General features: G+C 38.2%; 6 protein-coding genes, 2 long non-coding RNA genes and 1 pseudogene across 21 annotated transcripts; 5 read left to right on the forward strand and 4 right to left on the reverse strand.

Annotated features, from left to right (window-relative positions):
* Window positions 1-3,305: 3,305 nt before the first annotated feature.
* Window positions 3,306-12,254, reverse strand: LOC113048144 (plexin-C1-like). The gene is made up of 4 exons (XM_026209711.1): window positions 11,269-12,254; window positions 10,997-11,122; window positions 10,719-10,853; window positions 3,306-3,601 (listed from the first exon to the last, which is right to left on the reverse strand). Exons 1-4 carry the CDS (start codon window positions 12,172-12,174, stop codon window positions 3,392-3,394), a joined length of 1,377 nt encoding a protein of 458 aa, XP_026065496.1. The 5' UTR covers window positions 12,175-12,254; the 3' UTR covers window positions 3,306-3,391.
* A 2,262-nt stretch (window positions 12,255-14,516) lies between these two features.
* LOC113048146 (uncharacterized) lies at window positions 14,517-15,399 on the reverse strand. The gene is made up of 3 exons (XR_003276406.1): window positions 15,342-15,399; window positions 14,818-14,988; window positions 14,517-14,663 (listed from the first exon to the last, which is right to left on the reverse strand). It is a non-coding gene; the product is annotated as an uncharacterized LOC113048146 (long non-coding RNA).
* Window positions 15,400-19,665: 4,266 nt separating this feature from the next.
* On the reverse strand, window positions 19,666-20,160 carry LOC113048623 (uncharacterized). Its single transcript, XR_003276517.1, has 3 exons — window positions 20,092-20,160; window positions 19,834-19,993; window positions 19,666-19,728 (listed from the first exon to the last, which is right to left on the reverse strand). It is a non-coding gene; the product is annotated as an uncharacterized LOC113048623 (long non-coding RNA).
* Window positions 20,161-25,186: 5,026 nt separating this feature from the next.
* Window positions 25,187-31,655, forward strand: LOC113048148 (plexin-C1-like). 2 transcript variants are annotated; one of them, XM_026209715.1, is made up of 15 exons: window positions 25,187-26,216; window positions 26,375-26,500; window positions 26,667-26,801; window positions 27,185-27,285; window positions 27,465-27,573; window positions 27,664-27,823; window positions 27,900-28,011; window positions 28,093-28,186; window positions 28,352-28,390; window positions 28,809-28,942; window positions 29,025-29,204; window positions 29,979-30,087; window positions 30,450-30,620; window positions 30,726-30,887; window positions 31,036-31,655. In XM_026209715.1, the coding sequence occupies exons 1-15, from the start codon at window positions 25,305-25,307 to the stop codon at window positions 31,120-31,122; spliced, it is 2,631 nt and encodes an 876-aa protein (XP_026065500.1). In that variant the 5' UTR covers window positions 25,187-25,304; the 3' UTR covers window positions 31,123-31,655. The 2 variants fall into 2 exon arrangements, with proteins under 2 accessions (XP_026065500.1, XP_026065501.1); XM_026209716.1 differs by lacking the exons at window positions 29,979-30,087; window positions 30,450-30,620; window positions 30,726-30,887 and having other exon boundaries at window positions 25,188-26,216; window positions 31,036-31,185.
* A 6,976-nt stretch (window positions 31,656-38,631) lies between these two features.
* Window positions 38,632-64,436, forward strand: plxnc1 (plexin C1). The gene is made up of 31 exons (XM_026209713.1): window positions 38,632-39,650; window positions 39,809-39,934; window positions 40,104-40,238; window positions 40,596-40,696; window positions 40,867-40,975; window positions 41,067-41,226; window positions 41,304-41,415; window positions 41,495-41,588; window positions 41,750-41,788; window positions 42,207-42,340; window positions 42,423-42,602; window positions 43,122-43,230; window positions 43,546-43,716; window positions 43,878-44,039; window positions 44,155-44,266; window positions 44,345-44,446; window positions 45,056-45,159; window positions 45,250-45,291; window positions 45,386-45,510; window positions 47,529-47,727; window positions 47,826-47,972; window positions 55,503-55,668; window positions 55,847-55,947; window positions 60,609-60,684; window positions 61,831-61,865; window positions 62,304-62,399; window positions 62,563-62,726; window positions 62,863-63,013; window positions 63,078-63,218; window positions 63,323-63,397; window positions 63,707-64,436. Exons 1-31 carry the CDS (start codon window positions 38,739-38,741, stop codon window positions 63,809-63,811), a joined length of 4,485 nt encoding a protein of 1,494 aa, XP_026065498.1. The 5' UTR covers window positions 38,632-38,738; the 3' UTR covers window positions 63,812-64,436.
* Window positions 64,437-66,332: 1,896 nt separating this feature from the next.
* On the forward strand, window positions 66,333-91,666 carry LOC113048149 (UHRF1-binding protein 1-like). Of its 3 annotated transcripts, XM_026209717.1 has the most exons (23): window positions 66,333-66,376; window positions 74,026-74,188; window positions 75,971-76,009; window positions 76,402-76,493; window positions 76,761-76,950; window positions 77,026-77,166; window positions 78,045-78,215; window positions 78,445-78,625; window positions 78,717-78,800; window positions 78,896-79,054; window positions 79,788-79,891; window positions 80,088-80,229; window positions 80,343-80,536; window positions 80,762-82,134; window positions 83,822-83,902; window positions 84,156-84,304; window positions 84,636-84,790; window positions 84,939-85,089; window positions 85,190-85,228; window positions 87,937-88,190; window positions 88,625-88,736; window positions 88,968-89,128; window positions 89,859-91,666. In XM_026209717.1, the coding sequence occupies exons 1-23, from the start codon at window positions 66,333-66,335 to the stop codon at window positions 89,997-89,999; spliced, it is 4,320 nt and encodes a 1,439-aa protein (XP_026065502.1). In that variant the 3' UTR covers window positions 90,000-91,666. The 3 variants fall into 3 exon arrangements, with proteins under 3 accessions (XP_026065502.1, XP_026065503.1, XP_026065504.1); XM_026209718.1 differs by lacking the exon at window positions 85,190-85,228; XM_026209719.1 differs by lacking the exon at window positions 83,822-83,902.
* Window positions 91,667-94,091: 2,425 nt separating this feature from the next.
* On the forward strand, window positions 94,092-241,260 carry LOC113048150 (ankyrin repeat and sterile alpha motif domain-containing protein 1B-like). Of its 11 annotated transcripts, none has more exons than XM_026209720.1 (28): window positions 94,092-94,552; window positions 133,477-133,557; window positions 134,152-134,308; window positions 139,016-139,312; window positions 142,715-142,790; window positions 143,370-143,471; window positions 144,827-144,949; window positions 145,919-146,100; window positions 147,463-147,579; window positions 154,562-154,700; window positions 162,309-162,445; window positions 173,523-173,709; window positions 188,728-189,371; window positions 190,139-190,211; window positions 195,610-195,716; window positions 202,619-202,717; window positions 205,407-205,559; window positions 225,352-225,459; window positions 226,051-226,236; window positions 226,867-226,887; window positions 227,085-227,210; window positions 229,764-229,835; window positions 230,944-231,030; window positions 231,301-231,438; window positions 232,649-232,816; window positions 236,030-236,155; window positions 238,774-238,865; window positions 240,021-241,260. In XM_026209720.1, the coding sequence occupies exons 1-28, from the start codon at window positions 94,422-94,424 to the stop codon at window positions 240,067-240,069; spliced, it is 3,978 nt and encodes a 1,325-aa protein (XP_026065505.1). In that variant the 5' UTR covers window positions 94,092-94,421; the 3' UTR covers window positions 240,070-241,260. The 11 variants fall into 11 exon arrangements, with proteins under 11 accessions (XP_026065505.1, XP_026065506.1, XP_026065509.1 ...); XM_026209721.1 differs by having other exon boundaries at window positions 230,947-231,030; XM_026209724.1 differs by lacking the exon at window positions 236,030-236,155.
* Window positions 241,261-246,742: 5,482 nt separating this feature from the next.
* On the reverse strand, window positions 246,743-264,079 carry LOC113047745 (apoptotic protease-activating factor 1-like; annotated as a pseudogene).
* Window positions 264,080-264,469: 390 nt separating this feature from the next.
* On the forward strand, window positions 264,470-266,866 carry LOC113048155 (arg8-vasotocin receptor-like). Its single transcript, XM_026209745.1, has 2 exons — window positions 264,470-265,654; window positions 266,664-266,866. Exons 1-2 carry the CDS (start codon window positions 264,808-264,810, stop codon window positions 266,741-266,743), a joined length of 927 nt encoding a protein of 308 aa, XP_026065530.1. The 5' UTR covers window positions 264,470-264,807; the 3' UTR covers window positions 266,744-266,866.
* The last annotated feature ends 3,494 nt before the right edge of the window (window positions 266,867-270,360 follow it).

Here is a 270,360-nt window from a genome sequence, read left to right on the forward strand (position 1 = left end):
TTCACTCCGGCACTGGGACACCATGGGCCCTGGGTGCATCCACAGCGGAGGACGCGAGCCGGGTCCCGGGCGACGACTTCTCCCCCTCCTGTCTTCGAGATCTCCATCTGGAACCGCTTAGCTCCCCTCCGCGAGACAGGACGCGACACTGTGATCATCGGAGACTCCATCGTCCGACACATCCGTGCTACGTTAGCCGAAGGTAAAGTGCACACTCATTGTTTCCCTGGTGCTCGTGTTCTCGATGTTTCTGCGCAGATACCCGCAATCCTAAAGGCCGACGAGAGCCCCAGAGCGGTCGTGCTTCACGCCGGGGTTAACGACACCAGGGAAACAAAGAGACGGAGACACTGAAGAGGGATTTAGCTTCATGGAGCTATAATTCTCCATATTTCTTTCAGCAGCTCTTGAGTCCCCAACTGGCAAACGGGACTGGAAGTACTTTACCTTCATGTTTTTGGGAGTGGACTGCACCAAGGCCTCCATAACTGGCATCTACAGTACGGACCAAAAGTTTGGACACACCTTCTCATTCAAAGAATTTTCTTTATTTTCATGACTATGAAAATTGTAGAGTTTAGTCTGTACTGTACCTCCAAGATGAAGGGCTTCTTATAGGAGGCATATACCAACACTGGAACAGGGGTAAGTCACGCTTTCAGAGACAGGAATGCTCGCTCACATCCTTCATCCTTTCTTCCAGGTCCACTGAGTCTACTTACCAACTGATGAATTGGGGCTGCCAACTTTGAAAATCCCTCCACGAAGCAGCGATAATTGCTTGTGTACCCGAGAAAGGATAGCAATTTGGCCAGGTGTTCAGGGTGTCTCCACTCCTTGACCACATCTATCTTGGCAGGATCCATGGCAACTCCCTCAGCAGAGACCACATGCCCCAAGTAACTGACTTGGTGCTGGAATAAATGGCATTTTGACAGTTTTACTTTTAGTCCCTGTTTTGCAGATGGGAAAACACCTCTCTCAGCCTTTCCAGATGCTGTTGAACAGTGGCAGAAAAGACGATCACATCGTCCAGGTACAGTAGGTACTGCAATCTGGTATCTGCAATCGCCAGACATTTATCCTGCTCCAACATTGGAACCTGATTATATCCACTTGCTCCTGAAAGTGCATCCAATGATTCTTATATACTGGGAAGGGGATATGCGTCACGCAGGGTTTTTGCATTTAACTGTCTGTAATATACACAGAGAAGCAAACTCCAATCCTTCTTGATCACCAGGACTATGCGAGAAGAATATGGACTGCTACTTTCTCTAATGAGTTTACTATCCAGGAGCTGTTGGATTTGTGCCTTTACTGTTTCATACTGGGAGGGTGGAATTCTATGATATGGCTGCTGAACAGGGGCATTGTCCAACAGGGGAATCTCCCTCCCTTTGGGAAAAGATGTAACTATACTGGACAAGGATGGCCCTGGCCTAAGCCACTTGTTGCTGGGTCAATCCCGGGAAGTCTGGCACCGTGAACTCAGGGAAACTGCTGCACTCAACTACCATCTGTGTTGAGACATAAGCTTGACACTGTTCCCAAGAAGGTTTGACTGATATAGATGCAGCTGTTCTTGTCACAGCCGCAGCCACAACTTGTACAGTGCCAATACGGTGGTGTGGGGGCAACCATATCTCTGTGTTATCAATATTCACTACAGGTGCATATACCAAACCTTTTCTCACCGGCACAAGGGTGAGGGACACCTGTAGGCCTTTAGGTAATTGCTCCTCGTCAAAGACCAAGAGCTCCAGCAAAAACTCAAGCTGTGGGCATGTAACCAGAACCATTGTTAGGGCTCCTGCCTCAAGACAGACAGCCCCTTTCCCATGGACTTTCATTTTAAACGGCTTCGGTTGGCCTGGATATGTTCACATTGTCTCAGTGCTCGTCGGGCTGCCTGTGCCGCCGATTTCACGGGAGGGGAGTGGAAGAGCTGTGAGCCATGTTGTTCAAAAAGGACCTGACAGCATTCCCCAGTTACATTCATTCCCAGTATCCCAGGTGTTATAAGCTTGCAGTCTTTTAGAGGGCCATTCTCTGGGTCTTTAACCATTAAAATTCCCCTCCTCGGAATGCATTGCCCCAATACCCCAACATGCAACTCTAGGTAACCAACATAGGGATGTCTAACCTATTAGCGGCCTTAAGCCCAAGCCGTCTACAGTCTTTCTTTTGTAGGTGATGGAAATGCTCTCGAAAGAAACTCTCGGTGATGGTGGTCACCATTGATCCAGTGTCAATCAAGCAGGGAATTGTTATAATAAAGGACAATTTTTTACTAACTTATCATATGTTTGAGGATTCATTGAGCCATACAGATCCCTTCCCAGCATGTAGCTCTGCACACTGGGAATTGCAAGTTTCCCGAAGGAGGTTGTCTGGGCCTGGTGCTAGATTAGGGGGGATATCAGGGGGCAAACGGGAAGCTGACCCACTTTTGTGGGTGGAGGTAGCTACCTGGCAATAACGGGCTATATGGCCTGGTTGGTCACACCGTAGACAAATAGGCAGACCATTAGGGGCACGTTTGTATCGCCCACCCCGGGGTGGTGGAGGGGCCTGTGATCTACCACTAAGATGTCCTAACTGCCTTACGAGCATATCCAACTGATGCTAACTATGCCACCCCTTGAACACAACCGGTAAGGGCAAGGGGACTCTGTTACAAAAAGAACACACGCACAGGCTTGGTTTAGCAAAGTAGAAAGATACAATATTTATTTTATCTTTAATTAAAATTAAGTCGCTTTTGACGGTTAATAAATAACACGTAAATACATAATTTGACATAGGGATAAGCCATAGGAGGGCGGGCCCCTAGGTTAAGGGCTGGACCAAGCCTAGGTTTCAATGTCACATGTGAACTAAAGCACACCACTTTTACAGTAGAAAAAAACACTACAAACTCAGCCCACATAACCAATGCAACCATGCTCCTTGATGCACACATCCTAGCACAACACTGCACACATCGGTTCAAAAGCTAGAATCTGATAAGATTGTCTATCCTATGGGCCCAAACCACCCCAAGACTATTACTAGGGAAGGGGAGGAAACAAACAACACAAAAAAAAGGAAGAAACCGCTAGCCCGTGGTCACAATCAGTTCACTAAAACAAATCTTTTACAACCCACCAGTTAGCGGGAAAATAAACAAAAATAAACAAAAAATAGACAAATCAGAAACGTGTCTAACCAAAAAATAATAATAATTCACCTGAACATTCATACACATTTACATCTTTAAACACATTCAAGAGAACAGCAGCCGACAATCGGATTGCGGCATCCTCTGAAAAACAAACAAACGAAAAAAACATATTGAGCACTCTGTGCACCTAAAATTCATAATCAGTCAGACTATTACATATAGCTGCTAAACACACGCCCCCACACTGATAACATTACTGAGAGGAAAAAGCCATCTACCATTACTCCTTTCAGCACAGACCATAAAGCAAATAACTGCATTACACATTTTACCAAACACATAATAAACATAGCCATAACATACCTGCCTGTAGACAGTGTTTCTGTGCTTCACAATCTCACCAGGGTCACGGAACACTCCTCTGTGCTCGTCAGTCTAGGCATTCCAAACGTGTTGTTTCGGAAGCATGCACACACAAACAATAGCGTCATTGGCAAACTCTCTGCAACCCCTTAATCCATCAAGACAATAAGATCTCGTTCAGTGCACCGAACCCAGATAATAATTAGTCATACAAAACGGATAGTTTGGACATACCTTGCGCTACAAACATCACACCGAAACACTGCTGCACTCCGACATGTTAGAAGCTAGCTACAGTGTATCGCTCCCGGCATGAGGAGCCCAGGTGCTTATAAACCTGCAATTTCCGACTACTCCCACCCACATTAGGTAATGTAGCAACACGAGAGGGAGTGAAAGCGATCAGAAGCGGTGACGGAGGGAAAAGAGAGACAAATGCCTCAAACAAACAGGCTACAGTCTTTATAAGGTTTCCATTGAAAAACAGCGATCTGAGTGTTATTTACCTTTACCTTTCCTTTATTTATTTATATAGTGCTTCAAACAAAATACATTGCGTCAAAGCACTGAACAACATTAATTTGGAAAATAGTGTCTCAATAATGCAAAATGATAGTTAAAGGCAGTTCATCATTGAATTCAGTTATGTCATCTCTGTTCAGTTTAAATAGTGTCTGTGCATTTATTTGCAATGAAGTCAATGATATCGCTGTAGATGAAGTGACCCCAACTAAGCAAGCCAGAGGCGACAGCGGCAAGGAACCGAAACTCCATCGGTGACAGAATGGAGAAAAAAATCTTGGGAGAAACCAGGCTCAGTTGGGGGGCCAGTTCTCCTCTGACCAGATGAAACCAGTAGTTCAATTCCAGGCTGCAGCAAAGTCAGATTGTGCTAGAGCCCTGCACGGGCCTCAAATCTAAGCCCGAGACGCTCAGGCCCTAGCCCGACCCGTGTCAGACAGCTCATCAGAATTATCAGCCCGAGTCCGGCCCGAGCCCGTGTTTTTATTTATTTATTTATTTATTTTATTACACAGCGGAAGCCTGCCCTATTTGCAGCAATTAAAAAGGGCTCAGTTTTGTGTTATGTTTCTTTTCATTTCTTTATCAAGTTAGTTTAGAAAAATGTTTAAAGCATTTAAAAAAAAAATTACGATTAACGTCAAACAGCCGAGCCGACAGCAAGTAGCCTAAAACATATTTAATCAATTAAGCCTCTCAAATTAACTCTAATACTTTACTTGGCTACAATAAAATCCATAGATATAAAACACTTCAAGCATATCACACGTACAGTTAGTTTAATAAATGTTTATTTATTAAACCACAGCCAGTAAAATAAAATAAAAAAAATTTAAATACTGAGGCAGGCTTACAACAGCGCTCGCAAACGAAATGAGAAATAGCCTACAATCTAAACAAATTAAATTAATTAAAAACAAACTTGCAGGTTATCTTACCTCAAAAATGCACCACAGAACATGTCCATTCTTTTTTCCATTAGTTTCCAACAGTTAAACGAAAATAAAGTCCAGTCAAATGAAAAGTTAGAACAGTCTCTTACAGAGCATTGTGGAGAAAAAGAATAGGCTCCAGAGAGGAAGGTTTTAACCCCGTCCTCCTCTCTTCCCGCGGCACTGAAGACACGTTCGCTGCTGCTGCTGGCGGGACACTAAAAACAGAGCCAGCCAGTCTTGACATTCGCAGTAGCAGGGTCTTGTGTTGTTTCCACCATAGCAGCACATATCGTCCATCACCTTCCATGTTGTGATTGAGGCGCATATATTGCTGTACATCATCGTCGTCATCCTCGTCCTGCTCCACAATGTTTTCAAACTCGGCCCGCAGCAACAGGTGCAGACGCAGAAATGCTGGCCGCACCATGAATCATCATTTTATAATTATTAGTTGGCCAACTAGGCTATTATTAATACATTAATTTAGAGGCATGTAATAGCTACTACTACAATAAGTGGATATTGTAAAAGTGGATATAATCGTGATCAGATTATGAAAGTTATGAGGTTGTGAAATGTCTTTCTATATTTGTTTTTTCTATCATCGACATGAACTTCTATTTTTTTTATTTTTTATTAATGTCTAAAAATATAAATAGAAGGATAACCCAAAAAGGCCTGAGGCCCGGCCCGCATGTCAGCTATAACGTGAAAATTGGCCGGAAGCCCGTCCCAAGGGGCATAAATAAATCGGGGCCCGTCGGGCTCGGGCTGAAATGCAGGGCTTTAGATTGTGCAGAAGAATCATCTGTTTCCTGTGGTCTTGTCCTGGTGGTCCTCTGAGACAAGGTATTTACAGGGGATCTGTATCTGGGGCTCTAGTTGTCCTGGTCTCCGCTGTCTTTCTGGGCAGTAGAGGTCCTTTCTAGGTGCCGATCCACCATCATGTCTGGATACGTACTGGATCCGGGTGACTGCAGTGACCCTCTGGTCTGGATACAGACTGGATTTGGTGGCCATGGTGACCTCGGAACAAATATTAGCGTAGATGCCATTCTTCTAATGATGTAGAAGGTACATGTTATGTGAAGTGTTTCCGGTTCCGGTTTACCTTAATAATGCAGCCTAAAAATCGTTTAACGGATTTTGATATTAAAAGCATATTAGTATGTTATGTGTATGCCAGGTTAAAGAGATGGGTCTTTAATCTAGATTTAAACTGCAAGAGTGTGTCTGCCTCCCGAACAATGTTAGGTAGGTTATTCCAGAGTTTAGGCGCCAAATAGGAAAAGGACCTGCCGCCCGCAGTTGATTTTGATATTCTAGGTATTATCAAATTGCCTGAGTTTTGAGAACGTAGCGGACGTAGAGGAGTATAATGTAAAAGGAGCTCATTCAAATACTGAGGTGCTGAACCATTCAGGGCTTTATAAGTAATAAGCAATATTTTAAAATCTATACGATGTTTGATAGGGAGCCAGTGCAGCGATGACAGGACCGGGCTAATATGGTCAAACTTCCTGGTTCTAGTAAGAACTCTTGGTGCTGCATTTTGGACTAGCTGTAGTTTGTTTACTAAGCGTGTAGAGCAACCACCCAATAAAGCATTACAATAATCTAACCTTGAAGTCATAAAGCATTGAATTAACATTTCTGCATTTGACATTGAGCATAGGCCGTAATTTAGATATATTTTTGAGATGGAAAAATGCAGTTTTACAAATGCTAGAAATGTGGCTTTCTAAGGAAAGATTGCGATCAAATAGCACACCTAGGTTCCTAACTGACGACGAAGAATTGACAGAGCAACCATCAAGTCTTAGACAGTGTTCTAGGTTATTACAAGCAGAGTTTTTAGGTCCTAAAATTAACACCTCAGTTTTTTCTGAATTTAGCAGTAAGAAATTACTCGTCATCCAATTTTTTATATCGACTATGAATTCCATTAGTTTTGCAAATTGGTGTGTTTCACCAGGCCGTGAAGAAATATAGAGCTGAGTATCATCAGCATAACAGTGAAAGCTAACACCATGTTTTCTGATGATATCTCCCAAGGGTAACATATAAAGCGTGAAGAGTAGCGGCCCTAGTACTGAGCCTTGAGGTACTCCATACTGCACTTGTGATCGATATGATACATCTTCATTCACTGCTACGAACTGATGACGGTCATATAAGTACCATTTAAACCATGCTAATGCACTTCCACTGATGCCAACAAAGTGTTCAAGTCTATGCAAAAGAATGCTGTGGTCAATTGTGTCAAACGCAGCACTAAAATCCAATAAAACTAATAGATAGATACACCCACGATCAGATGATAAAAGCAGATCATTTGTAACTCTAAGGAGAGCAGTCTCAGTACTATGATACGGTCTAAATCCTGACTGGAAATCCTCTCATATACCATTTTTCTCTAAGAAGGAATATAATTGTGAGGATACCACCTTTTTTAGTATCTTGGACAGAAAAGGGAGATTCGAGATTGGTCTATAATTAACTACTTCTTTGGGGTCAAGTTGTGTTTTTTTTTTTTTATGAGAGGCTTAATAACAGCCAGTTTGAAAGTTTTGAGGACATATCCTAATGACAATGAGGAATTAATAATAGTCAAAAGAGGACCTATGACTTCTGGAAACACCTCTTTTAGGAGCTTAGATGGTATAGGGTCTAACATACATGTTGTTGGTTTAGATGATTTAACAAGTTTATACAATTCTTCCTCTCCTATAGTAGAGAATGAGTGGAACTGTTCCTCAGGGGGTCTGTAGTGCACTGTCTGATGTGATACTGTAGCTGACGGCTGAATGGTTGCAATTTGATCTCTAATAGTATCGATTTTAGAAGTAAAGTAGTTCATAAAGTCATTACTGCTGTGGTGTTGGGAAATGTCAACACTTGTTGAGGTTTGTATTGAATAAATACCTGGGGTTATGTTTGTTTTCTTCTAAAAGAGAAGAAAAGTAATCAGATCTAGCAGTTTTTAATGCTTTTCTGTAGGATATGTTACTTTCCCGCCAAGCAATACGAAATACCTCTAGTTTTGTTTTCCTCCAGCTGCGCTCCATTTTTCGGGCTGCTCTCTTTAGGGTGTGAGTATGCTCATTATACCATGGTGTCAAACTGTTTTCCTTAACCTTCCTTAAGCGTAAAGGAGCAACTGTATTTGAAGTGCTAGAAAAGAGAGAGTCCATAGTTTCTGTTCCATCATCAAGTTGTTCTGAGGTTATGTATATTCTAAGGAATTTGGATACATCAGGAAGATAACTTAAAAAGCAGTCTTTTGTGGTAGAAGTGATGGTTCTTCGATACTTGTAACAAGGCAACATGTTGTCTTACACCAATAGAGTTCAGAATGTCTATAAATGCTGATCCCAATGCATCTTTTTCATTATCGACATGGATATTAAAATCACCAACTATTAAAACTTTATCTGCAGCCAGAACTAACTCGGATGTTAAATCACCACTCTTTAATAAAGTCTGTATGGTGGCCTGGTGGCCTGTATACAGTAGCCAGTACAAACATAACAGGGGATTTATCATTAACATTTGTTTCTCTGGATAATGTTATATGTAGCACCATTACTTCAAACGAGTTATACTTGAAGCCTGCCCTCTGAGAAATCCTGAGAACGTTGTTATAAATTGAAGCAACACCTCCACCTTTGCCTTTTAGACGTGGCTCGTGTTTATAACAGTAATCTTGGGGGGTGGACTCATTTAAAACAATGTAATCATCAGGTTTTAGCCTGGTTTCTGTCAAACAGAGCACATCTATATTATGATCAGTTATCATATTATTTACAAAAAGAGTTTTCGTAGAAAGGGATCTGATATTCAATAAGCCAAGCTTTATCATTTGTTTATCCATATTGCATTTGTTTTTTATTTGTTGAACCTCAATTAAATTATTAACCTTAACTTGGTTTGGACGTTTTTTGTATTTTCTAGTTCGGGGGAACAGACACAGTCTCTATAGTGTGATATCTAGGTGAAAGAGTCTCTATGTGCTGAGAATTAGCTGACCTCTGTGACAGGAGGCAGCTAGCAGACGGTCGGTTTAGCCAGTCTGTCTGCTTACTGACATGGGCCCCAGTTAGTCAAGTATGAACTCTAAGACTATTTGTCATATTTCTAGAGAGACGAGCAGCTCCACCCCGGGAGGGATGAAGACCATCTCTTTTAAACAGGTCAGGTCTGCCCCAAAAGCTCGTCCAATTGTCTATGAAACCTGTGTTATGCTGTGGGCACCACTTAGACATCCAGCCATTAAGTGATGACAATCTGCTATGCATCTCATCACCACGGTAAGCAGGGAGGGGACCAGAGCATATTACAGTGTCTGACATCGTGCTTGCAAGTTCACACACCTCTTTAAAGTTATTTTTAGTGATCTCCGACTGGCGAAAACGAACATCATTAGCGCCGGCATGAATAACAATCTTACTGTATTTATGTTTAGCATTTGCCAGCACTTTTAAATTTGCCAAGATGTCAGGCGCTCTGGCTCCCGGTAAACATTTGACTATGGTGGCTGGTGTCTCTATATTCACGTTCCGTAAAATAGAATCAACAATAACTAGAGCACTTTCATCAGGTTTCTCAGTGGGTGCATCACTGAGTGGGGAGAACCTGTTTAATGTTTTGATCGGAACAGAAGAGTGGTGTTTTGACCCACGACTATGCTGCCTCACAGTCACCCAGTTGGCCTGCTGCAGGGGCTCTGTTTCCGGAACTGAACAATGTACAGGAATCCCTGAGCTAGACGCATCCAAAGCTGTATCTAGAGCCCTAACATTCTTACTGTCCTCAATTAAAGTTTGGATGCGTGTCTCTAATTCTGAAATCTTCTCTGTCAGCCTAACTATTTCACTGCATTTATCACATGTAAATCCCTCATCAGCTACAGAGATAGATAAACTGTACATGTGGCAAGAGGTGCAAATAACGATAGCAGTCGAAGCCATTACTCACCGTGCTTGATTAAATATTCTTACTGCGGTTGTTTGATGAACTTGTGAAAAACTGGAGTGAGAGAGAGGAGAGGAGAAAAGAAAATGCTAATGACAAGCTAACGAGTGCTAACGCTTTGCAGGTGTACTGCACTCACGGAAAAGTGAACGATCAAAGTTAATCTGATAAGATTGATTGATAATATCAGAAATATGGTGTGAATTATGTTATATTTTACCACTTAAACAAACAAACAAACAAACAAACAGACAGTGATAGTAAGATAAAGATTCTAGAGAATAAAATAAAAACAGCTACACAGAGCTCTTCTTGAACCAGTTCACCAAATTGAACTGAATCGTTTGAAACAGTTCGGGTGTCCAGTAAGCATTAATCCAGAAATGACTTAAGCTGTTAACTTTTTTAATGTGGCTGACACTCCCTCCGAGTTAAAATAAACCAATATCCTGGAGTAATTAATTTACTCAAACTGTACACTGACTGAACTGCTGTGAAGAGAGAACTGAAGATGAACATGTTGAGCAGAGCCAGATAATGAACAAAAGACTGACTCGTTTAGTTTTAAATGACTTTTTAAATTGTAAACACAGTATACATTTTTAGACAGAGTAGGTTCAAAGGCTGTTGTTTTTTATGTGGCTGGTTTTATTAAAAGTGTGATGGAAATGTCCCATACATCTCCAGCATATTCTACACCCATGGCTAATTTATTTTCAAAACTGAGTATCACTTTTATTTACCTTTATAATCCTCACCTGTTTCTTCAGAGCAATGTAGATATATTTGAAATCTACTGGATCAAAGTGCATTCTGGGAAACACTGCTCGCTCATCATCAGATTTGAACAGCACTGTTGGACAGCCTGGAGTGTATTTCCCATCCAACACAAGCTAGAAAAACATAACACAGAAATATAAATTATGACTGCTTAGAGGTTTATTTGTAAGTGAAAATGGTGTGCAGGTATTTAGAATTAAAAACTCATTGAGAATAGTGAAAATAAAGACACGTGTGGGCCAGAAGTGAAGCAGACCTTTATGAGCTGACCATCACTGGTTCCTATGAACAGCACAATCCAGGATCCACTTCTAACTGATGTCACTGCTGACATTGAGCTGTACTTGAACACCACAGAGAGCGGCTGAAGTTCAGTATCACTCTGGAACACAAACAACAAACTGAAACTTTATATGACTTTAGTTAAATATACCTTTAATCATGCAACAGATTCAGGTTATTCTTTATAGTAACATTGTGTTCTTATTTTTAAAAAAATGTGTATATTAAATACATGCATTTTCCAACCTCAGAACCACATGGATTTTCACCAATACCACAGAAGCCCTTCACTCGTCCTTTAACATGACTGATGTCGTACAGAGCCAGCGCGCTGTTCTCCGGATCCTGCTGATTCTGTGCACTGAACACACCTGCCCAAATAACTCTGTTCACTGAGGGAATAACGGTGCTGGCAACGAGCACTGGACGAGCTTTATCACTGCAGCATCGTATCCTTGAAGCCTGTAGGGATCTGATGATGTCTCTCTTTCTTTCTTTAGAGCTGTTAATCCACAGGACAAGCACTTTCCTCTCGGAGTCAGTCTTTGTGTTGAGAAATAAGTAAGATTCTGAGGGTGAAACTCTCTGGAATCCATCAACAAACTCCACATCTCTCACAGTGCTCTGAATCATGGCATCTGATCCTTCAGCTATTCTTGAGAAAATCCCACCAAATTGAGAGTGTAAAGTGTTCCACAAGATAACAACAGAATACCTGGTATCTTGAGGTTTTGCATCTTCGTCTTTTTTCCCAACCAAAAGGTACTTACTGCTACTTGTACCGGATATGAAGGCAACAGATTTCTCATCATGTCGAGGTCCTATCAGTATATTACTTTCATAGTAAATACTTTTCGTAATGTCATTTATATCAAGAACCTCACAATATCCATCGTTAAATGTCCCACACGTTATCAAGGTGCTGTTTTCATCAAAAGGCACCAGAATGTTGACTCTGTTGTGTTCAGTGGCTTTAGTGTCTTTGCTCTTCTCCTCAGTAAGATCGTGTCTCATCTGATGTAGTCGATGATCAGTAAGAACAAATAACTTACTGTTACCAACTACAAAGTCCTTGATATCTCCATCAAAGTGAAGCACGTCACCACAAATGCAATATTTCAAAATTACAAGAATTCCAAGTAATCCTCTCATCTTATCTGATGAGCAGCTGAGGTTTAGAGATCTTGTCACAGAGATCAACTTCTCTCAGACGCGCGCACTTGTGAAGTGGACTGAAGTGAAAACCGCGACTCTGAGGATGCAGATGACTTCCGCGCAACACACCAACAAATCTATTGAGATGAGGGCCGAGATCTGCAAAGTAGCTACAATTTTTTTGATTTGTTCTGGGTATTGGTACCATGTCAAACTTTTACTTTTTTGGCAAAGTGCAAGTAAAAAAATATATATTCACATAACACGTTTATTTGTATTTTGCATTCACCTACGTAGCCCTATTTAAAAGTAACAAGTGGTTATTCTGTTAAGCATTCAAACACAAGAAGTGGAAAAACTCGTGTGGGCACGCAGAAACAACAACCTGCACCTGCAACATGCGTTCTCCTGCACCTGAACGAACAAATAAAAATTGCAGTTTAAACACGCAAGCAGAAAAATATGTAAAAGCCCACTTCAGCAGCCGCGCGCGCGGTGTTCTATGCGCACAGGGCCCACGAAGAGAGACGCGTCTCAAAGCGCTTCAACACCGACATTTGCCTGCTGCTCTTGTACCGAGAAATACATACAACATTATGTCAAAATACCCGTCTTGGAGTGTAAAAAAAACTGTTGGTTATGTCTCAAGTGAAAGTAAACAGTGGAGAAAGAAATCGGATGTGTATTATTATATTGGATGCATTGTCTCTTAAAATATTGTCATACAGTTGTCTGTATTTTTGGTTGATTGTTATTAATTACATACCTTTCTATCAAAGCTATCTGACATTATCAAGATTTGTTAACTTTTCAATTTGTTAACTTTTCATAATATTTTATTAACATTATCTAAAGAAAAGCAAATAAACTGTGATCATGTTAGAAATGTTGAAGGTGTGTGAATACATTTTATTTTGACTGTATATTTATTTTTTACATCGAAGACTATGCAGTGCTATTTTACATTTTATTATTTGGTTTCTGTACCCTGACACCTTCTAACCTTTTTTTTTTTAACATTGTGTAAATAGCACAAATAAATCAATAGAACGAACATACAAATTAAACAAATGAAAAGTTTCAAACAGGGCCCACTGGTACAACCTGCACTGGGACCCACAAACCCCAAAATATAAGCAATCACTGCACATGTAGCCTGAAAAGCCAAAATGGCTTTAAACATTCTACATTTATTGAAAATGTTACATTTGTTTTACATGTGATGATAAAAATTCAGTCTGTAGGCCACAAGATTTTGAAAGATATTTTAGTGTTTGAAGATATTATGTAAATATTCTATTACAGATATATAGATGTTGAATCTATTTAAATATAGATCAAATTATGTTAGTCTATTATATTATAATTCTGTTCTCGAAGGGGCTTTTAGTCATGTAACTACAGTAATAATGTGAACGAGACTTTAAAATTAGCCATAAAATATAGATAACTGATTAATAATCTGATTAACAAACTGTGCTGTGTGCTGCTGAGTGCTCTGATGACGTGGTGTTTATGTGTATTTGTCCGTTTAAATATAGACCAAACTAGATTGCATACTGTATATTAGACATTTTTATTAATAAATATTCTGTTTAATGCAGCAGTTATCAGATAAATAATAACAGAAAAATAATTATGTAGGTGTACGATGAAAAAAAAAGACAATCAGTGTCTTCGACATCAGAATAATTGTATTGCAGTACTAAATAACAGACCTGTCCGGTTTCTACAGTGTATAATAAATGAGTAGATAGCGCCACCTGCTGTTCAGACTCTGACAGGAGATGTTTGACAGTCGAGCTCTTATTCAGCCTAATTATACATGTAAACAGCATTATATCGTATTCTTTATGAATCAGATTGAACATAACATAAAACGTATTGGGTCAATTAAAGCTAAAATATTAATAAGAAAATATATATAAAAAGTAGAAAGAAAATGCAAAAAAAAAAAAAAAAACATCTCTTCAAATGTATAATTGCATAAAAACAGACATAAAATGTATAGATGTCTCTAGTCTTTGTAATAAAAAAATGCTAGTTTTTTATCTTTTTTTTTTTTTTTTTTACCCCTGGAAGATGCTGAGCATAATTTTTCCTTCATATATGGCCAGGTGTATTGTGTGGACTGAGGCAGAACAAATTCTTTGTATTACTCATCCTGAGAACATAATTCCCTGAAATGACAATGAAATAAGTTTCTTTTTCTTTTACAAAGTTAAGATTTACATTAAACTTAACACAGCAGTATTATGAGGCCAAATAAACTTTAAAAATCCATGGAATTACTAAACAACTGAAAATGTCAAAAACATACTCACAGTGAGTGTGTCCACTGCTGGGACGGCTCCTGATTCTCCTGTAATCATACAGATGATGGCATTGGACTCAATCCTTTCCAAAACACATGGATACTTCTGATCTCCCTGTAGATCCGTCACAGTCACCTCATTCATACTCAAATTCAACATATCTTCCTTTTTCTGAGAAACAGAGAGTGTGGGGTGATTTGGACGCTGTGTGTTTCACATGCTGATGTTCAGAAAGATAATAATATTTACTGAGAAGTTTTTAATACCCACGCTTGCCACAACATGCAGACTGTGCACTGATGCTAAACTGTATCACTAAACTCACCTGAATGTTCACCTGTAGATCATTGGCCACCTGTACGGTGGTGAATCCAGTGAATTCAGGATCAGGTTTATAAGAGAAATAATCCACACAGTCCACAGTGGAGTTCCCAACATTCAACATCAATCTAAACTGACCACTGCCATCATAAGGACCGGAGTCAAACCACACATCCTGAGAAAGAGAGACACTGAAAATATGAATCTAATACATGTGACATTTAAAGCTGCATGTAGGCTGTGAATAAAATTAAAGTCTTTAGTCAAAATAAAAATTCTGACAGAGAGAAGCTGATAATCATTTATGTTAACGGACAATCAATATTAAAATAGAAACAAAAATTCTATAATATTTTGTTTAAAAATTAATAATTGTTAATTAATTAAATAATGAAATGTTTAGGAATCCTAACAGTTTGGAGGTCAGTCTGTGATGGACATTTGATGACTCTAAGGAATTAAATAGCTTTCTTCAATGTGTCAGATAAAGTGCTGTGAGCAACTGCAGAAGCGCTGAATTCATCTTACCCCTGAGCTTGTGTTGTATTGTGTTTCCAGCACTTCATTGGGTGGGGGGGGGGGGGTGCAGTAACTAATTCCACAAATTCCAGATTGCTCCCCTGAACAAGAATCTTCCTTCCACCACTGCATAAAGCCATTAATACATGATAAAAAAAGAGAAAAAAAAAACATATTTATTAAAATTTGAATTCCCCCACTTATTTTTTGGCTGCTGCATGCACAGTCAGACACACAATACCACACACTTCAGCAACCAGTGGTAGTGAAACCCAACCTGAAAGTAAGCAGGTCACTCTTACTAAACCTCTTACAGTTTAAGCAAGACTAGTCTTAAGCCTGTTTACACCAATGACGATAGCTATAAAGATAACAATAACCATATAATTAAATTTTATCCACACCACAGCTATAATTTCAGAATGTTTTTTTTTTTTCAGATGATGAATGCTAAAAACATAGACACCTAATCAGAATCAATCCTGCTGTAATGAGCTGAAGAATTTAAAAAATATATATTTTAGTAATTCAACTTAAATTGTGAAACTCAAGTATTAAATAAATGCAACACAGACTGAAGTAGTTTAAATCTTTGGTTCTTTTAATTGTGATGATTTGGCTCACATTTAACAAAAACCCACCAATTCACTATCTCAACAAATTAGAATATGATGACATGCCAACCAGCTAATCAACTCAAAACACCTGCAAAGGTTTCCTCAGCCTTCAAAACGGTCTCTGACAATCATTGACACCCTTCACAAGGAGTGTAAGTAACAAAAATGAATTGCCAATAAGCTGGCTGTTCACAGAGTGCTGTATCAAAGGATGTTAAAAGAACGTTGAGTGGAAGGAAAAAATGTGGAAGAAAAACATGCATGGACAAAGGGTAGAGAAGCTCAAAGCCCAGTTTGCTTGAAGTCCAGTGTTAAGTTTCCATAGTCTGTGATGATTTGGGGTGCAGTGTCATCTGCTGGTGTTGGTCCATTGTGTTTTTTTAAAACCAAAGTCAATGCACCCATTTACCAAGAAATTTTGGAGCACTTCATCCTTCCTTCTGGTGAACAGCATTTTGAAGATGCTGATTTCATTTTCCAGCAGGATTTGGCACCTGCCCACACTGTCAAAAGCACCAAAAGTTGTTTAAATGACCATAGTGTTGGTGTGCTTGACTGACCAGCAAACTCACCAGACCTGAACCCCAAAGAGAATCTATGAGGTATTGTCAAGAGGAAAATGAGAAACAAGAGACCAAAACAATGCAGATGAACTGAAGGCCACTGTCAAAGAAACCTGGGCTTCCATACACCTCAGCGTTGTCACAAACTGATCACCTCCATACCAGGCTGAATAGGTACACAATGCATGTACAGTATGTACAATAAAAATTTACAGTAAATTAACATACTTTCCAGAAGGACAACAATTCACAAAATTATGATTTTTTTTATGGTATTGATTGGTTTTTATGAAGTATTCTAATTTGTTGAGATTGTTGAATTGGTGGGTTTTTGTTAAATGTGAGCCAAAATCATCACAACTAAAAGAACCAAAGACTTAAACTACTTCAGTCTCTATGCATTGGATTTATTTAATACATGACTTTCACAATTTGAGTTGAATTACTGAAATAAATTAGCTTTTCTTTCACCTGTAATGGTGTATAGTTTTTATATCTGTAGTTTTTATAGTTATAAGGCCTTACGGACACATCTGACTAAACTGCAGATCTCTGAAATATGATAAAACATGCAGGAAATTACCTAATGACTCATTTCTGCTTTCATTTTTGCTGTCTCGCATATATTTTTTAAAAATCTGCTCTAAAAGTCTTATCAGATCATTACTTTGTAAATATTATTTTTACACATTAATAGCCTTCTACACTAATTGATGACCAGCATTATCTGATATAAATGAAAATGAATAGTTGTATTATTATAATTATATTATAATATTTATATTATCTATTAGCATTAAAATGATATATTGATATTAATGCTGTATCGTTTCAAAAGGTACACCTTTGTTCCTTATTTACCCCTAAAAGCACATTATTAGTATTAGTACTTAAAGTGTACGAATTAGGGTAACACTTTATTTTAAAGTGGCATTGTTACATGTTCTATGAACAATTAATTATGCATAAATCCAGTAACCCTAAACCAAACCTAACCCTTACTAGTATGTAGCTAATAAATATTACTCAGTACATAAATGTATAATTACACTGTAACAATGACTCCTTGAAAATAAAGCGTAACCCAAATTAGTTACTTAATGGTACATATTAGTACTTTCTGAAAGGGTACCACCCCAGTGACAGCTTTTGTACCTTTCTTTTCTGAGAGTGAAGAGCAGAGCTTGTGGTTTCTGCAATGGGTATACAATCATGGTGGTTGACGCATCATTCAAAGGTCTCGGATTCTCTCAGTGACAAGTTATTTGCATTTGTATTATGACATTTGTTCTTTTAGATACACATTTTAACATTTAACTAACTCTCTTTTAAAATTAACTATACTGTCAACAGTTCATCGATCACAGTTCAGAATCAATCACAAAAGAATCAGTTTGGTTCAGACGCTGGTTCAGAACAGAAACTGTTCTTGACTCGAGAATCAGTCAGTCTATTGTTCGTTATCTGGCTCGGCTCGGTGTTCATCTTCAGTTCTCTCTTCACAGCAGTTCAGTCAGTGTGCTGTTTGAGTAAGTGAATTACTCTGGGATATTGGTTTGTTTGAACTCAGAGGGAGTGTCAGCCACATTAAAAAAAAGTTCACAGCTTAAGTAATTTGTGGATTGATGCGTATTGGACACACGAACAGTTTCAAAAGACTCAAGAAGAACCGGTTAAATCGAATGATTCGTTCATGAACCGGACAACACTACACTGCAGTGAATCCGCTTACAGACCCGGAATGCAAGACAGTGCTGAATAAAGCTATAGTTTCTGTTATTTTTGGACCAAAATGTATTTTCGATGCTTCAAAAAAGTTCTAACTGACCCTCTGATGTCACGTGGACTACTTTGATGATGTTTTTCTTACCTTTCTGGACATGGACAGTATACCGTACACACAGTTTCAATGGAGGGACAGAAAGCTACACTGTAAAAAATTTCTTGTTGTTTTTACAAAAACTTTTTGGCAGCTGTGGTTGCCAGAATAATTTTGTAAAAATACAGAAAACTGTAAACACATTTACGTCAAAAACTGTTAATTTTACAATATAAAGCTGTAATTTACAAACAAGAAAATGTGAATATAAACCAGTAAATTCAACAACACACAAAATTAAATCTGTTTTGTACCTTGAAAATACTGACAACCACCATAATAATAAAGATGGTACTGTATAAGAGAAAGCCACATGAAGTATCAAAGCTCATCACAAGTAGCTTCACCACAAGCAGAAGTATATATTAACATATAGAAGGTGCACATTTATGGAAACACAAAACACCATCATGGTAACACACGTGATACTTAAATAATGCAAAAAACTTTCATTAAGCAACAGAAGATGTAACATAAAGCTCAAATGTACATAACTGATAACAAGAACTATTTAAAAACATGATTATTTAAACAAAATACTTTCAAACGTGGAGTGTCACGCAGGGAATTCTGGGAATATCAGTTTACAGTTTTAGACTGTAAATTATACATTGATTTGTTCTTTTTTTACTTCTAAAAGCTGTATAATTAACATAATTTTACTGTAAATTTACATTAAATGCTTTGTTAGATCTTTTACAGTTTTTCCCTGTATATAGTACGGGAACTTACTGTTAACCTTATTATCAGTTTTTTTCCGTAGCGTTTTTACAAAATTTTACAGTTAAAATTACACTTATTTTTTACAGTGTAGTTCACATAGTTCTCAATGGGCTGAATTACTTGACGTAGCCACATAAGTTTGGCTACTGGGTTCATGACTGACCTGAATATACTCCTTGAGAGTCCAAACACAGTATATATAGGGGAGTGGTAATGGGGAACAACTGGTGGTGATTAGCCCTAAGCATGGGATTCTGGGGAATGGAGTTGGAAATGAGTAGATCTTTACATACATCCTAAAAAAAAGTGGAAAGAGTGATGCATTTACTTCCTCTATTCACTTCAGCCAATGCAATGCTTTTTCTGTTATCAACAATGCATTAAAATAATTTGAACACTTTATGAAAGTTATATGCACATATGATGTGTTAATATAAATGATAAACTCTGTGTTATCATTTCTGCACTGTGATATTTTTCTCACTGCATTTAATTTTCTCACTTTGTTTAAGAAGAATTTGGTGAATTATCTTTGATACCAGAGCAGTTCTTCAGCGTCAGTGTATCTGTGATCTTCTGATCCTCAATAGTAACTGTAGCAGAGACTCTTAAACCTGAACAGATTACCAACATGTTTATGATTATGAACAAACATACTCTTGACTACATAAATTAATTGTATAATAGCACATATATGACTTCTTTAAAGGAGAACAAACCTCCAGTGTATAGAATCTGGTCAGAAAAACTACAGGAGCAGTTTGGGAAAACTGCAGGTGGATCAGACCCGTCACACAGGTTCATGGTTCCTGTGTTGAAGGTACATGAGAAGGAAGGATTTCCTGTGCTCTCCAGACTCAATGAAAGATGTAGAGTAATCTGTGTAGAAGAGGGCAATGGCTTGTAAAGAGTAGAGTAGTAATAAACATTTTCTAAATGATGACTAAGAAAATACTTGATTCTGATTTCTACAGCACCTTTCTAGAAGAATTCTCTGCTATCTGAAAAGAAAACGGCCGTGTCTGGAGAGAGTTTTTTGGGATGGAAACCCATGAAGTACGTGTCATCTAAATAAAAACGTCTAAATAAAAACAGGATCAGCCAGTATATCACTACAGAACTGTTTGCACACTGCTCTTGTCCATATAGATGATGAGAAGTTAACATACTGTTCTACAACTAAGCATATTACTGTAGATGCAGAAAAGATCTCGTGTGAAAAATCAAGTGATTACAGTATTTATTAATATTTGTTAATGAAAATACATTTGTTTATCGTTAGTCCATGTTAATTCACAGTGCATTAACTAATGTGCACAACATTTTAATTGAATAACGCATTAGTAAGTGCTGACATTAACTAAGATTAATAAATGCTGTAGAAGTATTGTTCATTCTCAGTTCATGTTAAAGTGGTTATATAATGCGATTTTAACTTTTCCTTGCTCTTTGGAGTGCAACAAACTGAGTGTTTGGACTGATTTCTGTAAGAGTAGCCTACAATGCTGGTGTCTGTTTGTGGGGCAGTTCCAACTTTGCAAAGACAGTTTGGCGTTTCTGATTCACAGCTTTTAAGTACATTAACATATTTAAATGATTTGCCACTGATGATTCAAATGCCAGTTTTGAGCAGTGTAGAGTTACTGTATACAACTTGTTGTTTGTCTTTTCTCTGATCACAAATGCAGACATGGGTTTATGTTTATGCAGCGCGATACGCAATGCAACACGTAAAAAGACAGTGTAAGTCATTATAATCAGTAATGTCCCTACTGGTGCAACAAATGCCTTGTTTGTAATGGGTTTTATTAGTTTTGTCTGAAAATTATGTTTTTTTTTTTTACCTTAAACCACATAAACACATTGCATTACACCAAAATTCACAAAATAATGTTCTGTTTAGCAACAGATGGTGAATCTCCACAAACTCCACATCTCTCACAGTGCTCTGAATCATGGCATCTGATCCTTATGCTATTCTTGAGAAAATCCCACCAAATTGAGAGTGTAAAGCACTCAGCAAGGTAAGAACAGAATACCTGGCATCTTGAGGTTTTGATCGTCTTCTTTTTTTCCAACCAAAAGGTACTTACTGCTACTTGTACCGGTTATGAAGGCAACAGATTTCTCATCCTGTCGAGGTCCTATCAGTATATTACTAGTAAATACTTTTTGTAATGTCATTCACATCAAGAATTTCACAATATCCTTCTTTAAATGTCCCATATGTTATCAAGGTGCTGTCGGCATCAAAAGGCACCAGAATGTCGACTTGTTTGTGTTCAGTGGCTTTAGTGGCTTTTTTTTTTCTCCTCATAAATATTGTGTCTCATTTGATGTAGTCAATGAACAGTAAGAACAAATAACTTACTGTTACCAACTACAAAATCCTTGAATCAAAGTTCACCATTTCACCACAAAGGCAATATCTTGAAGTACAAATATTCCAAGTAAGTATCCTCTCATCTTGCATATTTTGATGAGATCTTGTCACAGCGATCAACTTTTCTCAGGTGCATCTACGGGTGAAGTGGATGGAAGTGAAAGTAACATGGTTAAAATGAGGGCAGGGGTATAAAAACTACTGACAAAAGTTTGTTGAGTGCTGTGGGTACTGGGTTGAATTTTTACTCAAATCATTTGAAAGTTTACTTGAGTGAATGAAAAAAAAGATGCTACATTATAAATTAACCAATGAAGATAGAGGTTTCTATAGCAAAAATTAAACACAATATTTTGTGTTTAATCACAGTTTTTCCAGTGCCCTAAACACATAGGCTAATGCCCTAATATGTTTTATTTTACTTGAAAATGTTATATTAGAATAAAAATTAAAGGTTCAGTATGTATGCATGTAGATGTCTGTCTTTTGGTTATGATTTGTGGTGAAGAGTGGAGCTTATTGTCACAATCGTTAGATGGAGTGCCCATGAACTTCAGTAGAGGGCACTCCACTCAGGACCATTCCACCCATCAACCACCAGATGTCACCATATCATCACTTGGACACTAGCACCTCTCATACTGTTGCACCACACCTGAACTACATCTCCCATGAGCCACTGCATCACAATCACCTTGCCATACATCATTCATCAGCCAAATTCCTTGACACGACTGCACCTCATTTACACACACATAACAGCAGCACAATCACTCTCACTCACTGCAAAGTCTTGTTTAGCCTGTCTGACATTTCTGAGCGATTTTCCTAGTGTTTGTTCTTCCTGTGTATTATTTTGGGCCAGGTTCCGCGATAACGCTCACTCTTAGCGTGCTAAGAAGACCTCGAAAGATATATCTTAAAGTTGTTTATGTTCCTAAGTGTGTTCCCGAGGTGTCCCTTAGGAAGCTTCTTAGCACACTGCCTTTTACATCCGACGTTACAAGAGCACTGTCCCGAGTGAGTGTGCTGAATTAGTTGGCATCGATTGCTCAGGAATTTATTTTCCGCTTCACGCTAAGGCGCATTTCGGCGTTAAGAAAGACTAGTTCTGTGCAAATGAAACATTCCTCAAATTATTCCAGTAACATTTATTTTAGCATAGTTTAAGTCATCAGTAAAATATAGACTATAAATGAAATTATCAAATGGTCAGTAATTTGTTGTGATGGTTAGACGAACCGGGTATCTCTTGCTAATCATCCACCCTCCTCATCCCGTTGTGCCACTTGTACTGCTTTTTGACATGGGTTTAGCAACTTCTAAAAATTATGTAATACACTTTTATATTACTTGATTAATTGATCAGAACTGATTGGCAAGCAGCTGCAGTTACTTCTGTTTAATGCGGTATTGATGGCCATTGGTTAATGTTTTCAATAAAAAAAAGTAACCTATCTACAATGAACATAGAGAGAGAGACTTGGAATATGGTGGGGAAACAACGTAAAAAAGGGCACCAAGCTTCTCGTCAGAGGAAGTTGAAGTTTTGCTGGACCTCGCCACCAGGTCAGAAATCACACCCCTATGGTCCACTATAACCTGCACGTTTATGGCTGCAAATCCCTTACGCGATATGTACCCCTGATCAATCACTGATGGATTGGCGATTGGGATGAGTGTGCCATCCACCAGGATGTAATCCCCGGCATGGCGCACAAGGGCGTTGGTGACAGTGTGGACGCACCTCCACAACGAGGTCTTGATTAGGCCGTAGCCCTCTCCCTGTAGAGCCCGTGTCCTCCCGGATACTCACCCCTTCGGGCCAGTAAGGACCTGCTCTGTGTCAATCCGCTTGCTTCGCCATTCCACTCCGCGGACTGGATGCGTGCGCTATTCCCCTCAGGTGAGTTCCTCAGTCAGAACCCTGGGTTCCTCCAGCACTGTTGATGTCCAACACTTGCGTACATGCCCTTTGGTCAGCCATGTGTGGGACTAGGTGCCTCCATGTGTCGTGATTCCCCTTCTGGGTAATCCCACGTGTGTATGTCCACAGTAAGTCTCTCCGCAGCATGTGTCTTTCCCTTGGCAAGCCCTTGCCAGCTCTGTCGTTGAAAATTCCACCCTGCGGGCTGGGTACCTCAGAGTTCTTATGTATCACCACCTTGGTAGATACCTGCTTCTGTAAGTCCTCCCACGGGCAGGCAGCCTGCTAGCATATGTCCAGCTGGAATATGCTACCCAGCGTATTCTGTGCGAGCTGTAGGCCCTCACTCGTGCTGGCCTCACGACAGGTTGCTATCACTCACACGGGTCGCTGGAAGACAGCCATGTGGCGTTTTGTAAGGGACCCCATTCGTAACGTCGAACGTGACCGACTGAAAGGGAACGTCTTGGTTACGTATGTAACCCTCGTTCCCTGAAGGAGGGAACGGAGACGTTACGTCCCCTTGCCACATCACTGTTCCGCTGAACGGCCGGGTCACTGGCTCGGCTCCTCAGCGAAGACTTGAATGCGAGTTGCTCGCGTTGCTCATTATATACCCGCTCTGCGGGGCGGAGCTCGCGATGCAAATTCCGCAGACCAAGGTACTTTGTGTACCATTGGCTCGTTTTGTACCACTCGAAGGTGATTGGGCTCTCGGGCGAGATTCCATTCGTAACGTCTCCGTTCCCTCCTTCAGGGAACGAGGGTTACATACGTAACCAAGACGTTTTACTAAGAGGAAGGAACCTGGAATCTGTTACTAAAATCCGTATTCAAGGGGATCTGGAGTGCATTCCTAAAGAGTGAGACTCTGTGTTTGTTTAGTGGTGTATATATGAATGTGTGTAGATTCAGATAAATCATACTGTATATCTCTTCCTTCAGATCTCCAGTGTTTGATCGCTCCAGTGACACGTTAAGGTTCCACATTCCTCCCAGTGGAACTAAAGGAACAGTGAAAGTGTGTGTTGTTACTCCTGACGACCGTTGTCATGTTAACAGCATTATCACTTACAGTTCTCAGCCCAGCTGCACTGGAATACACCCCCCAGTCAGCTGGAGCAGGTCAGACCACTGTCTTCCACATCCCATCAGCTCCTCAAGATGACAACTGCACATTATAATTAATGAATTTAATGTCATACTGAACAATCAAGAATGCTATTAATGGGGATTTCAGTGTCCGTTTCTGTATTTATAGTCTAGGTCTATAATGACTCCTGTAGATGGCGATAAGAGACTGTATTTTTGTATAGACAAGACAACGTCAACAACAATGATATAAAGATGAACAAATAACGATTATCTATAATTAATTATGATACTAGTTGTGAAGCTTATAATTAGATAGAAAATAGAAATAGATAAATAGTTTAACGAAGCTCATTAAATCGCAGATTATATATATAAATGGCTATAAACTATAAAAATGGCTATATTCTATTATCGGTTCATGTACCGCAAGGGTGCAGCATAACTTTAGAACTGCAGAATTTAAAAAAAGAATATTAAAAAACGTAAATATATAATATATACAAATATTTGTCTAATGTCAATAAAATTATACCCACAGAGTACAGACTATTTGCTTTTGTGTTTGATCATAAAATGTGTTTCATCGTGAAACGGTTTAATTTACCCCGCAAAACTTCTTCATGTCGCAATCAGGGCTACAGATTTGTTGGTGTGTTGCGCGGAAGTCATCTGCATCCTCAGAGCCACTGCTTTCACTTCCATCCACTTCACGAGTGCACGCGCCTGAGAGAAGTTGATCTCTGTGACAAGATCTCGAGACTTCAGATGCACAACAGATATGCAAGATGAGAGAAAACTTACTTGGAATACTTTTACTTTTGAAATATTGCATTTGCGGTGATGTGCATGACTTCGATGGAGATATCAAGGACTTTGTAGTTGGTAACAGTAAGTTATTTGTTCTTACTGATCATCGACTACATCAGATGAGTCTCGATCTTACTGAGGAGAAGAGCAAAGACATCACTAAAACCTCTGAACACAACAGAGTCAACATTCTGGTGCCTTTTGATGAAAACAGCACCTTGATAACGTGTGGGACATTTAACAATGGATATTGTGAGGTTCTTGATATAAATGACATTACAAACAGTATTTACTATGAAAGTGATCTACTGATAGGACCTCGACAGGATGAGAAATCTGTTGCCTTCATAGCCGGTACAAGTAGCAGTAGGTACCTTTTGGTTGGGAAAAAAGACGAAGATGCAAAACTTAAAAATACCAGGTATTCTGTTGTTAGGTTGCTGAGCACTTTACACTCTCAACCAGGTGGGATTTTCTCAAAAAATGCAGAAGGATCAGATGCCTTCATTGAGAGCACTGTGACAGATGTGGAGTTTGTTGATGGATTCCAGAGAGTTTCACCCTCAGAATCTTACTTATTTCTGAACACAAAGACTGACTCCGAGAGGAAAGTGCTCATCCTGTGGATGAACAGCTCTAAAGGAAAAAAGACAGAAATCATCAGATCCCTACAGGCTTCAAGGATACGATGCTGCAGTGATAAAGCTCGTCCAGTGCTCGTCGCCAGCACCGTTATTCCCTCAGTGAACAGAGTTATTTGGGCAGGTGTGTTCAGTGCACAGAATCAGCAGGATCCGGAGAACAGCGCGCTGGCTCTGTATGACATCAGTCATGTTAAAGGACGAGTGAAGGGCTTCTGTGTTATTGGTGAAAATACATGTGGTTCTGAGGTTGGAAATTGCGTTCATGTGTTTAATATAAAATACACACTTTTTAAAAATAAGAACAACATGTTACTATAAAGATAGAATAGCCTGAATCTGTTGCGTGATTAAACGTATATTTAACTAAAGTCATATAAAGTTTCAGTTTGTTGTTTGTGTTCCAGAATGATACTGAACTTCAGCCGCTCTCTGTGGTGTTCAAGTACAGCTCAATGTCAGCAGTGGCAGTAGTTAGAAGTGGATCCTGGATTGTGCTGTTCATAGGAACCAGTGATGGTCAACTCATAAAGGTCTGCTTCACTTCTAGCCCACACGTGTCTTTATTTTCACTATTCTCAATGAGTTTCTATTTCTAAATACCTGCACACCATTTACATTTGCTCAAAGCTGTTGGCTAACTCTGCATTTAAATGTCTAAAATCATATTTCATGTTTTGTATTTATTTGTTTTTCTAGCTAGTATTGGATGAGAAATTCACTCCAGACTGTCCAACAGTGCTGTTCAAATCTGATGATGAACGAGCAGTGTTTCCCAGAATGCACTTTGATCCAGTAGATTTCAGATATATTTACATCGCTGTGAAGAAACAGGTGAAGTTTTTAAATTTCCTGTTAACAAACAATAAATAAATAAAATATAGTATATATTCTACTGCAGTAGAAACATTTAAAAAATACTGAGTAATGAATAATTCATGTATATAAAATTTTTTGTCATATAAAAACTACTTTTCTAAAATGAGTAAGTAAAAAGCATTTCAGGAGCAATATGAAAAGAATGGGTTGTCCTATAAGCCTACCTTTGTCCAAAAGTTGATCCAAGACGTTTTAATCAGTGAAAGAAAGCAATTCTCCCATGCCCCAGTGTTAGAAAGCCCTGAATTAAACTATACAGTTACTGTACAGTTACTGTTACTGATACTTTACTGTTTGTTAGATCGCACAGTCTCTTTCTGCTCATGTTGTTCATATAGTTAAGAAGAGTGTCTGTGGTTTCGTGTGCTAAATACATCACTCTGAAAGACTGCAGAGCTGCTCTGGATCCTCTCTGCGGCTGGTGTGTGAACACACACAGGTCAGTCTGTCTTTATCATATGTGAGTTTTCACACATCACACATAAGATCTGTTCTGCATCTACATTAATATGCCTAATTGTAGAACAGTATGTTATCTTCTCATCATCTATATGAACATGATGAGCAGTGTGCAAACAGTTCTGTAGTGATATACTGGCTGATCCTGTTTTTATTTAGATGTTCTACTCGAGATGAATGTTCAAATACTTCATGGGTGTCCATCCCAAAAAACTCTCTCCAGACACGGCTGTTTTCTTTTCAGATGACAGAGAATTCTTCTAGAAAGGTAGACATTGTCTAGAATGATTGACTTATTATAATTTAGTTAATATTTAGAAGACTGTTTTCTTACCAGCCATTGCCCTCTTCTACACAGATTACTCTACATCTTTCATTGAGTCTGGAGAGCACAGGAAATCCTGCCTTCTCATGTACCTTCAACACAGGAACCATGAACCTGTGTGACGGGTCTGATCCACCTGCAGTTTTCCCAAACTGCTCCTGTAGTTTTTCTGACCAGATTCTATACACTGGAGGTTGGTTCTCCTTCAGTGAAGATTTTATGTTCTGTATGATTGTTTATGATCATAAACATTTTGATAATTTGTTCAGGTTTAAGAGTCTCTGCTACAGTTACTATTGAGGATCAGAAGATCACAGAGACACTGACGCTGACAAACTGCTCCAGTATCACAGAAAATTCACCAATTGCTTCTTACACACAGTGAGAAAATGCAGACTATAAGAGTTTTGAAAGACTTTGAACTTCTATTATGAAATGATAAATAACATGAATTAAATACAGGTGTGTGCAGTGTGTCTCATCTGGGTGTCACTGGTCCTCTTCCTCCAAGCGTTGTGATTGGACACATGGAAGTGGGCTGCAGTTACACACACAGGTGAGACATTGTGTAACCTACATTCTAGTGCTTCAGTATATCTGTATCGGGAAAAAAAAAAAACCTTTATAAACTTAGATTAATTCAGTGTTGATAGCTGAACTATCATTGTGTTGACTGAATGAACTCAGGAATGACATGAGCTGCTCTTTCTTTACTCTTTAGGATGAATGTAAATATCTTCTCTCTGAGATGGTCTTCAATGTAAGTGTCACACTGATTATGAGCCTAACGTCACAGGATAGGGATGTTGTTTTCAGTATGTTCCTATTTCAAATGAACATGACGTTAGAAGAGTCTGAGGATTTTGTTTCCTCATTTCAGAGACTATTTTGTCACAATTATTATTCTTTAAAAATTTACATTTAAAATTATTTATTCAAATTTACATATATATTTTATCAATGTGTATTTAAAATACTAATACTACTAGTATAAATACTTAATACTACTAGTAATACTACTTAAATTAAATTTAAATTTAATCAAAATTATATTTATAAATTATATAATCAATTATAACTTTTTATATAGTAAGTTATTAAACTCATTTTAACTTCTTAATTTATATTCAGTTTTTGTTCTGGTTTTGTAACTGAGCACAACCTTTGGTGTTTTGTAGAAGCCGGAGATTCTGTCTCTGGAGCCGAACAAGGTTTCTTTCCATGGCAGAAACAATGTTTTACTAAGAGGAAGGAACCTGGAATCTGTTTCTAAAATCCGTATTCAAGGGGATCTGGAGTGCATTCCTAAAGAGTGAGACTCTGTGTTTGTTTAGTGGTGTATATATGAATGTGTGTAGATTCAGATAACTCATACTGTATATCTCTTCCTTCAGATCTCCAGTGTTTGATCGCTCCAGTGACACGTTAAGGTTCCACATTCCTCCCAGTGGAACTAAAGGAACAGTGAAAGTGTGTGTTGTTACTCTTGACGACCGTTGTCATGGTAACAGCATCATCACTTACAGTTCTCAGCCCAGCTGCACTGGAATACAGCCCACAGTCAGCTGGAGCAGGTCAGACCACTGTCTTCCACATCCCATCAGAAACTCAAGATGACAACTACACATTATAATCAGTGAATCTAATGTCAAATAGAACATTTTAGTCATTAAATTAGCAAGAATGCTATTAATGTGGAAAAATTGTATTTACAAAGTAATGATCTGTTGTGACTTGTAGAGCAGATTAAAAAAAAATATATGCAAAAAGGAAAGCGGAAATGAGTCATTATGTAATTTCCAGGATGTTTTATCATATTTCTGAGATCTGCAGTTTACTAACTCAGATGTGCCATTAAGGCCCTATAACTATAAAAACAACTATATTAGCATCTACACCAGCAGGCAATATGTTTATTTTAAGCACAAGCTTCTCTTCTGCCTTAAATTCTAAAGCTCATTACAGCAGGATTGATTCTGATTGGGTGTCAATGTTTTTAGCATTCATCATTTGGAAAAAAAAAATCATTCTGAAACTATAGGTGTGGTGTGGACGCTGCTTCTTTTTATATTTAACAATTTTTAGAACTATATTGTTTTTTTTATCTTTATAGTTTTCATCCTTGGTGTAAACAGGCTTTAGACTAGTCTAGCTCAAACTATTAGAGGTTTATAAAGAGCAACCTGCTTCCGTTCAGGTTGGGTTTCACTACCACTGGTTGCAGAAATGTGTGGTATTGTGTGTCTGTGAGTGCATGCAGAAGCCACATATGCAAAAATAAGTGGGGGAATTCAAATGTTAATAAATATGTTTTTTTTTTTTAATCATGTATTACTGGCTTTATGCAGTGGTGGAAGGAAGATTCTTGTTCAGGGGAGCAATCTGGAATTTGTGGAATCAGTTACTGTCCATCCCTTTAACAAAGGGATTTCACAAAAAAGCATCACAAGCTCAGGGGTAAGATGTGTGCTTATTATTTCTTCAGTTGTTCACAGCTGTTTATCTGATACATTGAGGTTTGCTGTTTATAATTTCAGAGTCTTCAAACTTCCATCACCTTACTGACATCCAACTTATGATGCATAAATATTTCTAGCAATTGATTTGAGTTTTTTGTCTATTTAAACAAAATAGTCTAGAATTTTAATATTTCAATTTTAAAATTAATTGTCAGTTAACATGAAAATAATTATCCTATCTTGTTTGTGTCAGAATTTTAATATCGACTAATGACTTTAATTTTATTCACAGCCTACATGCAGCTTTAAATGTTACATGTACTGTATTAGATTCATATTTTCATTTTCTCTCTTTCTCAGGTTGTCTGGTTTGACTCCGGTCCTTATGATGGCAGTGGTCAGTTTAGATTGTTATTGAATGTTGGGAACTCCACTGTGGACTGTGTGGATTATTTCTCTTATAAACCTGATCCTGAATTCACTGGATTCACCACTGTACAGGTGGCCAATGATCTACAGGTGAACATTCAGGTGAGTTTTGTGATACAGTGAGTTTAGCATCAGTGCACAGTCTGCATGTTGTGGCATACGTGGGTATTAAAAACGTCAAATCACCCCACACTCTCTCTTTCTCAGAAAAAGGTAGATATGTTGAATTTGAGTATGAATGAGGTGACTGTGACGGGTCTACAGGGAGATCAGCAGTATCCATGTGTTTTGGAGAGGATTGAGTCCAATGCCATCATCTGTATGATTGCAGGAGAATCAGGAGCCGTCCCAGCAGTGGACTCACTCACTGTAAGTATGTTTTTGATATTTTCAGTTGTTTGGTAATTCCATGGATTTTTCAAGTTCATTTGGCTTCATAATACTGCTGTGTTAAGTTTAATGTAAATCTTACTTAACTTTGTAAAAGAAAAAGAAACTTCTTTCATTGTCATTTCAGATCACGGTTGGGAATTATGTTCTTGGGATGAGTAATACAAAGAATTTGTTCTGCCTCAGTCCACACAATACACCTGGCCATATATGAAGGGAAACTGATGCTCAGCATCTTCCAGGAAAAAATTATAATAAGATGAAAAACTTGCATTTTTTCCCCCAAAGACTAGAGACTTCTGTACATTTTATGTTTTATTCCTGTTGCATTTTCTTTCTACTTTTTATATATAATTTTTTATTAATATTTTTGCTTTAATTAACACAATATGTTTTTTTATGTTATGGTCAATCTGATTCATAAAGATATGATATAAATCTCTTTACATGTATAATTACAGTAGCCAGAATAAGAGCTCGACTGTCAAACGTCTCCTGTCAGAGTCAATCTGTGTCTGAACAGCAGGTGGCGCTATCTACTCATTTATTATACACTGCAGAAACAGTTAACATTTAGTACTGTAATACAATTAATCTGTTGTTGAAGACATTGATTGTAATTTTTCTCATCGTACAACTACACAATTATTTTGCTGTTATTAATCTGATAACTGTTATCCATATACTGCATTAAACAGCATATTTACTAATAAAAATGCCTAATATACAGTATGAAATCTATTATAGTCTGGTCTATATTTAAATGGACAAATACACATAAACAACGTCATCAGAAAACAGATTTCAGAACACTCAGCAGCGCACAGCATTATTCACATTCACATTATAATGTGAAGCATTATTAATCAGTTATCTATATTTTATGGCTAATTTTAAAGTCTCGTTCACATTATTACTGTAGTTACATGACTATAAGCCCCTTCAAGCACAGAATTATAATATAATAGGCTAACATAATCTGATCTATATTTAAACAGGTTACATCTAAATATCTCTTAAAGAATATTTACATAATATCTTCAGACACTAAAATATCTTTCAAAATCTTGTGGCTGACAGATTGAATATTTCTAATTTTCAATAAATGTAGAATGTTTAAAACCATTTTGCCATGTGATATATGCTGCAAAAGCACTGGACACCACAGGCTACATGTGCAGTGATTGCTTATATTTGGGGGTTTGTGGGTCCCAGTGCAGGTTATACCAGTGGGCCCTGTTTGAAACTTTTAATTTGTATGTTTGTTCGTTACACAATGTTTATGATTTTTTCAGGTTTGTAGGTGTCTAGGTACAGAATCCGAATAATCAAATGTAAAATAGCACTACATAGTCTTCGATATAAAAATTTTATATACAGTCAAAACAAAATGTATTCAGACACCTTCAACATTTCTCCCATGATCACAGTTTATTTTATATACTTTAGATAATGTTAATAAAATATGCCAAGAAAAGTTAACAAATTCATCTTGATTATGTCAGATTTGATAGAAAGGTATGTAATGGATCATAATCAACCAAAAATTCAGACAACTGTATGCAAAGTTACACAACCACCAATACTTTGCTGAGCAGTTAGCAAGCAATGCTTAATTTTGTTCAGTCTGTGGTTTAAAAAGATCTCATTAGCAATTAAAGAAAAAAAAAACTCTTAAGCAAAACAAAGTGAAAACAAAGTTAGGTCAAAGTGTCTGAATAATATTTGGTTTTGGAGGATATGAACTCTGGATATAGATCTTAAAGATCTTGTTAAAGGGACATTTTCTTTCTTACTTATAGCAAACATCTTTTCCAATATGCAGTTTAGAGCTTTAACATGCGTAACCTTAATTTCTAGGCAAATTTAAAAGTGAAAAAAGTGAAATGACATTCAGACAAGTTTGGTAACCCATACTCAGAATTCGTGATCTGCATTTAACCCTTACAAAGTGCACACACACACACACCAGTTAACACACACAAACCATGAACACACACCCGGAGCAGTGGGCAGCTATTTATGCTTCGGTGCCCAGGGAGCAGTTGGGGGTTCGGTGCCTCAAGGGCACCTCAGTCATGGCATTGTCGGCCTGAGACTCTCTGAACTCTAAACACAAGGCCACGACTTCCCCCCGGAACTCTCACAACCCGACCACTCCTGGTGGTTGTGGTGCTGCTGTTATGTACAGATTGCTCGGCACACACTGTACAGGCTGATCTCCACCCCCACCCCCCCCACACACACACATTGTAGTGACAAGCTTCTTTTGCAGGGTTTGGAGCGCCTGATGAACACCGTTGGGAGTTGGTCCCAGAACTTCATTGGACACTGTAAGGTGCTCCTCAGAACTCTTCCCATCAGAACCTGAGCTGGAGAGTAGGGCGTACCAGTGATAGGAGTATTTCTCAGTGAGACAAGATCAAGGTGATGATCCACCCCTGATTATTCCACTTTCTTGATGACTTGTTTGACCGTTTTGATTGATCTTTTCGTCAGCCTGTTTGACTGAGGATAGGCTGGACTTGAGTGTGTCAGCCTAATGCCCCACTCCACAGCAAACGTCTTCATTTCATAGCTAGCAAAGGGTGACCGCACACTAGCTCTTTTGCAATGCCATGCCTTGCATACATTGCTTTCATCTTTTCAATTAGTGTGTGTGTGTGCTGTCTTGTCTCTGATATTCATCATCTCAAGAAACTTTGACATGTAATCGACAATCAGTAGAAATGACTGACCACCGATTTCAAAGATGTTGTTCAAAGATACTTTTAACCAGGGGAGCTCTGGGATTTCATGAGAGATGAGTGACTCTTTCTGGTGGCATGTTGGACACATCTCAGCCATCTGTTTTATGTGTTTGGTCATTCCAGGCAAATACAGAAATTTTCTGGCATGTGCTTTTTGTGCGCTGGATTCTTTGGTGTGAGATATATAGTTTCTGCAACATTCATCTCATTGACTCGGGAATCAAGATTCTCCCTGATACCAGTAATATGCCATCTTGCACAGTCACAGTGTGTCTGACAGGCCAAAACTGATGAATTGAGGGGCTGAGTTTCTTTCTATGTGTCGGCCATGCTTTCTTTTGAGTTTTCACAAGCAACTGGAGTGTACTGTCTCTTGCAGTAGCATCTCTAAGCTGCTTCAGCATTTATTTCCTGAGAGCCTCTGTTGCTTAAAGTGATTAAATGACCCTTTCATCACGAAGATCATCTCTACTTGTGTGTTGGCCATCAGCAATTAACATGTCCTTACCAGGGATGTATTGGACAATGAGTCAATGGTCATATTTCTGTAGCTGTAAGAGCAAACGTTGGAGTCTCACTGGAGCTTTGCTCATCAGCTTCCTGAATATAGCCTCCAATATCTTTTAACTAGATTGGACATTCACACTGCGTCCATACACATACTGATGGAACTCTTTGGTCGAAAAGACAATCGCCAGTAGCTCCTTTTCAATCTGGGCATAGCTCTTTTCTGTATCCGTTAAAGACCTAGACGCATATGCTGTTGGTTACCCCTCCTGCAGCAGACATGATTCTAAGCCATCTTTGGATGCGTCTGTTTGTTTGCAGAGTGCTGTGTTGGGATCGTAGTACCTGAGAACTGATGTGTTGTTGCATGTTTTAAGTGCAGACAGTGCCTTGTCGTGTTCTGGTAGCCACTGGAATGCAATGTCCTTTCTCAACAGCTGTCTGAGAGGAGCCGAGAGTGATGCCTTACCTGGAATAATGGTGCAAGATATCTTATCATGTCCAAAAGACACTTCAGTGCTTGTCTAGATTATTTCTGCAGCCATATATGACTGGGATTGCTTTTGGATCGACATGAATATGATGTTCATCTGAAAACTGCCCTTTAAAAACTGTTGGATGTTGTGCTATCAGCTCCTCTTTGGAGGTAGAATGCTTTCAACAGTCTCAAATCATTTTAGCATGGGCATCCGTTCACATGCTTCCTTACCAAGTATTGGAATGGACGAGTGTCTGGAGATGTAAAAGGGTAAGCAAACTTGCACTTTGGGTGTGACACACTGAAGGTTGGCCACGCCTTCTGGCTTTAATGTAGTTCCACCATACGCCACCAGCATTGTCGAAGTCAGTTGCAACAACACAGTTTTGTGAAGAGATTGATAAATGTCGAAAGGTATAATACTGGCTTCAGCTCCAAAATCCAATTTGAACTTCACTGACACATTTCTAATGTCTACATCTGTGTACAGAGTCACGGGTATCTTTTAGTTCAACTGACCCGATCAATAATGAATCAACATTGATATTTCTATTGCCTTTAGGCTTTGTGCCTTTTTGTTCAGACATGCACACTGAAGCAAAGTGATTACTCTTTCCACAGTCATGACATGTTGCACCTAAGGCGAGATTTTCCACACTTTTTGCAGGTGAATGAAACTGCTTTGTGCTGTTGAGATGATGTTCTTTCATATCTCTTGTTCCGTTTTGCATCATTTGTCTTTTTTTAATGGCATGAACAGTTTTATTCTGCTCCGCCATTGCTTGAATCTGTGTTTTAGCTTCTTCTGCTGCTCTTCAAATGTGTTTTTTTCACATGTGTTTGTTTCTCTTAAGAGCCTCTCCTTTAAACTCCTTTATCACTGATACTCAACACAATCTTGTCTCTTATCGTGGCAGATTCCATGACATACTTATTGATGGTAATCGAATCAGGCATGGGGTAGGCCCAGAACTGGTGCCTTTCAAAAACAACATTCTCGGTAAGCAATACTTCTCCAATACAGTAACTATATCTTGCATTGTTTCATTCTCCCCATCTGGCTCAATAGACATTGAGTTTTATACTTGTAAGGTCTCATCTCCTAAAGCAAACAAATGAAGATTTTTACCTTTTCACTTTTTAAATCTGAACCTGTAGCAGTCATGTAATTGTTGAACCGCTGAATCTTCTCCAGTTTTCACATGAATAATGGAGGTGGTAATCTGAACTGATCCATGTTATTATTTTTTTTTTACTATGGCAGATTTACTTAAGTCAGGATGAGCTCACTATCTTCATCAAGTCTCAATGATGTTAAACGCAGGCTCGAGTTCATGAAATGACTCTTCTGACACCATGTAGTGTTTCTTCTGTTGCAGTGTATCCAATAGACTATGTACACAGTGAGTTATAACGCCGAACCACATATTTATTACAGAACACAAGCAGCTCCTGCTGCTAACCCGCTCATGCATGTCACAGTCTACTCGTCTGACCCAGTAACCCCCTGCAGTCGAACCCAAAGAGTCAATATGCAATTACATCATAAATGCACATACATGCAGCGCAAGTACTCACTAAAATTGGCAAGGCTTAAAAACATATGCATGATACGTTTACGTGGCGATTCACAGCATTGACCCTTCAACTGTCCTGAGCATCTTTAAAGGCTGGGCTCAGGCATGGGCCCCTATAATCGCCACCATCTTCAACCCCACTATCCACGGCCCTAATGATTTATAAAATAGAGACAAATTCAAATTGACAAACTGTTGTGCTCCACTGCACACTGACCAAGCAAAATATGCAGAATAGTGTTTTACATTTATCATATCTGTTTGTAGGTTGTTGTTGTATATGGCCAATCATTTGATGTTTGTTTGTGTGTAGAGTTACTGTGCAAAAACAACATTTTATAAGAGTTAAAATAGTTTTGAAAGAAGTATTTGCTTTTGCGAGAGATGCAGTGGTTACCTGCATCTGCATTTGCTTGCTTGTTGTGTACATTTTGTGGTTTTGCATGTAGAGTTATTTTTTACTTATACTGAAAAGTGTGAATGCAGTAGAGCGTGTCTGTGTTTGTGGTTTTGTGTGCTAAATACATCACTCTGAAAGACTGCAGAGCTGCTCTGGATCCTCTCTGCGGCTGGTGTTTGAATCAACACAGGTCGAATTGATATTAGTTGCAAGTAAATAAAATAATTTAATATGTTAGCTAGTTTGAAAAAAATCAACAACATGGCATAACCACTCTAAATTAATTATTTCTGTTTGTCTAGATGTTCCACCCAAGAGGAATGTTTGAAATCTTCATGGGTGTCCACCCCAAAAGACTCCCTACAGAAACAGCTACAGTTTCTTTTCAGGTTTGGGCAGAGATATCTTCTGGCAAGGTTTTATTTTATAGCTTCAAATAATTTTTTTTTTAATTGCATTAAAAACATATTAGCAGTTTCTACTGACCAATCAATGCTCACTCCTACACAGATTACTCTATTTCTCTCTTTGAGTCTGGATAGCACAGGGAATTCTGCCTTCTCATGTACCTTCAACACAGGAACCATGAAACTGTGTGACGGGTCTGATTTCCCAAACTGCTCCTGTAGGTTAACCGAAACAGAATCGAGACACCCCAACCCCTTCACATGAACGCACAAAACGGAAGGGTAGGGGAAAGTTGAAGGGCTAAGGGGTAGAATTGGGATTGGGCCTTAACCTGCCACAAGAGCTGCTGAAACAGTTCTATTCTGCCATCATTGAATCCATCCTCTGCACTTCAGTAACTGTCTGGTTCAGCTCAGCTTCTAAATCTGACCTGAATCCCTCTGAAGACTACAGAGGGTAGTCTGGACTGCTGAGCACATTATCAGTACAACTGTCCCTTGTATTCAAGAACTGTACTTATCCAGAGTGAACAAAAGTGCTGGCAAAATCACTCTGGACCCCTCACATCCAGCACACTCCCTCTCTGAACTGTTGCCATCTGGTCGACGCTACAGAGCACTGAGCACCAGAACGACCAGACACGGAAACAGTTTCTTCCCTCAGGCAATCCATCATATGAACACTTGATAATAACTGTGGAACACCCTACACTATTTATATTTACATACACATAAACGTATTTATCTAACACACATACTTAGTGTACACTTAAATTTTTGCACATAATATACCTGTACATACATAAATGCTTATTGTAATATACCTGCCATACATTGTCAATTTGTATATTGTCAATCCTTAACTACTTAATTGTATTTTTTGTATTTTATTGTTTTTTGTTCTGTCGCTATCATTATGTTGCACTGTGAAGCTACTGTCACGAAAACAAACTCTTCGTATGTGTGAACATACCTGGCAATAAAGCTCATTCTGATATAATTATAATAATATAAATATTCATATTCATAAATATCAGATAACCCTGGTCATCAATTAGTGTAGAAGGATATTAATAGGGATTTCTGTTTCTGTTTCTGTATTTATAGTCTAGGTCTGCAATTACTCCTGTAGATGGCGATAAGAAACTGTCTTTTTGTATAGACAAGACAACGTCAACAGCAATGATATATAGATAAACAAATAACGATTATCTATAATTAATAATTACTAGTTGTGAAGCTTATAGTTAGATAGAAAATAGAAATAGATAAATAGTTTAACCAAAGCTCATCAAATCGCAGATTATATCTAAATGGGAATAAACTCTATTCTATTATCTGTTTATGTACCGCAAGGGTGCAGCATAACTTCAGAACTGCAGAACTTAACAGAATTAAATATATAATATATAAATACAGAGGTCTGCTGACAATAAAATTAAATCAACAGAGTATAGACTTGCTCCTGGCTCGTATTTCATTTTGTGTTTGATCATAAAATGTGTTTCACCGTGAAATGGTTTAATTTACCCCGCAAAACTTCTTCATGTCGCAATCAGGGCTACAGATTTGTTGGTGTGTTGCGCGGAAGTCATCTGCATCCTCAGAGCCACTGCTTTCACTTCCATCCACTTCACGAGTGCACGCGTCTGAGAGAAGTTGATCTCTGTGACAAGATCTCGAGACTTCAGATGCACATCAGATATGCAAGATGAGAGGATACTTACTTGGAATACTTTTACTTTTGAAATATTGCATTTGTGGTGATGTGCATGACTTTGATGGAGACATCAAGGACTTTATAGTTGGTAACAGTAAGTTATTTGTTCTTACTGATCATCGACTACATCAGATGAGACACGATCTTACTGAGGAGAAGAGCAAAGACATCACTAAAGCCTCTGAACACAACAGAGTCAACATTCTGGTGCCTTTTGATGAAAACAGCACCTTGATAACGTGTGGGACATTTAACAATGGATATTGTGAGGTTCTTGATATAAATGACATTACAAACAGTATTTACAATGAAAGTGGTATACTGATAGGACCTCGTCTAGATGAGAAATCTGTTGCCTTCATAGCTGGTACAAGTAGCAGTAGGTACCTTTTGGTTGGGAAAAAAGACGAAGATGCAAAACCTAAAAATACCAGGTATTCTGTTGTTACCTTGCTGAGCACTTCAGACTCTCAACCAGGTGGGATTTTCTCAAAAAATGCAGAAGGATCAGATGCCTTCATTGAGAGCACTGTGACAGATGTGGAGTTTGTTGATGGATTCCAGAGAGTTTCACCCTCAGAATCTTACTTATTTCTCAACACAAAGACTGACTCCGAGGGGAAAGTGCTCGTCCTGTGGATGAACAGCTCTAAAGGAAGAAAGCTAGATATCATCAAATCCCTACAAGCTTCAAGGATACGATGCTGCAGTGATAAAGCTCGTCCAGTGCTCGTCGCCAGCACCGTTATTCCCTCAGTGAACAGAGTTATTTGGGCAGGTGTGTTCAGTGCACAGAATCAGCAGGATCCGGAGAACAGCGCGCTGGCTCTGTACGACCTCAGTCATGTTAAAGGACGAGTGAAGGGCTTCTGTGTTATTGGTGAAAATACATGTGGCTCTGAGGTTGGAAATTGCATTCATGTGTATAATATACAAGCTTTTTAAAAATAAGAATAACACAACATGTTACTATAAAGATAGAAAAATCAGAATTTGTTGCTTGAATAAACTTATACTGAAATAAAGTCATATAGAGTTTAATTTTGTTGTTTGTGTTTCAGAATGATACTGAACTTCAGCCGCTCTCTGTGGTGTTCAAGTACAGCTCAATGTCAGCAGTGGCAGCAGTTAGAAGTGGATCCTGGATTGTGCTGTTCATAGGAACCAGTGATGGTCAACTCATAAAGGTCTGCTTCACTTCTGTCTCCAACACACATGCTTTTATTTTACTAGTCTCAATAGGGTTTCATTTCTAAATACCTGCACACCATTTATGTTTGCATTAAGCTGTTGCCTAACTCTGCATTTGAATGACTACAGTATTTTTTTATGATTTGTATTTCTTTGTTTTTCTAGCTTGTGTTGGATGAGAAACTCACAGCAGGCTGTCCAACAGTGCTTTTCAAATCTGATGATGAACGAGCAGTGTTTCCCAGAATGCACTTTGATCCAGTAGATTTCAGACATATTTACATCGCTCTTAAGAAACAGGTGAAGTTTTCAAATTCCTAGTTAACAAACAATAACAAATTATATAATTTATATATTCTACTATAGTAGAGACATCTTAAAAATATTAAGTAATGAATAATTCCTGTATATAACATTTTAGTTATATAAAAAATATTTTTCTAAAATCATTTCATGAGCAATATGAAAAGAATGGTTTGCCCTATAAGCCTACTTTTATCCAAAAAAGATGATCCAAGATTATTTATTCAGTGAAAAAAGCAATTATCCAGTATCCCACAGTTAGAAAGCCCTGAACTAAACTATGCAGTTACTGTACAGTTACTGTTACTGATCGCATTGTCATACAGTCTCTTTCTGCTCATGTTGTTCATATAGTTAAGAAGAGTGTCTGTGGTTTCGTGTGCTAAATACATCACTCTGAAAGACTGCAGAGCTGCTCTGGATCCTCTCTGTGGCTGGTGTGTGAACACACACAGGTCAGTCTGTCTTTATCACTTGATTTTACACACATGAGATCTGTTCTGCATCTACATTAATATTCCTAATTGTAGAACAGTATGTTAACTTCTCATCATCTGTATGAACATGATGAGCAGTGTGCAAACAGTTCTGTCGTGATACACTGGCTGATCTTGTTTTTATTTAGATGCTCTCCTCGAGATGAATGTTCAGATACTTCATGGGTGTACATCCCAAAAAACTCTCTCCAGACACGGCTGTTTTCTTTTCAGATGACAGAGAATTCTTCTAGAAAGGTAGACATTGTCTAGAATGATTGACTTATTATAATTTAGTTAATATTTAGAAGACTTGTTTTCTTACCAGCCATTGCCCTCTTCTACACAGATTACTCTACATCTTTCATTGAGTCTGGAGAGCACAGGAAATCCTGCCTTCTCATGTACCTTCAACACAGGAACCATGAACCTGTGTGACGAGTCTGATCCACCTGCAGTTTTCCCAAACTGCTCCTGTAGTTTTTCTGACCAGCTACTATACACTGGAGGTTGGTTCTCCTTCAGTGAAGATTTTACGCTCTATATGATTATGTATGATCATAAACATTTTTGATAATTTGTTCAGGTTTAAGAGTCTCTGCTACAGTTACTATTGAGGATCAGAAGATCACAGAGACACTGACGCTGACAAACTGCTCCAGTATCACAGAAAATTCACCAAATGCTTCTTATACACAGTGAGAAAATGCAGACTATAAGAGTTTTGAAAGACTGAACTCCTATTATTAAATGATAAATAACATGAATTAAATGCAGGTGTGTGCAGTGTGTCTCATCTGGGTGTCACTGGTCCTCTTCCTCCAAGCGTTGTGATTGGACACATGGAAGTGGGCTGCAGTTACACACACAGGTGAGACAATGTGTAACCTACATTCCAGTTCTTCTGTATATCTGTATCAGGGAAAAAAACCTTAATATACTTATATTAATTCGGTTTTGATAGCTGAACTATCATTGTGTTGACTGAATGAACTCAGGAATGACATGAGCTGCTCTTTCTTTACTCTTTAGGATGAATGTAAATATCTTCTCTCTGAGATGGTCTACAATGTAAGTGTCACACTGATTATGTGCCCAACGTCACAGGACAGGGATGTTGTTTTCAGTATGTTCCTATTTCAAAAGAATATGACTTTAGAAGAGACTGAGGATTGTGTTTCCTCATTTGAGAAACTATTTGTCACAATTATTATCTTTAAAAATTATATATAATTATTTATTCACATTTACGATATATTTTATCAATGTGTATTTAAAATACTAATACTACCAGTATAAATACTTAATACTACTAGTAATACTACTTAAATTAAATGTAAATTTAATAAAAAGTATATTGATAAATTATATAATCAATTATAACTTTTTATATAGTAAGTAATTTAATTAATTTTAACTTCTGTTATTTTGTTTATATTCAGTTTTTGGTTTTGTTTTGTAACTGAGCACAATCTTTGGTGTTTTGTAGAAGCCAGAGATTCTTTCTCTGGAGCCGAACAAGATTTCTTTCCATGGCAGAAACAATGTTTTACTAAGAGGAAGGAACCTGGAATCTGTTACTAAAATCCGTAATCAAGGGGATCTGGAGTGCATTCCTAAAGAGTGAGACTCTGTGTTTGTTTAGTGGTGTATATATGAATGTGTGTAGATTCAGATAAATCATACTGTATATCTCTTCCTTCAGATCTCCAGTGTTTGATCGCTCCAGTGACACGTTAAGGTTCCACATTCCTCCCAGTGGAACTAAAGGAACAGTGAAAGTGTGTGTTGTTACTCCTGACGACCGTTGTCATGGTAACAGCATCATCACTTACAGTTCTCAGCCCAGATGCACTGGAATACAGCCCACAGTCAGCTGGAGCAGGTCAGACCACTGTCTTCCACATCCCATCAGCTCCTCAAGATGACAACTGCACATTATAATTAATGAATCTAATGTCATAAGAACATTTTAATCATTAAATTAGCAAGAATGCTGTTAATGTGGAAAAATATAATTGCCAAGTAATGATCTGATATGATCAGTTTTAAAATATATATATGAAAAAAATGAATGCAGAATTGATAGTTATTAGGATATTTCCTGCATTTTTAGTCATATTTCTGAAATCTGCAGTTTATTAACTACAATGTGTCATTAGACTATTCTTGCTTAAAAAAAATCTTTCTTATAAATTTCTTAATAATTTTGGTGGGTTTCACTACCACTAGCTGCTGAAATGTGTTGTATTGTGTGTCTGTGTATATATATATATATATATATATATATATATATATATATATATATATATATATATATATATATATATATATATATATATATATATATATATATATATATATATGTGTATATTGAAGTTGTTTTAAATGTCTCTTCATTCAGTGGTGGAAGGAAGATTCATCTGCAGGGGAGCAATCTGGAATTAGTGGAGTCAGTTACTGTACATCCCTCTAATAAAGTGATGAAAACACAATACAACACAAGCTCAGGGGTAAGATGTGTGCTTATTATTTCTGCAATTGCTCACGATACTTTATCTGATACATAGAGGTTCGCTGTTAATAAATTCCAAATTATGATGCGTAAACATTTCAAGCAAATGATTTGAGTTTTTTGGCTATTTAAACAAAATAGTATAGAATTGTAATATTTTAATTTTAAAATTAATTATCAGTTGACAAGAAAATAATTATTTGCAGAATTCTAATATCAACTAATGACCTTAATAGTATTAACAGCCTTCACACAGCTTTAAATGTAACATGTACTGTATTAGATTCATATTTTCATTGTCTCTCTTTCTCAGGATGTGTGGTTTGACTCCGGTCCTTATGATGGCAGTGGTCAGTTTAGATTGTTGCTGAATGTTGGGAACTTCACTGTGGACTGTGTGGATTATTTGTCCTACAAGCCTGATCCTGAATTCACTGGATTCACCACCTTACAGGTGGCCAATGATCTACAAGTGAACATTCAGGTGAGTTTAGTGATACAGTGAGTTTAACTTTAGTCTACATTCTACATTTTTGCCATGCGTGCCGGCCCCTGATTGGCACTTAGTTAATACTGTTATGTTTCTGAACATCAGTATGTGAAACACACAAACCTCCAAATCACCCCACACTCTCTGTTTCTCAGAAAAAGACAGATATGTTGAATTTGAGTATGAATGAGGTGACTGTGACGGGTCTACAGGGAGATCAGCAGTATCCGTGTGTTTTGGAAAAGATTGAGTCCAATGCCATCATCTGTAAGATTAAAGGAGAATCAGGAGCCATCTCAGCAGTGGATACACTCAATGTGAGTGTAAATATTCATGTCTTTATGTAAATTGTCTGAAGTAATTATTGTAAATTATTAATGACCTTTATATATCTTACACACAAAACTTTCCTTCTTTTACTTTAATTTTCAGATAGTAATCGGGAATTTTTCTAAAAACCTCAATTTTGATTCTCGAAGTAGTAAAATAATATATGTATCCATCTTTGCTGCATTGATTCTGCTCATAATTCTGGGTGTTGTTGGTAAGTGATACAGATTGACATCACATATTTTCACAATAGTCCTCAGATACTAATGTTTGTGTTTGCTCATCTGTCTAGTTGGAGTAATTATTCACCGTAAGAGCCAGAGACAAATGAATGAGAGAATGAACAAGGACCTGGAAATGCTGGAATGCAAAATCAGAAGGGATATACGACAAGGTTGGCCATCTTTGAAATGTCGGTCTTTGTGGCGTTTGTATGCATCAATGTAGCTCAAGCTTAGTTATAAACACACAGCTAACCGTAAATATTAAACATTGTTGTGTAACTCCTCATGCACATTTGTGCAAAAGACACAAATGATATCTCAAATCATGCAACTATTACTTTCCTAAGCAATGTGCATGGCAGTTTATAAAATAAAATAAAAAATCCCATAGGCGTATATGACTTTCTTCTTTCAGATGACTCCAATTGGAGTTATATTAAAAAGTGTCCTGACTCTTCCAAGCTTTATAATGGCAGTGAGGGGGTGTTTTTTTATATAGTCCAAAAGAAGTCCAATAAAGTGCATCCATCCATAGTAAAAAGTTTCCCTTATGGGTGGGGGGGGGGGATAAAGACCTCCTGAAGTGAATCATTGAGTTTTTGTAAAAAATGTCCATATTTCAAACTTTATAAACTAATCTCTAGCTTGTACTAACTGTCATACGAGCGGACTATACCTTTAATGCTTATATTGCTGACATACTTCTTAGAACTATATAATGTCTAGTTGTTTATGATTACATCATGCATTTATGTTTGTTTGCTTGTTTGTTTTGACAGGCTTTGTTGACTTGCAGACAGAAAAATCGGATTTAATCGATAATGTTGGAGCCATACCTTTCTTGGACTACAAGCACTTTGCCTCAAAAATATTCTTTCCTGAGGTTCACTATTTTTTTTTTATCTATCTGAAATTCCTTTTTTCTTGTAGAATTACTTTATGTATTTGTTTGTTTAATATATATTTTCTCTAGGCTGGCCCTCTGGCCGCAGTCATGATCAGAGACATTGGGCAGGTAAGATGCTGCAGTCTCTTTTGTAGTTTATGAAATGTAAATGTGTGACTGTGTAAAACAAATTTTTTTATCTCTGTCATATTTTTGTGGTTAGGACTCTGAGCAGACAACAGTTGATGAGAAATGTCAGGCTTTTGCTGCACTGATCAGGGATAAGCAGTTTCTCAGCTGTTTTGTGCATGCATTAGAGGAGCAGAAAAACTTCAGCATAAAAGACAAGTGAGTTGAAGACATTTAAATGTATGCATTTAGCAGGCACTTTTATCCAAAGCGACTTACAAAAGAGAAACAAGATGCTTTGAATATTTTCTTACCTCTATTTGAAGATGATTTGATAAACCTGGTCAAATGACCATTTTTTGAGGCCTAGACATGATGCCTATTGCTTAGAAGCATAAACAGATAATAACAGATTTGTGGTTTTGTCAGTGGTGAGTTTAAAATATTCTAGCGGTCCCCCCAGAGTGGGTCTTTTTTAAGACAGTAGTTTTAGTTTTAGAAAGTTTCCCCTTACTGTTTCAATGGCTACACGTCAGGCTTGTCACGTGACACACCGCAACCACGAAAACACTGTATGACAGATGGATCGCTTTTATTTCCTTTTTCATTTAAAATATTCATTAATTTGCATACCGGTCATGAACAATCTGATATTCCGTCTCACAAATATGTGTAAATGAATGTGTTTGGTCATTTAAAAACCTTTCTAAAAGATCTTGATCGTGATATGTATTATATGAAGGGCGCCGTCATGTTTGCAGTGCAGTGCGTCCTTTCAGTCAGATTTACAGCACAAGAATTCAGCAGTTTCTCCCGAAATACATGTAATAAGTGTGCCGGTGAACTGGGTGAAGAATAGAGTGAGTTTTATAGTTACTTACACTATGGGTATCTGATGTGAATATAACACATCTGCAAATTAAATTTGAATCAATTGTTATCGTTGATTCCCTAGACATATGTGTGTATTTTTCAAACTCTAAATGTATTGTTTTATTAGTACTTATATGTATTTAAATGTCTGAAACCTAAAATATACATTATGTTGTTAAGAACACTGCATAGTTGTGATAATATGACAAGAGCAGTGCACGTCTCTCTCTGACTCAGCGCCAGGCAACGTGCGAAAACGCAGTTTGAATTTGACAGTTACGCGACATCATCGAACGTTCTAAATCCTGTATGGGCATGGGGCATGGAAATATGAATCCCATATGTGGGATCGTACTGCTCAAAGAGTTAAACTAAAAACATACATACAGTACCTGATTCAGAAGCGCCAGATGGTTGTAGCAAAGTCAGAATTATCTCCTCTCCTAGGTTCATGAAACGGTCGTCCATAAAATGTGCTTCTGTTATGTTGTAAGTATTCTTAAAGATTCCTAAATGCATCTACTTTCGGAAAGGCCAAATAATGTGCTTTTGCATTCATCTAGATGCACAGCATCTCCCTGACATGGCTGCTTTAACTGTGGTTACTGAAAACAAGCCTTCTTTCTTTGTGTGCACATTTGGGGGGCATTACGGGGCAAATATTTCCACATAGTGATGTAGACGTGTGGGGGCGTGTTTGAACAAGCCGTTTTAGGGGGTGTGGCAGATTTGATTAAGAATATATCTTTGGATTTGAAACTTTAGTCTTTTCAACTTTACAGATCTTCTTCATGCACAAAGAGGACCAGGAAGCAGGAAAGGACGTTATGATGCTAAAAAATGCACAGGGTTTATTGAGTAATCTTAACTGTGTATATTGCAACACTCAGACTTTGTTTGACCAGCGCAAATCTGATAACTGTTATATCAAACTGCTTCAGAACAGTGTGTCAAAAAAACCTTGAAATGGAGACATTCCGTCTTATCTCTTATTCATGAAGACAAATATTGCACGAAACCCCACAAAATAATTTAGCTAGCATTGCAAAAGAAGAAGTCATATAAAAAAAGAATGGCATACATGAAAAACATGATTAAATGAATAGAATAAAACCCAACAAATTTGTTTCAGAATATTTTATTGGCTTGATGGTTTTTCAAAGCATCAATATTAAAAAATAAATAAACGATAATACAAGACAATGCCACATCCATGGTTGGATTCTGATTGCATTTTAAATATAAATGTGTGAGATATGTGTGTAACAGTAGCACTCAGTGTCTGACCCTTTATCTACTCATCTTTCTTCTGTTCTTTATACCTTGTGTTTTTGTTCCTCTCTTTCTGTTCCTCTCTCTCTCAGGTGTACAGTGGCATCTCTGTTGACTCTGGCCTTTCATGGAGACCTGCTTTATCTCACAGAGGTAATGGAGGACCTTCTGCAGAGTCTGATGGACCAGTCCAGCAATGCAAATCCCAAACTTCTCCTGCGCCGCACAGAGTCCATAGTGGAGAAGCTTCTTACCAACTGGGTGTCCGTCTGTCTGTACGGTTTCCTCAGGGTCCGTCCATTGTATAGTGAAATTATAAAGCACATATTATCTTTAACTACTCACATGTGCTCACATGTTTATGCACAAAACGTGTGTTTCCTCAATAGGAATCAGTTGGACAACCTCTCTTCCTGTTGGTGTCAGCTCTGACTCAGCAAATCTCTAAAGGGCCTGTGGATTCAGTGACAGAGAAAGCTCTGTACACTCTTAGCGAGGACTGGCTTCTCTGCCAAGCCCAGGAGTTTGAGGCCTTGGTCAGTATTTCCTCTTTTACTGTCTCTTTTATGCAAATGAGGAAGTGTTTGCAAAAATGATCTGTTATTAAAAGTACTGACTTTAGAAACCCCTTTCTGAAATCTGCATGCCACATTCAAGTTTTAAGAATTCCCCATTTTATTCAAAAACATTCAATATTTCCTTTCCTGCACTCAAAACCACTGAAAACGTTTGGTTAAAAGGTCAGTGTGGTTTATTAGCTTATGCTCCTCTAGGCTGAATTTATTTAATCCAAAACACAGTGAAAAGGTAATTTTCTCAAATATTATTCACATTTAAAATAACTGATTTCTATGTTAATATATTTGTAGATGCAATTTATTCCTGTGATCATGTTTCTAAACATGTTTGGGAAACAGTGATGTGGAAATCGTGATGCAGAAGTCTTTGATTGACGGAAGGCTCAAAGAGCAGAAGTTTATTGTTATCTGTGTACATTTCTAAACCTCTTACATCAAATGCGCATAAGCTTCTGCTTTTTCTGTTGCCGTCATGTCCATCCTTAAACCACAGAAGGCATCCTGTAACTTCCTCTCTTTCATTGCACAATGTTTCTTTCACAAGAAACATTATTTTCTTTACTAATTGACTAATATAAGACTAAGTTCACCCCACGATAATAAATCTGTATCATTTAATTGCCCTAAAGTTGTTACAAACATGTATGAATGCTTTCTTCTGTAGAACATAAAAGAAGATATTTCTTAAAAAGATACTGTCTATTTGGACCAAAAACTCACATTTTGTGAGTTACTCACATTTTATAAAATATCTTCCTTCCGTTCAGCTGAAGAAAGAAATTCAAACAGGTTTGGGACAACTTGATGTTGAGCAAATGATGACAGAAATGTTTATTTTTGGGTGAACTATCTCTTTAACGTTGGGCCATTAGAGATTTTTATTTATAATTTTCTTGTTACCTGTCATGTTCTGTTCTCAATTCTTTCTGACCTGCAGTTCTTACTTTTAGTAGTGGTTGGACGGTTGGGTCTCTAACAGTTTTTTGCTAATAACACAAAGAGCAAGACTAAAGATAAATTATTTCTTGTGGGCAGAATAATCTGACCAGATTATCTTCTGCTAAAAATTAGCAGCAGTCTCTTACTGTTAGACTGGTTGTGCTTCTGCATTCTGCTTTCAGCAGAGGATATCAGTTTTGCACAAGCCTTCCTCTCACAAAACTGGACTGTACCTGTATTGCCAAGCGAGTAAATGTCATTTCTCCAAAGGAAGGTATTTGCATCACAAGATGGTCTGACTCATTGTTCAAAGTTGTGTTCTGCTGCTTTACTGGAAATTGCAGTAAAACAACAACAAAAAAGAAGTAGTCTTTAAACTGCATAGTCATATGAAATTCTAGTGCATTTATTATGTTCTAAAAAACTGCCATTCTAAGTCGATACAGCATTTTTAAAAAAGCGAAGTGACGTGACCTATACTCAGAATTCGTGCTCTGCATTTAACCCATCCAAAGTGCACACACACACACACAGCAGTGGGCAGCCATTTATGCTGCAGTGCCCGGGGAGCAGTTGGGGGTTCGATGCCTTGTTCAAGGGCACCTAAGTCGTGGTAATGCCGGCCCGAGATTTGAACCCACTACCCTAGGGTTAGGAGTCAAACTCTCTAAGCACTAGGCCACAACTTCCCCGGACGGACTCAATGTTTAAAAAAAAAAAAGTTAAAAAATTTTTGATCTACATGATATTAAAGGGGGGGGTGAAATGCTATTTCATGCATACTGAGTTTTTTACACTGTTAAAGAGTTGGATTCCACATGGACAAAGTTTCAAAAATTAAGTTGTACGTTTGAAGGAGTATTTCTGTTCCAAAAATACTCCTTCCGGTTTGTCACAAGTTTCGGAAAGTTTTTTTTGAGTATGGCTCTGTGTGACGTTAGATGGAGCGGAATTTCCTTATATGGGTCCTAAGGGCACGTCTGCCGGAAGAGCGCGCGCTCCCGTATAGCAGAATACTGAGAGCACAACAGACGTTCACTGATCAGAGCGAGAGCGTCGCGAAATGTCACAAAAGGAGTGTGTTTTTGGTTGCCAGGGCAAGACAACCCTGCACAGATTACCAAAAGAGAAACAGCATTAAGGGACCAGTGGATGGAGTTTATTTTTACAGAGCATCAACGGAGTTGTGCAAGTGTTTGTGTTTGTTCCCCTGCATTTCGAAGATGCTTGTTTTACAAACAAGGCCCAGTTTGATGCCGGATTTGCACATCGTTTATTTCTTAAGGATAATGCAATCCCAACGAAAAAGGGTCACGATCGTGTGTTGGAACCGCATGCAGTGAGTAAAACTGCTTCAAATATCTCTGTGTTGTTAACTTAGCTATCTGCGCGTAAGCACATCAAGTAAACAACATGCGATGTTGTCATCAAACTGCACGAGTAAAACTGCTTCAAATATCTCTGTGTTGTTAACTTAGCTATCGGCGCATAAGCACATCAAGTAAACAACATGTGATGTTGTCATCAAACTGCACTTTCTACATGTACAGCTTAAAAAAAAAAAAAAAAAAGACGACAAAGTGGAACTTCATTTTCCAAACCGCTAAGCAAATATATACAGTTTCAGTACATACCACAAAGAGACGTTGTTGCTGATGCTGCTCTTGTTAAATTTCAGCTGCTGGATCTGATTCAGGATCATAAATATACGCTGAATCTGACAGTTAGCCATGGTTTGTTTTGGTTGGTTTTGTCCTCACGATAATGTCACAGCTTCCAAACGCTCTCAACGCAAAAGCCTACTGGCGCTCATGATTCTTTAGCTCCGCCCACACGTCACGTTGCATCGTTTTCCTGTTATGTATGGGAAACTCCTTTTTTCCTTTCTGCTGAAGCATGATTTGTTCACGTTTGTGTAGCTGCACAAACCAATGGCGCTTAAGCCAGCCAAAAGGTGCAAGGCCAGCTGCTATATAAATCAGCCCATAGCACCATTCATCAGATTATTGTCCTTCAGCGACGAGTTTAATCTCTTCACTGACACTTCTGCAAGAAGAAACCATGGAAGAAGCTTCAGCTCTGCTCACCGCCGTGGAAGAAGCCGAAGCAGCGAACGCAGGCTTCACTGCATGTGTCCAGCATCCGAGCAAAAAGCAATTTCCAAAGATCAAGTTTCCAACATGCGTTGTTCCAAATGTTGCACCGCAAGTGTGGTTTGTGCAAGGGTCTCTCAAGGGACTCAGCACTCGTGTGCCCCGCCCTCCCCACATCCTTTTACGCTGGTGTGAATGAAGATCAGGGCCCCTCTTCAGCTTTGAGCGGACTGGTCTCATTCGGCACGTCCGAGGAAAACATCGTCATCGATGACGTCACTGCCGAGGACTGTGTCCGGAGGAATGGGGGTGATTCCAGCGAGGAGCCCGAAGTAGCCTTGACCCCTCAGGAAGAAGTCAGACGCCGGGGTAATCCGCATCCTCGCAAAGGCCATGGAGGATCTGGGCCTCAAGTAGTCGGCGCCGGATAAGCCCGCCCATGGTTTACTGGACTAATTATTCCTGTCAGAGACCCACCACCAGTCCTCCTGCCAGCGCCCAGCCCTGTTCTTGCCAGCCGTCCATGATGAGCTTACCAAGACGTGACGAGCCCCCTACTCAGTACGGGTAAACCCCTCTACTGCAGCAGCTCTCACCACTGTTGACAATGCTGACGAAAAGGGATATGCTAAACTTCCTCCCCTGAAGGAAACGATCACGCACATCTGTGATTGCCATCTGCCCTCAGCTTAAAGGGCCATGCTGCGCATCCATCTAATCCCTGCAGGACCACATCAGCTATCGTCATCAGGGTTTACGCAGCAGCTGGACAGCTGCTATTTCCTTGTTCCAAAGTGAGACGGTGGACTCAGACCCATTCTGTATCTCAGACATCTTAACAGCTCGCTTATGCACCAGTCATTCTCTCCACAGACTGTTCTTGAGATGCGCGTTCGAGGGAGTGGCCTATAAGTATGCAGTCTTTCCATTTGGACTGCCCTTGGCCTCATGCACTTTTACGAATTTCATAGACGCAGCTCTGTCTCCTCTCAGAATCCACGTATTGAACTACCTCAATTATTGGCTGGTTTTAGCCAGATCAGAATGGGAACTAAACACTCACAAAGAGCTGCTGTTCAGTCATTTGGAGCGCCTCGGGTTGGTCATCAACCCACAGAAGAGCCACTTGTTGCCCAGACACTGAACTGTCTTTCTAGGGACGGTTCTGGACTCCGCACTAATGCGGGCATGGATATTGCCGGATCAGTCCCTGACAATTCAGGAATTGACGGATTCCCTCACACCGGGGACGACATGCCCCCTGAGGGATTTTCAGAGGCTGCTCAGCCTTGCTGTATCGAAGCTGTGGCCCCATGGAAGACCTCTCACCTGTTTCAGACAGGAGTGAAGATGGCCGTGGCCTCCAGAAGGAAATTGATCAATACAAACACTTCCAACTCTGGGTGGGGCCCACTGTTTGAGGGCAATCTGGCATTCGGCTCCTGGACAGCTCAGCAGTGATGCCTACATATAAACTGCCTGGAAATGTTGGCAGTTTCCTTAGCCAACATTCCTTCCTTCTGACCATCAAAGGCCACCACGTCCTGGTCCGTTCGGACAGCACGACAGTGGTGTCATATCAATTACCAAGGTGGCCTCAGGTCTCACACCTTATACAGATTGGTTCTTTACCTCCTTCTCTGGGCACAGAAAGAACTCCTCTCGCTAAGGGCAGTTAATGTGCCAGGCAAGATGAACCTAGGAGTAGACATGCTTGGAATTGGGCGCTGCATCCTCAGACAGTACAGTGAATTTGGGTGGACTTCGGGAAGCAGAGGTCGACCTCTTCGCCATGACTGGCCCAGGGCTCGTCTGTATGTGAATCAAGGAAACCAAATGCTCCCTCCGAAAGGCATGATTTGGCATCCCCGCCCAGAGTTGTAGAACCTTCATGTCTGTTGCCTTGACAGGAGTCTGATAGTCTCCCAGCCAGAGTAAACAACACCATTCTTGAGGCAAGGGCACCATCCTTGAGACAGCTCTATGACCAGAAATTGTAATTATTCCTCAACTGGTGTACTGCATGGCAAGTGGGCCCTTTTTTATGTGACGTGTCCTGCATGCTGACTTTTCGTCAAGAGCTGTTGGATAAGGGGCGCGCCCCAACCACACTCAAAGTATATGTGGCGGCCATCATGTTGAATCATTCTCTCGAGGCCGGCCATTCAATAGGCAGATATTACTTGGTCATTAAATTAATGAAGGGTGCCGTATTGGGACTTATCCGTGGCCACCATTTGAGCTGCTCAGTTCAGCTGACTTGAGGCCCTTGTCGCTTAAAGTGGCCCTTCTCCTTGATTTGGCGTCGGTTAAGTGTGTGGGTGACTTACAAGCACTGTCGGTCAGTGACTCGTGTCTTGTTTTTGGGCTCAGTGATTGCAAGATCATTTTGAAACTGAGACACGGCTATGTTCCTGAAGTGCTCTCTACTCTGTTTAGAAAGCAAATAATGCCACGTTTCCACCAAAATTAGCCAGAACATTTGTACCAGGAACTTGTTTCCCCATGAACTTTTTTCCCCCCAGACCTGTTGCTTTCTACATTTCCACCATGGTCTAAAGTACCGGGAAGATTAGGCAAATATACGTCTGGTGATGTAGGTCTGTGCATGTTTCTCAATACAAAGAATGCTGATTTTGGACCTGCATCCTCGGTAGTTCAGACTTTGCACGTTCAACTCGGGAGTTTTTGTCCGTGACGATGCAAATCCGGTAATTCTGCAAACAGCAGCATACTTGATAACATCAGTCAGCTCACCTTGGCTACTGCAAATTGCCTCACTGTATAATTACAATAAAACAATAAAGGATATGAAATACCACTGCCTTCTTTCGTTTTCATTTAAACATAATAATAGCCACAGAAATTTACTGTATTCAGGGAAATGTGTATATATATATATATATATATATATATATATATATATATTCAGCCATTACAATGAAACGGAATATTATATTTTTTTTTTCATTTTAACATATGGATAAATTGAATACAGGCCAAAGATTGCCTGTTAAATTTACCCAAAACTAATTATTTTTTTATATTTAACCACTAAAGAGACATCATAGCCAGCGGCATAAATCAGAAGGTCTAGCCGAGGTGAGAGTGCTCTCTGTGGATACATGAGCACTGAGCTCCCGGCTGATCGCGTGGAGCTGACCATTTCTGAAATTAGTGAGAAACGTTTTTAAATAGGTGCTGTTTTTATAAATAAACCACAGATTTGAGTTTTAAACAACTATATTCTCACCTGAAATAATTTAAAAATTACATTTCATGACACAGTAACAGTAATATTTTGAAACTGATCCGAGTAAATGGTGATTGAAATCACAATGCTGCGTCAACTCAACCAATCAGCATGTTTAGCGCCCAAGTACCGCCCCCGAAAGTTCCGGAACTTTGAAAAAAGTACTACCTAGCCAGCAGGGACTTTCTGAGGGGCATTTTTTACCTCCGGTGGAAACACACCGAGTACCGGCCCAAAGTCCCTAGTTCCTGTGGTGGAAACGCACCTTAATATCCCTATTTGCACTCCCCACTGCAGACGGTAAGCAGGGACTGAACGTTCTCTGCCCTGTTAGGGCTCTGAGAGTCTCTGTGAAATCTAAACTGTTTAGACATTCTGAACAGCTGTTTATTTGCTTTGGTGGCCACCAGAAGGGTCTCCCAGGATTGTTGATGCAATAGCTCTGGCTTATGCATCAGAAGGACTGGAATGCCCTATTGGTGTAAGAGCCCACTCCTCAAGGGGAATGTCCTCCTCATGGGCATGGTCCAGCAGCATATCTATCAGTGAGATCTGTGTTGCTGCCGGCTGGTCATCGCCATCCACTTTTGCAAGATTCTATAACATAACCGCTCTGTTTAATCCTCCCATATGGTTAGTGGTTCTCATGCCCTCAGCTAAGCTTGAGGCGAGATAATGCCCAATCCCTTAGGGGTCTTATTAGTGCTCTTACACTGGGCTCGCAGAGCAAAAAAAAGGGAACATTTTGGTTACTCAGCGTAACCTCAGTTCCCTGAGATCAGGGAACAAGTGTTATGTAACTTGCCACACTACACGCTGCATAAATTGATGATCGTGGCTTTTGTCGATTGATCTGATGAATGGCATTACAGGTCGACTTATATAGCGGTAGGCCTCGCCCCTTTTGGAGTGCTAAAACGCCATTGGTTTGTGCAACTACATAAACGTGAACGGTCAGGCTTCAGCAGAAAGGAAAAAAGGAGTTTTCCCATATACAATGCTCATTATCTCATTCCCTTATCTCAGGGAACCGGACCTGAAGACAATTACGTCATATTTTTTTAATTATTTGGAGCTCTTTTGATGCGTTTTCCTTAAATCATTTTGTTATCCATTAATTCACATTAAAAGAAAAACTGTCATAAATTGAAATTGAAACATTAAAACTGTTTCTTTTTGTTTTCGCCCCCCCCACCCCTGTAGAAACTGAAGGTGGTGTTTGCTGTGGGAACTGGAGGAGAGGTCAGTGAACCTCTAGAGGTCAACGCACTGACATGTGACACAATACAACAGGTCAAGGAGAAAATCTTACAGACCTTTCAGCGCAAATTTGGTTTCCCCTTCCAGCCGATCAGGGATATAGAAATCGGTTAGTGGACACTCTATTTCTCACTCTCTCACAGTTGATGATTATATTATTATTTTATTTTATTTTAACTTCCTTATAGAGCATACGTATGTTGGTAACACACAGTTTCAGGTTGGCAGTCGCAATATCCGCCGACCTAATTCTTGTTTGTATTCTGTTTTTTGTTGTGCACTCACAGAATATGAAAAGGAAGGAAAGTTTGTCATGCTACAGGAAGTCGATGAGACCTCAGAGATTCGGGGGCATGTTACCATGTTGAACACTCTAAAACATTATCAGGTAAGCGCAGGAGAAAAAAAAATGGTCTAAACATCATTTTGAGAAGTGGAGTATATAGACAGCTGATAAAACAAAATCCATTTTGGTCATATATAGAGACCAGGGGCAATATGTATAAAGGCGCTCAGAATAAAAGTTTAGTCCTAAGTGTGTCAAAATTCTAAGAATGACAATTTTACTCTTATACCTAGAATTAAGAACAAGAGTGATACATAAAGTCTCCTAAGTGTTAAGACTGGGTCTCAGCTCCTAAACTATTTAAGAGAGCTGAAGAGGTCTCCTAACCTAGTTAAGAGTAACAAGATGGCTGCAAAGAGGAGGAGACAAACACTTTCCAATGTAAATATGACATATCGGACTTATGGGCTTGCTTTTTTTTTACTGACAAAGTAAGAATGAAATAACCTCTTCCACTCAACAAGTCAACGCTCTGTTTTTTTTTTTTTGGCTGGTAAATTGGAAAAAGCAGCAATGCACCAATGAGGACACTGTAAGCAGGGTCTTACATTCTGTGTCACTAACCTTACCAAACACAACAGTGGCCAAAAGGGATGTGTGGATTAAAAAATAAATATATATGACCCCATATTTCACTTAAACCATTAAAATACAAAGGACAAGTGCTTTCCAACAAAAGTAGCTAAAACAGGTCACTAAATGTTGCTAGATTTATATTTATATATTTATTTATACTAGTATTTATATTTATATAGATCAGTGAACTTGCCTTTATGACGTCATGCGAGTGAAAGGCGTGACATTTGCCATGTATGGTAACCCATACTCGGAATTGGTGCTCTGCAGTTAACCCATTTAACCAAGTGCACACAGTAGTGAGAAGTGAACACACCGTGAACACACACCCGGAGCAGTGCTAGGCCACTACTGTATGGCAGTTTATTGAATTTCCAACTGACCACCAAACCATATTGCAAAAACAAGCCACTTTTGTGGGGATTGTGGGGCTTTTCTGGAACTCATGTTCACATCATTGCTTCAACTGTAAATGAGGATGCATACCAATAGAAAAAAAATGCATCAGTAATAATTTTTTGATAATTTTGCACAATGCAAAGCATTTAAAAAATACATTTAAATATTAAACTTTTAATGTCTTAATTAAATAATATTATTGTAGTTACATTAAATGATTGGTGTTGTGCTGCTGACTTTACATGAGCAGGCTCACTATTTGTTGATTCACAGTTTGAGGTCAGCCGTTTTGTGGCACAACACTCAAGTGTCACCTCAGTCAACACTTTAGAATCAGTCTTAGACTTTTTTCTGAAAGTTGCTTTTAGCTTCTTTCAAAAAGTCCCCTACCCTTAAAAAAGCTTTTTACTGTTTTTTTTGACACTTAAGTCAAAGCATAAGACTATTCTTAAGAGCATTTCTGAGAAGTGTTATTCATACGGACCCAGAAAAATCTTAGTGCTAAGAGTTGCTCCTAGTAACAGTACTCTGAGAAAAATCTTAGAAATGTGAATGTTTCCTCTTAATATTAAAGGAAAGATTCTAGTAAAGAAAAAACGTAATTCAGGAGGCATCTTAACCATTGAAAGAGCTCTTAAGGTCCAAAATTGTTAAGAGTATTGACGAGGACATTTAAGAGGCTTAAGAGTTTTTTTTTTTAGCAGTGGAGAAAATCAACGGAACATGAAGAAGAAGAAATATATATTTACACACATTGCATGACATGAGTCATGACTGAGTTAAAAAGACACTACTTGTTAGATCGTGCAGTGATCATCTGTGTGACCGACATGCTAACATCTGGGACACAGTTTAAAAATGCCATAGCGCCAGAAATGAAAGTTTCCTGAAAATAGACGGTGTGAGTTTGGTTATAGAATGCAGTTGCCACCCTGTAAATAATTGTACTGTGGGAACATATATATATGTATGTATATATATATATATATATATATATATATATATATATATATATATATATATATATATATATATATATATATATGTATATGTAGATAATGTGTGTGTAAGAGAGTATGGTAAAACAGGAAAAATTATCCCTGTAATTTCAAAGTGAAGGCTTATAATACAGCCTAAAGCACTTTTATTTTTCTTCTTGGACAGCCAGCCAATCACTGTCTTCCAAAGACTGTGTCATATGCAAACAGAAACCTCCCGCTCTTTTGAAGCCCATACGGAAGTCACCTTAACTGTAATTCGTCAACTGGTCATTCACTCCAAGAATGACAGCTGTAAAGACAGCTACATTTAATAAACATTCGGTTAGTTCGCCCAAAAATGAAAATTATGTCATTAATAACTATGCTGTTCCAAACATGTAAGGCCTCCTTTTATCTTCGGAACACAGTTTAAGATATTTTAGATTTAGTCCGAGAGCTCTCAGTCCCTCCATTGAAGCTGTGTGTACGGTATACTGTCCATGTCCAGAAAGGTAAGAAAAACATCATCAAAGTAGTCCATGTGACATCAGAGGGTCCGTTGGAATTTTTTGAAGCATCGAAAATACATTTTGGTCCAAAAATAGCAAAAACTCGAAAAAATAGCAAAAACACAAGTGAAGAACCATTTCTGTCGGACGTGTCCGATTCGTGAACCGAGGAGCTGATGATACTGCGCATGTGTGATTCAGCGTGAAGCAGACCGACACACAGAGCGTCTGAACTGAACTGATTCTTTTGGTGATTGATTCTGAACTGATTCTGTGCTAGTGTTATGGGCGTGGGTAAACCGAAAGGTTGAATCAAGGGCAATCATCGCCAATGACGCCATTACTTCGAGCGCAAAAGAACTGGTGAACCGTTTTCTTCAACCGGTTTATTGAATCGAACTGTCCGAAAGAACTACTGGTGATTCGAACACCGATGCAACCGGTTCTTCACTCGTGAACGAGTCAGTCTATTGTTCGTTATCTGGCTCGGCTCGCTGTTCATCACAGCAGTTCAGTCAATGTACTGTTTGAGTGCATGCATTACTCCGGGATATTGGTTTGTTTGAACTCAGAGGGAGTGTCAGACACATTAAAAAAGTTAACAGCTTAAGTCATTTGTGGATTAATGCGTATTAGAGATGCGAACCGTTTAAAACGATTCAGTTCGATTTGGTGAACTGAATGATTCGTTCGCGAACCAGAAATCCAACTGCTTTGATTTGAACTCTCTCTCACACAGACACCGAAGAGAAGACAATGCTGAATAAAGTCGTCGTTTTTGCTATTTTTGGACCAAAATGTATTTTCGATGCTTCAAAAAATTCCAACGGACCCTCTGATGTCACATGGACTACTTTGATGATGTTTTTCTTACCTTTCTGGACATGGACAGTATACCATACACAGCTTCAATGGAGGGACTGAGAGCTCTCGGACTAAATCTAAAATATCTTAAATTGTGTTCCAAAGATAAAAGGAGGCCTTACATGTTTGGAACAGCATAAGGGTGAGTTATTAATGACATAATTTTCATTTTTGGGCGAACTAACCCTTTAAAAGTTCATTATAGCAAAATGGATGCTGATTGGCTGATCAGTAATCAACTTGAAAAAGTTGTACTGAAAGTGATTACAGTGATATTGTTCTTCTGTGCTGTTATTGTTATGGTTGTGACATGAAATCCAGTACTCTCATACAGTTAGAATGATTAATAAAAATCTATAGGTATCATTATCAATTGTAGTCATTGTCCTTAGTGCGAATTGGCCTTACAGCTATTAAAGTCTCCATGAAATCAAAATAAATATTTTTTGGCTTTTAGTATGAATATTATAGCCTTAAGTTTATGCATAAGCTATTGACAAGACTCGCATTTAGAAGATATAAGCATTCAAACCGTACAGTCTCTCACTTCCGCAAATATTTATCAGCGATTTTGAAGATATCACTCTGCACAGCTTCTCATCAGATTTTCTGTGCAATCAAATGCTGTCTAGAATCTGAAGCGTCCCACTCACTACTCTATAAATGCTGAAGCTGCTGTTGACATAATTACTGTTTGTTGAATGGCACGGAGTGCACTGTATAGGGCATAGGATACGATTCAGAAAGTGTAAACCGCTGGGGTGAGAGGCAGTCTGGTTTTGTGTTTTTTCACACAAACAGTGCAAGTCATGTGTTAGGGAGTCAGTGCAGAACATAAATCGTATCAGACCCATGTGAATTCTACACAAAATGCTATTTTTTAAGTGACACGGATGAGATCAGGAGGAGAAATTCAGACCAACTAAGTATTAGAAACCGCACTGACGAGTAGAAGAGAAAACACCAGTGCCATGCACCAACATAAATTACATAATTGTTTTAATTACACATCCACAGCATGACTATGTTCACTGTTTTGTTTCATATTAAATGTAATCTAATAGATTGTGGCTGTCAAATGTGGCTTTACCACAGTCCTGTATGAATACAAATTTGAGAAATGAAACACCACAAAAGAAGTTTGTCTGATTAGTCTTGCACAGTATTTTCATGATCTCAGGGTGGCGCTTGGCTTTATTCGAGGTATTTGAGAACGACCTTTCACTTGCAAAGCTTGTATCACAAGGCCAAATAAACCCAGATTATGCTTAACTGTTGTGGAAACTTACAACACATCCATAGTCTACTGCAGCACAGTAGTTATTTTTTCAGCTTTTTCAGAGTTTGTGTTTTTAAATATATTTTTTCCATCCAGGTTGGAGATGGAGCATGCATTAAAGTTATCACAACAAAAGTACACGCAACACTGAGTTCTCAGAGCAGTGTAAAGGGTGAGTCATCATTCCTCCTATCATTTACCATGTCAACTGAAACTATGCCATGCCCAATTTCAAAATTAATAAATTTCTGGGCGGTTTATTTTGCGGTTGCATTTGTTGTTACTCTGTTGTTGAACTTAAAGTGGGTTTGCAATGCATTCCGAGCATTAATATCTGTGCAACTGACAACTCATATTAGAAGTTCTCTAGAAAGACTTATTTAGCTCACCACAATACTGCAGCTTTGCAACACCCCCCCCCCCCAACCACTCTTCAAAACATTCAGTATTGCAACATATAATGTGAGCGTTCTGAAAAAATAAATACATAAATAATGGCAAAGTTCAGCCAAAGTATGGCAATTCTGTCATCATTCACTCACTCTCATCTTTTTCAAAACCTGCAGGACATTTTTTTCTCCTTGTGACACATAACAATAATGGTTTAGCAGAATATTTGTGCTTCATATTGCATACAAAAAAAAAAGCAATGGTCACGAGTGTTATCAAAAAAACAGCATGAAAGTCTGAAATTTGTCATATGACATCAGAAGCCTTATGAATGCTTTATGGTGCTTTTTGGAGCTTGACAGACACTGGTCCCCATTTAATGTCTTTATATGGACAAAAGCAGCTTTAACAGTCTGCTAAACAACATAATTTTTGTTTTCCACAGACAAAAAGAAAAAAAAGTCATATGGGTTTGAAATTACTTGATGATGAATATTATTATTATACCTTGGGTGAACTTTTACAAGTCTGAACTGGTGCTATTAACAAAGAGGCCAAATGTTCAGGCAACCTTTTAATAGAGAAGCACAATGATGAATCTGGCCGTGTGCACAGGAAGTGGTGGAATCAAGTGCAAAATCTGTTGGTGAAGTCTCTTTTCTCTGCATGAACATGTTTTCTTCACCTCTAGTTATGTTTGCATGTGTGTTTATAGTATCTTTTGGAGCGCATCTGCATTGTGCAAATTTGGGTTCCAGCATGTGGCCTTTTTAAGTTCCAACTCAAACCCACTGTAACCACACTAGAGACTAGTACTGTAACACATGCTGTATACATTGTAAAGCACAGTAATGCATGACCGCTGGGCCAGGATCAGGTTTTACATAGCTGGTTTATTTACTCATCATTATGGTATTTTGTTTCACAGATGATGAGAACTTCGCTGTCAAGTACTTCCACCTGGTGAGTTGGCATGTGTTACATCTGCACAATGTTGGTTTTGGTGTGTCCTTCTCGTTGCACTGACACACCTAATGATCTGTCAAGCAATGACTTGTGTTGTGTTTTCCTCCTCGGGTCATTGTTGAGAGTCTATGTGTTCTATCTAATTGCTATTGCATTGACAGAATGCAGTGAAGAAATCGTAGGTGTGATACTTTCGGTTTTGTCAGTGTCTTCCTGTGTGAGAGGAAGTGTTTTTTAAATAGATCTAAACATAAGAATCTTTGTATCGCTTAAATTGTTCAAAGATACCATTTCGCCTCTTCTTATAATGAGACATAAACATGTAAATGAGAAACACTGATGATATAAATAAGAAGACATTGTTGTAAAATGACTTTACTAGAATAAAGACGATTTCAAATAAACATAGTAACATGGACTTTTCGATTGGTTTAGGTTGATCCAGATATCGACACCGACCTGAGCAAACATCCAGAGAAAAAAGCACTAAAATTCAAAGAGATGTACCTCACCAAGCTGCTCTCCACCAAGGTGAGAATAATTGACACATAGAAGTATTTTATTGTATATTGTATGTTGGATAGACAGATGTAGATTTAGTCAGACATGCAGATATAAATAAATAGACCTATATATAGAGTTTATATTATGTACACAATATGTATATGTAATATGAGCTCATTGTGTCCACCAGGTGGCAGTCCATTCTTTTGTGGAGAACCTGTTTAAGAGTATCTGGGGTCTGCCTAACAGTAAGGCCCCATTGGCTGTCAAGTACTTTTTCGACTTCCTGGATGCACAAGCAGAGAGGAAAAAAATCTCAGATCCAGATGTTCTTCACATCTGGAAAACAAACAGGTGCTAGATAACACACATTCACTGCGTAGCTCCACCAGCAGCTGCTCTGACTGCTGACTATCAAATGCCTCACAAGATCTACTAACGTTTATATGTTCACGCACAACTAATATGGTTTACCAAATTTCCCCATCAGCCTTCCACTTCGTTTCTGGGTGAACATCCTCAAGAACCCTAACTTTGTGTTCAGTGACATGGAGAAGACGCCTCACCTTGACGGCTGTCTGTCTGTCATCGCTCAGGCGTTTATGGACTCCTTCTCCCTAGCCGAGCAAAACCTGGACAAGGTAACCTCTGAAACCTAACATGAATATCACAGAGTTCATTACTGACTCTCTATTTCTCCTACAGCATTCACCAACCAATAAGCTACTCTATGCCAAAGACATCCCTCAGTACAAACAGGAAGTGAAGTCGTACTACAAGTTAGTAAAGGACCAGCCTTCTATTAGCAGCCAGGAGTTGAAAATATTTCTTCAAGAGGAGTCGAAGGTACAATTTCTAAGACACTACCTAGAGATTAAATGAAAAGCGGCTTGATAGGAAGATGGTTGAAATGCGAAATGCCTTAAACGCTAATTCAATTTCTTTGTCAGAAACATCAGAATGAGTTCAATGAGTCTGCGGCTCTCCGTGAACTCTGCAAATACATGCTCCGCTACTTCAGTGAGGTACGAATCCCGTGTTATCAGCGCACATATGCTTTTATGTGCATTGGTATCAGTTTCACAGAAAATTTTCAAAGGATTTCAAGGCACATTGAAGCCACCGAAATTCTAATAAGAAAACCTATTAGGCCACTTAAAAGAAATGTAACAGCACTTTCACTTCCTGAACTAAAACAGAAAAGGAGATTTGATACTGTGGATTCCCCTAGAAATCATCTGAAAGTCGTGTGGTCAGGAACGATTAAGGATTCCGATTTAGCCAAGTGATTATACAGCTGCGTAACTTTCGTTTTTAATGTTCGGTCTTTACAGGTTTCTCAGAAGCTGGATCAGACAGATGCCCCGGCTAGGCTGAAAGAGGACATGGAAAATGTGAAGGAGCTTTTTGAAACCATGAAACGAGGTGGTTGGAGTTGAAATTCCTGATCTTGTTATTCAAATGGGTATTCACACTGCATTTTGATTATTTAAAGCTGGTCACATCTCCCTCATAAAAACTGTCAACATTATCAGCCTTATATTAGAGAAGATTCACTTCTGTTTGTTGGATTCTGTAGAGACCAAGTGAATGTAATATATATATTGATGATTTTTTTTTTTTAAGTTTGTGAGGAGCTCATTGTTGAGCTTATATTGGACTAAGACTGAGCTGCCTATACAGTGCATCTCAAACCCATTACTTTGTTTTGCATTGCAATGCAAAACTTGATTCATATGGTTTAATTTGATTTGTTTCTGTTTTTAAATCATATATTATTTTACTACAGAATTTCCCTGTAATGCATTAATCTGCCAGGCCAAGCATAGTATGTTTCTCCTTTTTGAATTTTTTTGTAAATGGACTAAACATATTATTTATGGAATTTGCATAGTTATTCAACTGTCTTCGTCTGCACTATACTAATATAAAGTGTCAATTTTATGCCAGAGTGTTACTTGCACGACAGTGTGATCACCGTTAACCTGTGTTACTATGTCGCCCTCTATTGGGTTTAATTATAACTTGTAATATAATATAATATAATATAATATAATATAATATAATATAATATAATATAATATAATATAATATAATGAATTGGGAGACAGCTAAAATGGGGGGAGGGGGGGTCCAAGAGGACCAGGATTGGGAACCACTGCATTAAATGATTTTGGGAACAGTTAGAGAGAGGAAGGCCTTTTTTAGGATTGTAAAGATGTCATTAAGAACGATATAATCAACCAAAGACATATGGGCATATGGGTGAAATTGCCAGTATATTTTTTTTAAATGTTAAGGGAAATAAGTGAAAGAATGTAGAATAAGTATACTTTTTGTATCATATTTTTTATGGTGTGTTTTTATTTTTTCTTTCTTTATCTTTTTTTCTTTTTGTATCACTTCTGATATATCGATGGGTGTAAGGTTTACTATTTGCCACATTGTGCATATGGCATTTTTAATCAATAATAAACAGATGAAAAATAATAGTTTTTTTATTTATAATTTGATCAGTGTTCGTTCAATTTCTAATGTATATAAAAATAGAACTGAACAAAAAATAATATAAGAAATTAAAGAAACTGCCTTTTTGTTGTTTTCTGTTTCAAACGATAAAAAAAGCTAAAATTATATTTGTTACAGTAATATGAAACATATCCAGTAACATACACTATCTAAAATAACAAATAAACAAATAACAATATTGCAAGGAACATTCCATAATAATTATAATAATATTTTGTTTAATAAGTTATATTTGATTTTATTGACAATTTTATAAATATACATTATTAATATGCTTAAAGCAATATAAAATTAAATAAATGTTTTTAATAAAAAATTATATATATATATATATATATATATATATATATATATATATATATATATATATATATATATAATTAAAAATATTTATTTTTAGCTTTTATTATGCTTATAAATGTAACAGAGGTGACATTCTGTATAAAATAGACAAAACATATCGACATGTATTGATGGCACCAGAACACATAAAAAGAAAATTGAGAAGAGAGAGAGAGAGAGAGAGAGAACAAACAATAATAATGTTGATTGGTAAGAAATATAACAATGAAGAAATAAGAAAATTGAGAGAGAGAGAGAGAGAGAGAGAGAGACCGACCATGAGGGTAAGATGTTAATTAATACATAAACTGTACAAATTAAAATAATTACATATTAAAGTAATTTTCCTTTCTTATTTACTGAGGATGAAATAGTATTAATATACATTTCAAAATCTTTCAAAAAGACAATAAAAACTGGTTTGTTTTTAGTGAAATTTTATTCATGTATATAAGATTTGCTAAGAAAATTAATTAGATTTCTAACAAAAGAAGCTTTATTATTATTATTATTATTATTATTATTATTATTATTTATTTATTTATTTATTTATTTATTTCTGTAGGTTCATAATCAAAGTATCCGGAAATAATGTCCAAAGTTTAAGGATAAGGAAATTTGGTCATAAGATATATAACAGGAAAAAATGTATTTATTAATTTAAAATATACTTCTTTTATTTTATTAGTAAGAAATTTTATTTGACATTTTATAGTATTTATGAGGGATAAAGTTATGTTTATAAATTAAATCCCATGCTAAAACTACCATGTATATTATTATTTTTTTTTTTTTGACATGGCGTGACGTAAACGTCAAGTCAGATTCCTATTGGATGAACGGATTTGGGCGAGCCTCATTTTCATGAGGTGCTTCTGCGCATGCGCATTTGTCCACCGACGCGTCATTGCGCATTCAACATGGACCCGACGGTGAAGCGGTAGCGACAGACGCCTCTGCGTATATTCGCCCTTTACGACACTTCATTATTCCGAAGAAAACGCTCCGGTTGACCGGAGAAAATCTAAAATGTACAGCTCCCAAAATCTACCGCATGTCCTCGGATAAGTGATTGATGAGAAACCGGCCATGGCTGGATTAATCAAGAAACAGATCCTGAAACATCTCTCCAGGTCAGAGCTGATCCCTTACTGACACTTCTACAGGCTTAACATACATGTCGATGCTTGATCAACACGAATCGTGCTTTCAAGGCTGAGATGAGTCCTGCTGATGTGGCTGTGTTGGATGACACATGCTGAGGAGTCATAACTGGGGTTTGACAGCTTGCCAGACTAAATGCTGTTTCACTGGATTGATGTCACAACACGCTTTGGGTGTCATGTCTCCAGCCAAACCAGTCTGCCTGTTCTCATCTTAATGTTGTTTATTGTGGGTCAGTGTGATGGAGACCGTGTTGTACGGTTTGGAATCTTTTTTTTAGATTCCCCCTGCTTTAAAAACCACTCCTCATCCCATTCTGACCGGTTAGATCCTTGCTAAGGTCTAAGTGGATTCATGACATTGCATGATTGCCTAACCCCATTTCTAGCCCTGTGGTGTAACTGGCTTACATATAAGGTCAGTTAATCATGAAATAGTGTAGTGGAATGCCATGTAAAACAAGAATTTATACAAATATTTACAATTATGGGACATAAATGCAAGAGTTAAGAGTCTAAATTTGAGAACTATGTTGATAGATTGGAAAAAAAATGCATGTTTTAGACTTTATTGTAAAGTATTCAACCATGCATGCATTTAATTTAAAACCATTTTGGATGACATAATTTTAAAATTAAAATGTCATAACCAGATTTCCTGGATGAAAACATCAGACTACTCTCTGGTGACGTATGCCAGACTTCTCCAATCATTAAACATCACCCCTGCAAGCTCACATTAATCCGCCAACTCAGAATCCAATCAGCAAACGATGCATAGAACCCAGCCTACATTCCGTGTGTGTGTGTGTGTGTATATATATATACACACACACACACACACACACACACACACACACACACACACACACACACACACACACACAAACATACACACATATATTTATATGTATATATGTGTGTGTGTGTATATATGAGTATATAGACATTTTATTTAAATATGGTAAAAAGAGATAAGAGGTCTGAATAATCAGGTCGGAGCACAAAAGAAGATGCTTTGAAAAACATTGGACCTCCTTTAATACACAAAACAAATATGCAAGATATATGTAGAAGTATATGAATGGCAAACATTCCAGTTCTGTTGGAATCTGTGGGACTTTTAAGGCAGACCACAAATTATACAGCAACTGTAAAGTTATTATCATCCACAGAAATCCATGGTGACTTTCTGTTTATTCAAAGCACACACTGTAGTTTAGTTGTCTGCTGCTTTAAATGCTCAAGCCCAGTTTGGATAGTTTATGATTGGTTGTTAATGGTTTTGTCATTCATCAGCTAGTAAAAATTGTTCTAAAAGCAATTCCAACAATATCGCTCTTTGGTTGTTATATTTGTGTTTGGAATTTTTCGTAGACGGAGGAGGACCCTCCATTTGAGCAGGTTTGAGGAGTCACTTGAATTAAGACTTGGTTGATTGTAAGGACAAGGCCTGAGTTCAACAAAAATAAGGTTTTGCCTTTGCGGCTGAGTGCACATTGTGCCAAATGGTTTCACTATTGTGTGCCGTTGTTGTGTCAGCTCTTGAGACCAACCGACCTGCATTATTTATTTCCTCAGTGGAGCGCATCCAGATGAAATACTACACCTATTCATTCAAAATGACTAAAGAGGCCATTTGGTAAAATGGTGAAGTGTGGTCCCATGGTGATCCTTGTTTGATATGCAGTAGCACAGGTCCAAGATGTCTACCGGTCAGCGTGATAATTTAAAGCAGGTGTGGCATGGTGTCTCATAAGGGTCATAACTTTACAGTAGACTGTGCCCTTCACATTGGTGTTGGATGCGTACTCTGCATTTTCTGGAAAAATAGATGGGCTCCTAAAAATGGATAGTGCACTTTATGGACCTTGACTTACTGTTTATGACGTTGTGTTGAAAGGCACTTTCACCCAGACTTTGACCTACAAAAAGTGATTTTCCCGTCTGTAGTAGTATCATATTTATTGTAATAGCTTATCAAACATTATGGGAACGTTCCAGTTGGCTCATACAAAGTGGATTTCAGAGAGTATGCAGCCATCTTTTTTTCAATTCCAAACTTTAGAGACTCAACATATCAATTCACAGTTAGTGTAAGGGGAAATTCAACCAGCCGTTATTGTGCACTACCTTAGCGCTATGCAAAGTTTGGTTTAAATTAAAGCAGTGAAACTGTTTTGACTATAGTGCTTGATGAAAAATATTTTATGTTATAAATATATTACATTATATATATATATATATATATATATATATATATATATATATATATATATATATATATATATATATATATATATATATATATATATATATATATACACACAGAGGTGTAGTGGTAAAAAAAAAGAGGTGGGTAAACTATAAATCTGGATGACCACATTGTGAGCACAAGGTGGGCCACTGCCTACCGGTGTATGTGAATCCTGATGACATCGCTATAAGCTATCATTTGATATTACTACCAAGGGTATCACTGGTTGTTCCCTCATATAGGTCACACAATCACTATTCAACTCATTAATTAATCTAAGTTCTTGTCAAAGAGACTCAAGAAGGAATAATATGGTTCAAATCTATAAAGTTTACTAAATGACAAAACCGAGAGAACAGTTTTTTTTAAGAGAGATAGAGAGGGAGACTTATATCCAGGGGTTCCAATTGTACTTGCACTTGTACCTAATGGATTATTGCATTGGGATTATTTTCATAGTCGATTAATCTGTTGAATATTTTCTCAATTAATCAGTTAGTTGTTTGGTCTATAATATGTCAGAAAAATGTGGATTAGTGTTTCCCCAAAAGCCCAGGAATGGTCCTCAAATGTCTAGTTTTGTCCACAACTCAAAGATATTCAGTTTACTGTCACAGAGGAGAGAAAACACTAGAACATATTCACATTTAACAAGCTGGAATCAACTTTCTTTTTACTTTGGTCTTAAAAAATGACTAAAATAGTTGTCGATTACAGTTTTTTTCCAATTGCTAATGTAGCAGGTGCAGATAACCAACAGAAGGATGAATCTGGTGCCACATATTTTAATTGAAAGAAAACTCAGTTTCTGTAATTAACAGAAGAAAGAAAATATAAGTTGCACTGTTGTTTCCACAAGCGGAATGGCTGCCGACATTAACAAACAAGATAAGATGCTTTCATATATTTTATCAATGACACAGACAGCGTCATTGCAGAAGGACATGCTGGATGCAACAAATGCCTTGTTTGTAATGTTTTTTATTGGTTTGGCCGGCTTCGTGGTAAGGGGCGTAACATTTTTGTCACACGCTTGAGGTATTCAGCCAATCACAACGCGCTGGATAGCTGGCCAATCAGTGTACACCTCGCTTTTCAGAATGATAGGCTTTGTAAAAATTGATGTGTTTTAGAAAGGCGGGGCATAGAGGAGAAACAATACTGTACATTATGTAGATTTTTTTTTTTTTTTAACCTTAAACCACATAAACACATTGCATTACACCAAATATGCAACATTTAGTTCTTTTTAGCAACGTCATTTGACTCCTTTAAATCATTATTGCTGCAGTCACCATTCATTTTCACTAAATGGAAACGGTTATTTTTATATAATTTTCTGTACTGCTTTTTTATTTTGATGTTCAGTTATTTTTCTTATAGGAAAAAAGTTATTAAACTTGTCATACTGTTTTATGACCACTTTTCTGAAACTAAATTTCAGTACCGTGATAAAGCATCAGCAATTAATTGCAACATGAAAATTGGATACCGGCATATCCCTATTTACCACACTTGGTTTCAAGTGGAAGAATGTGCAAAAAAATCGATATCTACAGAGAAAGAGAGGAAGTGGTCTGACTGACACAATTGAACAGGTGCATCCCCAGGTGCATTTTCCACAGTACTTCTCCAGAAACTGTCACTAATGGTGACTGTCTTTTAGCATTGATCAGCTGTTTTGCAAGATAATTGACATGTCTCTTTAGGAGCTTTTGGTAGATTATGTTGATAGCAGCCTCCTGCTGTTACTGTGGGACTCAAATCAAACCAGGACACAGGGTTTGTTCCACATATTGAGGCTGAACTTTCATGTCAGTGTAGCATGAACTGAAGTGAAACTTAAAGCACCTCATTGGATTTTTTTTTAGTTTTTTAGCCGAAAGGAAGTTGGCTGATCTCACCTACGCACTCAAGGTGTCAGAAAATGACCAGACTGCAGATGGTTGCTTGTGTACTTTCCCCTTGATTCACCCATTTGGTAGTTAGACTTGGGTGTTTTAGCTTCACGGTCTTAGAAATAAGGAAATGCAAATTTAGGCCTACACTTCAAAATTCACTGAGTTGGTGGTTTCTCGACTGTTGGAAAACTAGTCAGCCTTATTCTGTTTTGTTTGCTATGCAATAAATACCCTGTACCATGCAATGATGGCCTGTAACGTCTTTCTATCGAATAAACTAAAACGTATATTCTAAATTCTATTTTTGTTAGCTGATAAAAAGCTCAAATGTAATATGAATATAAGAAAACTAAAATGAAAAGAAATTAAAATCGCACACGAAAATCACAAAAGTTGCTTTGGCAATATAAAATAAGTTTTATTAAAGTACTAAAATGACTAAAGCTAAAATGGGAATGAAATAAACAAAAGCTAAGTAGAAATACACACAAAAAAAAAACTAATTAAAACGTTAAAAGCACATAAAATTACTAAAAGAAAAAAGTGACTGAAAATCTGAAAAATTAAAGCTATTTAAAAAAAATAGAATTATTAGAAAAATAATATAAATAAAATAATATTTTTCTAATAATTCAACGGCCGGAGTCAATTATTCCACTTCTACTACGGTTACCACACCTCAAGACATCGATCCGATGATTTATCTAAACGACGAGATCTAAATGACGAGATCTGGCGAGATGCGCATTAATTATCGGCCGATATTTATCATGCACCCCTAATCATTTCTTCTGTTAGAAGGAAAGCACCAAGTTTAGTAACCGTCTATTCTCTTTTATAACCTCTATGCTTTTTATCCTAACTGTTGTCGACGTTATTGCCCTGAAGACCTTACTCAGGTTCTGTCCCTCAGCTCGTTTTCTGTTGACTCCTCTATTGACTGGAGCTTGTCTAAAACCTTGGCCTGAGATGTGGTAGACACTCAGGAGATTTCAGGATAGCTCTATATACACTAAATACACTCTCACGTGGCTCTTGTGTTTGTGGGCTGTTTGTTTATGTGTGTATCATTGTAACATTTGCAGAAAGTATGACACCACCCTCATATCAGTTCAACACTGTTGGTGTCTCTGCCACAGAATGTGTTGACTGTTAAAACATTGTTCAGTTTGTAGGTTGGTTATATTCTTTCAATGGCATTCTTGTCATCTAGAAATTACATTATGGAAGTTTACATCATGCAGTGGTAGAAATTTGAACTTGTAATTTGTACCTGACTTTCTTCAACACCGATTCGTTATCTTTAAAATCAAGTATTGTCCATTAGAAGCCATTAGAAATAAAGATGTGTTTACCTCAGATTTACTAATGGATGACTCGGGTGTAGTTGAATTGAGCCCACCTGATGTCACCTGGCTGGCACCTGTCCGATGTCTTCACTGTAGTGATGGAGCCTTCTGAGGACTGACCTGATATCTGATATCTGAGAATGAAGATAGGCCGTGTCTGAATGAATATTTAACTGTTCACAGAACACAGCTACGGAATGCGGAGGCCAGACTATTCACATTTTGTTCTGAACTGGCATGTCTATGGAAGTTATCACACTCCCTGTCTCGTGTTTGGTTTTGTTTCACACACAGAGTGATGAACAAGCCCACGCAGGGCCCGTTGCACAGCAGCGGTTTAATAATTCACACCACAGTTCTGTAAAGACTCAAAGGAAATTTGTCTGCCTTGTCAACATTCAACATTTTCTTTCTTTTTTCTTATTTATTAAATTATTTTTGGCAACCTCCACAACCTACATCTTTTAGTGCACAAATAATAAATAATAATAAAAAAAAATCATAGTGAATTTAAATTTTCAACTTAAATACACATATATAAAAAAAAATCAAATATTTAATTTAACATATTTTTTTTTAAATATTTTTATTATATTTAATGTAATTATTTATAGGTATTTATCTATAATGTCATTATATTTATAGTACAATTTAGTTATAGGTTTAATTACATTTCATCTTTTTATTTATTACTTTTCTATTGAATTTGATGATTTGTATATATATATATATATATATATATATATATATATATATATATATATATATTCCTAATTTATGATAAACTTTTAATTATTTATAATATAACAATAATATAACAATTTTATTAAAAGTTTAATTACATCATGTTAATATCTATTTCTTTCTTTCTTTCTTTTTTTTCAACCCACTGCTTTAAGTAGGACTATAAAAAGCAACTCACAGGAAAGTGAGCGCCACAGTTTCCGACCTTTAAACCCTTTCATTCTCACTCAGTCTTTGGAAACACAGACGTTGTGTACTTTTGTCATCTCTTCAAACTTTACCTACATGAGCTAAAGTACAGTAGTTTGTAGTTTTCCAGGCCAGTGGTTACCTCGGTGCACTTTTAAACCTCTGTATTTGAAGCTTTGTTGAAGTGGTTATTGGTGTTTAACCACACGGTAATTAGGTTTTAATAATCTACTTGTAGTTCTTTATATAGAGCTCTTTATTTGATTCTGTTAGTGTGAGATAATTGTGAAACAGCATTAACCGGCCATCTAAGGGTGTCTCAGGTGCAGATTACACCTAGTCAGGGACCTAATTAAAATGTTAATGGTGACTCTCAAAGGAGCAATCATTCTTCGTCTAGCCTTTGGTTTAATCTGTGTCAGAGAGAACTGTTCACTGCTGTTAAATTGCAACTGTGTGTGTTAGTGTGTTTAATCCGAGCTGAAGGTCAAATAAACAGGCCATCCAACATCTTCAAGCTATTCATGACACACAAGAACTTTTTTTTTGTCCAGACTAGTGTTGACCTTGGCCTCATTGTTGGTTTTGAGTGACCATTTTTCCACACCCTGACTTGTTTGTGTCATTAGCTCGCCGAGCGAAAACAGCTGAAGGAAATCATAGCAAATGAGTTCTGTTATAAACCTCGGTGCTGAGAGCATTGCACTTGCGGGAACACATTTAAACATTAACTGAAATATCAATTAGCTCAGAAACAGAAGGTCACGGCCACTCAGAGCTCTGCTCAGATTCACCGGGTCACTGAAACTGATGTTTAAACTCTCTTAGGAAATATTACTCCGTGCCAACAATCAACAACTTTTATAGTATTTCAGCTTGCTACTTGCCATAAAAATACCCAAGGAAGCTGACATGGCATTAAAATACCAACCAACATTAAAAATGTAACCCACACACATATAAACTCAAGTGTTGTGTGGAAACAGCACAGCTCACTGGTCTAGTTGCTTGTAAAGCTGTAATTACAGTCAAGAGAAAGAGCCATTTAACCATAATGGAAAACTGCAATGCGATTTTGTTTTTTGCCTCCCTCAGTTTCTTCATTCATCATACTGATTTTATTCCCTGATTTCTCCCTGTCTCTCTCTCTCTCTCTCTCTCTCTCTCTCTCTACTGCAGGTTTGCTAAGAACCTCTCCCCAGATAAGATTAATCTGAGCACTCTGAAAGGGGAGGGCCAGCTTACCAACCTGGAGCTGGATGAGGAGGTTTTACAGAACATGTTGGATCTGCCCACCTGGCTCGCCATTAATAAAGTCTGCTGCAACAAGGCCGCCATCCGGGTAAGAGATGACATCATCACTAGGAGTCCCTCTGACACCACTATTATAGAATCAGCAGGGAAGATAATTGAGTTCAGCCCTCTTGACTTGTACTCGTGAACTGCATTCTAATTCACATAATATCCCTCCTATGTTGTCTTCCGCAGAGATGGAAGTTAGTAGAGAAGCATGATATATTGGTACCATATTGGTTATTGGACAGTTATTAGAGGTTTTATTGTATAGGACAATATTGCCGTCATGTAATATATATATATATATATATATATATATATATATATATATATATATATATATATATATATATATATATAATTATTTATAAACAGCCTTAATTTGAATAATAACTATAATAACAACTATAATAATAACTACAATTGTATAACTATAATAATAATAATTTAATTATTTATATAATTATTGTAATTATTATTGTTGTTGGTATTAGCAGAAATAGTAGTAGTAGTAGTAGAAGCAATAATAAACAATTTTTTTTTACTCTGGCTTTCTTAATATTCATCAAATGTTATCATCATCACCACTGCAGTACACACTTTTGCGCCACATTCGATAATATTACAAAACCAGACAGTTAGTTTGTGGTGAGAATGACAGTGTCTGAGCTCTGCAATCTTAAACGGACAACAACACGCTGTCTGTAAAGACATTACAATGAGTCGACAGTTCCAGGGAGCATTGTAGTAATTAAAACCTGACGTTAGAGATGACTTCAGTTCCAAGAACAAAAACCACAGTTTCCTTGTCCAGTTGTTTTGTTCGATAAAACTAAACCAAGACAGGATGTTCTTGTAGTTTTACTTTCTACTCCTACTTGAGATTTAACTGTCTCTCTTCCTTTTTCTGGACACAGTAGACCTTCCTATCCTTCATTCTGGCATCAATTATCTGTTAACCTGGTGCAGTTTTCCAAAACCATTATTGGCTTTTCCTCCATTCTTGTCTAGACATGCCCAGCCACGTAGTTGTTTAATGAAACCTCAATGGAAGTCATTGTGTGTATTGATAAAATATGATAGCTTCAGCTGTTCTGAGGGTCAGTGTGGCCCTTGTGCAGCAATCTGACTGGTTAAATGAAGCTCATGCCTGGATAATGAGTGACAGAGATAAAGGATGGTGTCTACTGTATGATGAACTTCACCAGGAGATCCTGCCTCTGAAACACTCCTTTTCCTTTCCTCTTCCTTTCCCTTTGTTAGTCTCCTTTTTTATTATTCCTCCCTGTGATCTCCTAACATCAGTTTTAGTATATTTCAATGGCTAATATTCATAATATTCATGTCTCCGTCTGACTCCTTTTAAGAGGAATGTACAGTTCTCCCTCAGGCCTTGCTCTAGGTGCTTCTGAATGCTTCCTGATGCATACTGGAAAAGTGCTCTCTCTCTCTCTCTCTCTCTCTGTCTCTCACTTACACACACACACACACACACACATCCATTTAGAACATAATTTCTGACCTTTTCAAATTAAACGGACCACTTCAAATATCTTCACAAGCCTATTTTTCAATGTTTCACTATATTTCTGAGGGTGTTCTTAAATTTGATTCTCACATATATAACAATTGAAGGAATACAACATAGCCAATCACAAAAGATGTCTTTAGAAGATTGCAGCAATATTATTAACACACGCCAACACAGACATGAATACACACATCATATCTTCACAGAGTTACAGCAAACAGGCTGTGTACTTTAATTATAAAGGACAATGTTGCATGTACTGTAAATATATTTCCTTTGTGTGCATGTGTGCACTAGATCCCATGGACCAAGCTGAAGACCCATCCAATTACTCTGGTAATAACACTTTATAAAAAAAATCTATATATATATATTTTATTTTTAAATATTATTTAATTTTGTTGTGATTTGTTTTAACTTGTACAAAACAACATAAAACAAAACACAACACAATTAAATAATATATTTAATTGATTTAAATAAAATCAATATTTTGATTTTGTTGTTTTGTTTAGCTGTTTTTTTTTTGTGTTGTCATGTTTTTGTTGTTTTGTTTTGCCATTTAGTTTTGTTTTTATTGTGTTTTGTTTTTAGAGGTTTTTTTGTTGTTTATTTGAGGCACTTTGTTGTTTGTTTGAGGCACTTTATCGATTAAAGGGATAACATTTTCTTTAAAGAGAAACATTTTCTGCAGGTTAATTATTGCAACTGTAAATCCTGTCTTTCAGTCTTTGGATAAAGTCGTCATGGAGATGAGCACCTGTGATGAGCCTCGCCCTCCCAACGGCCCATCACCCATTGCAACAGCCTCGGGTCAAAGGTCAGTTTCAGTTGACCAGTTTGTATCTGTCATGTTTTGTATCTCTCTTCTGCCGCTTCCTGTTTCCATGCTTTCTTCTGTCATGGAAAACCTAGAGGTATATAAATTGTGCCTTGAAAAGACATGGAAAAGATTATTTCTTTTTGTATTTGTTTTTTGTTTGTGAGAGCTTGATATTGTTTTTTTTGGCCAAACTTTGCTGTAGTGTAAAACTTGCTCACAAACCTGATATTATGTTTATTTTGTAATCTTATTTCTCTTTGTCAGTGAATATGGTTTTGCAGAGAAGGTTGTGGAGGGCATCTCTCTCTCTGTGAACTCCATAGTGATCCGTATCAGCGCCAAAGCATTTAATGCCTCCTTTGAGCTCTCACAGCTCCAGGTCTACAGTGTTAACACCAGCTGGGCCACTGGTGACCTCCGATACACACGCATCCTGGAACCCACACGTGGAGAGGTGACAACAAATATCTATGGTGTTGTGGAGTGGATGAGGTATGGGTTTATATGGTAACACTATGATTTGTTGTAGATCCTAACATTTAAGGAAGTGAGCTGGCAGATGATCAGGATTGAAGCGGACGCCATCCAGAACACAGAACATGAGGTCCTCAGAGCCCCCATACGACTCATCACCAACCAATCAAAGATCAGAGTCACTTTAAAGAGGAGGGTACGGGCGCACACATTCATTTCACACACTCAAACTGAAACATACGGCTTAATGTTCAAAATTAGATCCAAGGTGTCAATTTTTAGATCTCTGTGTATTTTTGACAGTGTGTGTAGCATTCAATCTTCGGTGGATCAGCTCTGAGCTCTGTGGGCAGCCGGGATCCATTTCTCTGTTGGTAGTCTGAATATTGGCACCTGATTAAAGGGTTTTGTTAACCATCATGATATAAAAGGAAGAGGAATAGTAAAGATTCTAAACTGTTGAAAATCCGAATCCAAATAAAACTGAACAAATGAAAGATAGAATGCTGGTGACATTAAACCAAAAATCATGGTTCAGTCTTGGGATCAGTCTTTTTTTTATTTTTATTTTTTTTATAATTCATTAAATTGACGGTAAAGACAAGTTACAAAAGATCTGTTTTAAATAAATGTTATCTTAATACTTTTAATATTGTTCTTTTGAACTTTCTATGCATTAAAGAATCCTGAAAACAAAATGAATCACTGTTTCTACAAAAACATTAAGATGGCACCCTTATATTAATATATAAATATTATGTTTTCAGATTTGACAATAATAAGAAATGTTTCTTGAGCACCAAATCAGGATATTAGAATGATTTCTGAAGGATCTTGATGCTGGAGTAATTATGCTGAAAATTCAGCTTTGCCCTCACAGCAATATATTACATTTTATAATGTATTAAAATTTAAAATGTTTATTTAAAATTGCAATGATGTTTCACTGTATCACCGTCTTGGTGAGCTAAAGAGACTAGAGAGAAAACATTACTAATGATTACTATGATAAACTAATGTGAGATTCCACAGTATTTGCAGTACATCATGGCTGAATGTCCATGTGTATTTCAGATGAAAGACTGTAATGTTATTGCATCAAAGCTGATTCTGATCCTGGACGATCTGCTGTGGGTGTTGACGGACTCTCAGCTCAAAGCTATGGTGCAGTACGCCAAGTCTCTTAGTGAAGCCATGGAAAAATCGGCCGCCCAGAGGAAGAGCATGGCCCCCGATTCAACACAGGTGTGTGTTTGAAGCTACTCCCTCATCCCCTTCACTAATCAACCACTTCACTAGAAATCATACTTCCTCTTTATTTTTTAAGGTTTGCTTTCTGTTCTCAAAATAATATTTTGGTGCCCTCTACTGGTTGAAAATGTTAGTTCAGATTTTGCACTGGTGATGTGTCAAATGTTTGGTGTGTTATTGGAGATTTATGTACAGTGTATTTTAACTCCGTTGGTGTTTTTAGGTAACAACGGCACCTCCTTCAGCCCAACAGGTGCGCTCACAGCAGTCTTCAGCCACAGCAGATCAGAGTGCTTCCTTGGCACGGCTCTTTAACGACTATGATGTCCGTGAGACCTCACACCACCTCCAAATCACACACCTCGACCTGCATATCTGCGACGACACCAATGCCAAGGACAGAGGTACCAAATATTCACACTTAATACTGTTAACATCAAAGTGTGATGTGAAGTTTGGTGTTATGCTGAAATATGCGTCTTTTTCACTCTATAGGAATAAATAAGCGATTAGATAGTGGTGCAATGCAGCTGTCCTTCAGTTCTATCAGCGTAGACTATTATCCCTTCCACAAAGCAGGTAAACTCCTCAAACACATTCGATTCTTCCTGTAATAACCTGTTGAACTGGAATATGTTCAGAGCATTAAAGCATAATTCCTGTCTTTCTCTCAGGTGAGAGCTCTATGCACTGGATGCATTACGGCGAGGCCACAAAGTCTCGTGAGACTTGGGCCCGTTCTCTCCTGGAGGAGTTTAAGTCTAATGTGGAAATGCTCAAAACCGCAGTCGGTGGCCAGAGCCAAAGCCAGAGCCAGAGCTCCCCTCAGCACGGTGAGAATGTCCTACCTCTTAACACACCCTTATTGACTTCTTTCATCACATTGTGATTTAAAACAGAAAATGGATAAATTTCATGCAACCTATCTAGAGTATGACTGGATCATTTCTGACACAAAGAAATTAATAAAATAAAAAAATACAAATAAATAAGAATTGTGACATTATTTTTTTAATGATTATTAAAACTAATTTTCAATATTACAGTAATGCAACAATATATGTTTTGGGAGAAATGTGATCTGGACATGGGTTATTTAATTCACAGCTGTCGTTTATAGATGTGGCCACTGAGAGTATAGCAGAGTTTTTGTATAAGGGCCTTTAGCTAAAGCGTTATTTTTTAGCTCCGCGATACAGTACGGCTAATATTCGAGTATATTGTGATCCTGGCTTTAATTTGAAATCATTCGAATGTGTTGTGCTGTGGCCATTAAGTGTGTCCTGGTAGCAGCTAACACCTTTGAGAGGTTTTTGCGTAATGGGTTCTGTGTCCCCAGTCCATCAGTCGCTTGTCTTAGAGGCGCAGGGTGGAGGGATAATGGTTAGGGAGCTGGACTCAGGCCCAGATGGCTTGTGGCCGCTCTCCCCCACGGCCAACTGCTGCTGGTGTCTGGAGACAGGTACCTCTCTGGTGTGCGTTTGAGGTGCCACACAAACACATGGCTGCGGTTTGTGCGGATGGTCCGCTGTGTTTCTGATGTCTGAGTTTATGTGTTTCCCACAGGAAAGATCACCACCAGCACGTCCTTCTCGCCCCCATCTGCACCAAAAACCCAACTCATGTCCAGCTCAATTGTGCTACGGATGGCAGATTTCAACATCTATCAGGTTCGTTCTGGAAGAACATGCATACACATGCACTAATAGTTTTTCCCTCTGAAAAAGCTCTTTAACGCCATTTATACTTATTTTAAATTCAAATGTGTTGCTTTAAGATGCATCAATGTTGTCTTCATTGACTGAGTAAATGATGCCATTTTTATTAAGTGACTCTTTAAAAGTAGATTTTTTTGCTGTACTGAAGGTGTCCACAGCAGAACAGCCACGCTCAAGTCCTCAAAGCATGATATCTTGCAATAAGAAAACCCTTTACCTCCCCCAAGAGATGCCGGCTATCCATGCCGAATTCACGGAGTACTACTTCCCAGATGGCAAAGACTATCCCAGTAAGACAGAAGTGGCAACATCCATCATAAATGCTGACAGAATTAAAATAGTCACTTAATATCAGTTCAACTCGAGCATTCTGTGAATTGACATGACTAAACTCTCTCTGCAGTCCCCTGTCCCAACTTGTACGTGCAGTTGAACGCACTACAGCTGGTGCTTGACTCTCGCAGCCTGGTTTGGCTCAATCTGTTTGCGCTGGACCTTCGTCAGAGCTTAGAACAATTCATGGAGCTGTACAAACTCAATGACTCGCAGAAACCTGACGAGCATGTAGATATCAGAGTGGACGGACTCATGCTGAAGGTAATTATTGCTTACATTCACTATAAAAACTGCTACAGTTTAGCTTCATCTCTAATCAATGTTTTAAAAATTATTTGAAAGTTACAAGTGCGTTTGATCAGGGTTTAAGCTAAACTCAAGAAAGCAATGGACTTCCAGGGCTGGATTTGAGGAACCTTGTTATAAAATTCTATGTACCATTTCTTTATAGTTTTATAGAAAATTCTGTATTTTGCATGTTTGTAGCTGGTGATCCCTGCAGAACAGGAGAGGACTCAGCCTGACCAGCCCCGCTCATTGTCAGTACAGACCTCAGAGATGGTAGCCACCAACACACGTCACCCTTCCGGATGTACCCGGTCCAGTCTGGAAGCCCTCTTACAGGCCTTCCAGGAGCAACCCTTCTTCACCTCCCTCTCTGCCTCTTTTCCTCGTTCTCAAAGCTCCTTCTCTGTGCTTCATCCTGTCTTCCTGTGGCATGCTCATGAGCAGGACACATGCATTCATGATGTGTACCGGGGGCTTGCTCCGCCATCTCTCTCCACCAATGCCCTCAAAACACCAGCAGCCACCGACTTGTGGGCTGTGCGCTTCTCCCAGTTCTGGGTGGACTATGAGGGCTCCCGCAGTGGGCGGGGTCGTCCGACGCCTTGCGTGGACTCCTTCCCTCTGACGCTTTGGGTATGCCACCCTGCCCGATACACTCAGCACCACGAGAGGCTCAGAGCAGGCGTAGGGTCAGGCCTGTTGCCTCGCAGCGAGTCCGCAGAGATAGCCAGTCGTCTACAGAGGAAGAAGCTTCTGAAGGAGTACTACAGCTCTGATGCATCTCCCAGCAACACGCCAAGCAACGGCCTCCACAAACCACACTCTCTGGATGGCCTATTCAGCAACTCCTCTTCGTCTCTTTCTCTTGCTTCCTCGTCCTCATCCAGCGAAGTAGACTTGCAGCTGATAGTGCACATTCAGAAGCACCTGAGTGCTCAGGTGAGCCATGGGCAGTATGTGTTCCTGCTCAGACTGCAAAATGCTGTGAAATCTCTGCAACGCACTTTACAGCAAGATCTGGAGCAGTACGGCTCCAAGTGGCAGGGTCCCACGCAACCCTTCAGTGCCTGCGTGGGAGTGCTCATGAAAAGTGCAGAAGTGGCACTTCTCCTAAAGCCCATTCCCCAACCAGATTCGAACAGCAGTCCCCTGGACTCAGACGTATCCCCTTCAGAGAGCAGGGCCACTCTTGAAGCCGGGAGTGAGGAGAGCGATGGGCACGAGAGACCCTCGGCTGCCGGAGAGGGTACTCGAAAAGTGGATCAGCTCCTTTGTGCAGGGACACATGCCGTCAATGCATCTGCTCTCCCTGGTTCTCCATCTCCCGCTCTGAGAAAGGCGTCTGTGGATGAGAGGAGTAGCATGGTGTCTGGAGGAAGGATGCCATCTGAGGAGAAGAAGGACTTGAGAGAAGGATCTCCCAATTGGGAGGGCAGCAGAACTGAAGCCAAAGGGCAGCATAGTGAAACCTCACAAGGTGGAACCATGGTAGTAGATCCCATGTCTGACAACTCCTCCAGGGAATGGAACGAGAAGAGTCTGGGAGGCAGGCTACCTCAGTCCATGTCCAGGTATTACTATTTTAGTGTATTTAGAACACAGCTGTCCAATATTTCCTGCTTTGTTTTTGGAAATTGATAATGGAAGTCGAGCTGCATGGCCTTGTCCCAAATGCTGCCATATACCTTTGCGGCCCACCTTAGAATACACAATTTGATGACATAATGTTGCATGGAGCATTGGATTGTTGACCAAACCTTCTTTAAAATTTGCATCACAGGTTTATAGGGGGTGGGCATTTTGTTAAACCATAAAATAAATGGGACAACACTGTGTTGTGAGATGGTTCCCCAACCCTGCTCCTAGAACCCTGCTGCTATGTTCCTGCAAACTTCAGTTCCAACCAGGGTCAGAAATAAATGAGGGCTTGTGGCAAAAAATGCCCCACAAATTCAAGACAAAGTGGAAAAATTGACCTTTGGCTGTTATAATAAAAAAATGATTTACTTTGGCTTACTTTTGCCATTGAGCCTTATAACATTTCACACACGTTTTTGTTGAATTTAAGAATGTATTGGCCAATCTTAAGTATTTAGTGCGCATGCTTACGAAATTCCAATATCTATTTTTGCATAATTTGCACTAGATTAGGGATGGGCGATATATCTAACGATATGATCATGCGCATCTAATTAGTAAAGCTGCTTCCTTGATCACTGCTAAAATCGCCATCACCTGCTTATAATTGGAGTGGCATTTAATAGACAGAGCCGTAGATCGCTGACAAGCTATGCAATATCGCGTTCATTATCGCAGATGAATCGGCTTCGATAATGAACGCGATATTGCGTAGCTTGTCAGCGATCTACGGCTCTGTCTATTAAATGCCACTCCAATTATAAGCAGGTGATGGCGATTTTAGCAGTGATCACTGACACAGCTTTACTGATTATATGCGCATGATCATATCGTTAGATATATCGCCCAGCCCTACACTAGATTAGACTAACGCCATGGACCGACATGTTTCCCTGTGAAGCTGGAATGGAAAAGTAGATTTTTGACCCTGGTTCCAACTGTGCTCCAGCGCACCTGCCTGTAATTTTCAAGTCATGATGAATGAACCCTAACCCTATCCCTCCAGGAGTAAGACACCCGTTCCTTAAACCTAACCTTAAACTTGCATTCTTGCTAGCTCCAAATGCACAGTGCGAAAGTTACTATCCAGGGGTGGAGAACACTGCCCCAAAGGATCCACTGTCCTGCAGAGTTTAGCTTTTCTGGTGTTTGATTAAGGTTAGATCTAAACTCTTCAGGAAAGTGTAATCTCAGGTTTTGCAATTACCTTCAAACAATCCTAATATGAAGGCCACAAGACTCCAAGTCCTCAGTAAATGGGACAGGGCCAATGCTGAAGTTTATATAATATATACTGTATATAACATGCCCTGCTTTGGGCTTGACTGGCTATACAGTTTTCAATTAGGTTAATCTTTGGGCCTCTTCAGCCTGTGAGGTGCAAAGCAGTAAAAAAAGAGAATAAGGGGATTGTGAATTTTGTAGCTTTAATTTAGAGGTGAATGTAGATATGATTAATGCAGGAATAATGACATTGAATGTTTTGAGTGTGTGTGTGTGTGTGTGTTTGGGTGTGTATTTGGGTGTGTTTTTGGGAGTAAAACCCAATGCACAAGTGCTTCCTTGATCTGAATGTGACCTCTGGGTGTGTGTATGTTTTTCAATTTCTCTCTTCTGAAGGAAAGGCAGTTTATCAGTGGTCTCTGACCTCTTAACTTCCACGCACAGCAGGTCTACCTCCTTATATTCCATGTCCAACATGTAAGACACCCTCTTTAGGACTCTGTGCCCATCTGTGTAAACGTGAATGTTTGTGGAGAGAACTGTGGTATCGTGATTGTGATCATTTCACACTAGCTTGTCCCTCGTGGTGTTGTGTGTAGGACTGTGGACGTGCACAGAGCTTGCCGACTGTGTTTATCTTGTTCTATCACTTTTGGTGTTTTTTACGTTAGTACTGACATGCTCATCCACTCTCACACTGTTTTCTACTTTTTGTGCATGTACTCTGCAGTGGTCGTTTGATCCAGGGCAAGTCTCAGTCGAGTTTATCAGTGTCCTTTAAGAACATGAAGAAAAGCCCTTCACTACAGTCTCTGGATGATTTGTCCATAGACGGTTACTTACTAGAGGACTGTGACCGCTACAGCCTGCTGGAGAGAGGTACATGCACTCTTGAACACCATGTTCTACTTGTGTGTATTCTTTATGGGAGAGCTTATTATGTTTAGTTTTTTTTTGGCAAAAAGGGGCAGTATTGTGACATCTGTATTTTTGCGCTATTTTTGTTCCATCGATGGAGCAATATTTCTTGATAACCAGAAATTAAATCAGATTTACCATTTTAATACTGGCTAAACATCAGCCCCAAATGTTCTGAGAAAACTATAATTTATTTTAACATGTTTTCTATGTTACTGAATATGGCTCTGGATATGCTACGTCCTCTCGTTCTTACTAAATAATATGCAAGTATGTTTTGTTTTTTTTACAGATGACATATCAATCTCTGGTTACAAGGAGGATCCAAATGAACAGATTTCCTCAGAAGGGACTATTGTGACTCTCGCTCAGGAGGCAGATGAGACCCAGTCACCTGACGCCATCAGCGCTGCCTCACAGAGCATAGACGAACCCACGAAAGACCTTGTAATAAACTCTTTCTCTTTCTTCTCTCAGTCCTCTTTTTTTCCATCATGCTCAACTTGGTTGATGAAAGGGAACTGTTTCTGTTCTCCTGAATGAAAACAGTGTGATGCATCTATGTATAAAATATCTATATTACGTGCATCTGCAGGTGTCGGTGCTGGTTTTGAAGATTCACTCGGTCTGCTGTTCTCTGGATCTGAAGGGGGATGATACGGCAGTCGCTCTGGCGGTGGGACGGGTCCGACCCAACCAGCTCGGCAACGTCAGTTCGCGGCAGTATCTTAGCAACCGCAGCCTGGGTAAGAATGATTGACAGCTGTTCGTGTGTGTGTGTGTGCGTGTGTGTGTGTGTGTGTTGCTGTTACACCTGATCAATAATTGCTGTTTGCGTTTCTTCAGGTTTAGTGTCTACAGCATCAGTCCCTCACAGTGGTGAAGGTACTTTAAGTGTGTATCTTCGTATGTTTGCATAGTGTTTGTTTGTGCGCATGTTTGTGAGTGGACATGCTGTCCATGAGTTTGCACGTGTGTGTGTTGTGTCATCACTCCTTAAGCAATTTTTGTGTTTAATTTGAACAATATACTATTCAAAAGTTTGGGTTCTGTATGTTTTTTTTTTTTTTTTTTTTTTTTAAACAAGTCTCTTTATGCTCACCTAATCTGCATTTACAGTATTTGTTCGAAAATATAGTAAAAAATAGTCATATTGAGAAATATTATTACAATTTTTAAATTTCTGCTTTCTTTTTTTCTTTTGTTGTAGTATAAATTTTACAATTATTCCTGTAATGGCTAATTTTCAGCATCATTACTCCAGTCTTTAGTGTCACATGATCCTTCAGAAATCTGTCTAATGTGCTGATTTAGTGCTCAAGAAACATTTTTGGATTATTATCAATGTTGTGCTGCTTTTTATATTTTTGTGGAAAAATATTAATTACTTAAATTTGTAAAAAAACTAAAAAGACTGACCTCAAACTTTTGAACTGTTGCATACTGATATATTTTTATAAACGACTAGTCAGTGTTTTGGTCAAGTGAACAGTTTTAGCGAAGCCTTAATGTAGAATGCAGATTGTGTTCATCAATAAAGAAAGATGCTAATAGCCTGACAGCTGAAGTATCTACTATCTATCTTAGAAACGAGAATTCCTCACAGAAATTAGCCTTACTGATTATTTTTAGTAATGCGAACATTATTAGTATTTACTCATTCGATTCAGTCCAACAATAATTTTCCTACTTATTGTTGAGAGTGCTGGATTTGTTACACAACCAGTGCATTGATGGCTAATAGTAACAGTGCTTCATTTAGATGTTTATCTTCTAATATGTAAAATTTAGTTATAGTGCTTTTAATAGCAATGTTTTAAAGAGAAGCGGCTTCTCGGAAAGAGTTTATTTGAGTGTCTGTGCTAAAGAACAACATGCTTTAGTTTCAATGCTCTACAATCCTCTCTGAAAAGTTGTGCTTCTAAATAACCCATTTAAAGCACCACAGCTAAAACATTTAGTAAGTTGGTGAGTGAGTACTGTTGAGTACTGTCTGTAGTTGTCTGAGTTGTGGGAATTGTAATGCAGCATTTTTCTCATTTGCTGGTCCCAGCTCATCGCTTTGCTCCTCCTCTCTCTCCTATAGCTGCTTTGGTATTGTGTTGTCGTTTCGCTACTGTCACAGACCACTGGGTTACGCAGGAGCAAAACTGCTGGTTCAGGAGACTTTGTACACACATAAACACACACACAGACTCTCATCTATCTGGGTTGTTTCAGAGCGCTGCCACTTCCCTCTCCGAGAATTAATCTTTAGGCTTTTCTCTGCTCAGTTTCTCTTGACCGATTCCATTAGCCTCTGTTTTTCAGTCTGTTTCTCTGTATTTTTCTCTCACCTGCTCCATATTGTTTATTTTGTGATCTTAGGATTTACAAAAGGACCAGGTACTATGATTTTCCCGACATATACCATGATAATACCATATTTTTGGACATGTACCATAGTGAATACTACAGATACCACAGGATATAAATGTGATTTTCAGTACCATCTGCTAAAATCATCGTACCACTGTAAAGTCACGGCACTTTTTTTTCATAAGGACCCATTTTAGTTGCCTGTTCTGTCTCCCCGTTTCTTAACTCTCTGTTATATCTCTTATTTAACAGTTCTGCTGAATGAGCTTCTGCGTTAGGTGTTTTTTTCCTCTATTCTAGGCAGAGGAGATGAGGATGTTAATGCAAGTCTCAGTTTCAGAGCTAACGCTTCTTGAAAGGAAGTGCATGTAGGGCAGCCAGAGAAGAATAGTTGATACTCCTCTGCCACGAGACCCTCTGCGACCGCTGATCCGCACAGCTCCCAAATCATTTGATGTCTCCTTTCTGCCCTCTGCTGTAGGAAATTTCAACGAATTTCAATGAGATTTCCATTCAATACTGCAGGCATTGTTGCGCTGACATTTTGGATTCAATGCATAATTTAAGTGCAGCGTTTAAGTGTTTTGGATTTGTCTATTTTTAGACCGGTGGCTGTCTCCTGTGTCCTGCTTTGCCGTCTGGTTGCCCGTGCAGCTGGCCTTTAATGATTTCCACTCATTAGTGATCCATTGGTTTCCCGCATGAGCGTGTACACATTAATGTGTCCTCGTAGAACTAAGTTGATGGTGTTTTCATCATGTGGATCTTCACTATCGTGTGTATTTTGTATAATGGCATCTATGCTGAAATATTAAGAGGTGTTCACACTGACAGTGATCTGCAGTGATATGGAATGATTTGTTATCAATGAGAGCAACAGAGATTGTAGTTGAAAAAGGGTTAATGGTACGCGAATAATCAGTGATACCTAAAATTTCCAGTGCACCTGTTGAGTTTGTACCTTTGAGTTGGGAATTATGATATTAGCAGCTTGTGTATCACTTACAATTCAGAGTTTAATACTTGTAAACATGACTTGGCTTGGTCATGTGTTCAGAAACCGTACTTACAGTCTACCTCACTTGAAGAACCCTCCTGTCAGTGTGAACGAAGCATTTCATAGATCAAAACTAAGAACCTTTAAACCTACAGAACATTGTTGACACGTTTTCTGAAGTCTGTTATGGGAGATAATATTAGCATTTTACTTAGTTTCTCATTTTTCTCTCTCACAGGCTCTGGGTTAGGGTCGGAGCCCAGCGCAGTGTTAAATCCAGAGGTGCAGGTGAGGCTGGAAAGCGGCCCGGGAGCTGCGGTTCACTCTCCTCTGGCCGAACAGAATGGCTTCCTGCAGTGCCGCCTACAGGACTTCAGTGCTGACTTCCTCATGACATCACTGCGAAACCTCGCCCTGTTCCTGGAGGATGACTCCGCCTCCCAGGTTCTCCCCATGGAGATCACCATTAAAGATACACACGTCAATCTGAAGGTACATTTAGATACAAGTTATCAATGCTGTCACTATATCAGATTTTATCAGATTTATTGGATGATTTTTTTTTTAATAATTTTTTTTGGCCAATGAATCACATTTAAAACATGAGTGTTTTTTGGGTGTAGGTCTCGCTTCTGTTTTTTTGACATGATTTCGTGTGACAGTTTTAGCTTCTGGTGCTGGATTATTTAAGAAACTGTTGTATATGTAGTAACATTATACATTTTTTTTTTAAATCACCGTTCTAATATTTTGGTACATACTTTAATTCACTTCAAACTATGTGTGATTGTACACAGGTTCCAAAACATAGTGATTTGCAATCCCAGAATTCACTGGCTTCGATGAAAAGCCAAAGTAGATAGCAAGATAGCTCACTTTTTAAACACGAACCAGCATGTATGAACTAATGTATGTGTTTAAATCAGGATGATGGTCCTCGTGACAACGCATCAGAGCCTGAGGCCACACCCATCGCTTTGCATATTCATAATCTTCTTATTCATCGGCAAGATGACGGCTCATTCAGCATCGGAGGAGGTTATTCATGTCCCTTACTTCCTGTTTTTCTCTTCCTGCTAACTCCTTCTCTCCTGAACTATATTCTTTCCTTATAGCATCATTTCCCCCTTCTTTAAATCTGTCTGACACATGCATGTACTCTCTCTTTTACTTTGAAGTTTGCCTCTGTTTTGAATTATTTTGAAATAGGATTAAACCTCAGGAATGCATGTACTAAACTCTTCCCTCCACCTCTCTCCCCTCGGACAGCTGAGCGTGTTGCAGACTCAAAGCTTCAAAACGCGGGGCCTGTGAATGACAGCAGGCTCAGTTCTGTCCCTGAAGTTCCTGTGGGTGTGGCCAGTGAGCCGAAAGCCACTCAGACTGCACCTCTGTCACCCACAAGCCCCACCCCCTCAAGTAAAGAACAGGTACACAAGGAAGAACTTGCGATATGTAAATAGTTGAAGAGTTTTGCATGATGTAATGCATCACAGGGTACGTCCACATAAAACTGTAACATTGCAGCTTTATGTGAACATTTCAGTTTGTTCTGAAAAATGTTGATTTCTGATGATAGAAACCTAGAAAAAATCATGCAGTGCCTTGTTGGTGTCTTACCCAGTCACGGTGATGTAATAATGAAGATGGATGCTGTTAAAATTAAATTAAATTACTTAAAGTTCGATTCCCCGGGATCACATGATAAAAATTGATAGCCTGAATGCACTGTAAGTCTCTTTGGATAAAAGCGTCTGCTAAATGCATAAATTTAATTTAATTTAATTTTATTTAAAGGAATAACTAATGATAACCGTGGAAAGGTGTAGCACCTACTGCTCTGCATGTTCTTTTGAAAAAAAATGCAATGTTAGTAAAATATGACTAATGAGAGTTTATTTCTAAGAAGTTGCCTAAACATTTTTATCCAACTTTAAAATCTTGTTCAGCCAATAAAGAGAATGTTTACATAAGTCTTAAAGGCACAGTAGCACAAAATATTATTATTATTTTTGTGAAGCCCGAAGAAAAAGTGTAGAAAATGGTCATAACAAAACCATTTTTATGAAGTTGTTGGTGCAAAAAGCTAATACAAAGAAAAGACTAATATTTATAAGTGTTCTTCACGGTAAAAGCTAATGATCTTTTCCGTCCATACAGCTACTCGTGGAGGAGAATGAATGCTTGAAACTGGAGCTCTCCAAAGCCAAGATGGCGCTAGCGGAAGCCCAGATGGAGAAAGACTCTCTCCAGCATCAAATGAAGTCTCTCAAACTCACCAGCAGAGGCAGCAACAGCTAGTAACAGTGCATCTGTGTGCATACAGGACTGACACTTGCCACAGAGGGGCAGCAGAGTGCTTGGAGGGGCCCAGCGCCATAAAATATCCCAGCTCTTTAGCCGAGAGAAGGATGGTATGTGCGCCGTGATGAAGATCTCACCTCACTCGGGATCCAGGCTTTGCAATCAGTGGCATCTGCTCATAAAGAACATTGTTCTTTACTATAGTATACACACAAAGCTTTAGCATCAGAAAAAAATCAAGTGAAAAAATACTCTTTGACAGCCTGTGGAATTTCACAGACATTTTGTTGCTCACTTCCCGTTTTTATTATTTCTTTCACTTCATTTATTTGTGTCAGCGAGCACCCCTTAAATTATCACGGGAAAGTGTAAAGGGGGTGATAAACTCACATTCTTGCTCACGTTCTCTCTCTCTCTCTCTCTCTCTCTCTCTCTCTCTCTCTCTCTCTAACCAATTGGTATACTGTGTAGGAGCACATTCCACCCTTGACCTTTAACCCCAGGACAGTCTTACACACTGAGTGTCAGGGTGTGTGATGTTGAATGTCATATCTTTTGGAGGAATGTCTTAAAAAATTAATTTGCACTTTTCCGAACTCTTTGGTTTAACAATAACTAAAAAAATAATCATATTTAGTGATTAATCAATTTGTGATCATGTATAGTAATTGTGATACACAAGAATGTTTTGTTAATAAGTGCGATTGAATTGGCCTGGGCGAAATATTTACAGTTTCATTACGTTAGCGTCTCAAAAACGGGAATATGTTTTCGGAATTATGTTCACGGACACACTACAGGATTTGCATTGCACAACTTGATTTCTTTTACTCTATGGACAAATTTTGTGTTTTGCAGTGCAGCACTTTGATGTTAGTTCAGTATTTGCAACTAAACACATTGCCATTCCATGTTTGTCTTTTTAGGTGAACGTTTGCACTGCAACAGTCAAAATTGGAGATTAATTATTAATTTACAGGTGTTTTTTTCTGATAAAGCACCATTTAGTCTGAACATGGAATGTTTAACTGATGCTTTGTCACATTGTTGATCTGATTACCAGCAATTCTGCACAAAAAAAAAAAAAAAAAAACAGATTGATTTCAACTGATATATGAAATCTGTGAAGTTTGTATTAGTTAATTTTTGTTTTTTGCTTTTCTTATTTATACTCGGCCTATTTTATGATTAAATATCACAGCAAAGATATTGAAATGATTTCTTGGATTTGCTCTGCTCTCTCTCTCCTGCCCTGTTTTACTCTAGCATCCTCTACAAGTGCCTGTGACTGCACACCTTCTCCAGAGGTTCTGCTTGATTTTTCTCTCACATATTGTTCCCTAAATTAATGTTTTAAAGCGCTTCATAAAACAAGCTTCTATCTGGAGAACACTTTTCAGATTTTAGGACTTGAACATAGAGAGCTGGAAGAAACACCTGATTGTAGGAAACAAGAACTTTTGTTATGTAGTAGTAGGCCACACCCCCAGGCCCCAATATGTAATAGACTCTCCCTTTATAGATGGAGACCCACCTCTTTAGCACAAATGATGAACAATAATGCTCAATCAAGCAAAACTTGTGAAATTGTTATTTGCTGTGTCCATCAGAGGCTGCTGAAGTACTGAGACAACTGAAATAAAATGATGAAATCAAATCTAAAATGTAACATTATTTTTTATTAATATATTTTTTTTAAATAAATGATGATCCATGTGTAACAGATGCTGTTGGGCTGTAACAAGTACTCTTAGTCACATGCTTACCTAGCCATAATGTTGGCATGAATTGGAAATTTTAGTTCTATGGAAAATCTGTTTTAAATGCATGTTTTTGCCGTTATTGTGAAGAAAAAAAACATACTTTTGAAAGTTTTGTTTTTCTTTCTTCTGTTGAACTTAAATTAAGGTATTTAAAAAATGTGGCTAACCAAACAGTTGACGATTTGGAGAAATTAAGCATAACATCACTTGTTAAGTAATGAATCCTCTGCAGTGAATGGGTGCCGTCGGAATAAGAGTCCAAACAGCTGATAAAAAAACAAAAAAACAAAAACATCATCAATAAATGTCTTGTGAAGTGAAAAGCTGCGTGTTTGTAAGAAACAACAATCAAGGCATTAACTTTTGGCCAAAAATCAAGTCTATATAATCCATAACAATGCTTCCTGTATCATGTTTTACTTCCACAGTGTTTTGACATATTTTCTGCATCAACTTTTGACTTTTTTAGGGATGAATCACTTTTGCTAGGTGCTACTTAAAAGGTCACTTTTCCCTTGGGTTTCCAAAAAAGGTCTCGTTCTGTGTAATCTCTGTTTGGTTTGGCTTCACCTCCATGCAACCTCAATCTCATGTGGCACGCTCATGAATTGTAAAGACAGGCCTGCAAGTGTGTGTGTGTGTTTGTGTCTGAGTGTGCTCCCACTCTGTGCATTCCCTATTAAGGCAGATGAATACAGCTCTGTTTGCTGCTCTATGGAGGAGTTTATTCCTGGAGTTAGAAACTAAATAGACACTGAACACCCGCTTGTTTTTGTGTGAGAAATGCAGAGAGCTTGCACACAACTGCCTCATAAGATCCGGTTGTTTCTGTTTCTTGGCAAGCTGAAATCTAGTGACTCTGTCCAACTCCCAGTGGGCCTGCAGCTGCTTCTCTCTCTTACACACACACCAGATCATCTCTTTCATTTTTGTGTTCCTCCTCCAGTCTTTAGCACAACATTTTTTTTCCCTCTCTTCAAGACTTCACAGCTGTACGGCACAGGAAGTAATGCTGTGGAGATGTTAGTGAAGTTCTAAACAAAACCTGAGAAAATCTGCGATCTGTAATCTTTCAGTATTTCACAATTATAGCTCAAAAATATCTCTTAGAAAGGAGCACAGTGGAGGTTCAGCGTCAATTATGGAATGGGATTGTGGTTTCATGACAGTTTGTGTGTTTACAATGATACTGAATGATTACCAAACGGAAATCTGGTTAATGTATACTTGACACATAAGAAAATGACAGAATATTGTAGGAATATTCTTATGCATGTCAATGTAGTCAGTGACTGTTTAAATGCACATCATGCTCCAAAGATTTTTACAATAGGCTGTTAATATTGTTATGAGCTTATTCTGTTATTATGCTGCATTTAATTCTGCACGTTAATTTAATCAACTGATTATTCTTCTTTCCTGTCCTTGAGACAAATGCACAATGGACTGCAAAATGTAGGACATGACATTTTATAATGTTTGTAAAATTTTAAAAAAAATCAGGACGCCTTGATTCCATTGTGCAGGTTAACATGTAAAATATGTATATTGCAGCAGTATTGTATAATAATAAGAAATAATAATAGTATCACATAGTAGGCCTAAAGTTTTTTTTTATTTTTTATTTTTTTTATTTTATGGAAATATGAAAAAATATGAATACCAATACACTAAATGTTCCGAATAAGCTGTTGAATGACCCACATTTTGGTTCCCAGAATGATATTTCGTGAATGTGTAACATTATGTTTTGTGAAGTCCAGCAGTTGGTGTGTGTGCGCGCGCGCGCGCGTGTGTGTTTCTCGAATTCTAGAAACAGGAATATTGGCTTCATCTTCTTTTGGCCTTTACACGTTCACATGAAGCCCACATTCTTTCCATGCTCATATTCTGATTAATAGTTGTAACGTTATTGTCCCCTAAAATGAGTTGGCATCCTTGCAAAACAAACAATAAATAAATGACTGCTATGAATTACCATTGTTATTATTTTTCCATGGTATATTTACATTCATTTTTTACATGCTATTTTAACGGTAATATACCAGTCACTGAGTACCGTAGTAGACTGTTACAATCTCTCCACCACAGTAGGGTATGAACGTTCAATATGACATATTTTCTCCTCGTGCGCCAATGACATCAAAACAAGGTTACAGTAACAGTGTTCGGTATCAGTGACTCCACGCCCAGCCGGAGCAGCTCTCGTAACGGAAGACTGAAGGAACCGAAAGACAGAAACACTGATGCTGGGCCGCCCTGCTGTCAGTACAACGGCGCGCGAACTCTCACGCACACACACCGAGAGAGAGGGAGAGGGAGAGAGAGAGAGAGCGCGCGCGCGCGCAGAGAGAACAGCGTGTGTACGGTGACCGAGAGCGCACTGGCAGAGCGGCTGGTGAATGTGATTTAACCCCCGTCTCCAGGCAACCGGACCATCATCCTCCCGTTCAGCGCTGCACCGGGACCGTGTTACAGTGAATATCCGGTGCATCATTCCATCATTGAGCTCCAGTATGGACTAGCGGCTTTATTCACACAGCAGCGGCACGGCGGAGCGTCTGTTTGTCGGTAACATGCCACAGAAATCCTAAAAGGAAACCTCGCCGTTCAGTCCGGATTGTTTTTGTTCTCGTGGATTAAACTTGTGTCCGGGATGGGGAAGGAGCAGGAGCTGCTGGAGGCGGCGCGGACCGGGAATGTGGGGCTGGTGGAGAAGCTGCTGAGTGGGAAGAAAGGATTGCTGGGCTCGGGCTCCGGCTCCATACCTCTGCCCGGGTTACTCAGGTGAGAAAACAGACCGTAGCGGACAAGTTTATGTGTGTGTGTCCGAAATAAAAGGGCTTTCCGGGAGTCCACTGGTTCCAGGCTGTTTGTATCAATTCAGACAGAGCGAATGCAGTTGCTTGAGCAATATAATACATCACACACACCCACTCTAGGCATCCCCGACCCACTGCGCCCCTCGTACAGTGTTTTTTTTTTTTTTTTTTTTCTGTTATTTGCCATCCTAAAAGACTTTAATTGTGAGAAAATCTCACGTGCCGAGCAGATCTCCGTGTCTCATCTGTCTTGCCCTGCAATCAAAACTCTGAGATTACGGTATTTAAGGGATAGTTGATGACCAAATTCTGTCATGGTTTACTCATCCTCATGTCATTCCAAATGTGTAAACCTGATTTTCTTCTGTGGAACATAAAATAAGGTAATTTCAGACATGTCCTAGTGTTTTTGTCTGTACAATGGAAGTCAACCAAAGTTGTTTGGTTATAACAACATTTTCCAAAATATGTTATTTTGTATTCCACGAAGGTCATGTTTGGAACACCATCAGGGTGAGTAATTGTTGAATTGCAATTTTTGGGGCCGAACTCTCCCTTTAACTTGAGCATTTCTTGTCAAATACTTCCAAGACCAAATGATCTGGGCTGTATAGTACTGTCCACATTCATTTCATAGCTCTGTACCAAAGGGGGAATGGGGTGGGATTGTGTCGAGGGGGGCCCACCATGGTCCTCTCTGATATAGCTCACTCATTTGGCCTTTTGGAGCACATCCATAAAAATGTTGTCCCAGGCCCTAGTGAAATGTAGTGACAGCCATGCTTTTACATGCCAACGACTGCTTTGTTTTTATGTCTCCTGAGGCACTTTATAAGAAATATCTGAGACTAAATTGATACTTTCTTCTCACAAACATTTAATAAAATACGGTCATTTACCTATTCCAAATATGACTTAAAATTGTCCATGCAATTAAAGTCAATTTGGTTCAATATCCATTTTTGGACCCCAGTTGATTTTAATATATGGATATTATAATATATTTAATATATAAATATGGAGAAAAGTATTCTTCTTCCTCTTTTTTGTTGTTGTTTAATTAACCTTTTTTTCTAGAGCATATACAAAGAAAAGCAGTTTTAATATGAAATCACACCATTAATGCATCACAATCTTGTATTTTTGTTTTTGTGAATAAGTCAGATCGATGAAATTAGCGAGTAAAAAAAATAGTAATAAAAAAACGGATATCTTTGAGAACAAAGGAGTGGTTTAATTCTGTACCACTAAAAATAAAAGAACTTAAAGGACCATTCATTCATATTTTTTATATATATTGGGCAATTTCCTTCTATAACAGCTAAAAAACTCTTGGCAGTATAAGTTTCCTTTGGAATTAATTCTAATTAATTAGTTAATGAAGGGTTAATGAGGCCTCATTAATGGAGAAAATCCTTCTCCCAGAGCAAACTTTAACACTTTGTACTGTTAGTAATAAAGAGGGATTTCTCCTGTACCTAGTGTGGGTTGCTCTGTTCGCCCTGTGTGACTGATGTGTGATGTTTGATCAGCTGTGCATGCATGTGTTTACGGTTCTCTGGTATATGATCTCGGGTACACGTTTATCTCCACGTCAGTATGTAAAATGACAACTGTGTGGGGCAGATATGCTTCGGGAATGGCCAGGATGAGATGGGGGGAAGGGCACCTGGGAACGACATGTCTGCTCGTCTCTTTGAGAGCGAGAGAGGCTGATCGAGCCTGGCTCGAGACATCAGCCACCTCACTGGTTAAAACAGCGAGTACAATCAATTCTGCTCGTGTGCTGTCTGGACAAAAGATCCCTCTGCCTGGTAATATGGCATTTTTCCAGTGGTAAAGGCTGACATAATCTCGCCGCTCCTCTAATTTATGGGCTCGGAAGGCATTGTTCTGTTGTTTTGTGGTCGATCCTTGAGGTTTGTTTGGTTGGAAAGTGGGAAGTATGTTGTGTTTGTGTTTCTCTCTTATTGGGTCAGAACTGTTGGCTGGAGGAATGGGACAGTGTGGTATAGTGGGGAGGGTCTGGCTCTGTCCATCTGTCCACGGTGCTGGAAGTTGTGCTTTTCTCTCTCTGTGAGCTCTGCAGTGTCACAGCTAGTGACGGTGCATCGCCCAGAGAGGATTCAACATGGCCTTATCTGAAAATGAGGGTGGATCTATGACGGGTCAAGGGTCACTTGAAGAGTTTAAGAGATTTTAGTAATTATGTTCAGAATGGGTTAGTAGCTTGCACTATATATATAAAAAAATGACATGAATTCATTAAATCATGATCAGAAGAATAGTGTCCTGTTATATGTTTGGAAATAAAAAAAATATCTATCTATCTATCTATCTATCTATCTATCTATCTATCTATCTATCTATCTATCTATCTATCTATCTATCTATCTATCTATCTAGTTCAATAAAACAAATACAAAAATAAAGAATCTTACTATGTTAATTATTTAAGATGATAGTGATTATACTATCATATACTGTCTATTTTACTAATTATTCTAATAATATTGGCCATTTTAATATCTGTGTATCTGCAGTTATTATCTAAGCTTATTACATTCTTGTCAAAATGTCTTCTATTTCATTGTTGAGCACACTGCATTGTGAGATACAGTGTTCTGTGCAGTGTGCTCTGTTGTATACTCCATGTTTTGGCAGAAGTAGTAGTAGGTCGTTTTAATATTCTGTCGTACTGTCCCTTTAAAATCCCTTTAAGGCAAGTGAGTTTGGAAATACCCCGAGCTGCAAAAGGCATACAAATAAAGCATGTTCCAATGACACAGGTTTGTTGCTGTGACCTCTGACACACATACACTGTTGCACGTGGGACGGGACCCACTGCTGTATGATCAATGTTTTGCACCCTCATAGTGCTAATGGATTTACCCATCAATAATGACACAGTCACAGTGTGAATGCTGCATTAGGCAACACTGCACAAATAAATGATTTCAAATGCTACTACATTCATACGCTCGGCGCTTACAGATTTTCTCAGTCGCTTTGGTACATTTCTCGAATCATCCTCAACATTTGCAAAACAGTAAGTGCATTTCTCAAAACAACTCTTACAAATAGCATACCACAATGGATTACCTAAAAAAAGCCAGTATCTTGCTCAAAATCCATAGTTCATCTTTCAAAAATAAATATCTGTCAATGAACATGTCAATGCCATCAAAATGTCAAGACTTTGTGTCATTGTGTACGAATAAGACAAGTCAAATTGCTTAATCATGTTGTTAATAAACAGTGTACTCTGGAAGGTTGTTCTGATGTAAACTATGGCTACAGGTTTGATGACAATTACTGTAAATCGTAGGTTACACTTTAGTGTATTTGGGAGTTTGATTGCAAGAGACTGGACAAGATTCACATTCACGCTTTTACTGTTTGTACTGTAATTTGGTGACAGACCATGTCATTGCGATACAGAAAGGAAAAGACTGTAGGAATTGCAGTGCAGTCTCCCTACACCTCCTGACGTTCCGGTCTGTTTGGCCACAAATTTTCATCCACATCACAACGAATATCTTCTCATGCGATGCAGCATGGAAAGAAGCTTTTAGAGTGTCTTATCCAGCCTCTGCAGGCATCTGCTGTGATGTCATCACACGCTGCATCCATGGCAGCCAGAAGGGTCATCTGTGAACGTGGCTGGTGATCATATACTTTCCATCTTCACGCTGAGAATAAAATCCTCAATGGGGTTAAGGAATGGAGAGTAGGGTGAGAGGAACTCTATCAGCATCCTGTTGTGGGCTGCAAACCATTGCCTGATTATGTTGGAGCGACAGAAACTGACATTGTCCCAAACCATCACGTACTTTGGCAGGTCATCTCCAATCTGACCCCTCTCTTGTTCAGGGATGAGATCACTGTAGAGAGTGTCTAAAAAGGTGACAAGACACTCTGTATTGTATGGCCCAATAATGGGAATATGCGTTAGCTCACCATTCTCAGAGATAGCATCACCCTTGGTTATGTTCCCGCCCCGTTGACCTGGCACATCAACTGTAGCTGATGATGTTTCGACCACACCTCCTGCGTTTCGTTAAGCTGAAGCCAGCCAAGATACAGTAACATCAAATGTATGCAGCATATATTGCATCTTCTTTTCTACAGCCATAGCAAATGTATAAGGTCACACTTACTGTACTGTATATCACTATACAATGTTGTACTGTTTACTGTGAGGTACAGTAGCTGCATGCTCATACATGTTTTACCTGTACTGTACATACTGGTAGTGCAGCTCATTAACTCTTTCACCATTTCTTTCAAATGGAACAGTGTACAGCTGCTTCATATTCATCTGGTGTATTTCCAGCACCCTGTCAATGGTTGAGATGCTGACTGTTTGGATGTTTTTTTAAAGATGTTGTTGTCTTCTATAAAGACATTTTGATCAACTTGACATAATTGATAATGTAGGAAACAGCAGAGAATTGTACACAATCATTTGCATAGATGTACCAAAGCATTTGCAACTTGTTCAAAGAAACGAGAAACTGCTTTGTTGAAGTGCACAAGTGACACAATGGTGTGAAGATTGAACAGGTAGTACCTTTTGAGTATTTCAATTCTGATCGGAGAAATGTACCAAAGCGACTTAGAAAAACTGTAATATGGTAATGATGAACTAGATTGCGCAGTGGTTATTTGTCTCTCTTAATTAAAGTGCCTGAATCATGAATTTCGGATGGACTTGTGAGACATTAGCAGGATAGATTCTTTAGATCTAAATGTAATTGTTTTCTCATTCTATTATTATAAATCATCACTTACTTGCATTGGTTGAGCATTGTGGATATTGTGACAATTGTGTTTATTAAGGGAATCTAGATTGATGATCTCTCTCATTGGCTCACTTTGCTGATTGCCTTGTTTTCTAATTTGATTGGTAGTTGGGCATGTGAGTCATTCACATGCCCAAAACTAGAAAAAATGGACTAGTTATTTTTCTTGTACGATAAGTCAGCCACCGTGACATATACTAGCTAATAATATGAAAAGAGCAGTTAGCGTCTGTTTTAAGTCTTGGCCGGTCTGGGGCAGTCACAGATTCGTCATGTCCCTGCGGTTTATCGAACTAAACATTCAGCACCATTATCCCCTGTCTTATCAGGCACAGAAACAGACCGCTGAGCGACACAGACCGCAGTGCCGGTTGAGCACACCACACAGAGCCATGCACACTTCACTGTCAGAGCCGCTTACTAAAAACATGGACCGCTCCCAAACATTCTGTTCTGGAGCGCAGCCGTCAGCCAGTGTGGAGGAGTGTTCTCAGATAGAGAGAAAGAGGGAGGAGGACGTTTATGTATCACCATCCATTAAGAGATGAGTGGACGGGAGGAAGGGGTGGCGCATTGGGGTCAAAGTTCAGATTTGTGGGGAACGTAGCGTGTTCTGTGTTCAAAGAGTGGGTTTGTCTGAGACGCATTCTGTCAGTTTCTAAGTGCTCATGTGCGTAGTAAGAAATGATGTTGTAAGAAAATGACCCTTACAAAAAAATTTCACTTTGCACAGTGACTCAGCATGGGATTGAACAAGACAGATTTAAAATTATCAGCATGGTCTACTTTGTGGCTTATTTTGAAGAAGAACGGCCCCCATAGAAAACTAAAATACTTTGTGACCATCATGTAAAGCAACCAGCCATGATTTATACTCAGTTTATTTGACCTTTAGAGTAATTCTGGAATTCAGTTTACCACAGTAATTGTGTGGTACAGTAGCAACACAGATGACCATTACATGTTGAGTTTTTGTTCATCCAAAATATATATAAATGTAATAAATAAATATGGATTATTTCAAATCAACCTTAGTTATTCATCAAAAAGTCTTATAATTGCAACCTTGTACCATGTAACAAAGGTTTTTTTTTTTTTTTTTCAGTGGACCAATGTTGTTATTATTATACCTAAAAATAACATTTCGTTAGTTTAAATAAAGCTAATGAAAACAAAAAATCAAAAAGAAATATTAGAGAAAATATTGAATAAAAAAAGTGGAACAAAATTACTAAAACAAAAAAAAAATTACTCAGTTTAAAATGAAAACTGAAAATGTAAAAATATCATAGTATTTAAAAAAAAAAAAAGAATGTTATATAAATAAAAAAGATTTCAGTGGCCTGATAAATCTTTCTACTTTGAATTTAGTAAGTCGCTTGGTCAGACAATCCCATTTTAGTGCAGTTCTTCATTTGCAAGTCTTCATTTGCAAGTTGCTTTGGATAAAAACGTCTGCTATTGAGAATGAATAAATGTAAAGGACATGTAAATTTCAGAAAGGTCTAGCAATTTTTGTGTGCAGTATACATCAATAATAGGGGAAAGATATATAGGTGCTGAAACAGAATTACTCTACATTGTTACTTTTTATGGAAAGAAACATGTTTATGTTTATTTATTAACATGCTAGAAACACTCATTAGTGTTTGAAGCTGAATAGGACGATGCTGTAGTTTTTTCTTCACTGTCAAGCTCAATTTACTTCCATACTAATATGATAAGGAAAGTCCATGTCCATTCAGCTGTACACACACTCTTTTAAGGAGGTGAATTAACATGTGTTACATGTACTATAACCGACGTTATCTCATTAACACATTTGTTGTAAACATCATTCACAGTCTTAGTCTTTGGCACAAGTTAAAAGAGCTTCATAACAGCATTGTGTGATGGGCATGATCATTCAAAACAGTCTTCTCAGAAGGGGATATAACGTGTTGCATGCAAATGTTATTCAGTTAATACCTTTGTTCCAAACGTAATTTACACTCTCAGTGTATTTCACTGGTTTAAAGAACTTCCTAACAACATTCTCAGCCTTTTGCACAGGTTAAAAGAGCTTCATAATAGCATTACATGATGGGAACCACCATCCTAAACACACTGTTTTTAGGAGGTGACGTGACATGTGTTACATATACTGTAACATTATCTCATTAACACATTTGTTGTAAACATCATTCACAGTTTAAGCCTTTTGCACAGGTTAAAAGAGCTTCATAAAAGCATTGTGTGATGGGACGATTATTCAAAACAGTCTTCTTAGAAGGGGATATAACGTGTTACATGACAAATGTATTTTCAATAGGGGATGTAACACGTGTTACATGTAACATGTTATTCTGTTATCAGTTAGTTTGAGCGTTCATAGTCTCAATGCATTTTACAGGTTAAAAGAACTTCATAACAACATTTCATTATGGGAAACATCATACAAAACACTCACTTTTCAGCAAGGGACGTAACATGCATGTATACATGTTACATGTAACACATTATTCTGTTAACGCATTTGTCGCAAACATTATTCATAGTCTCAGTCCTTTCCATAGGTTAAAAGAGCTTCATAACAACAGTGCATGATGGGAACCATCATTCAAAACACTTTGAGTGTCTTTGGCAAGGAAACGTGTGTTACATGTAACACGTTATCTAGTAACTCAATTGTTGCAAAGATCATTCACAGTCTCAAAGATTTTTTACAGGTTAAAAGGGCTTCATAACAGCATTGTATAATGGGCACCATTGGGATTCAGACTGTCTCTTTAGCAGGGGACATAACACATGTTACATGTAACGTGTTATCCTATTAACTTATTGTTGGAAAGATCATTCACAGTCTCAATGGTTTTTGACAAGTTAAAGTACCTCCATTCTGTTCCCTGATCAGTTTAGCTCCTTCTCCTCGAGCTTTCTCCTCGAGCTGTGGCAACCCGTGTTAAGGCTAAATGCTCCATGGAGGGAACCCATCTGTGCCAGGGCGGCCTTTGATTAGCTTAGGGTCTGTGTAATGCTTCTGCCAGTGATTGTTCTACTCCTTGGAGCATGTTTGCCTTTTGTTTGAAAAGCTGTCATAAATCATCTTCTCAGGCCCTCATCCTTTATCTTAGAGCGGCTTATGAATGTTTTCTGTGCAGATGAATGGCCTTCACAGCACTGTATAGACGAGTATCCTCCTGGTATTAGGGCTCAGATATCCCGTCTTCCCCCTGGAAAGTTCTCAATCACATGGCCAGACATGTGACCACTGGATTAGCTGATTTCATGGAGATTTGAATGGAAATTACCAGTACCATTTGCTTTTAAATCAACAACCTTTTGAGGGCGGCATGACTATGTCCGCTACTGAATGTAACCTTCATACCTGGCATATCTGACATTCCCAAGTCACAGGATCTTATTAACAAGCTCATGGATTTGTCTAATGATGTTTTGTTGTTTAACAAGAAGCAAGAAAGTAGTATGACCTTTGACCCTTCCTCTGGAGGAATATGCGTGTGGACACTTTCCACTTTACAAAACCCCTCAAGATGTGTCTAATTTAGCCCTTCGGCCAGGCACCAAGACATGTGAATACAGAAAGTCCCTCTCCTCTTTTTTTGTCTTTTACAAATCCCCCATCTTATCTTTCAATCTCTCTCTTCTTTCCACTCTTCCTTTCCTACTTCATTCTCTTTTATCAGTTAGGATCTCTATGCCATTGGTAGCAGGACTTCCACAGTAGTATCGATCAGCTTTACTCTCTCGCTCCCTCCTGATTGACCCTAAGACTCAGCTTGCAGTCCCATTAGAGGCCTGGTCAGCACTGCCTTCCAAACCAAGGAGAAAGACAATGGGTGCCAAGAGAGCTCAATTACTCTTTTCCTCCTTCACACTCTATCACCCCTTCCTCCCCTTTTTCTTGATATATACATGCACATGATCATGGAAGCTGTTTCCGAGTCGAATGAATAAATACTCAGACTTCAACTCAAAATTTAAATTAATTAAGTATTTTACTCAATAAAGTGAATTATTCACATGCAAATTAAGAATACTGTCCCACAAATTCACATTCTTATTACTGTATTACAGTGATTACAAAGCAGGAGGTGGTTAGATATTTGAAACATTTTATGTGACTTTTTTAATTTTATAAAACAGAATAGTGTTGTTCTAACCTTAACACATTTTTTACATTTGTATTAATTTTGTCTATTTACATTATAATATTTTATTTGATCATTTGATCATTTTTATGTGACACATTTTGTTTTATTTTTGATTTGATTAAAATTAATATAAATTACATTTAGTAAATGCAATACCATGACCACAATGCAAAGTTCAATTTTCTTTTTATTTTGAAGCGACATAACACCCAGACATTTCTTGGCAGTGTTTGTGAGAATACCCTTTTTTGCATGTGTTGTTTATGAAGTGAATTGGACAGTCTGACAGAAGAATGTTCCAGTCCCTGAGTAAAATCCACTTAAAGCTGAGTTAACACCAGTTTATTGATGTAACACAATTAGCATTGAATACCACATTAATGGCTGTTCATGTTCTCTTTATATGTGTGGCCTGGAAGTTGCAGAGTCATATATTTAAACGGATGTAATACGTATCTCCGTTTCAGAGCCTGTCCTGTGTACATTATGCGGCGTTGATTGTTGTCCAGTATTTGTGCGCAGCCAAATGATGTCCTGTTGATAGTGATGATGATGTGTTGTATGTGTAAAATGACAGGCCAGGGTTACTGCAATATCCCATGATGCTATTTCCTTCCAGATGAGCTGGCCTGTCTCAGTCACACACATGCTTATAAGGATTGCTTGATCTAGAGAGCACAGGATGTTAGGATAATGCAGAGATGCATTCACATGTGTTTAAATATTTATTAAAACATCAGTTTGGTATATATATTATATATATTTCTATTCAGGCTATCCCTAGTACACCCTGCCTATGATAAGGACAGATGTCCAACTCTTTTTCCATTGATGGGATGGGAAATTTTGTTATTGTACATGACATTTCTTTGGATATATTCAGTGTTTTAGCAGAGCACTGATACACTGACTCACTAAATGAAAACTCTATTGAATTTCTCATGCCTTACTGTACACACATACTGTACACAAACATCTGTTCTACACAAACTATCATCTGTACTTCCCATTACCATTACCCTTTTTAAATAAAAGAAATAACGTTGAGCCTTTACATGCATTTACTTGATTTTATATTCATGAACTCAATCAGACCTATTTGAGACTCATTACCCGGTTAAATTCCTGCCATTACTTGTCTGTGTTTTTGTTTTTGGGTACGTATCTGGAGACTGGCGTTTACTGCAAGGTCATAACTGCTGCTGGTGTTATTTGTCAGTGATTACATAGGGGAGCAGAGATTTGTGAGAGTGTTCAGAACTGCTAGAGAGTGATATATGACTGTTCCCCTCTGTTTTTACACTGCCTTGGCAGACTGTGTTACAGAAATATTTATGGGTTGTAGTATTGATGATCTTGAATGGCTGGTCATTGTGGTATGTGGTAATGAGCAGGATTTACAGTAATTCTGACCCAATGATCGGTGAGTATATTAAACATGCACATTTATATAAACTATTGGACATATATCAAACACTCATTAACAGACGTTAGTGCACCTTCTTCATCCATGTGTGTATGTGTGTGTGTGTGTGTGTGTTGTCCTCATTCACTTGGATCATATAGATCAAAGAAGACTAATCTCTCAGGCCATTTGAAACAAATGAGCCATTCTTAAGCAGTCACACACACAATCTGAATCCCAAAATCTCTGGCTGTGTTCAATATGAAGTTACCAGCCTGCTGCTAACTGAACAGACGACTGAACATTGTACACTGTACGCTGCCTACTAAAAATAGTATGTGAACAGAATGCGGTAAGGAATAAGACAGTATTAGGCCTATGCTACGTCATATGACCTCATTATGCTCCTTAATTAATTCAGCAAGTTTATATAATATTTTTACATGTATTGTCTATTAAGTTTTTTTTCTTTCTAAACAATTTTTGTAAAAAAAAAAAAAAAATTATTAAACATTTTATTATTTTACCATATTTTGTTTTATTTTATGATGTATTTTCTTTTATTTTATTCAAATACTATATTCAAATACTAATACTAAAATGAACACTAAGTCCACTTGTACTCTATATTTAAGAAAATGTACAGTGGCAGAATGTAAAATAGTCTCATATTTCCATAATGAAAAATATAATTGTTTCATTTGAAATAATCTTGAAATGATAACATTACATTTACATGATTAAATCAAGCATGAACGGATGTTGTTAGGGTACTTTGAAGGTGTAAAATGAAAAAGCCAGACTTGAGATGAAAAATGCCGTCATTTTAGAAACTCTTGTGTGTTTCTGATGACATCAAGAATAAGGTGTTAAAAGTCATGGTTGATATTGGCAGTCTAGTTGGTTCAACACACTCCAAATCAGGGCTGTGCAAAAGATTTTCGATTGCGAATGCGATTTTCATGCGCATCTCATCAGTAAAGAGACTCTCCTGTAATTAGAAGTATATTTCCAGCACATGGGTTCAGATCAGGGTTGCCAGGTTATCATAACAAATCCTGCCCAGTTGCTTCTCAAAACTAGTCCAAAAGTAGCACCAAACGTGTTACCACGAGTTTCCCCGATAAAAATTGCTTCCCGTGGTTAAAATATACTTTTTTTTGGCAGGGTTGCATTGGTAATATTCACATTTTAGAGGCTAAATATCACGTTATTGGTATTGTCGCTTTGACCCGTAGACATGAAAAACAACCACAGACTTGGCAAAACTGGTTGGTATTTACTACACAGAGCCGTAATTCACTGACGATCTACACAAAATCTATTTTAAAATCTCAGGCGATTCTTTGTTGATTTTGAAAGCAGCAGGAAAGTAGTAGGTCATCTGGGTATTCTATGCATACAAAAATGACAAACTTTGCACAGTATAAATACTATAATGCTGAAATAGTAAAATGAACATGGTAGCAATTCCGAAACATGCCAACTCTCTCTAACAGCAAGTTTTTGTGTTCTTGTGTGTGTGTGTTCTTGTGTGTGTTCAGAAGCTTATTCTCTCCCTCCTATAATTGCTTGTTCATCTGTATGGTTGCTTCTGCTGATGTAGTAAAGTGTAGGCAGAGGAAATAGGCCGTTATTCTGAATTAATATACTGTATGTTCATGTATAATGGCATTGATCCCACACACAGTGAAATTGATTCTCATAACCACTGACTACCACACATACTCAGGGATTCCACGGGGTCTTAGCAAGTCTTAAATTTAGTTGTATCAAATTTAAGGCCTTAAAAAGTCTTAAATTGTATAGGAAAGTCTTAATTATGATTTCAGGATGTTTTAAATTTGGGTACGGAAAGACCAGAATTGCGATATGGCTGAATATGACGATTGAACTTCAAAAGGCTAAAGTTATGATTTCACTGAATAAACATGAGCGCTGCATGTTCAAAGTGCAAAATCAAAAATGATTTCAAACACAGCCACAGTGCTGTTTTGCGTCTCTGAGTAACAGGACACTTTTATTCCTGAATGAGGTCTACAGCTGTCCACTGTAGTCCTTAAGATACCAGTACAATAACACACTCAGCAAAATATTGTCTAATTATCGTTATAGATAAAATACCAGAATAGAGATGTATATATTTTTTGTAAATATCACACACCTAATTTATGTTATTTAATTTATATAATAATTTACTGATAATAATTGTTTAAATTAGTATAATTATTAATACTTTTGACTTTTGGTTTAAAGTCTGAAATTCAAAGTTTATCATTTTATAAAACTTCGCTTTTGTGAAAACTTGTATCTGAACTAAATTATGCTTTTTACAGTTATTTTACAGTTTAATATGGTACTATAGACATTGCTCTACCCTGCTCATATGGTATTAATTTTATTTGCGAAGGTCTTAAAAAGTCTTAAATTTGAGTTTAAAAATCCTGCAAACCCTGATACTGAACATCTATGGTGCAAATATATCTATACTTTTTTAAATGCATATATTTTAGCTATATATATCATACGCTATGCTAAGTTGTGTATTTATGTCGGCGTTCGTGAAGTTATCTGTGACCTATAGTCAGTTCACTGTCTGATTTATAAGATCTAAGAAACTTAAATGAAACTCACATAAAAAATTTTGTTTTGTTTTATTGATGTTTTTACTTTTCTTGCTTTTGTTAAACTTGATAAAATGATTAAATACAATTTCATAGAACCATTTCCAGGTTATAGGAAGAACAGTCTTTTCCAAAGCACTTCTTGAAAAGTAAACTAGTTATAAGGTATCCATCATGACAATTTTTGTCCAAAATGGCTGCAGTGAGGACCATACTTTATATGCAAGGCTTTCTTTGAATTTTTGAAACAAATGCCTGGTTTTCCTGCGTTTTATTCAGATGTGAGTAGCAGAAGAGGAATGACTCTTTTTTTTTTAAACATTGTGAAATATTCATGGCCCTCAAAGCACAATGAAAAATGAAGACGATTTAATTTTTCAATGCTCTTGTTTTTTTCCGACCCCATTAATTTTAAGCACATTGAAGGGCAGTTTCATAGAGGTCTAGTGGCATACTGAACAAGAAAAACTATGTGAAAGAGATGGAGAGAGAAACTTCCCACAAACCTCAAGTGTGTGCTTTATTCTACGCAATCTGTTTTCATCACACAAACATCACCACTGAGAGAATGAGAGACGTGACCCAGGGACAGAATGAGGGAGGAACAAGAGAAGCAAAGAGGTATAGTTACAGTAAGTGGATCTCAGATGGTTTTGCTTTAAGATCCATCATTTACATTGAACATTAATTGGCGACTCCAAAACAGAACCAAATTTGTTTAACCTAAAAAAAAAAAAACTTAAAGTCAAACATCTAAATGTATTCGAGGCACTATATATATACTGGATCGTTTATCAGAAGCTTCTCATTAATATTGGATAATAGAGATATTGGGAACTGAACTGTGTACCCTCATTGTCTGGATTTTTACATTTAGATTACATTCTTTGCCATCATCTAACGCTCAAATAAAGTTTTATAAAATAAAAGTAATGTGTAATATATATTTATATAACATTTAACACAAAATATTTTTAGAATGAATTTTTTTTATCAGCAATAACTGAAAATAATTATATATATATATATATATATATATATATATATTTTTTTTTTAATCAGAACTGTATTATGGGTACATCCCTGTGACCTCTGTAATTTTTATTAGCTCAGTGATGGCTCCCTAAAATGTATTCTACATGAAACATTAAGATATTATATAATGCTAATCAATATTAATATTTTTAATACAATATACATTTCTTAATTCTACCTTGAACTGAAATCGATCCGATAATATATTCTATACAGTATATGCACAATTATGTGGTCTGTTGCATTTTATTAAGTGCAATTAGCTTTGTTATTTTTCTCTGAGGTCCGAACAGGCCTCCAGACCATTTTTGGGTCGTGACCCACCACTAGAGAGGACTCGCTGTGTTTTTCTCTGTGTGTGGTTGAGAGGAAGGCAACCTTTGCTGTCTCAGTTTTCCAGAGCTGTGATCCCTGAAATAGGGCACAGCTGGAAGTGTAGGGCATGAGTGTCTTTGTAAAAGAGAGACGGATGCTCTGAAAGAGTCTTCCCAGACAGGATTCTGGATGATTTTTGGCTGGGAGCTCCTCTGTCAGACTAAACCTCAGACACACACACACACTTCACTAAGAGAGCCCTCTGGGAAAAACCCACTCCTGTCTGACAGGAACATTTGTGATTTTATCATGGAATGAACAACCAAAATTTGAACAACCAAGGTTTTCTGCAGTGTTTATTCATTCATTTATTTACTTGTCACAAAGTGTCATCACATCATGTATTGCATGTGATTATTTCAATTGATTGACAATCCTTAAAGGAACTGTTTTGTTAACATCTTGAGCTTACATAGAAGTCAAAGGCCAAAAGAAAAGGATGTTTTTGTCATTTACACTTCCTAATCTGTTTCCATCTCTGTCGGTATAGCCGTGTTTGCCATCCATTTTTTACACAGTCCTGCACCCGCACACATTCATTCAGAGTGTATGTGTGTATTAGTGTCTTTAATGTTTCATGTACAGACGTGTTCTGCACTGCTGAATTGAACTATTGAACTGTACTGAACTCATGGTACATGCTGTTAACAGCCAATAGAGCCTTCCTTTGTTGCCACAAGTAGCACAGCTCAAAAAAGATGGAAATGATTGCTATTGGTCTTAGGCCATTATTTTCATATGTCCTCCATGTTGTAAAGTGGACATACTGTATTATACACTTTTGACATTTTATATAAAAAAAAAAAAAATTCCTCTGAAGTATAATATTAATGTAAATTGCAGTCAAATTTACCTTTGTTTAGTGAATTTTTATGTTGCAAAATCCATACATTTCGAGAGGAATTCCGAATGACGGCAAATTATTTCCCTATGCAGATTTCGCAGCTAGTTCAAGTTTGTCACATGGATATGGCACACTGACCAACAGAAATCTGCTTGGTTTGAAAGTAAATTCAGTGTAACCACCTGTGCTTCATACATTGTTTCACTATTGACCTTATTTGCCTGAGAAAAGTCACCAAAATGTCACTAACTGGACATTAATTTTAGTAGAGGCTTCTTGCATCAAAAACATTTTTATCAAGATTTACCTGATCATTTACCCTGACAATCTCTGTGAGCTTTTTTGCTATTGCACCTTTAAACCTTTTATATGTAAATGACTTTATGATTGGCTAATGTTTTACATTGTTTTTAATAACCATGAATGGCCAATATTTGTGTAGAGGATAAGAGTGTATACCCTTACACTACACTGTCTTTTTTGGTCTCTATAAGGGCCTGAAGTAAAGTGTAAAGTGTTGACAAACACTCAATCACACGTTCGCATGAGTACATGAATTCACAATTGCATTATTGTTGTCATATGAAATCCTAGAGGTTTACACTCTGCCCAAATGGGGGGATGGGTTGAGAGAGAGAGAGTAAGAGCGAGAGAGAGCGGAAACCAATTATATGCCCAATAACAGTGTGGTATGGATTTTCCTCTGGGCTTGTAGCCAATCCCTCTATCTTTCTTTCTTTCTATCTCTCTCCCCTCTCTCTTTGTCTCTTCCTCCATCTCTCCCTATCTGTCTGATGTATGCTTGATTAAGGGAGGTAAATGAGCTATTGAAATATGTGGTTGTTAGTATATGCGATGGGAACGATCTGGGACATTTCATCAATACTTCTTATGCTCCTCAAAAACTCATTCACAGACGTCTCCAGAAGTATAAAGAGACAGCTACAGAGTGAAGAAACAAGCTGAAATACATTCGATAAATCAACTGAGCCTTTGTTCTTCTGGAAGAAAGCTTTTGTCATCATCTTCACTGCTAGTATTAGGAAATGAAATATAATGCAAGTACACAAGCTTGCAATACCTCACGTTGTACGTACATTCATTCTTGCATTGCTGCTAGCAAACAACTAAACTCATGTTGCTCCATGACTGAAAGCTGACAAAATAAATAAAAAAATATTAATAAAAATAAATAAAGTAAAAGGGTTATGTTATGCTTACTAGCACACCTGATGGCAAAGCTGGGGATTTTTATTTGTTTTTATTTGCATTCCATTATGAATCTTTTCGTCAGTGTCATCGAAATTTGTTGAGGGTCCCATACTCTAGCACAGGGGCCCATAATCACCCATTGTTTTTAAAATCATCCTTAACCTACCCAGTAATTTTGTATTTTTTGTGTTGTTATGTTAAACCTGTTTGTTTCTCAAACTGTTTTTGCACTGTTTTTGTCTTTGTTGTTTGTTTCGTTCTTTTACTTTATTTACAAAAAAGATTTTAAATCATCAGGTTTCATCTTCTGTTTAGATTTAAATATAAATCAAAATTCTTTCATGTTGTTTACGAAAGCAGTTGTTTGTATACATGTTGCATTGCTTGGTAGATTGGGTTATTCTTGTCAAAAGTCCTTTGATCTAGTCCCCAAAACAATGTCACTGATCAAAGGTTTGGTGTTGATAAGTTGTTGTTTTTTTATGTTACATGAAGAAGTTTCTTATGCTCACCAAGACTTAATTTATGTGATCAAAAATACTGTTAAAACAGTAATACTGTGAAATATTATTATCATTTAAAACAACTGATTTCAAGTCGAATAGATTTTAAAATGTAATTTATTTTTGTCATGGCAAAGCTGTTTTGTTGTGATACATCTAAAAGTTTTTACAGGAATTTGTGATGCATAGAAAGTTCAAAAGAACAGCAAATATTTGAAAATAGTTGTGTGTGTATATATATATATATATATATATATATACACACACAACTATTTTCAAATATTTGCTGTTCTTTTGTATATATATATATATCTTTACTGTTATTTTTGATCAATTATTTTGTCCTTGGTGAATTAATGTAGTAATTTAAAAATATTACCAAAAAAACCCAAACTTAGTGTACAAACAATGGAAACATTTGCTTCCAGAGTGTTTCAGCCTAAGTGTGTGCACCTTTTGAAGCGAGAACGCAGAGTTCTTGGAAAGCAGAGGACAGTGACGATGAAGACTGGATTTTCGTTTCCTTCTCCTAAGCTGGTCTAAAGCACCTGTCTGTTCATCCAGTCTTTAATTAAACCTACTGACTCTTTTAGCTGTCACTCACCTAGCACTGCATAATGGACACACCGCTTAGCCATACTGTGCTGTAGTCATTTAAATGATGAGTCATTGTTAAATTCAGAGCTAAATGTGTGCGAGTGTCATATGAGTGTCATTTCTGTTGCAGCGTTTGAGTACCTGTTTTCCTGCAGGGCTGAAACAGTAAAAAGGCCTGTAAAATAGAGCTGCACATGGCTCTGTGAAACACTCACTTAACTTCATGATACCACCATATTGCATTGGTACTATCCTTAGACTGTCTGTTTGTGTTCATGTGGGTGTGTGATAATAGCAGCAGTTAATTTATGTGTGTATTGCTGGTTGGCCCCCCTAAATGCTGTTCCCCATTTTAGTTAGTCCTTACTAGTTAAACATGCAACCACAGAGGACTAGTTCTGACCTGTTCAGCATAATTACACACTCTATTTGTCGGATGATTGAACACATACGCTGTTGGTTGAGCCAAAGTTGGGTCCATGTTGGGTCACTCAAACAAAGATTGGACCACAAGGTGTAGTCTGCCTTCTTTTGTGTGTTTGTTCTTGTACTTTCCTGTCATTTGGACCTCAAATGTTCTTAATAAGGTTATTTGGGAGCTTATGAACAGCCCAACATAACTCTATAGTAATGATCCTCTTACTCATCTGGTCAAAAAAAAAAAAGAAAGAAAAGAAAGTGTGTTTGTTCTTTTAGTGCAGTTTTGTTTTGCATTGTTGTTGTACCAGGGTGGGAACAGCTGGATTTAGGGTCAAGCAGAATCTCCTCTAGGTGGAGATTTCACTCATAGAAGATCTTGTATGTTTCTGTTGCATTTTGTTGTAGTTTTTGAAGTCATGTGGTGAAAAGTGGTGTTGTGTTGTTAACTAAAACAAGTAAAATAGTTTTCAGCAATAAAAATAAAGTTGAAATTAAATATAAATATAAGGTGAAAAATGTGAACTTAAAACAATTATTGGAACTGAAGTTTAGTTTAAGTTGATGTAGTAAAATTCTAAAACTATAACTGGCATATAAATTAATAAAGTTAATGTAAATATAAAAAAGCATGACAAAACAACTAAAACTTAAAAATTAAAACTAGAAAAAAATGGGGAATAAAAATATTTACATAATAAATGACAAAAAATGTATTTAATACATAATAAAATTACAAAAACTTGAATTGAAATAAAGCTCAAATAAAATAAATGCAATAAAATATAAACTTAAACTTGAAAACTAACTGAAATAAAATATGCTTAAGTTAAAGTAAAATGTTTTTTTATAATGACTAAAAACTAATAAGCTTAATGAAAAAAGAACAGAAGCACATAACAAATTCAGTGAAACACAAAAAAATATTAAATATAAAGTAAAGCTAAGCAGAAATATAAAAAGTTCTAAAACAAAAAAATATATATAAAAATTAAAGCTAATTCAAAATATTAATAAATATTGTAATAGTATATGAATAATACTATATATATATATTAGGGCCGGGACTTGATTAAAAAAATTAATCTAATTAATTAGAGGCTTTGTAATTAATTAATTGAAATTAATCACATTTTAATCGCATATAAATGTTGACCTGAGAACAGTGAGAAGTCTTTTTTTTTTCACATGGGTTTATAGTATACCATTGAATAATGACTGAATACATAAGCTTAAGCAACAAAATATTGTTTATTTTTGTTCAACCAAGTCTAGCAGACCAGTGCAATTTTTGCCATGGAGTGTAGCAATAGCATATTTAGAAACAATTTAGAAATAGTACATTTCAGAAATTCAGGAAGCTTATAGGTGCTGGAACCTTCTGCAAAGTGTTTTTTAAGTAATACACAATACTGTCAATTACATTCAGAACATTGGAAACCCTGACTATTAGAAAACATCTCTCTGTTGCTTCAGAGCCAGAGGCCATAACATACTAAGTCCAACTCTCAATAACCTTGGCCAAAACGATAAAGAGTTTAACATAAACTGTTGCACCAACAAAATAATACACAGTTCAACATAACGTGTAAAGTCCACGCTAGCTGCTACATGTTTTGCGTTGAGGTGATACTTGAGGCTCAATGTGCTGCGCCTGCGGTGATGTGCGAACGCTAGTTGGTGCTCCAGTATAATCGGTCCGCCGAAACGAAAAAAATAAGTTATTAAAAATGCGGGAATTTTTTTTCTGTATTAATTAATCTTAGTTAACGCGTTATTTTTTGTGTAATTAATTAATCTCAATTAACGCGTTAAAGTCCCGGCCCTAATATATATATATATATATATATATATATATATATATATATATATATATATATATAACACTGCTTAAAAATCTTTGGAAAAATACTTTTTTTCTGTTCTGTGAGTATGTGTGTGTGTGTTTTGGGAGCGCTCCTTCTGGACTGCCTGGAAAGTCTGTAAATAGCATGGGAAACTTTGAACCTGCAATGTCAACTGAATGACCAACCCCCACCATCCAGCACATTCAAAATAATCTGAGTTTATGCAGCTGAGATTTGAGTTCATTTAGGTTCTGTGCATTTGAATTTTGTGACTATGTGAGTGAAGCGTCCTTCACCCTGCTCCTCGCACTTATTCACAATGATATAATGCTGTTCTTTCACAGCGTGCACAATCAATCAAATTCTGGGGACGTTCTGCGCCTGGACCCATTTTTGCTCTGTGTATTCAAGAATTTAGACACGTGATCCATACTTGCTGGAATGTTTGAAAACCATTGCATCGCATAATGATAGTTTCTTTAATCAAGTGGGATCTGTGAACAAATAATGCTAGAGCTTTTTTTTCTTCACTTTTCCGAGTCATTACTTCCATGTTTTGTCAAGGTGATTTTTAATGAATGAATGTAGTCAGTTGTCCTCAAGTCCATACAGTACTTGCAGAATAAATGGGACCTGTAATGTAAAAGAATGTAATGTGAAATATTTATTGTTTTAAATTAATTTAATTTAATGAATGTATTAATATAATTGGCTGCAAGATGGGATATGCGCTATGCACTAACTGCTAGGGGACAGCTGCAATGGAAACAAGAAGTCCTTAGACTTTATTTAATGGCAACAAAAAGTTCTCCAAAACAAATAATAATGGTCAGTGATTGGCTGTGGAAAAAATGATGTCAACATGAATGCTGCTTGTATTCTCATAAAAGAGAACCAAGAAATTTGAGCATTTCACTGGGGAGGATTGAAATCACAGCAAGAGGAACTGAATCATGAGACTAGCCTCAGAAATACACAGGAGGTGTGTGTTTGTCTAATATTTTTAAATCTGTATTGTAAAACAAAGCTGCACACTAGCAAAATGCAAAAAAGCACATCAGACAAACATTAGACAAACTAAAATGAATATAAAATTGAAAAAAATTAAATTAAACACTTGTTTTCCCAGAAGAGGACTATATTTGAAATACATTAATCTCCTAAAAGTGTCAACTTCTATGAGTTCTCTAGCACATAAGTGACTTAAATCCCTCCAGAAATGTGTTTTAAAGCTCTAAATTGATGTGATGGATCCCAGAACAGACCCATGCCACTCACCTGTGACCCCAAAAACAAGAAGGAAGCATGAGCGGGCAGATCCCAGTTCAGTCTGTAAAGTCTTTAGCAGCAGATGAAAGAAAAAAATGGATTTTGGTGTGTGTGGTTTTTCTCTTATGATTGAAAGGAGCTGTGGAGAATCCATCAAAGCGCTGACAGTGACTAGGAAAGAACGATTACACGGGTAGCTGCATGTTTGTGATTCTGGTACAGGTGCAACAGTCCATTCCTCAGCAGCACAGATTCATTTCCAAGCAGCCCAGTTTTATCACACGTCCCAGGGCGTTTTAGTTTATCTGTTTAGTCTGTATTAGTGCTCTGTAAGTTGTCTTTCTTGGCATCTCAGCAGGGTTTGCTTTCATGAATCCCTCGCTGCAAACTGACTCATCACATGGCCTTTCTGTGCTTGTGTGTGAGTGGGCAAAGAGTTCATTAGGGGCAACTTTACTGTCCACTGCTTTAAAAAGCTAATGGCTCACTAATATAGATGTAATTAGAGTGTGTGTATGTTTGTTTGTGCTGTTTACGTGTGTCTGTGTGTGTTTCATGCGTTTCAAGCCACATCGGAAACGAAACTGCAGCATACAGTAATTACTCGTAATGCCACAAGGGCCTTGACTCAAGGGTGTGTGTGTGTGTATTTGTGTACGGGAAATGTTTATTTTGAGGTGCATCTCCAGCGCTAGAATGCTAATTTTTCCTGTAGTCCCTCAGGAACAAGCAAATTATGCTATTGGTTTGGCAGCAGTGTGTTTAAAGATGTAATTTATTTGCAGATAGAGAGATAAATGACCTGCATGTGCGAGAGATTTTCACACTCGGTGGATCCACTAATGCACATGGGTAATTACTTTACATGTAATTGCTCTAAATGTGACTAAATGCAAATGGACACTAGCATTTAGTTTTTTTTCTAGTTTAAAGGGGGGGTGACATGCTATTTCATGCATACTGAGTTTTTTACACTGTTAAAGAGTTGGATTCCCATGCTAAACATGGACGAAGTTTCAAAAATTAAGTTGTACGTTTGAAGGAGTATTTTTGTTACAAAAAAACCTCTTCCGGTTTGTCACAAGTTTCGGAACGTTTTTTTTCGAGTATGGCTCTGTGTGACTTTAGATGGAGCGGAATTTCCTTATATGGGTCCTAGGGCACTTCTGCCGGAAGAGCGCGTGCTCCCGTATAGCAGAGCACTGAGAGCACAGACATTCACTGATCAGAGCGAGAGCGTTGCGAAATGTCACAAAAGGAGTGTGTTTTTGGTTGCCAGGGCAAGACAACCCTGCACAGATTACCAAAAGAGAAACAGCATTAAGGGACCAGTGGATGGAGTTTATTTTTACAGAGCATCAACGGAGTTGTGCAAGTGTTTGTGTTTGTTCCCTGCATTTCGAAGATGCTTGTTTTACAAACAAGGTCCAGTTTGACGACGTATTTGCGTATCGTTTATTTCTTAAGGATAATGCAGTCCCAATGAAAAAGGGTCACGATCGTTAGCTATCAGCGCGTAAGCACATCAAGTAAACAACATGCGATGTTGTCATCAAACTGCACTTTCCCCATGTACAGCTTAAAAAAAAAAAAAGACGACATAAAGTGGAACTTAGTCATTTTCCAAAACCGCTAAGCAAATATATAGAGTTTCAGTACATACCACATAGAGACGCCTTTGCTGATGCTGCTCTTGTTAAATTTCAGCCTCTGGATCTGTGTCACAGCTTCCAAATGCTCTCAACGCAAAAGCCTACTGGTGATCGTGATTATTTAGCTCCGCCCACACGTCACGCCTCTAGACGCTCGTGTTTTTCCGGGAAAAATCGGTACAGACTATCTTTCTCTTATAAATATAATAAAAATAAAAACTTTTTGGAGTTATGAAGGATGCAGTACTACTCTATAGGTACTCAAGATTAACAGGATATTGAGTGAAAACGAGCATTTCACCCCCCTTTAACTTTGCTGTCACAGAGCAGAACTTTTTCTTTGATGCTGGTATAATCATATCATAAATACATCCACTTAATTACATGTATATTATCATAAACACTATGATAATAGCTAACTGACATGTTTCTCTCTCTCTCTCTCTCTCTCTCTGCTGTGTTGTGATAACATGCTCTTCGGTCATTGCAGCAAGTGTAGAAGATGCCCGTCTGATGTCTGTCACTGCAGAGAAAGCATCTGTCTGTCACTCTGAAGTGTCTTTCTGTCACGAAAGCATCTGTCTGTCTGAGAGTTCCTATTATAAAAGTGCCTGTCTGTTATTACCGTATCTATTGTTTAAGCATCGGCCTGTCTGTCATCTGTTTTTACACTGGAATACAGCATTGCAACAGGCCGACAGTGGGGATGTATGATTGTGGGTGGTCATTGAGGAATTTTTGAGGAACTAATTCTCTTCTTCAATCTTTTGAGTGACTAGGCTAACTCTTCTTCTTAATATGATGATCATTTTGTGTGTGTGTGTGTGTGTTTGTGTGTTTGTGTGTTTGTGTGTGTGTGTGTGTGTGTGTGTGTGTGTGCAAATTCACCTGAATAAATGTTCAACTACTCTCTCTGAAGTTCTGCTGTACTTAAAACAATAGTTATTTATTTTATTTATTTGCCACATTTTGGTTACAGTATGTACAGTGAAGTACAGTATTTTTTTTCCCACTCAGAACAATGACCGGGCCTGAAGGACTGAAACTGTTGGAGTTTGAGGACTGTTGCATTATGGGACAGAAAGTAGCCGAAGTGCTTTGGAAATGTTGTTTCATTGAGGCTTTCCAGTAAAGAGCTGTTCACTGCCAGATGCTGTACAGCTTAGACAGTGCTTAAATGCATGAATGGGTATATGTTTGCTCTGACATGATGAATTAGTCAATAGCACAGTTCATATACTGTAAGTTCACGATGTAGAAAGAAACACACATGGTTTTGGAATGACGTAAGGGGTGGGCATATTAATATTCATAAGAAGATTCATGTGTGGGTGATCTGTCCATGAAATGGTACTAATCATGTAAGATAAATGAGAGTACAAAAAACGTGTAATACTCTACCGACTGTGCAATTCTGCTGCATAATACATTAGGCAAAGCAGACTTTGATATGTGGATAAGGGTTGAATCGCTCTGTAACGCACACCGCAGATGGACTGTAGTGTGACATCAGCCTAGTGTACAGAGATCTGTAATTACCATCACACCACTCGCCCACTATTTGGAACTCACAATACAACAGAGAACGCAATGGTTTATGCATAGAGTGAACTCAGCACTCACTATTTAAACCTTGTGTTTCAGCTCTGGATATTTGTTTATGCATCATATGATGTCCTTACACAAGGGCGCATGCCCCGCTGTACTATTTTTGTGTGTTTGTTTGTGGCATAAACATCCCTCTCTACCTCTAAACCATTGGAGCGCAGCACTTCTGCTCAGGTTGTGACTGAAAGGCTTTATTTGTGTGTCTCCACACGCATGCTAACATACCATTTGCAGCACCCTCTGAGGAATCCAGGACGACCGCAGGGCGACTACTGTGGTCAGCAACCTCCGACCTTCCTAGCACTTCGGTTGACCTCTCACAGATTATAGGTGTGCCTACTTTCATCCAGTTTCCCTTTCTCAATGTTGTGTATCAGTATATCGTAAACATGAATTTGGGTGCAAGCAATGGCCTTCATTTACTAAACTTTGGCAGCTTACTATGAGACACTAATGATTTATAAAGTCATGCTTTAAAATGAAGCAAGTATTCATCAAAAACAATGCTGTACCATATTGCCATGCATCTTCATTGTAGCTCCTAAACAATGAAGTGCCATTTTGAAACGTAATTTATCCTGTGTTCCTTATTTTGCAAAAAGAAAATATACATACTAAAGCATGCAGACATTATAATAAGGGCCTAGATTAAAAGAGACAATGAGGGAGCGAAGAACAGGGAACCCTTTTGATCAAGGCCTCCAATCCTATTTGGCGATGTTTAACATTAAAGTGGAGCGGTGACAGATATCCGCTTGAGGCGTGCGCAGCACCTGTCATCACCTCCTTAGTTTTTATCACTGGGAGAAAAAGAGAAGCAATGAATTCTAACAAGGTTCATGTACTCATTCAGATTCCTCTTTTGATCATTTTAATCAAGACTAGGCGGTCTCCTTCTGTCTTCTCTTTGGTATTCAGTCCCTTTCCCGTTATTTGCTGTATGTGAGAATGTGAGCATCAGAGAGTCTGGTTCCAGTGGGAGAGTTTTTATGGGAGAGCTATTTTGATAGAGTAGAAGGCCAAACAGTCTACTAGTGTTTAAAATACTTTCTTGTGGGGAGTTAATTGCACCCAGCTGTGTGTAAACAACTTTTCACTCGACCCATTTGACAGAGCAAGTCACATGATAATCTGTCATCCCAGATGGGTGCTCTTTCTATCTTAGTTTGCTGTTTTAATGTCAAAGCATTTATTGGCATTATTGTTTTACACAAAATATACATAGACAGACAGATAGGCTGATGGATGGTATCTTAAGATATCATGATTTACTTTGAGGTATCATATCTGTAGTACAAAAAGTATGCCAAAGTGTAATAATTGGTTTAGAAAATGAAAAATAATAAGAATATATATTGAAAATATGTAAGTACATTTATTGTTTAGTTCATATATATTTTTCAGTTAGACCTACTCTTTTGGCAGGTTACGTCATTACGCCAGTAGGTGGCGGCAATTCTTTATGTGTGAGTCATTGAATCGGATTCGTTCAAAACACTGCTGAATGAAACTCACCTTACGAGTGACTCATTGAATCGTTCATTTTTATGGATTTGCTTTAAAAACGCTGATTCATTCAGGAATTTAGCAAGTTAGCATTTCATTGAGTCACTGAATCGTTTATTCAACTGATTCTCTGAATGCTAATACAGGAACTGAACACCTCTACCGTGTTGTTTTGAGACTTGTTCGGTTCATCTGTGGCTTTTGTTTGGCACGGTTCGGGTCGGAGCAGCAAAAACGGACAGAACAACTGGCAATGTTGTGCCTAAAATGTAAGTGGCTCAATAACAACTTCATGTTTATTGTACTGTTGTCAGTGTTGGGGGTAACGAGTTACAAAGTAACGGATTACAGTAACTATATTGATTGCTTTCCTGCGTTACAAAAGCCGTGTTTGACTGTGTGTAAAGTTCTTGGCCGGGTTTCCCGATAACGGTTGATCTTAGCGCTTAAGTAGTAAGTAATTTGATGATCGTTCATTATTATTTCACATGCGTTTGCCAACAATCACGTAGCTGTGCTTTAAGTGCTGTTTAGAGGAGTCGCTGTCCGTTTGTCAAGTGCTGAAATGTCACCTTATATAATGACTCGTAATTGTAGTACAGGCTCGTTTATTGACGTTAACCTAATGCTGCGTTCCAGACAGACAACTTGGATTATAATAACTATAATACAATACTATATTATATTATAGTGTATAATATTATACTTTACATAATAATATATCAGCCTGTCCTCCAACAAAAAACGACCATATAGGTCGTTTGTGCAAGCATTAATAATGACAGTAAAAATAATGACAGTCTCGCGTTGCGTCTGTCGTCATGAATTGACGTATAACGTCATTACCAATCAAAACGCACGTTTATTTAAATGCAATGTGTGGGCGTTTTACACCGATCTCACAGTATTTCCTACATATTTTACTACTGTAGGTGGCTTATTCGTTCGAATGACCACACCTAACCCCACCCCTAAACCTAACCCTCACAGAAATCATGCTAAATTATGATTTTTGAGCATATACATTTTCGCGCATGTCTGTTCCCTGGGATCGAACCCATGATAGCATGATTACATATCAAGGTATAACGCAATAATCTACTAACTGAGCTACACGAAACGCAAACCAGAGGGCAAATGAAAGAGTACAAAACATTAATATGAAAACGACCTTTTACCTATAGGGGCGCAATTGTAGTATACGCTCTGCTGGGTCGTATTTCAGGGATTTGGACAAACGACCTATACAAGCGTATTGGTTGGAGGACAGGTTGTTTTTCAATAGCCTTATGAAATGTTTTCCCCCTCCAGAACTGCACTGAAAGTCAAGCTGCGTTCACTTCATGAGCATCTGACCGTTTGATTGGAGTAAAACTAGCGTCACCTCACATACACGGAACTGTAAAGGTATTCATGTTAACAAGTAAAAATAGAGTCCGGTTTAATTTAAAGACAAGTATTTGATTAATACAATTACATTTAACCATTAAAAAGGAGTTGAGAAAAAAATGTACAGAAAAAAATGGAATCCAGAAAAATGTAAACGGAAAAACGGACTTTGGAAAAAAAATTTTAACGGAATTTGGGAAAAAATGAAACTGATTTCATAGGGCCCTAAAAAAGTTCAGTAAAGTAATAAGTAGTGAAGTTACTTTTCAAATGCAGTAACTAGTAAAGTAATCTCGGTTGCACTTTATTTTACAGTACGTGTACTAACATGTAATTATAGTGTACTTACAGTGTATTTATCTAAGAAAGTTCTGGTAATACAAGGTAACTACAAGGGGTAGGGTTAGGTTTAGGGTTAGGTTCAGGGTTAGTGCCTAGTTATTACATAGTTATTGTAATTACTATAATAAGTACATTGTATTTACATAAGGAACAGGACTGTAAAATAAAGTGCTACCATCTCATTACAATTTACAGATGTAACTAGTAACTAGTAACTAGTTACTAACTAATTAACTTTTTTGAGTAACTACCCCAACACTGACTGTTGTATAAAAGCAACAATACAAGCTCAAACACAAGCTTTTTACACCGTCTATCAACACAATGGCACTCGGCGTCCGATTCACAATCATGTTAATAATATTTGGAATATCAATACAGAATCATTGCTCCCTTCCTAGATGACTCAGTTTGACACAGTTTCCTGTGCCATAGACAGTGTAACATCTTCTATTCATATTGGCTGTTTATTATATTGCTAAGACACTATCGAGTGTGTGATGTACAGTGACACGTGTGTGTTTGTGATGTGACGGGTCTATAGTGTTGACGGAATAGTGTGCTCGGAGGAGAAACGTCTATCCCATCATGCCTCTGCTGTCACATGGTTACCATAGTGAATGGCACAGTTGCAATATACTTGAACATTGTTATTCTCGAGATTTATGCATATACATAAACAATTTTCAATGCATGTTTACATGTGGTTAGAGAAGGAAAGCTTTTTTTATTTTTTAAATGCAACAGCATAACATAGTCCATATATGGCCATGATTTTTTTGTGGATGTTTTATGGCCTCAGACAAGCTCTTTGTTGAGCAGACAGGATGTCAGCACATCTAACTGGCTGCCTCTGACTAAATGATGATCTGGATTACTCTCAGTAATCAGTCTCCAGGTCAGTGTACGTAACTACAATGAGGTGATGGATGTCGGATCCCACTGATGCCCAGGAGAACCATCTGTTTGAACCTCGACAGGATGGACGCTAAGACCAAAAGCAGAGGAGAGCATGCTCTCTTCATCTTTTAGATCAGTAATCAATAGATTAGGTCAGGTCAGGTCAGGCTTATAAGTGCCTGGTGTGGTCAGACCACACTGCCGGCTTCTTCTTCCACACTTTCTTCTCCAGTAGATCAAAGCTAAATCCAGATTAAGACCCTGGAGTTTAATTGTATAGCAAGCGCTTATGTCCACTACAGTTCAATGCATCAGCAAATTGTGTTTTTGTATATTTATGCTGGTGATTTTAAATTAGGCTGTTGATGTATGCTTGTTTCTCACTTATTTAAGGAACCCACAGTGCAAAAACACTGAAGCCTTGCTCTGAAATTTAGTGAGCTGCCTGTCTAGGCTGCCTTTTAAGGTGTCACTGGCATACTCCCAATGAGTAAGCTATTTCAAAAGGTGGACACCATAATTATGCCGCCACAATCCAGTGTCTCATCCATCAATTCATCCAGGCAATTCGAGAATGCATGAGAACCCGTGAAAAATTGTGTCTTATGTGGCAAAATGTACTCTGCTCTAAAAGTTGGGGTTGTTTTTTAATGTTTTTGGGCTGCATTTATTCAGTAAAAATGAATATAATTTTTTTTTTTTTTAAATGTAATTTATTCCTGCGATTAATTCAATTTTCAGTGCTCATTACTCCAGTCTTCAGTGTCCCATTTTTCAGAAATCATTTTAATATGCTGATTTGTTGCTCAAGAAAAGTTTCCTATTATGAATGTTAAAAACAGTTGTGCAGCTAAATATTTATGTGGAAACCATGATACATTATATGATCCAGTCACACTTGTAGCAATATTTGTTGGTTCTGTTGTTGATTCAGGGTTAGCATCTTCTGATGTCCTCTGAGGGTCAGCATCATCTCTTCTCAGTTGCTCTGGATCCAGACTGGAGCTTGTGTAAGTCCTAGTTACCATGGGATGTAAATCCTGTGGCATAACAGAGAAACAAATAGAGACATCATTAGCATAGCTGCTGTTCCAACCAAGTAAAACTAATTAGTTTAACCAACGCTAAAGAATAAGAATGTGCATTTGATCAGAGACAACTGCAGTCACAAATTATGAGATGGATTATTTGAATGCTTGGCGAAAGAGATGCGTTTTTAATCTAGATTTAAACAGAGAGAGTGTGTCTGAACCCCGAACATTATCAGGAAGGCTATTCCAGAGTCTGGGAGCCAAATGTGAAAAGGCTCTACCTCCTTTAGAGAACTTTGCTATCCTAGGAACTACCAAAAGTCCAGCGTTTTGTGACCTAAGGGTGCGTGATGGGTTGTAGCGTGGTAGAAGGCTAGTCAGGTGCGCAGGAGCTAAACCATTTAGGGCCTTATAGGTAAGTAATGATACTTTGTAACTTAAGCTGAACTTAATAGGTAGCCAGTGCAGAGACTGTAAAATTGGGATAATATGATCATATTTTCTTGACCTGGTAAGGACTCTAGCTGCTGCATTTTGGACTACCTGTAGCTTGTTTATTGAAGATGCAGGACAACCACCCAGAAGTGCATTACAATAGTCCAGTCTAGAGGTCATGAATACAGAGGTCATGAATGCATGAACTAGCTTTTCTGCATCAGAAACAGATAACATGTTTCATAGCTTGGCAATGTTTCTAAGATGGAAGAATGCAGTTTTTGTAACATGGAAATATGATTTTCAAAAGACAAGTTGCTGTCTAATATAACACCCAGATTTTTGACTGTAGAGGACGTAGCAGTGCATCCGTACAGTTGCAAATTGTAATTTACAAGATACTGTATACTGTTTTTTTTTTGGTCCAATAATTAATATCTCTGTGTTATCTGAATTTAATAAGAGAAAATTATTGGTCCTCCAATCTATTAAATTTTTAACAAACTCTGTTAGCTCAGATAATTTAGAAGTTTCATCTGGTCTCGTTGAAATATATAGCTGAGTATTATCAGCATACAGTAACAGAGAAACTAATCCCGTTTTTTTTTTTTATAATATTACCAAGGGGCAACATGTGTATTGAAAATAGAAGGGGACCTAGGACGGATCCTTGTGTCACTTCATATTTTACTGGTGATAAATGAGATGATATTGAATATAGAAGGGGACCTAGGATGGATCCTTGTGTCACTCCATATTTTACTGGTGATAAATGAGATGATTCCCCATTTAAATAAAAAAAATGGTAGCAATCGGACAGATATGATCTAAACCATCTTAGAGCCTGCCCTTTTTTTTTTTTTTTTTTTGCAGGAAGGAGCTCAATTGAGCAGACACAGTGGAAAGCAGGGGAAATTATCACCTGCTTTAGACTATTTGGTTTTTGCCTTGACATTAAATATTCACATTCTTCATGGTATGGAAAAAGAAGCAATTTTTTGTTTTTATTTTATTATATTGCATAGTAATTTGATGTTAGCTTTGATGTTAAGTTGTTTTGTTGTCATTGTAAATATTCACCTTTCCATGGCCATGGAGGGGAAACAGATTGTCAGCTGACAGATACGACACACTGTTTTTTTTTTTCTTTCAATATTTATTTCAACCCAAGACAACCAAAATCAAATCCCTAGAAGCTTGTGAACAGTTTTGTAATGACTGTGTGCATGCTAATTCACAAGTCGACAAACTGGGAAAGTCATACTCACAGAGGTAATGTTAATCATTAAAACAAACAAAATACAAAACTTACAAAAACACTCAGCAATGTTATTGATGTTATTGAGTCAGAGACAGGTGGTTTAATCAGTGACATTATTATCCGGCATCTTTGTCACCTCAGCCTGCTTCCCTTCCCGTTTTTACATATAGAAAAAGCAGAAAAAGTAATACATAATACATATTTCGTAATACGTAATACATTGTCTTGTTTTCTCCCTGAACAATGATGTGAGTTGCTATGGCCATGCTCAATACAGCAAGAATGCATCAAAAAATCTAAAATTGCCTTAAACTCAATAGCAGAAAGGTAGCGTGATCGTCATCATATGGCATATGAACAAAACAGTTACACAGAGTTCAAAATTGCATGATGTCAGCTTTACAGTCTGTATTGTACAGTATGTGTTTGTATTTTTGTACTTCCACGAGTATTGACACTTAGCTCCACAACATTAGTACAAACATTTTAGCATCCAATACTAAAAAATCTGATTATAATAATAAAAGTTAATAATAATAAAAGTTGCTTGGGATCCTGTTTTAGAAAATCTATGTATACTCTCTGAAAAAAGGTACAAAAGCTTTCACTGGGGTAGTACCTTTTTTAAAAGTTAGAAATACATACCACTAAAGTACAAAAAAATTATACTTAAGGTACTATTACAGCATTTCAAGGTACTCATACGCACTCTTTAGGGGTAAATAAGGTACAAATGTATAACTTTTGAAAGGGTACTGCCCCGGTGACAGCTTTTGTACCCTTTTTTCTGAGAGTGTTGCTAGACAGCAAGGCTTACTTGCTACAGAGGTAAACATGTAGAGTGGACCAAAGTAAAGCACATCTGTGACTTGCTGGTCAGGGAGGCAGCATGCATTGTGGGATAGCAGCGGTCAAACATTTGCGAGAACTACTCAACCACAGAATATACAGCACTCTCAACTGGCCTTTAACACACACCCTTGTGTTCTTGCTATACACTTGCTTTTGTATTTAGTCATCATTTGTCCTTCAAGCAGAGAGTAAGTCTCTAAAGGCCTGAATGATTCATACTTTACCCTTGTTTTGGGCTTTCCAATAAAGCTTTGCTTACATGGAGAGCACCTTGTTAAAATCTAAATTCAGCATCTGCTTGGATCGTTCAGCAGCACTGAATGCATATACAAAATATGTTTAACACATCCACACGAAGACATGGGAACTCTCCTTGTGGGTGTATTAGCTGAATGTGTCAGGTTTCCCAAACTGATGATGTATGTAACAACAAATCGCTCCAGCATTAATCAAAGCGATTTTCTGTAATCAGATTGTACTGAGAAATGGCTGCTTGTTATGAAACAGATTGCAGGTAGACATGAAATATCTGATGAGGTCTAATTAATGCCCAAGTTGAGCCATGCCAGACTTTGTGGAGAGTGTTCAAATGTCTGTGATCTCTCATAAGGAGGCCACACACGCCCAATAATGTTCAGAGGGCCCATGGGAGAATCAATGACATCAGTGCATTTCCTGTGCCCTCGGGGTATGGTGCGGTCATTGATTACTCGTGTCTGGGTTTAATTATCCTCTAGTGGAAATGAAAGGAGAGGGGAATCAGCAGACTCTGTCAATAGATCTGATGCACAATCTGATTAAGAAACCAAAACTAGATCCTAGTGTACTGGAAAATTATAGGCCTATTTCAAATCTTCCATTTATGTCTAAAATTTTAGAAAAAGTTGTGTCTGCTCAATTGAGCACTTTCCTGCATAAAAATGATCTGTATGAAGAATTTCAGTCAGGTTTCAGGCCCCACCATAGCACAGAAACTGCACTTGTTAAAATTACAAATGACCTGCTCCTTGCGTCAGATCAAGGCTGCATCTCATTTCTAGTCTTACTTGATCTTGATCTAGATTACAAAACTATACAGGTATTCAAGGGCAGGCTCTAAGATGGTTTAGATCCTACCTGTTCGATGTCATCTCATTTATCATCAGTAAAATATGGAGTGCCACAAGGATCCATCCTAGGTCCCCTTCTATTTTCAATATACATGTTGCCCCTTGGTAATATTATTTGAAAATACGGAATTAGCTTCAACTCTTATGCTGATGATACTCAGCTATATATCTCAACGAGACCAGATGAAACTTCTAAATTATCTAAGCTAACAGAGTGTGTTAAAAATGTAAAAGATTGGATGACAAATAATTTTCTCCAATTAAATTCGGATAAGACAGAGATATTAATTATTGGACCAAAAACACTGCACAAAATCTTGTAGATTACAATCTGCAACTAGACGGATGTACTGTTACTTCCTCTACAGTCAGAAATCTGAGTGTTATATTAGACAGCAATTTGTCTTTTGAAAATCATATTTCCAATGTTACAAAAACTGCATTCTTCCATCTTAGAAACATTGCCAAGCTACGAAACGTTAACTGTTTCTGATGCAGAAAAGCTAGTTCATGCATTTATGACCTCTAGACTGGACTATTGTAATGCACTTCTGGGTGGTTGTCCTGCTTCGTCAATAAACAAGCTACAGGTGGTCCAAAATACAGCAGCTAGAGTCCTTACGAGGTAAAGAAAATATGATCATATTACCCCAATTTTACAGTCTCTGCACTGGCTACCTATTAAGTTCCGTATCAGTTACAAAGTATCATTACTTACCTATAAGGCCCTAAATGGTTTAGCTCCTGTGTACCTGACTAGCCTTCTACCATGCTACAATCCATCACGCTCCCTAAGGTCACAAAACGCTGGACTTTTGGTAGTTCCTAGGATAGCAAAGTCCACTAAAGGAGGTAGAGCAAATGTGCATCTGATCAAATGTGTATTTTTAATCATTAGTTTGGGTTAAACTAATTTTACTTTGTTGGATCAGCAGCTATGCTAATGATGTCTCTATTTTGTTTCTATGTTTTGCCACGGGATTTACATCCCGTGGTAACTAGGATTTACACAAGCTCCAGTCTGGATCCAGAACAACTGAGAAGAGATGATGCTGACCCTCAGAGGACCTCAGATGATGTTAACCCTGAATCAACAAACAGAACTAACAATTATTGCTACATGTGGGACTGTATCATATAATAATTATTAATTAATAATATTAATCATGTTAATCATCTAGCTGACTACGTCTTGTATTAATTTTTTCTAAAAATCCTGTCAAACGTGCACAAACTGACAGTCACCACCATAGGCTACTACTAAATATTGTAGAAACATAATTTTCTGTAAAGTTGCTTTGTAACAATTTGTATTGTAAAAAGCGCTATACAAATAAACTTGAATTGAATTGAACTTCAAACAATATGGGCTGATCAACCACCCAAAATGCAAGATCCTCATGTTATGGTTTTTTTGTTTTTTACAAAACAAATGATGTTGAATATCAAGCATGTCAGTAACGGTTGTATTAACATTAAATGTAAAGTTCACCCAAAAATAAAAATCTTTTACTTCCCACTGCACAATGTGCCATCGGAGTGACATCTTTTTCATGTAATTTTTGGATGTCCAAATTCGGTCCAAATGAATTCCAAAATAATATCCAGTTCAAAAGTCAAATATTGAACGTCAAGATGACGTCCAAGTTGGGTCATGGTTGGAAGTCCAAATAGTGGACCTAGTTTGGACATCGAATAGATGTTCAGAAATGGTCATGGACCGACAGACCTAATATAGACATGATCGGCACGTCTATCCAACGTGTAGTGGGTTGAGGGTAAGTAAATGCTAATAGAATTGTCATTTTTGGGTGAAATAATCCTTTAAATATTTGGTTGTTGATAGGTGCAGTCACATTTTGGCAAAAGATGACGATTGTAAATGTGTGATTGATGTATGAAGTCACTTTTAAACCAAGCAGTTTTCTTTTGGTCAGTGAGGCGAATTGCCATGACCAACTTGATTCTTGAACCTGAAATCTGTTTGGGAAAATCTTTTGTGTGGATTTCTGTTCAAGTGAATTTATCTGTGAACATTCATTACAAGTTTCTGCACCTTCATAGTCAGCATTTTTAAGCAAATTGTGTGATTCTTCACTATTTTTTGCCTAGTAGTGTGAGCATTGTGTTAACACTGAAAAATAGGCTTAGGGTGCTGATATATATCCAGATGATGTACTAAAAAACGTAATTTTTAAATGCTGGACTGGACACTCCATACACAGTCTTTCAGTCCACTTCATACGCTAGATTCATACATAGAGTCTAGCATAAGTACACAGTATATACTGTAATACATCATTTTGGACATTATATCTGTGTCAGCAAGTTTTGTGAACAGCAAGAAACCACATTGAATCCAGTGTTTGCAATCGCTATTCAGATATTTTATAAATTATTATAATATTTTACAAGACAACTGATGCTTTTGTGAGTGTGATCGACTTCGTTTAACAAAAAAAAAAAAAAAAAAAAAACTTTTAACTGTAGTGTATAAATCTAGCTTTTTTTCCTGTAAAAATATGCATAGTGTTTTAGCTTGGTTTGCCAGTGTGAGATATTTTAAGTTTGTTTTTGTGACAGCGTGTCTAGAGAGCAATTGTCAATGCTCAGCTGGAGTTTATTTGAGCGTCTCTCTCTCTTGTTCGTTCTCCACATCTATTCATATCTTCCTCTTCAGTAACCCTCTCTCATGTGCTTCCAACTACTCAAGATTGTGTAGCCGAACCAATTAGTTCTGCGCTGCTGTGTTCATGTGTGTATGTGTGTGGCAGGTTGGGTAATACTGATATACTGTATGCAGTGCAGCACTCTGGTGCTCTCCACACACAGGATGAGTCATGCGCTTGCAGCAAAGGCAGGGCTTTCCCTCGCTCTGAGCTGATGCTCACATTTCATTCCCGTTTGTCACTATATTATGCTTTTATCTCACCGGAATTATCTCACTGGAATTATCGACATGAGACGTTCATCCAGCCACATCACATTCGCACTATTGCAGACATGACCTCCGCTGAATATCCAAAGGGAATTAACATTTGACATAGTTGATGCTTAATATGTGGAGGAAATACTCTGCATAGTTGCTTAATCTGTTGAGGATTGACCTTGTTTTGCTGCTCGATCTAATGCTGTAAACTAACTCAATTTTGAACCTTCTCTGTTGTTCCTTTGAGATGTATGGCTGCACAACGTTCGTTTAAACACATGACAAACAAATGCAAATACTTGATATCTGAGTCAGTGATCTGCACATCTGGTACGTGTGGAATAAAAGCCAGTTAGGATGAAACAGGGTTTTCACTCATCGTTTGATTGACAGTCTCTGAGGTTGAGTGCAAATGATGTTTGATGGTGTCTGTGCTTAAGTTCTTGCTTTGTACGCTTGAAGTTTAAAGAATGTTTTGGGATCAGTGTAAGTTCAGATTTAATGCCGGCTTCTGTCAATTACCAGAAAATATTTTGACTGATCACGTAATTGATAAAAAAAAAAAAAACGAAATCACAATTGCAGTAATGGGCCAATGATGTTTATTTATTACTTTTTGTCATAAAACCAAAAAACATCAAACGACTGTCGCGATAAAACATTCTTGAAAAGAAAACCTACCAGAACTTCAAAAGTTTGGGAAATACATTGTTACTTTTATTTAGCAAGGACGCATTAGAAAGTAACAGTAAAGGCTTTTTTTCAATGTTACAGTATTTCTATTTCAAATTCTTTTGAACTTTATTCATCAAAGCCCATTTATTCATCACTCTATTCATCAAAGATTCCTTAAAAATAGAAATGGTTTCAGCAAAGATAATAGGCAAGACAACCGTTTTCAACACTGATAATAATTTGAAATGTTTCTTGCGGAGCAAATCAGCATTGATTTCTGAAGCATAGTTTTTCACATATATTCACTTCTATAATTATTTCTTCTGCTTCATTGCTCAATGAGCTAAATCCATTTGCCTGCCAAATCAAAGTCATGTAGTGCAACCACAATTAAATAAATAAATAAATAAATACCTAAATAACAGGAAGTTATGTCATAGAGAGGACACCTGCAGTCTCTTAAAATATAACATGGCAAGATTGGTTCAGATTGTAAAATATTACACGGTCTGACCGTCCCCTCCCTCGACTTGTATATTAATGAATTAATAATTAATGATATTTGCATCATGAATGATGGATTCATAAATAAAATATGGAATGTTTTTCTATGTTGTCTTGAGTTATACTCAGATCAAAAAATTCCTTTAAAGGATCCTCTCTCTCATAGTCTCACACACTATTAGCTGTTGTCCCCTGAATCAGGTTCAGAAGTGTTCTCATGCTGCTCTGTGTAATGCTGTTTCTGCAGGACATTGGAATGTCTGTTTATGGCAGCATGGAACACTGTGTGTGTGTGTGTTTCCTGTTGTCCTGTGATTGGTCGGTCATGTTTTGAGTCATATCGTGGGTCGTGGCCTTTGTCCTCCTCATGTCTTCTTATAAGTCTAGACATCTGAGAGTGCTACTGACTGCACATGTTCTAATTATGGACTTCAGATGCAACTATTCTCAGGCATTAACACTTGTGAAATACAGAGAAGGTATACTCTATCTTGATTAAATTATAAATCTTGAAACAAACTCTCAGTGTATAAACAGTGTGCTTACTGTTTATTCTTGAATTGGAGAATAAATTACGTTTATTTACAGGAGAATAAATTACTTTTTTCTGCTATTGCTGTGTGATTATTGATTTATTTGCAAGGAAATATGCAACACCTTACTGCACATCAATAGTCCGGAGATTATAATTGATCAAAATCGAACCAAATCTGACAAAACCTCTCAGGACATTCATGGACATCCTCAGTTGGAAAACAGATTTATAAATAATCAAATATATGATTTGGGCTGTGGTAGTTCAAGTGTTTATAAAGTATTTTTATATGAATTATGTTTAATGCAATATTTGTAACACATTTGTGATAATATAATTCATTGGTCTCAAACACAATTCCTGGAGGGCCACAGCTCTGCACAGTTTTACTCATACCCTAATCAAACACACCTGATCCGGCTAATCAAGGTCTTCAGGATTACTAGAAACTTCCAAGCAGGTGTGAATTGGAGCTGGTTGGAGCTAAACTCTGCAGAGCTGTGGCCCTCCAGGAAGTGAGTTTGAGACCACTGATATAATTGATTAATCATGATTGTTTCATCAACAGCTCTATTGTTTGTACTTCATGGCCCTTGCTTTAAAAAAAAAAAAATCTAATGATGATAATAACAGAAATAAAAGAACAAATCGACATAGTTTTATGGAATCTCTTTATTTTGTGATGTTCATTCAGGAATAGTTTGTGTACTAATAGAAGTACAGTAGTTGTTTTTATTTCTAATTTTAATCACCGTATTTGGGGCTCTTGGCAACAAAAAGTGAAAACCCTCGATCTGTGGTATTTCCCCATTTAGATATGAAGGTGAATGTGTCTGCATGTTCTCCAAGCTGCATTTAAGGTCCTGTGAAGATCGTGAGAAACGGGAGATTCCCACAGCCATCTTGGCATGAGTGTGGTTTTCTCAAACTCTGCTGTATCAGCTCTCAGATCAACTCTGTACAGAAATAACTCATGCAATCTGCTGTATATGGTTTTGTTGTAGGTGTGTAGTAGTTTTGAACTGATGTCTTTTTACTGCGCTTTACTGATTGATCTTCTCTTCTCCTCTGCAGTATGTGGAGAGGCGTCAGTGTGAACTGTGCTGATGGCTCAGGATACACACCTCTGCACCACGCATCTCTGAACGGACACAGGTAATACTCCTATTTTCTATTAAGATCAGATATAAATTAATGGGCTCTAAATCAAATGAATGAGCTTATGCTCTTGCACACTTCAGTCCTTCCTATCATGGTGTTATAGACTAACAAAAGAGAAAGTGCTAAACATCAGGATTACTTTATAGAGGTGTAATCCAGCTCACATAGACAAGAATCAGAACACCCTAATGTCAGATTAGGGCGGGGTTTGTGAATCTGGATACAGCTAGATTAGTGTGTATGTGTATGAGGTGGGTGGCATTATATTCAGTGAATGAGGGTTTATGGGATGAGGTGGTGTCAGATTAGTCTGATTTTTTTTTTTTTTTTTTTTTAAAGCAGGATGGAATTAGATTAGCTCAGGATTTAAACGTTTGCCATTAGAATGAGCCCAGTGTAGGAGAGGGATTTTATGTAACTTGAATTATGTATTATGATTAGAGCACAATTATCCTGTGCATATTGTGCCTGCAAAAAGCTTGATGAAGTTAAATAGCACCATAGAAGATTTATGAGTTTTTTGGTATTTGAGAATGAAAATCGGGCCACGCGATTACATGAAATCTTTCTTATTTGTCTTTCTCTCAGGGACGTGGTGTTAAAGTTGCTGCAGTTTGAAGCCTCTGCTAATGTGGCAGACAGTAAGGGCTGTTTTCCTCTGCATCTGGCCGCATGGAGAGGTGATGTGGACATAGTCCAGATACTGATCCACCACGGCCCGTCCCACAGCAGAGTTAATGAGCAGGTACACACACACACACCCTTAGAACAAATGTACTATTTGTAAGCTTACCCCCTCATCTAATCATAACATTTGCATATCATGCTAACTTAGCCAAAACCCAGTGCATGACAGTTACACTAAAACCTTGACGTCACAAACTGACTTTAACACACATCACTAGTCCTGTGGTGAACAATTACAGTAATCTGTGCAAATAAATCCAAAGGAAAATAAGTTTCTCTTCATACATAATCTAAAAATCCTTAACCATTCCCCTGCTACGATATGCAGTATAGGCTAAGCTAGTATGTTGTGATAGCAGTATGCTACATTAATGCTGTGCAAAATGTAAGCTAAAAACAAGTTAAGGTTAAGGTTCTTACATGGCCACCCCCAAATCTGTATATATATATATATATATATATATAATCTTTTTTTTTTTTATGTATGACTTGGGTGTCTTAAATCAGTAAGACAGTGGGATATTTTCACACCTTTTGTCATATGGCAGATGAAAATGGTACACCTGAAAAGTAGTTGCACACATTTCCCTCAAAAAACGCCCGAATCAAAGGTTTCATCTATCTCTGAAATTGTGAAGAATGAGCTGAACTTTTAGGGGTTTGAGCAATAACAAGCACTAGTATAGAGCACTTGTCTACACTAGTCTGCTGTTAATAGTAGTACACATTTACAAAAACTTAAAACGTCTATACACAGTGCCCATGCTTTTGAGCAGGAACACACTCTAACACTCTTAACAGGTTTTTGACAGTTTCAGACCTGTTCCTCACATCTCGGCGTGTTGATGGGCTGATGGAGGGTTTGTTGTGCAGAGTCAGAGCAGCTCTGTGAAAGGCCTGTATTTACCTGCAGTTTAAAATGCTGTCTCATTGCAGGGAATAGTGCTGCTCTCTCTCCTGCCATCTGCCTCACTCTTAATGACCAAACAAGCTGGAGAAACAATTACGGCCAATCTTTAGCCCTCCTCAACTCACTAAACCATCAGATTCATGGATAGACCTTCACCGCCGGCATGAGTGCATTCTGGAGAGAAAAAGACAGTGTATGGCCTTCATTTACACTGTCAGTAGTCTGTTAATAATGAATACTGTCTGTTATCAGTTCATGAAAGGAATGTTGAATTCAACTAAATTTTAGGAAATTAATTGGATTGGGCCTTCTCAAGTCAATCATGAATGCTGCACAATCCTGACTGATAATTTTTGTTTTACTTTCACTCCATTTTACATCCATTTCTCTAAATGGATATGTGCAGCACTTTACGAGCAATGAGCAATGCAATAGTGATGATACATAGACTTGGACACGCACACAGCTGGTGCCACGGACATTACGCCGTATATTACACTGCAGTGTGGGATACTGAGCTCTTTATGACTTGGACATTACTCACATCCGGATATAATATTCATATATTTTGTGTCAGAGGGTATGCTATTATTTCAGCGCTGCTATGTAGAGGCTGTTTATAGCCCCATGATTTCCAGCTAGTGTTTGATAGTGCTAATGCTGACACAAACACACATTTATCATTCTTTCTTCTGAAAGGACGTAAAATCAATCTGAACAGTCTGCCACGCTCCTATTAAAGGTTTCGCGTCAAACGTACCTGCAGGTGATTTGTCACTCAAAAGATCTGCACTTACACAGAAAATAACATGACAGCCTGTGACAGGCCCATTTTACAGCATATGGCCATATATTAAGGGAAGTCTCTGCTAATTTACTTGAAGAGTACTTACTTATGTCACTCAGCTAAGTGAACAGGTTATTGAAAGGAAGGTTCACTCAAATATGAAAGTTCTGTCAGCATTTTCTCACCCTCGTGTCTTTCCAAGTGCTTACTACTTTGTCTTTTCAAACACAAAAGTTGAATTTATCTAGTATTAAAGGCACTAGGTGGAGTTTTGCTTTGTTTAAATGCATATAAAGAAGCTGTTGGTGTGTCCATTTGTAGATTGATGCCAGATTTATTGACCTATTACAGAGAGGCAAAAGCTTCTTGGCTCTAATGAAATGGAATAAGAGGCTTGTGTGTTTTCTGTACTTTGGGGACAAATCTGTCCACAGAAGAAAGCCAAATCTCATACCTCCTTTGGGACATTTAGTGATGTCCTTTTTTGGAAAAAGTTAAGTTAATTAACAGTATGGTTATTTTGTAGCAGTTAGATTGATTTTATATTAAAGCTATTAGAGGATTCAGTTTAAAATTTGAAAAATATTATCGGCGCCAAACTTTGAATACATTCAAAAATACTTTTAGGTTCAAATTCAGTAGGAAGTGTTAAAATAGCTAACTTTTGTGTGTTTTAGCATGCGAACATAGATCCTCAGTGGATGAGTGTGTATGTGTTTGAGAGAGAGGGGGTGTGAGAAAAATGGCTAGTTTTGTGCGTTGCTCAGGAATGTTTTGTTTTCTGGTTGGAAAGATGAAAGGTTACACCATTTTCTCTGACTCCAGCTCCTCTGAGCCCACAAGAGACGGCCCTCTGAATTCCTTTATTTCTCTCTCTCTCTCTCTCTTTCTCACTCTCTCAACTACACACACACACACACACACAAAGCATTAGTCCCAGTGCTCAAAAACAAAAATCTGGGTTACAGTGAGCCACTTTCAGTAGTAAAGCCAGGAGATGTAAACAGTATTCATGTTTACATGATTTTTACATAATTCAGTTTGCAAAAAAAAAATCACCTACCTGTAAGTGTCTCACTGTAACTTAATTTTTTTTAAAGAAAACAACGGATGAATATATTTTTATTTTATTTTATTTGTTTATTATTTGATTTGAGTTGATCTTGCGTCAATCAGCATTAAATGCTCTATTGAGCTTAACTGGTATTGAACCCAGAATATTCCTTTAATTCTGCAATATCGGCTCAAAGATCGAATCCACATTAAACTGCACTGGATTGTGCAGGATAGCCAAGATTAATGTGCTCCTCCACACCTCCTCTATCCTCCCGTGGGCTGTACAGTCTGTCTGTACATCTGCTTTAGTGCTCCACTAAGAGACGGGACTCATGGAGTCCTCATCTGTGAACAAAGCAATTTTGTTTGGTCTGTTTGTATATTTCATTCTTCAATTATTTGTTTTGTGTCATTTAAAGAGCTGATTGCTTTAGACACACCATTGCTATTATATTTAATTTCATTGATTGAATGCAAATACCGCTTCTTCTGTTGTTGTATCATGACAGTCCATCTTGGATATTAACCAATATGGCGTGAACAGTAAGGAGTGGGAAAGCGCGGCCTGCTGTCTCTCTGGATATTCCACTGTCTGGCCGACATACAGATGCACGATTGAGGCTGCGCTCATAGATGCAGGGAATTACTCTTTGTGTGTGTTTGTTTGCTGTTCATGGCTTAAAAAGGGAGATTAAAGGAAGAAAGGCAGGGCATAGAGAATGAGAGCGAGCGATAGGGTGAGCGAGAGATCTCTGTCTGCAGTATCAGGTCTGTTTCTTTGTGCTGCTTCAGGGACTGGGAGTCTCTTATCATCATTTTCAATCATGTCTGGCTAATTAAGGAACCTATTTGCTTGAAATAAGTCATTGCAGTTAAAGTGGCCGCTCGCTGCAGTTCCCTTGTTTATTGACAGGCCCGCATGAATGCTACTTATGTCTTCATAACACAGACATAACTGCACATTTTTCACTTGCATGGGTTTGTTGGAAGATCCCTCTGAACACAAACCCACACACATACATACAGTATACTGTAGAGCAGGGTTATTCAAATCTTGCCCTGGAGGGCCAGTGTTATTGCAGAGTTTAGCTCCAACCCTGATCAAACCCACGTACCTGTGATTTTCTAATGATCCCGGAGACATTGATTAACAGGCTCAGGTGTGTTTGATCAGGGTTGGAGCTAAACTCCAGGGCAAGATTTGAATAACCCTGCTGTACGTCAAGAGAACGAGTGCTGTGTGCAGTAGTGGCAATAGAGGGCGCTGTTGAGTTATCTTTGGCTTATGGCCTGTTTGTTAATGCACAGTTCCAGTTTCATTTGTTAGATGATATTCTTATTACCCTTGTAGGTTTACAGGATTCAACAAACCGCTAACTCATCCCACAGCACATGCAGGGAGAGCTGTGGTTATACATTTTCAAACAATCAGACTTTAAAGCCCTGGCAGTCAATGAAAAGACTTATAGTAAAGGAGACATCTGAGCCATATCTCTTTTAATTTGGGTCAGTAAAAAAACACTAGGGTTGTTCCTGATTAAAGTCATTCATAGTCAACCATTTAAGCCATCAGTCCGAGTAGTTGATATTTTATTACAGTAATTTAATCGTCAACCTCAATATCTATAATTTCATCACTACCGGTATGTTAATGACGATGACATGAATCTGCTAATGCATTCAGATGTTTCACCTTCAAGTAATCTGCCATTATCTGTTTTGACCAGCTGTGTTTGACTTGTCTTCTCGTTAAATAGCACTGAATTTCATTCATGCAATGGAGGGATCCGATCAACATGTGCTTCTGTGTCTATTGTCTTGTTTGTAAAAACAACCTGACAGTAGCCTTAGGGCAGTTGCAATGCATTATGGGACTTATTTAGGACTGTAAGTGATTGATAGAAAGTTGTCAGGGTTATATGACATCTCATGTTTTGATAATGGATGCTTCAGAGGGATTTTTTTTTACTGTGCTGTTAGAGTAACATGCCGTCTCTCCCTTTCTGATGTAGAACCATGAAAAAGAGACGGCTCTGCATTGTGCGGCTCAGTACGGTCACTCCGAGGTGGTCCGTGTTTTGCTGCAGGAGCTGACGGACCCCAGCATGAGGAACAGTCGCGGGGAAACGCCGCTGGACCTGGCTGCCCTGTACGGACGCCTGCAGGTGGTCCGCCTGCTACTGACCGCCCACCCCAACCTTATGAGCTGCAATACACGCAAGCACACTCCTCTACATCTGGCCGCACGAAACGGCCATCACACAACCGTTCGAGTGCTGCTGGAGACCGACATGGACGTTAACACACAGGTCAGTGTGTGTTCTTCCTCAAGAACTCCACACACTTTACCTTTTCGCTCTAGGTCTCAGTTGTGAGAGAGAGAAAGAGAGAGAGAGAGAGAGAGAGAGAGAGAGAGAGAGTGTGAATGGTTTAAGGGCTCAAGTGGATGAATAATGAATCTAGCTGTGAGAGTAAGTGAAACGCAGTAGAGGAACACTCTGTTCTCAGTCCAGGGTTTCCTCAGGCTACCCTGGTGTGTTTACTTGGTTATACTTCAGGGACAAATTTTCTACCACGAAGTGACTTAAATCGTACAAATCTTCCCATTGGGAACATTTCAGGAGATCTGGGGACATCCTCAATTGAAAAACAACAAAAACAAAAAACAAAAAAAATCATAACTAAAATATTAATGAAAGATAAATGCAAAATGACTTTTTGAGGACGTTTAGATGTTAGTTTTAGGCATAGAGAATTGTACATATTATGTTAGTATGAAAGAATAATTCTATGTATGAGAGGTCTTCACTAAATATAGCTTAAAAGCTTTGAGTGCTTTCTTGTTTTTTGGGATGTGTTAGTCTTAAATGTCAGGCTATAAAGCTGTTTGTATGGAAATTGTCTTTTGAGGCATTGTGTGCATGTGTGTGTGTATGTGATGGAACACTGGAGGACTGCCTGCGTTTGAATGCTTCTGTGTGTAAGGGGGAGAATGATCAGAGGAAGCTTTGATCTAAAGCATGGATTCCCCATCCTCTTTTTCTCTCGGTCTCTAGGAGAGTTCCAGTATTATTTGAACACATGTATAGTTACAATGCGACAAAGTGTCCTAACCAGGCCCTCCGTCCATTGTGAATGAGGAAGAATATGTTTATTTAGATTTATTATGCAGTTGTGATAGGATATATTTTGGACCACTGAAATGTCTCCGCTTCTCAATTCCTGGAAGCACAGTGAGAGTGAATCGATTTCCTCCTCCTAGTGACATCAAGAGCTAATCACCATGGGAAACTTGACAGGAAGCGGTCCTCATCCAGAGGAGGGGGTCCCACTTCCCGTCCCGCTGTGGGCGCACTCACTGCTCATCCCGAACTGTACAGAATTCTTTTCAACATATCAGTAGAACAGTGTGCTCTTCAGTCTTCACCACGTTCTTGCAGGATTTAAGTCTTTTTAGTCATTCTGGACTATTCAGCGATCTGGACTGGAGATTAACCTCAGGCCGAAGGATGAATGTCTTACCTGCAGCTATGTTTGGTCTTAAAGGGTGTGTTTTCTCTGAGTAAGTAAACACAGAGGATATGAGATCTCATTTTGCAAGTATTTTATAGCTGTAACTTTATGTAAGGCTTCAATTTTGTATACTTAATATCAAGCTTGAAAATACCTTTAGCTTCCTTTAGTATCCTCACATATACAACTTTGAGCCTTATTAACCCCTAAACAATGCATATTAGTACCTAAAATACTAATTTTACCCCCCATGGGTTAATACAGTACAGAAATGTTTCTTAAGGTATACAAGCACCGACTGTACACTCATAGTTTTCTTTCACTCAACCCCATGTTTGCCTTTGTTTATTGTTTTCCACTTTTCTCTAAGAACTGTCAGACTTGCTTGGTGTTCACAGGGTGCGTTCTTGTGTTCGAGAACAGTACGACTGACTGCAACTGAATGAAACAGAACTTTTGAAATGCTTTTATCTTCTGATGACCGTACACACAGAATGAGATTTTGCATTTAAGAACATGATGTGACTCTGGTTCAAATAATGCAAGGTCTTTTAAAAATGTTAACTTCTTTTAATTTAATTAGAGCATTTATAGAACACCTTGTCATCCTCCAGATGCTGCAAAAAACACAAGATACAAGTGAAATGGTCGAAGACGTCCATCGAGTACGTTTACATAGAAAACTAATGACGAAACGGTGCAGTGAAATGCAAAAACACGTTCTGTGTGAACAACCCTTAAGGGGATCGTACACCAGACAAGAAGCGCAACACTGCATCTTTGAAATTCAAACATTGTTTTTCAGTGAGTGACAGCATTAGTCTGTGGCCAAGGGCTGTGACACAGAGTGCCACCAAATTGAATTTCCATTCAATTCTATTATGTTTGCCCTAAATCATTGTTAGTGTACACAACGTCTGTTTTATTTTTAAACTCATCATTCCTTTTTTCATTCTTAAAGTGAACTTGAGCCTCTTTGGCAATTAGGATCACTGTTTTGGGGAGAATGAATGCAAATGAATGAAAACCAACTGAATGCGACACATCCGGTGTGTAATACCTGTTGTTTTGTTTTCTTCTCCACAATGAGGCATGGTCCTGCATTGGTTTGTGACTGGCATTAGGGTGCCTTTCAATGCGAATTATGCATCAGGATGTATAGATTAAAAAAATAAAAAAATAGCAGGGTGGTGTGAAAATAGAGCTCCATCGTCCAGACAAAAATTTAGCTGGACTCTTTGGTGTAAACATTGGTTGACCAATGAGAACTCCCCAACAGTAGTTCCAGTTCAGAAATGTGTGTTCTCACTTGATTTCAAGTTTAAAATGTATATTTTTATACCATTGAAGCAGATCTTGTGCATTCCTATCTGCCAGACATCCCAGTTTTATTTTATTCGTAAGCACCTACAATCTCATTGGCGAGAAACCAAGAAACTATAAAGCAGCCAAAGATTTTCATTCAAGATCAAAAAGAAAGAGAGAAAATCATTGTGTGCACACACTAAAAAAGCACATGCAGAATGCAAGAATGCCTGGTAATGTTACAAAGACATACATTTACCGTGATCTGTCTGGCCTCTGGAGAGTCTCTGTTGTCCAGGAGCCAGATTAATGCTTTGGCACCACTGCTAGACAAAAACAGTGTCTCAGACTTTTGTGTAGGATAATGTATTACAGTAGTAAGTTCCTAGTTCTTGTTTAATGTGTATTGCACCATCACACAGATCCAGTAGTTGAGGGAGAAGAACAAGTGCTGGCGCTGTACTCATGCCTCTTGACTAATGAAGGCCGATGGGGTCCGTCTGATTGGGTATCGTGTGCAGTCTCCCGGTGGTCTATTAAAAGGACCACGCTCCGCTGTGCAAGAAGCTCTCTCGCGATCTCTCTCAACTGCTGTTCGGTCTCATTTGCCCGTTTCTTTCCCTCTTTCAAGCTCCCATCAGTCAGGCTAATAAATTCACAGCGCTATTGCCATTAATTGTAGTACACTGAGTAAATGTTTCCAGAGCTAAATTGGGTGCAGTTAAGTACTTCACAGCGAGCATGATATAAAATACCCTGCCAGTCGCCCCAGTAGACGGCTGATAGACTGCGAGGGCAGCAGTAGTAAAGATGCCATAGTGTATAACTGCCATTTACGTCTTTATGTGAGGCATAAAGCTTAAAATATTGACTTAAAATCATTCTCTCTCTAGACAGAGAAAGGAAGTGCACTCCATGAAGCCGCACTCTTTGGAAAGATGGATGTAGTTCAGCTACTGCTTGACTCAGGTATGTCTTTCAGAAGTGTGTGTGTGTGGTGTTAGGATGGGTATGTTGCACAACCAGGGTTTGTTTAAACTAGATGTGTGACCTGAGACCTAACAGCCTCCCGGTCAGTTCCAGCTGTGGAACAGGAATTGGAGATCGGGGAACTTCCTGTCATAAGGAAAGGGCGGTGTGATTGTTCAGTTGTGGTTCGATTGTTATGGAAAGTTTTATTCTGGGAAAAAAATGTTTAGTTTTGTGTTGGTCTTTTTTTCATGTTTTTCTGAGGGGTTTTATGGGAAGGAGTCAGCCTAGATTCTTCACTTATATAATTTTCAGAAGACAAAAACTGTTTTGAATTGTTTTATTTAAAAACTTGGGATTTTATTGTTAAAATTTCAGCTTTAAATGTGCAGAAATAAAATAAAATATAAAAAATTATAGAGAAAATGACCTGAATTTTATCTCTATCCATATTGAATGTTCTAATTGAACCATATAATTAGACAAGAAGCAGCTATCACACAAAATAAAAGCGATGCAAATTAAAACCTTTCATTAATGCAAATCTAAAAATGAAAATCACAAACTTTTCCCCCCCAGGGATTGATGCCAATATCAGAGATTACCAAGGAAGAAGTGCTCTAGACGTACTAAGAGAACACCCATCTCAGAAATCACACCAAATCGCTTCTCTCATTCAAGGTAAAGTATTTCCTAGACACGCACACATGTAACCTTTTTCAAAGACACTCACACACACACGTGCACAAGCTGATGAGGGAGTGTGTTCCTGGTGGAAATCAGAAGGCGGATGCTTGCGGATTGATCGAATTTGTTTCAGGAAGCTTGTGTTAGATTGAGAACAATGCTGGTTTAGTGTGTGAGAGAAACCCATGTTTCCTCACATTCTCAAAAGAAAAAAAAAACAATGTCAAATACTTCTTGATGAGGTATAATTGAGTTTAAGGAATTATTACATGTTTATTACCTTGTTGCACACATTATTACTACACTGGCCATTTTCAGTATCATAACATCTTGGATTATTCTAAAGTTTGTTTGTTGTCTTCCTTTATGTACTTATCCAACTAAACTCATTAATTCCAGCAGAGTTTATCAAGCAGCAAAACGTTCTGATTTCAAAAACACACCCTCATAAAAGAATATGAGGTGGTTATCTGGTTTTGAAGTGAAATTAATTTAGCTCTCTTGCTGTTTCCATCCACTTCGTGCCCAGTGTTATACATTTCTGAGGGTTGTAAAATGCAGACTTTGGAGTTGAGGACTTGCTGCTGCTCGAAAATGTCTCTTTTTGACACACGTGAAGTCTAAATCACCTTTCATCCTACAGGACAGTGGCAATGTTACTGTTCTCCTCCCTGCCTCTGTGTGGTCAATGAACCAGAATGTCAAACTCAAGCTCGCTGTGGTTTTATAATCTACAGTCTTTTATTGTTGTTTACAAGTTTACCATGTGGCTTGTGCAGCCTAGAGTTGTTTAGAGCTGCAATTACAGATGCCACATTTTTGGTTTTCATCATCTTAAACTGCTTTTCTTTAACCCTATAAGACCTGACAGATGAAAAAATGGTCAGGAAAAAAATCTATATTTTTAAATTGAAAAACAACATGAAAGTTTGCATATGTGTTTTTTGCTGAGCATCATATTTGATGCATCAGGCTTTTATGGCCCGTTAAGTATAATATAGGAGAACATGGAACTTATACTTAAGGAAGGAAAAAAAATATGAGCAAAAATATGCAGTTTGGTGCAATTGCTAATATTTAACCTTGCCAAAAATAATTCTGATAGTTTGTAATGTAAATAAATGAGATCTTTTAAACAGTATAGCACACTTACATATTATGTATAGAAATATTAGTGAACATCAGTTGTCATTCTATATCTCCCAATAAAATGTCTTAGTATGATGATACTAATAATGCAATGCAGTAATCTGTAGTACTGTAAATACAGTAGGATTTATAGGGTTAATGGTGTATGTTGATATTTATGTCTGTGTTCTGTAAATTAATTGATCTCTCTCTCTCTGTAGATTATATGATGTCGGATTGTGAAAAAGAGAATTTTCCCGAAGATTTAGTCCGTCAGCGTCCAATACCGACACCACGCACATCAATACCCTCACCTGTGCCCTCCCCGTCTCTACGGCATAAAAGTATGTGTAGATATATTTGTATGAAAACGTCCTAATGCAATCAAATTAAAACATCACATAATAATTGCATTATATATATATATATATATATATATATATATATATATATATATATATATATATATATATATATATATATATATATGTATGTATGTGTGTGTGTGTGTGTGTGTGTGTGTGTGTGTGTGTGTGTGTGTGTGTGTTATTTTGACACCTAAATGTATTTATTCATTTTCAAAAGTAAACAGGCTCATCCAAATGCTGTTTCTCATTCTCTCACGTTTTTCGTGTATTTTAGTGTGCAGTACGACACCCAGTGGCTAAGTGTTAGTATTACAGCGCATTGTCTGCTGCTTTGTCTTCCACTAGCAAAGGTTTCACTGTTTAATCCAGTGTTTTCACACATAAATCCCTAATCGATTTATCATCATTATGTTCTAAATACAAATAAAAAATAAAAAATCTTATTTTGCTAATTTCATAACAGGAAAACAAATAGTTACATAAATGAGTGGAAGTTGTGATTAGTGTGTGTGCATTATAAAGAAAGTGCAGTCAGCAGCGCTCCTAGTGGTCAGTTGTTGCAGTGCAACGCAGTCTCATTTGGTCTTTTTGTGGTTTGAATACGGCTGGATGCGTCTTTCATTCCAGCTGGGCAGCATTCTGGTAATGATCACAGGTGAATCTGATATAGTCTGTTAGTACACATCAGCAAACTGAGCCCATGCCAGAAAACAAGCATTTGTCCCAGATTAAATATTGAAATACAGAATAAGAATAAATGAGACAGATTTTGTGCTGAATGTTACATAATTTAAACATTTATTTAAATACATGTTTTCATACTGTGGCAGGCTAAGATGGCTAAGACTGCTATCCATTAATAAGAATGGGAATTTTACTTTAATTTTTTTCAGCTCTTTTTATGTTTGAACAGAAACTCATTATTCTTTCTTCTTCCCTTTGTAGATGATGCAGTAACAGGGGAGTTGTCCAAGTTGCTGAATGAAATAAAGATCTGCCGTGATAAGGATTGCTCCTTCGAGGAGCTGTGTCAGACCATCTCTTCTCACTCTCAGTCCATGGAAAGCTTCAGCAGTGGGAGGCTGTCTGACGAAGAACGCAACGGCACTCTCACTCGAATAAACAAGGTGTGCTTTAAGAGTAGAGAAAATTGCTTATTTTTTTTTGCAGATTTGTATGCAGTTTTTATGCAGTAAATGAAATATAGTCGAAATATGCAGTTAAAATATATTAAAAAAAAATGTTTTTCAAGAAAATGAAATCAATGACATCAGACTATCAATAATAAGAAGTCCTAATAAGCTTTGAATAATGATCTCTGTTGATGCAGCACCTCTCTATGGCCAACAGAGGGCAGAACTAAACACTGTGCATTGTTGAGTATCCCTTCAATTTATATAATCTCATATACATTTCTATATCGCTAAAACGGCCCCCGATTTAATCACTGATGTTATTAAACTCAAACAGAATCATAGATTTGCTGTGGCTTCATCACATTGCTGCCTTAGGGAGTGAATTTAACCTTTTGTGAGGGACAGATCGCATTAGGAAAGTGTGTCACGGTATGGTCATTTGCTGAAAGTGTGTCATGGTCTAGCTGTCACAGTGACCACTGGATCACGGTTAGCTCCACTGCGCTTCTCTGATCAATACAATTAAACGTGGAGTCAGGTCAATCGATCAAAGTCTGCAAAGCCCAGAGAAACAAGCAAAGACACAATGCACACAAACACCCTTGTGAGTTGATTCCAGTCACGTCAAAAACTCCTAAGTCTTCACTTAAGGGATAAGAGTTGTTTGCAAAGTCTATAAAAGGATTCTGGGAGCAATTACTGACCAGTCAGTCATTTTGCCTGCCAGTCACAAAACAGTTGTTTTCTTTAAAACCGCATTATCTAATTAACATTGACTTTTTTTCCCCCTGCACACTTGCAGCAAACAATCTTTTTATTATTATTATTTTTTTTAACATACTGGTATCAATAAATAGACGTCATGTTTATATATGATACTTGGATATGGTCAAATAAAGTTTTTGTGGCTTAACACTAGGAATGTGTTTCTATATTGAGTTCTGGAATCTTTTTCAGTAAAAGAGTCAGATAGAATGAGTCAGTGAGAGTCCGACTATTATTCTCACATATTTAAACCATGAATCATGTTAAAATTTCCTCTGAAATGTCACAGACACACTCCCTTCTCCCCGAAACAACTTCTCCATTGACATCCATTAAAAAAATTGGGCATCTGGTCTCCTTCCATGTGTACAGCAGCATTATGGTTGCCATGCTGATCTTGGAGGCTTGTCTTAAAGCATCTTTGAAAACTGTTAAGAACTGTTGTACTCATTTCTCTTAGAGTAGTCTGTCTCCTCCCCCTTATGCAGTTTCTGACGTATCCTAAGCTCGTGTCATGTTGGCATGAGCTGAGATCTGTATCTGTACATGAATGTACTACTGTATGCATATCTCTCCACCCGGCTGTAGCGGCCCTCTCCCCCTTTGCCCCCGGCGATGGAAGAGGAGGAAAAGAGTTGCGGACCATCAGGCCTGTGGGAGGCACTCACTCCCTGCAACGGCTGCAGAAACCTGGGCTTTTCTCAGGTACATACACACTCACACTTCCCATGAAATAAATAATGCAGCAACGGACCCCTTAGTGGATAACGAATTTGTAAAAGATTTTAAAAGGTTATATATATATATATATATATATATATATATATATATATATATATATATATATATATATATATATATATATAAATATACAGAAACCAGTCAATTAATATATAACATGTTTCTCTAATAATATAATATTTCATATTAAAATAATGTAACATTTAATTTTTGGTAATGAATACTTTCACAATATAATTGCGTACTTTTTGATGCAAAGTTAATTTCTGTTTTATTTTCAAATATTTTGCAACAAAGAGTTGATTTGATGGCATCCCCTTTCTATTATTTCACTCATCAAAGCTTTTTAAATATGTTGGTTTTAATATTTGTATTCATTCCCAAAGCAAGATGCAAGATAAAACTGCTACACATGTTGTGTAAAGTATCATATCAACTTTAGCCAATTAAGACTTCCTGGGCATCTAAAAAAAAGTTGTTGTTTTTTACCTTTAATTCTAAATGTGGTTGAAAGATGGATAAGAAAATGTTACTAGTTGGATTGAGGGTTTAGCAGGCTTTCATAAAGCCAGAATGAGCGAGAGGGATTCCCGTGCCTCAGACAGGAAGTCTGATTATCCCACAGGAAGTGTAATCATGTCACACGCTGATCCGCCCACCTGCGCCATGTGAGGAGACCTCCTCCCGCTACCATGGAAACAGGCATAGTGAAAGAAAGCACCAGCAGGCTGGGGGAGGGAAGACTCCAGCTCCAGCAAGAGTTGGGGTTGCTTTGGACTGCGAGTCATACTTCTGCGCCCGCAAACCAATCCTGAACTCCGTCACTGGCTCTCCTCCGCAGGGGAGGGAGATGCACGCGGATTCTGAGGGGTTCTCATAGTTGCCAGGAAACACAGAATTCATAAAGTGCAAGGCGTGGGATATCCTCCCACTTTCCAATTGACAGATCTGAGTCTCCATCAAAACAGGTGCGTCACAGCACTGCGCAATAACAGCCAGAGAAAACATCCAGAGATAGAGGGAGGGGAGAGAGAGACTGGCTATCGGCCTCTGCTTTCTCATTCAAGCTGTTCTCCGGCATTCCTCTGCCTCCCTTTTTTATTTTTCTATCCATTCTTGTTTTCACCACTCGTCTTTTCCTTTTACGTCATGTATTTGCATAAGTAAAATTGAGGCCTGTGCATTTGTTTTTGTTTTCTTCAGTTTGCACAGCCACCCCCCCCCCATGCTGCAGTCAGCAAACATGCTTTTAATATTTATGCCGAAAACGTCTTGTGATTCCAGATCAGAGTAAGCACTTCCATATGCAGCATCTGCTTTCAAATGGTTTTCTCTGCAGATTAAATACCTGCTTATAAACAAACACTCTGCAGTGACACTTCTGGATTGCACCCTGAAAAAAGAGCTGTTTTAGGTTGGGACTTCCATGTTATTGAATTGTAAAGGACTAAAAAATGCTCTACAATATATACAGGTATATGTGCTATGGCACGTATTGACTCTTTATGCATAGATGTATGACTATAAAAAATGCAATGGTGATCAAATTCTTGCATTCATTCTTTATGCAGTTAGTAACTTTTACTCTTAATTGTTTAGGTCTGATTGATATAAAAAAAATGGCTAGTTAGATGCTAAAAAAAGTTTTTCATGTGTGTTGTCCAGAACAGAATGGCTTTATATGCATGTGTGTGAGTGTGTGTGGGTTTGTCTCACTGACTGCCCAGTGTGATTTAGGCGTTGAGCCGTGCCGCCGCTTGCGGTGTTTAATAGATCACTCTGAAAACAGTGCTGGGACAAGAATCCTAAACGGCTGATTATATTTTATGAGCCGTTTAGAGCCAAATGCAGGGGATGAAGCGAGGATAGGTTATACTGCATATAAATAAACAGCCTTATTAATGGATGATTTATACAAATATAAAGTTGTTGTTAGTGATTCAAGTCATTTATTTACCACCAAGCGACAAGCACAATAAAGTATTTTTGTTTGTGCTGTTGTGCTCTTGAAACCTATTTTGTGTGGCATTAAAATTGTGTGAATGAGCACCATGATTGTTTCCACTGTTCTTGGAGAGCTTTGATGTCATTTCTGAATCTGTACTGTGATAATATGAGGGAAAGCCATGACTATAGTTATTCCAAAGCAGCGGGCTCCCTCGAGTGATTGCATTAAATGCTTCCTCTGTCATATTTGTTTTAATCTTCATCCTCCTCCTCCTCCTTTCCCACAGAGTGGCATAATCTCTTTTGTATAACCGTGACTCAAAATCTCAGAACCCCAGCAGTGGCTACATCTACCGAGAAGGTTTCTGCGCTTCCTCCTAGGTGCTGAGAGATAATTAGGGCAGCTAATGAATGCTAACTTCTCGCAGGCTGTGCATGATAAGAAGATGACGGTTTGTCCTGCGTAAGAAAGTTCTCATGAGGACTCAAATCTCAAAATGCCTCTGGTCTCCCTTCTGGCCCTTTGTGAGTGTGTGTGATTAACCAGCTTAGTTTTTTCTTTCTGGTCTTGCTTTTTTTTTTTTTTTAGATTATCTGTCACTTTCTCATCACTCTCATTTTTTATTCATTTTTTATTTTATTCTATCAAAAAGTTCAAAATTAATGCCAGGTTTTTTTTTCTTCAGGGAAACAGAATGAAATTATTGATGACTCATCCTGCACTAAACAGATTTTCGTCCAATAAGAGGCTTTCTAAAATAAGAATGCTCCGCCTCTAGTTCTAGTGATTAGCAAGTGGGAAAACATTGTGTATTTTAGCTATTTTGTTGATCATTTTATCCTAATTAATTAATAAGACACTAAATATAGGTTAAAAGCTAAATTGAATCCAATATATACTTTTGAAATCGAAAATTTAGCTTAAATGTTCGTTTTCTTTTAAAAGTTCACAATTAATGCAATTAATGTACCTAAATCTCATTGGATGTTTTTAATCCATTCAATTATGTCTTGCCACAATTTCCTGTTTCAATAGGAAACATGTCATAACATGAAAGAAAACGTCTCGGTTACATATATAACCCTCGTTCCCTGAAGGAGGGAACGGAGACGTTACGTCAGAAAGAGACTGATGGGATCTCGCCTGAGAGCCCAATCACCTTCAAGTGGTTAACAAACGAGTCGATGGTACACCGAGTACCTTGATCTGCGGAATTTGCATTGCGAGCTCCGCCCCGCCGAGCAGGTATTTAAGGAGCAGCGCGAGCAGCTCACATTCAAGTCTTCGCTGAGGAGCCGACCAGTGACCCGGCCGTTCAGCAGAACAGCAGTGTGGCAAGGGGACGTAACGTCTCCGTTCCCTTCTTCAGGGAACGAGGGTTACATACGCAACCGAGATGTTCCCTTTCAGTTGGTTACATTCTACGTTACTTCAAACAGAGACTGACGAATAGGGTCCCTTACAAAACTGGCTGTCTTCCAGTGACCCGTATGAGTGATAGCACCCTGTTTTGAGTCCAGCACGAGTGAGGGCCTATAGCTAACACAGAATACACTGGGTAGCATATTCCAGCTGGACGTATGCTAGCAGGCTGCCTGCTCGTACGGGACTTACAAAGGCAGGTATCAACCAAGGTGGTGATACACATGCACTCTGAGGTGAACAGCCCATAGGGTGGAAGTTTCAATGACAGCGCTGGCAAGGGGCTTGCCAAGGGCATGCTGCAAAGAGACTTACTGTGGACATACACATGTGGGATTGCCCAGAAAGGGGAATCACAACACATGGAGGCCGGAAGGGGCGAGTAACCGGGTGGACACGGACTCTACACAGAGATTATAAAATCTCGCAAATGTGTTAGGTGTCACCCAGCCGGCAGCTTTATAGATGTCTGTTAGACGAAAGCTTGAATGTGAGTTGCTCGTGCTGCTCCTTATGTACCCGCTCTGTTCGGCGGGGCTCGATTGGGCTCTCGGGCGAGATCGCCATATGTCAGTCTCTTTCTGACCTAACATAGAACGTGACTGACTGAAAGGGAACTGTAATACTCAAGTGGTTTAATAGAGTCTGCTAGAAAGCCCAAAACTTTTTTTTTTTTTTTTTTTTACCATTTATTGTCATAACATTGTTTGAAACAACAAAAACAATATAACAAAAACAAAATAATGATGGGTCTTGCCGTTTTGACGGATCTTGTGACAAGTAGTGTTTTACGAAGAGACTGGCTAATGTAGGATGCTGCAATATGATAGTCAGCCACAAATATCCTGGGGATTTCTTCAAGCGATGCCTGATTTATTTATTATTGTGAAATGCTGTTTTATATAAAAGCTGGGTAATATTCTCAGGCTCATCATCTTTAGAAGGAGTGGCTGAAGGTTCATTTGAGCCAATGTGCTGAGGGAAAGTGTGAGAGAGTTCATTACATCAGAAGCAGGTGCGCAGTGTGTTAAGGTGTTTAATAGGAGAATGGAACAACAGTATTCAGAAATTTTCATTTTTTACTAGCTCTGTTTTCTCTCTCTTTCTATCATCACTTGCACCGTTATATATCAGTCAGGAAGTCTTTTAATGAGAAAATGGTGTTGAAGAGGCTACTTTATCTTGCTGATGTTATTTATTCGTAGTTCCTTTGTTTCCCCCCTTATTGTTTGTTCGGTTTATAATAAAGCCTCGCTTTGAAACATATTGCAACAAAATTATGTAAACAGGAGGCTTGTCTGTATCAGTGAACTTTTGTGACTTCCTTCCCCTCAATGGTACCATCTCTGCTTGCAAAGCCCTCCTCTAAAGCACATGACCAAACTTATCTTCCCTCTCTCGCTTTATATCAATCTCTCTATCTGTTCTGAGGAGGTCCCTGGGGGCTTTTTATGCTGTGGGGTCCTCCTCCAAAATATGCAGAGCTCAGATTAGAAAAGCACAGGAAATGACAAGTGGCCATTCAGATCAGATACTGTATCAACTGAGAAACAGCAGTATCAAAACGCTGGATTAAGGTGAAGAAAACCAAAGCGAATAAAGCAAAAAGAGCTGATTAAAGAAGAAAATGAGAAAGGGAGGAAGGAGTTGAGCCGGCTGTAAAGTCCGCCAGGCCCCAGTCACATGTGCGGCTGGAGATTGCAGACGCGACTGAGGGCTGTCCAGGCAGATTTCCTATTTGGATCCGAGTGCAGCAACTGCAGCCCTGCATCAGCACGCTAATTACTGTCCTGAACCGCTTCTGTTTGTGTTGTAGTCTTCCTTTGCAGAGAAAAAAAAATGAAGTTCCTGTCTCTGCTGTCAGAGAGAGGCAGAGAAACGGAACAAGAGCTGTAGTGTCCTCGGACAGTCAGGCGCAACAGGGTGATTTTGTTTGTACGGCGTAGAGCTGAAATTTTTACAGTCACTGTGAAGAAATTAGGATCTGCAAGAGATAAACAGGTAGTGATCTTTTTTATCGTAAGTGTGGAATCTATGCTTTGTGTGTGTATGACAAAGTTGTCTGTAGAAGAGTTATAAATCTGACAAAACTTTTATTTGCAAATAGTATTATTGTTTGAAATATGATTTTTTTTAAATATGTAAAAAAAAAATTATAATATTTTTATGAATTAATGTATTTATTACTTGGTTGCTTGTTTATTAAATAATTGTTTAATTAATAATTATTTATTTAATTTTTCAATTAATCTAATTCAATGTGTAAAGTTGTCTTCTGTGTTAAGGGGTATGTTAGCAGCATTTATTTCATAGTCATATTATTTCACCAGCAGTATAACTGGAGAATTATCAACCATAAGATTGCTGTAGTTTTTTTTCTTGTTCTTGTCACGGGCCGGCAAAGAAAGAACAGTGTTTGGGTCCAAATGCAAGGAAGATATACTTTAATAAAACTTAAAAGGCAAAAACCAAGCAGAACAGATAACAAGGACAAGAGCAGAATCAGAAGCAGCCGAAATGCAAAACACGATAAACATATAATACAGCCAGAAATGAGTGGTGTGTGAGACGAGAATATATAGTCCATGACAATGAGCAACAGCTTGATTGAGAGGCAGGTGTGCGGAGTGAAGGCAAATGAGTCCGGGAGCAAGGGAGAAACACAGGTGTAGCAACTAAAACAATGATGAGGTAACAAGATACGCGAGGTAAGAAAAGAGACAGGACAAAAGCACATAGCGCCAAACAAACAAACACAACACTCACAGAAGACAGTGACAGAAAGACAGCACACTGTGACAGTTCTATGTGGCCAGTGGGTACTCTCCTGTCTAAGCATGTGTATGCTAGCGTACAACATTCAAAGCCCGTCCTTTTCCCCTAGTTCCTGCTCTTGAAGTATTTTCCTCGGCGTGTGACCGACTCCTCTGTCGTGCCCCACCACGCTACTTAAACTGACAAAGACTGATAAAGTCCAAGAGTAGGTTCTTATGGACATGGCTTTGATCTCTCTCTGTCTTTCTCTCTTTCTCAACTCTGTATTATTCTGTCTGTTGATTTCTCTGGGTTGCTCTCTGGAGGGCTTCTGTTCTTTCAGACTGGAGCTCTATTGAGTGTGGCTCATATGAAGAGGGGGGGGGGAACGATCATTAGATCATACGGACAGGGGCAATGGAAGATGAGATAAGGATCTGAAGAACATTCCTGAGTTATAAACTTCAGCATGTAACTTCCCTCTTGTGGGTGGAATTTTTTATTTTAGCCTGTAATCAACCACCTATCAACCACTCGCAATACCCTTACATCATGGAAGCGACATTTGCAAGCACCACTCACAATTTCTTCAGAAAAAAAAATGTTGTAAGAAATAACCACAGAGAACACCCTGGTTACCACTCAATAAAAATAACCATTTCGTAATGGACGTGTCTTCTGCATGCAGCAAGCACCACTCACTATCACCTAGCAATGCCCTAGTAACCACTAAAAAAAAAACTTGTAAACTGTATGTCTATCTATCTTTTGTTTATCAGTCTGTCTAAAGACTCTGATTTGTGTTATGTTGTTTGTGTGCAGGACAAGCGATGTGCTGAAATTGCTCATTCTCCATCACTGGATGTGTTTTTACCAGAAGATGAGGACAACCCTTACGAGTCAGTGGCTACAGCTGTCACATGCAAACCCTGCTCTCTGGACATCCACCTCCACAACAGCGGTTAGTAACTTCAAATCATTTAAAACTTGTAAAAATGTTAAAAACAAATGAAAGCTAAATTAAACTCAAATACAACAAAAAACAATATGTAGCGGAAAAAAAAAAAAATCTGTAAATTATGCACCATTTAGTAAATATAAAACGTCATTAGCAATACATTTGTATTCAATAATATGATATGATATTTATTTCCATGCCTAACAAAATATTGAGTAGGAAAAAATGGGAAGGACTTTATTGTAACCTTTGGGAATTAAATGATTGTTTTCTAAATTAGGGATGCATCGATCCAATAATCGGGATCGGTATCGGCTCCGATACTGGCATTTTCTGTAGATCAGGTATCGTTCAGATGAGACCGATCGAAATCCGATATTGTGCGTGTACTATTCTGTGTTATTGTTGAGCCCCACGAAAGCCACAAAACCTTATAAAGAATCAAAAGGATTTTGTGAAAATATTTTTAAGTTGTCTGAAGCTGTTCCATAGTTCCATGTGAAGTACAGATTAATACGGATACTCAGAATTTTCATTCACGGATCGGATCGGTTCTGAAAAAATAGCATCGTTGCTTTCCTAGTCTAAAAATGTAAAAAGTCTTCACAATCCATTTCTTATATTATATTATATTATATTATATTATATTATATTATATTATATTATATTATATTATATTATATTATATTATATTATCACATGTAGCTCCAGCCAGCTCTAAAACGCCAGTTTCTAGTAATCCTGAAGACAGGGTTTAAAGTCCTCTGCCACCGTGCCGGATTTCCTGTGTGTAGTGTTTAGCTGCAAAAAAAAAATAAAACAGCTTTCACTCTCAACCAAACTAACATGGCAAGCCAATCAGAATGTTTTGCTCTGATTAACACGAGATGCGCATTAATAGTAACCAGTTGCAGAACCGCGGCCCTGATGAATGGAGAAGCGCAACAAAAAGCTCATATTTACATAGAAAAGCTAATTATAAAGCAGTCGAGCTTTGTAAACAGCTCAGAGTATTCATGTCATCTCCGTAAGAATGATATGATTGCCGGAACAAATTTACTGGGATTTTTTAAAAGGTCTTGTTCACACATGATCTATTAATGGTAACTTAACGGTAATTTACCTGTGAAGACTGTATGTGTGAAAGCGGCTAAACTCTTCCTCTGCTGTGAATTTGAATTAACGTTCATCTGGAAAAACAGTGTGCATTATCGTAAATCATTAAAAAAACATTTGCCAACACAGGAGAATACCTCAACCTATGTGTAAATATGCCATGTATTGTTTATTGCAATTTCAAAATAAAAGTTTCTGCATGTGGCCAAATATTAAATTAAATGGATTTAATAATTGTTTAATCACACTGTAAAGTGAAATGTCACCAGGCCGTTGTGTTTGTTTTAATATATAATGGATTTAAGTTGGTTATGTTCATATTATGTATAGGCATATTGCATTATATAGTTTAACAGTGTTGTTCAGTATATTCATGTAATTTCTTTGATATTTTATTTGAGCCAATTATTATTGCCTCATAGTTAGTTTATATATAAATAGTCACACTAAAGCCTGGTTTTCACTTAGGTCTGTTTGTTACTAAAAAATATCAGACTACTAAGTGTCAAAATAATCAGTAGATTACATAATTACCAAAATAATAATTAGTTACAGTTTAGATTAGTTAAAATATCTGCATTGTTTTACTTGCAATGCAGGACACATATTTTGTCATAATTATTTTGTGAAAATTTCTTAAAAATAGTATTAAAATATTGTCACGTTCTAGTGAACCAAGTAACTGTATTTTGTCTTATCTCTCTGTATTATCACACCCCTAGTGTTGATAAGCTGTGATATAGCTCATCATTTTCCAAGTGTATGGTACAGCTTTCATTCTTCAGGTAAAACATATATTCATGAAAAAGAAAATTAATTTGAATAAAGAAACTTTGTAACTTTGTCATAGTATCTTTTCAAATGTTAAAGTCGCCGCAGTCATTGCATACTTTGCACGTACTCCCCGCCCTGCCCCCGGAAAAAGTTCAGGCTCAGGATTTGTTTTTGCATTAACCCCTGATAATATTATAGCATATGATAAATACTTCCCAAAACAGCTGTCCATGCTATAGTTTTAGACAAACACAGAGCATTAGGCCCTATAGCACCCCCTCCTCCTCTTGTGGTAGTGTTTAAGTAGATGAGTGTAGTGCTGGGATGCTATGGCCTCTGCCGCAGTTCTTTCCTCTGGCATCATTCCTGCGGTAAGGGTTAGGGTTGTCGTGGAAACAGCTTTAGCCTTACCCAGAGAGGTTGGTGAGTCACCTGCGAGTTGTCATGGAGACGCAGTGAGCCGTGTTGCCTGTAGGCCAGTGATTCACACCTGATGCAGCCGCAGCAGTGTTTATCTCTCAGACCACTCAATTTATGTAGCGGCCCTGTCCGGCAGTACTCCACTTCATCTGTGTGTGTGTGTAAGCGCGAGTGTGTGTTTTATTGAAACTATTTCCTGTGTTACTGTACTTTACCCCTCTGTTTGTGCTTGTACGGATGTTTGAGGGAACATTTGTGGATTTTGACCAGCTCTATTTTTGGCATCTCGGTATCTCCACAAGCATAAAATCACAGCTTGCAGAACTTTTTTCTCTGCCTGATTATAGTCAACACTGCAGTTTCGTGCTGCAGTAAAGGACAGGACCAATCAAAACACTCACACCGGTATATCAGAGGATAAATAGAAATGCTTGCATATTACTGTGTAATGGGATAATCACTGTGTTGGGTTGAATTAATTCAAGGACACTTTTTTTTATTCATGTTAACCTTAAATCAAGTTTTTGACCCTGCCTAAAGGCTATAATAAGATAAACAGAAATATGTGCTCATACTTCACCTCTCTAGGTCATATCCTGTACGAGTCTGTGCAAGAATGTTAACCATAACTGGTAAATAATGACTTGCAACCATCAAAGTAGTTGTGAAATGCTTGGTAAGAGCTGCTCTCAAGCTGAAACTAAAGCAATATGGGTTTAAAATGAAAAGATCATCATGAAAGATAACTTTTAAGCTCAACAAGCAACAATGAAGGACACTAGTTAGTGGAGTATTCTGTTAACTGGCTTTCGTCCTTTAGGTGTCATCTAAGTAACCATTTCCAGCCAGTTTTTGCAATAGCGTTTTGTCAGACTGACTGTGTGGGATTTGCTGAGGATTTGTTAAGTGACAGCTTGTCAAAAACAGGATTTAAAGAATGGAAAGAATCAAGACGTGGCTCAGCATAAATCCTGTTACAGCTGCTTTCCTGTGTCTGTTCCTGTTTATCTCTTCTATGTCCATATCTTCTGTCAGTCCCCCCTTTTCTTCCTCTTCCTTTTTTAAAATTATTATGATCTTTTTTAACTTAGATGAACAAGTCTGTAAGTTTGAAAGAAGACAAAGTCGACACAAGTACTATATATATATATATATATATATATATTTAATTCACCATAATTTTTTTTTTAATTTGATTTTAATCAGAAATGTGATGGGGGTGAATGAAAGGCATAAATAAATATAAATAAATTCCATAAATTCAACTTTACTTACTTTAAGTAAAGTTACTTTATTTAAAATGCATACAACATTTATTTTATTTACTTTTATATTCTCTGGAAGTACCCAGGTGTTCCAGGCAGGGTTTCGTTCAGTAAATCCATCAGTCAGTCTAAAATGTACAATATAGTCAAGCATCTCTGGCAGTTGCATCATTCAATTTGGTAGTTGTGCCACCAAAACTGCGTATAATAATATGTTTGGATATCCATATATCTGTGCAGTTGGTGTAATGGCCTGCTAATCTTTTAGCATCTGTATCAGAAGAGTTTTTGTGTTCCCATGGCTCCTACATGCCTCATTTCTCCCTCAATACTGCAGCTCCGTAGAGGTTAATGGCTAATGGCTGAAAGAGCAAAACACAAGTCGAGTTCATCCCCGGCTTCCTGCCCATTACCAACAGGGTCAAGCCCCACTGAGCTTCCTACTGCCGTCCCAGAGCCGCCCGCTGTTATCACAAAAACAGCTGCGAGCAGTTTTGACAGTCCCACTGTTTCCCACCAGCTCCGTATGGATCTCCCTTTTCCACATGCATTCGTACGATCCCCCCAGCGAGGATGAGTGTTTTGATCCACCATGAACATTATTTTAAATGGGACTCTGACAGGCGTTGATATAGAAAGTACAAATATAAAATGTGTGCAAGCGACAATCGAGCCTGCCATTTTGTTTCAATTATTAACGGCGCTCAGTTTAGTGGTTCATGAATATTCTGCCTTCATTTGCATACTAGAGAAGCAGAGCTTGTCAGTATTCATGACACTGGTGTGTGAGGGGAAGAGACGAGCCGTGTATAGAAGTGTGTGTCCATATGGACCCAACTGAATTAGTTGTATTTCTGTAATTCATTAGTCTGCTCAGAGTTCACCATGAATACAGAATATAATTTTATCATACAATTTCAAGAGTGTAAGGCTGACATATGTTCCCTATGACGTGTGTACTATAAAGTCTTCCAGTGGATAGAAATACAAGTCATTATTTATTTAAAATCACAGCTCTTTTTCATCATGAGAGTTCATAAGAATCACTCTTTTAAGATCTTTTCGATGAATCAGCTGATCTAGTTTATATGACACTTTATTAGAACACTGTAAAATGGATTGCTGTGATTAGTTGTCAGAACTTACAGTAGCATACAATATTAGAATAAGTAATAATGTGGTATTTTAACTTAAAAAATAAGTGTTCGTGCTTGGCTTAAAATTAGTTCAGTTAACTTGAGTTTGATATTTAAGTTATCTCAACAGATTTTAAGCTGTTATATCTAATTGCAGCAACATTTTTACAGGGATTGATCTGCTTCTTAACTTCACTGACTCACTGATTCAGTGAATAATGACTTACTTTTCAGTCTGTAATCACATAAAACTATAGTATGGCTTACCAATCTATAATCTGAACTACTTTTATGAAATATTTATGGTCCTTTTTGGTCCTTTTTGATCATTTTTGAAGCTTGAAAGCTCCCGCTCACTTTCATAATTGTATGGAAAAATATGTCAAAAATTCCTTTTGTGTTCAATATAATTTCTTTTACAAGATTGCAGTGACCCTGATGATAAAGGTGACTGAATGATCATTTATTTTTTCCCATTTTGGTGACATCCCCAAAGTCAGGTCTTTTCAGATTAAGCTCAATTTTGGGGACTATTTTGTCCCTGATGTATAACTAACTAGGCTTGGATGTGATGTGTTTTATTGCCTGATTACCTACTTGTTTACTGTTTCTGGTGGGATAGAGGGGAACATGATGCTTTTTGCTGTTTTGACTATTGCAAATCTTGTTGCTCATCTCCTGCCTTTTAGTTGGCAGTCAACTGATTTGAAAAACAGAAGGAAAGGAAGATGAGGAGGGTGTTGAATAAATAAGTGCAGCTTGGATTTGTCTCTGATTTTGTCCGCATGAATGCCGTAGGGCTTATTGACTCACTCGGTAGTCACTCGTTTAGAGCTAACATAATCATGCCATACTGTTTTTCCGCATTCCTTCATGCAGGACTGGATAAAGAGAGATTGCACCTAATGGGATGCTGTTACTGTTTCTGAACAGCGTAGCTCTCATACAGTATGAGCTGTGTGTGATTGATGGGAAGGATTCTCAGTAATTTGGTGGATGATTCAGAGTGTAACCCACCCTTCACCTCGTTCTGCTCTCTTTCTTTCTCTTTTCCTCTGTTTCATCCCTCATTCACAGAAAGTGATCCCACTCAAGGGAAATCTGCTCAGACGATAATGCGATCCCACTCCTACTCTGCAGTGTGTGAATGTATATACAGTACACATGCTATTTTCAGATTGTGTGTCTTAAAACCAAAACACTCACATACTGTAGAAACAAACACAGCTTGTTGTACTGATCTAAGGTATTAGATCTTACAGTGTTACTTATATTGTTAATACACAATTGTTTTTACATTTATTGTTCAGCTTTTTTCCTCACAGGTTTGAGAACAATACAACAGAAGTTATGACTTTGTACAAGTCAAGCTTCTCTTAAAAAGTACAATTGTGGTTCAATGGTACAGTAATGGTGTCAGATGTTAAAACCATTGAGCTTTGATTTTTACTCTACTGAATGATTGCTATATTCATGGTATGTGATGGAGTTTGTTGGTTGGAGTTTGTTGGTGTTTGCTGGAGTGTGATGGTGTTTGTTGCTGTTGGTTGGAGTTTATTATTATCTGATGGAGTTTGTTGGTGTTGGTTGGAGTTTATTGGTATCTGATTGAGTTTGTTGGAGTTTGCTGGAGTGTGATGGTATTTGCTGCTGTTGATTTGAGTTTATTACTATCTGATGGAGTTTGTTGGTGTTTATTGGTATCTGATGGAGTTTGTTGGTTGGAGTTTGTTGGAGTTTGCTGGAGTGTGATGGTATTTGCTGCTGCTGATTGGAGTTTATTACTATCTGATGGAGTTTGTTGGTGTTTATTGGTATCTGATGAAGTTTGTTGGTTGGAGTTTGTTGGAGTTTGCTGGAGTTTGATGGTATTTGCTGCTGTTGATTGGAGTTTATTACTATCTGATGAAGTTTGTTGGTGTTTATTGGTATCTGATGAAGTTTGTTGGTTGGAGTTTGCTGGAGTTTGATGGTATTTGCTGCTGTTGATTGGAGTTTATTACTATCTGATGGAGTTTGTTGGTGTTTATTGGTATCTGATGGAGTTTGTTGGTTGGAGTTTGTTGGTGTTTGCTGGAGTGTGATGGTATTTGCTGCTGTTGATTGGAGTTTATTACTACCTGATGGAGTTTGTTGGTCTTGGTTGGTGTTTATTGGTATCTGATGGAGTTTGTTGGTAGTTGTTGATGTCGGGTTAAATTTATTGGTATCTGATGGAGTTTGGTTGTAATTTGTTGATACTGTATCTGATGGAGTTTGCTGGAGTTTGATGGTATTTGTTGCTGTTGTTTGGAGATTATTAGTATCTGATGGGGTTTGTTGGTATTGGTTGGAATTTGTTATTGTCTGATTTTGTTGAAAAAGTTTTGGTCAGTATGAATTGGCCTCATGGAGCACACATACATAACAATATAAGAGCAAAAAAAATTTTTTTTGTTTGTTCTTACAAACTAAGGTGTGGGTTGACAAAAGTTGACATATTGACAAAAACCTGTATATATAACTCAGAATAACCTGCTAAAACCTGCTAAAAACAAAAACAGAATAAAAAAAACAATGATGTGATTAAATTCTGTGTGTATCACACACTGGCTTTCAGAGTGGTACTGATGCAAAGGCTCTGAATGAGATGCTCAGTGTTCAACAATTTCATTATCATTGAAGACCCACAGGACTCCTTCAGAGTCTTTTCCAACTACTGCTAGATGTGCTTTCATTGAATTTCGGCATCTTTTAGTTTCTTTCCATAAGGAGTACTTCTTGCCAGTGACTTTAGAATCAATGGCGGGAAGACATTTATCTGCCCAATTCTGTCCAAGAACTCACTTCAGGCTTATTGTTTTTAATGTATGAATCATGTGGTTTTAATCTCAATCTCTCTGTACTTTGTCTTTCTGAAGGCCACTTCTCACATGTGTCGGTCAGTGATGCAGAGCAAGGTAACCATGGTGATGGCTTTACAGGCCTGACTCCTGACTGCTCCCCTCCTTCACCTGATACAGCCCTGAGGAACATCGAGAGAGTCATCCGCCCCCAGGTACAAACACACACACACACACACACACACACATACAGGAACACACATGCACACAGAGTCTATTATGTTGTTCTGCTCTCAAGGTTAATGGTGCTCTTTTAGATAAAGCATAATCTGGCTGTAACTATCGCAGCATCTGTGTGTGGGAGTCGCACGCACACAAGAGCAGTACTGTCTTAAATCTGCTACGATAGATTTAAGCATTCTTCATCTTAATTATACGGCTATTATAAATATGCACATGCCTGACGGGCGGATTCTCTTCATGCTTTGATATGCAATTGTCAAAGGTCATCCTCATTTTCACTCTATTTATTATTATTATCATCAGTTGCAGTATAGTAAGATCAAGCTGTAGTGTTGAAAAAATAAAAATAAAAAATAATCAAACCAAGTGGTATGAGATTACTGGAGTATGTTTAACAAGAAATATAATTATATGAATATTATAAACTTTAATTTATAATTCTAATTTACAAAATTTAAAAATGTCTTTTTCTACTCCAAATTCAAAGTCCTACACATTTTTTTTTCTGTGTATAGAAGGTATTTCACTACCATTGATATGCCATAATTCATGCATGTAAAAGAAATGATACAGACATATCATGTGACAAATTGTGTAAGAGCACAAATATCCACTGAAAAACTGCTGAATACATTTTGCATGGCACATTTGTCTATATCCATTTAATCGGCATTTGATTAATTATAGCTGCCAGGATTGCTATAAAATGTTCATAAACATATTTTTTTTTAAACTTGATTCTGTTTACCACCTAATTTTATGTGTGGTTCTTGTGGCACATTTAATTGTGAGAATAGCGCTGACCTTGCAAATTAGGCTGAATATTGTGCTATATCAGTGAAAATAGGGTCTGATTAAACTGGATTGTATCTAATGCACATGTGACTTAGGTAATCTGTCTAAGGCCACTTTATATGATGTTGTCTCTTTTCTGCAAAGTCTCTTTCTCTCTTTTGGTTTCCTGCTCTCTGTTTGTGACTTATTATTATGTTAGAAGAGTGTGAATGGGCCCTTTTTCCTCCCCGTCAGAGTGCTCAGTACATCCTATCAGAGTCATGTTTGTCCTCTTTTCAGTCGATCACAATCCCTCGTTTATCTGCGCTGGCCCTCTTTCGGGCCGTGGTGCTTGCATGCTGAGCGCCCACAGGATTAGAATGAGACACAACTGTGCACATTCTCCCCCACTGTCTCCAACAAGGAACTCCACAATGCCACAGTTGGGCACATGATGTGTACAGTGCACTTTCCTAAAGTTTAATTCAATTAATTAATTTACTTCAAACTGTGCTTTATAGCTACTAAGTTCAGTCTGTTTTTCACTGGTGGTGTATAAGTCACATGTGTTATTTTATGCCTTTTAATTGTCATTTTAGATTAAGTTTCTTCTGCAGAAAACTTCAGAATAGTGCTAATCTACAACCAGCCGGTTATTATTCCAAAATAGAGCCCGCCGCCAAGCTATGTATGCAAATGTACCAAATGAAATCTGAATTCTGCTAAATGTGGGTTATAAAACCTGTTGCGCCACATGGCATCAAAACACGGCATGTATGACACAGCAGTCTGTATTAGTGGTAGCTAAATCATCACACAGCACTCACGATCACTGAAGTGGGCTTCCATCAGAGCTGACGAGGGCTTCGGCACACTGATGGGCCGATCGAGCTCCTCATTTACTCGATGCACAGCAAAGAGGAGTCTAGTCACGTCTGTTAATCATAGGCTCTACAGCATACCCAGGTGTGCTTCTGATCCCCCTGGGAGAAAGAGACTGATGAGGGATCATTTGCCTCTAGCTGCACCATTGATGAAGTGTCCATTCATAAAGGGATGTAACCCAGGAGTTAATAACTTGGGCTGGTAAATGAAAAGTTGTAGGTTCAAACCCTGAAAGGTCTGGTCTTTGAGCTGTCGTCCTTCAGCAAGAAACTTAACCTCAGGTTACTTCAGCGAGATCTTTACTTAAAAATTCAGACGCTCCTACGGTGACTTAGTCTTATTAAACTGTCATTAAACTGGCCCCAATAATGTGGTAAATATTCTATTCTATTCTATTCTACTCTATTCTAAGTTATTTTCCACAACCTAGAAAGCTAGGCAGCATTTTAGGCAGCCATTTTTATTCACATACTTTCATAAGACAAATAGAGATTCTATTCTATTCTATTCTATTCTGTTCTATTATATTCTATATTATATTACATTTATTAAGTCTGTTCCAAACCTAGTGAGCATTCTAGATTCATTCTAGAATTTTTAGGCCACATAGGCATGCAATCGTAAGACCTCTATTCTATTCTATTCTATTCTATTCTATTCTATTCTATTCTATTCTATTCTATTCTATTCTATTCTATTTTACAGAATTTAAACTATTCCAAAACCAAGGGAGCTGTCTACCTAATGACTGCATAATTATGATGCATTCTTTTGGTCAAAACCCATTTAATCCAAAACTAAAACATCAATATTTGTGTCTGCTTTGTAGTCTATGCATATATTATTAGGGTTTGGGTTAGTTAGCTTAGGAACATGGTAAAGTAACTTTGGAATGATTTGATTCCAGTAGTTTTGCAAAAATCTCATATTAAGCATTAAAATACAGAGCATTTTGAATGTTTGAATGTTATGAGCACTTATAATGTTCCATTCTGGTTAAGATGCTGTCTTAGAAGGTAGGTGTCTATGCAGACAGCACAGGGAGCAGGCAGCTGACTACAGGAGGCCTTGGAGCAGAGCTGTAGCGTATCATTTGAAAATGTGTTTTTGGACACTACAACAATGGTTTTACCTGATTTAATCTCTGTTTAAGATGGCTTTCTGGTCAAGAATTGATTCCTGTTCTGCAACTGCCTTGCAGAGGACAATGTGTGATTCAATTAAAAAAAATGTAATTAGCCTTTGTTGAAAAGTAGAATTACACAGTGTTCTTTTGTGTGCATGAATGTGGACAGTAGGAGCTCTTGAGCTGTAGTGGGGACAGAAAATCCTCTTGTTCCTAAATCAGATGTGTACACACAAACACACACGCACATGTTTGTTTTTGTGAGAAGTGGGGACATCCGATTTGCGTAATGGTTTTTATACTGTACAAACTGTATATTCTATCGCCCTACACCTAACCGTAACCCTCACAGGAAACTTTGTGCATTTTTAGTTTCTGAAAAAAACTCATTCTGTATGATTTATAAGCGTTTTGAAAAATGGGGACATGGGTTATGTCCTCATAAGTCACCCTCACCTTGTGATACCTGTGTCATACCCATGTCATTATACAGAGTTGTGTCCTGATATGTCACAAAAACAAGAGCGCACACACACACACACACACACACACACACACACACACACACACACACTTATTCTTAAGTGTGTGCTTTCACATTCAGGTTGCTTGGCAAAGAGTAATAAAATGTAAATCTGTCGCAACTGAGCAAATATCTCTGATATTCAGATCAACAAACCTGAAAATATACTGCTAAATGACCTTTAGAAGTCCCTTTTCTTTATCTTCTTTGGACCCTATTTTAACGATCTAAGCACATGGTCTAAAGTGCACGACACAGGTATACTCAGGATGCTAGTTTAACAACGGGAAAATGTTCAACATGCTCATGTGCATGGTATAAACAGGTTGTACCTATTCTCGTAATAAGTAATGGGTGTTTTTTGGGTGTAACGTACAATAAACCAATCAGAGTGTCATCTCTCATTCCCTTTAAGAGGTAGTTGCACTCGTGCCATGGTCAATTTGCTATATACACAAATTGTAAGCGCAAAGAAAGAACGTGTCTCCAGAGACGAAACGGAGCTGCTCGTGCGCGAGCAAATAGGTAGCCTAATTCTGATGTATGCAATGGCCGTGTAGACATGTAGGCAATTGTCTATTAATGTAGCCTACACAATAATAATCTTTAAAATGTTAACCTTTTATCGTTTCATATTTTAAAATGTTTGTGTGCTGCTGTGCATCCCTGTGTGTAATAAGCAAAGTAAACGCGTGTTGTGAACCCATCCAAAGGTGCATGTTCTACTATTGCGTCTATTTTCAGTTCCTCGAAATAGCAACACGCTAACAAGTGAAGTGAAGTGAAGTGAAGTGACATTCAGCCAAGTATGGTGACCCATACTCAGAATTTGTGCTCTGCATTTAACCCATCCGAAATGCACACACACAGAGCAGTGAACACACACACACACTGTGAGCACACACCCGGAGCAGTGGGCAGCCATTTATGCTGCGGCGCCCGGGGAGCAGTTGGGGGTTCGATGCCTTGCTCAAGGGCACCTAAGTCGTGGTATTGAAGGTGGAGAGAGAACTGTACATGCACTCCCCCCACCCACAATTCCGTCCGGCCCGAGACTAGAACCCACAACCCTTCGATTGGGAGTCCAACCCTCTAACCATTAGGCCACGACTTCCCCGTCGTGTGCCTGAACACACCTCGTTTTTAAACCAGCGCGTCCATGGGCGCACAAATGGGTGCAAATGCATTTGCTATATAAAAAACGCGGGTTTGCGCCAGGTGTATGATAGGCCCCTTTATCTGTTTTTAACCGGTTCATTTGTACAGATCTTTAGATGCTTTAGGTTGTGTGTATCTGGGACAGTTTATCAGTGTTGAAGCCAAACTGTGATTAATTTAGCTGTAAGTGGTTCTGATAATCTTTTTGCCCTTTAGTGTTTGATGCACAAAAAAATCGGTAACACTTTAGTATAGGGTCCCATTCACACTAATAAGTAGTTGCTTATTAGCATGTCTATTATTAACATATTGGCTGTTTATTAGTGCTTATAAAATAAATATAATGCATGACATCCATAATCCTACCCAATACCCTAAACTTAACAACTACCTTATAAACTATTAATAAGCAGCAAATAAGGAGTTAATTGAGGCAAAAGTCATAGTTAATGGTTAGTTAATAGTGAGAATTGGACCCTAAAATAAAGTGTGACCAAAAAATATATCTGTCTGTCTATTTATTATTTATATACAGATTCTGCAGTAGTTTTGTTAGTCTATGAAACAATTGTATTCAGTTGTAGAAAAATTATGCACACTCAATTATGCAAGATCATGTCTCTGAGCTAAAAGAAGTTCAGGGTGCATTTAGCGTTCATGTTCATAATGAGTGTCTCCATAGCTTTTGTCTATTTTAATAACAGACATTACTGCAAAAAACGAATGCAGCATAGAAGACATCAGTCTTTTAGAAGAGAGCATATCAGCCTCTGATGAGAAAGTGAGATACTCAAAGTTGTCAAAATGCCTCTTTATGTGAACTGGGCTGAATTCACACAGTACAGAGGACTCGTACAGCCCCCGACCTGCTAGTTCTCCCTCACAACCGTTGTGAAATTAAAATTGTGTGTTAGAAGAGCTGTTAAAGCAACCAACTTGCTGCCATTGGAGTGGATGGTTGGAGAGGGTCATGACATCATCATGTGTCCTTTTCTGCCTTTCATCAACCTTTCAAGTGTTCGTGGGTGTGTACTTAAAGAGTTTAAATTAAGACTTGTTTAATTGGCAGTGTGATCAAATGTGTGTGTTTGCACTGTGAGTGAGCTAAAAGTGCATCCCACACACACTCGTCAGTGGCCTTGTGCTGTGTGTCTTCTGGTGAAATCTTCCCATAGGCTCTCAAACCCCTATGGTCATAACACATTCTACATTTCTACATTACAATTCAATTCAGGAATAAAAGATAATTGCATGCCCCAGCTGGATGTTGAGAACCCCTTTGGCGATTAAACTGTATCACCACTGCTGAAATGGTGACAAGCTAAATGATGCAGATTGAATATTCCATGCCCTCTGCCCCTTGAGTTTTGAGTTTGTCATGCTAATGATGCTAATATCATGTAGTGCTTCTTGTGTGATACGAACAAACCCAGCGTGAAGCACCATAACTCCCCTTACCTTTTCTTAAACATTTTTTTTTTTTTTTGAATATGTTAGTTAATGTCTTGCCCTCTTTTTATTTCCTTTGAAAATAATAATGCTCTCCAAATGATTTTATTTTACTTCTTTCCATGAAGAAATTTACCAGAATGTTCATGCTGCTCTTTTCAGTACATGAATTTTAGAAATTAATATTTATATATGTTGTATCAGAATTAGCAGTACGAACATCCTGTTGTACATTATCGAGTACTGAGGTAAATGGTGACAGAAATTTTATTTTTGGTAGAACTGTTGTGTTAATTTCCAATGATTTCTTCTGGTGTTGCTGGTTTAAGGATCATTTAACAATAAAAGGTGTTGTAATACATTGCAGTCGGTTTGATTTGTGCTTTAAGGCGTCTTATTTAGTAATAAAATGCAGCCCCTCCCCCTTTGCCGAGTGTGTTCCTGCTGTCTTTTTTTAGAAACAGGAGCTCTATATTTGATAATGTTGTTGTTATTGCGGTGCTCCTGTTCTTGCAGCTTTGCCTCCGTTCTCATGGAAACGAGAGTTGTTTTGAAGTGAGTGAGGGTGTGTGTGTTAAGTGTGCGTGTGTTTATGTGAGATTGAGGGCGAGCAAGAGGAATGTTGATAGTGTTGCTTTACACATCAAGGTTGTTCAGCACCTTGTTCAGGAATAAACTGCTTCCGGCACTCAGTAATATTACCAGCCTTCAACGTTTTCAAATTCACATCCACACTAGTGTGATGGCTTTCTCACTATAAAAGTGAAAGCTTCTGATTGGATCAACCAAATTATTTCATTTTGTTATTCCAGAGCTTTCAAGATTCTGATTCTGTGTGTCCATGTTGATTAATTAGGTTAGATTTTCATTAATATATTTGAATAATTTTAGGTTTGCTTCCTTAATGACAACCACTGCACTACTGTAATATGAAAAAGCATTATGAGAGTGTTACGCATCATGGTAATGAGAATTTGATCTGAACACGTTCTTATGTGTCATGAAATTCATCCTGAGATCCTTCTAGATCAACACGTTTTCTCTCAGTGTGACAGTATTTCCTGAACCAGTTGAGCATATAAAATCAGCGCTGAATGATTTCTCCATAATTATAAAGTATTGCTTAGAAATTTGAGGTGAATGTGATCTGCATATGCATTGACAGAATTTAATTCCTGAATGTGCTGAATGCCCCACTGGAAGGTGAAACAATCATGTGACATTAGTAGCATTTATTGCCCTGCGATCCCAGAGCCCACGGAATAATTCTCATAATTACCATCCATAAATGAGCTCACAATTTCTCTCCTCTCGCTCTCTGAAAAATGGGCAAACGTAATCAACCATACAGCCACACACGTGCACGTGTAAGTAAAGCAGGTGTGCATCCTGTTCATTCTCTCTGATCTTCACCCCGGGGAAAAACACACTGGGTGAGTCTGTGACAGAGTGTGTGTGTGTATGTGTGAGACTTCTGTACAACATTATTAGAGGAGACAGTGGGTGTGTTTGACAAACAGGCTTGTTTTGTTTTTGTAATTTAACTACAGTCAGCCATGACAGACTCATTAGGAGGAGTTCATGGTGTGAGACTGCAAGTGTGCGTATGTGAGTAACAGGTTCATTAGCAGAGGTTCCTGACACAAGGTGTGTTTGACAAGAAAATGAAATCTGCCTGAATTTGCAGATTCAGCCAAAACTGTGGCAGATGTGCATAGTCAAATACAAACATTAGCTTTTCCAACAGAAAATGGCAATTATGTGCTGCAGAGTTTTTGAAAAGTCATTCAGATGACATTGAAAAACAGCAGTATTGTAATGGTGAGTATACATGAAATCAAAAACAAGATAAATATCTGCTTGATATTATAATAATAATAATAGCATTTCTATTTTCAATAATCGCCGGGATCGGATATATAGACAATGCTGAATAGGAATCACACACAAGTTCTTGATATGAAATTAAGATCCATCAATGTGCTCTTCTTGCTAGAGTCCAGTATCTTTTAAACATATTTTATTAAACTGTTCTGATGTAAGCGCTCTAAGAGAATTATATTACTCTTAAATATTTTTTTTTTAAACGGAGTCAACCTCAATATTTATTTCAACATCAAAAAGCTAAGTAAGCTGGCATGGCGTTAAAACTGCAGCCAATCAATAGTAAGCTAACACTACTACTACTAGTAGTAGTAATAATATTAGTATTAATAATATTAGCAATAATAATAGTAAATAATAAAAAAGTCACCTTGCATAAAATAAGCAAATACAAACAGAGGAATCAAACCAAGTGAATAATACAAAATGAATAGAGAACATAGTTAGAAATCGTTACACAAATTGAAATATAAAAATATAAGCAGAGGCAGAAAATGCAAAAAAAAAAAATATATATATATATATATATATATTTGCAGAATCAAATATAAAACATAATCAAAGAAGAAATTATGTATAATAGGGTGTTAAGAAACTTGGACTTGCATATTATATCCATTTTGTATATTAACAAACAGGACATGTTCTCCCAAAATATATTTTTCTTCCACATATCCAAATATTTAACCACACATGTGAGAATAAAGGAAGAATAAAAATCAAAAGCTAGTTTGAGCACTGTGTTGTGAACAGGTGATAGAAACAGCTGTCAAGGAGGTGATGAAATATAATGTGGCCGAAGACAGTAAGAAGTTAAGCAGCTGTCATATTGTGCTTTATTAGACATAGACAGAAGAAGGAAACTTGATTTAAAGTGGTCATATGATGCTTTTTTAAAGATAATTATTTTGTGTATTTGGTGTAACAGAATATGTTGACATGCTATAATGTTCAAAAAATACATTATTTTTCAAATACTGTATGTTTATTGTAGGTCCTCTATGCCCCGCCTCTCTCAAACGCATCAAGTCCCTCCTTTCGACAAGCGTAGTCTGCTCTGATTGGCCAACTTACCCAGTGCATTGTGATTGCCCGAACTCTGCATTTGAACATTCAATAGCAAATAATTAAACTAATAATAAAACGTACTTACAGTAGCTGATTCAGAAGAGCCAGATTGTCGTAGCAAAGTCAGAATTACCTCCTCTCCTAGGTTCATGAAACGATCATCCATAAAATGTGTTGCTGTTCTGTTGTAAGGAATCTTAAAGATCTTCTTGCATCTACTTTCAGAAGACCAAATAAAGTTCCTTTGCTTTTGCCTAGATACACACAGCATCTCCCTGACCCCGCTGCTTCAACACTAACTGCGGTTACTGAAACCACACCTTCTTTCTTTGCGTGAACATTTATTTCCACATAGTGACCTAGAAATGTGGGGGGCGTGTTTGAACGTGCCATTTTAGGATGGCGTGGCAGAGTCTTAACTTTGATAAAGAATATCTCTTTGGATTTGAGACTTTAGTCTTTAATCTTTACAGATCTTCTTCATGTACCAAGAGCTTGTAACACTCCAAAGAGAAAGGAAAAACTGAAATCACATTATATGACCCTGGATGAAGCATGTTTTGTAGAGCTTTTGGTTTGTCTATAGTATAGACCATGATTATAGCTGCTTTTATAGCTCTTTTTACTTCAATCTTGTTTGCTCTTTTTCCAAAACAATTTTTCAGTTTCTCTCAGATTTGTTTTTTCATCAGTGTTTTCAAGTAGTGCCAGGTTTCTGCCAAGTGCGTTTGAAATTTAGTCACTTAAATCAGAGACATTTTTCTCATGCAAATTAATTAATTTGGCATTTTGAACACCTGTGATGCAAAAGAAAGTGAAGCTGATGCTTAAGTAAGGCTATCTATGGTTATACAAGTGCTTGACTCTGCACATAGTCATCTCTTTTTGTTGTTTTCTCTCCCTGTCTCGCTCTGTCTCTCCCTCTCACTGAGCAATATGTATCGCACGTCCATTCCACCTCCTACTTGCAGGCTTTTTCCAAACTTCCTTCTCTCCTGCAGACCAACTCCATTGTGTAGTGCATTTGATTCTTGTCGGGATGTCTGCTGAGATTGTTAGTGGAGGCAGCCTCTATTGATCTATCTACAGCTAGCATGTGTACAGCAAAATGCTAACAACCAAACAGAACACCTTAACCGCTGTGTAGCAACACCCTGACAACAAATCCACCTCATTTATGTAATGTTGCAGTGAGTTTAGCATGGACACCATGGGTTGGTGTTACAGTGAAGTATTTTATGTAAATTCATTTTTGGCAAATAAAGAAATAAAAATAAAGGAATAATAAAAAAATATTTTAATAAATAAAACCATAATTATTAGGGATGCACCGGTTGACCGGCCATGAATCGGAACCGGACAGTTTTTGCTTAAAATACACGATCAGCAATCGGACAGTTTTTGATCTTTTTGGGCCCGATTTTTCCGGAAGTGCGCCCGCGTGCACAGACTACATTGTAATCATTCGCTATCGTGTAATTTGTTTGGAAACATTTTGAAATCTGTATGCAGGACACGGGCAGCCGTTCGGCACTGGAAGTGCTGAGCTACATGTCTGAGGCACAGATAGCAAATTTAAAAGCTAAAACAAATACTGAATGCTGATTAAGAAACCTCTTGTTGATTGTGTTGTTTGCATTGCAGAACTATGCAGTTGTTGCCTTTAATTTCACATGGTTACAGTTAATGTTTTCATTAAGGCCAGTTCTATGTAGTTTCAACCCAATTCAAAAACAAAAGCTAAATGCTGATGTCTGTACCATCTATGTTTGTATTGAATGTAGCCTGCTTACTGTGCAGTTACTGCCGTTAATTTCAGATGGTTACGGTTACTGTTTTCAATAGCCAAAAGCCAGTTTAGCCTATTAAATACCAAATAAACCTCTTGTTTATGCATAATTTCCCTCTTTTTTGTTTGTTGCTTAAAGAAAAAAAAATTGAAATCAGTATCGGAATCGGCCAGTTTGCTTGTAAAACATCGTTATCGGAATCAGCCATGAAAAATCATGATCTGTGCATCCCTAACAATTATATTGAAGGGTAAATTCTATATTATAATTTAGACAGAATTACTTAAGGGTCTGTTGCAGGAGACTATATTATCTTGGGTAATATAAAAAAGGCGTATAAAAGTCTCCTCTTCAAGTGACTGATGCTAACATTACACTCTTTCCTGTCATAGCCTAAGCAACGGACCTCATTGTCCTCCTCCCAGGATGTCCAGAAACCCCTCCAGAACCACAGCGGTCAGCCTTCAGAGGTCAGTTCATCACTCGGCTACGCCAGCTTCAGCACCAGCCCCCCCGCCAGCCCCCCCATCAGCCCCGCCAACTGCTCCGTCGGATCGGTCGAAGACTACGGCCTCACTGGTACGACTGTCCTTTTTATTTTAGCATTTTATTCCCTCTTGCTGGTCTAGAGGACAAGATTTCTCTAATATAATCCCCTACGACAAATAAAAAAAGACACGACTTGAGAAAACTGCTGACATGCAGTGAGAACATGGAGGTGTAAAGGTGTCTAGTGTCTGAGTGGACAAATAATGGGAGCTTTGGGACAGATTTGCTTACTGTTTACAGGGATGCGGTTTTTTATAGGCATTTCAGCCAATGAGGTCACACACTAGATAAAAAAAAAACCGACCCCCTTTATGTCTTTTATTCAGACATGTTAATTTTCAGCAGTAGGCCTCTTGTGCTTGTGCCAACAACAGAGTAATTCCCACTGCTTTGAGCGACACTACTGTAAAAGTGTGACTAAATTACTCATCAAACCACCTTTTAATGGCTTGTACAGTATTTTAAAGTGCCACTGTAAGAAACTGGCAGCGGGCATCGGAGCACGTGGGAATGTCCTTGGTCTGAATTGTTGGTAAAAATGCTGCACTCAGAGAGCAATGCAGGGATGTTCTGCACAAAGCCTAGTGCAAGCGCACCATCTCAGCAGACGTCAGTGTTTTGGCATGGGTGGTTTCGGCCGCCGCTTTCTGCCTGTCATTTCCTCAGCATCCACCTACAGCACTGCTGGCCGAGTGGGCAGCCGATGCTGTTTCCATGGCGATGTCATTCCTGGTACTGAGGAGGGGTAGCCATGGTGACGCTGGTGTACTTCACAGTCCGTTGGTTTCGACTAATGCTGCTGCACATGCTTGTCTGGCATCCTGATCCCCTGACGCATGTGTTCAGAGAAAATAAGGATAAATAGGGAGGAAGGAGAGAGTATCTAATTATAAGAGTTACTGCTTGCTCACTTTTGCCAAGTTTGCTGTTTTTAGTTTGGATACGGTTGGTTACAGAAGGGGATGTTGCAATATTTACCTGTTAAGTGCATTTTTGACCCTTTTTTTTACTTCCACATTCAGTCAGGCAGCATCCAAAATGAACAGCCACCACTTGTTAAAGTAGTGGCTGAGTAAATATACCAAAAGGCAACTTTTAGATTTATTTTTCCCCCAGATGTGAAATTACTCCCATTATAGAAATTATTTTGAGAAACAAAGTAATGATGTGTCTTGATGTTTTTGAGACAGTTTCACGCAAAGATGGAGACTGACTCATCTCTGCAGTGAGTGACACCATTACTTGCACTATTTGTCATACAGTACATGCAAGGGAAAATGTATTAACTAATAATTCATTTATTACAGGAATATAAACAGTATATAGTTTATTGTATATTGTATATGTTTATTATAATGTAGAATTGACTAAATAAAGCTGATAGGAATTATTTTTATGGCTGGTAAATTCACTGCCCAATAACAGGAGTGTTAAAAAGTTAATTTAGAATTTTGCTGTCGGGCTAAGCTGTCAAACTTTTCTACCATTTATTAAACTCTGTCACTTGTATAGATCCCAGCGGGTGTCATTACCTTCATCTGTGTCGCTCCTGAAATCCTCCCAGCCTGTGCATGTGTGGCAGGAGGACCTGGCAACCCTTTAACCAAAGCCTCATTTGCCCTGTGAGTCATAAAGCTCTCCCTGGCCACATTACCCGCCATTCCCTCTGTACAAGACAAGCGATCTCTTAAGAAAGGCAAACGGTGATAGATAGCAAAGGAAATATCGCTGCAGCATACAAAACCCTTTTGGAACTACAGGGGAGTTTGTATCTCTTTTTGCAGGGTCTCCACTGTGAAAAGGGCCTCTCCAGTCTAACAGGGGGCTTTTCAGATGGAGGGGTCCTCTACTCTTCTCTTTGATGCCGACTCCCTGACGGTCTGCCCTAATAAACGTGTCCTGTGTCCCACCGTTGCAGGACTTTGTAATGGTGGCGTTTCATGGGATTTTTGAGCTTGTTTCATCTGGTTGCATGAAGTTCTTAGGTTCTTTGCTTTATTCCCTGCAATAAAAGCAGATTTTTGGGTTATCAGCATTGAGATCTCACGGTACGTTTGGTTGATAGTACTTTTAATTTAATTCTGCTGGCATACGAAGACAAAAAAGGGGCCATCACTGTAATCGCATGTTAGCATCTCCTCTGGGAGGCAAAAGACATGAATCCGAAGCGCTGTTCTGATTGAAGCTGCAGATCAGAGTCGAAATCACAGTAAAAGGCATTGAAGTCCTCTCTCTGCAGCTCCAGGAATAGATCTCGCATTTTCATGCTTTCGTTCACCCCATCTTCTTTTTTTCCCCTCATCTTCCTCCTCCTCCTATCTATTTATTAGCTTTATAAGGTCCATTGTATTGTTGCCTTGGCAACTAGAGTTGAGTGAGCGCATTGTAGTTCCTTTGATGCTGTGCCTAGGTGATGAAATGAAGTTCTGCCGTTTCCCTACAGTAGGTGCGAGAGAGATGGAGAGATAGAGGCATGATGAGAGTGCGGAGAAGACAAGTTCTCATCGCTTTGGGTTACCAAAGGTGGTGTATTTTTATCCAGCTGCGCTTGGTGCAAACGCTTTTGATGTGGTGTTTTGTAACTGTGGAGAGAGATGAGTGAGATTGCAGCACTGCGATGCATATAGGCCTTTCAGCTCTGAGATACAGTCAAGTTGTTTGTTTTTTGGTCCCAGGCATGATAACCAGCATCCTTAACCCCCACTCAACTGAAAAGTTAACCAGCGATTTCATCAGAATATTTCATTTGGTTTGTTGTTCATGCTTAATATTTGATTTTCATCATAAGCTTCTATCTATAACTTTGGAAATCATAATTTCTTGTTTTATTGGAATACAATTGAAGCATTTTGCAATTTTAAGACCGCTGCTTTCTTTTTAGTTTATATTTGCAGATTGTGGAAGGACTGAATGAATAAGAACAAACTACTAAATTATTTAAAACTTATGATACAGTAACAATTACAGTAGCTTCCATGATGATTCTTTAAATGACTGGCCCAACTCAGAAAGAAGGTTCAAAGAAAATACTGGGTTTCCCACTGGCAATTACAACATTGTGGTGGCGTTCTAGTGCATTCAACCAGTAAATACAGCCATTCTGACTTCACTAAATGGCAGCATCAGTCCAGTTTATGGGCATCTTGGTAACGCCCTTGAGCAGCTATCTCCAGACAAAAAAGCACTGTTCTTATTTACTTGAATGGAGAAAGAATAAAAATGCTTAAACTGTTGTCAAAATTTACAATTCAATAATCTGAGTGTGCTTTTTACAAAATGTATGTTTACATTTTTTTTATAAGAATTTCCAATCGTAAAAGTTATTATCAGAAGAAATTGAGTTACAATAAAATATTTGAACTAAAAAATCATGAATTGCAGGGTCTCTTATGTATATATTACTGAATGTATTTGACGGTTACATATTTAATTACACCACCGTACCTTACTTTTGCATTAAATTAATCAGTAGTGTCAGTAAAGACTTTTACATTGTTAACATAAATTGCTCAATAAATTTTGTTATTTAAAACAATCTTGAAAAAAACATTACCAGAGATTCCACAAAAATATTAAGCAGCAAAAATGTGTTCAACATCTTTCTTCTTTTCTGAAGGTTTATATGATACTGGAGACTGGAGTAATGGCTGCTGAAAACTCAGATTTTCCATCACCATAATAAATTTAATTATAAAACATATTAAAATATATAGAGTTAATTTAATATTTCACAATATCACTGTTTTTTATTTTTCGATAGAGTGTAAGAAACTTCATAAATGACTCATAAAATCAAAGTTTTACCAACCCAAAACTTTCAAACGGTAATGGACTGTGGACATTTGATTGGTGATATAAATAGTGTCAAATCTTAAATATTCTGTATTTGGTCAACTTTTAAAAATGTATTTGTTTTTTTATTTTGTACCCAAAACATTAAACTTTGTCCACAGTACATTTCTCTGTTTCAGTGTGCGCTCAAACTTTTAGTCCCCACTCTGTTGATATTTTCCCACTATACGTCAATTACTTTATGACAAAAATAGCATAGTACGTTACAAAAAGGCTAGATGTTGCCTGTATAAGTTGATTGTCTCTCTTAATTGAAAGGTGGACTCTCCTGAATGTCTTGTTGTCCTCTTCTTCCCCGTGTTGAGTTCTTCAAATGTCCAAGAACTATAAACTGACCTGATGCTGTTCACTGCATTAATGGAGTGATCTGGTGTGTGCCCATGCACTCATGCATGCATTATTACACGCTCTACTCGTCTTTATGACTCAGTGTGCTAACGGGGCTCTGTGGCATAATTAAACACCATCATTCCATTAAAGAGAGTTTGATTAGAGGATCTGTGTGTGTGAATGTGTTCCCTGTAGTTCAGCCACCCACAGAGATTCAGAGATCAGAGTCCTGTGTGTTGAATGGTTAGATAAAAAAATCATATTTTTATTGTCCATCCATAAACGAATGTATGTGCAGTTACAACTGTATGAGCACACACACACACACATATCTTCTGAACAGTTCTGGTTTCTAATGTAACAAATTGAACATCACTCTTCTGACAGCATTCAGACCCCACAGCACTTGTCGATGCTGGTTGCCGTGGAGATGTGCAGTGCAGTTTGAGACAAATGGAAAGCTACAGTGAATTCAATATTTCATAATTGTTTATGATTCCTGTGGGCATATAGGGGAGATAAATGGCAATTCCATATAAGAAAGGGTATATTGAATAGTATATTGTGCCCATGAGAACTGAGAGACTGACAGACTCATAGACTTAGACTGGACTGATTTGAATCCATGTGCATTTAGACGTCAGACAGCAGGCCCTTTAAAATGTTCTGTGATTGACAGGTCTGATATTGCTCTGTGGCTTTTAATATCTTCGAGAGTGAGTCAAAGATGTACACCACAGAAAATGAAACAAGACTGTAGCAGACGTGATGCTCAACCCTTGCCTGCAAACATAACCTAACTTACCTCTGCTGATGTAGCGCTCGCACGCTCGTACACGCCTGGCTTTATGACAGTCTTTAGGCTACACAAGTTCATTTTTTGTGCTAATTTATGTTAATGTCACAACAATTTTTTTTGTTTGGGCTATTGGAGTTTTATGCTAAATAAAAATTTATTAAAAAAAAATAAATTTAGCTGAGATGTTTGATAAAGCATGAATCACTGTTACTTTTGCTCATACTTGTGTTTGTGAAATGAATAAACCTCAAATTGTAAGTACACTTCAGTACGCCGAGGAAAGAAATGTTATGACTTTTCATAATGATAGATTTTATGGTTGGTTACAATATGATTTCTATTGTGTTTTACTCACTGTCCCAAATGAAAAGAGACCACCTGCTCTGTGATATTCTGTTCTCTATATGGCTTATGTCCCTCCTTCGATGTAAATCTATGGAATGTTTTACCCTTTCCATTAGAGGCCGACCGATATATCGGTTTTACCGATTAATCGGCACTGATAGTTGATTGCGGGAACAATCGGTTATCGGCAAAAATGTTGATTGTTTTCCGGGTTGCGTCCATTGCTGGAGTGGCTGAGAAGGGTCTGTTTTCATTATACAGTGCAAGAGCGGCCTCTAGTGGTTGAAATCACTGACAACATTTTTGTTCAGCTATTTGTTTAGACACGTGACACTGCATGCTAAGACTTCAGACCCGGATTTAAATGCAGCTGACAGAGAATCCTGCAATGCCACAGAGAGCCATTCACATAGTTTTCCATGAAATTACAATATATTCAACCCAAATCGTTGTTTTCATCGAAACTTTTTTTTTTTTTTTTAAACTGAACTTCAAACTTATCTATGCCTCATTTTTCACTCTTGAAGTAAACTTGTGTCCGTTTGGAGAATAAATAAACTGTTTTAGACCACTGCTTAAGTTTAACGTGACGCATCCGGAGTGTGTGTGATAACTGTGAGTTCTCCTAGACTCAGCGCTGTTTGCGCTCTTTCATTTTGATTAGATAATTGTAACGATAAAAACTCCCTAATCATCGGGAAGAAGGAGGCGGGAACCGGCGTACAATCAAAAACTTTTTAAATTTCACGCCCTCACGGCGACTGACGCGCACAAATAAAAAGCAAACATAAAATAATGTCCCAGGCCTGGTCCTCTCTCGTCCTTCATGGTCGTCACTCCAGTTTTATATCCTTCCATCTCCTACGTGGGACTCGATACTGGCGGTGGGGTGCAGGTGTAGCTCATCTCCAATCACCACACCTGGCCTCACTCCTCGTTCCCACGCCTCTCGGCCCCGCCCCACTCGCCACATACCCCCATCGCCCCCCACAGGCCGGGGGGTACCCTCGAGACTGCGCTCTACTCCCCCCCCCCCCCCTTCCCTCCGGGGGGGACCGCTCACGGGGACCTGCGGGAACCTGGGGGTAGGACAGACGAGGCGAGAGAAAAGGAGATGGAAGGAGGAGCGACAGGGACGAGAGAGGGGAGAGAGGAAAAAAAAAAAATCCGGTTCCCAGACGCACTGCTGCTCGGCCTTCCACTGGCTGGGTGATCTCCTCCGCGGTGCCCGGCGGTGGCACTGGACGGCCCTCGGCGGACGGCACGACACTCCTCCGCCGCCCGGTGGACGGCGACGGCTCCTCCGATTTTGGGCAGCGGCAGGAGTCCCCCGTTCCCTGCCCCTCCGGATTCCGTCACGGAGGCGGCAGGCTCCGGCCCCCTGGCGAACGGCGCCTACTCCTCCGCTCCCTCACGGATGGCAGCCGCCCCTCCATATCGTGGGCGGTCGGCAGCGAGCCCATCCCCGCTAACTCGCTCCAGCCCACCGCCTCGAGCGTCCATGGCGGCACATACCTCGCCTGCTCGAGGGCACCGCGGATTCACCACAGCGGCGAGGGATCTTCAGCAGCGCGTCCCTCCTTCTCCCGGGCTTCGGCACCACTGTAACGATACAAATCCCTAATCATCGGGAAGAAGGAGGCGGGAACCGGCGCACAATCAAAAACATTTTAATATTCAAAATTAAACACAAAACAGCGCGTCAGCCCCTCACGGCGACTGACGCGCACAAATAAAAAGCAAACATAAAATAATGTCCCAGGCCTGGTCCTCTCTCGTCCTTCACGGTCGTCACTCCAGTTTTATATCCTTCCATCTCCTACGTGGGACTCGATACTGGCGGTGGGGCGCAGGTGTAGCTCATCTCCAATCACCACACCTGGCCTCACTCCTCGTTCCCACGCCTCTCGGCCCCGCCCCACTCGCCACAATAATTATTAAGTGTTCAAGGATAGAAGCAGTTAAAGTGTGAGAGTATACATTGTGCTGGTATAATTTTAGGGCCCTATGAATTCCGTGATGTGGAAAATGCGGATGGAATCGCGGAATCCGATCATGAAAACAGAATTCACAGTTTAACGAGGAATGTCATGTAACCTGTCAAATTTTGAATAAATTAATCAAAAGTAGGTCATTACACATTACAAGTTACACATGGACTAGTATCTGTTACTATTAAGCCGCAAGTGTCGATGTTCTGTATGACTCTAATGAATGGCGCAGATGCGAAGTTTCATTTATTACACACATACTGAAGCGCGCATGATGTTCGCTGTGATTTCAGCTTCTGACGTATCTCTAAATGAGGATGTAAACGTATGAAAAACATCTCCAGAACTGCTCTGAGAGAGCTTTCATGAGCTTCTAACCATTTGGTTTGAGTTAAAACAGCCTCATATCACATACACAGAGCTGTAAAGGTTCATTTTCATTTTGAATTCGAATTTGAATAGGAATTTGCATAGGAAATCCCCTTTGTTTGCCCAAAAAAGTTTACTTAAAGTTACAGGTTGTAGGACCTGCCACTGGAGGGCGCACTACCAAAACAATAACAATCGCGTGGTTTGATGATGCTAAGAAGGAGCGTGGAATGATGGGATTTGTTGTCTTCTACTCAACCGCAGACGGCCATCAATCAGACAGATTTACAAGTAGTTGAAAACACTAGAGATTGTTAGTAATCAGCTGGACAAAATATATAACACTAGCCTAGTGCTTTTTTGAAAATTTAATGCAAATATCTTACAAATTGTACCCTTTAATTTTCAATAATTAAAAGAAAAATTCAATTAATGTGTCTTGCCTTCATTTGGTAACCAAAACTTTAAAAAAAAATTGAATTCACAACACGGAATATTTGAGAGGGGAAAAATCATAAGGCTTCTTTAAGATAAAAAAAATGTTTTATGGATTCAAATAATTAAACATGCTGAAACACAGAATTTGGTAACAGTAAAAAATTTGGTGAGAAAAAAATAAAACACTTCATAGGGCCCTAAACGTAATTACGTAATTATGTAAAAACATTAAAAAAAAAATTATTGAATTGATTGTAAAAATGTATAATCACGTTAATTTTTGATTTATTTTTCATTTTGCTAAAATATATTTGAATATATTTTAAAATGTACCATAATTTATTCCTGTGATGGCAAAGTTGAATTTCAAGCATCATTAATCCAATCTTCAGTGTCACATGATCCTTCAGAAATCATTCTAATATGCTGATTTGTTGTGCACAAGAAGCATTTATTTTCAATCCTGCTTAATATTTTTGTGGAAACTGATACATTTTTTTCAGGTTCTTTGATGAATAGAATGCTCAAAAGAACAGTATTTGTATGAAATAGACCTTTTTCTATGTTTTTGATCAATTTATTGCATCCTTGCTGAATAATAACAATAATAATGTATTAAAAAAAATCTATTATGTTCCTTGAAATAGTTAGAGAAATTATTGATTTATTTTCTGTATCATAACAGACCCTAAGTATTGCAATAGTAACATCAATGTTTGCTTTAGCAAGCACCAAGAAGATTTTTCTCTGCAATATTAGAATATTACAGTTGTATATTTATTTATTAAATGTAAAAAGCAATGGTATAGATACATTTTTATTTTCCTCTCTCTGCGAGCTGCTGTAGGTCTGGCAGGATCTCTGGCCCTATTTTTGGCAGGAAATGGGTGCCGTTCAATACGGTGCAGTAAACATTTGTTAACAAGCGATTAAACATGTGGCCTTTAATCCACTGGAAAAGACAGCCATCAGCTCAGAGTGTGGGAGTGTGTTTGTGTGAGCAGCTCAGCCCATCAGCTCTTTTTCTACTGTTCTCCACCATTACTTCCTCCTGCATCTACAACCCCACCCTGATTTTGAATTTCAGACTAATCTAAATAGACAGATAACTTCAACACACAGTGAGCCACAGGTTCACATATATCAGCTCACAAATACATACAGTACGTGCAGAATACTTATCTTTCGGTTTCTCTCCAAAGCTGTGACATGACAAGACATGACAGTATATGCACAGATGAGCAAGTGTGCATGCACAGAAACACATCACTGGAATGTTGTGTGGTGCAACAGTGGCCCTATCAGATCTTTGAGAATGAAAAACTACATGTAAACGAATGTGTGCGAGTGTGACCTCAGAGGTGGGAGCCTCATTCTTCACAAGATCCTTCTCCTGGAAAGTCCTGCTGGCTGTCCTGCTAAGGTAAGAACGAGTGCGATAGAGGTTTTGAAGAAAGAGGTAGGTGCTGTAGCTTTATTGCAGCATGTGATATTTTTAACCATAGCCGATGGTTCTCCATGGAAATGTTTAATGGAGGGAGGAGAGATTCACAACTTTTTTTAAGAATATCCACTTTTTTTAATTCAACTCCTGTCGGGGTTCAGATTCGCTCTTTGCTGTGGGCCCAGCATGCACTGCAGCTCCTGTTATATGACTCACTCTGGCTGATGTTCTCTTCCCTGCTGTTTACTGCATGTTCTGGAGAAGCTCTTCGCACCACTGACTCAGAAATACAGCAGCATAAGCCAATAATCTTGATAATACCCCTGAATGCTGCTCTTACACCCCAGCGGTCTAGTCACCTGAAATCAAAATTCTGTCCTCATTTAATTTGGTAAGTAAGATGATATTTAGTCATATATGATATTTAAATGATTATAGTAGTTTTATGATTAAAGCTCTGTAAAGTATATAAAGCACTGATGCTACAATGGTTACATAATGTTCACTCTTCATGCAAAAAAATATATTTTTAAACCTGAGAAGTTGCTTTTTGCACCTGTTCTGTGCTCATTTTGTTGTCAGTACATCAAATTGAACAGGATGGATTTGTTTTTATCAGGGCATGAACTCTGTCCCACTGTTTTCACCTCAAAGCTTGAATTTCTCATATATGTGTCTTTATAAATTACGACAAGTAACCCTGCAAGCGATCTAATTATGTGGGAAGAGTTCAGACGCTGTGCTGAGGGATAGATTTCCTCCCACTGACCCCGGATCAGTCTTTTTCACCCTGCGTGAGCATTTGATGCACTCTCTGCTGTGCTCAGATAAGACTTGAGCACTTCTGCTGAGATCTCTCTGATTCTTTGGCCTTTGGGTCAGTTCAGATGGCACCACAGTCTTCTACAGTAGATCGCTTTCTTTCTGTCTGTCTGTGGTCTTTCTTTCTCGGTTTCCTCTCTCCGTTCTGAAGGCCAAGAGCTTTGAGCCCATGATTTTAGGAAGCCACATCCAGACCAGAGAACATCACTTGGTTCAATTTGCTTTTATTAAATCACTCCGCTCGTGTCTTGAAATGTTCAAATGTTCAATTAATATTTTGGGCTCAATTATTTACTTACCAGTCAAGTGGCCGCATGATAAGTGGGAAAATTACGCAGAGGTTTATTTTGCAAAATAATGTGCTGACTATACACTATCCCCCAATTTGGGAACCACTAGAGTAGACCATTTGTTCTCTATTAATTTGGTCTGTTACGATGCTCTGTGTATTTGATTACCAATGCCTGTGTAGTACGGCATTGCACAGAGAGGACAAAAGCGTTCATGCTAGTCTCTTTATCATCATCTGTGTTCAAATTGAACACGTCAATTGTACCAAATTGGACAAAACCAAATGCTAAATTCCAATTCATGAATACAGAACGGTATCCAGTGTTATAGGAAAATGCAAATATAATACCTGTATAGTGCCCACCCCTAAGAGGAACATGGAAAAAGCAACAGATATTAGAAGGTTATAAAGGGGGATGCACTAAAAAATAAATGATATTCCATTGTCTAGTTCATTTGCTCATTTGTCAGTTCATTTAATTCTATAATACACTTCAATCCAAAGTGCACACACACAGCCTTGAACACACACCCAGAGCAGTGGGCAGCCATTTATGCTGCAGTGCCCGGGGAGCAGTTGGGGTTCGGTGCCTTGCTCAAGGGCACCTCAGTTGTGGTATTGCCGGCCTGAGACTCAAACCCACAACCCTAGGGTTAGGAGTCAAACTCTCTAACCACTAGGCCACATTTTCACCTGTTCTGACTGCTACAACTTACTACTGTTGTGACTACTATATAGATAAACTAGTTTTTATTTTTTTTATTTATTTCTATTAAAATCCTTTTCTCAGAAAACGGTAAAACCCACACACACAAACCGATCTCTTTCCCCTGATATCTCTCGTAGTTTTTTGACACATCTCTCTCAGTGATGGCAAAGATCTCGGAGCACTCAATGCCTTCATATTACCCATAAACTGTGCATTTTATTTGATCTGTTTCCCAGAAACTGAAGTGAACTTTCCATTATGGCTGTGTAGGTGTGCTGAGTGGTTTCTGTACTGCAGATAGTTATCCACTTCTGCCTTGCTGCGAGTCTGGTGAACCCACTCATTTTTTCCTTAACTTTACTGTATGTTTTTATTTAGGCCGTTGTTTGTTATATTTTATTTGATGTTAAATGAATCGAATACTGTCTGATTTTTAACGATTTACACTGATATTCGACCTATATCAGTTTTAATGAAACTGTTAGCATCAAATTGTTGTTTTGGCGGGCTGATTTGCATCTTTATTATGTGGTTAAGAGTGCACATGGAAGTTTTCAATGTCTGTAGACAGACCGATAGAATCAACCTACCTTGTTTTTTCTTTTGATCCTTCTTAGTGTGAGTTTTTCCTGCACTGTGTTTTGTATTTGGCTTCTTGCAGTTGACGGTCAAGGCCTCTCTGTGTTTTGTATGCCAACCGCTGTTTTGTCTGAGATGGCTGCGACCTTTACTACTGTTGTGATAGCTCATGCTGTCTGTGCCTCTTTCTGTCAGTGGATGAACTCGTCATGGCGTTTAACGTACGGTCCTTTTGCTCTAGATGATCATAACTGACACGGGCCTTTTTGTACAACATTATCCTCTCTCTTCGAGTTCATAAGCGAATCTGGGACTTTGTTTTAAAGGATTGTTTCAGTCGGCATTTCCTCACCCTCATGTCGCTCCAAAGACTTTCTTTCTTCCATGGGACATAAAAGAAGATATTTTCCAAATGGACTAGTCACTCTTTTCTATGCTATTATGGAACTGGAGCTTGCAGACGTCATCATGAAAGTGACCATAAAACTTTAGAAAACATGAAGGTGAGTGCATGATTTTTTAGGGGTGAACTCTCCCTTTTTAAACTCATTTTGTTTGTGTGTGAGATCTCTTGTTGTCTCAACCTGTTCTGCGCTCCCTTAGCCTGCAGGAGTGTAATTTGATCTTTATCGGTTACCTGGAACACGGCACCAACGCTTGGAAAGAACGTTATGGGGGAGCATTGAGCTCTGATGTCTCCCTCTGAGTGTTATAGAGACTGATATCCTGTTTTTTTGCATTCACTAAATCTGACTGCTGGACTCCATTCCAGAGTACACATCAAAATCCTTTATAGCATTGCATGTCTTCCGCCATCCACACCCGTATTTATCAGATGGGACACTGCCTTTTCTCTTGATATACCAGATATGAGAGGCGATGTAATGCATGTGAACGTGGTGCTGTGATTTATATTATATGCCATGAGTATGTTGCTTTACCAGGCACATGCTTTAATGAGTTTTAAACCCCCGATTCAGAGCCTGTTCTGAGGATGTGTGGAGTTGAGATGAGACTAGAAGTACTTTTTGAGTGCTGTTTTAGTTATTCATCAAAGCTGAATTAGCTCGTCCTCCATTTAGTCTTGTTTATTTGCGCTGTGAACTTTATGCAAGATCAACGCTTTTTTTGTTGTTGCAAAATAAAAATAGCAGCTTTCTCTGTGTTCCTTTCAGATTCCTCAATTCCAGTGGTTATTTTGGCCTGTAGCAGAGCGACCTGTTCAGTTAATTATTCTGCGTTGTGTGCACAGAGATAAAAGGCGACTCGTGTGACTGTCTGGAAAGGAACAAAGCTGGATGTACCAACGTGTGTGTGTGTGTGTGTGTGTGTGTGTGTACATGCAGTTCTTTAGTTGAAGACACTAAAAGTCTGTTTATCTGACCAAATTTTACTTGCATTTATTATTATTATTATTATTAAAGCTATGGTTAGACCGGTGTAATTTTCGTCTGCAGAAGAAACATCTTGCCATTCATGTATTTCTACACTTCCCCAAACACTTTGGAATATCAATTAAATATATAATACTAAATTTTGTAAATCGAAATGCCACAATCAGCTCAGAAAATGTGGTAAAAGTGTGCTAATTAACATGACATTTTACTATTTCTCACACTTAAATGTTAGGGTATTCACACAGCCGGTGTGTTGAATTTAGGTGCATTACATGTCTTGCGTATTTTGTGCTACAGACATAAATGATGCCTCAAGTCATACAACATAAGTATGATTGTGCTATCATTCAGACAAATAACACTCTGCCTGAGGACAGATGCTTTTAAGAACTCTTTATTGAAATGGTCTAGGGCTTCTTTACATGGGGCAGTGCAAGAGACTATATTTTTTTGTGTAAAGGGGGACACTGTCCAGGGAGTCAAAGAGACTATTTGAGATGATTTTTGTGGCGAGTGGGGCGGGGCCGAGAGGCATGGGAACGAGGAGTGAGGCCAGGTGTAGTGATTGGAGATGAGCTACATTATTTTACAATAATTTACATAATTTACATTATTTTATGTGTTTGCTTTTTATTTATGCGCACCAGTCGTCCGTGAGGGGCTGGTGCGCCGTTTTGTATTTATTTTGAATATTACAATTATGTTATTGATTGTGCGCCGGTTCCCGCCTCCTTCTTCCCGATGAGTATGGAGTTTTTATCGTTACAGTGGTGCCGAAACCCGGGAGAAGGAGGGACACGCTGCTGAAGATCCCTCGCCGCTGTGGTGAATCCGCGGTGCCCTCGAGCAGGCGAGGTATGTGCCGCCAGGGACGCTCGAGGCGGTGGGCTGGAGCGAGTTGCCGGGGACGGGCGAGCTCGCTGCCGACCGCCCACGATATGGAGGGGCGGCTGCCGTCCGTGAGGGAGCGGAGGAGTCGGCGCCGTTCGCCAGGGGGCCGGAGCCTGCCGCCTCCGTGACGGAATCCAGAGGGGCAGGGAACGGGGGACTCCTGCCGCTGCCCAAAATCGGAGGAGCCGTCGCCGTCCACCGGGCGGCGGAGGAGTGTCGTGCCGTCCGACGAGGGCCGTCCAGTGCCACCGCCGGGCACCGCGGAGGAGATCACCCAGCCGGTGGAGGGCCGAGCAGCAGTGCGTCCCTCCTTCTCCCGTGTTTCGGCACCACTGTAATAATATAAAACTCCATATACATCGGGAAGAAGGAGGCGGGAACCGGCGCACAATCAAAATACATTTTAATATTCAAATAAATACAAAACAGCGCGTCAGCCCCTCACGGCGACTGACGCGCACAAATAAAAAGCAAACATAAAATAATGTCCCAGGCCTGGTCCTCTCTCGTCCTTCACGGTCGTCACTCCAGTTTTATATCCTTCCATCTCCTACGTGGGACTCGATACTAGCGGTGGGGCTCAGGTGTAGCTCATCTCCAATCACTACACCTGGCCTCACTCCTCGTTCCCACGCCTCTCGGCCCCGCCCCACTCGCCACAATTTTATACTGTTATTCATGTCTGTTCTATGTTTTTATGTGAAAGGAAAGAAAGAACGTGAGTGAGAAAGCATGAAGCCTTAAGAATCTAATTTTACTGATTCCTACACTTTTTTTTCTCCCTTTGCAGAGGCAGTGCACCAGAAGGAGTGCATAGATCAAGACGACAGAAGAAATAGCCACGTTCCCGAGCAGTTCGCTGGCCTCCTTCACGGCTCGTCTCCTGCCTGCGAATCCCCTGACAACCCTTACCAGCTCTACAGCAAAGTGCGAAAGTTCAGCGTTCCTGAGCCTCCGCCCCGGCACGGGAATTTTCTCAGAGCACCCGAGTACTCGCCCCCATTCCCTCGCACAGGCAGCGAGGCATCTGCCCTAAAGACCCAGAAAGAAGCCAAACCGCAGATAGTCTACAGGACGATTTTTCACACCCAGGTCAACCAGGGCCCATTTACGCTCACCGAATCGGGTGACAAGACCTCTGGGGTCCATGTGAGGAACAGGGAGTTCCGGAGCAAAAGCAAGGGCGGCTCTAGCCCAGCAAGCAGCAGTTCCGGCTACGAGGAAAGAGCCTGCACTCTCGGGAGGATGAGGTCCATGCCCAAAAACGTTTTGGACCTTCAGCTGTCCAGAAATTTCTCCAAATCAGACTCAAACCTGGTGGCCGTGTCTCCCATCGAGGAGGAGCAGTGGAGTTCCAGGGGGCAGAACAGCCCCGGTAAAAACAGCCCCAACAGACTAGAGAGAACCCCTTCCTTTACGGCAGAGTGGGAAGAGGTAATAACATTTTAATTACCAGCTAATTGCGGAATCATTTCCACTTAATTAATTCACTTAACATGAAGTAACCAAGCTGACTGAATAGAAAGGTTTTCTTTCGGTGCTCGGTGTATGTTTTTGATGTGTGATGCAAAATCATGCCCTTTCGCCGGAAAGCCTTAATTATTCAACAATGTTGTCATGGCAGCTAAGTGATTTTGAATGTGTTTCTTTAATTTATTAAATGATAAGCCCGGGACACGATTTTCTCTTCTGTTTTGCACTGACAGTGATCTGTTTTTCACTAGGGCAGCTTTTATCCAGGGTAATGTAGCATATATAAAGTCAAGCAACTAGTCAATTAATGGAGGAAGTGCCTTTGAATAATGACTTCCTAATTCTACTGAGTGAACTGATAAATTAAAAACAAAAACACGTCTATATCATGATTAAAATAAGAAATAAGAAGCTATTGTTTGCAAAAGAAAAAAGTATTTAGCGGTTTATTTTCATGACAATGAATCCCTTATTAAACCATAACCTGATTGTGATAAATTGCGCCCCCCAAAATTTCCATTCCTGTCCCAGCTTTTAGCAAACAATTAAGTGGTTTTGGGGCACAGTTACTGATATTTAAGAAAAACCGCAAGTGGACTTGTGGGAAAAGAGCAATGAGGGAGAAGTCTGTGGGGAAATGCAATATAGTAAGTTCATAAAAATCGAGATGAGGGCCTTTTGTTATGCAAACACAATACCGCTCTCTCTCTCTCTTTTCCTCTCCACAGATTGACAAGATTATGAGCTCCATAGGTGCTGGAATTGGCACAGAGTTGGAGGGGGTTACGGAGGATAACTCAGGTTTGTGTGTGTGTGTGTGTGTGTGTGTGTGGTGTTGCTGCATATAGTCAGTCATCCCACTACATTTACATAGATCCATAACTATAGGGAGTTTATGGCATGATGTGAATGTTAACTAACGGCTGTGAAGTGTGCAGTGCAGTGAGACAGGAGGGCTTTCTTCAGTAGTATCAATGACCCACTCATAGACAGAGAGCTTTTTGAGATGTAACCATGGCTATCGTGAGCTCTCCCCTTGTCACTGTGCTCTTCCTGTAGTCATGATGAAAGCAGGGGGAAAGGAAGTGGATGGACAGTTTAGATCTCTAAGCATTGATCTTGGGACAGTTTTGCTGTTTGCAGTGGTAGGGAAAGGAACATCTCATTGACTGGAGATCAGTGTAGTAAGATTCTGACAGCAATAATAAAAAGTGAAAATAGTGAGAATCAAATGCTAGAATTAATAATGAGGACATTAACATTATCTCCCGTGGCCTGTCCCTTTACCTCCTCTCTTCTCCACTCATCTCCTATCCTCTCTCCTCCCGTTTTGGCTCTTATCTTTTCTCCTTTTGCCTCCTCTCATTCTCTTGTCTCTCATCTCGTCTAGAGCTGCACAATTTATCGAAATTAAATTGAAAAGACAATAAATGGTGATTAGGCTGAAGCAGTGAAGCACAGTTCTGTGATCATCATTAAATCTCCGTCCAAAGACCACATGGCGCTCTCGTGCTGAAAATCGAAATATGCCCCGAAGAAGAAGTCCAGAAAGCTGAATAAACAGAAGATTTAACTGCTTTCATTGATTCAGTGTGACTAATAAACACACAACTACGGCAATATATGGTTTATCTGAGTTCTTCTTATTATAATTTTCATCATAATAAAGTATATCTATAATGAAATTCTAATCAACATGGCCTTTATCACTGCTTAGAATACAATGAAATATTGTGTGCCTTAATTATTCTAAGTGCTTTAGAAAATTTAAATCAATATATTGTTTTCTGTGAGTGAGCAAACAAGATGATTTTCAAAAAATCTAGGCTACAAGCTCCAGTTCTCAAAAGTCCCGGGAACCAATGTTCTTTATGTATTTTATGGCCTTATTCAAGTGATTTAACATTTTTAGTTTTTCACTAACCACGCATAATATTATTTTTTTTTTCAAAATACAATCATGTACATTACGGGTGTAACGGTACACAAAAATCACGGTTCGGTACGTACCTCGGTTTTAAAGTCACGGTTCGGTTCATTTTCGGTACAGTAAGGGAAAGAAATGCAAACATTAAACTGCAGGTTGTTTATTACTATAAACTTGTTTTTAACAATTTGTTTTAGGGGTGCTCCGAACACGATCGGCCGATCGTTAATGCGCATCTCGTCAGTAAAGCCGGTTCTCTAATCAGCGGTAAATTCCAACCGGCTTTACTGACGAGATGCGCATAACGATCGGCCGATCGTGATCGGAGCACCCGTAATTTGTTTACTTTTTTTTAAACACTTTTTAATAAAATATATAACGTTATATAATAAAAAAAGAATAGGAAATAAAATACTGCTGCAAAGTTCTCCACTAAATAAAATACTCTCACTCTCAAACCAATATCACATAATAAAGTATAATGAAAAATATAAATAAATAACTATGATTAGAGTTATGATTATGATTACATAAGTGTAAAGTGCAGCAACAACAGTCTCAGTTTTTTAGACCTGCTCAGATTTCGTTATTGCGTTGGCCCGATCGGAATTAAGAGCAAAGGTCTGTTTAAATGCCGACGGCAACTGCGATTGAATTATGGTCATTTTTTTCCTAGTTGTAGTGATGCCTCGCGTGATGCCTTTTGAAAACCTTAGGCCGGTGACACACTGGCTGCGTGGCGTGAGTGCCGCGTCCCAGAAGCGTGGCGGATTCTGTGTCTTTACACACCAGAAGCGTGCCTGACGTGGCGCTGGCGCGCTGCTGCTGTATTGGGAGACCGTTGACAGACCAGGCTCTTGTCTTCATGACAACAATATCAACTTTTTTCTACACAGCTACACCTACGCCTTCTGATAAAGGACACCGTCAAAAGTATTGAAGGCGAAATAGATTATGTTTGACAGGTGCAATATTTGAAAATCGATAATTATTTATTTATTTTTTAAATTACATTTATATCTGAATTTATGTCAACCTACAGACTTTCAAATATCAAAATATCATGAATTCATATGTATTTGTGTACAAAATGACATATAAACACATTTTCCTATTATATTTTGCCTGGAAACACTTCCAACACGCGCGCATGTCACGGTAAAATAGGCGTCGGTTCTATTTCTAGCATGCACGCGTTTTCCGCGCGGCTTGAGCCGCGCCTGAGACGCGCGTCTCACGCAGGCGGTCTGTATGCTCTAACCTGTTAACATGGGAGCCGAATTAAAAACCGACACGCCACGCGGCTGAGATGCTTGCGCCACGCATCCAGTGTGTCGCCAGCCTTAGAATCAGCTGCAAGGCAGGATTTGCGCTGAACGCTGAGACTTCCGCCACTTAATATGTTCGTGTGGAAACACGAAATTGTACCTATGTTCCTCATACAAAAAATTGCATTCGTTCACTCAGTACACACATGAACCATACCGAAAGCCCTGTACCGAACGGTCCGGTACGAAAACACGTACCGTTACACCCCTAATGTACATACATGCATTTCACATATTATTATAGCCCAGTTTGTGCTGATTACAGTGAGATTAGACTTTACCCATTTAGATATATATAAAAAACTGTAAAAAGCACAAATGTCAGGGCATGACAAAACTTCTCCAGGCCCCAAAAATACCCTTAGACTCCAGAGGGTTAAGAAGCGACAACATCTCATAGAAGGATTTATAATTTGGAGTTAAAACATTATTAAATGTGATATTTTCACGTGCTCTCAGATGGAGCAGCATTTACTGCACAGAGCCATAGTTCACTGTGAAGATATGTAAACAGCTGTCATAATCGAGAACGATTTAGTCGATTTCATAATCCTACAATTATATCATCTGCGATTATGAATGCAATTTTGCATACAGTAGCTTGTCAGAGAACTATGACTGTCTAGTAAAAAAGTGGAAAAAAAAGTGAAAGTGACATTCAGCCAAGTTTGGTGACCCATACTCAGAATTTGTGCTCTGCATTTAACCCATCCGAAGTGCACACACACAGAGCAGTGAACACACACACACTGTGAACACACACCCGGAGCAGTGGGCAGCCATTTATGTAAATGCTGCTCCACCTGAAAGCAGGTGATGGTGATGTACTGCTAATCACAGAACCGGCTTTACTGACTAAATGTTCATAACATTCGCAATTAATCGCATTTGATTAATTGTGCAGCCCTAATCCTGTCCTTTTCCCAATTCTCTCACCTCCTCTCCCCTCTCCCTTTGCCTCTTCTCTTGTCTCTCCCACACCCTTTTCTCTCCTTCTTTCCTCTCTCCTCTTTTTTGTTGAGTCTCATTTTGTCTCCTGTTGCCTCCTCCCATTCTCTTCCCTCTCCTTTTGCCTCTGCTCCTGTTTTCTCTCCTGTCATTCTCTCTTCTGCTGTCCCCCCTCTCTTTTGCCTCTCCTTTCACCTTCTGTCCTCTCTCCTCCTCTCTTTTTGCCTATCCTCTTGCCTCCTCTATTCTCCTTTGATCTCTTGTTGCCTCTTCTAATGCTTTTTCTCCTACTCTACTTTTGCCAACTTTGCTTTTGTCTCTTCTCCTGCCTTCTCTCCCCTTTTGTGCCCCTCCTCTCCTGTCATTCTTTCCTTTCACCGCTTCTCATATCCATTCCTCTCTTTTGCCTCTTCTTTCACCTTCTGTACTCTTCTCTTTCTCTTTCTTTTTGCTCTCATATCCTGTTGCCTCACTTCTTGCCTCCTCTCCTCTCTTGTCTTCTTGTCAACTTGTCTTCTCCTCTCCTCTCTGTTCTCATCTTTTCTAAATCCCATTCTCTTTTGCCTCTCCTCTCACCTCCTGTCCTCTTTTCTCGCCTCTCTTCTGCTGTCGCCTCCTCTCCAGTTATTCTCTCGTCACTTTTTGCCTCTCCTCTCAGTTCCTTTCTTTTCGCCTCTTCCATCACATCCTGTCCCCTCTCCTGTAGCCTCTCCTCTTTTCTTTCCTCACCTCCTCTCCTGTCATTTTTTCTGCTTATTTCATCTCTTTTCCTGTCCCTTCCACTTTTAGCCTCTCCTTGAATACCCCCCATTCTCTCCTCTCCTCTTCCCTCCTTTCCTTTTGCTTCATCTCTTACTTTTCCTGTCCTCTCCTCTTGCCCCTCTCATTTCACCTTCTGTTCTTTCATCTCCCCACTTCTCCAACCTCCTCTCCTGTTATTGCACATTGCCTCTCACCTCTTGCATGTTTTTACTACTTTCATCCCTTCCTCTTGATACATCACCGTTTCATCACCGCCTCCACTTTACCTCTCCTTTCTCCTCCTCTCTCTTTATTCTTCTCCTTACCACCTCTATTGTCAAATTTACTCTCCTTTCCCCTCCTCTACTTTCACTTCTTCTTTTGTCTCCTCTCCTCGCCTCTCCTCTGCAGTGGTCCCTCATTTGTGTTGCCATTCCACCAGTGCTCACAGACGCCCACAGTGTGTGTGTCTACTTGTGGGAGGGAGCAACAGCAGCTTCTGCACCCAGACAAAGAGGCTGGGGTTGATCTGATGGCTATTATCGGCAATGTGAGGTACAGCTAGTTGAAAAGAAGGGAGGGAGCAAGAGAGACTGAGAGGGAGGGAGAGAAAGCGCACAGTGGCATAGGATGCAGAGGCATACAAATGAGCGTGGGAGTGCTGGAGAAACCGAATTCTACCAAGCAAGCTGCACGCTGTCCTTCCAATCCTCTTTCGCAAAAGGGCACTCACTCGCTCGCTCCCGCACGCCCAAACGCGCGCACACACACACGCACACATGCCTGCACTCTCCACACGTTGAGACACAGGTTGAGCAGCACAGCGGCTGAATCGGTGGTTGGTAATCGTGCATCTCTCTCGCCTCTATTGTGGATGTAATCTGGAGCCCTCAGCATGTCTACTTCCACAGCCGGCGTGTTTCTCAACCAGCACGGACCCTAACGCTCACTCTCCAGAGAGGACCCTCTTCTAATTTGCTCTGTCTTTTTGTTCACCTCCCTTTTTCCACTGTTTTCTAAACATTACTTTCTTCTTTTCGTTGAAATCACTTTTCCACCTCCTTTTTTCACGCTCTCTCCGTCTCTCCTGTGTTCACTCGCGCTCTCCGTGGCTTGTTGTGCATGGCGGGTTCGTTTGACAGTCACTTTGCACGGAACATGATGTGGCAGTGCCAGCTCTCGCAGCCGGACTGTCGCTGCTACCGGGTGGATGGTTACTCACTTCTCAAACGCCTCCCTCTGCACCCCTTGATAGGCCCCCGCTGCCCCGTCCAGTCCGTGGGACAGTGGCTGGACAACATCGGTCTCGTGCAGTACGAAAGCCACCTGCTGTCTAACGGCTTCGACAACGTTCAGTTTATGGTGAGTGTCTCCTTCACACTTCCATCTCTGTCTTTCCCTACAGCCAGTGTCTTTTTTATTAGTCATCAGTTGCTTGTTGTGGGTGGTGTGTGTGCGTGAGTGTTTGTTGTCTTCTGTTTGTTCTCAGGTGAGCTGTGAGGTCTGCTGTGCTTGAGTTCTCAGTATCTTAATTTGCTGGTCACCTGTTACATCGCGCTAACATTTCTAGTTTAGAAGACTGTAGAAGTTTTAGTGTTCTTTAACAGAGCCAAATTATAGGAGAATAGAAATTGAGCAAAAATATGTTCCAGAAATAAAGAATATATGATAGGAATTTAACACAATATGTGTCATGATTACTTTATGTTGTTATAAATGTTATCTATAGTGCTGTATTGTGCAGTGCTGCGTGGTTACCCATCGATACATTCTATTCCAACACGTGGTCAACGTCACTCCTCTGACAATGCAGAAAACATGTCCACCGTGGGCGTCTTCAGATGCATGAATGCGTTCAGATGCATGAATGCATTTGCCTGGTTTGTGTTGGTGTAGGTTTGGTGGAGAAATTTTTTAAAGCAATCCATCTTCAACTACCAAAACAATCATGGTTGTTTAGGAGCTGCACCTGTAGAGATGAAGGGGCAAGCTGGAGGCTGTCGTTTCAGAGGAAGAGTCGATCAATGCTGCCTGCACATTTATGATTGCCAGTAAATCCTTCTGCAGAGAGAGATTGAGACAGTTTTGAATGAAATGTAGCTCAAAAAGCAGAATGGATCAATTGTAAAAATCATACTAGGCCTAAACTAATAACCTATATTGTTTATTAGTTTAAAGGAGATCTAGTTAAGCTAGTTAAGAAACCATGTTGTTGATCAGCTTATGCCGTTTTTCTGTTGGCTGGTGCACTAATGAACTGAAAGTGCACTAAAAACCACTTTCAAAAGTCATGAGTGACCCATTAACTCACTTTCTAACACTTAATTAGCATGGCACACATGGGTCAGTGAAAAACAAACTGAAAGTACACTGCAAAAATACTTTTCTTAATCGCTATTATAGTCTTGCTTTATAGTTGAAATGTCTAAATGTGCTTAAACCCACATACCATTTACTCGAGAGTCACATTTGCATTATTTATTGTTGATATTAAGGCTTGTTTTTGGATAATATATCCCAAATATTTTATACTCCATTGAAAAAATTGTTTTACTTTTTTACTGTAAGTGTACAGTAGGGGGGAAAAAATGCCAGAGGGGTAAGAAAGCCTAATTTCCAAGATCATGTCTTGAATTAAGTCAATTAATTAAGTCTAAGATTTGAACACAAAACACAAAAATTGATTAATGAAATTGTTTTGTAATGTGTACAATATTTAGAAAGTCCCGTGTGAAATTCATATCATCAATACACTTTTAAGATCACTTAAAAGCTTCTAGAACAGTGTTACAGTGAGTCAATGCAATCGGTTTCGTTCTCTTGCGTTGTGTGCAGCTCTACTCTTTTAGACTGATTTATTTGTTGCAGACTTTGGCTCTACCAAAAGAAATGATTTCACAACTACTGCTCCTTTGCTGAAAGGATCTGTTGCTTTTCATAGGGACGTAGTCATCCTAAATGACTGTCCGAGTGCAGATATCAGTGAGATTGAGTTTACAGGTGAGCCACAGACTCATGGGAACTGTCGTGCACATGCAGGCATAAACTGCACCGAGATGATGGATAATGTGACTAAATCTTGTACATTGTGTGATTGAATCGGATGCTCATGCGTACGTTTGTGTGTGTGTTATGAGTTGTTTTGCGAGTGTTTAGTTGCTCATGCTGATTACCCTCCCCCAGCTCTGACCTGCATCCATTCCTGTGGTTGCCGAGGCAACAGCAGAGAGAAAAGAATAGAGTAAAGAGTATTTTAGCTATAGATATTAAAAAAATGTGTTTCCTTCCCAACTGTTGTCAAGGAAATGGATTACGCTGTTTCCCTGCAGAGCATTTTTAACAGGGTGCTAAAAACCTCCCAAAGCCAGTGTTGATTTGTCTGCACCCATCATGTGCCGACATTGACAGCTTTAGCTGCTAGCAAAACAAAATACTGAACGAGACCTCATCTATTCGGTACAACGATCAAAACTCTTTATTTATAAACATGCTCTCAGTCGTTCTCCTTAATTGATTGCTGACAGTAATGCCTTGTTTTTATGCAAAAGTTCAGCTGGATTCACAACAGGTGCATTAGCATAAAATTGTGTTCATTATAATATTGATGAACCCCAGTTGTTCTAAAGGAAGGAATGTGTGTGCCTGCGGTTAATAATTGGTGTATTACAAGTCCAACAATCTCCATATAAGGGCTTTCTATACAACCTCACCTCTACAGGTACAAACACTGACAGAAAAATGCCACACTATAAAACCAAATAAATAACTGATCAAATAAATGCACCCTTGATCAACATAAGAGACTTCTTTAAAAACATTTTTTTAAATCTTACTGATGCAGCAATACTGTGGAAAACGTGTGTTAATGAAACCTAAAAATTTCCCAATGCAGTCACCGAAGTCTAAAGGTATCAGTAATGTCACCTCGCTCCCTTTTCAGTCTCTTTTTATTATTTTACAGAAAAAATAATGACTCTTTCCACATCTGCCATTAAGTCAGTCAAACAGATAATCCTGCATCAAACTCTCGGGCATTGGTTGAGCCAGTGTTGTCTTTCCACATTAAACTAGGATAAGTGTTTTAACATCAAAATAAATGTTTTAACGTCCCATTACCTTCGAGGGTTTTAGTCCAGTCAGCAGTTCATTACTATGTAATTTTATGCCTCTAGCAAAAGCATCTCCTCCTGCTGAATGGGCCATCTGGATCAACCAAAAAGACTCACAGTCCCTTTTTCTCTGGTCTCTGTAGGACGCAGCTTCTGAAAGGCCTTCAGATACAATTAATATTAGATGGAGGTCTGCTGCTTCCTTCTGATGTGTTGGGCTTGTGAAGTTGCTCTTCTTGAATGTTGTTGCTTCTCTTTTTCTTCAAATAAAGTTGATATGTAAAACAGACTGCAGTGTGTAGTCGCGGTGTTCCCTCGGTATGAGGAAAAGTATGAATATGGCTCTGGCCTGAAATATTTTGTTGGAACCAATGTGTCATTTTAAAAGTAAAAATTTTAACTGTGGATTCAGTATGAAAGAGCCAGGCAACAGTATTTCCTGAGAGAGGGTTAAGTGCCAGAGATGATAGCAGTACCTCATGTCAGGACTTCTGGGGGTTTTGAGACTAACAATTTAGTGTCATGGTGCGGTGTCATTTGTCTTGCTCTGAACTTGCTATGAGGGTTTGAGATGATGCTTGTTTCTCTCATGCACTGGTATATCTTTCACCTTCATACTGTCTGAATGCTAGAACATTCACACTGTTGGATTATTCTTTATAGTAGTTTGCATTTTGATATTAAAAGAAATGTAATCCAACCTTCAAGACAATTTATTGTAAACACTTTTTGTGAGAATTATTTTTTTTTTGGGTGGTTATTTACAGACAGTTTGAGAATGGGTTGTGGCAGTTTATCTCAGTGTATCACAAATAAAATAATATATTTTTTAAGAAATATGAAGTTTTACACAGATTACTGTTTCGCCCTTCATTTTTTCCCAAATTTTATGACTTTGCATCCTCTGTATTGACAGTATTTTAGGTTAACTATCCCTTAACCCCTTACTAGTAACCCCCCTTTTTTGGCATGGAGACAGAAATGACATACCCAAAATAAAAAGGTTTCTGCTCATGATTCTTTCTGACTAGATACATATTCAACCTTTGTTCACAAAGCTGACACTTTAAAGTTTACTGTTCAGGAATCAGAATCATTCAGACTGTTATGATAATAGAGATATATAAGCTCAAACATAAAAACAAAAATAAAAATATTAAAAACATATGTTTTAAATGTATTTAAAAAATTGTTGATGTAGGATATGAGTTTGAAAACACAGTGTAGCTAAGGCCACAAGTCTTCCAAAACTTCATAAAAAATGTCATAATCGAATCTGTAAAACTGTGAATTTTATGAAATATTTTCTAAGGCCATGTCATGTGTGTTTTTAGAGAAGGCTAATCAGATTGATTTATGGCCCTTGTCATCTCTGTAAGATCTCACATGTAAACTCTTCTGTGTGTTTTATATGTGTGTTTGGCTGTGAAAACTGGCCGTTTCATGATTGTATTGTTCTCACCAAACGGTTCTTTCACACCTCCGCCAAGTATGACACATTATCCGCATTATTCTTTTATCATTATTCTTTTGTTTTTATTCCACCTTTATTAGCCTTGATTGTGGTTTTTCAGGCTTTACAAAGCAACAAAGCAGCGATCTCACTTCAGTCTCTCTTTGCATTTAGCCCTTATTTATCAAAAGTCTTACTATAAAAATACAACAAAACATTTTCTTACGACCTTACGTGAATTATTGAGACAAGTTGCATTATGAAGAAGAAATGCACCTGCTATTAGTAGCATTGGAGCTAATGTTAGCATCAAGCTACATCAGACAATTTATGAAATTATTAGTACACTTTTACTCAAAACTAACTTTAAACCGCGATCGAGTGTTTATAATAACTTCCTTTAGCGATCAGGGGTGGAATTTGGTCGTTTACTGTTGTAAAAATATATTATATGTAGCCTTTTTCATCGCTGCACAAGTTAGCATTTCCCATGTACATTTTCGATTTTTTTTTATAAAAACGCCCCAGATCTCAAGAAATTCTCATACCAAGCTTTACTATCGTAATCGCGGGTTTATTATTTGGATATTTCGTGTGTACAGAGGTGTTTCAGTGTTGTTTTGGCCAGATAACTACCAGGAAGTGTGCAGGAAGCATGTGACACGATGTGGCGGTGTCCATATATGACAGTCTAAGATTGACACTTGCAAGGTCCAATCAGAGTCTGAGTCACACACCGCACGAGCTGACACCACTGCACGCACACACAGAGATCGCTGGGAGAGGCTGTTTATCATCAGATCGCGTAAATCCGTGGAAAATGAATAGAAATGACGATTCTGTCTGAAGAAATATGAAGTAAACATCAGTAAATATACCCATATATCTCCGCAGATATGCATCTTTTGTCTATAAATCCTTATTGACGCTGTTCAGTGAGTCTATGTGAACACAAATAAACCTTTGCTGACCTGACTGAATATGAGTGAGTGATTAATTTCTATTCAAAATGTGGCATAATACGGATTTATTATTTTGCACTTCTGACATAAATCACTAAATATCTGTCACTGCAACAATGTTTTATCAAAATATTGGTCAAATATCGAAACTAGAGTCTTTAAACTTTCAATTGATGCACAGTTTGTCCAGATGAAGTAAGACAGTGATGTTTAACTTGCTGTGAAAGTGAAACAATAATAAACTGGGGCCGTCGGCGATGTTCGCACGCAAAGGGGTTTTAAACAGTGATGAATTGTTGGCGCATATATTTTTGTGTTTTACTTACATTACATACTTGCATTGAGTTAAATATATTTAATCATATTAAACATATCTATCTAAAATTGCATTGTTGCCAGCACTTTTACCTTTAAATGCACATGCATACATTAATTCACTGTACTAAACTACTCATACTGTTTCTATAAAAAATAATTTGCAGAGAATGAAATATTAAAAATGCAACGGCCTTAACTTGACCTTTGTTTTGCAAATGAACTGGAATTATCAAGTGTAAATTAAAACATATTTCTCTCTATTCAGCCAAACCGCTAAGAGATATTTTTTTTTTTACTCATGCTTGTAACGAGCAATAATTTCCAAGATGATGAACTTAATGCCGCTAGCTAAGTTAAACATGCAGTGTAATGTGACAGCAATGAAGGATAATATTCTTACAAACACTTATCTTTGCATAATGCATACTGTGCTATTAAAAAACAGCAGTCAGTTTGCAGCAAGCAGTGTGCTTTCAGCAGGTCTTTGCTGTGACTGATTAGTAATGTCTTGGGACACCTGCAATCAATCTAACTTTACTCGGCATGCCATAACTCTGGTCTGGAATGTATTGCTTTGAATGGAGCAGATGCTGGTGCTCAGAAGTGAATGATACTTGACAGTGGGATCATCAAGGTTATCCAGCTTTGTGGAGTGATACAGACACATCGTGGAGTTTTGTTGTGTGTGTGTGTGTTTTGTGCTTTGGTACACAGGGGGTATCACATGGCGGTCATTAGATTCCATTAATTCTATGAGGGAAGCTGCATGTGTGTGTTTGTTAGGAACAGTGTGTGTGTTTTTTTTTTTAAGTTCTCTGGCCCTGTTGGATAGGAGGTTGATTGGTCTGATTGGAGTTACCTAAAGGTCACTAAAGGTGAAACCCAGCATGAAACAGCATTCGCTTAATAGTGCTCTGTGTGTATACTGTACGCTTGTGAGTGTGTGTGAGAGAGCAAGCATGTGTTTCTTGCACCTGTGCACATCAAGACGTGGATTGTTGATTTGAATAATGTTTGATGGGCTTATGGATCTCCTGATTGGGTTGTTCATGCGATCTGAAGAGGACAATTTTTTTAATTAGAGCAAATTGTCACTTACGCATTTTTATTGTGTGTACATGTAAACTAGATGGATTCTGTCCAAGCATCATCGTAATAATAATAATAATGATAATAGTAATAATAAATTATCATGAATTTATTTTTATGATTTTATTTTATTGTCTTTTTTTTTTTTTTACTGCTTCAGCGTGTCATCATTGCAGTGAACCTAATTCCAAAGTAGTCCAGATTTTTTAGTTTTTTTGCAGGGCAATATTACTATTATTATTAATATTATTATTGTTATTTGTATGTATATTTGTATTTATATATGCATACCTTTATAGTAGTACAGTTGATTTATTTTCTTTTTTACTGTAGGGTAGTAATGTCGTGGAGGACCAGGACCTGCTAGAGATCGGGATTTTAAACTCTGCCCACAGACAGCGACTTCTTCAGGCTATTCGCCTGCTGCCCAGGGTGAGTACAGAAAGACATTGGGGACATAATAGGGCTCACACAGGGTGCATTCAACTCCAACAATATCAGCTTTATTTATGATTAAAACAAATTCAGGCTGGCCCAGGCCTTTATGGGTCCCCAAGCAGAATTTTATTTGGGGGCGCCTCGGTGTCGCCAATTCGACTGATTATTGTCAATGCTTGATTGTTCACACACTATAGTCACTCACTATCAGTTTTATTTGTTGTAGCTGTGTTGCTTACATCACACCAGTGTTTTACCCTTCTGTGATTTTTAATTGTAACAGAGTACTCAGGTGTTAATTTGCACGTAAACATTCAGTCTTAACAGTACTAAGTGGTATATAATGTGGTGTACTGAAAAGTAGCTAAATAAACCAGCAGAGAATGCATTTACAGAAAAGAATGGTATTACAATCTGTACATAATTTTAATTATCATCTGTACATAAAAAAAATATATATATATATAAACTCTGTAACTAACTAATTCAGGTATAATGATATTGGAATATACTAGCAAAGACCCCAAAGGTAAATAATGTTAAGCAGTTATTTAGTACAACGTTTATTAAACAGAATTGTTTTATTGCATAAAACATATACCCAGGAAAGATATATACTCATTTTTTACACAGAAGACAAAAACTATTTATAGTACTAATTGTAAAAGTAGGTTATACGCACCTCAGTATTAAAGAACATTATAAAACAGTATACAGTAATGACATTGTAAATCATAATTTTAATTAAAATGATTAAATGGATGCCACCTTATTGGGACAATAAAGCCCTCCCTACACCTACCCTAACGCTATCCAATGCTTTATTTTTACTTTTTGATTATTTCCATAATTTTCATTTATATATATAAAAAAAGCTTTTCTGATCTGATTTGAAATTTGAAAAGGCAGAACAAAGTTTGCCAAAAGGCTGATTCGAACCCGGGTCGATCGCATTAAAATGAGTATGTTGCATGTTTTATTATCTGCGCCACAGAAGCTGATGAAGTTTTGTAGTGTTCACTAGCCAATCCACACATTGGTGGGCGGAGTTAATGTAAATAGCCTCTGCCAACACTTAGGCTATTTGCAAGCCATTTCATTTACTCTTGGGGGACCCCCTGGTGGCCACGGGGCTCTAAGCAGCCACTTAGTTCACTTATGCCATGGGCCGGCTCTGCCTCGGGATTCAGCATTCGCTCAGGATTTTTGTACTTCCATGAAATACAATGAACAATTTTGAATGACAACAATTAGTGACCAGTGGCTGTAAAGTTGAGGATATACTCGTGTTCCACTTCTTTGTTATTACACATGTAATGGTTCACTCATAAAAGGTTGATAAGTTAAAGTCAGGCAATCCTGATGGGAGCATCACTGACTTCAGTGACACACAAAGACGCTGAACTGAAGAGCACAATAATGAAGAGTAGCTGTACAAAACCCATGCAGATCATTGAAATTCTTCATGTGATGCATGTGTGTGTCATGGTCTTCATTACTAAATGAGGTTTCATGGTATCCATATTTATCACATGCACTTACCAGGGTGCACCCTCCCCCAAAGAATAGTTAATTTAAGACCCCCTCTAGAGTAATCCAGCAAGGCCTCTGGCACTGTGTGTGTGTGTGTGTGTGTGTGTGCAGGAGACCTGACATCAAATAAATCTCACTTGTGTCCCAAACAACCTTGCACTCCCTTTCTCCTTCACAATCTCTGAAAGGACACCGAAGAGGGGAGTGCTTGTGTTGTGATGAGATGGAAAGCACACCAATGTGCGGCCACACAGACACACACACTGTGTATGTGAAAACCTTCTTTTTTTTAGAAGAAGTGAAAACCTCAAATATGAGCCAAGGGTGAATTTAAAAGCAAACTTACTTTCTTCTGTGGAACACATAAAAATATATTTTGAAGAATGTTCTTGCTGCTCTTTTACATATAAAAAAAGTGGACGTGGATTTGAGTTACAAAAAAGCACCATAAATGTCTATATACAGTCTGCACTAGTATGTCTTCTGAAGCCATGTAATAGCTTTTTAGGAAGAAAAGACTCATAAAGTCACTTTTCTAAATAATTTTCTACTTTTATGATGCTGCATTCGACATTCTGGAGCTACATTTGGAGCTAAGTTACATTACATGGAAGAGTAAAGGTTGATAGAACTTTAATATTTAGGTTCAAACTGAAAATGATTTTTTTTTAAATAAGTTAAATTTAAGATCACGGACAGGAAATGGGACGTGTGTCAGAAAGGGATATGAAGGCTGACTGTGAAAAGAGAAAAACGCATCTTTTAATCTGCAGTCAGCGCTTTCCAGCTCTGTTTTAGCTGATAGCTTCTCTCTGTCTGCATTTACATGCATTTTGACAGATGCTTTTATCCAAGGCCTTTTGCTGTGTATACAATATATATTCTTTTATCAGTAAATATGGGAATGATTCCCTAGGAATAAAACACATTTTGTTTTGTTAGCTTGTCTGTCTCCTATTTACCAGCTAGACCAACACCAAATCAATGTGGACCAGAATGGAAATTCATGCTAGCAGTCCAAGCAGGTGTTTCCAGTACAGAATAACAACATTTCCTGTTGCTGGTTCTCTTTATTCAAACCCCTAACTGCGTCCAGCCTCTGGTTTTGTTACTGTTGTGGTAGTTTAACAGTGTTTTTTCTATGTTTAAGGTTCGGCCCATCGGTTACGATGGAAATAACCCCACCTCAGTGGCCGAATGGCTGGAGTCTCTGGAGCTGGGAGACTATACCAAGTCTTTCCTCATCAACGGCTACACCTCCATGGAGCTGGTCAAGAAGATCTGGGAGATCGAGCTCATTAATGTAAGTCCTGCTTTACCTCACTTGCTGTCATCAAGTTCTGACCAAATTTCAATTCTAAAAGATTCATTTGTGTCTGGATTGTAAGGGTCACAGTCAAGGGAAACCTGGAAATATTAGGGAATGAAGAATAGGAAAATATCATGCAAATTGTTAATAAATCTCACTTAAACGTATTAATAATGTAATATATATTTAATTAGCTATAAATCATTCTTTTATAAAAAGGATATATATACGAACATGTGAACCCTGTATTTATACACACACACACACACGAGTGTTTAGCCATATATTCTGTTATTGATGTGTTAGTTCTGTTGGAATGAAGCTGTCTTTTGAAACAAGATTTGCTTGAGGACCTTTGAAGAGACGTCATCCTGAATCATTCTGACATCCTATCGGCCGATTTGTTGTAATAGGGCTTCGGTTGGTTCTGAATCTTGCCAGTAATTGTATTTGTCTGATAAACAGTCCTGTCCGATCTGTCTTGCTTTCGACTGCAGTGAAACCACAGATATAATAGTAGCATCTCTGGTATGACACTGAACAGAAGAAATTTCAGGATAATTTGCAGGATTTTTTTTTGAGGATTTATACTGTAGCCTGCACATTTGGGAAATACTTCTGCAGGAGAACATATATCTGCACATTAATTTTAATGCAACCGTTTGAGCTTTCAGGTCTTTATCAGCCAAATAAAGGCATATTTTACCTGTAATTCCATAAGTCCTCCAATAGTTATTCCTGCAGCCTGTGTGGGTAAAACTGACATTGTGAATGCTTGATGGATTATTTATATTTTTTCCTTGTGTGATAAAGACTAAATGGCGTGTTTGATTACAGTGAGATTACATGATGTGTTGCTTTAACAGATATGGTGTTAAATTACTCTAATTACAGCCTCACGTATGCTAATTTCACTCACTTTCAGCCGAGGGAGAGAAAGAGAAACAGAGAGAAGGAATGAGCAGATTATATAATAATGTGGGATGTCATTTCTTCAGCTCTTGAAAAAAAATACACACACACCCACTCGCTGTGGAAAGTAACTAAAATGCTGCAGTGGGAAATGACACATGGTTTGGCCACAAGAGGGAGCCAGAGTAAGAAGAATATGTGTTTTTATGCTTTTGAATGAATAAATGTAGCAACAACAACAACAAAAAAGTTGTTGGAGGTAGCTTGTTTGTCTTTGAAATGCTCATTGTGACAATGTAACTGTGGTGAAACAATAACATAGTATGCCTTTGTGTGTGTGTGTGTGTGTGTGTGTGGGTTTAATATCATAATTCCTTCCAGCTCAATGTTCAATTAACAAGCACAATTGTGCATGTAGGAACCTTTACAGGTTATAATTGTCATACGGTGAATAACTGTCTCTATAGAAAGTTGATTAAAAAAATGTGTCTATTGTTTCTTTCTTCTGTGAAAAAACTAAAAGAGAGGTTTAGAAAAATGTTCATGCTGCTCTTCCATATAATGGACATGGATGGAGACTGCAGCTGTCAAGCTCCTAGATATGAAAAAAAAAAAAAAAATTCATAGAGGTGGTTTGTTTGAATTGTACTCTATATTCCAAATGTTCCAAAGCCATATGATAGGGTTGTGCGATCATAAACTCTCATATCACTTTTGAGTTTCTTTTTTGAGTTATTTAAATCTGTTAAAAAAAATTTCATTAATTTAATTAAAGATGACATAAAATCTAAATATTAGATAGATAAAACTCACATTAGAAACTAACTGAAATAAAATAAGTCAAATCTTACTAAATTTAAATATTGGGAATTGTTTTTTATAAAAATAACAAAAGCAAAAAACTACTACCTTACGACCTACTTACAACCTTAAGTGAAAATATAATCTAAAAAATATTCAATATAAAAAATAAAAAATAAAAATACTAAAATAGTATGTAAATAATAGTAAAATAACACCAATTTTAATAAAAGTAGATAGTGGCTATGTTTCCATTATCCTGTTTTTATGCACATACTGAAAATTTAAGAAGAAAAAAAAAATCCCTTAATTTGCTAAATGTTTTTACTCTGGTGGTTTTTGACTTTTTGTTTTTACCCGATGAAAAGAGTTTATTTTTGCACAGCATCTGAAATGTTATGGTCATTCTGAAATGCCTGAGTAAAGTCTGTCATCAAAACTATTTCTGTATAATTGCCTTCTGGAACTGTCTTACACGATTGCATTCCCAAACAGCAGGCATCCACCTCCGAAAGCAATGACTGCATTTATTGTGTTTTGTCTGCTTGCTCTGAGGTGCGAGCAAGCAATTTATTATATGAAAATGATTATATTCAGTGGATTCTGCAAGCAGTGGTTTTGCAATTTTTTTTAGTGATATTTATGGCCAGTTTATGAGAAAGTGGCAATTTTGTTCTCTATGACTCGTTATATAGAAACGGTGCTTTATTCACAAATGTTTTATGCCATATTCCAATTTTGCGCATAAGTCAAATTCGCAGCTCTGGATGGAAATAGGTTTGCAGCGACATGCATGTAAGTTAAAGCAAAACATTTATTATTGCATGAAACTATCCCATTAACACAAGCACAGGCTGTTTGAAAAGAGAGCAAAAAAGCAGGTGGATATGCAGAGAGCGATCTTCTTTGTCTTTCTGTGTGTGTGAGAGGTTGAGCTGTTCACGGAGTGGGACGTTCTGAACTTCCCCTAATGAGCCTTGGTACAGACAGATCACAGAGCGCCTCTGTCTCCCGGGTCGCTGTCCTGGACTCTCTGCTGTAAACGAGACTGAGAGAGACTCTCCGAGTGAAAGAGAAGACACTTTATGCAGTGTTGTGCCCTTTTCTGAAGCCAAGAAGGGGAAGGGAAAAGAGACTGAGGGGAAACAGGACAGAATACTGCCTTGTTTTCATGTTTCCTAGAGAATATCATCCTTAAAATGAAACATGCTGACATGTTTGGTTCAGTGTGACGAGAGGCAGGGGAGAAGAGAGAAAGAGGGCAATGGGAGAGAGAAATAGCATCTGAGTGGGCCAGATTAAATCAGCTCATAAACGCTGGGGGCAACAGATGCTGGACAAGACAGTGACGAAACGTTTGTTATTGCTGTTCACAAACACTATTACCTAAGCAAACTGTGGCGTAATAAGGTCAAAATTCATTTTATACCAAACTATCCACCTAATAAGTTTTTGAAAGAAGTTGCTGATGCTCACCAAGGCTGCATTCATTTGAAAATGTAAAATAAATGTTTTCTGTATTTTAAAATGCTATTTACTCCTTTGATGGCAATGCTGAATTTTCAGTCCTCACACGAACCTTCAAATCTTTCTAATATGCATGTAAAACATTTCCTACCATCACCAGTTTTAAAAGCAGTCGTGCTGCTTATTATTTCGGATTTGTTTGATTTTTTTCCGGATTCTTTGATGAATAGAAAGTTTGAAAGAGCAGCATTTATTTGAAACCGAAATCGTTTGTAACATTATAATGTCTTTACTGTTGCTTTTGAACAATTGAATGCACCCTTTGCTGAATAAAAGTATTAATTTCTTTAGAAAACCCTTTCTCCAAACGTTTAAATGCTTTTAAATATCTACATATAATATGCTATGTGTCTTATATTACTGTATTTGTCATATCACTGTACAGTCATTTGAGTACTGTCTAATTTTTCACTGCTGTTGTTTGATTCTATCCATATGTTAAGTAAGAATACTATTTGAACCAAGACAAATCCACTTGATGATCCAATATGTCACCTGAATCAGCTTGATCTCACTCTTGGATTGAGTGAAAGATTATTCCTTATATTTCTAAATCTCAGCCTGTTCTTTATGTAACTGTATATGAATGTAATGAATGTTTGCAGCTGTTTCTCAAGCTGCAATACATCTACTGTTCACTAGGTGGCTTCATCACTCTTCTTTTGGCTAGCAGACTATTTCAAGATGTACAATTCAAAATTGAACTACTTATTGGTGTGGTGAAGGTTTGCTTTGCCAAAGTATTGATAATTTTATACATAAATATACTATGTGCAGAATATATTACTACATGGAAACAATAGAAGTATCTTTGTTTGGTACCTTGGATTTGCAAGCTGTGTGGGACACATTACGTAATATTACAATGAGTGTCTGTGTAAACTGTGTAATGTCACTTTGAGCCCTGTTTTCTTTTTCTAATCACAGATTTATTTTTACATGGACCTGGCATGAATTATATTGGCTTTCAGCTGGCAGAATTGACCATTTAATTGACTTTTTCTCAGTTTACATGTGAAAAATTTGGCTGGTGATTTGTGATTTGCTATAGTTTCATTGTGAATATTAATAAATGGCATAATTAAGACCGTGTTTTGATTTGGAACAGTTCTGACACAAGTTTTTGCCCCGCGATGAAAAACAAACAAACAAAAAAACACGACTAATTCAATGTGAGCAAGCAGAGACATTTACGTAAAGCAGAGGAAGGCAGCTGATGTCAGTCGTCAGAGCTTTCATGTTTGTATGTCTCTACAGCGTTATTCCATGCATGTAACGGCCTGTATATGTGCGTACACACCACATTAGTGAGAGGTGGACTTGTGTGTTTGTGTGTGTGTCCGGCCTCAGGGTTACCACAGACATTCATCTGATAATATTCATAACAGGGCTCAACATGTCTGCATTCCCGAGCATCTCTATGATCGCTCTCTCACACGCACACATACAAACATCACTGTAAAGAAATGGAAAAAATGGACTTGAGACTAGATTTTCATTTTGCAATAATATTTCAATTAATAATTGATTTGTTCGATTAGTGTTTAATCGGATAAAGAATTCAAATAATTTGCTAGCATTAATAGAAAAACTTCTTGTTATACATTACAACAAAAAATGTAAATAAATATTATAATATAACAGCTCAGACCAAATTAATCATTGATGTTTAATTACATTACATTCATTTTGTATTACAATTTTGTAATGAATGTCTATTTATTTATCTCTCCATATAAAAGCATTTTGTTTAATAATTTGTTTTATTATTCAAATATGAATGTTACTTTACGTACATTCACATTCATACATTGCATTCATTATTTCCTAATTATTGATTTGATTGACTTTATCACTAAGATTGAACATCGTGAGCGTTATCACCAAACAAAAACTGCGAGCGGTCACAAGTCTGTGGCTTTTTATAGCACGTTCATATTATGATAAAGCTATTTTTAATGTTTTGGTGTTTTTTTTTAGTTGTTTGTTTGTTTGTTTTTATCCTGTTCTGAGCCGTTGTGGCTGTGGTCTAGGATACAAGAAAGAAAATGTATAAACTGCTTAAAATGTCATTTTACGACTTGTACGGACTGTATTTTTAGTGCAGTTCTGGTTGTTGCCATTGCATGTAATGTATTTAAACAGCACTATTCGTCACATGCTGTGCCAAGTTGTGTTTCTCGGCAGCCGCTGGTTTATGTTTGCTGTGCTCGGGCCGCGTTGGTAGGCGGTCAGAAGTCATTTAGCTGGTAATAATAGTTTAGCTCGGTTTTTGACAACTGTTACCCAGTTGCCATGACTGCTAGCATTAGTTACCATAGAGACGGCTTGCGCGGAGTACAAATGATTCAAAACTGACGTGTTTGTGTGTGAGTAAGTGTGTAAGGGCGTGTATCCTTTAAGTGTGCGTGGTCCGACACTTACGATTCAGACTCTGTGTGTGTGTTATAATGCATTTCCGTGTCCTTTGTGTTGCATTCCTGTTTTCATTACTTCCTGTCACCTCTCCAAACGCACAGATTGCAAATTGTCTTTTCTTACACTAGCAGATGGCTACTGCCTTTGTTAACACAGCAGGCCCGTCAAACACACACACACACAGTCTGCCCGTTTTCTTCTGTCTATCTGTTCTTCTCTTTTGGCACCTGTATTACACTCCCTCACACCTTAACACTGATAAAACATTTGCTTTAATACCAAAAGACACATTTAGGGCTGTTCTGTATATGTGTGTGTGTGTGTGTTGTGTATGTACGAGTGTGGGTGGGTAGGCCTGTGGGTTCATGTGTTGAACTGACGCATACTGACACATTTTTGGCTCATGACCATACAAGTGTTGTTCTTGCGGTGGGGGTGAGCTGAGATTTTTTTCCCCCAGTACAGATCCTGCTGATAGGTATCAAGAAGATCCAGTGGCCCCTCACGCCCCTGCGGTCCGTGAGAGGGCTGTTCCTTAAGGACGGCCACCAAGCACCCTCATAAAAATAGATTAAGCATGACGTTCATACAGGAGGCTTGGATTTCAAACAGTTAAATGTATTTATTACACGGCTCAGTGGAATATTGGATTCCGATTGGTCATGTCACAGTCAAACGTTTTTGCTTTAATATCACCAAAAAGTGATATTTAATGACTGTGACTTTATATTATCCTTTACACTACTGTTCAATACATTAATGCTTTTAAAAGAAGTCTTTCACGCTTACCAGAGCTGCATTTATTTGATCAAAAATAACAGTAAAACTTAACAATATTGTGGAATATTATTAAAATGTAAAATAACTGTTTTCTATTTGAAATATATTTTAAAATATAAGTTATCCCTGTGATGCAAAGCTGTATTTTCAGCAGGCATTACTTCAGTCTTAAGTGTCACATGATCCTCCAGAATTTATTCTAATACGCTGTTTTTGTGCTTTAGAAAAATATCTTCTTATTATCCGTGTTAAAAACAGCGGTATATTTCTGGGGAAACCAGTGCAGTGGTTCATTCTTTGATATAGAGATTTCAAAAAGCCAGAAAAGAAATCTTTGTAACCGTATGAACGCTTTTGCTGTCACTTCTGATCAGTTTAATGCATCTTTGCTTAATAAAAGTCTTACATTTCTTTCAAAATAAGAATTTAGTACAGAATTATTTAAAATGTGATAAAGATCTTATTTTAGTGGTATTCGATTATTAGTGTTTTTAAAGATTAAATTGAGGTGAGCATTAAAGGTAGTCTGAGCAAAATGATCTAGGTAAAAGTAAATGTAAAAATAGTGAAAGAAATAGCATTAAATATGTAATATTAGATGATACCAATAAATGATAATAATAATAAAAAAATAAAAATCTAATATTGTTTCATGACTAATATGGTATCGATATAATGTGCATTGCAAATTTTGATGCAGTTTGACAAAAAAACTAAAAAAAACAATTTGTGCTAGTGAGTCAAGTCAAAGAGCGCTGCTGCAGAATCTATTTCTGTCAGGCGTCTTTATATAACCTACTGTACATGTACATATATCCCTCACACATTTTGGATGTTGAGAGCCATAACTGTCGTCTCTCATGTCCTCTTTATCTACAATAGCTTTAAGGTGTAAGACCGTCCATAAGCCAGTTCAATTAAGGCTGTTTCACGCTGCCCTAACATACAGTAACTTCAAGGCTTGTTGGGTTTCGTTGGATCAGCTTGTTAGTCCTGCTGGTGTTTGTTGGACGACAGTCATGTTTCCCAACAGCCGACTCTGAAATGTTGTCAGCCAGGCTTAAGATGATGTTGTGTTTGAAAGAAAGAACAAATGAGACCGGGATGAATGTATCGCAATCTTACTGCAGTGTGCGGCAGCTGAGCTGTGGAACTCGCGTTAAACAATAAAGCTTCGGAGAGAGAGAGAGAGAGAGAGAGAGAGAGAGGGAGGGGAAGCCGATACGGGAGAGTGAGGCGGAGAAAGCAGAGTGAGTTAAGGACCTTCAGTCTCCCGTCTCACACTAGTGCTGCTTCACGGACCGAGGAAACGGTCACCTGCGCTACGCTCCTGCTACGGCACACGAACCCGGCGGCTTCTCGCTGGATGGGAGCAGGGTATCCATAGTAACCAGGCGGACAGCACGGACGAGGAGCAAGAGGAGGAGGAGAAGGAGAGTGACGTGTTGTTGCTGGAGTACAAACCTCTGCCGTTTGATAGCGTGAGGAGACTAGAGAGAAAATCTCTTAAATCTCTTAGACGCCACAGAAATCTACATGCAGGTTTGAGCTTCTATGCTCTAGAAGAGAGTTTGCAGGCGGCTTGTCAAAGCAGGACATCTTGGATGTTTGGGGACGGAGGACTTGACTGTGCGGATGAGTGCTGAAACTCTGGGTAAGTCACTGGCACTAGAGGAGGAGTGAAGCAGAAGGTGGATTAGTAGGGATTGTGCTGCCTTTGTGCTTGTTTTTCTGTTTTAGATTAATGCACTGTTAAAGCTTTTGTTCTCTGCTCGCTGCAGTTCCAGCCACTGCTTCCTGCATTTCCACCTCCTTTTCCTGCTAAACATTCGCTGTTTCTTTTATGTGTCTGTCAGTGAGTGATCTGTCATCCCCAGCTACTTTGAACCATATTGTGGTTTCTTTATTGCTTAGATTTTATGCATCATGCTCAATCATACACTGTCCGGTTTATATGATGTTTGTGTGTACATGCAGTGGTGTATGTATTAGTTTGTAGAGTCTCTTTATGTGGTTGGTTGACATTTAAAATAGTTTTGGACAGAGCGTTGCATTTCATAACGCAGGACATGTTGGTTTCCCAAGAGAATTGTTTTGGTAATTATCATGCATGCAGCTTTTATGAGCTCATTAATTGTGCTTCATGGAATATTTGTATTGTAAAAAATTAATTTGTCACACTGAGGAAACACATTTAAAGTAAAATAGTTTAAAAAATTTTTACATTTGTATTATATCAGAACCATACGGTGTCAGTTATTGGCCGATATTAGATTTTTTCCCCCTCACATTTTTCATATTCCATTTTTTCATCAACCAATATTGAATATTTTTATTGTGCTTGCTAAATTTGCCGTATTTTACATTTATACTACTTTTGCTGTTACCTAACATTCCTTTAATGTTAATCTTTAAGATGACTAGGAATTTATGTAATCTTTGCAAAACTTAACAAGAATGTTTCATACATTTCATACATTTTAGTTTTTCTTTATGATTTATTTTGTAAATAAATATATTTTGTTTAGTGATTTATTGATAAATAAATGTATTTTATATTAATTTATATTATTTTATGAATAATTAATGTCCACTTTTAATGTTTAATGTCCATTATTTTATAAATATGAATATAGTTTGTATATATGAAAATATAAATAATATAAAAACTTTTTTTTTATTATTATTCATAGATTATATATATATATATATATATATATATATATATATATATATATATATATATATATATATATATATATATATATATATATATATATACACACATGCGCCTTAAAAATACATTATAGAAATTACATACACCTCCTATGATAAATTCATGTAATTTTTTACCTATAATTCCTCGTGGTTGTGTTTGCGTGTATGCTTGCTTCTAGGATTTCTAGGACTAAGGCCGAAGTGTTAACATCATGGCCCAGGTTATCTGTTGAAGGCCCAGCAGTGAGAATGACTGTGCATTAGAAAGCATTAGCTCAGTTCTGCAGTCAGCAGTGAAAGAGTCACAGAGGATCAGAACTGAACAGCAGTGAGGAGGTGTTGCATAATGAAAGTGGGACCCACTGTGCTATGGATCAGCCCTGGTGTATTAGACGTAATCTCACAGCTACGCGGTCCACATGTGGATGGGGCTTGAGGTGTAAGCCTTCTCAAAACACAAATAAAGCTGCCAATAAGTTTGAAGTCTTGGAGGGTGCGCCAAAATGTTCTCGCAGAGCATTTCTTCTGACTTAACTTTGCCAGAGGCTAGATATTTGGGATTTTTGGGGGCGGGTTTTACCAGGGTGGGGCTTTTATGTAGTTCACTACAGTTCCAGATGGTTTTCCCATCGGTGGAAGAAAGGAAGAAGTTGTTTGCTGATGCTCTAGTTTCAGACACCTTACACCAATTAGCATGAATGAGTCTGAGGGTAAAGCACTGCAGTATGGACTAAAATGGATTTAGGCAAATTGTAGAATAGTTTAATTGGTTAATTTTATACTGACTACAACTGATAGTTGAATATAAACCAAGATACTTGCAATCGGGTCTGTAATACCAGCTACTATACCGAAGTTAATTAATTCATTCATTCATTTATTTTTTAGCCAATCACCTGAGCTGCAGATAAATGACATCTTGATCTGAGCTGATTGGCTAAGTACCAAGGCCTTCACTAGCTAGTATCCCATGATGCAAAGTCCATGTCAAAATAAGGAGGGAACATTTTTTTATGTAATGCTTTTTGTACTCACTGAAAAGTCTTGTTGGTGCAGAATCTTGCCTCAGTGAATGAAATATCAAATATGTTCTGACTGGCTGTGAATTTATGTCTGCACAATTTCCCGTCCAGTGTAAACTACAGAATTTATGTTAATATAAATATAACCTATATAGCATGTATCTTTTGATCAATTATTCAGTTATGGCTTCACAGTCAAGCCACGCAGTCCTTCTTAAAATAAATAGATCAAATTTCAAGCTACTTTTTAGAAACAGCTACTCTGGAAAGTCCAAGTTGTCCTTCGAGTTTTGGTTGGAGTGTTTAGCGTTGGTGTTTCTCTGCAGCTGATTAAATCTTGATTCATTTATTCATTTTTAATTGAACAAAGAGAATTTTAAGTCGACTTGAAATCCCGTTTCAGCCAGAAATGCCCCATGTTGCAGAACTAAAATAGGTTTTGAATGCTGCTTCATATTGGTTTTGAAGGAAGAGGTTTTATGCTGTTTTACACATGCAGCACTTGACTGCAGCGTCTGCACAGATCAGGTCCATCAACACTACAGTCATATCAGACGCGACATCAGTCAGTTGAGCGTAAATGTCCTCCTGCCGTCTTAGCTAGTGATTTTACACTACATTAACATGGTACAGTAGTCATGTCTCACGTCTCACTTGCAGTATTCTGTTAACTGTCACAGACTTTGGCGTTTCCGAGCCACTCCAGAATAAGATTGTGTGCAGTTAAGACTTTTCGCTTAAATAAAAGCCAGATCTATCGTTCCATGTAGGGTGCAGGCGTCATGCGTCTGCTGATTTATCCTGTGGTGTTTTGAAGCTTTTATCCAATCAGTGGCCTGGTGCTGTGCAGGATTTGACAGGGCTGCCGGTCTAATGCTGTTGATCTGCCTGCTGTTGGTTCTTATGCTGCTGTCGACAGCGGCGAGCGCTGACTAAAACTAAATTCTTACACCACAAGTAAGCCTAATTCAGATGATCACTTTATGAGATTAATTTGGAATGGGTTTGATGGACTATGTGTTGCATGCATGCTTTACTGATTTGATATATATTGGATTAGAGGATTGCATTTCTTATTCATTTATATGGAAATGGTCTAGTGGCCTATTTAGTTGAGATTGGTCATAATGTTCATCCAACAAATATATCAAACTTATATACTGTTATATATTATAGTACCATTCGGAGGTTTAGAGTCAGGTTTTTGAAAATAAAGGAATAGTTTTGTTTGCAAGAATGCCTTAAATTGATCATAATGAAACTTAAATGCATGGATAATGTTGCAAAAGATTTCGATTAAAAAAAATAATCTGTTCTTTTAAACTTCCTATTCATCAAAGAATCCTGAAAAAAAAATATTAAGCAGAAGATTGATGATAATAATAAGAAATGAGCAGCAAGTCAGCATGTTTGAATGATTTCTGAAGATTCAAGTATTTATACAAAAAATATAGCTTTGCCATCACAGGAATAAATTATACTTTAAAATTAGAAAACGATTAAATAAATTGTAAAAAATCACACATTCTTTTCTATATCTTTGATCAAATAATTAATAATCCGTTTATAATATTTTTTTAAATAAATGTTTTACTGCTTTCTATGCAAGATTACATATTATGTAAGAAGTGTATGTGATCGAGTCAGTCTGTTTGTTTCCTAATGGGCGACTAGTAAATAGTTGAATAGTTTTTTTTCCAGGCAACCCACTGACTAGTTAATTTTAGCGATTTTTAAGTTTGCACGCTTATACCATTTAGTAAAATCACATTGTTCTCACTAATGTTCCACACTGTATGATTTTTTTTCTGCATGTTCCACAGTTTTATTCTTGGTCTGACATGTCTGTGGGTTTGTGTGCAAGAATGAGTAGGAGTGTGTGAGAGAAAGAGTGAGAATGCATGTAGAAAGTGAGAGAGAAACGAGAGAAACTGTCATGACGTCTTTTTTTTCTTTCTCGTCTTTGTGTTGGAGGATGATTTTTTTTTTCTTCTCTTGATTCCTTCTGATCCCTGCATAGAGCAGTAGTCACGCCGCTGCATTCCCTTATTATCATTGGTAAAGGCAGAATTGTCACACTTCCCCTCATTGGTTCATCACGTCCTCACTCACAGTCAAATCTCACAGAATTGGCCCGACGTACTGCTGTATATCCTCATTTACGTTGCCTCAGAGGCCTGCTGGATTTTTACGCATAGCGCCAGCCCTCGCTCCATAGTTGCTAGGTAACTGGCGGGCTCTGGTTCCTTTCCAGTTGTCCCCTGGTTGGGAGGCGCTGGTCATAAATGGATCTGAGATGGATAACGGCAAGTTGCAGAGACAATGGTGGCCTTGGGGCTGTTTGAATTGTACCTGCTGCAGATGGACTGGATCTGGCTACTCATGAAGTGGCTAGTTCTTGACTGGACACCAAGTAGCATCAGTAGCATCCACCGGACTGACAGCCCTCAGCGGCCTGAAAACCGCCAGTAGAGATCAGGAAGATTTGTAGACACATTGTACACGCACATATACCAGACCTCATTACGTTCTCTGTGTGGGTTGTGTTGGAGAATAATCCTGTCTGTAAAAACCTGTTATGTCTGCAGTGATTGGCTCTCTACATTTCGTCCGCTGTAGCAAGGCAGACATGCAGCATGGTATTTAGCATTTCAAAGAAAAGATTTTATGCCATATGAAAATAATAGTGAGTTACTGAAAGAGATTGGTACGGAATGGTGACATCAAGCAGAAGAACCCAAAGGGCTCACGGACAGTATTTGTGGGCTTAAAGGTCATTCAACCAATCTTGTGAGCTTTACAGCTCATTAGCCAATCAATGTGCTTCGCACATTGTCCATTAGAGAGAGAAAGACAATTTAAGAAATGGGGGTGGTTGGAGCAAAAAAAACGTATTTTCATACTGTAATTGATTAGTCATGAGTTGTTTGAACAAATGGTCGACCAATCGGTCTTTAGGAAGAACGCAACAGAATGGAACCAAATGGAGAAGTTACATTTAAAAAAGGATACACTGCCTTAATAATGTTCATGTTAGCCATTAGCATGCTAAAACCCTTTCAGAGAAGTTAAGTGTCTTAATTCATACTTTTTAAAGCAGTCATGTTAAAACATATGGCAACTACTGAGATAACTGGTTGTGGTTGGGTTTGATTGTGAATACACATATAGCCGTTAGCATGCTAAAACCCTCGTAGAGAAGTTGTGACTCTTCATTAATCTTGTTTAAAGCAGGGATGCTATAATTATTAAAACTAAAGCAAAAAAAAAAAAAAAACTAAAAAAACCTGAAGAAAATAAACTAGTTTGCATCAGTTGTTGTCGCTGGCAGTGGTTGTGAATACACTGTTAGCATGTTAGCTATTACCATGCTAAAATGCTCTCAAGGAAGTTGTTCCTTTTAATTCAGCCTCTTTAAAGCCGTAATGTTAAACATTAAAACGAAAAAAAAAATGTCGATGAGAAAAATAAAGTACTCAACATCACTGTTTGTTGTTTGTAATTGTTGTGACTATATACTGTCAGCTGTAGCATGCTAAAACCCGCTCAGAGAATTTACATCTCTTACTTAATCCCCTTAAAAGAAGCCATATTTAAACTAAAACAAACAAAGGTAAAAAAAAAAAAAAAACTATTCAACTTGTAAGTTGGTGATCTTGGTTACTGGCTAGATGGTCTTTGGGACAAGGAGCACTGGATTGTGGGATGGAGGTAAAAAGAGGGGAAAACAGAGTGAGCGGGTGAATAAAAGAGAGACTCATTAAAATCCAATGCACGAATGCTGCTGTAAGCACAAACAGTACTGTATTCACATCCTCCCCATCAGACAGGCCTCTGCGCCTCAGCTCCCTCAATTAGGAAGAACTGCTCATCCATACTACAGCTCATTCTGAGCTTTATTAGTTATGTCTGCTGGTGCCTCAAGCATGAGATCATAGAGAGTTATGCGGCTGAGAAGTATTGCTCTGGCCTGACCTGACCTTTAAAGAAGAGCTAGATCTTTATAGAGACATTTTACGTATGGAGTTTTAACCTTTCGTTTTACAGTCTTCAAACAGCATTCACAGCCCATATTACTCATATGACGTGTTTCTTATTAGTTATTGTTAACTACAACTTTTAAAAATCAGTTTTTGTTATTTGAAACAAAACTTTATCAAAGTACTAAAATGATTAAAACGGAAATAAAAATCAAATAAAGCTAAATAGAAATATAAGAATGATAAAACGTATAAATGACTAAAACCTAAACTAAAATTTAAATGTAAAATGAAATATACAAATATACAAATTTCTAAATATTGATAAAGATGGAAAATCTTTAGAATGTGGATAACAAACTCGATGTTAATGAACAGTTTTCCCTTAATAAAAATCAAATTTGATGTCCATTTATAGTTAGTAAGGTAGTTTTTAAGTTTAGGTATGGTGTAGGATTAAGTGATCTAAAATATGGTCATGTAGAATAAGGAATTAATATGTGCTTTTTAACCATTAATAAACAGCCAGTGTGCTAGTAATATGCATGCTAATAAGTAGCTAGTTCCACTCCTGCCCACACCCACAATGTTTATGTCCACTCCCGCCCGTTCCCGCGGACTTTATTTTAGAGCTTGTGAAAAATGTAGGCTACACAAATAGGTTCTCAGGCTAAATATTCGTTCAAGTTAACATCCAGAATAACAGATTTTTAACATGATTGCATTTAAATAATAGTATATAATAGTAAATAATCAATGCTTAACCAAAGCAGTATATACAGTGATAGTAAATAATCAATGCTTAACCAAAGCAGTATATAATAGTAAATAATCGATGGTAAACCAAAGCACCACACATAGCATAAACTTTCTGTATTTTTTTTTATTAGCATTTTAATACACTAACAGTTAATAAACCGCAACTACGACACCTCAGTTTTTAAACGCAGGCAAGGCCTACTGCATAAATGCACCAAACGATTAACTAGGAAATAACTTTACCATTAAATAAATAAACACAGAACTTTGAAAATACTCTAGATATAATTTTAACAAAATAAATACAAAACGAAATAAAACAAAATCCCATCGTTCATTGGTCAATAAACAGGTAGTCCCAACACCAAACTCAAGCCATTGGTTGAGCCAAAGTTCCTGGGCCAAGCTTTTTGGGCAAGTGTGAAATATTTTGGGAGAATCATCAGCTGCTAAATATTTAGTTTTCTCTGCATGATATACTGGTATATATATAAAAAAGTATTTGTGTGTGTGTGTGTGTGTGTGTATCAACCCCTCCATGTCAACATGTTTCAGACTCAGGAGTTTGTGCACGTCTGGTGTGGAGATTACACTTCTGCTGCTGGACCGCTGAGGTTAATCCCTCTTCAGACCTTCTTCCTGCTCACTTTCTCTAATCTAATGGGATTAACTGTCATTTTATATCCAACACTGCAGCAATTACACTCACCAAAAAGAAGAGACTTCACAAGACTCCATTATGCATGAAATGGCTGAATGTTTTTAACAGCACTTCAATTATTATGTAAAAATGTCAGTGGTCTCTCTGGGTTGTGCTGTTCTCTTTTTACAGAGTGCCCAAATCTTTCACACACTCCCTGATTTTCTTTCTCTAGTGAATGCACAATGAGGATCTGCCTGATTAGGTGTCAAATAGGCCTAACTGGCTGGCAGAGAAACACTCTAATTTGACTGAATTAATTTGTCGCAAATTAAGATTTTGGATTTGAAAGGTCGGCGGCGTACTGTTAGATAACTGCAGTTGCACTTTATAGTCCTGTAAAGCAGTTGGGTGTTTCTTAATCAGAGTTTACACACTCCCAACAGCTCCCATTCTTTGCCCTTTAGTCTGTCTTTCACGGTAGAATCAGAGTTTTCATTCCAAGTATTTTAATTGTAAGCAAATCATAGACTGAAAGAAGGACCAACAAGGCCAACGTAGCAAGAAAGACCATACTAAAAAAAACTGTTTACTAAAATTTATATTCTATCGTTGTATTTATTATTATTCTGAAATAACCTTTTGAAGTCAAATTAGTTTAGGATTTATTCATTTCCTAACATGCTTTAGTTTTTAGTTTATTTCATCTTACATTTTTGTAAAAAATTACAAAATATTTTTGAAGGTTAAAGTTTTTAATCTAATATTTATTTGAATTTCATAAAATATGAAGTTAACATATTTGTTTAAACTGAACTGAAGTGTGTGCAAGTTTGTACAGCAGTGGTTTGAGGATCAGGTAGAACAGATTCATTTTGCTCAGGTTTTATGCAGGAGTTGTTTTGTTCTTTTTAAGATGTTACCGAAAGAGAACTGTTACTGGAAAAGTCGTAAGAGATCCGTCACAAAGTGCTTTGCAAAGAGCTTTTAGTCAATATTAGATCAAATAATTCAGTGTCTGAAAATGTACCAGAAATACATCCAGGCACATTTGCCATACTATATTTAGTGCACTATGAATCCTAATGTTATATTCAGTACAGTAAGAATTAGGATGCAGCTCTGGTGCTTTCTCTCAGTAGCTTACACTGCAGTCAGCATACTGTACCCGGTGGTGCGGTTATATTCACCAGCAGTCGCAGTGATTAAAACACATGGCTGCTTCTCTCTATCACCCCTGCTGCAAGTGTAATGCGAGTCTTATGCATATCATCCAAGCGCCGCTTGTGTGATAGAGCCGTTTGCGCTGTCGTCCAGTCTGTACAGTATTTCTCCATGGCACATTGCATCTCCACTGCAGCCTGCTCCACACATTTGCATTTAAATTAAATTCAATGTCCTCTGCTTTTCACCGTCATGCAGTAAGGCAGTACTGAACCTTACACACTCAGCATCCTATCTTTGTTCATTTCCTCCTGTTTTCTCTCCTTTTGTTTGTCTGTTTCCCGCTGCAATGGCATGCAGGCGGGAATATAAATAGTTTATATATAACTTAACTACGTATCTGTATTCAGATTTAAAGACCTACTGATGCATACTGGCTGCAAGAATGGCATGAGCATTATTAGGTTTGCAAGCCTCAATCTGATTTGCTGGCTTTACTTAGTCTTTACAAGGGCTGCTAATTATTGCATCCAAAGAAGATCTCTTTTCTTTTTTTTCTTTTTTTTTTTTTGTCAAAATGCTCGTGAGGTTTATGCAATCAAAGGTCTATAGACACTACTACATCATTATTTAAATAACTTGGAAATAAATAATTATTTACATGCTATGACTGTTATTAAAATTCTCAAAAAAAAATGTATGCATAAATACTAACTTTAGATGCTACAAATAATTTAAGCATCACATTATAATATACCATATGAAAAATAGATATTTATTTTGAGATTTGCTAAAGATTGCATTTAACAGTATTATTAAATCATTAATAATACTGTTAAAGCTAACTTTAATGGCAAAGGTGATATAAATATAGGTAAAATGAACATCTACAATTAAATATATAATATCTGCCAGTACGGAAAAAAAAATTGCATATTCACATATAATCTATATGGTACAGACTACATTATTACATTTTAGTTTTACGTATTTCAGACTAAATACAAATGAATAGGTGTATTAAAAGGGGTTTAAAAGACTGAGAAATATATATTTGAAAAAAAAAAAAAAAAAATGTCATGTCTATATCAGTTAACCCTACCAAGAACTGAGCAGGAACATTTCTGTATAATAATAACCTACGAAGTGGACCAGACTTTATGTCAATAGTCAAAAACACAAGTCTGACTACTTTAGACAAGCATAGCGGTGTGTTTGTGTACTTTATTTCTCATGCGAAACCTCCAGGCACATCAAAATCACATTTTATGAGGTTTAAACTCCCAAACTGGCAAATTATCTGAAGCAGACTGTCACACATCCTGCTGTATTCCTGAAGGGTTTTCCGTCCAGTTCCAGTCTCCGTTGCCCTCAGCACCTGTAATCTGGCCAGGACGGGCCTGAGGGAGAGTGGCTGCTTCGTATTGGCTTGTTTGTGGCATCTCCAGAGGGTTTAAACAGGGTTAATGAGCCTCTGGTGCACACAATCCTAAACCTCCTTACACAAATTGATTTTAGACATGAGAGGCTTTAAAGACAAACACAGGGGATCATTAACCAAAAGCGTTAAAATGTGTGGCTCCTGTAAGTAGTTCTGCCCATGAAGATGGAGGTATTTTAGCCAGCATGAACAATGTTTCAGCCTACGGACATTTTTTTTTCCATTCTTGGACCGGCTTATTTCGGTTTCTGGTATTATATTAGATCGCCAGGGTATGGGTTTGGTACTGGGGGACGTGAAGGTGTTAAACTAATAGAACCCCCCCAATTAATAATTCAAAAACAGCCAGTCAATTAATTTAGCTAATAAATGGGGCAGCTAGTGTCACAATTATGGACAGTCGTGGAAGCTCTGCTCATTTATCTGCAGGTCATGATCTCAGCATTGGATTGTCAGTTCCGGACACTCTAATGAATCGTAATCGAAACCCATGATTTGTGCTGAAAGGAAATATCCTCCCATTGATTTGATTTTCTAGGATAAAATAGTGGTGATCATTTTAAATGAAGTTTGAGAACATTGTTGCTATAGGAACAGAAATGAGGCGGCTAATGAGAAGCTTGCATGTGTGTTGTGACTAAAGCAGCTTTTTAACATGCATTTGATGCCTCTGTGCAACCTGGTTTACAGTAATGGCTCAACTAAGTGACAGACCACTGTTTCTGTATGCTCATTAACTGTGTTGAGTAATTCCCTGTTCATCGAGGTTGCGGTATTTATGTGTGTGTGTGTGTGTGTGTGTGTGTGTGTGAGAGAGAGAGAGAGAGAGAAAGAATTGGAGCAGACTGAAAAGTAGGTGCTTGGAGACATTTATTGATCTTTGTGTGTTTGTGGTCTCTTTCTGTATGTGTGTTCTGTGAGTTTCATCATATTGACCGGGATTCTTTAGTGACCATCCTTTACTACTATTACACCCCTGATGCACTTCAGACAGTAAAACAAAAGCTCCTGTGGACAAAAACTTTGCAGTTGTATAGAACAGGCACAAAGTGAATATAAAACTCTGTCTGTGTGGTTTTAGAACCCGATTCACTGAAAGAAGTATGGAAAGGAGGCATGTTTACACTGAATAAAATGTAATTATTGGATTGAAATATAGCACGGGGCCATTTCGGAGAATTTTAGAACCTGTTTACTCACAAATTCACTGCACACAAACGTGAGTTAGCATTATCCAGTATAATGATCCAGTATGTGCTGGAGCAAGTTACATTTCATTACAGTTAATTGTATGGACTTATGTTTGGACTTATTGAAGTTCATGAAAACATTCATTCGACCATTGCATTTGATTTTACTTCTGTTATTATTATTATTATTATTATTACGTGCTGGAACAAATTACATTTTATTAAAGTTTGACAAATATTTTTTTTCTTTAAATTTAGAATACCGTCCACTAAAAAATCCAGGAAGTTTAATTAACAAGCAAGTGAATCTTGTGTTGGCTTGAAACTTGAAGGTGGTGATAAAAATGAGTTTTCGCGCTGCCCCAAATTTCAGGACTAAACCCACAGGAATAAATGCACAGCATTCACTTTTCCTGTCTCTTTCTCTCTTTCAGGTTCTTAAGATTAATTTGATCGGCCACCGGAAAAGAATACTAGCATCACTTGGAGATCGACTGCACGAAGACCCTCCACAGAAACCACCACGGGCTATCTCTCTAAGGGTGAGTCCAAATCTTCCTCTTTCTCCAGCAAAAAACCCCCTCACATTATGTCTGTTATGTTGTCAGTCACCTAGCATCGATAAATGTAACGTTCATCCTAAATGTCACTCAGTATGCTGTATTCAGTAATTTATGTTTGTGTGCATGTTTATGTGTACGTTAAGACAGAGAAATGTTTTTGAGAGATCAGAAAATGTCATTTTCTATGCGATTTTGTCTTATCTTGAGAGCCATGGCATTCTTATGCCCTGAGCCGCTTGAGGGATTTGTCTTGATCTTCCAGGCTGGATCAGACAACTGCTCTCAAACTCTTTTCCAGGAGTCAAATCAATACAAAAGCCAGTCCAGAGCAACAGAAATCAGAGTTCCTTTGCGCCACAGCTTATATGCCTTCTTAGTCAAAAGACAAGGATAGTCTGATGTGGAACAGTGGTTTGTACGACTAAAAAAAATATTCAAACACAAAGCAAAAACAGGCAGACCTCCAATAAGAAAATCCCTAGAGAAAGCTATCCGTTAGCATTCCCATTCATCTCAAAGGCAGTTTCGCTACTAACCACCCAAAACCTTTTCTTCATCGTCCTCCCACAGGAGCCCACTGGGAACCACACTCCTCCTCAGCTGTCCCCTTCTCTGAATCAGGCCTATCCCAACGCCGGCTCCCTGGACGTCCAGCACCTCATCATGCAGGCCGACGCCAGACGCAGACGCAACGATAACTACTTCGAGGATGTCCCACGCTCCAAACTCGAGAGACAGATGGCACAAGTCAGTATGGTGAGTTAGTGCACTTGCGTCAAGGCATGGTGGTGTGTTAAACAATGATCTCTCATTGTGAGCTTATCAGTGATGTGTGTTTTGCAGAGATTGTGAATAGAATGAGTTCTCACACAAAACGTAATGACAAAAGGGTACAAAAAGACCTCTTTTTTTTTTACCCTTTATCAGTTTTTCCTGTCCTGTGTCTCCATGTATCATTACAGAGGGAGAGAGAGAGAGATGAAAGAAAAAGAGTGAAAGACTGAGAAAAAGCTGAACAGAACTGCTTAGCAACTACAATGAAAAAAAATTGCAGAAACAAATTTCTCTGCTATTAAATGTAATACAAATGACAAATAAACGGCAAGACACTTTGATTTAAATGTCAAAATTTAGTAGAAAAACTGGAAAAGTATTTTATTGTAAAGTTAATCCAAAAATGTTTTATTTTCAATTAAAAAAAAAAAAAAACAGAAAACTATCTTTAAAAAATCTAGAAAGCTTCAGCAGATCATGGTACTAAAATATGCTCTTTCTGACCAATGTCTGTCTATGCGCTTCATTGTACATTTCCATTGTGTTATTATTACATTTACACGACAACTTACTAAAAATGGGAATGTTTTTTCTTTGCGTTAATGCATACAGACGACAGCAGAGCCGATGACGGTATAGTTTGCTTTTTCAAGCCTATAAAACGTCTTTGTCAAGTAAATGAACGGCCAAAACACCTTAAATGTTTTCTATGTTTAATTCAAAACGGTGTTGTGTTAAAGCGATAAAGTATATTTAAAAAATAATAATAATGCTATCAGCTTTTTTTATTTATGTTCTAATGTTTGTTTTTCCATTACCCTCCTTTTCAGCAAGGGGAATGGTGTGAGCCAATCACGTTAAGGCCTCCGAACGAGGCGACGTCATCTACGCCGGTGCAGTACTGGCAGCACCATCCTGAGAAGCTCATATTCCAGTCATGTGACTATGAAGCATATGTAAGTGTGGGTGTTAAAAGTGATCAATGATAAAGGTTTCTCAGATTTCCTTACAAAACCAACACCTAAAGGAACTGAAAAACACTTTAAATGCGAGCGTACAAAGAATTTTGATGCAGATTTGGCCTTGGTGAGCTCCTGTAGGCCATCAGATAGTGAAAGAGAAAAACCAACGTGAAAGCTAGTCCTTTAGTTTTTTTAGTGGTGAATAAATGATGTTTTAACCTTAAATCAATACAGCTTTTTTCAGCTCTCTCTGGGCCCCAGCATCTCTAGTATTAGCTTACATAAACCAACTCTGTTTCCTAGCAACAGCCATTTAAATTTGATTGGCTAAGGCCATATCCACACGTACATGGGTATTTTTATAAACAGTTTTTCATTCTGTTTAAAAAAAAAATCTCAGTCTACATGAAAACGCAAATGCATGCTATGAAGCTCTGTCAAGATCATGCCAAACCAACAGGTGGCGATATAATCTCAACTGTCATGTTAGCCAATCAGAAGCCTGAAAAAGTTATACGATAGATATAATAAGATAATGGCACAGGCTCCAACATCACAGTTTCGCTGTCTACGCGATAACACTACAGCCAGAGTTTTTGAAAATCTTCGCCGTGGCAGGCGTTTTCAAAAATGTTCGGTTGTAGTGATCTGGTGCTGTGTTTGCGTGTGGACGAATGGCTGAACCGCGTAGAAAAAGCTGCAAGTTTTTTTGGCGTGTGGACAGGGCCTTATTCTGCTGGGCCAAAAACACTGATGGAGATAATTAACAGTCCATTCGTGTAAGTGTTACTGACCCACAGAGGACAAAGTTCAAGGGTGTATTCGCAGTATTGATCTGTGAAGGAAAGGACAGATCTGTGGATCAATGCTTATGCCACTAGAAGTAAAATATGTCGCAAAGTCAATTGATATTACACTTAAACGATGTTCCTCCTGACTCTCATGGTGCTTTTAAGTCGCTTCACTGACAAAATGATAATAATTAAAAAAAAATAGTTAAAATCATAGCAATATTAAAATATTACAAGAAAATGAAAATGTAATAAAAATTCAATTTTAAAATATATAGTATTTAAATCAAATTAAAATAAAATATTAAAATGAAAAATATAAATATAAAAAAAGGAAATGTAATAAAATACAGAGAAAACTGTGCATTTACATTAAACTACAAATGTGTGTGATTAATGGTCTAGAGAGATTTTGGAAATGGTGTGCAAGTTATTTTTGTGATTGAAAATGCGACGATAGCATTGGCTTGTATCGCCAATAAACATTTCAGTCTAGTCGTAAGATGATTGAGTTTTACACTCAGTGCTTTAGAAAACACTGTCATGTGACCTGACTGTAGATGCCAGATTGCTTTCATGTGAAACAAAGCCCGCTGGCTCTCAAGGTTGTCCTTGTCCGATACCCAGCAGTGCAGTGTAACACTTCACCAGGTCATGGCACTAACGACGCTCTTTCCAAACAATCTCTTCCTACGCGCTTCATTGTACATTTCCATTTTGTTATTGATTTAGCTGACAGTTGTACTCACAGGGACACACGATCTGTGTACACCTACTGCTGGGAAAGAAATATTTTAATCAGGATTTTAGTATTCTTTTAAAATAAAAAGACTCTCCAGTCCACCCTGAACATGTATTTATAAAAAATAAAAATTATAATAATTAAATAGTGAGGTCGACTTGTCAGGACCGTGAGTACTCTAACATTTGACCGCCCACATTTATAATTGTTACTAGTTATACACATGTAAAATAGGTTAGCCAATTATAAAAGAACTCATTTCCATGTACAAGCTCATGTAAAACTAGTTAGAATTTTGAATTATGAACTAGCTTTAGAGGAAATTCATGATTTATAAATAACAAAGATATAAATGTCTTAATATATTTTAAAACAACAAATACATAATAAATATAACTAAAACATTATTATTATTATTATTTACAATCAGAATAACTTTATATAATAGTATTTAAAATGTAGAAATTAATATAGATTAGATTTTTTTATAATAAAATAATATTAAAATAATTTGAAATAATAATAATAATACAGTTTATAATAGTGTCAAATTTTGATATAAGTTCTAAACTAGCTTTAGTGAAAGCTCATCATTTATAAATAGAAAAGTCTAGTTTTTTAAATACATAATAAATAATTAAAATATTATTTTAAATAGTAATAATACATTTATATAAAATGATATTTATAAATTAATATATAGCCAGATTTCTGTAATAAAATAATATTATATAATATTAATAATATTATAATATTATTAATAATATTAAAAGTTATAGAATTTTACAAAATTCTATATTAATATTAAAATATAAAAAAGAATGCAACAAATTACACACACACACATATATATATATATATATATATATATATATATATATATATATATATATATATATATATATATATATATATAAATAAATATTTATATATAATTCTACTTATGTTTTTTTATTATTATTATTATTATATTATACATTTGCCATGGTTTCTGATTGTGTGTTTGTTCTGCAGTATCTGGGCTCTATATTGGTGAAGGAGTTACGCGGTACAGAGTCCACGCATGATGCCTGCGCAAAAATGAGGGTAAGAGTTGTGTCACCATGGCCACCACTTAACAGTCCGTCTAGTCATGCTCCTGCTGCCCTCAGGTCACTTTGACACACAGTCATTGAGAAAACAGGAAATGTCTCTGTTGCTAAGGCAGTGTGAAGGGAAATAATATTATGGCCAATTATGACTCTTCTCATAATCGTATAAATAGCCTACTTGCCACAGCATACGGATACACTGACTTCGCTTTACCTCAGAATACCTTCTCTTACCTCAACACCCCCCTGTTCTCAAGAGATTGTTTAACACGGCAGGACAGTTCACCCACTCTCTTTTTGTATGCATGTAAAGCACCATCTGTTCTCCATCTCTCTCCTTTCTGCTCCCCGCTGCACGTTTCGATGAGGCGGAGAGAGTTTGAGACCTGCCGCCCCTTGTTTCTTCTCAAACACATTAATACATTAAGAGGATGTAAATTTAGTTCCTCCATCTCACACTGTTTGTTTTAACCTGAATAGGTACAGAACAGTAGATACCCACTGATGCATAGGAAACCACTGACAGAGAGAGCGCGAGCGAGAGAGAGGGGAAATGAGGTCCAGATGAATATAAATTGTATATTCCACTCTGACAACTGATATGACAGCGTAGGAAGATATGAAAATGAATTCTGATTCTCTGCAGTTCATCATCATCCTCGGCCGCATGTGATTTATGCCCCTTGCAGCCTGAGGTGGTCTTTCAGCCTGGTCTGGTTTGCTGGTGTAAGAGAGGTTTTGAGCACTTGACATGTTGTCTCCTGCTGACAGACCAACTAAACAGCAGCTTGACCGGACTGGGAGCCCAGCTAAAAGCACCTTTTTCCAGCATATTTATATGATGTCACTAACTTTCAAACCCAATGAGGCCATAGTTTAAACAGTGCAGAATGTTATTTTGGCCCTTTTTGTTTGTCTCAGGAGATGGCACACTATCTGGGTTATTGCAGGGGACTGAATCACGTTACGTGTAAATAATTTAGTGTGTGTTTGAGTTTGTATTAAGCAGATCTCAGTCAGTGTGTGATGGGGCCTCATGAATGTTAATGTCGGAGACTGTAAGACTGTCTGCTGATCTCTCCTCCTCTCATCCTCTCTGTAAGAAGTCTACAGAACAGATGAAGAAGATTCCCACCATAGTACTGTCTGTCTCCTATAAGGGCGTCAAGTTTATCGATGCAACTAACAAGGTAATCATCGATTTAATCCTCATTTATATATAGATTGTAATCATAACTTTCATTTACCTTAATAAGATAAAAAATTAGGGCTGTCAGTCAAGAAAAATGCAGATGTATGACCTGTAATTAAAGAAATCAAGACAAAGCATTGAATATATATACCAATGCTGTTATAAGTCACATTGTATTGATAGTCCATGTTATAATTGTAGAATTAAAAAATATTAATGCTAAATAATAACCGATTTTCTTTTCTTTCTTTATTTCTCTGATGTTTAGAACATTATAGCAGAGCATGAGATCAGGAATATCTCGTGTGCCGCGCAGGACCCTGAAGATCTGTCCACATTCGCGTACATCACCAAGGACCTGAAATCCAGCCATCATTACTGCCACGTGTTTACAGCTTTTGATGTGGTTAGTAAAACATCAAAAATAAATTCACTATTGAACTTCTGGATAAAACTATTATTCAAATATTAGTGATGTATTGAATTATTGCTTTAAGATTAGTATCCGTTTAATCAATAATGTCAAATGAATGTGACAAAATAGGCAAAACAATAAAAGTCACCTACTTTTTTTTTAATCCTTATTATTTAAATGTATAGTCTATATATGTGTGTAACAGGCAGTTTTTTAAACCTATTTCATAAATTAACAATATTTTGAAGCACAGTATAAAAAACTTAGAAATTTTAAAAACACGGTTTTTAATATATATTATTTGTGAACCTATATTATTTGTGAATATATTATTTGTGAACCTATGTTCAGCTGTTCTTTTTAATAGTTAACTTTTAACTATTTTAGAATTTTTTGAGATGTACTTTTTTCACCAACATGATTACTCACTAAAAACTCCCACAGATCATGTTCTCATGCCATTTCAAGTCTTATCTTGACGTAACAAAGTGGTCATATCTAAATGGGAGTTGTTTACTTACTTTTTTTTTAATTAGACTTCACATTAACGGCATTATGTTTTCATTCAGACTGATTCACGGGCACAGAACGTGCATGAATATAAGAGGCTGGATTTCTCACTTGAATCAATCATAGCCATGTGTGTGTGTGTGTGTGTATCTATCTATATATCCATATGTGTGTGTGTGTGTGTGTGTGTGTGTCTAGTGTTAGAACTATTTTCTGTGATGAGATTATACAAATTTTGAGTTAAATCACTTGTTAGGTGAGATATATCATGTTTTATAGCATATGTGCAGTTATTTTAAGTATACAATACACATTTTCTTAGCTTAAATGGCTTTAGTGGAATATTTTTAAAGAAAATGTTGCTTAAGTAAGCTTGATGTCTTCTGTGTTCCCGTCTGTCGCAGTAACACCACAGAGCTGTCTGTGCGTCAGCTAGTCACAACACATGAATAATTTATAATATGCTTAAAGCATGTTTTTAATCATTTAAAAATCACTAAGCGCTGAAATTATGGAAGGAAAACTGTAAAATGGTGCCAAAGTAGTAGCACTAAAATTGAACTCAAATCTTAAAGGCTTTTTCATCTTTTTCTCAACTGATTTGTAGCAGCGTGGATCCCCCACAAGTGTAAACTGTAAGTTGATTTTCGAAAGTGGGTCTCTGATCATCTCTGTGTGTATTTTTACACAGAATCTGGCCTACGAGATTATCCTGACGTTGGGCCAGGCGTTTGAGGTGGCGTATCAGTTAGCCCTGCAGGCCAGAAAAAGCGGCCATGGGTCATCCACTCTGCCAGAGAGCTTCGACAGCAAACCCTCCAAACCTGTCCCTAAACCCCGTGTCAACATACGCAAGTCTGTGAGTCACTTTGCCCTTTGAGCACTAACACACGCACAAACATTGGCTCCAACCTCTAACCTCAGCCTGTCTCACCTTATCCATCTGTACATATGTACACCTGCCTGTTCATTAATCCCTGATCTGTGATCAGTGGTTTCTGATTTGTAGCTAATTATTCAAGTTCACACAGACTTTCTTTCTAAATCGTTTGATACTGTTTATGCATCAGTGAATGAAGCCAGCGACTAAACGATCAACTTCACATTGTTTCTCTTAGTAGCATAGCATGAAACAAATCTGTTATTTAAATTGTGATTTAAATAAAAATAACGCTCCCTTTATATTGTTCGGAGCAGTCACACATCGCAAGTATATCTGCACACTTGCCCAACTGCCGTTATAATGAATGACGCTGTTATGCTGAACAACGAAGCTCTTACTGTGTTCATGTCGATATTGTGTTTGCTGTTAGTTGTGGTGAAAGCATTTTGTGAGAGAAAACGCGTTGCAATGACGAGATCACTGCATTCTCGCGATAAACAGACTCAGTGCTCATCACTGCAGCCTTTCATGTGATGGGAAGAGATCGAAAAAATAATGCTATAATCAACACTTCCACGATTTATATAATTACTAAAATATTAACTAAAATTACAATGAAACCTGAAAATATCAAAATGAAAACTATTTCAAAATGTTAATAAAAACTAAAATAGTACCTCAATGATACAATAAAAAAATATAATGTCAATATTACATTTTTAGCAACACCATGAACTTTAAATTGTTGTGTTGCAAAAGTTGGTTCACATCTTGAAATCGTATCATGTTTGTTACTTTATTAATGGCTGTCATTTAAAGTTTTTTTTCTTTTAGGCCTAACTAAAGTATGACTTTTATTGTTTTAGAGGGTGGTTTTCCTGTCAGTATTGTTATTTGATTAATATTTCCTGTTATATAAAGGCTTCCAGTGAATGACATTAGAAAAATGTGGTATCCAATCTGGCCCTCATCCCAAAATGAGTTTTATAATCAAAAACAGCACAGACGAACATTAACTTATACCTCGTTGTTTGATTTCAACATTCGCATGATTATCTTTTTAGGGACACGCGCCAATATTTAAAATCATTATTGAGAAATGTGTGTTTGGCAGTATTTAAAGAGATTTACTTCCCCTCAGTGAATATTTGTTTGTACGTGCACCAGCACGTCCCAGTTTGTCCTGAGGGACGGAGAGGTGAGTGTTTGATCTGTAAACGGCACACTCCATCTTCTCTCCCTTCAGTGCATTTAAGGATGAAAGAGATTGATGAAGGCCGTTTACATACAGCTCCAGCAAGTTGCTTCCTCCAGGGCAGCCTTCCTCTCCATCTGCCCTCGTCCCAGTGCCCCTAGAGCGGGCACAGTGCCTCCCTTCCCCCCTGCCACCAATAGGGATATTTCCACTTTCTGGAAGAGGGCCAGAATCATAAAAATAAAACACACCCTGCCTGTTGGAGTTGAATTACGTGCAGGACAGAAATGACGGATGCCTGGTTGAAAATAAACAGTTGCATTAATGAGTCTAGCTTGCAGGAATGTCCCTCCTTTTATGAGAAGCTTCACTGTCCGTTTTAAAGGCCACTTAAAATGTGCGTCTTGTGTTAAAATGCGTTATTAAAGTATGTCTGCTTACAAATACTGGGGCAGTGTGCCACTTCAAGTGAAACTGTGGTGTAGTGGAGATGTTGCTCAAATGGGCTTTGTAGGTTCAAATTTGGCTCGCGTTCTCCAATTCTGTTCCCTGTCTCTCTTGCACCATGTAATCCTATTCAAATAAGAGTTTTGCTGTAAAAACTCAATTATTTAGCAAATGTCCTACTGTGCTTTGGAAAAAAAATCACGTCCCAAATAAGAATAGACCGAGGTATATAGTTTTTTTTAGTTGTATAGTTATAGTTATTTATTTTGGCTCTTCTGAATTCTGTAACTAAAACAACTTTTTGGGTAAAACAGTCATTTGTGTTATTGTTGTAATATTATAAATAATATCTAAAAATGTTATATGTAACATGACCTTATTATATGTAGAAAGCTCAATCACATCACAGTCAAGCACATGACTTTCCATAACGCCCACATCCGGAATATACACACTCTGAGCTTAGTAATGTCCCATGTGAATCAGTACAGGAAATCACAGGCATCCTGTATTCATAATTATAACTCAAAGGTCTTTTTGAATACTAATCCCATCTGAACAGTGCTTATGTGACAATTTATGTAAGAATGGATTTATGAATGATTCACCCATTTGTTCTGCTGGTTTTTTCGTGAATAAGCTCCACTGTTGGTCTGAGAGTGTGTGTGTGTGTGTGTGCTGTTACTCTGAACACTAACAGCATCCTCTGTGGCTGTGTGTGGTATACTCAGATATTGATTTTCCCTTGTGTAGGAGAAATCGTTCATTATGTTGAGGTACCTCTTCTCCATATGGACACGATACGCTGTGTTGCTCCATTAGAACAGATTCCTTCTCTCTTTTCTTCACCCTGTTCTGTTCATTTCCGTGTGTGTCCACTCCTGCGTTTTAATGCATTTGGGTGATTCTTTAATAATGACATTTTTACTATTACAAATGCAGAATGTCTTTACAACCACATCAAAAGGGAGACATTTTTAGACGCTTCAGCGTCAGGTGCTGTATCATTTCTCATTAATGTGCTAAAGAAACAACATGCATGCAGAGTCATAGTTAAGTCGTCAGTTAAGTCATGAAGTTACCAAAAAAGGCTAATTAAAGCTGCCTTAAAACCATGCATGCAAGAATTTGTTATATATGAGTCAGATTTAAGAACATGTCTCTGAAATGCAGTAGTTTTCAAAAATGTCCTGGTCTGGATCACCCCAGCACTGTCTCCCTAATTTAACACACACGATTCAACTTGTCAGCTCATTAGTCGAGACTTTAAGACCTGAAGTGGTTTCTGAAAAGGTAAAGAGTTATGAGAAAATATTTAGTCTAGAAGTCTGGATTTGGGGACAGGCCCAAAATAGTGAGATTCGTAGTTGTCTTTAACAAGCTGAAGGAAAAGAAAAGAAACAACATCTTAAAGAAACAAAAGCTGTTTTGATCTGTCATCTTTAAAGATACAAATCCTCTAATTAAAGAATCACCCATATACGTGCATGTCTATGTGTGAACCTTCCCAAGCTTTGACCTCTGTGACCTCTTTGTTCCGCCTCTAGGTCATGTCCCCCTCTAGCCGCTGGTCCCTGGGACATATTTTCACCCCGCACCGACCTCCTCTTCATCCTTCTCCTCTTCCTCCTACCTCACGACTCCTCCATCATCCAAACAAAGTTCAATTTCAGGTCTTCTGACGTTTTCTTTTCCCCCTTTTTTATTTTTAGGGCTGTCGGTTACGTACAAATTTTAATAATTATTTATGTATTATTTAATTGATTTTTTGCACTAAATTTGTTAAATTGACAGCCCTAATGTTTTAACTTATTTTGTCATTTTTCTTGGTCTTTTTATTTTCCGCTTAATTATTAAAAGGAAAATTCCAGGTTAGAGAAATGTATAGAAAATGATTTTAACTTGTCACTTAGTTTGTCTTTTTGGTGTTTTTTCTTATTTTATTTTTTTACCAGCCAAGTGATGTTAAAAAAAGATAGTTCGTGGTAATCAACATAACCTCACAGATGCTGATGATAGAGCTTTTCTCTACGATAGAGCTTTTCTGTCATCCAGAATATTCCTAAACTTTTTGTTTATTCAGTTTGCACTGTTTGTTTGATTCATTTCTTTTTCATCTGAATCCTCCTTTCCTGTTGTCCTGAAATGGTCTGTCCATCCAGAACATCAGCTGACTAAACGCGGATAGAACTACTTCAAGATTTCTTATCCAAGACACCAACTCACCATTCCCTGAGCTGTGTTATCAAACCATTAAGCTCCTTTTCAGGTCAATGCCTCATATTAGAGATTTATTGCATAAGATTAGCGTCTGTTTCCTTTTTTAAAACATTTGGATATGAAGAAGAATGAAGTTGGTGTGGGAGTGTGTGTTTGAGAGCAGTCAGAGGTAGCCAGGCAGAGCGAGGATTATGTTATTTAATATTCATGCAGCTGCATATGGAAAAACCTGATAAAGAACTCAAGACAAGGCAACAGCAGATGTAAACGAACCTGAGTTTGTGCGCGTGTGCGATTCACATTTCCGAGCCATGTATAGCTCAGCTTTATGTGGAGCAAGGCTGAGCTGCCGTGGCAACAACGAACAGTGTTTTGATTGGTTGATAAAGATGTACTAGTCGTAGGGTAGTTTTGACCACAGCAGAACTGCAAAATGGATATCACTGATACTTAATATAACAGATGAATTTGACATTAGTGGTTTAAAAATAATAATAATGTAATGTGGAGTTAATTAACTTTCTTTCATGTGGTCATACTAGACTTACAACTAGGGGTTAAGTGTCTTGCTCAGGGACACAGTGGATTCGAACCCAGGTCTCTCACATCAAAGGCATGCGTCTTATCCACTGCGCTGACTCAGAACGCATACATAGCAACTCGGGGTTAAGTATCATTGGTGTCTCACAGTGGATTCGAACCCAGGTCTCTCACATCAAAGGCATGCGTCTTATCCACTGCGCCGACTCAGAACGCATACATAGCAACTCAGGGTTAAGTATCATTGGTGTCTCACAGTGGATTCGAACCCAGGTCTCTCACATCAAAGGCATGCGTCTTATCCACTGCGCCGACCCAGTACACATACATAGCAACTAGGGGTTAAGTGTCTTGCTCAGGGACACAGTGGATTCAAACCCAGGTCTCTCACATCAAAGGCATGCGTCTTATCCACTGTGCCAACACAACACACACACAACACACACAACACACACACAACACACACACAACACACACACAACACACACACAACACACACACAACACACACACAACACACACACAACACACACACAACACACACACAACACACACACAACACACACACAACACACACACAACACACACAACACACACAACACACACACAACAGGTTGAGTGTCTTGCTCAGGGACCGTGGGGCACGAACCCACGACCCTGCGATTAAGAGTCTCATGCTCTACCGACTGAGCTAGCCGGGTGGCGGTGACTTAATCATCTAAATGACTTCAGATTCTTTAATATGAGTTACAAAAATAAAAGGCATGTGTCTAGAATTAATAATAATAATAATTTGTTGTTTGCTATATTTTATTATTATTGGTATTTTAAATATTTTTTTATTATCACTTTTACATAATTAGTACACATAGCAACTAGGGGTTAAGTGTCTTGATCAGGGACACATTGGTGTCTCACAGTGGATTCGAACCCATGTCTCTCACATCAAGGGCATGTGTCTTATCCACTGCACCAACACCAACCTCAGGAACACAGTGGATTCTTTTTTCCATGTTTTAAACACATAAATGAGTTTATGTATGGACATGTATTAATAGTGAAGAAATATGAGTAAGAGAATATTATATCATAAATACATATTAGAATTAATAATAATAATTTGTTGTTTGGTATATTTTATTATTATACATATTTTTAATATTGTATTATTTATTATTATTACTTTTACATAATTTATTAATGTCAATTTCTGATAAGTTCTATATTTAAATTCATTTTCTGTATTTTCAATGAATATGAATTAACCAACAACCTATAAATGATTGACTGTTGTTAAATTAATAATGTTAATTAAAACTTGTAATCAAATTTCACCCATGTTTGATTTTATCTAGGAAGTCAATTTGGGACATATCCTGTTGTCTGAATTCTTTTTACTTATGTCACAAAAACTTAATAAAAAAAAAAAAAGGAATAAAGGGAATGCAAGATCTAGCATGACCGCCTTTAACCCCTTAAATTACTAGCTCATCCTGACACACTCTTGTCGTTTTCCCCTGTGTGCACTTCAGATGGAGCAGCCCTCAATGGATCAAAAGGGTCATGCCAATGTCCCCTGGATAGTCGAGCCAGGACAGGAAGCCAAAAGAGGAGCCAACACCAAGTATGAGACCACTATTTTCTAATATACACCCAAAATGCTGTCCACTCCTGTGTGTGTGCCTTACAGAGAGAGCCCTCTAGAGGCCCCCCATGGAGCCACGGGCCCAGTGACCTGTGACAAGCCCGCGTCTCTCCGCACGGCCAAGCCCGCCCGTTTACCGTGGCTTCTGCATGATGACGCTGCCGCTGTCTTTTCTCTCCTTCAATCTTTTGCCCCACTTTTTTTTCCTCTCTCTCTCTCTCTATCCTTTGATATCACTCGCTCCCCCCACCTCTCTGGCCGCAGCACGATACGGGAAGGTCCCGCTCAGCCCTCAGGGCCGCCATGCTGCCAATCCTCCTCCAAAACACACCCAAAAAAGTGTTGCAAGCGATTGTTTTTCATTCAGTTTTTCCCTCTCTCCTCTTTTGATTTCTCCTTCCCTCCGTTCCTCACTATTCTTTCCTCGGCTTCTTCAGGAAGCACCTCTCCAGCCTTTTCCCACCGCCCCCCTCGACTGCTTGAATGACAACTTAAAACCATAATGCTGCTACAAGCCTTATAAACACACATGCTGTCGGGATTTGCTTTCTTTGTTTCTTTCTGACTAGACAGCATAGGGTTAGCAAGGCGGGAGGGAAATGGAGATATTTTTGCGAGGTGGGGCATCCGAAACGGCTGGAATAGAATGGAGATTGGACTTCACACGAAGGACATTTTGCTTGTGTTGTTTCTTTCGTCTAGTAGCAAAGTTTGAATTTTTAGTATCAGCGCTTTTCAGAGAGAAAGGAAAAAAATTAAGTAACTAATTTAAATTAAGTAACTTATTTTGGGGGAGTTTTTTTTTTTTTTTTTTAACAGCACACAAGTTACGAGCTTGTTTAGTCAGTCTTAGCATAAAACAAATTTGTGAATGCAGAAGTTTGTCAGATAGAATTTAACAAGACACCCGCCAAAAATTGTTTCGCAAATTGCGTGTAATCCTTGCTTTCCGATGAAAAATTTCCGTCGTATTTTCTTTCTTTCCCTTTTTTTGCTTTTGCCTATGAACAAAAACCCGAGCCAGTCCTGAGACATGCAGTGTAGTTGATGGAAAGCATGCAGTCCATGTGAACTGGAGAAGGGGGGGCTTTTTTTGATGGACACTTTGGATAAGTGATGTGATTTCATTCACAGGGCAATGGCGGACGCCCATGTCTATTACAGTGGAATTCAGAGAATGTAGCCTGCCCCTAACATGGACCCTCACTCTCACATGCATTGCAAAAACGGACCACATATACGGATCCTAAAAGCACGTGTAAGGATTCGCACAAGGACTTTTTCGCCTGGGACTTGGTGTACACATACAAGGACTGCCGACGTGGACCCATGGCCTTTTAACGAAACACTAGCATGCACTTGCGCACACACACTGCATAAAAAAAAAAAAATCATTAAAAAAACAACAACAACAGGAGGAGACTGGAATTCGAATGTACAGCGATTCGAGTTGCGTTCCGAAGGATGGCCGCCGACACAGAAATTTATCGCACGAGAGACGGACTGGGGAAGGACTGTCCCTATGGCGACTCGAAAACACTACACATACTTTTCCCCCCAATATCTAGTCCAAAATACCATGGCATGTCTGGGATAAAAAAGGACTTTTCTGTATTTTTTTTCTTTTCTGTTTTCTTTGTTTTTTTCTTCCTTTCTTTAATCATTTGTTTGTGGTTATTGATCAAAAATATGAATATGCACAATGTGAATGGACTCATTGCACTGGACAACCACGAAATGGATGTGTCTCGTGCCAAAATCACTATGGAACCATTGTTGACGTAATTGGCAATGCCACGCAGATTAATATTCATATATTGGCAAGACATTTTACTATTTAATAGAAAACTATATTACCATTACTGGAATATTTACAATTATTATTCTTATTGTGCAATTCCCGTCTGATGTCGTCTTAACATAATATTATTTTTATATGACGCATCAAGCTCGAATAAGCAGCCATCCGTGAAAACTAAAATATTATATTACTACGGAGGAACTGAATGTGCGGATGGCAACAGATATCTTATTTTCACTCATTGTCACTGTAGAATTTTGCCACAGTTCTGTAAATAAATATTTTGTTGAATCATTGTTCATATATGTAATTAAAAACAAAAAAACAAAGAAAAAAACATGTATTAAGAATGATTAAAAATAAATTGGACTGGTAAACAAGGTACCAAATTTCACAGGTCAAAGTGCAACACATTAAAAGAAAACAACAGTATAAACAAGGGGTGGATTTGTGACATCATTGCTAACTGACATGTGTAGATAGGCTTGGGCTTCCAGCACACAGATTTTGTAAGTTTGGTCTTTATTTATATTCTTGCAAAGCACACGGAATAAATCCAGATTGTACAACCATTGTCCGTTCCGTGAAACGTGTTCCTTTCTTCCATTCTGTTGAGCTACTGTATTTATAGTGTGGTTTTACGTGTGGAGTTAAGCATACTCTGGATATTGGCAGCCTGTCTTAATAGAAGATTCAATACAGAGCCTCTAGTTGATTTTGGTTATAAAATTGAATGGTGTATAAAAATCATATCTATCTATCTATCTATCTATCTATCTATCTATCTATCTATCTATCTATCTATCTATCTATCTATCTAATCACCCATGTAATATTCTATCTATCCATCATTCTACCTAATTGACTATCTGTCTGTTTCTTTCTATCTGTATATCGTTCTGCGTTCTATGTATGTAGCTGTTGTTCTGTAGCTCTGGTTCGTGTTGTGTATTTCTCTATGTATTTACAGGGAGCTGCAACAAATTACGATTCACTAAAGCCAGAGATCGTGTTAAAAGATGTGTTGTGATAAGGACGTGAGCGTGCGTTTCAGGATAATATCTCCCTCAGGCGAGGTGACATACGGTTCACTTCTCGTGCACTCTGTTTCCATGGAGCTCTTTTCCTCCTGCACATTCTTAACGCTTCTCGGTTATGTTCCAGTAACAGATCGAGAGAAAAACTACGCAGTCAGTTTTACACAAACGACTAGGAACAACCACTGACTACCCAAAGAAACGGCAACACTCACCGAACACAACAACCTAAATCACTTAAAAGCTGATTGTTAGGTTGATGGATTAGTTATTTCACATATTTTATAAACCTTTAATAAAACAATGCTGGAGTTTGTAAAGCGTTTCTATGAGATGTGCATCCAACAGACATTTACAGCCTTGATTTCACCTGCAGCGTGTTTTATTCCCCAATCTGTAAACCGTTTACAGCATCTTTTTGTCAGAGCCTTATAAATCAGACCCTATGTTCATGAGGTGAGACGATCTGACTGCTGTAACCTTTTATCAAATAACTTACGTTTATGTTCTCACAACAAAGATAGAATGAGAGATAATATAACTGTAGTCTTATGTCCCAGATGGTGAGTATCCCGAAGACTTTGATTAAATTAAGCATCAGGGGATAACCATTTATGTAATTATCATACAGATCAAATAATTAACACTTACAGAATGTGCCAAATAGATTTCTGACGCGATATCAAAATAAAGGAGGCTTTGCGATCGAACAACCAGTTCAGTCACGCCGATATAAAAAGAACAGAGAGATGCGAGAACTGGGCCAGTGCTTTAGGAACACACAAAATCAAACTGCGGGGAGCAAAACAGCCCTCACCTAGCATTAATCATCTCTGACGAAAAGAACAAAGTGTGCTTACCTAAAGATGTCAGCGAATATTGATGTTTAAAATCATTTCAGATTAAAGCTACATTGAAAGCTACCATCGCCTCACTACTGCCCTGATCTAACATGTATTTCTTCAACAAGGTGTAAGGTGGTTGTTAAGTTTAGGTATGGGTTAGGATTAGGGATCTAAAATAAGGTTGTGCAGAATCAGGCATTAATATGTGCTTTATAAGTATTTATAAACAGCCAATATGCTAGTTATATGCATGGTAATAAGCAACTAGTTAATTGGTCTCTAAAGTATTGCCAAAGTTTGTGACTAGAAATGATAAGGATTTTAGGTTGTCCTTATCTTTTATGAATGTCACTTCACTTAACTTGTTAGCGGCTTAAATTCCAATTTAATGTAATTTTTTTTCTTTTTTTGCAAATAATTAAATTTATTTAGCATTTAATCATTCACAATATGACCAAGAATACATAGTAAGACTTGAAGTTAGATTTTTTAGATTTCATATTGACTTCATCATGCAGGTACTACACACAGGAGGTACGTCTATGTATAAAACAAAGAACATGTAATTGTGAGGTAAGTTATGAGCTACTTGTGAAACACTAAGATAATATGTACTGTATGTCAGCCAGTCTAAGTTTTATCATTTTAATGCATTTCCTTACTAGAAACACTGTCTGTTATGGTGTGACTGTGCTTAAGCCTGAAGATGCTTCAAAAGAATGCTGAAGTTTAGTTGCATCTCTAATTAAACGCTCCTGAAGCAGGTAATCAAACTTAGATCCATTACAGCAGGAACAAAATTGCAATATACAAGAGCAGGATTGAGAACCCTTGAGCTACAGTATCCAGCATCTTGGAACTAGTGCTGTGTACTTTGCTAAAAGTTCCTATTACAATGAAATCACAAAGGGTTTAACAGTTATTGCCAGTTAAATACCATTATGGTACAAAGGATAAGTTTTTCAACATACTTTGTATTATTGCAATGTTTGTTGGTAGTATGTAAATTAACAAACCATACTGTTTCTCTATTAATTGCACCCAGATATCCACATATTTGGTCAACCAAAGTTCTCCCATCGCCAACAAAACGTGTCATTTTTTGTCATCACCTGCAAGACTTTTGACAGCAACAAGGCTTTTGTGTAAAAAAATGAGCAGAATGTCAGGGCATATCATAGAAAGAAAAAAAAACAGTAATAAATTAAAATTAGCTTTTAAACATGCATTAAGAAACATTTCTGACTCAGGTTTAAATTGTGTGTGTAGTATTTGTAGCTTGTTTTTAAAACAATTGCTTACGCACGCACACACCATATAGCCCTGTCCTCGCAAACGCAAACATGAATCCCACAGTTCCCTCGACCTAATGTTACTTGATACCTTTAAAAACATCGTCGTGCACCCAAAGTTCAGATGCAAAGATGCTGCGTCAAATTCATCAAGTACCTTCGACTCCACTGTTTGAGGTGAGACGAAAGGACATTTTTGGGAGGATGCCTATCATCCTAAAGCCAGCTGCCATGGCAACACTGGCCAAAAGCCCATTTTAGGGCTTCACCTTCCCTGCAGTCAATGACGGGAGAGGCGAAAGAGAAATTACACCTGCTGAAGATCCACATTCATCTGTCAACGACGCCAGATGCATTTCGGGAGGGGGCAAAGTTTTAGCTTTAGCTCCCACCCAGGGTGAAGCATAAGAAGCAATCCCCCATGTCCTTGTGAAGGTTGATGTTTTCTTACAGACTGTAAGCTGTAAGAACTGTAAGACTGCGTGCAAAACAGTAAATGTGGTTATGTCGCCAAGTTTCCATTTTGTTACACCATATTTGCATTGAAAAAAGGACATCCAATCATGGGAACCAAAGGAAATCTTCCAAAGTGGTATGGATACTGTTACTATCAGTGTAAGGACAAAACATAACTAGGCCAAGTCCTCAAACATTTATCTGTGAGACTACATTGCGCTCCGGAGCACTAGTTGGTCACTCATGAGAAAAGTGTGTTTTCCTGACTCGACAAATTTGGTGGACAAAGAGAAAGGGACCCTGGAGTGTGAAGAGGCATTAAAAGAGTGAAGCGGCCTTTACATATACACGCTTACACGAACACGCTCAGAACAACAAAGGTCAGCTGATGAACGCCCCATTATCCTGCATCAGAAGAATCCATGGCAGAGACTTTTCTAACCCCAAATTCAGCCTTTAAGACATAATCACTGTACAGCTAACATCATAGGAATAAAGTTAAGCTTAGACCAGGGGTGTCCAATCCAGCTCCTGGAGGGCCACTTTCCCGCAGACTTTAGCTCCAAGGAGACTGCCTGGTAGTTATCCTAAAGACGGTGGCTGTCAAAATATTTCCAAGGTAGGATACTCGTTTTGAATAAGCAATTACTTCGCAACTGTTTGTTTTTGTCCTTGAAAAAATATGTTGCATATAGTATGAATGTGTGTAGTACGGATGTAATTTGGATGTACTACATTTGTCACATTGCCATTTGTCATTTGACCTGTACCAGCATCAGTTTCGTTGCTTCACTGCCATTCACAACTCATCTCCTGTGACTTCACGGGATAGTAAAATCAGCTAACTTCAGAATCTCGCTGGAAGTAGCAAATCAACTGGGATTTTTACCCTGCCTTAATGTTTTCTAAATACTGTGAATGCTTTTCACATGCTGTTTGGCTTCCTATATAGTAGGGAAGTATCGGAGTTTGGGAACAGTCCTCGATTAACTGGTTGTGCTGTGTTTGAATAGATGTGGAGTTAAAGTTGCCTGGAAAGTAGGCTTAAGGTGTAGTCACATGAAATAGAGTCATTCCAATAGGAATCTAGTGTTGCGTGGAAGTTCAGTTAAGTGTTTATACTATGTGTAGCACAGTTAAAGCATTTTGCACTGTAGTTTAGTGGAAGAATTGTGTGTGTGTGGGGGGGGGGTTGTCATACAATTATGCAATACGTGGAAATGATATTTGAGCTACTATTTTCCTCCAATTGATGTAAAAGAGAGATGGGTAACTCTGGTTTTGGAGGGACACTGTCCTGCAGAGTTTAGCTCCAACCCTAATCTAACAAACCTAAAAAGTGTTACCCAGGTTTTCAAAACTGTTTCACAATTGCAGGCGTTCACCCAAAAATGAAAATTTGATGGTTATCAGCTTGCCCCCAGGGCATCCAAGATGTAGGTGACTTTGTTTCTTCAGTAGAACACAAACCAAGTTTTTTTAAGTCAAACAGTTGCAGTCTATTACTCTTATAATCTAAGTGGATGAGAATCATGGCTAAAACATACAATAGAACTAAAACCACCCATCTCTCATGTGGAACATTGACACCTTTGGGGACTGCACCTGAGTATCTTTGTGAACTCATCAGTCCTTATATTCCATCACGCTCTCTTCGCTCTACTAACTCTCTTTCACTTCACCAGCCATCATGTAAGCTAAAGACCATGGGGGAAAGAGCCTTTTCATATAAAGCCCCTAAGCTATGGAATGTACTTCCTCTGCACGTCAGAAATGCACCAACGTTGGGTGATTTTGAAAAGTTGATTAAGTCACATTTATTCAAGACTGTCTTTCTTTAATGAATTGTTGTATTGCTTTTGGTGTTTTGTTTTATTTTATTTATTACTTTATTACTGTAGCGCTTTGGGTGTAAGAAAAGCGCATTACAAATAAAATGTATTATTATTATTATTATTATTATTATTACCTTTAATTGAGAGTGTAGATAGAGTGTCAATGGTCCATTTGGTAAAGCACTTATAAGTCTGTGATCTGTCGTAAAGTAAGAAGACGACGACGACGACGACGACGACGACGACGTCTCACGCGTCTGCTGCTGAGAACGCCTTCAACAGTAACGTGCTCAGGAGAATTCTAAAAGTTTGGACATTGCGTGTCCAATTAAAAAAAAATGTAAAACCCAATTCTATTCAGTTTCTTGCTCACACTGATCGTTTTGTGTCTTTACACATCAGTGTATCATCACAAGCCACAGGGTTTCATTTGGTTTTGTTTGTGTATGTTTTTTTTTTCTTAATTGTATTTTTTTGCCATGATTCCCATCCACTTACATTATGAGAGTGACAGACTGCAATAGTCTGACTTAAAAATCTAATTTTGTGTTCTACTGAAGAAACAGTCACCTACATCTTGGATCCCCTGGGGGTAAGCAGATAAACTTAACATTTATATTTTTGGGTGAAGTATTTCTTTAACAACAAACATTGCATGTATTTCCTCCACAAGTTAGCTTTGCTCGCAGCAGAAACAGGATCATGTTTGGGAGCGGGATCGCATCCAAAGTTTCAAGAGCGTCTGTCACAGCAGCATAAGCCGCCACGCTGAGAGGGATGTGGCAGGAAAGACCAACGGCACGCTGACCTGTGGCTTTGGCATCCATTCTCTCATATGCGCACACGGTCGGCACTGTGCCACCTGACCTGACGAGAGCGAGCAATAAAGTAGCCACCAACAGTGCAAGCAGCTGACAGGAACCGTTCTCAGGCCAAGGTTCAGGGAGCGGGGGCAGAGGACAGACGATGCCGGTGCACATGACTAACCTCATACAGTGTCCAGTTACTATTACAGTGATAATGCAGGTACTGATTATGTGCTAGTAAATGGATAAGAGGGTTTGCGTTCAAGTGCATTCGTGCGTGCATGTATGGCAGGCATAATTTGAGACGTGTATATTCATGTGCTTTTCTGATTGGCTATGATTTGTGCTCAGTGTTGTTTTGCAGAATCTTTTTGACAATTTCCACCATTTCTTTTCCCTGAAACTGTGCATTCAAACACTCAGCTTTATGATTTTCTCCACCAGTCTGTTACGGTGTAATTCGGTGTAGTGTGTAATGTGACTAGTGTAAATAGTCAAACGTGAAATGGACGATTGTGTAAAATGCAAATCCTTGTTCAATGTGCTTAAGAAATGGTTTGAAATAGTTGAGATGCACCAGATAAATGATCTCTGAACCTCAACAGATCAATACATGCTAAGGAAAAGGACAGAACAGAAAATCACCCGGCCTATTCCAAAAATCCATTGTTACATCTGCAAAAGGCCAAAAAAAGCATTCAACAAAGCAGACTTTGACCGTAGGTGATATCAGCTGGGGGATGCTGTGATGGGTTATGTAATGGTTTAGAGAAAGTTGAGTTTTCACTGAACCTCTAGCATCAATTTTACCAGCAAGGGAGAGCTGAAAAAATAATAAGAGGGAACTCTTTTTCATAGCACAGATGAGCTGGCTTGGGTGATGGAATGTGATATAACTGAACGGCAGGCCTGCGGGAAATGTAGCGCAAGGGTGTCTAATCCGGTTTGTGGAGATGTACCTAGCAACAAAGGTCATTTAAAACAGATAAGCAACCAAATTATTCAGATCATTACAGACAGGTGCCTTTACAGTTGGAAGTGGACTGTGCAGGAAGGTGGATCTCCAGGATCAGGATAGGGCACCCCAACCTCGTGCGATGTGAGGTTGTGGCCTGTTGTGGTGATTGAGAATGTCACTGTATGATAATCAGCACCTCAAAACAAAAACACTACATCTTCATACCACAGAAAATACTTCTTTCAAGCATTTGCAGACAACTAACACAGTCTACCACTTCAGTTCTGAATACAATTTAGCGCACAGCTCTGCTCAACAATGACATTTAGACACAGTGCGCTGTCTGTTTTCATCAGCCAGCTGCCAACAGGAAGTGTCAGAAACAGACGGAGCGTGACCACTGCTGTGTCAGCACTGCCGTGCGTTGTGCTGCTTTCCCTTTAAGCACACACACACACACACACACACAATAGTTCTACTTTTTTTCCCTTTAACATTACTTACCTTGGACATGCAAAAATCAAATGCATCTACTTTCATGCCATAAAAGCGCTGGGGAGGAACAAATGTGCCAATAATATATTCGTTAACATCAATCAAACTATTAATAAGAGTCAGACTACTTGCCTTGGTCTTCACTGATTGTATTGCATTTATATTCACATTACAATATGCTTAAGCACTAAAAACAATGACATGCTCACTTTTTGGTAATCCAGTGGTGTACCTGCATGGGCAAACTGTACTCTGTAATTCCTTGTTTTTTATTTTGTTCCCAACATTATAGACATTTTATAATTGGCTTCCTCCCTCCACCTTCTTTAAAATGTAAAGGATACCGTTGCGATCCACAAAAGTGGTGAAATCGGCTGAAACGTGGATCTTCTTCAGATTGGCTCCCATTGTGTAGAACGTCTGCAAGGCCTCGCCGGTCTCCGTGCTCCACCACTATGATGGAAAACACAAATACAGTGAGCGACATATTTTGGGCTCAATATCAGTGTCGTTGTAACAATTACAGCATTTTCAATGGCAGATAATTTGGAAAACTTCAGACATTGACACCTGAGGGTCTCTGTCCTCCATGACTGCACAGAAATGCTCTAAAAAGCAGCAAAGGAAATGTCATCAAATGCATGTTAACAGAACTGCTAAATGAGTGCCAACACTGGAGGGTTACGGCGCCTGAGCAGCGTGATTGTTACTTTGGCACGCTGAGAAAATGAGGCCACTGAGCAGCTACCGGCCAAACCGTCAGCGACGACAACGACAGATGCCTTCGACCACGGCGCTTGTTTTTACAGTCTCCGCGTGCAAATGCGCAAACACGTCCCCCCGACAGGCTCATTAATCACGCCGTGAATTAACAGGTCTCATTTGCATTTAACAAGCTCATTCTCCCCAACTTAAAGCTCCGTGTTGAAAATTCACCAACAGCCAAGTGTACCAAACCTCCAAATATAGAACTACGGAGGGACACGATTGCCTCATTCAGACACAGCACATAGCTTTGCTCGCACGGTTTCTGACAATTTTTTCTTTATTTTCCCCGATGGCCTGGCTTCTCGGCTAAAATAGTCTGCTCTGCCTCTATGGTCTCCGAAACTCAAGACAATAACAACAAAGGAAAAGCACTAAAAGGTGGGCTGGCCAGACACACACATACAGTTGCTTTAAAAACTTTCAACCTTGATATGTTTGGAACATACTTGTCACTTTTGTACTACGTAGCTAACTCGAATGGTTTAACTACAAATTTAGACTACTTTGCTTGAATATTTTATTCCTCTGAAACTACATTGCAAACAAGCTCGTGATGGCAAACGATGTAGACGGATAGTAGGTAAATTGCTCGAGGATACATTTGCAAATGCAGTTGTTTTTCATTCAGCCAGGATTAACAAAATCACCTGAGCTGCTCGTGGAAAACTAATCCAGTCCAAATAGGGCTTAACACAGATATATTATTTCTGCTGGATGAGCATGTGCTGTACTCTTGAAAAATCTCCCTGTGTCAAGCAAACAAACTTTAGACTCGTACATCTTCAGACTGCTTTTGTCAAATGATGCGCTCTGTTGTTTTGGTGCTAGTGCATCTGTTAAAAGGAAATCAAAATTGCTTAAATAGCATTGCATGCATAAATAAGACACTTATGACGTATGCTTGCATTAAAACTCATTCCTCACTGTCCTGACGTCAGCATAAAGGCAACGGACCAAACGTGACAGCAGATGGAGAAAAAGCATTTTCAAACAAACTTCACATTCTGGTCACAAAAAAAACACATAGGGAACATAAAATACCTACAAATTCAAGCGATTTAGTGCCTTGAATGCCAAAGAACAAAAAAATATATATATTTGTGTGCAGTCAAAGAAGATGTGCATTTCCAGAAGCTTCATTTAGAAGATTCTGAACGAGAAGAGACACAATTTGTCTGGACCCTGGTGTCTCAAATGGGGTGAGTGAGGGGAAGGGCTCAAGGACAGTGTGATGCAAACAATTGAATCTATGAAGTAAGCAAAGAACAGCATACAGTATCTCCTGAGAAATCTATACACACAAGTGTACAGGGATGGTTGGGGTCTGAAGATCAGGGGTCAGCCGTCATCCTCTGACCTTGGGGGCATGGTGAAGTTGAGCGACATGCACAAGGGTACAGAGGTACCGGCAGCATTGGCCCATTACATCTTGTTCTCTCTCACCCTCTGTGCATTTTAAAAATATCTAATGTATAACGTGAGAATATCTTGTATGCCTGCAACTGTCTCAGCATCCATTTTGACTCTACAACAACAGATACTCTACAAAGTGTCTGACTCTTTTCCATCATGCTTACCTGGCCTGCAGTAAAAAATTAAAGCACTAGGGCAGGCCTTATTATGTAAGAGTAACATCACATACCTTGTTTAACTACACTAACACGGGAGCAGTGGAGAAACCCAGAGAACAGGGGAACCCACCTCAGACTTGAAAGCTAAATTATTCATTTAAAATCCAAAGGCTGAAATATTCATGCACATACAATGCCTTTTCTTTCTTTCCTGCAATCTCTTTCTCTTTTATTCTGTTTGTCTTTGTTCTGGCTCTTTCTGTTGATTGCGTTGTGCAAAGTACAGAGGAATCCTCCACTGTGAGAGGAACGGGAGTGTGTGATGTGCCGTCAGCCCTCTGTAGCATCTTTCCTGTGTGAACGCTCTCTGACGGGCCATCTGCCGGGAGTCTGGACCGAATCGCATTCAGATCACTTTCAACCAGATAAAGTCAAAGCTGAGTCATCACGGGCAAATTAAAACCATAACTTGTGGCGTTTAAAATAGCTGTGAGCAAATGGGTCAAAAGCTAGATCTGCACTCAAGGCCATTTCTCTCAATGTCAAACATCTCCCCTCTGAACAAAACAAATGCAGGATGGTAGATAAAGTACTCTACGAGGTAAGATAGGTGCAAGATGACATTTTAATAGCGAGTTAAAGGGACAATTCAACTAAAAAATGAAAAATATACTCAGCCAAACAGCACGCAAACCACTTAAATTACAATTTTGCTGTTACTCACAAAAACCTGTCGTAGGGTTGTCAAAAGGCTTGAGATACAGCGCATGAACCACACTTTTAAAGAACAGATCAATAAACCGTTATGTTTTATATAATAGTGGGGCAAAGCAGTCATTCCTGTGCTACATACGCTCAAGAGAAATGAAGAAAGCAGAGCCTTCAAGTGACAGGTGTTGCAATCCAGGCTTTCCTACAGAACAAGAGCGTGTTGTGCCAATGGAAAACATTGAAAAGAGAAACAAATGGATTGAATGAAACTAGTTTCTCAGAAACTATTAAATAATGAAAGGCTACAAACAAAAGTAGAAAATCGAAGGCAAACGTTTGTTTACCTACAAACAAGAAATCTAACTTTCATTTGAATTAAACATGCCAAACAAGACGAGAACAAGTCCATCTCCCTTACGCATCCAGACACCTCAGAGGAATTGTGAAGACAAAAACCATCAAAAACAGCTGTTTCGGTCATGCCGTTGGGTCTAGCATCGCTACGGCTAGAAAACAGAAGCATCTTTTTTCTTCTCACCATTGTTTGAGTAGAAACAAAGGAAATAAACAGGCTGTTATTTGCAGGTGAGCGCTGTTGAGGGACTCGAAGCAATAAATCGTTGTGATATAAACGCTCGGTCTGGTAGAGGTGAAGGTCTGGATGTCCTGGAGCTGATGTGTGTGAATTACTGGGAGTCTCTCAACAGTAGCCAAACCCTCCAGAGGACAAACAACACTATACGTGTGTGAAAGAACGGGAATCGTGCAGTGTGATTTAATGCGTTTGAGCCTCTTTCTCGCTAAAGGTGTAATATCCTGGCTGACCTCCTCATCTGTTTCTCCTCTCCTCAAGGAAATATTTCGGTATCATGCAGAGAAGCGCTTCGTCACTCGCACACACACACTGCTACAATAACCAATTGTCTTTTATGAGTGAAACCTAAGGGAGCAAATATGATCACCGATACAGATCTTTTTTGAAGCCTTGTTTTTATCATGTAGAATTATTTATAATGATGCTCCAATCAGGATTTTAAAGGACAATAATTCAATCATTTTTGAAAATGGGGATAAATTCCCCTCTTAGGTGACTCTTGTAGGTCACTTAAATGTTTGGTAATGCAGTGCATTTTTGTTTTTACAATGGGGCAATTGTTGCACAATAGCTTACAGTAAAAGCTTGAATTTGTGAGCTGTATGTGAGGCGGCCTGTGTGTGCTTTAATTGTGCATGAGTGCACAAGTCACTAAATGGTTTCAACACTGGCGAGACTTAAAAAGAAATGCAAATTATGAAACTTTAACGACGACGCAACACTGCCTCGATTGTGCAAGTGACAATTCCTGGGTCAACTGTGTTTATAGTACAGACGCAATGTGGTAATTTGAAGCCATTTGAGCAGTTTTAAGAGGTAAAGAGAGCGAGCGGTGAATCACACACGCTTTTTGTGAAATTACATCTCTGAGAAAGTTTTCAGATTGCTTTAAGTTATTTAATAAAGAAATATGAATTATACCTCACACCTAACATTATATTTATTTTACCCGCTCTAAATGGGAAGCTAAATAGTAAGAAGAATTTATAAAATCTCAAGTGCACACACCTTAAACAATTACCTCTCAGAGTGAAAGGCAAAATTAGTTCTAGAGACTTATGTGTGTAGAATCATTCACGAAAAAAAAGATATACTCCTCACAAATGACTTTGAATCCTTCTGAATATTGAATCTTTGAGCATTTACTAATGCTGTTCCTAATGAATCCCTGACTCACTGACTTTAAAATGAACTAAGATCTGTTACCGTGAGATTAAACGTGGATGGCGGCAGGCCAGTCAAGTTGTTTTTGTACTCTGATGGACTGAACTGAAATGATGTCAAAGAACAAGCCTCGCTGACGGCTCGATACAAATAGAAATGTGTCAACGACAAACCGCGGAAGGCAGACATCAAAAGACGTAGATTCTGCTGAGAGGCAGATCACCTCAAAGTGAATGCAGAGAGCTGCCGTGCTTAAAAAAGCTCAGGCATGATGATATATACAAGACTCTTTCTGCAATATGAATGACAAGTTAAACCGAGAGTTTAACAGAGCAAACGAGGCTGCTGTCCCTTTGCATTATGACACCTGACAAAATTCAGCTTCATTTCAAATCTTTTTGGGGGACAATTGGTGATAGAAGAGAAGATGTTGAAAACAGGACAACGTTGCAGGCTGAATTCAAACTTGTGCCACTGCACGAGCCCAGCAACTAAATGAGCAAACTGTTAGGTCATGGCTCAGATCATAATTCTGCTTTGAAAATTTCAAAGTTTGTCTATATCACATGTCTGACATAAAAGCAAGTGACAACATGGACAGGAAACTAAATACCCAGGGATTCTTCAACGGAACCTACTAATCATCTATTGCAACATCACACAACATATGCTTTGATATATAACCGGATACGGCAGGTGACGTTGACAGTGTTGCGGGTAACGAGTTACAAAGTAACGGATTACAGTAACTATATAACTTTTTTGGGTAACGGAGTAAAGTAACGCATTACCCTAATAATATTGGAAACTACACTACTTTACTAGACTAGAACGCACTTTCCTGCGTTACACAAGCCGTGTTTGTCTGTGTGTAAAGTTCTTGGACGGGTTTCCCGATAACGATTGATCTTAGCGCTTAAGTAATTTGCGTAATTTGATGATCGTTCATTATTATTTCATGTGCGTTCCCCAACAATCACGTGCTGTTTAGAGGAATCGCTGTCCGTTTGTCAAGTGCTGAAATGTCACCTTAAAGAATGACTCGTAATTGTAGTACACGCTCGTTTATTGATGTTAACCTAATGCCGCGTTCCAGACAGACAACTTGGATATAATAACTATATTACAATACTATATTATATTATAGTGTATACTATTGTACTTTATATAATAATATATAATGTACTTTATATAAAGTAGAGAGAGAGCAAGAAATTATTTCCGGGTCTCATACATACATAGCTAGTATTCATACACTTCAGCAAGTCATTGATATATTTACATGCATAAAAACTTAATTTATTCAATTATTTCTTAAAATAGCCTTATGAAATGTTTTTCCCCCTCCAGAACTGCACTGAGAGTCAAGCTGCGTTCACTTCATGAGCATTTGACCGTTTGATTGGAGTAAAACTAGCGTCACCTCACATACACGGAACTGTAAAGGTATTCACATTAACGCGTCAAAATAAGAGTCCGGTTTAATTTAAAGACAAGTATTTGATTAATACAGTTAAATTTAACCATTAAAAGGAGTTGAGAAAAAAATAAACAGAAAAAAATGGAATCCAGAAAAATTAAAACGGAAAAATGGAATTTGGGAAAAAATAAAACGTATTTCATAGTGCCCTTAAAAAGTAAAGTAATAAATAGTGAAGATATTTTTCAAATGCAGTAACTAGTAATCTCATTACAATTTACAGGAGTAACTAGTAACTTATGAATTTTTTTGAGTAACTACCCTAACACTGGACGTTGATTCTCAAATCGGAAAAGAAGCGCACCATGACGCGTCATGTCACATGCACCTACTTCCTTTGTGTGGTCGTAGCAGATTTATGGCAGGTTTGTTTGGTCCGATGAAGAGGTTTGGCTGGGGATGTGGAACAAACGCGTATGATGTTTAATTTATCATTTGATATTATACACCACGAGATCCTTAGTGTGAGGACAGCTGGTGATCAATCAGAGCTTATTATTGGGTCTCCGATGGATCCGTCGCTCAAGAGGAGGGTCAGGAGCGTAGAGCAGCCCGATGCAGACGCATTTGATAAACTGGCAGATTGATGCGTGATGAAGCATCATTATAGCTGTGACACTTACTCAATGTACAGACGGCACTGAGTGTATTAATAAAGAAGTCACAATGCGTGATGGATGATGGCTGACATTGTTGATGGAATTTAGTCTCGCTCCGTTCCTGACATGATAATGTGCCTCTGTGACATGAGCGATTGGACAAGCGTCTGCCTGATAATAAAGATGAAATGGTCATGACGTCACAACTAACAAGAGACTGGTGAGACTTGGTCTTGGTTGCACTTTTGCATGAAAAGAATGCAGGATGGTAGAATTGCAAAGAATGCAAGGTAATGGAGTATTACTATAATAATAAGAATTTTCAGGGATCAGGCTACACGGATTATGCTGCATTTCTAAATCACCAATAAAACGAAGTTACAAATCTTTGATTATTTTTACCCAGCTCTAAATCATAACTGCACATGAAGCATTCTCCGGATAAATTAAGTTAATAAAAAACAGCTCTTTTCAATTGTGCACCGCGCTGCGAAGCATTTGCTTGTATACAGTGACATTATCTGTTTATTACGCGTACCTTGATGTATCCGCTCATAGAGACCAGTACTCTGTTATCAGGGGAGAAGTTCAGGTCAGTCACCCATCTACCGTGGAAAGAGTCCATGGAGTCCTTGGTGTCCCGGGAACAGATCTTCAGAAGAGCTCCATCCAGCATGCTCCACAGCTTTAAGATACACAACACCACACAACATTATTACAAAAGAAAGGGGTTATCAAAATGCATTCGGCACAACATGGATTCCACAAAAGTCTATTTATAATGCATCTTGTATGAATCAGAAAATCGCTTGTGAGAAAATGCCATCTTTTTTACAGCACTAAAGCCTGATTTCCAGATACTACACTGTGATGTGTGACTTGACATTTAGCTGTGGCAGTAAACAGTGTTACATAAGTACGAGAGCTTTGAAAAAGCATCGCAAGCCATAGAATTAAAACATCGCAGCATTTCTCTCTTTCTGTGGTTTTCTCTCACTTTCTCTCTTTGCGTGCAGCATCTTTAATTGATGAGGTAGATCTTTCATCTACAGTTTGGAGCACTGGGGCTTGTCTCCCCCCCCCCAAAAAAAAAAAAACTTCAGAAAGAAGGCTTGGTAGAACTGACATGGAGATGATGCTGAGTGGTGAGCCATCAAGACGTATTTGTCTTTCCATCACTTATTTTAATATATAACTTCTTTAAAACTCTATTTAGGTGATTGATCAATTAGGGGAACTATTGTACCCAATAACGAGAAGAAAACAACAACAACTGTGCAGTTAATGCATGTATGTAGAACTGTTGACAACACTGTCCAAAAAGATCTGACATTACCTTTATTAGGCATCATTAATATCTTGGTTAATTTTTTTTTTTTAAATAATAAAATAAGGAGGGATTCGGTCACACATATTAAAAAATCCTTTTCATAACACATACCCAAATCCCTTTTTTATTAAGTTGTATCAAGGCCACAATCAGATCTTTATTCCTTTTAACTGATGATGATTGACAGAACGAAGCAGCTTAAGATTTAATTTACCCTGATTTCTCCATTGTCGTCGCTTGTTGCAAGCCGCTTGTTGTTCCAAGAAAAACAGCAACTACGAATGTAGTCCTTGTGTCCCTTCAGCAAAAAAATCCTCTCCCACGAGGCACTGCTCCACACCTTAGGAAAAAAAAACTTAGGTAATTTGAAAAGATCCAATGTCGTTTTTCAGAGATCTCTTTGTGGAATGATTAATATAATACATTGGAATCAGAACAAAGTTGAGCAAATCATCAAAACTGCTGCTTGAAATTTGTTTTTCCGTCTCTAATTTTAGCCGAGAGTTAGTCATTAATTGTGGCGGGCACATTTGGCGTGAATGCTTTTTCTGATCTGCTCTCCAAATTCACTTTGCCGTCCTCTCTCGCCAGTCGATGAGAAGATCTGGCAGACAGAAGTGAACATGGCATCTCATTAGAAAAGTTTTCTGGTAGAAGCGGTGTCATGCGGAATGAGAACTTCATCTCGTTATGCTCTCAGATGAGCAAACTGGACTCTGACCTCTGATGATACAAACATAGGGCACTATGTGTGTGTGTGTACGTGTATCTGTGAGCTCTTGTACTGTGTTCACACAAAGTTAATTAAGCAGTATTTGGCCGTACGATGCGTCATTAACGCAAGCACCCATGGCTCAGGAAAGATACTCCAGGCCACCTAGCACCTACCAACACATACTCACAGCTAGAGTGAACACAAAAGAACAGTATGATGGGAGCAGGTGTTCACACAGTCAGAGCCCAGGATTTAAACGCAGAAGCAGCCGAAGCTCTGAGAGTTAAATCTAAACAATATCTTGTCCACTGACACTAATCTGATTTGTGATTTGTGATTTGTGCCCTCTGTTTTCTGACCTTAGCAGTCCTATCGGCCGATGTGGTGGCAAAGAGATGTCCATCAGAGGACACATCACATGACAGGACAGCACCCTTATGACACTCAAGGTCTTGGAGCATGTGCCCTCTGTTCAGATCCCAGACCTGCAACAAAAAGAAACGAAAAGACTACTTGGCTAAAAATGACAGGAGGAGCTTTGCTTTAATATGGTACACTTCAGTGTCCCGTGATTTGACTTAAGAAATTAAAACTTTGAAAATTGATATGTATGACAATACACTTCTCTAAAAAACAAGGGGGAAAAATGTATATGGTATGAAGGGTTGCTAGTTTTAAACATTTTCTGCATCTATCTTGGCCTGTTTCACCGCAGATGACTATATACACACACACACACAAACACACACACACACACACACACACACACACACACATATATATATATATATATATATATTATAAAACACCACACACAATAAATATGCAATTATATATATATATATATATATATATATATATATATATATATATATATATATATATATATATATATATATATATTATGATTAAAACTTTTACATTAATTTCATGAATTTACTAGACACCATAAACAAGCATGCTAGATCCTACAAAGTTAAAGTCTAATTCATACTAAATTTGCACTCCTGTTAACCAGTTAGGTGTAGTTAGTTTTAAAAACAGTCAATTCTATTCTTAATTTTTCATTCTTTCTATTGCTAGGAAAAAAATAAAAAGTATACAAATGGAACAAAAAATCGAAAAGCTTTTAGAATTTTCTGAGACCTTGAATCAAGGTTAAGCACTTCTTTTCATGGGCCAGATTTAAGCGGTTCAGGACCATTTTTGGACCCTATTTGTGGAAAGTGGCAGGAGGTTGTGGACCATGTAAACAATCTTTCCCACAGAAGCCCTGATTAGAACTGGGGTGAAGTGTAACAACTTCTGCTGCTGTGATCTTTAAAAAGCTGTCTGAAAGTGATTAACTGCATGCATCACCTAATTATCATGACTGACTGTGCTTTCAAGTCCACAATTTGGACTTGATAACCATGCTTTGCCCTGAAAGCAATGCAGTCTATAGAAAAAGAGTTAAATTTGGTCTTCACGTCATCCTTCACACTCTGTGTGTTCCAAAGATTGCTTCATTCAAATGCAGAAAAATTGGTAGAGGTCCTGTTTACCTTGAGAGTGCCATCAAATGACCATGAGAACAGGTGAGAGGAAGAAGAGTTGTTCAAGAGGTGAAACTTCCTGACCGGCTCCTTATGGCCCTCCAGCACCAGACACTCACCTGTCCTCCACTTCCACACCTGCAGACGAAGACAACGTTCATCCTTTCAAAAGTTAACTCTGACATTTAAGTATTAACTCCGACTACCTATTAACTATAGTTTTTAATCATTTAAATAAGCCTTTGAAATTTGGGCAAAAACTTCTGGCAATGATGAAAAAAATTATTCTGTATGAGATGTAGGGGGACAATGTGATATTGACCGTACCAAAAAAAAAAAGCTTTCAGTAATGGATGCTTTATCTACGAGTCTAAAGATATCTGCACCCTGCATTAAACTTAACTACTAATGACACACATACAGTTACAGTATAATCTCAAATTTCAGCAGTTAATACATCATAAGCGCGGTTAAGACCGTTTAAGTGCACACTTAAAGGTGGGTTAGTTTGCTCCTCTGTGTCTGGCATTCAGGAAAGCCAGACTGATTATCGGCCCTCTCTGCTGCATCTAAAGCTTCAAAATGCCAACTTCAAAAGCTTTTTTTACTTTTTTTTTTACTTTTTCGTAAAGTAAATAAGAGGTGTTGTGTGCTTGTGGGATGGTATTCTGGTCCTGCGTGTAGATTTTAGAAATCAAGGATGAATGTGTACAGAACACAAAAAAGAACAATGTCAGTGTTAAAGATAAATGATTCTTCAGAAATCAGTCTAATATGCTGACTTGGTGCTCAAGAATTGTTTCTCAATGTTGAAAACAGGTGTGATGCTTAATGTCTTTGAGGAAACTTTTTTCCCAAATTCTTTTTGGGACAAAAACATTTGACAGCATTATTGCAAATCGATTTTTTTTGTAAACACTGTAAGGAAAGTCACATTAATAAATTGCTATGTGAACAGCCCATAACATTTCCTGTACCCGTCTCTAGCCCTAGTGCCAGCACAAAATCACTCTGGAAGTTCAGCAGCTGCAAGGTTCTCCATCCAACGATCTTCAGAAACTGTCTAACTTTCACTCTTCCTCTCTGCGCACACATATACACAAACAAAGACCTCATCTCTCAATTTTTCCACTCACTTCAATAATACCCTCCATTACAGACTAACTGTTTTCACTGCAAGACAATTGTTTTAGTAGCGAGCGGTTCATGCTTGCTATTCTCTGCACAGTCCAGAAACAATCTGGTGCCCTCTGGTGCTTCTTATTGGTCCCAACATCACCACAGATGAAGGGAAGCCTTATTTACAGTAAAAAGCTGTAAAATATTACAAAATATTTTTTATAATTGTCTGTGGTAAGCAGTATGCAACACTGGCTGTCAACATAGTTTAATTTGTGCTGAACCGGGTACATTTCTTCAAGTTTTTGTTCCGCTTATTTAAAGCCATCTGTCCATCGCTCTTTAAGGTGAACAGACAATCCCGCAGAGATAGAGAAGAGCAATCTAAATAAAAGGCTGTAACGTAAGATTGATAACACACTGCTTATTCTATCAGTCAGCTGTTACCTCTAGGCGTCCCGCTGTAACCGACGTACCAGTCTCGTCTATTACACTACAGTACACACTGTGCAACACAGGGGGACAACACTCGCCTCCAGCACAACGCCATTCAGTAGGGACAGAAGGGAAGGGACGAGAGATTAGAGGGCTGAGTTCAGTTGACAGCCATGGCAAATCTCATTGCCGGAGGTGACTCAAAACACCCACAAGCATCCTGAAGGCTATTTTTACCCAGAGTGCTTTGAATGCTCATCCAAAAACCCAATACATTGAGTATAATATTGAAACGGTTGGAAATGTTGATATCCCAACAGGTGAAATACCTGTACAGTTCCATCCTCAGTTCCTAGGGCCACAAACGAAGCATTTCTGAAGATGCACGTACAGCGAATCTTGGATGGCAACTCTTCACTCTCAAACAGAATGGCACCTGTCGATCCGGTCTGTACCTGAGCGACCGCAATGCAACATTACATGTCATATATATGCAATCAAACAAAAAACAGCAGTAAAAAACAAGGTCGGATGTTGGGGTTCCATAGCTGCAGGACAAAGACAAACACAGAAAGAAAAGAAAGATGGCAAAAAGGTAAGATGAACAGAATCAGAAGGGATAACATATGCTCTGTGTAGGGGTCTGGATCTCTTCTGGCAGGGTCTATTGAACAGGACAAACAATATAAGAGAAGAACATATTTAGTCTGAAGGAAATATTTTGTGTTCAACACATCTGCCGTTACATTCTCTAAATCTCATTTCAGGCTGTTTCTTTCACTCCTCTTCCAGAGATATTTCACGAAATGCCCCTTTTGTGCTCACACCTCCACTGGGGGGGTGCACTCATTACGTTTTTGACACCCATGCTCGCTCACTCTCCGTTTTTCGCACCCTCAAATGAATACAGCTCAACTGCAGAATCCTGCTGTCACACTCCTACAGATCTCCCACAATTCTCTGCAAATTTCACAAGCTGTAAAATTACACGGCTGCCCCGTTCCCCTCCTCTGCCGTTCCGAGAGAGCGTCCTACCAGCTGTCATTCTCATTACTCATGTTCACCAAATCTGCCTCTAAATGTGGATAACAAGAGGAAATGGAGAGTGCAGAAAAAAAGTGCAGATGAAATTTAATTATCAAGCTCTTCGGAGCGCCACTACTACACACCGGCTTTCTGCATCGCTACACACTGGACATTCTTTTGAGATGAATCTTTTGAAGAATTTCAAAAAAATTGCTAGGAAGTTCGCAGTCTGAAACATTCTGAAAAAAATGCTTCAGTGCAGTGGCTATTGAAATAACCTCGAGCAAAGCATGACTCTAAAGGAATATGCCAAGTGTTGCACATACTTAGTTCATCATCAGAACATATTTACTTTGTATTTATATAATGTACAGTAGTTAAAAGTCTCAAACTGACATAATAAATGAGTAAACATTCTAGAATTTAATTACTAAAATTGTAAAAAGGAATTCTAAAAAGCAAAAATTCTAAAATGTAAAAAAAAAAAAACAGTGGGACACAAATGGATATTTACCTGCAGCGCTTTGTTGGCCCCACAAGAGCCGATTTTACTCCCATCTTTGGAAAAGCAAGCATAGTAGACTAGACAGACCCATGCTGAGGATGCATGACCAGCAGGGACAAACTGTCCTGATTTCTTTTGCTCCTAAAGAGTCAAAACACACTTTCAATCAAAATCAATCTATCTTCAATCTGATCTACCACATGATACTGTGTGAGGCAGTGAGAGAGACATACACCCAGGCCAGACAGAGCTGCCCTCTGCTGGCCCTCTTCTGCGCCTGCATCAAGGCCTGTCTGTAAACCTCTGAGCACACACGCTGAGACAGAGCCAACTGCACTATGTCAGGAAACGGCCTCTGCTCCAAAGGATGTACATTTAAAGACAGGAACTCTTGAAACTGCAGTCTCACCTCACTATTCTGTGTGAAAACACCACAATCTATCATTAAACAGAACAAGAGGTGGTGTGTTATTGCGGCTAATATCATGACAGCTCTTTTTTATTTTTTTTGCAATAAATTGTGAATTTAATTATTCGGAATGTTCTATTGCTTTTTCTATTTCTATTGTTCTATTCTAGTACTAATGTTCTAGTACTGACCCCACAGTACTGACAGATCCTGCATAAAAGAAATAAAATTATTAAAAACCAACAACAAAAATGACATTGATTCTGCAACAGATTTTCTGTCTGACCTTAGCTGGCACTTTGACGTCTTTTTGCATGACGCTCGGGTCTCTGTACAGATCTCTGTGTTCTGACTCCAAAACCTGCAGACTGGCATCCATGGCCTGGTCCAGAGCTTCATAATCGTAGGACGATGACTTACGGATTCACTTGAATTGCTTCGTCTGCAGGTAGTAGCTCCACCGGTCAGGGAACTCCCTCAATAGAGCTCCAAGAGGAGAACCTAACAGGACGAGAAACGTTTACAATGATCAGAGGTGTAATGTAGATCACTGATGGTAATTCATTATTATACCATAGTATTAAGTAAAATATTTACAAATAATTTCAAAACCAGTTGCAAGCAAGATATCTATTATAAAGTGAATATGACATTGTACAGCGAGGTACCAGACAATAATACCCAGCCCTAATTGACAATGAGTGGACGAGAAATGCTGCTCTTGTGACTGGGTCATGTTTGATCAACTTTTGCATAAAAAGGGTGATTTGTACCTTTACATGTGCTCACAATGCTACGGGCCTCTTCTGGAAGTGTCTGTGGTTTCCCATTGACATAAAAAGCAAGGATTTCCAGGGCTTTCTCCTCATGTAGACCGCTCTCAACGGGCACTTCAAACCTTGTACCTACACCCAAACAGAGAGAAGCACACACACAAACATTATGAACCCTTATTTTTGAATGAAATGTATATGTTGATTGAATTATGCAAGATAGCCGTAACAATCTAGACAAAGGAACATTTCTCTCATAGCTTATGTCCAAGAACAGTTCTCTCAGTTATCAGAGTTTTACGTAGTTTCAATCAGTTCAGAAGTTGCCTTGGATTTCATTCAAATTTCATACACAAGAAGGCACAAGATCTAACCTAGTCATGGGTTAACCTAGACTTTTATTTAGGAACAACCACTCTGTGTAGTTGGTCCAGTATCCATCAGTATCCATCTGATGGCAGAAAATAACAGGAGAAAGGGGCTGATTATCAATGGATGTACATGTTCTGTGCAAATAAAGTGCACTGTAATCATATCCTTCCTGCTCTCACCTGGGGAACCTGCGGAGCATTAGAAACCGTAGACGCTCGGAGCAGGGTGGCTGCTGACTGGTGTCTGACCTTTGACGGAACGGAAAGGTAAAGATTAAGTGTGATTGAAACATAAAGATTGCATTCTTTCCTACAGGGTACAAACATTAAAACAAAAAAACGCTAAAAACAAACAGAATAAAGAGGGAATAAAAAACACATACATCCATAAATCCCCCAAAACACTCAAATAAAATATAAGAAAGGCATCCATTTAAAAAAAAAAAAAAACATTTTATAAAAAATAATAAATAAATAAACAATGCAAATCACAAAATCCTAAACCTAATGTGAAGTCATTACCCTTAATAAGGGCATGGTCTGGAACAGCCTCGGCAGCCATCACATGACTTTCCTGAGCCTGCCATGTCGAACACTAGGCAGATACGCATTTTTTACGAAACACACTCAAAATTTAAACTTGAACGATATAGCATAATGTAAATAATAAGCACAAGTTTATAATAGTGTCTTTTTAGATTGCATGGTAAATATTTCATTCATAACAGATTTCCAAATTATGCCCTGATGAAGATTTCATTATTTAGTCTTTCAAACTGACTAATGTTAAGTTTTTTTTTTCCAATTATTTAATTTTGATTCCTAGTTTGAAGTGCCCTGTAAATTAAATTAATATCTACCTTTTACCTTTGTTAATCGTTATAAATGTTAATATTATTTTTGTTATTATTTGTTTAAACTTGATAGTGTTTGATACACTGATGCATTATTTTAAGACACTGTACACAAGTGAGGTATGTAGACAATTTTGAAATTGTTTTAGTGCTTGTGAGACTGGGCTGCCTCCCCCCCTAAATATATGAACTAAATATTAATTAGTTCAACTGAAGAATAATTATGTCAAGCGTTTGTTTAGCGCGTAATTGAGCGTATGGCTGAATGCCTGGCGTGCGTGGACACAGGTACCGGTAGCCACATTGAAGCCATCAGTCTTACTAATTTGCGCCACTGCCACAGTGTACTGTGCCGTGGACGTCAGCGCTCAACTGCAGGAGTCAAACTTTTCACAAAGCACATTTAAAAGTCACATTAGTTAGGAATACATTTACAATGGCTGATAGTCTTAATTCCAGCAGTGGTAACTGCTCCATCCCTCACGAAGCGTTTGGTTTATCCGAGGGACACGTTGCGCACGTGAAAGCTGCAGTTCTTGGGTGCATTTTCGTGCTGGCATCATTTAGCAATTTATTCATCCTCCATGCTCTTTGGAAAAGACGGAAAAGACGCACTCGAACTCAGCTATTTCTTCTGCACCTGTGCCTGGCTGACCTGGTGGTCGCTTTCTTTCAAGTCCTGCCGCAGTTATCCATGGAGATTACGCACCGGTTCAAAGGCTCAGATCTGGTGTGCAGAGCAGTTAAGTATCTTCAAGTGGTCGGGATGTTCGCGTCCACGTATATGATCGTGGCCATGACCATAGATCGCTATCACGCGGTCTGTAAACCTATGGTGTCGTTCTTCAGGGGGTCTTTCCGCAGGTATGTTGCCATAAGCGCAGCATGGCTCATCTCCCTGGCGTTCAGCGCTCCGCAGATGATCATCTTCTCTCTCCAAGAAGTTGAGAAGAATGTTTTCGATTGCTGGGCGACATTTATTGAGCCCTGGGGAAGCAGAATATACATAACGTGGATCACAATGTCCGTGTTTGTTCTGCCTGCCGTAATCTTGATGTATTGTCAGATAAAGATTTGCGCAGGGATCTATTTCAACATGAAGAGGAAAGCCTTGCAGGGCAGCACGGGTGATGGGCGCTCCAGCACTAAAGGGATATCAAGCGCAATGATGAAGACTGTCAAAATGACTTTCGTTATCATCCTGGTGTACACCCTCAGCTGGAGCCCTTTCTTCATGGTCCAGCTCTGGTCAGCCTGGAGTCCAAGCAGTGCGCCCACACAAGGTTAGTCAAAGTAGCTGTCTGATATGCTAATGCTTCTGTATGGAGTTTTCGTTTGACTGAGTAAAACATTTTACAATACAAATTATATTATTAACAGTTTAACAAGGAGTGTAAAAAATGCACTGAAAAATAAACAAGGCGGCAAGCAAGAACTCCACGGGTTTGTGTAAAACTTGAAAATCATGTTTTCAATACTATATTTCTAAATATTTATACACACTTCCCCCCTCTAATTTTCTAAAACCTTTCTTTGTATGTTCAGGTTTGAATGCATTTTAAAAATATATAAAGTATTTTTAATAAGGAACGTTTTTTTTTTTGATTGACAGATTTGGCCGGGCTGTCCACAAATCCGCAAATATTACAAATAAAAGTTCAGAATCTTTAATACTTCTTTTAAAAAGCGTCATAACAATATATGTAAATATTTATACATATTTTGCAATTTTAAAAATAAAAGATAAAAAATCATTCATTGTATGTTCATATTTAAAAAAAATGTAGAAATATGTTAATAAGGAACTGTTTTATAACACGCTATATTTAGCCAACGATTAATAAAATAATTTCCATATCAAATAATCCAAAGTACAAATGTTTGTCTCCATATACTGGTACATAACCACGAGGTTACAGTATGGTAGGCAATATTTAACTCTTATGATAATAGATGTGACTAAAGGCCCATTAATGTGTATAAGGCATATATATATATATATATATACACACACACACACACACACACACACACACACATTACTCGCAACCATTTTCTGTTTTGGGAACTACCTATCTCGTCAGGTGCAGATCTAGCAGATACATTGGCATTAGTAAAACCATTCATTAGTAGCTGACAAAAGACCTGATCACATTAAACCAAATCCTGTGTAGACAGATGGTGCACACAGGCAATATTTTTCACAGTGCAAACAAATTCAACTTCAAGTTTGAAAACTCCCTATGTGTAGTTTGTTATTGTGTGTGTAATACAGTCTCATCTGTCCTACAGGGCCAGTGTTTGTCACTATCATGCTCCTCGCCAGTCTTAACAGCTGCACAAACCCATGGATCTATCTGTACTACAGCTAGAACCTCATGGACACTGATCACCCACCGTTCCTGGTGTTTAAGAGTGCCTGAAAATGTTCTCAGCATACACTTACACACCAGTTTTCCTGCCTTTTCAATAACTAAAATGATTTTGGTTATGGAAATTTTTCTGCATACTTTGGCACACTGTAAAAAGTGCTACACCCACACAGTAGGTTGTATGTATTTTAAATAGTTGTAATCTAGTTTATTTTATTTGTTTTATACTAAAAAGTATAAATATACTTCCTCTTTACTTAAATATATATCACTTTTTACATAACAATATATTTTAAGTAAAACAATAGCAATTTATTTGGGTAGCTTTTTGTATGAGTTTGTTGTGTACAAGAAATGTTATAAAAGTGAGTTGAAATACACAATTTATTTGAGCAGCTGTCGATGTGGCATGTGTGTTCATCAAACTTAAATATTTGAAATAAAAAACACATAAAAATTAAGTTGGATTTATCCCTTTTTCACTGGCGGGGACTTTCCAAGGCAGATGCTTCCTCGGCACTTCAACTGTTTGAAAGCTGCAGCGGATCTAAATTTCACAGACTGATTAACACGGTAAGATGTGCAAGTTTTGGCAATTTATTGGTGATGTAAAGTCACGCAAAATCGTTCACTCAACTAGGAAGCTAAAGTAAGGTTTGCAAATTGTACTGTATAGCTAGCTATCCTGCACACATGGCAAGCTAAGTTGGCTACACAGTGCTAAGCAGTGAAGTCTTGTATGCAACGATCAGAAGACAACAGCAGTTAAGACCGTGATGTTAATATGAAATTAAACAAGTGCTTTAGTAATGCCTATTATGTTTTAAGACTACTTTGGCTTTAATTTTACCAATAATATCACTTTTAATCGTTAGTTAGCGCTAACTTACCCTGTTAACTGCCATTCACATTTTTGAACATAGACTTGAAAGTGCATGATCCAAACCTATAATTCACGACTGAAAACATTTTTTAACATGATTTTGATGTACAATTTTCATGGTAGATGAATTTAAAATGGGTTTCAAAGGGTTTTGTACTGTAAATAAAGGTGACTCGACTTATTTTCATCTTAATAACACAGTCTCCGGTGGGGCATGCAGCTGTCGTGGGGTCCTCGTGTTAACCAAGCGTTTTTGTTACCTGGGGTCTTCAGATACAGGTAAGAAAAACTTCAGAATAGATACAGTTAAAGCTATAATTATTCCCAGGTAAGTAAAACATAGGTAAAATTGCAAACAATAGTGTTGGCTCCATACAATTACATTTCTGAATTAGGTTTTATGTACCAACCACCAATAGAAGGCAGATATGATACTGCACTAATAGAAGCTTGATTCATACTGATAAATACAGCCTACATGGTCAGTTAAATCTCAATTTTGTGAGATGCTGGTGATAGTGTGAGATCTTTTACAGTACAGTGGTAGTGGTGTATGTATAGCACAACCTTTTACATCAATTGCATGGTTGAAATACAGAGGTTCTCTAGTTTGTGATACTGTCATCAGGCAGTGAATTTTGATCAGATTTTACTTGTTGACAGGATCCGTCTGGCTATGTGGAGAAAAGGAGAGAAGTGGTACTGAGATTCCTGATTGAGTACATATGGGAGGGAAAGGAAGACCTCATCAGTGTCCACCATGTATGTACTGGGCTTAAAGCTACTTATCTAATTTCTGTCTGTATGTTATTACTATTGTGATGATATGGGGTAATTACTTTGTTCTTGAAATATATTTAATACAGTAATGTGATGACCAATAAGGTACAGGCAAGGAAAATTGCATTGTTTTATTGTAATGTATCCTTTGAACCAGAAAAGACAACACTCATGCTACAGTAGATCATGATAGTATAGTACCAACACTCTATGACATTGTCATGGTAGACTTCACTCTGGTCACATGCTCTAGTCAAAGTATCCATCTAGTATCCATCACCTTAAGCAACTAAAAAGTACAACTTTGACTTTGTGTCGTACCTGTCTTCTACCAGTCTGCTATATTCATCTCAATACCTGTTTGTCTGACCAAACTCTTGATTCTTTTTTGTCTCCTCAATAGAGTCATGATGAAACAGAGGTGCACGCTGAGCTTGGCAGTTCCCCACTGAAAATATACATGCGCCATCAGCCAAACACGATTGGGATTATCACAGTTGAAGGACAGCCCATGGTCAGAGGTGTGCCAAACCTGTAGAAAACCTCCTGTTTGGACTTGTCTATGCCCACAACCTCTAATATCACTCAAATCTGGTGTATACTTCTGAGATATATCACAGGCTCTTTGTGGGATTGGACCCTATGCATACTTTTGTATGTTTTGTAGGCACTGTTAAAAGTGACACTAGTTGACATTGAATAAATGTTATTGCCTTTAATCTGTCTTCCCATCTTTTTCTTCTTCAATTGAATTTGTAATTGTTATTGATAAAGTCTGTTTATGTAAAGTGATTTACTGTACTGCTTAGAATATAGACATTTAGATGTATTTTCTGAGGTAATAGCCAGGACTTAATTAAAATGTTTATTCACACTTGATTAGGTTAAATTTAGTATGAGCATAAAGTTCATAAAACCTAACTAAAATGAGTACAGGTTACTTTTAGCAACACATAAATACGTTACATATACCAAGAAAATTAGGTTTATCTAACTGACTAATATAGCACTTATTAGTTAACTCAACTTGATTTTGTTGTGTTTGAATTAAGTAATTTTACAGAGTTTATTATACTTGAAAAAGGCTGCAAGTTGACTCAACTTAAAACATCCAATGCAGCCACTTGCCTCACTTTTTATAAGTTTGATCTATATATTACTTTTTACAGTGCATGATCAGTTGTTTCTATTTTTTTAAAAAGAAAGAAAAAGAAATAGACTGTTTGTACCACTTAGAGAATGAGAGATCTGTTCTCTTTCATTGTTGCATGTATAAAGTTTTCAATGTAAGTAAAGTAGATATTCACATACTGAGGTTTCATTTAAAAACACTGAATTGTTTTACCTGTCATACATTTGCAGTTCATTTAATGTAATTAAAGTAATGTTATTTTCCATTTTTCATTTAAATAAAATACAAAGATCATTCATTCAAGGCCATAATTGTTCACTTGTAGCATGTTTAAACAACTAAATCCCATTTATGCACCAAAAAATGAAATAGACATTTGAAATACAATCAAGTAAATGAATTGACAAAAGTGTTTTGGTTAATGTGCTTAAGTTGCAATAGTTAATACATATTTAAAAAGCATCTAACCTTTATGCAACTGCAAAATGACACAACATAATTGATTTGTCTTTTCAGTGCACAAACTCTGTTTGGATTTGAGGCAAAATGGAAGCCCAAGGCAACTGTATACAAGGTAGCTGTTGGGAAATGGAATTAGAGCATTTAGAGACTGATGAAAGATGGTGGAGACCATTAGCCAAAGGGTGAGAGGGAAGGCAGAAGTGAGAATAAGACAGCATTTTATGCCCCTTATCAAATACAATACAATATGGCGTAAATTTTGTCATTTAGGAAATGACCTCTGAAAGATATAAGTAAGAAGATAATTAGATTGGATAATATTAGAAATACAGATTTATTTTGGAATTGAATAGACCAGCA

This window comes from Carassius auratus, chromosome 29 (assembly GCF_003368295.1).
Source record: "Carassius auratus strain Wakin chromosome 29, ASM336829v1, whole genome shotgun sequence".
Classification (NCBI taxonomy): Eukaryota; Metazoa; Chordata; class Actinopteri; order Cypriniformes; family Cyprinidae; genus Carassius; species Carassius auratus.

Coding starts and splice junctions, on each gene's coding strand:
- LOC113048149 (XM_026209717.1), top strand. CDS start 66,333: ATGGCTGGATTAATCAAGAAACAGATCCTGAAACATCTCTCCAG. Junction 80,537..80,761: donor TGGACGGACTCATGCTGAAG/GTAATTATTGCT, acceptor GCATGTTTGTAG/CTGGTGATCCCTGCAGAACA. Junction 85,090..85,189: donor TCTTAGCAACCGCAGCCTGG/GTAAGAATGATT, acceptor GCGTTTCTTCAG/GTTTAGTGTCTACAGCATCA.
- LOC113048148 (XM_026209715.1), top strand. CDS start 25,305: ATGAGAGAAAACTTACTTGGAATACTTTTACTTTTGAAATATTGCATT. Junction 26,802..27,184: donor ACATCGCTGTGAAGAAACAG/GTGAAGTTTTTA, acceptor TTGTTCATATAG/TTAAGAAGAGTGTCTGTGGT. Junction 30,888..31,035: donor CAGCAGTGGACTCACTCACT/GTAAGTATGTTT, acceptor TTGTCATTTCAG/ATCACGGTTGGGAATTATGT.
- LOC113048155 (XM_026209745.1), top strand. CDS start 264,808: ATGGCTGATAGTCTTAATTCCAGCAGTGGTAACTGCTCCATCCCTCAC. Junction 265,655..266,663: donor AAGCAGTGCGCCCACACAAG/GTTAGTCAAAGT, acceptor TCTGTCCTACAG/GGCCAGTGTTTGTCACTATC.
- LOC113048144 (XM_026209711.1), bottom strand. CDS start 12,174: ATGAGAGGATTACTTGGAATTCTTGTAATTTTGAAATATTGCATTTGT. Junction 11,123..11,268: donor AAAATCCATGTGGTTCTGAG/GTTGGAAAATGC, acceptor TTTGTGTTCCAG/AGTGATACTGAACTTCAGCC. Junction 10,854..10,996: donor GTGATGGTCAGCTCATAAAG/GTCTGCTTCACT, acceptor ATGTTTTTCTAG/CTTGTGTTGGATGGGAAATA.
- plxnc1 (XM_026209713.1), top strand. CDS start 38,739: ATGAGAGGATACTTACTTGGAATACTTTTACTTTTGAAATATTGCATT. Junction 40,697..40,866: donor TGGTGTGTGAACACACACAG/GTCAGTCTGTCT, acceptor GTTTTTATTTAG/ATGCTCTCCTCGAGATGAAT. Junction 61,866..62,303: donor CTGTCAAGTACTTCCACCTG/GTGAGTTGGCAT, acceptor CGATTGGTTTAG/GTTGATCCAGATATCGACAC.
- LOC113048150 (XM_026209720.1), top strand. CDS start 94,422: ATGGGGAAGGAGCAGGAGCTGCTGGAGGCGGCGCGGACCGGGAATGTG. Junction 139,313..142,714: donor ACATGGACGTTAACACACAG/GTCAGTGTGTGT, acceptor TTCTCTCTCTAG/ACAGAGAAAGGAAGTGCACT. Junction 226,237..226,866: donor AGATGGCACAAGTCAGTATG/GTGAGTTAGTGC, acceptor TAATGCATACAG/ACGACAGCAGAGCCGATGAC.